This window comes from Rhodamnia argentea, chromosome 9, assembly GCF_020921035.1.
Source record: "Rhodamnia argentea isolate NSW1041297 chromosome 9, ASM2092103v1, whole genome shotgun sequence".
Taxonomy (NCBI): Eukaryota; Viridiplantae; Streptophyta; class Magnoliopsida; order Myrtales; family Myrtaceae; genus Rhodamnia; species Rhodamnia argentea.
In genome coordinates, this window is record NC_063158.1 from 10,289,659 (window position 1) to 10,578,016 (window position 288,358).

The 288,358-nt window shown below is 39.7% G+C and overlaps 8 protein-coding genes and 2 pseudogenes across 19 annotated transcripts in view; 4 read left to right on the forward strand and 6 right to left on the reverse strand.

Annotated features, from left to right (window-relative positions):
- The window catches only part of LOC125316697 (protein NUCLEAR FUSION DEFECTIVE 4-like), a 6,234-nt gene extending 4,731 nt beyond the window's left edge, over positions 1-1,503 (reverse strand). Inside the window, exon 1 of the mRNA XM_048285694.1 lies at positions 1,123-1,503. Within this exon, the coding sequence (XP_048141651.1) occupies positions 1,123-1,431 (309 nt within the window). The 5' untranslated portion in view covers positions 1,432-1,503. The remainder of the gene's footprint in view (positions 1-1,122) is intronic.
- Positions 1,504-60,408: 58,905 nt separating this feature from the next.
- Positions 60,409-66,746, forward strand: LOC115730801 (COP9 signalosome complex subunit 7). 4 transcript variants are annotated; one of them, XM_048285390.1, is made up of 10 exons: positions 60,409-60,619; positions 60,689-60,865; positions 62,089-62,164; positions 62,671-62,765; positions 63,765-63,854; positions 64,139-64,183; positions 64,288-64,358; positions 65,175-65,313; positions 65,833-65,941; positions 66,483-66,746. In XM_048285390.1, exons 2-9 carry the CDS (start codon positions 60,707-60,709, stop codon positions 65,902-65,904), a joined length of 747 nt encoding a protein of 248 aa, XP_048141347.1. In that variant the 5' UTR covers positions 60,409-60,619; positions 60,689-60,706; the 3' UTR covers positions 65,905-65,941; positions 66,483-66,746. The 4 variants fall into 4 exon arrangements, with proteins under 4 accessions (XP_048141347.1, XP_048141345.1, XP_048141348.1 ...); XM_048285388.1 differs by having other exon boundaries at positions 60,410-60,619; positions 65,853-65,941; XM_048285391.1 differs by having other exon boundaries at positions 60,413-60,619; positions 62,677-62,765.
- A 4,099-nt stretch (positions 66,747-70,845) lies between these two features.
- LOC125316732 (zinc finger CCCH domain-containing protein 1-like) lies at positions 70,846-153,539 on the reverse strand. The gene is made up of 5 exons (XM_048285892.1): positions 153,434-153,539; positions 74,442-74,584; positions 73,492-74,324; positions 72,331-72,427; positions 70,846-71,053 (listed from the first exon to the last, which is right to left on the reverse strand). Exons 2-5 carry the CDS (start codon positions 74,518-74,520, stop codon positions 71,043-71,045), a joined length of 1,020 nt encoding a protein of 339 aa, XP_048141849.1. The 5' UTR covers positions 74,521-74,584; positions 153,434-153,539; the 3' UTR covers positions 70,846-71,042.
- Positions 77,020-80,212, reverse strand: LOC115733517. 2 transcript variants are annotated; one of them, XM_048285887.1, is made up of 11 exons: positions 79,828-80,212; positions 79,597-79,748; positions 79,420-79,503; positions 78,761-78,850; positions 78,612-78,654; positions 78,404-78,510; positions 78,213-78,308; positions 77,984-78,097; positions 77,801-77,889; positions 77,407-77,476; positions 77,020-77,256 (listed from the first exon to the last, which is right to left on the reverse strand). In XM_048285887.1, exons 1-11 carry the CDS (start codon positions 79,928-79,930, stop codon positions 77,143-77,145), a joined length of 1,062 nt encoding a protein of 353 aa, XP_048141844.1. In that variant the 5' UTR covers positions 79,931-80,212; the 3' UTR covers positions 77,020-77,142. The 2 variants fall into 2 exon arrangements, with proteins under 2 accessions (XP_048141844.1, XP_048141845.1); XM_048285888.1 differs by having other exon boundaries at positions 77,020-77,326; positions 79,828-80,209.
- LOC115729304 lies at positions 102,364-141,104 on the forward strand (annotated as a pseudogene).
- On the forward strand, positions 134,258-136,888 carry LOC115729303 (cell division cycle 20.2, cofactor of APC complex-like). The gene is made up of 6 exons (XM_030659832.2): positions 134,258-134,859; positions 135,025-135,300; positions 135,416-135,685; positions 135,785-136,366; positions 136,475-136,647; positions 136,767-136,888. The coding sequence occupies exons 1-5, from the start codon at positions 134,761-134,763 to the stop codon at positions 136,613-136,615; spliced, it is 1,368 nt and encodes a 455-aa protein (XP_030515692.2). The 5' UTR covers positions 134,258-134,760; the 3' UTR covers positions 136,616-136,647; positions 136,767-136,888.
- Positions 148,999-153,564, reverse strand: LOC115728655 (zinc finger CCCH domain-containing protein 1-like). Of its 6 annotated transcripts, XR_007199815.1 has the most exons (6): positions 153,434-153,564; positions 152,162-152,303; positions 151,216-152,045; positions 150,360-150,456; positions 149,120-149,183; positions 148,999-149,037 (listed from the first exon to the last, which is right to left on the reverse strand). XR_007199815.1 is itself a non-coding variant. In XM_030658995.2 (5 exons), the coding sequence occupies exons 2-5, from the start codon at positions 152,238-152,240 to the stop codon at positions 149,173-149,175; spliced, it is 1,017 nt and encodes a 338-aa protein (XP_030514855.1). In that variant the 5' UTR covers positions 152,241-152,303; positions 153,434-153,564; the 3' UTR covers positions 148,999-149,172. The 6 variants fall into 6 exon arrangements, 5 of the variants coding, with proteins under 5 accessions (XP_030514855.1, XP_030514857.1, XP_048141851.1 ...); XM_030658995.2 differs by having other exon boundaries at positions 148,999-149,183; XM_030658997.2 differs by having other exon boundaries at positions 148,999-149,183; positions 152,162-152,248; positions 153,434-153,543.
- Positions 153,565-158,335: 4,771 nt separating this feature from the next.
- On the forward strand, positions 158,336-200,172 carry LOC125316731 (palmitoyl-protein thioesterase 1-like). Of its 3 annotated transcripts, XM_048285890.1 has the most exons (14): positions 158,339-158,652; positions 162,244-162,328; positions 162,877-162,928; positions 163,015-163,035; positions 163,115-163,168; positions 164,318-164,368; positions 165,938-166,000; positions 166,452-166,520; positions 166,756-166,794; positions 167,120-167,242; positions 167,322-167,414; positions 168,703-168,998; positions 191,486-191,491; positions 200,054-200,172. In XM_048285890.1, exons 1-12 carry the CDS (start codon positions 158,553-158,555, stop codon positions 168,973-168,975), a joined length of 1,023 nt encoding a protein of 340 aa, XP_048141847.1. In that variant the 5' UTR covers positions 158,339-158,552; the 3' UTR covers positions 168,976-168,998; positions 191,486-191,491; positions 200,054-200,172. The 3 variants fall into 3 exon arrangements, with proteins under 3 accessions (XP_048141848.1, XP_048141847.1, XP_048141846.1); XM_048285889.1 differs by lacking the exons at positions 191,486-191,491; positions 200,054-200,172 and having other exon boundaries at positions 168,703-169,036; XM_048285891.1 differs by lacking the exons at positions 166,756-166,794; positions 191,486-191,491; positions 200,054-200,172 and having other exon boundaries at positions 158,336-158,652; positions 168,703-169,036.
- Positions 200,173-200,713: 541 nt separating this feature from the next.
- LOC115755450 (ankyrin repeat-containing protein At5g02620-like) lies at positions 200,714-205,304 on the reverse strand. The gene is made up of 3 exons (XM_048285896.1): positions 204,649-205,304; positions 203,469-203,977; positions 200,714-201,346 (listed from the first exon to the last, which is right to left on the reverse strand). The coding sequence occupies exons 1-3, from the start codon at positions 205,253-205,255 to the stop codon at positions 200,714-200,716; spliced, it is 1,749 nt and encodes a 582-aa protein (XP_048141853.1). The 5' UTR covers positions 205,256-205,304.
- Positions 205,305-285,854: 80,550 nt separating this feature from the next.
- Positions 285,855-288,358, reverse strand: part of LOC115755455 — a 2,644-nt pseudogene continuing 140 nt past the window's right edge.

A 288,358-nucleotide genomic window follows, 5' to 3' on the forward strand; every position in this document is an offset into this window, starting at 1 on the left:
GCCTTGATTATTATAATCTTTTTTCGTCTCTCAACACGAATCTATGCCTAAACAAGGTTGTCTAAACAAACCTTGGAGTGCCCACTTTTTTGTAGCCACAGAAAAACAACACCTGTACAACTAGAAGATGTATACAAGCGAAGGAAGCAAAAGTCACCCCTTAAAATGCATTCAAATTACAGGGATGAAGAACTAAAAGGCGTGGCTGTGATTTATTGAATAAAAATAAAAAACAGAGAGAGGAGAAGAAAGAAAGCTGAACCAATCATTTGAAACCAGGAACTGGTCAAAATCTCCAACACAAGGCCACCCAGATGGAAACACGGGGACCTCTAGAATGGTAAAATCTGAAGCTCTCTCAAAACTTTTCTAATTTCCAAGAACTCACCAGAACCTGATTAAGAACAGGATATTGAGAACACTACTGGAGAAATTTACTAGTGACCTCGAGCACAACGTCGTGTAATGTGACTTAAGCTTCTATTGCTTCACGGAATATGAATGATTTGAAAAAAAAAAATCTTAAAAATAATCACTTGCTTCACTTACAAAACCTTATTCATCCATAGAAATGATTTATCATTGACTCATTATTTCTTGTGATAAAAGCGATCATTTTTTAAAAAGTATCTATTAATTTATTCCTATTTCGAGAAATAAATGGAGCGCGAAGAAGTAAATATTGGATTATCAAGTCATTTCGGTGGATATGACTAGTGCAAGTGACGGGAGAAGAGTGTTTTTCCGCGCTCAATAGTTTTGCAGGGCCATACCATTTTCTGATCTCTGATTCATTATTCAGTACTACTGTAATTATGATGAACTCGGAGTTAAAACAATGAACTTTCTCCTTTTTTTAACCAGAAAGACAATAAAGACAAGCAGTATCAGCATGGAGAGGAGGAAAAAGGAACCTAATTTTTTATGGAATTCATCACTCCCACGCAGTGGACCCAGAAGATCCCAAAAGGCATGACGTCCCAAATCTCAACAAGATCAACTAGTCCTTCCAAATTCTTGCAATCACAATCCAATTTCAGACACCCAAATCATTTTTTACCCCCTTCTTCTTCTTTGTAGAGAGAGAGAGAGAGAGAGAGAGAGAGAGAGAGAGAGAGATACCAGGATGTAAGGAAGGGTTATGATTTCCCTGATGACGAGCCACTGGAGGCCATAGCCGATGAACCCCATGAAGGCCGACATGAAGAGCACCACCCACAGGGGCACGTACATCAAGGCCAGTCCCGACGACCACCCCAAGACCTTCCCGAGGTCGGAGGCGACCGCGAGGTAGTTGAGCTGCACCTGCGAGACCCCAAGCACCGACTTGAGGCTCGACGAGTAGGCCGAGAAATCGAAATTGGTCCCCGTGAATGCCTGGATCCAGATCGTCGCCACCAGGATCATCCACTTCCGTGACTGCCCCGCCATGGCACAGAGAAGATGGCGTACGGAGCGTGACACGGCCTTCCGGGAGGGTGGAGGAGGAGGAGTTCCGTCCTGTTGGTGAGTGCCTGCGTCTACCGGGCTCTCTACGTGGTGTCTAACTAATATATATGGTCACGAGAGAGTTTGCCTTTCGCTGTGGAGAAGGGACGAGCCATTAATATTCGACGATTCGCTCTTTCTTTTTCTTTTTCTTTTTCTTTTTTTTCGCACTTCTTGAATATTGTTTTGAATATGCCTGAATTTTGTGCTTTTATGGTTGGTGAGAAATTAAATTTTGATAAGGAGTGATGTAATAGACCTTTTTAATTATCGCCAAGGGCGAGTCTAGTAAATCCAGATATATAATACGTTTTTGACTTGTAGAAACTGATATTTTAATAATTTTTTAATTTATTTATAAAATTACTTCTTCTTTGTTGCCGAGGGCCAACAAGGGCCGCCGACCACAGGCGAAGGTCGGAATGCCCACGCTGGCCATGGGCTTTGCGGCCTCGCCTAGTGACCGGCGAGGATCGCTCCTCGACCAAAAAAAAACATAAAAGAAAAGAAAAATGAAAAACACCAAAAACAAATTATAAAAATTCAAGAATTTTTTAAAATATTATTTGAAAATATCCATATTAGCGCAACCGTGTCATGTAGGATAGTCGGCATCTGCATTAGCAATTTTAGGTCAAAATTGACCCGATAGACTCAATTGGTATTAATACAAAAATACTTAGAACTAAATTGATGCAATTAAAAGGTTTATGCTCAAATTGGTACCAACACAATAAGTTTAGGAATTTTTTTTATACTTTTCCTCTCTTTTCATTACAGGTGAATGGAAATCACTTTTATCACTAGAGACTCAATGAGGATTCCGCCAAGAGATGCCTATGTCCGCTATTCCGAACAGAACTGAAGACGATCTGGTCATCTAGGAACTCTAGGCCAATCTTCTTATTTTTTCCAATATTTAAGTTTTGAGACGAACTCGCTATTAAGTATTAGTTTACGAGAGTGTACAAAAATAGAACTGAGATTTGGAAAAAAAAAAATTCTCCTATATTTAAATTTTTTAGACAAACTCGTTATTCAGCATTTTGCGCAATGGTGGGGACGGGATCCAACTACACGTCAGCATACAGCTGGCACGTGTATCAAGCATGTTAGACTCCGACGTGGATGGATTATCCCATGCTTTGCTATGTAGAACCAACTAATTAATGGCATAATATCATCCAAATTTGGCCCATTGGATTTCATCGGGAGTTGTTAGAAATCCCCCCTCTCTTTTTTACTTGCCATTATCGATAAGACGAAATTACATGTGATCTTAAGGTGAAGCTCACGTCTTTCAATACTAACTTCGTTTCTTTGGCAAGAAATGAACAATTTAAAAAGTAGTTTTGAAAAAATGATCTTTTATACCGCTAACAAAAATATTGTCCATCGACTAATTATTCCAAGCGAGATGTGAGATCCTTTTTAGGATAATATTTTTCAAATTACTCACTTTCCACAAAACAAACAGGGAAATTCAATCGGTTCCACCTTTCAAAGTTGAACAAGTGTGTGTATATAAATATGTATTTGAAATTTTCTTGTCAAATTTCATATATTTGGCATCTGTGGGTAAATATTCCTTTTGTAAAGCTTACTTTTGCAAAGAAGGTGATCGCTCATTCTATTGTGTTACTATTGGATTTGACGCATAAGATAATCCTGCTAAAACTTTATAGTACTATCAATTTAACTGAAAAAAAAAAATTACCGGTTGGGTTTCTTTTTCTTATTCGGTTCTGTGGAGTTCATTTTCTTTGCCTGTTGGCGGAAACATTGAAGAACTTTATCAACCCTGTCTGAATTTTTGGTACGAATTGCTGTTGACGAGATAGCATCGATCTTCGAGAGTTACACCATAAACTTGGAAAATTAGGAATAATCGAATATGAGACCATGGGTGTCCTGTCCATACATGGACAGGGATTAACTAGAAATGTGTGAATCCAAATTTGATTTTTGCTCCTACTTCAACCAGCTGATCAACCTGGGAAGGCTTTTTTCGTTTGCACGTGATGCGGGATTTGCCCTCATCTTTTTTTGTCCTGGCGGAGATGCCCTAATTTTGACTTTTACACTTGGTTAAATCAAGTAAAATATAAGGACGGTGATGCTCTAGGTTTTCTGAAAAACATTACACTGGCAACATAAAAGAGTAAGTGGTGCGAAAAGAGTGGTTGGTGCAAAAGCTCCATATATTTTCCGAGAAAAATTTACTAAAAAAATCATAAATCTATTATAACTATGATAATTCAGTCCCTCTTTTTTTTTTTTTTTAGCCAATTGAGTCACAAACCTTTTATATTTGTATCAATTCAGTTCAACGGCCAATATTGGCTAGAAATCACCGATGTGGCGCCGCTAGTGCTAAGGTGGACAATCTTGAATAATATATTAATATTTTTTTCGAATTACTTATTCTTTTATATTTTCCCTATCTTTTATTATTTTATTTTTTGTTAAGCCCGGCAAGAGGTCGCCGGCCTCCGAGCGAGGGCCTACAAGCCCTCTTCGGCCGTTGGATAAGGGCTCACAACCCTCATCGGTCGATAGGCTATACACAATGGCGTTGACTGCGTCACTTTAGCAATTTCTGCCCAAAATTAGCCGGATGGACTAAATTAGTACAAATGCAAAAAGTTTATGACTCAATTGGCAAAAAAAAATTGTAACTGAATTAACGCAATTATAATATATTAAAAAAAATTTGGTAATATTCCCCTTTTTGTTGCTAAAACCAACTAGTCTTTTCGTGGGGGATTTTGCCGATTCCAAACACCCTCACCTCGGATGAACATGCTACGAATAAGAAAAGACATCAGATCAAACTCAAGCATTAAACGATCCCATCCAAGTTTCCCAAGCAGTTCTAGCTTTGTTGATGTTCACGAAAGAACGAAACGAGTCTACCATTAAGATGACATCTTCAATGAACACACCGATGCTTGATTACGACTCTTTACCTAACAGATGTGCTGAGAGTTAATATTTTCGACACTCGAACTGAGTGAGTGCATTTGATAATCTTTAGCTTCACACTGGTTAATTGATTGACATAAGTCGAGAATCCTTTCATATTTTCAGTTAGTAAAGGTTCACCTTATCTGTCAAAGGAAAAAGTACAGAGAATTAGAATATTTATATTGCCACATACCTTACTAAAACAGGTAAATTACCAAAAAGGTTCTAAACATATTCACTACAAAAAAAATAAGAATTTAGCCACGGATTTTGCCACGAGAAATTGACCAAAATTCGTCGCTAAACTGATTTGCGACGAAAATTAGCAACGAAAAAATATTCTTTGTCAATTCGGCGTCGCAAAATTTAGCGACGAAAAACCGACATTTGTCGCTAATTAGTGATGAATTTTGCGACGCATACGTATCCGTGGCTAATTAGCGACGAATAAGTTTTGTTGCTAATTGGCCACAAATTTTGCGACGAATTACCCTCCGTGGCAAATCAGCGACGCAACTTATTCGTCGCTAATTAGCCACAAATTTTGCCGCGAAAATAACTTTCATCGCTAAATTTAGTGACGAATTTTCTAGTCGTCGCTAAATTTTGCGACGCCGGATTAGCCATGATTATTTTTTTTTGTGGCTAAATTCGTTGTAAAACCCAATTAGCGATGAATTTAGCCACGAAAATATTATTCGTCGCTAATTTCACTAAAAAAACAAGGATTTAGCCACGGAATTTCCCACGAAAATTCTGGCAATTAGCGACGAAATCATTCATGGCAAAAGTCATCGCTAAATTATTCGTGGCAAAAGTCGTCGCTAATGTTTGACGAAATTATTCGTGGAAAATGTCGTCGCTAATGGGGCAACGAAATTTTTCGCAGCCAATTTTGTCGCTAATATTTTGATTTACCACAAAAGTAAAGACGAAAAAAATTTCGTTGCCAATTCGCAGTACAAAAATTTAGCAACGGAAAATTAATTTTCGTCGCTAAATTGCGACGAAAAGTAAAATTTCGTCGCAAATTTGCCACGACATCCGTCGTGGAAAATGTCATCCCCGATTAGCGACGAATGATTTCGTTGCCAATTTCATCGCTAATTAGTGGCAAAGATTTAGCTACAGCATTTGCCACAAAAACTTTCGTGGCTAAAGTGATTTGCGACGAAAATAGCAATGAAATTTTGTTTCGTCACCAATTGCGCGTGGCAAAATTTAGTGACAAAATATGTTACTTCTGTCGTTAAATTGCAACAAAAATAGAGATTTGTCGCTAATTTATGGAAAAAATCGTGGCCGATTAGCGACTAATTTAGCGGTTCCAGTGACGAATTTTTTTTAATTTTTTAATCTTCTCTAGCAATGGATTTTGCGACGATCGGGCAGGGACGAATTTTGCAACGAACATTTATAATTTGTGATCGTATGATAAAATAATTTCTTTTATTTTTTTGATTTTAAATCTAATTAAATGCATAATTAATTTCTAGAATTTATATTTAACATTGATCAAGAGAGTAATAAGATCTAAATATTATAATAATATGAAAACGAAATACATTCAAAACTGGTTTGGTTTTTCCTTGCCAATGTCAAGTCTAGCACCTGAAAGAAGAGTCATCCAGCAAATTGTTGGAAATATTTGGACTAGCATCAAATACAACGGAAGTCAGCCGATCAGCAGGGAAAACTAAATGCAACCAACCATTCCCTCCATCCTAGAGGTGAATTGACCACTACATTGTTGCTTCAGATTGGTCAAAAATACCTCTCACGATCATCATGAGCCGCCTTGCAAGCTTTTTCCTACCAGAGTTCACAAAAAATTGATTCTGTCAACATGGTTTGCCCCCAGGGAACTTCTGTCAATTATAGTTTGCCCCCGGAAAAGCCACAGACCCTTCACCTTGAAAGGTGAAGGGTAGCAATTGCACCTAATGCCCTCTTCAAGGTAGCAATTGCAGCTTCCTCAACCTTCACGCAGAATTTTATAATTAGCATCATGATTAGCACGGAGTGTCATGAAATAAAAAGCTAGAATACCATTATAAAAAAATACATAAGGTCCCATGTAGAATTAGCCAGCCACCATCACATAACAAAGCGGAATGCTTTCATAAATGGCACCTTTTAGGCATCGCATTAGTTAGATACTCAAGTTACTTCTAGAATAGAAACTTACAATTTGTCTTTACTAAAAAAACAGATTGAAGAAACTCGCTTAATAAAATGCGCAGTCGACAAAAGCTTTCCTTCCAAATAGATGGGATATGATCTTCCATGATACAGTAATTTGACATGGATTTCTCCTGTGAAGAAAATGATCCTACTGTACTGGAAAATACTTCATCATGTATTGAGATAAAAAATGACAAGTCCAAAAAATTGTTGAAACACTACACTTGACATCAACAAAGGTAACTTACCGGAGGAAGGTACACTGCCCGTCGCATTCTTGGTCGAAACCAATTAATAAGGTTGGCATCAATTTTGAAAGATGAGAAATCAATCCATTGTTCGATATGAGCCTGCCAATGAGAAGTCACAAGTATATGAGAAACACACGGCCAATTTCTCAACATAAAATAAAGTAGTACACAGTGAGGGAATATCTTCAGCAACAACATAAAGTCCAAATTGTCACTAGACCATCTTACACCTAAACTAAACAAGCTGAAAAAAAAAATCCCATCGATTCACAGTTTCTTCCTGCAGTTCAAATGAAACTGTTGGCTCACCTGATACATAACAGCTTGCTAGGAAAGAAAGGGAAAAAAGGAATGCTGAACCATCAAGGACTTTAATGGATTTCACTTTGGATTATGAAATTAACATAATTGCCTCTAAATACCTTTCCAATAGGGTTCATCTTCAAGCATGCTGTTTAACCAATAAGACGTCTAACAAAATCATCATCATCATCAGCAACCTCATCATCATTGTACTGCTCATCGTTGTGCCCATCACCTATTTGATTAGTGGGAGGTACAGGAGGAATTTGATATGTTCTTGAGGGTCGGAGGAAGGGCCAATGTGTCCATGTTGTCCATCAACATGTAGTTGTTGAGGGTTTAGGGAAGGGGAAGAGGAAATGGACAGGGATGATGAAGGGGAAGGGGAAGGGGAAGGGGCTGGCCTTCTTTGTAAAACTGCACCATGCATGTGACCTCCACATTTATTCTGACAGGTAGGAAGGTTAGACAAACATCTTTAAAAATATGAACTTGTGTTAAGGACACATAATGATGTACATCATGAAGCTTACCATTATTTTTCAGAGAGCAAGAGATAAAACTTGAGAAAATGAAACGAACCGGCTATCGCCTCTAATAAAATTGTTGCTCCACTTGAGCTCTATCTCGTAAATTGAAAAATACATAGATCTTATAAGCATCTAATGCATGGAGGAAACACTAGTTCATGCCACGTTCAGTGTGGTTTACTAACCCTAAGTGCATCAAGGTGAGGAGAGATTGATAACTTACAAAACCATTTGAAACTAGCAAAACAGGAAAAGGTGAGAAGAGAGATTGATAACTTACAGCTTCATATTAATTGTAGAACTTATTCAGTGAAAGAAAATGTTCATATAACATTGTTTACTCTCGTGAAAGCATCTAATCACTACATAGAGAAAGGTAGATGATGTGTACATGTACATGCAACTAGCATGTGTGCCTTCCAGATGTTGTGTGTGTGTACAACTCTATTTGAGCATGGAGGGATCTTAAGAAAGAACCCCGATTTAAATATTTAATGAAGCAGATACTCACTTATTGAAGCATAAAAGAGAAGGATGACGAGCACCATAATGTATGACACTCCTAGTTTAAAACCAAGGTACTTTCAAGCACATGTTCAACCCCTTCAATTCTTAATGAAGTTCCCCAAGAGGCCATAACCAATATACAAGAGGTAAATACACAAAGTCTCCCTCCATTTACATAATTAAACACATCAAATTCCCAATTTTACAGTTGAACCCAATCAAATTAAATTCATGGAAGATTCAATTTCTGCCCCTTGTTTAACAGTGTCAAAGCTTGTGGGGGGAAACCTCATCGACTAAGTCCTTTTGCATACCAACACGTAACCAAGTTAGAATACTTTAAGCAGTGTTTCTACTTTACTTTGGAAATGTTCAATATTCTTTAGTTTCCTCTATGACAATGCCATCTGTAGACCTTCAATCAGCATAAAGAATCGAGAGACTTTAAAAGAGTAGTATAGTGCTCTAGAATCTTATTTTCATCCAAATGTGAAAAGAAGAATTCTTCTTGAGGAATAAATACTACAATTCCATAAGTAAGCTTTGCTTAAGAAAATATAATGGTTTAAATGATCATGGAAAAGGGAACTACTATTGCATAATATCTACTATAGCATTCAAGCATCATTTCGTTCCCTTCTTTGAGGGAAAAACCGAGCGCAAACTCTTTAACAAAAGCTACATTTGAATTTGCAAATTTTCAGTTAAACATAAGTGTTAGGTTGATCATACTCACCAATCACAATCTTCTCTAATTAAAACATGCTCTCTGAAGCTCAAAGCGAGCACCGATAAAAAATATCATTAGTCTCCCACCGAAAAAAAAGTAAAATTCTTTCCTAGATGCACTTAAATTACACCACAAAGCAAGATGATAAAGGAAAAAAGAACAACACAGAGCCCCAGCATAGTAAATAATTAACTGAATCACTAAGCATCATGCAAACAAAGATGAACCAGCCTCACCAATTTCCTTGTCAGTATAAAAAATGAAAACAACAAAGCTGAAACAAAGAACCCAAATCTAAACCAATCAATGAATTTAAATCCAATCGAAAAGCAATATACCTATTAGCGTGAAGCAAGGCAGCTAGCCCTAAGTAAGACTCAAGGTTCCACTAGTAACTAGAGCAAGAAGTGCTACAGCGGGGGTGTGACTATTCACGACGAAGTAGTGAGTGACCTCGATCTTTGAAAGACAGAGGATATGTGAGCAAGATTGTGAGTTTGTCGTAGGATGATGACCGGGCTGAGAAAATACGAAAGTGGGAGACAGACGACTCATCGAGTGGAGGAGATAGACAGTGATAGAGCGCAAATAGAGAGTATGGAGGAGAAGAGGCGAAGAAGATGCGAACAGAGAGTGTGAAGGAGAAGGCAATTAGGGTTGGGTCTTTCTTTGTTTCGGTCTTAAAAATTTGCGACGAAGCCTTTTTTGGCTTTATTCGTCGCCAATTAGCAACGAGGGAACAAAATTCGTTGCTACTTTTGCGACGAATTTAGCGACGTCGCTAATTAGCGACGGATTTAGCAATGAAAAGCTTAATGCATTGCCAATTTTGCGACGAAGAAGGTCCGTCGCTAATTAGTGACGAATTTGGCGACGAACTTTTAATTTCACAATTCTGTGGATGAAAATCTATTTTGCGACAAATGATTTTTTGTCGCTAATTAGCGATGAATGATTTTTTGTCGCTAATTAGCGACGAATAATTTAGCGATGAACTTTTAATTTCACAATTCCGCGGATGAAAATCAATTTTGCGACGAATGATTTTTTGTTGATAATTAGCGACGAATTTAGCGACGAACTTTTACACAATTCCGCGGACGAAATCAATTTTGTAACAAATGATTTTTTGTCACTAATTAGCGATGAATTTCGTGATGAATGATTTAGCGACGAACACTTTAATTTCACAATTCCACCGACAAAATTCAATTTTGCGACGAACGATTTTTTGTCTCTAATTAGCAACGAATTTTGTGACGAATAATTTAGCGACAAAATTAGCGGCGAAATTTTAATTTATCAATTCCGCCGACGAAATTCAATTTTGCGACGAATGATTTTTTGTTGCTAATTAGCAACAAATTTCGCGACGAATAATTTAGCGAAGAAATTAGCGACGAAATTTTAATTTCACAATTCCGCCGACGAAATTCAATTTTGTGACGAATGATTTTTTGTCGCTAATTAGCAACGAATAATTTAGCGATGAACTTTTAATTTCACAATTCTGCAAATAAAATCAATTTTACGACGAATGATTTTTTGTTGCTAATTAGCGATGAACTTCGCGACGAATAATTTAGCGACGAAATTAGTGACGAACTTTTAATTTCACAATTCCGCGAATGAATATCAATTTTGCGATGAATGATTTTTTGTCGCTAATTAGCGATGAACTTCGCGACTAATAAGTTTGGGACGAAATTAGCGACGAACATTTAATTGCACAATTCCGCGGATGAAAATCAATTTTACGACGAATTTTTTTTGTCGCTAATTAGTGACGAATTTAGTGACGAGTAATTTTGCGACGAAATTAGCAACGAACTTTTAATTTCACAATTCCGCGGATGAAATTCAATTTTGCAATGAATAACAATAATAATAGTCAACAATAATAATGATAATAATAATAATAATAATGACAAAAACAATAACATATGTCGCAATAGTAATAATAATAATGACACATAATTAGTAAAAAGTCTCAAAAATCATAATCTTCATCTTCAACTTCGTCTTCATCTTCACCTTCGTCTTCGTCTTGATCTTGATCTTCGTCTTCTTCATGAGCTTCATCTTCATCCTCTATTGCAAAATCAGATTCTTCAACACCTTCTACATTCGATTCACAAATTTCAGTTGGATCGACATCTATCATTGCTCCACATAGATCTCATAAAATCAGAATGTTATAATCCTCAATTTCAATGGTGTAAACTTTCTTTTGTTGATATGCTGTATCCTTCCAGTGTTCCTCGATTTTTCTTCATGCTTTGGTTTTACATACAGCCCACCAATCAATTTTTTCATGTTTCAAACTAGGATATGATGCATAATATACTTGAATTGCTTGTTGTGCCAAGCCAAATGGTTCATATTTCATATACCTTTTCTTGTGATTTACTTCAACCAATTAAACTTCGTATGCACCTTCATTCCTCCGACGGGGTCGAACCACATGCACTTAAATAACATAACCCGCATTAATGGACAAAGGTACTCTATCTCTGTGATTTCATCCAACAAGCCATAAAAATCATCTTTTGCACTGCCACCATTGGATGACCGAACACACACACCACTATTCATTGTGGCTTTTTCCATTCCGTGCTCTCGAGTGTGAAAATTATACCCGTTTATGAAATATGCTAGCCAAGTTCGTACCCTTGGTTGTAGACCCCATGATAGATGATATAACAATCCTTGCTCTTCAACTTGATCATGATTGCTATGAACCTAAAGTCACACACACAAAGCCAATAATATATTTTTTAATTAATGATGTATAAAATATTAATAACTTGCTTTTCATCCATAGGCAACTTACATATGTTTTGAACTATGCTGCAAATTCTTCATCGCACAAACGATCAAACTCATTTGGTGGTAGTCCATGCATTGAAGTTTGGAAAATCCTATTAACAAATATCACGACGAAATTAGCAAATATTTGACACACAATAAATATATTTGCAAAAGTACACTTACTCGAAGTATAGCTCCACTTTTGGATAGTTCAACAAAATATATATATGGGCTGCCCGCCATTCTTCGTCTGTTAAGTAACGAAACTTACATGCGCCGCTTGATCGACCAAGGTAATTGAAAATAGACAATGATTTGAAATTGGGATCAATGGGGCCTTCATCATTTCTTCCTGCTCTCCGCCAATTAACGACAAACGGCAATTTTCGTCGCTAAGTTTTAAGAATGGAATTTGCGATGAAAAACGTGGTTCGTCACTAATTAGTGACGAAATAGATATTCGTCGCTAAATGATAGCAACAAATTAGCGACGAAATTTGGTTTTCGTCGCTAATTAGAGACGAAAAACATTCTCATTGTTAATTATTTTTTATTTTTTATTTTTATGTTTGTTTATATCGTATTAGCGACGAAAAATCTAATTCGTCGCTAAATTGAACATTTTCTTTTTTATTTTTATTTCTATCATATTAGTGATTGATAATACATTTCGTTGCTAAATTAGCGACGAAAATAATAATTTGTCACTAATTTTAATATTTTCTTTGTTATTTTTATTCATATCGATAATTTTACGACGAAAATCATAATTCGTCACTAATTAGTGACGAACGGTGATTTTCGTCGCTAACTTCCAAGAAAAGAATTTGCGACGAAAAAAGACATTCGTCGCTAATTGGCGACGAAGCCCATTCTCGTCGCAAAGGATATAGTGATGAATAATATTTTCATGGCCGTTTTCGTCGCTAATTTGCGAGGAATTTGTTTTGTGGCCATTTTCGTCGTAAATTAGCGACCAAATATTTTTCGTGGCTATTTTTGTCGTAAATTAGCAACGAAATAGTTTTCGTGGGCATTTTTGTCCCAAATTAGCAATGAATAGTTTTTTCGTAGCTACATTCGTCGCGAATTAGCAACGAATTATTTCGTCGCTAATTTTGTTGCAAATAGCAACGAATCTTCATTTTGTCGCTATTTTCGTTGGAAATTAACGATGAATTTTTTCCGTCGCAAATTTTTCGTGGCTAAATTCGTGTTTTTTTGTAGTGATTGTCAATGTGTCATGTTAGTCCTAAACCTTTTGATAATTAAGAAAAAATTATTCACATCAGCCGCAACTATGCCACATAGGACGGCCGATGCTAACTAAACTATAACCTCAATGATTTCTGACCAAAATTATTTAGAAGGACTAAATTGATACAATTGAAAGGTTTAGAACTGAATTGAAAAATTATTAAAATTTTTAAGACGAAATTTTCCAAATTGAAAGGTTAAAAACTGAATTAGCACAAATGCAATAAATTTAGGACTTTTTAAATAATTTCCCCTTACTAAAACCTATACGTGCATTACGTTTACAATTCTATGCATAAGAAACTAGTAATACTTGTGGTTCAATTTTAATCTATTATCAAACAACTTTCCATTTCATTTAGAACTTAAACTCCCGAACACATTCTTGCTTGATTTTTCGCAATTATTTTTCAATTTTATCAAATGAGCCCTTAAATTAAAAAGTACCATTGAGTAGACCTATCAAAATAAGTTATAGACCCATTTTTTAACCGAGATTTGATGGGCTGTGTTGTTGTATGTGTTAGTTATTGTTAAGGATGACAACACATGTAGTTAATATAGTTAATATTGTAAAGGACTAATTCAAATTTCAAAATATTTTTAATTAGGCCAGTCTTATCTCATGTTAACACATGTAGTTATCTCATGTAGTTAAAGGTAATTATCTCATGTAGTTAGTACTTCCTCAAAATTCAAAATATTTTGAATTAGTCCATTCTTATCTCATGTAGTTATTATAACAGATATTAGAAAAACTCTATAAATACAAACGCTATCCTCGGTTAAAAGAATAAGCGAAACTCAAACTTAGACTTTAATTCTTACCTGGTATGAGTCGATCCATAGGATCCTTAAAAACACCTCTATTATTCCTTCTTTCCCTTCCATTTCTCGACCTCTCCTATTCGAGATAAGGACGCCACAAGTGCTATAACTTTCGTACAACGCTCACTTGAGTACCATAACTTATGTATGGCGACCATAACTTATGTACGGTGCTCACCCAAGCGCCATAACCTTTTTTTTTATCGCTTGAGCTCCATCGATTGCTCCTCAATCATGAGCTTTGAATCAAGTCTCCTATGGTGCCTATAAGGGCCAATGTTACCACTTACACCCCTCATCATCCATCCCTATTACTCAACCACAATCGATTTCCAATTTCAACTATCTACCACCAAAAACCCTTAATATCGTGGGCAAGGCAACCAGCGCAATCTGGAAACCCAAGCAATTGATTTAAAAACAAAAAAGATCAATGCTAAATTTGTCAAAAATACAATCATACGTTTGCAAGATTTTATTTCAGATATTCGGTCTAACAATAGTGCACCTTAGCCTATCGCCAATACGGATGGGATTCTTCCTACCCCATCGCAGCATAACTAATTTCTAGATATTGTAGCTACTCACCATGTGATGCTCGACATTGCCAATATGTAGATCCCTGCACCACATATTGATAATGAATCTCTTTGTGTAGATAATGGATCACGTTTGGACATTGTTAATGTCGATTCTTCTACTCTTAAAACCACTATCAACAAATCTTTATATTTCTCAAATATTATTCATGTCCTTACCATTACATGTAATTTGCTTTGTATGTATAATTTTGCACATGATAACAACTGCCTCTTTGAGTTTCATCAACTTCACTTTGTTGTGAAGGATTTGTATATTAGAACACCCTACTTTAAGGATGGACTATACCGGCTGCCGAGCCTTTATACCTCATCGACATCCGCCAATACCATCTCACTTGATTCTTTCGTCATTGCCACTACTTGGCATGCTCGAATGGGTCATCTCCAACAAAGCAAAGTTCGCTGGTTGATTCATTCAAATAAGTTGCCATGTTCTATATTTAATTTCAATAAATGTGCTTCTTGTTGTTAGGCAAATCCCATAAAATAGCCCTACCCCCCACTCATAGTATTAGTATAGCACCTCTTGATTTAATTTTTACTAATTTATGGGACCTGCTCCAATTAATTCTATTTCTACTTTTAAGTACTTTGTTATATTTGTTGACGATTTTTCCAAATATAACTAGTACTATCCTATTTAAAATCGGTCTATGGTCCCTTCCATTTTCAAAAAATTCAGGACCATGCCCGAGAAACAATGTAAAAAACCCATCAAAGATGTACGATCTGATTGGCCTAGAGAATATAGAAGCCTAAATAATTTTTTTTTAAATGGAATTCTCCATCACGTAGCATGTCTACACACGAGCAAAACAGAGTAGCTGAATGAAACATTTGTCATATTATTGATACCGGCCTTATATTATCGGCCCATGCATCTCTTCCCCTTAAATATTGGCAATACACTTTTGAAGCCACCATTTACCTTATTAACAAATTATCAACACCACTCTTAAATAATATCTTTCATTTTCAAATAATCTTCCATCAACAACCAGATTACAAGTTTTTTAAAATATTTTATTGTGTTGTTTTCCCTTTATTAAGGCCATACAACTCGTATAAGCTTTTCCTCCGCTTTACTCAATGTGTGTTCTTAGGATATAATCCATTGCATGTTGATTACCGTTATTTAGATTACAAAATTAGACGCATATATATTTCATAACATGCTCATTTTATTGATAAGATCTTTCCATTCACCACACTTGATTCACACCCTTCTGAAATATCCTCACCATCACATCCTTGGTTGACGATCTCCACGGCCGGTATGTCCTCCCATGTGAGCCATGGTGTTAGTGGTAATAGCAAACCTTGTATTCCACCTTCTAACACATCCCCACCCACATTTGAAGAACCATCATCGATATTAGCAAATACTAATACTACTTCAACATCTAACATGTTGGTTTCTAGTCCATCTAATGCTGGTACAAATTTTAATGAGACTCTTTTAGACGCCTCCTCGTAGCAAGTAGTTGTGGTCCTCTACAACCGGTTTATCAAGCACCAAGGACCCATCCAATGTGGCTGCGTCAAAATCCAAAGCCCAACACTAAATATCCATTGGCAAATGTCAACTTGACTGAAATAAGCTCTAAAGAAGAGCCACAGTGCTTCACCGAATTTAATGAACATGAAAAATGGAGAGAAGCAATGCTCCAAGAATTAATGCTTTGTTGCATAATGGAACATGGATTTTGGTTCCCCTGAATCCCAAAGCAAATATTGTGGGCTCCAAATGGGTTTATCGAGTTAAGAAACATGCAGATGGTTTGATAGATCGGTACAAAGCTCACATACCGGCTAAGTGCTACAATCGGCGGAAGGGTATCGACTATATGAAAATGTTTAGGGTGCATTTGGCAATGATTATGATAAAAAAAAATCAATTTTGATTAGAATTTGTTTTTTCTAATTCTAATCCCTAGACAATTTTTAGAGAATCAGAACGTGTTTAGTAATTGCACAAATTTCTATTCTCGAGAACAATTTATCATACAAATTTTTTTCATTTAAGTCAAATAATTACTTCTTGTCACCATAAAATGAACATAGATCATGCATAATTCATAATTATTCTATTTATTTCTTGGAGCATGAAGACATGTACAAGATTCTTAAGAAAGAGCATAAGCTCAATTGGCAATTTGTACTTAAATTTTTGCCATGAATTGCCATGGAACTAGAGGTGCCAAACAACTGTATCGGGTCGAGTTTAGGTCGGGTCGAATATGGTCCGAGACATGAAAAGTGAGAAGCCATGCAGTAGGGACTGACCAATTATGAATAGATCTTACTTAGGGGCTAAGAGTAGAAACATCAATTCACCGACTCTTCTATCATTTTATAGGTAGAAACATCAATTCACCGACTCTTCTATCATTTTATAGGTTCAATAAAAATCAAGATATGAAAAACTTAAATACAATTTTCTATTCCTAATTATTCTAAATCTTCATATTGACTCATTTAATCCATTTTGATCCGTTTTCATGTAGTATAAATCTAACGACCCATACCCAACCCAACCCGTATTACTTAAACACTTCTATATTAAACCAAATCATTGAATATTTGTCTTTTTACAATTTGTTGAGAAAAGTGATATTGCCAAAACACTTTCATGCAATATAGTGAATTTTTTTAAATAGCTTTTATTTTTCACAAAAATAAATTATTTTTAAATGCTTTTTTAAAAAGTATTTTTTATTTTATTTTCTATTTTCCTTTTTTTTTCTGCGGGTGACAATAAGAACAAAGTGAGAGTCTTTATTGGTCTTGTTTCTCAAAAGTGATTATGGAATAAAAAATCAACCCTTTTATGATTCTTGTTTCTGCTCCAATCTATTCTAGGAAACAGAATTAGAGAATTTGAGAATTAAAATCATTTACGAAACCAAATAGGTTTCTCATCGTCTTCTATTTTGGGGAACATAATCAGAGAATCGGAATCGTTGTCAAATAGGCCCGTAGTCCCATTATTAAAGTAACCATTGTCCTTATAGTTATTCCATTAGCTATGGTAAGGAATTGGAAACTCTGGTAGTTGGATGCTAGCAATGTATTTTAAAATGGTAGCTTGACTGAAGAAGTCTACATGGCCTAGCCTGGGGGGTTGATTGATAAAAAAATGCCAAACCATATATGCAAGCTACAAAAATCCTTATAAGGATCAAAACAGGTACCGCGAGCTTAGTTCTACCGGTTGAGCATCTTTTTAGAATAACTAGGTTCTATTGGATAAAAAAATGATACTTTCCCTCTTTATACGATAGAGAGGCCAATTTATCCATTTACATGTTCATCTATGTTCACGATATCATTATCACAGGATCCAACCCCGCATTTATTCAAGACATTATCAATGCTTAAACGAGCTCTCCATACGAGACTTGGGCAAACTTAATTATTTCTTGGGAATTGAAGTGCTTAAACATCCATGAAGACTCCTCTTGTCATAATAGAAGTATGTTACATATCTCCTCCACTGAACCAAAATGGACGACGTTAAATAGATTAACACGCTCATGGCTGCAAATACCAGTATAGTTGATCAACGTAAGCCACTTGAAGGCACTAGTTTGTATAGGGAAAAGTACACTAAAAGTGCTATAACTTTTGTACGGCGTTCACTTGAGTGCCATAACTTTCAAAACGTTCACTTAAGTACCATAACTTTCAAAAATCGTTCACTTGAGTGCCATACTAACGTGGACGCCAAAAAATCTGACGTGGCATGCAGGGAAAGTTACCGTAGCACGCAGGAAAGCCGATGTGGCACGTCGGAAAGCTGACATGACATGCCGAAAAAGTTATTGTAGCACTCAAGTGAACGATTTTTGAAAGTTATGACACTTAAGTGAACGTTTTGAAAGTTATGGCACTCAAGTGAACACCGTACACAAGTTATGGCACTTCTAGTGTACTTTTCCCGTTTGTATAAGAGCACCGTAGGAGCTCTTTAGTATGCTACTTTAACTTAGCTAAATATCTCCTATGCGGTAAACAAAGTCTGTCGGTTCTTGAAAGGACCAACAAAAGATCATTGGAGTGCGATGAAAAACATCCTACTCTACTTAAACGAAACAATTTCGTATGGACTGTTCATCGGTTCCCAATCCACCACGTAACTCCATGCATACAGTGATGTGGACTGGGCGAGTTGGCCCACCGATGGATGCTCAATAGGAGGTTATTTATATGGGCCAAAACATGGTTTCTTGGTCAGCTAAGAAGCAGCATACCATTGCACGTTCCTCAATTGAATCCGAGTATCGAGCATTGGCAAACATGGTAGAAGTGGTGTGGTTGCAATTACTGTTACATGAATTGGACATCTCTCAATCAAAACCCCCTATTCTTTGGTGCAACAACCTAGGGGCAATGCATCTTGCAGTGAATCCACTTTCCATGCTAGTGTAAAACATATCGAGGTAGACTTTCACTTTGTCCGTCATTTAGTCTTACAACGCAAACTTGAGGATTGCTTAATATCTATACGAGACCAAATAGCAGATATCTTCACCAAGCCTCTTATACGGTGTTGCCATGATTTGCTCAAACCTAAGCTGAAGATCATCCAAAGAACCACCTTCAACTTGCGAGGACCTATTAAGGATGATGACACATGTAGTTAATGTAGTTATCTCATGTAGTTAATATTATAACGGACTAATTCAAAATTCAAAATATTTTAAATTAGTCCCTTCTTATCTCATGTAGTCATTGTAATGGCTGCTAGAAAAACTCTATAAATACAAATGCTATCTTAGAGTTAAAGGATAAGTGAAGCTCATACTCAAACTTAGAGTCTAATTCTTATAGTTATATATAGTAAATGGGTCATAAATGGGTTTTAGAATGGTGAAGCTAAAAAAAAAGGGTGTTAAATGAGTTCACAACTTACATGGACCCAATCAACCTCTACCAATTTTTTTTCACTCTCTTACCCTCACTCACTCTGTGCACTCACCTCAATTTGTATACGAGTTATTCTAGACTTAGTTAAATATAAAAGTGTTTTAGCAATATGAGTCGGGTCGGATACATCAATTTTGGTCACACCATTTTTTATTCCATCCGACCCACCAATTTGATGAGTTTAGCATTGAGGAAAGATTGGCTATAGTGTTGTATAGCTAGCTAGTGAGATAGTTTGAACACTAAAGGCAAGAACGTTAACTATTATGTTTCTCTATTTTTTTATTTATTTGTTCCTGGGAACAAGTTTGGAACAGAAATTCATTTGGCTAAACAATTTCATTTATATATTTTTTAGACAAATTTTTAGCCTAGAAATATGTTTGGAACAGAAACAAGAAGTAGAAATTTTCTATGAATTTCTATTCCGAGAATAGAAAGTTTATGTTTTTATTAAACATGTTTCTCTGCTTAGAAACTCGTCTAGGGAATAAAATTAGAAAAATATATTTTTGACCATAAATAGCTATCGGGAAAAGAATGGTTATCATTCGCACCCTAAAGAACTATGTCATGTGCATACCGGTTGGACTGTTACAATATGTCTCGAGTTTGAGCCTAAAGCGAAATTGTGAATATTCTGAATTGAATGTCGTACGGACATCCGAAATCGAGCAAAATACGCGTGCGTTGGATATCTTTTGGCAAGAGGATAAGATTTTGAAGGATTAGATTTATTCTTTCTTGGTTATATTTCCTGTTAGAGTTCAAATTGACGTTGGACTCTTGCTTCAATATAACAACAAGAAAAGAAAGAAAAAAAAAACAAAAGGAAATTTATTGCACGATGGAGAGAAGGGTTGCTTTGGCTAGTCAACCGTGGACTTTGACTTGCACTTGCATATCAAATAGAGAAGTAAGGAAATAAAACAAGGGAATTGACTCCTTGGTTGGGTAGACAATGGTTCACGCGGTTTTGCATATATATTTGGTTTCTCGCGTTGATTCTGACACGGTTATTGAAGCGTCGTGTGTGAGTGCTTCGCAAGGGTTTTCTCATTGAGTTTTGTTTGTGATATTACATCAACTATTCAAGTGTGGAAGCCGATTAAATCTTGTGTTAAGATTTGTGTTAATTCCTTTGTGATATTGAGAGATTATTTTATTAGGAATTGTGAGGGCTAAACACTACTAGTGGGTTATTTGATGTAATTGAGACTGGAAAATAGTTACAATGTTTGAGTGACTCAACTTTGGTTCGTAATCTCCATGTATCACTTGTTCTCTAGTAGAATTCGTTGCTACTAGTGGTGGCTACGAGCCGATTTGGGCTCGAAACTAACCCAAGTCAAACCCATAACCGGCCTATTGATCGGGCCCACCGGTTCCAAATCGGAATCGGCCCTTCCCATCCCATATGAGCCGATTATGGGTCCATGTATAAATGAACTGGCTTTTTAGCCATTCGAAAAAAAATAAAAATAAAAAACTGTGGGGAAAGAGTCGAATGGCTCTTTCCCTCGACCGCTGCAAGGCAAATGCCATTTTTCCCACCCCCTTTTTTTATTTTTTAATTAATTTATTAATTCTATCCTAACTATTATAAATATCCATTTCCATATTTCATTTTTTCTCACAAATTCTCTCAATTCTCTTAATTCTCTCAATTCTCTCAATCCGCTCAATTCTCTCAATTCTCTCAATCTGCTCAATTCTGTCAATTTTCTGAATCCATTTTCCACTCAATTCTCTCAAAAAATGGCAAGTGGAAGCAGAGCTAGTGATAAAGGAAAGAGCCCGATGGGGAATCCAATTATCCTTACGATCCTCATGATTTTGCATATTAGGGAGACGATGTTGATGATATCAATATTATTCCCAACATCGAGCACATCCCAATGCAAGAAAGTCTTCATCCTCCTACCGGCATCGAAGAAATGTCAACAATAAAGGAGCTGGAACGGGAGATCACATTCGACATATGGGAACACTTCACGAAGGAACATTTAGGCACAAACAAGTATCAAGTAAAATGTAAATATTATAAGGCAACATACAAATTCACAGGTGAGGCGGCTATGAAACATTTAAACGGCATCCGAGGTCGAAACATCCAACGCAAGTGGGAGTCGACACTAGCCAACAATAAATTTTCGGATATGCCAATCCTAACAGTTCTTCTTTATTTCGTTATAGTGACAAAGTTTATAAAAAAGAATTAGCTAGATGTGTTGTCGTTGAATGTTTATCTTTTAATTTTGGTGAAAATTTTAGTGTTAATCATTTTATACAAACCGCATGTACTTCACAAGTAAAACCTGTTTTGAGAAATACGCTTACACGCCAAATTTTTTATCTTTTTAAAAGAGAAAAAGAAGTTTTAAAAGAAAATTTATGAATTTTAATGGACGTGTCCATATTAGTAGCAACATTTGGAGTGATCCTTGGTAAATTCAATCTTATATAGGTATTACATGTTATTGGATAAATGATGATTAGAACATTCAAAAAAGAGTTATTGCATTTCAATTTTTTGATGATAGGCATACGACAAATAATATTTATAGAATAATTAGGCAAATTTTAGAAGAATAGTTGTTACTTAATAAAAAAAATTTCAGTTGATTTTGATAATGCCGCGGCAAATACCGTTTAATTCTCGAGTTAGAAAAGATTTGTAAACTCGCTTTTGATGGATAACTTTTTCACATTGGATGTGCTTGCCATATTTTAAATTTATATGTACAAGATGGTTTAAAAAATTTAGATATTTTTCTCACCCCAATAAAAATAGCAGTTTAAGTTTTATGGAAACATTACCAAATTATGAAATAATGGAGCAGACTTTGTAAAGCAAATAGAAGAGACCAAAAAGATTTTCAAGAGACGTTTCAACTCGTTGGAATTCTACGTACGAGTTGCTTAATCAATCTTTTGCACATAAAGATTTATTATGTACATTTATTTCGAATAATGTTTCTCAAATAATTTTTCTTGTGGGATATTTGCAAAAAAAAAAAATTAGATTTTTTTAAAAAATTTAATGATACAACTTATACTTTATCCGGTGTTTATTATCCTACTGCAACTACGTATTTATTTTTAATAGAGTGTATTAATATTGCTGGTGTTTTTGAAGAAAATGAAAAAGATGATCAATTAGGTCAGACTATTTTAGCAATGCGAACAAAATGGTTGCATTATTTTATTGAAATTCCTCTTGTTTATTTAGCTGCTTCTATTTTTGATTCACTTATCAAATTAGATAGTTTGGGTGATTATTTGACTACATATTATGGATATTTACATTTGATTGAAATGGTAAATTTTAGAGCTATACATTTAGTGGTTTAAAACGCAATAGTAGAATTATATAATGAATTTTGTAGTAAATATAATCTAGATAATAGTGGATCTTCTCAACCTAGTGAGATACAAAGCGAGGATGTAGGTAAAATTAGTAGAGGGCACAAACTTCTGATGAATAGGCAAAAAAGACAAATGGAGCAATAGGAAATATTTCTGAAATAGAAACCGATTTAATCATTTCTTTTGAGTATGGTGAATCCAAAGGCGGCATAGATTTTCCAATTCTAGAGTGGTGGAAGAAGCATTCAACCTAATTCCCAATTCTCGTTCTCATCGCAAGACAAGTTTTAGCAACCCCTTGTTCAATAGTTGCGGTTGAACAAGCATTTAGCGTTAGAGGTAACATTTTGGACAATCGACTTTCAAGATTAGCTCTAGATTCGGTGGAGGCTTACGTTTGTGTCGATGATTGGACAAAGGCTTAATATCGATAACAAGAGATGGATCGCAACAATGAAGCCGAATTCTTCGATGATGCAGATACCACCATCATGGGTACCGGTACCAAAACCGGTAGCGATGATTAACGATGAGGTGAGTATGGGGTTATCGAAGGTAAAAGAACTACATGGGTTTTGATTCATCTATCCCCAAAAAGATATATAGGCACTTAATGATAATTCATTAAGTTCAAGCCCTTCCTCCTCCCTTTTTTCCCCTCCAAATTTGATTACAATTTACAATTTGTATTTGATAATTTATTATTTTTGAGTTCATAATTCATTATTAAAAATTAAATTTAAAAACCAGAACTCGAATCGGAATCAGCGATTCCATTTTCGATTTTGAATCAGAACCGAGCCTTGAACCCCGCCCGGAACCTTAGGGGACGGTTCCGGTTCCGATTCACCTATGGCCACAAACCGGAACCGGTCGGTTCATGCACAGGCCAAGTCAAGAAAAGGACTTCCTTACTTTTCTTTCAAAGTCGTCAACATGACTAGTAGTTGGAACCGCCAGTTCATGAACGAGAACCAGCCGATTCCGGCCCATGGCCATCACTAGTTGTTGCTTTTCCCGTGAACATAGGTCTCTATGATCGAACCATGTACATCTAGTATTCGATTTATTTTTTAATTTTTTCTATTTTATTGTTCGATTGCTTATTCCGCAGAACAATTGGTTTCAAGCTAGGCTTGCTTGTCGTTGAAGCAAATCGATGGTGAAAAAAGAAGTTAAAGTGAAAATTGACAGATTTGATGGGCAGGATTTCGATTTCTAGAAGATGCAAATTGAGAATTATCTGTATTAGATAAAATTGCACTTGCTCCTGTCTATGGAGAAGCCGGAGACAATGAAGCAAGCTGATTGGGAATTGCTAAATAAACTAGCGATGGGTGTTATTCGACCGACGTTGACTCATAACGTCGTGTTTAATATTGTCAAAGAGAAAACCACTATGGGTTTGATGAAAATCCTATCATACATGTATGAGAAGCTCTCTGCAATCAACAAGGTCTATTTGATGCGGCGTCTATTTATCTTAAAATGACCAAAGGTGTATTAGTTGCTAATCATATCACTGAATTCAATGTGATTATTAGTCAATTGAGTTCAGCTGATATTGACTTTGAAGATGAGGTATGTGCTTTAATTCTATTATCCTCATTGCCCGATAGTTGGAATACTACTATTACTACTATTAGTAATTCTTTTGGGTTAACAAGTTAGACGTTTGATGAGATTCGAGATTTAATTCTGAATGAGGATATCCATAGAAGAGAATCCGACGAATCTGTATCTACCGCTTTAGTGGGTGAAAATAGAGGAAGAACTAGTAATCATGTTAGCCTGGGTTGTATGAACCCGAATAGATGCAATCAGACTAGGACTGGTGGTGCTATCTGTTGGAATTGTGGCAAAAAGGGGCATCTTAGATGGGATTGCTTCAAGCTAAAGAATGAAAATGATAAGGAAATTAGAGTTGAATTTGCGGATGATGTTGCGCTTATAGTCGACAGTAATTTGGATAATGCTGATTTTGTCTTATCTGCCACTAAGGATTTGTCGTTTGACGGATGGATTATGGGTGTTCTTTTCATGCTACACCAAACATGAATAGGTTTATTGCTTATCGGTGCACGGATAATAATAAAGTGCAGCTAGCAAACAACGCTGAATGCGATGTTGTAGGTATTGGCGATGTTAGAATTAGAATGCATGATTGTATTGTGAGGACATTGACCGGAGTTTGGCATGCTCCAAAGTTGAAGAAAGATCTGATTTTCTTGAGTGCCTTGCATCTAGCCAAGTATCGATACTCTTCAGAATGTAGAATTCTGAAAATTATTCAAGGTGCCTTGGTGATAATAAAAGGAATAAAACACAATAGCCCGTATGAGCTTCAAGATGAGACGGTAATGGAATTCGCTGCGCAGGCGTCAAATGCATCTATTGGAGAGTCTAAATTGTGGCATACGCGTTTAGGACACATTAGTGAGAGAAGCCTAAAGGATTTAAGTGAAGGAAAATTAATGTGTAGTTATATTGCTGACAAACTAAATGTAAGCAAGTGCTGTGATCTAGATCAATGGAAAAAATGTAGTTTAGTACGATTCCATGGAAATTGTAGAATTACTTCGCTTGGATATTCGTAGGTTGTCACATTTTCCTTCAAGGAAGAGTGCTAGATTTATGTTAACAGTTGTTGATGTCTACTCGAGAAAGATCTAGGTATTTATGCTTAGGCACAAGTTTGATGATATTGTTAGGATCATGCAGTTGAGAGCTTTGATCGAAAAGGAGACTAGTAAAACAATCAAGCATATGCGGATTGATAAAAACATGGAGTTTTGCTCGAAGCTATTAAATGAATTCTGCATGAAGGAATACATAGTGAGAACAACACTATTGCTAATGAACCACAACATATTGCATAATTGATTAGCAGAATATTACTAGAGACAGCCCATAAAATGCTCTTTAGTGCTGGTATGGCTAGGAGATTTCTAACGGAAGTACTTAGTAATGCGAGCTACCTAGTGAATATATACCCATCAACCGCAATTGAATGTCAGGCTCTTGAAGAAGTATGGTCAGGTAACGTTGCTAATTATTTTGTTATTAGAATATTTGGCTGCCCATGTTATTTTCGAGTTAGTGATGGTAAGCTCAATGGGAGGGCAAGAAAGTGTATGTTCCCAAGTTATGCATAAGGTAAACGAGGCTATTGATTGTAGTGCCCGAAATTAAATTCACCGCTTATCAACAGAGAAGTTACATTTGATGAGTCTTTAGTATTTCTCGCTAGGAGTGATTATAACATTGTTCATATAGATCCGTACGGGGTTCAGCTTGAGGTAGAGTTGCAACCAAAAACTCCCGAGGTAGCGAGTACTAGCGAAGTAATCGACACGTATAATGCTTTTAGTGAGGTGGAGCCTGTAGAGCCAACGGTTGCTATAACTGCTGATATTGACAAGGTATGCGTTCGATCTCCCGACAAATATGGATGCAATGATAGTTTTGTTTTATCTGTGATGGAACTTGTATCTAAAAGTCCTTGTGGAGCAGTTAAAGGTACATATATAGTTAGTGTTCTGATGAGGTCTATGGTTATAGCGAAGTTCAAGCACGGCTTGGACTTGGAAGACATCTGTGGCGCTTAAGCCCATGGGGTCGTGGAAGAGTAGGAATGACGTTCGGAATTATTAGAAAAGCGATTGTGACTTGGCTAAAATGTCAAACCAAGGTGGAGATTGTTAAAATATGTCTCGCATTTGAGCCCAAAGTGAAACTGTAAATTTTCCGAATCGATTATCTTACGGACTCCTGAAATCGAGCAAAATAAAACATGCGTACGTTGGATATCTTTTGGCAAGAGGATAAGATTTTCAAGGATTAGATATGTTCTTTCTTGGTTATATTTCTTGTTAGAGTTCAAATTGACGTTGGACTCTTGCTTCAAGATAACAACAAGAAAAGAAAGAAAAAAAATAAAATCTACCGCACGATGGAGAGAGGGGTTGATTTGGATAGTCGACCGAGGACTTTGACCGGCACTTGCATGTCAAATAGAGAAGCAAGGAAATAAAACAAGGGAATTGACTCCTTGTTTGGGTTGGCAAAGGTTCACACGATTTGGATAATCGCGACCCTCTCTCTTCTTCTTTTTTTCGGCGATGTCGAGGCGAGCGAGGTTAACGAGCCGCGCTTCCAACCCAGTTGACAGTGGATCTTGGCGCGCGGGTCCCTCCCGAGAGCCATTACTCGAATTACGATGTGAAGAGAATTTTTGATATCGGGGTCGACCTTAGTGTGGTCAGATGATATGTGCATAGTATACATGCATATGGAGTCGCTACCGATCAATTTTTTGGAGGGTATGACCGGGAACCCTATCGAGCGGTCGTGAGAAGCCGTTCGATTCTATGAGAACCGTAAAAGTGGGTCCGGGGACTTGGTTACTCCGAGATTCAAATCGACGCCCTTTCAGCCACCGAAGTTGAGTGATTTTCTAACTTAGCAATTCATGCAGATAAAATTTAGGGTGAGGTAGGCTCTAACGATCTAGGGTATCATGCAGACGAGAATTTGCTAACCTAATAATCACAATCAAGAATATCGGGTGCAATCAAGATAATCGCAATTAAATCAGTCAATCAATCAAATAGGACACACCTAATATGGCCCTATCGGCCCATAGAAAAGTCTATTCGGGTTCCGAGATGGTTTGGAAAATTTTTAGGGCCAAATGCCCAAAAGGGTAAAATGGTCATTTTGAAGGTCCGAGACCCATAAATCACAAAATAGGGTCGTCCCAATTGAATGTGGCTATTTCCCATTTTTTGTGATTTTTTTAGAATTTTTTGGAATTTTTCTAAATTTTTTTGGATTTTTTATTTATTTTTCGAAAATCAATAATTTTTCAAATCGATATGAATCAACTCTCGAAACTTCAAAATTTTTTGATCCAGACCATAAGAATCCCAAATTGACCTAGACATTTTTTAAAAAATTTTTGGGAAAATCTAGGAATTTTTATGAATTTTATTAATTTTTTTTATTTTAGAAAATTTTTATGAATTTTTAATTAATTTTTCGGACCGGGTCAACCCGGTCAACGCCCAGTCAACTCGACCTGCACCGGATCCAGACCCGCTCAACACCAAAACGGTATCGTTTCTATTTATTTTATTTTTTTGATTTTCTAAAACTAATTTCATAATATTCGAAAATACGTAAAATGTATGGATGGCCAAGATCAATCCTAGAAGCGATCTCGCCCGTTGACTCACACGCGCTCACGTGTGCATCGCCACACCGGATCACCTCTAGCCTTATATGCAAAACAACGTCGCATTGTAAATGGACGAACGGCTACGATTAAACTCAGACTCGATCCGGATTGTTCGCTCTCTCAGACTACAAAATGACGCCGCATCTGTCTCTTAATCTAAACGACGTCACACACTACTTATGCCAAACGACACCGTTTTTTATTTTCTTTATTTTCTAACTAATAAACAAATATCCGAAAAATACAAAAATCTAATCCAACGGTCTAGAATTAAACTCGCCTAATTATCGCAACCGTCGGATCAAGTCCGACTCAGCCTATTCGCGCCTACGACTAAGTTGACTCAGCAATACTCTGGACCAACCGAGGCATGACACCTCAGACTTTGACTCGCCGACCTGCCAGGTCAGCTTCGTCTTCTTCCTCACAACGACGATCGAACCAACGACGGACATTTCTCCGACGAGATCTAATGGTGAGATCTCGCCGGAATGACGGGAAACCACTTTCAATCAACTCGACTCAACGTATAGATTATCATATCGTAAAATCAAGCAATTTCATCAGACAAATCGTGAGTTATGAACTACGCATAGTCGGCCATCGCCGAGTTCGAACATGCAAAATCGAGCCAAATCAAGTCAATCAATTCATACAAAAGCATCATAGGAGGTTCAGGAAACTTACCTCGAGCTCTGATTGAGCTCGCAGTGGCTGAAAATGCCCGGTCGATGTTCGACCAAACCGACGTATGTTGGAGGTTCGACTCGGGTACATCGCACGAAATCAATGCAAAATCGCGACGCGATCATGGTCGATGAGGTTCCAACATCAAAACGCACACACTAATTTCAATAATTATGCTCGAGACTACGTAATGCCATAATCGCACAATGTGAAGCTCAAGAGGTCGACTCACCTATTTTGGGGATCACGGATCAATTGAGCTGGTGCGATCGCTTCCCGGAACCTATGTGAAGATTTTGGACTTGATCAATCGCCTCGATTTGGCTTGAATCGAGCGGACGAACTCCTCACATTCGAGCTCAAGCTCTCAACCACGGGAGCGGGAGAATGAGCTCTCTCTCTCTCTCTCTCTCTCTCTCTCTCTCTCTCTCTCTCTCTCTCTAGCTCTCTGAGTCTGCTGAGAGCAAAAATGAGCCTCTTCCCCGATCTCCGCGGCTTCTCATCCTTTTATACCTGTTTTGAAATTTGACGCGTTGCTGGAACTTCGCCGACCTTCCTTCGCATGTGCTCGAGCGTGCGAAGAGGTCCAAACGGCATCGAGGATGGAATGCAATTCCATTCAACTCAGGTTGGCACTCCGGCGAACGCGAAATGGGCTTGAATTTGTGCATTTTGTGAAGGTTGACTTTTTTGCACCACCATGACTTTGACCGGCTGTCCCGCCGTGCTCCGGCGACCATTGGCCGTGATACAGGTGGCGATCCACATGACCGGTCATGGCGGAGAAAATGCCTCCTTAAGCTTGTCCAATTATAGTCAATTGGTCGTCCAATTATAGTCAATTGGTCGTCCAATTTGATCGTCAAAGTTCATCATCCAATCTGCAGAATGTTGCGAGGTCGGGGAAGAAGACGCACCGTTTCGGACTAGTTCGACCGGTCTGACCGCCGGTCCGACCGGTCTGAATCGATTCAGACATGCAATTTTCAAAATTAATCAAAATTTGTGGGAAATTTTCGCAATTAATCATCAAAATTGAACTCGGGGGCTTGAATACTATTTAGAAATGTGGTTTTCCCCAAAAGTTTGCTTCAATTTCTACAAAAACCCCAAATTTTTCTAAAATTGCAAATTGGGGAAAAGTTCAATTGAGTGCCCAAATGATAAAATTGGATCAAACCACCCCTACCAATCGATTCGGAATGTATGAAAACCTTAGGAGGTAGTCCAATTTTGCCATGAAAGTCCCTGGATTAAAAGAAATTTCAAAAATTAAACATTTCACTGACTAAATTTCAAAGATTTTGGGGATTTTTGCACAATTTGTGCAATTGAGGGAGAAATTGATCAAATTGAAGTTGCAGAGGACTGAAAATGAATGTCTTGACTTAAGATATGTGAAATTTACGAATAAAAAGACTCAAATTGCATTTTTTAGGCGTATTCAACCATTGGTGTTGTGAAGAAACACTCAAAATTGAATTCAATTTTTAATTTTTCTTGAGGTCAATACGAAGAGGGAATTAAAATAAAAATATGAAACATTTTTACATATTTTTGTGACCTCGGGAAGTATTTTTTATGAATTTTCTTGTATTTTCCTATTTTTTGAAAATATTAAAAAATGCAAAAAATATGAACAATTTTTTTTTTTTGGGTTCAAAAATGGTTCCTTATGCTAGGCCAAAGCTACCAAACTTAATTTTTCAATTTTTTCACTTTTTATGAATTTTTGTGAATTTTGTGAAGTAAAACTAAGAAACACTTGATCAAAAATCAGGTGTCAACACCAAGTTGCTATCCCTGTTCATCAATGTATTTAATGTCGTGGTTGTTTTTCTTTTCTCTTACGCTTGCGTGTTTCATCTCATGGTCCGCCATGTGAGTCGTATCTTGGGCTAAAGGCGGTTTTGGTGGATGTGCCGTGCCCTCAAAGGACCGCGAGGCGTGACATCCCCCATTTTGCTTGGTATTAGAGCAAAGTCAGCTCAATCCAAGTTGATTGAGGATTGGAGTGATAAGGAGTGATGGAATTTGGATGGTGGGGTAGTGAGACCATAGGGAGAACTCGATAGAGTTAAGCACGAAATGCATGGCATATGAATTGGCGTAAGTGATTGACATCTTAAATTGGCATGATTGTGGTGAATAGGTGATGATGACCAAGTATCGTACTAGCACATGAATTGATTATGGATGCTGGCTTGATGAGTGAATAATTGTTTTGATTATACTAAGTTGCGGATGCGACTAGACTTGAGGTATGATCATGCATCCTTGATTAATGTGTTCTGGTGTGTGATTGAGTGGTTGGATGTTGTGATTATGATTGCTAGTTGAGTAATGTATAATTACTAGACTTGAGTAGATGACGGAGGCCTCTAATTCCGTGACGGAATTCTAGTGAATCAAGTGCAGTAAGTGTGAACCAAGATGAATCGCAAACTTGGGAGACCTAAGGGTGGAGCTTCTAGCTCGAAGTCACTTATGGCGGAGAATCCTAGAATGGATGGAGTCTTGAGAGCCTTGGAACGAATTGGTGATTTATTAGACAGCGAGGCTCAAGATAGAGATGCCGCTATTGCCCAAGTCGTAGGAGCTGCCATGGCTACCGTTAACGTGATGAATAATAACATTGGAGATGACAGGACAAATAACAACAATGGTCGTGGCGTTGGAGTTGGTAACGCCCAAGTTAACGAGAATAATGACCAGGGTGTTGAGATAGGCAATGCTTAGAATGAAGGGAATCCGGCTAGGCAGATGGGTCGCTTAGTTGAGCAGTTTATGAGACCGAAGCCGACCTAGTTTGATGGCACTGGAGATCCCGAGCTAGTGTCAAGATGGATAGAAAGTTAGAGAAAGCTTTTGAAGTATTGAAATGCACAGACGAGGAAAGGGTATTGTTGACTGCGTTTCAATTGGATGGCACAACCAATGATTGGTGGAATGCTACGAAAGATGGGGTATTTCTTAGAGGCACTGCCATGACTTGGGCTGCCTTCACTATTGCGTTTAACGATAAGTACTTCTCGAAAACATTGCGAGAAAGGAAACAAGTGGAATTCGAGCAGTTGCACCGTAATCAAGCGACGGTGGATCAATATGAAGTTAAGTTCACTAGACTGTTGAAGTACACGCCGAGGTCGGTTGAGGACCCATTGGAGAAGGCGTGAAGATTCGGAGATGGATTGAGGCTGAAACTTCCCGGTTAGATGGTGGCCATGAATTTGAGGACTTATAAGGAAATTTATGAGCGAAGCCAAATGATACAGAGGGATATGAAAGAAAGAGCCGTCGCTTCCGGATCGCGATTCGCTCCTTCGAGAGATAATAGGCGATTTGGTAAGAGACCGATAGTGGATAATAGACGCTTTGTACCTCCTGTTCGAAAGAATATCAATCCAATGGGAGTTGTCGTCTTTGTGGTAGAAGGCATGGAAGCGGGCCATGTCCCAATAGGACGAGTACATGTTTTAAGTGTGGCTAGTCGTCACCACATAAGGAATTATCTGAGTCAAGCTCCGAGGAACCGAACTCAAGGACAAAGATCACAGACCGGACAATCGGCCATAATTCAACACAACGATCAAAATCAGTCGCCAGCTCAAGGAAGAGTTTATGTTGTAGCATGCGTAAAGGCGGAGGAAGTGTCTGGCATGGTCACTGGTATGGTCTATTTATATGATCAAGTTGCATATGCTTTATTTGATCCTGGAGTTTCACATTCCTTTATATCTGCTCGCTTTGCTGATTTGGTGGGTATGGAATTGAAACCGCTGAATGTGATATTGCATGTTAGTACACCGTTAAAGGATGATGTGCTAGTCTCGCTAGGTTGTGCAGATCGTAGGATAGTTATTGGTAGTAATGAAGAAAGGATAGATTTGGTCGTGTTGCCTATGTATGATTTTGATGTGATTATTGGGATGGATTGGCTGAGTAAACAAAAAGCTCTAGTTGATTGTAGTAACCGAGTGATTTAGTTTAACCCCGATAGTTGTCCTAGCTATGAATTGGTAGAGAGTCGTGGTGGAACCTTGATTCCTTTAATATCGTCACTCGAAGTGGAGAAGTTAATCGCAGAAGGATGCCAAGTGTATTTCGCTGCAGTTGTAGACACGACTGCTGGGGAACTCAAGTTGGAGGATATTGCGGTAGTACGAGAATTTCCTGACATATTTCCTCAAGAATTACCAGGATTATCTCGAGAAAGGGAAATTCAATTCGTAATTGAGTTAGCCCTTGGAACGGAACCGATTTCTAAGGCACCTTATAGAATGTCGTTGTCAGAATTGAAAGAACTGAAAGTTCAAATGCAAGAGTTGCAAGATAAGGGATTCATTCAACCGAGTGTGTCGCCTTGGGGAGCACCGATGTTATTTGTAAGGAAAAATGATAGATCTCTGCGTTTATGTATTGATTACAGGCGATTAAATCAGGTGACTATTAAAAATAAATATCTGTTGCCAAGGATTGATGATCTGTTTGATCAATTACAAGGAGCCTCGGTGTTTTCTAAAATAGATATGAGAATTGGTTATCACCAATTGAGGATTAAGAAAGATGACATACCGAAGACGGCTTTCGTAACGAGGTATGGACTCTATGAGTTCACGGTTATGCTTTTCGGGTTAACTAATGCCCTAGCTGCATTTATGGGTTTAATGTATCGAGTGTTTAAGGAATTCTAGGATCGGTTTGTCATTGTCTTCATCAATGACATCTTGATTTACTCAAGGAGTAATGAGGAACATGAAAGACATCTGAGGATTATCCTACGTAGTTTGAGGGAGCATTCGCTCTACGCCAAGTTTAGTAAATGCAAATTTTAGCTGAATAAAGTGACTTTCCTTGGTCATGTGATATCCGGAGAAGGAATCTCCGTAGACCTTGCAAAGATTGAGGCAGTGATAAATTGGCCTTGACCCACAATAGTTACCAAAGTTCGAAATTTTCCGGGATTGGTAGGTTACTTTAGGCAATTTGTGGAAAAGTTTTCATCCATAGCTATTCCGTTGATGAGGTTAACTAGGAAAGATGTGAGGTTCAAGTGGACGGATAAGTGTGAAAGGAGTTTCTAGGAACTTAAGCATCATTTAACGATCGCACCAGTATTAACAATCTCTTCTAGACCTGGAGGTTATGAGATATATAGCGACGCTTCGCTAAAGGATTAGGGTGTGTGTTGATGTAGCATGAAAAAGTCGTCGCTTATGCCTCGCGACAGTTGAGACCTCATGAGAAGAACTATCCTACGCACAAGTTGGAATTAGCTGCGATTGTTTTCGCCCCGAAGATCTGGATGCATTACTTGTGTGGCGAACAATTCCAAATTTATACAGATCATCAGAGTTGAAGTACTTATTTTTGCAAAAGGAATTAAACATGAGGTAGCGTAGATGGATGGAACTACTCAAGGGTTACGATTACGACATTCCGTACCACTCGAGCAAAGCGAACAGAGTGGCGGATGCACTCAGTTGAAAGTCAAGCATAGCGTGTTTGTTGGTTAAAGGATGGTCTTTGCTCGAAGGACTAAGGGATTCTGAATTTAAGTTGGAGGTTTGTCAGCATTCGAGTTTATATCAACCTTAAGGATTGAACCCGAAATCCGAGAACGAATCAAGCCTTTGCAGCCTACGGATCCCGAGATTCAAAAAATCCTCGAGATGGACATTACGAAAAGAAAACCCGAGTTTCAAGTGTCAGAAGATGGGATTTTGAAATTTCGAGGACGTTTATGTGTACCTGCTGACGAGGAACTTAAAGAAAGGATTTTATCCGAAGCTCATAGGAGCAATTACAGTATTCACCCCGGTAGCACAAAAATGTATCAGAATTTACGTCAGCACTACCGGTGGAATGGAATGAAGGTGGATGTGGATAAGTATGTCGCAAAGTGTTTGACATGCCAACAAGTAAAGGGGCAGTATTGCAAGCCTAGTGGATTACTCCGACCTTTAGAAATTCAAGAATGGAAATGGGAGCATGTAACAATGGACTTTGTGTTGGGATTACCGAGGAGTTAGAGGGGACATGACTCGATTTGGGTAGTTGTAGATAGGCTGACCAAATCTGAACATTTCATTCCTATGCACAAGGATTTTGCAGTGGATAAATATGTCGAATTATACGTGCGTCAAATTGTACGATTGCATGGAGTGCCATCCACAATAACGACGAATAGGGATCCTAAGTTTACGGCAAATTTCTAGAAGAATCTTCAAGATGCCATGGGAACAAAGTTGTAGTTTAGTACAGCATACCATCCACGCATTGATGGACAATCCGAAAGGACAATACAAACACTCGAGGATATGCTATGAGCATGTGTTATTGATTTTAAAGGTGGATGGGAGGACCGACTGCATTTATGGAATTTGCTTACAATAATAGCTACCAGCAAAGCATCCGAATGGCACCATTTAAGGTACTTTATGGCAGAGCATGCCGGACACCAATATGCTAGAATGAGGTTGGCGAAAGGAGTATAATAAGCCTAGAATTGGTGGAGCAATCAATTGAGGCTGTTAAGGTTATTTGAGAAAGACTTAAAACAGCTCGGAATCGTCAGAAAAGCTATGCCGATAAAAGACGCAAGCCTTTGGAGTTCCAGGTGGGTGATCACGTCTTTCTCAAGGTGTCACCTATGCGAGGGCTATCTCGGTTAGGTAAGAAAGGGAAGTTAAGCCCAAGGTATGTAGGTCCGTTCAAGATATTGGAAAGAATTGGGACATTGGCATATCGTCTTGCTTTGCCGCCAAGTTTGTTGCGGATTCACAATATATTCCATGTGTCGATGTTGAGAAAGTACGAGCTTGACCCGACTCATATTTTGGACTATGAGACTATCGAGGTAGACGATAGAGTGTCGTATGTGGAAAATCTAGTTAGAATCGAGGATCGAAAGGAGCAAGTTCGAGGAATAAGACAATTCCGTCGGTCAAAGTAGTTTGGGAGCATCACGGAACCGAAGGCGCTACATGGGAAAGCGAAGAAATGATGAGGTGTCAATATCCCCATTTGTTTGAATAGTTGTAAGTTGTAGCAAATTTCGAGAACGAAATTTTTGTAAGGGGGAAGAGTTGTGACATTCTAAATTTCCTACCATTTTGAGACTATTGAATGAAGAATATCTATCATTGTAATTCAGTTTTATTTCGCTTGGACCCGATCAATCATGAGTACACCGATCGGAAAGGGAAAGGCTAACGCACGACAAGGTACGTGACCTAGGAAACTCGAATAGGAATTGGCATTTTGACCATAATCATTGCTGAGGGAATATTTAGAACTGGTAAAGGTTGATCTAAGGGCGATTATGAAATCCATTGCTAGCATTATATAATTGGGGCATGGGTGATTCCGCTTAACCAATGTATGATTTGCGAGATTTTTCTAAATCGAACGCTAACGATTGAGACCTAAGGGACTAGTGATAAACCTTCACAATTACATGACAACCAAAATGGCCATGACTTGAGTAAGCCTAAGAACGATGAAAATCACTGAGTCGATACACGTAATGTCGCTGCAAAAGCCACCCATTCTTTTGAGATAAACTCAAGCTACATTCGAAAGAAAATGAATCAGCAAATGGAATCTCGAAATTGGGAAAAATGGAAATAAAGAATTCCAACATTGGATATGAATTTGGACGTCACCTCGTCAATGATAATTTGATTTGGAAAAAAAATCGAAATTTTTGGACGACAAGTGTAAAATTACCATTTTGCCCCTTAAGCCTAAACCTTGCTTTAAGTTATTTAAAGGGCATTTTAGTCAATTGGCTCTACTCCATGGCTGCCGAAAATGTGAGATGAAGATGGTTAATGGTGGTCAATGATTTTCAAGATATTTATGAAAATAAGGCCAAATGTAAATTTTTGGATAATTATTCATTATTGACCATTTGACCTACTCTTCTTTTCTCACGAGCAGACCCTGCTCACCCGACTAGCCTGCACCGCCATCTTCATTGATCTCGAGCGGCTTCTCCAGTGATCATCTCACTATGCGCCAACTACCTACATCACCCTCAGCCTCTCCTTTACAAGTTCCAAGTGGTAGTTTGTTGATTGGAGGTCCCATTTGGCCAAACCGGACCCAAACCCGAAAGTGGACAGAATCTGTCCAAGCTGAGATAAAGCCTTCGTTCTTCCTCTTAGAGACTTCGATTGGCTTCAAATTTTTTGTGAGATCTTCTAGACATCTTGTACTAGGGTTGGCTGAGTTAGGGTTGCAAGTTTAGTTGAGATTTGAAGAGTTTTCATGGCTGATTTGAGGTGATTTACGGAGGACAGATTCTAACCATTTGCACACCTAAAGGAATCAGAATCGGAATCGGACTAATTGGAGGTCTTAAAGGCGTTATTTTGAATTCAAATTTTCGGTGAGTATACTAAACATGTAGATTGAGGTTTTGGCAAGTTAATCTCGTCATAAAATGAAGCTTGGGATTGATTTATGGACTGATTGATATGGGGTACAGCAGAACCGAAAACTACCTTGTTTTGAGACTTAGTGAACCGAATCAATTAGGGGCTGTGGATGGTGTCACCTTGTCTTAAATTCATCATTAAGGCACCTTAGGATGTTAATTGATGTGTTGGCGAAGTATTGGCACAATGGATTTGAGAAATGAATGAGTTTTGATGAAATTTTCGTAGGTAAACGCGAATTGCTCTTGTGGCCGTGACCGAGCTAAGCTATGAGGTTCATTTTGATTGGAAATTTGCTAGCTTGACCTATGTATAAGTGTTCTATAAACCTTACTTGAACACTTGGATGCAATCGGACGAATTGGGTTGCGAAATTGATTGATTGGTGAATTATGTGATTGAGATTGGTCGTAGAGCCCCGATATTATTGAAATTAGCTGTAGAGCTCTTATATTATTTAAATTGGTTGTAAAGCCCTTATATGACTGAAATTGGCTGTAGAGCCCTTATATAGTTGGAATTGCCTATTGAGCCCTTTGAGAAACACATCGCGGCTAGGAGGCCTTGGCGATGAGAGTATGTAGTAATACTATGATAATTTCTAAAGTTATTAACTCATTCTATGCTAGTGCGATAATTTGGGTCTCATGGTGTATATGTGATGTATTTGACAATTATTCTTGTTTGTGCCAATTTTATGGAAGCGTTTGATGTTTATTTGCCATGAGCTAGCTGTATTGGTGCATTCCCGCTTGTGACTACACCGTGTAATCTGGTGGGACGGGTGGTCTAGTTTAGGTTTAGGGTTCATTTGTCGAGATGTAAATGTCACCCCGTTGTGGGATCCATTTTCCGAACCCCAGGCCGTGAGATATGTTACCGAAATGCTTAGGCGATCAGAAGGAGATGACTGCGGAGTGTGACAAGTTTCCAACGAGAAAGGGTATAGTGTATGTTAGGAAGCGCACTACAGTTTAGGTCGGCGAGGGAAAGGAAAATTTACAACCACACTGTTTTGAAGCCTGGTTTATTTGTGTCGGGAATAGTGGCCCTATGGGTCAGTTACGTCCTTCTAAAGTACCTTTAGGAGTAGTCCCAGATTGGTGTCATCCCACTCGTCTTGAGATCGAGGTTGAGGCGGATGCCTTAGTGGTAGGTTCCTGAAATATCCCCGAGAAGACCCACCCCGATGGCTGAAGATGACCATGAAGTGATTGAGATATCCGACTCAAAGGATGTCATGGAGGATGATACCGTAGGTGGACACTTTGAGACTTTCTCCGAATATGTTCTCGTCGAAGAAGAAGCGGAAGACGATGCTGAGATGGACAGTTCTACCTAGTAGTTAGGTTGCCTGGGTGAAGATCCGGAGGAGCACTCTTTTGAGTTAGACTTTTGATGGGTGGTGTCGTAATATTTTGATGTCAACTCTAGACCTTCTGACTTATCTTTAGGTGTGTTTAGTTTATTAACCTTTCTGACTTTTATGTGTAGACCTGAATGTGAATATTATATTTATATGCTTACCTAGTTGCTATCCCTATTCATCCATATATTTAATGTCGGGGTTGTATTTCTTTTCTCTTCCGCTTGCGCGTTTCATCTCATGGTCTATCGTGTGAGTCATATCCCGGGTTAGAGGCGGTTTTGGTGGATGTGCTGCACCCTCAAAGGACCGTGGGGCGTGACAGGTTTTCTCGGTGAGTTTTGTTCGTGATATTACGTCAACTATTCAAGTATCGAAGCCGATTAAATTTTGTGTTAAATTTTGTGTTAATTCTTTCATGAGACTGAGAGATTATTTCATTATGAATTATGAGGGCTAAACACTTGTGGTTTATTTAATATAATTAGGGCTGAGAAACACTTAAAGTATTTGAATGACTCGAGTTTAGTTTGTAATCTTCGTGTATCACTTATTTTATAGTGGAATTCGTTGTTGCTCTTCTTGTGGATGTAGGTCTCTACGACCGAACCTCGTGTATCTGGTGTCCGATTTAATTTTTTGTTCTGTCTATTTTATTATTCGATCGCTTATTTCGTACAATATGGACAGTTCCTGTGGTTAAGTTGTAACTTATTAATAGTACATAAAAAAAACTCATGACAAAAAAAGTACACATGTGGGCCCAATGGATTGTCATAGCCAAGTAATCTAGCAGGTAGAGCCGATTAATTATTTTTTTGAAGGAAGCCGCTTAGCTCGACAGCCGACAATCTTGTCATTATTTTTGAGCTCATGATATTCTAATTAATGAGTGTCTTATGCAAAATACGCGGTGATGGTATATGGATCTATGATCGGAAATAACTGATAGTCTTGTCGGTCTGTCAGGAAAGCATTCTTTGTTTTTAAATTACACCCGCAACATTAAGATCGAGAAACATATCCGCTTTAAATTCTAAGCCAACTAACCATCAACGCACTCAAGAGTCTTTTATTGCAAGACCGCTCGGTAGCAACAAACTCAAATACGGCTGAACCAAATACGAAACAAGAAAACAATTACGTCCACTTTACATTGGGTTCCTTTCAATTTTAGCACATTTCACTACTCAATTCCACATTTCGTCGTGTCGCAACAATCTAAGTTCATTTTTCTCAAAAATAGACCGAAAGGCCTTATTGATTTATATATTTATTTATTTTTCTACCTGGGCGGAAGATGTTAAAATTAATACTACTCCTTATTCAGTGAAATGGACATCAACGAGAATGAAGGCAAAACCACGTACCTCCACATCACTTTACTCCAATCAGTGACATCGTTGTCTCTGTTAAGGATAAATTATTTTTGTCAAGTAGTCCCTCCCTTGGGATTAATCATTGTGTCGATTTTGCAGACCCCGACGTCCACGACAGGATCGATCGGATCATGAGAGTGTAGGAATAGTTTACATAACTTCCTGTGAGGTACATAAAAGGTGATATCTTGTGAGATCACTATTGATTATTTTAAAATTTTATGTTATTAGATGAATGTGTTGTTTAATATCTAAGTATTCTAACACGTCTATGAAAAAATGTAATTAGAGAGATGAATAAATGTCTATAAAGATTTTAATTCAAGACTTCCTTATCTGATACCATGTGAAGCTGTTAGAGGAATGTGTGGCTTAAGATTTAAATATTCTATTAGTCCCTCTCCATGCTTGATACTAAGCGTGAAAATAATTCATTATGGAAGCAAGTAAGGACTAGAAAGATTTGACTCAAGACCTCTTGTTTCGACGCCATGTGAGATTTTATGAGACCACTGATAAATATTTTTAAAAACTTAAACCGTTAGACCTCTTTAGTGCATTTGTTGAATGATGTCAAAAACGAACTCGTCTAAGTGCTGAAATTCTTTCGACCCAAAAAAATAAATAAATAAATGCTGAAATCCATCTTGTGGGTTCGAGTGGGTTCCGTCTATAAGCCGGCTTAACATTTAGTTTTTCTCTCTCGTCTTCAATTTACTTATTAAAAAAAGAAAAGTTTGCAATGTGAATGTATCGTTTTAATTTAGCGCTTGGCATGCATGCAAATTATTTGATAAACAATCCATATGGAGCCTTTCAATTTTAGAGTTGTACATATATTCATTTAGTCCACAACTGGGCAGGTACGTTTCGAATAAAGCCTGCGGATCCTCTTTTATCTAATATTTCCTGATTTTTTGTTTTAGGATCCTATTATTTTAGTCCTCACGAGTGACGTCAACTCTGTGGATCGTGCAATTTAGTATGCCATCACATGTTGTCCCAATTAATGAGGTCTCCAAATTAAATGCCTTCTTCCAAAACATGCCACCAACTAGTTCACCACACTTTTGACGACATATTACTAGAATCCGACCGAAAAAAGAAAGAAAGAGAGAGAGAGAGAGATGAATGCAACAGGCAAAATATGCTGAACCTAGTCCAAAAAATTTAAAGTGAATTATATGGCGCATGGCATGTGTACATTTAAGTAAGCGCCTCACATTCACTGACCCATCTTACGCATCGGTTAATACATATTATACCTAAGTACGATTAAAACACTACGATGCTACCAACTGATATCTTCTACAGGAGAGTAAATCACGTTTGCAAGAATGTCAAAAGGCTCATATTTACGAGGGAATGTTTCAAATAAAGGCTTGACATAGATATTGTTTCAAACATGAGCCTAAATTGTCCATGTCGGTCTTAAAGAAGGGCCTCATCTCTGTGGCTGGCCAAAACTTGTGGCCGGTCAAGGGCATCTTCGTCATTTATGTTTTCTGAAAAATTTTCATCATTTTCTTTCTTTTTTTTTTTTTTTTTTGTTTTCTCCCTCCTTTTTCACCGGTGGCCGATCTCGGGCGCTAACGGCCACTAGAGAGGGCAAGGCGAGGTTGCCTCTTCTATGGCCGTTGAGAGTGCGCTCGCCTAGACCCTCGCCCAAGTGAGGCCCAACCTCCCCTGGGTGAGTCATCGGGCCCTCACAAGCAACAACAAAGGAAAAGAAAGAAATGGGAAAAGAAAAGAAAAAAGGAAAAAAATCAAAAAAGTAAAGAACGACAATGTCATTGAGCAGCCAGTGAGGTCGGACCTTTTTTTGAGAATGACATAGCTACTTCAAGCTCTTATTTGAAACAAGATCCACTTCAAGCTCTTATTTGATAAAATAAGAGCATTTCAATCCTTTATTTGAAAGAAGGTCCACTTCAGAACCTTATTTGAGATTTTCACAATTTATTATTACTAATTTAAAAAGCATAAAGAGGTATAGAAATTTTTAATATTTCAAAAGATGATTTAATTGAGCACGTAGCAAGAAAGTTAATATTTTCAAAATTGAAGATTTATTTTCATAATTAGAAAACTAAGTGTGTTTAAGAGCACTTGTGAGGCAAATTCTTATAATGAACGCAACTATTTGAGTTTTTGTTTACTCTATCATTAGGCTTGAGATCAACGTCCCCATTCTCAGTTTCATGCTAATTAAGAATTTTTTGGATTTGTTAATGCCTGGATCTGAAAATTGTTCGTACGAAATCACCAAATGCAAAACATGAACTTTTTTCCTTAATTATCCGCTTCAATTCATAACTTATTAACGGCACGTGAATGTTTGCAGCGAGGGTACATCGGTGTGCGCAGTGCTCTCGTACTGAACTATTTTTTATTTTTTTTATTCGCCTCTGTTGCTAATTAATCAAATGCAGACATAAGTAAAACATCTAAGAAGGCCGACACAAGGGTGGACCTTGGTGATCCAATGGATTGATTTGACAATTGTAAGGGATGTAGTTATATTCGTGGATTAAGTGTATGCATTGTATAAATCTGATTTCACATATTGTTAGTAAATCGCATACACGGATCCCTCACTCGAATTTCAACTCACGTCGTAAGGTAGAGTTTATTTCTAAATAGAGGATACTAAAGAAATCGAAATCCCATCTTAATGGTGACCGCTACAGTAATTATGATAATCATATGTTAAAGTCCCACTTAGAAGGTACCGTAAAAAAAAAAAAAGCTAATCAAGATTTTGCTTGGTTAGATCACTTGTATCACTTGAAATAATTAGTTAATGAAAAAATACTCCCAATATCTATAACAATTTATGTCTAACCATTTACTTGAAAGTGTTGGCTGTGTTCACTTCCATGTGAAGAAAGCCCAATGAAGTGCAAGCCCATAGGCTTGAGCTCGTATGATGATACATATGGAGAAATAGGGTTTCTCACTATCTTTTAAATCGTAGCCACAAAAGATGTTCTTTTTATCAAGACATAGAAGCAAGAAAGAAAGAGAGAAGAAAATCTGAAAAGAGGGTACCATTCGGTTTTCATCAAGCTTACATCAGAGGTCGATTCGTGGTCCGATTGCTCTCGAATCTGATCGGTTTGATTTTCATCTAGATCTTCTTTCATCAGATTTTTCATGGGTAGATCTAAACTTGCGTTTTGGTGAGATTTATCGTTGATATCTTACGAATTCACATGTATTGCCAAGAATGGTGTTCTTGATGTATTTTCTACTTTGTACCTCTAATATTAACTAGAGAAGAACATTGTCTACCCAATTCATTGATAGTGAAGTTTTTGGGTGGGCTCCGGTCTCGTGATTTTTTATCTCCTCACATTGGGGAGATTTTTCATGTAAAAATTCCCTTGTGTTTGTGGGTGCTTGGTATTTATATATTTTGTTAGATATATATCTCTATTATATCGTTTCCTGTTAGGTTTGCACAAGAGGGGAGATTTCTTTATTTCACTGCGATAATTCGCTATTGTTCGGATTGTCGTTGATTTCCTAATAGAAATACGGAGATATTTTTCGTTAATTCATTTTTATAAGTAATGGATGTGATCGTTTTTTCCATATTATTCATTTTCTTGCCAAATAAACGAAGCTAAGTAACTTTTCTTTTTCGCTATCACCTGGACTTCACTTGCTATTTTGTTCTCATGATTGTGACTTCTAGAATGTGTAACTACGGCGATTCGGCACTCAAAACTTGAGTAAGGAGTTATGAATATGCTTGTTACGGGCCTAGCGTTTGGGATCAACCCGCACGGCGACTCAGGCTTCCTTTATATCATTAGAGCGCTCGAGCTAAGCCTTTTCTCTATATTTCACCTGGATCTTCATAAGAGAGAGAGAGAGAGAGAGAGAGAGAGAGAGAGAGAGAGACTCTGGGGAGGAATGCTTTGTGATATTCGTTTTGTGGATGATCAAATGACAAAGATGATGCCCCTTTATATAGTAGGAGGTCTTGAATTACAACCATAGATCTCTATCTCATATAACGGCTAGGATCGTACCTCCCATTTCCCTAACTACTGACATTCATTAGGAAACTTCTAGAGAAAGGGGATAATTATCGATTTACCCTCCTCGGGAATATTCTAGAACATCATAGAAAACCCTAGACAAACCCTAAGGGACCAAGATACATCAAGTTTTGGGGATCATCTCGGCCATCTGCATGATTGGTTAGGGCATGAAAATCTTGGCCCGTATCATTTTCCTCCACCCATTTGAGCGCTGTCCTCTGTGCTCTCGGCTCAAGGTGTTTCTTCGCAGCGAAATTTTTCTTTTGGCCACCCACATCTTTCTCCTAAATCGTCCGTTTCTTCTGGTTTTTGTTGTGTCGTCCACAAGAGTGCTTCTTCTTCAGCTTTGGGACTTGAGGTTTTATCGTTGCTTGGACCGCTTCATGAGCCATCGGCGGCTCGTTCTTTGTCTTGACCGCATCAATGTCTTCTACCTTTGGGAACAACATATTGATCGACAAAGTGTTTTGTGTTTACGTAGGCAGCTCCCACTCTTCCTTTGGCTTCTCCAAAGGTCTGTTCTTCGTGCTTGACTCAAGCAATGTCTCAATACTTGTCTTTCTCTCCACGAGTTAAATCGTGTTGATGTTCTTTGTCTCTTCCATCCCTTTGAACATTGTTATGATCGAGGGGCATTTAGGATCGTTGATGATTATCGACTTTATTCTCGGATCAACCATTGCACTAGCCCTATCAAAGAAGCCCATACCCAATAGGAGATCATAATCATCGAGCGGAATTATGTCGAAACAAGCTTTCTTTTCCAACCGCCGACTTGAATCTCAACGCCTCTAACAATGCCTTTAGTTGGCTGTTCTTTGAATTGAGCGACTTGAAGAAATGTTTAGTAGGTTCTACGCGAAGTCCCAACCACTTAGCGGCTTCACTCGAGAGGATTAGGTTTGTCGCCCCTGTATCAACCAAGGCAACGAACGTCTTGCCGTGTACCTTGACTTCCATGAAGTTTAGCGTTGACGCCCTTGAGGATTTCTTTGAAGGTGATTGAGTTCACACGTGTTGAGTTGAGCTACGCCACCAAGTCACGCAACCTTTGGTTCTTCTTCTTTTTTCTCCTCGCCACCATTATCCTTGACGACGATAGAGTATAGAGTCTTTCCATTGTTTCTCTTTGGACATTGCTGAGTCCAATGGCCGCCTTTGCAAATCGTGTACGGCTGCAGAGGAGGATGTTTGAACTTGTCCTCCGAGTTGATGTAGCTGTTTTGGGGTCGGTTACCCCAATGTTGGTAGGGTTGATGTCATGGGGTCGGTTACCCCGAGTTTGACATTGCCTCGACCAGCTTGATGCTCGTCAACCTCACGAACAGCTCGTCTCTACGTCGCTCCGATACCACTTGTCACGAGCCTAGAGTTTGGGATCGACCGGCGGGGCAACTCAGGTTTCCTTTGTATCGTTGGAGCACCCGAGCTAAGCCTTTTTCTCTATATTTCACCTAGATCATCATAGAGAGAGGGAGAGAGAGAGAGAGAGAGAGTTCTAAAGAGAGAGACTTTGGGGAGGAATGTTTTGTGATATTCGTTTTGTGGATAATCAAATGACAAAGAGGACTCCCCTTTATATAGTAGGGGACCTTGAATTACAACCATAGATCTCTATCTCATCTAACGTTTACGATCGCACCTCCCGTTTCCTCAATTGCCGACATTCATTAGGAAACTTCTAGAGAGAGGGGATAATAACCGACTTACCCGCTCTCGGGAATATTCTAGAATATCATAGAAAACCCTAGACAAATCTTAGGGGACCAAGACACAGCAAGTTTGGGGATCATCTCGGCCATCTGCACAACCGGTTGGGGCACGAAAACCTTGGCTTGTCCACTTGCAACTTGAACAACATCTTGAGATTAGTCACACTTGAATTTGTTATTTCATTTTAATGAGATATTTACAGTGCATCAATTTTTTTTTTAAATGCCATATTATTCCCCATGCTACGTTACACTCCTGTTGGCCAAAAATTTCATTTTAAGGAGATATTTGGGATAAGTACACCATGAATGCCATAACTTGTGTACGAAGTTCACTTAAGTGCCATAACTTTCAAAACGTTCACTTATGTGCCATAAATTTCAAAAATCATTCACTTAAGTGTCACGTCGGAGCAAAATCGTTTACTTGAGTGTTACAGCAATTTTTCCGACGTGCCACATCAGCTTTCCGGCATGCCACGTCATCTTTCCGACGAGCTAAGTCAGCTTTTCGGCGTGCCACATCAGCTTTTTTGGCATCCACGTCAACATGGCACTCAAGTGAACGATTTTTGAAAGTTATGGCACTTAAGTGAACGTTTTGAAAGTTATGGCATTCAAGTGAATACCGTACAAAAGTTATGGCACTTCTAATGTACTTTTCCCGAGATATTTACTCTGTAATTAGTTTAAAGTTCCCATGCTCCGTTGCACTCCTATTGGTTGAAAGAGAAAGTCCATTCTACTCCCTGTCGGGCAATTGCCAAGTTACATGCATTACAAATAATAATCAATGAACAGGATCCAAGGAGAATGATCTGAGCAATCGATACGGCAAAACAATTCGAAAGATAAAAAAATATCATTAATTTCTTCATGCTTGAATAATATTTTTCTTAAAATAATATTATGTATTATTTAAATAATAAATAATATTTTTATTATCAATAGAAATTTATGTGTAAATTTTTTCAAGAATGGTAAAATATATTTTTGTTGATTCATTTTTATGAGTGATACAAGTTATTTTTTTTAGGAAAAAAAATTATAAATCTGTCAAGTGAACGATATTCCAACTGCTGCGTAGGATTCATTATATTCGACAACAAGAAACGTATAAATCAGCCAAAATCGGACAAGAACAGCATATTCGGCTTCGGGAGGATTCCATTGAATGTGGGATTGTCTCTTTGTGGAAAAGAAGCAATGAATCCTCACAGCCACGTATTTTTCTTTGTATCTTAGTCCCCCCTTCGTTTCCTAGAGAGAGAACCCGAGTCCCCTTTTTTTTTTGCTCTTAATATAATTATACGCAAGAAAATTCATCGTAGTAATGAATAAATAAATAAAAAGAAACCAAAGTCCAAGTAGAAAAAAACAAGTATAGTATTAGCAAAAACCATTTCCAGAAGAAAAGAGACAGATACCTTTGTTTTTCCCAACTTTGTTTTGGTGTTAATCAATGCGGATGTGACACCACAAAGAAAATATTCGTAGACGGGAACACTACTTGCTACATCTAGTTTATTACGACATTGAAAATTTGAAGTGCAGAGTGTGAATGGCCCATGAAATTCTAGAGGTTGAATATTAATTCGATTATATTACCCGCTTGTTTTTATTTTATGGAGTATAACTCTGGATGCATCACGAATTGTGATGACTTGTTATTACTGATTCTTAGTAACAATACTTGCCCAAGGGATTTCAAACTTCTTTGCAAAAATTTACTATAAATGTCATATACAAATTCAATTATTTTTGTAACACTCCAAATTTTAGGGTCCATCTAAGGATCGGCGACAATCGAGTTGCGGTTCAAAACCACAAACCATCGGGGATGGAAATAGTTCACGATTTGTCCATTCAAGCGCAAGTCATAGTTAATTCCAATGCTCACTGCCTACAAGCGACCACGCCTTGATGTCATCTAAGGGTGCACCCGGTTGAGGCGCCATTTATGTGCTAGCCTCGAGCTTGGGATCAACTCAAGTCTAACATGGGTCGATCTTGTTCGGGCATGTGTTGACTACGAATCAACCCCGAGTTAGCTCGTAATCGACTAGGGATTGGTTCCTAAATCGATGGTGAGCTTGGTGCCGACATGAATTCGTCTAAGAACATATTTTCAATTGAACTACCGTATCCAACATGTGTCGGCCATGGACTGATCACCCTTGATCGTGCAGTATGTCGTAGAAGGATTACAGACCGGGATAAGCTAATCCTACATCAATTATAAGTTGGTCATGAAAAGCTACTTTAGTTATGTTCAATTGAACATTCGATTTCGGATTGAGTGATACCGATCTTAAATTGAGATAAACGTGAAAGTGCCTGACCCCGATAGCCACGGGACATGACCGGGAGTCACCACGCCACGTGTCCGGCCATGCCGTGTGGCACATTCGGTTGTGTACTAAAGCAAATCTGGCCGCACCTTTGTCAAGGCTCGATTGTGAACTGGCCGTGATTAGAGATCAAGAAACTCGATCTAGCCCTCAATCCAATTGTCACCTACGACTTTGATAGCAACTGCACAAATTTTCCTCTTAGCGACATGTGGCACTAGGATTTTCTAACATTTTATAGGCACGAGTTACAAAAAAGATTACAATAATTATTAGAAAATCTTTGACCTGGTCAAATGAAATCTTCTATCATCATTACAAAATCTTTGACTTGGTCAACTGTAATCATTATAGAATCTTTGAAAAGTTAAACTTAATCTTCTGCAAAGATTACATAATCCTTGAAAAGTCAAACCAAATATTCTACAATCATTACAGAATTTTTTACTGGGTCAAACAAAATCTTCCGTAATGATGACAAAATCTCCGAATAGTCAAATCGAAATCTTCTGTAATAATTAGAAAATCTTTTGTAATTATTACAAAATCTTTAAAAAGTCAAGCACGTCATTCTATGAACATTTCAATATCTTTGACTTAGTCAAACACGACTTTCTAAGTAGATTATAGAATCCTCCATAATGAGGGCCAAATCTTCGATCGGTCAAAACACGACTTTATAAAAAGATTACAAAATCCTTGAAAAGATAAAACATGACTTTCAAGAAATATATTTCTATATCTTTGAAAAGTTAAAGCACAAATTTCGAGAAACATCTTTACACAATTTTCGAGAATGATATTTGCACAGTTTTTGAGAATGATATTTCTAAATCTTTGTACTTATTTTGAGAAAGATATTTCAAGATCTTTGCACGGTTTACGATAAATATATTTCAAGAACATGATTTTCAAGTAAGATATTTATAAATCAAATCACTGTTTTCGAGGATGATAGCTTGGGGAAGAAGCCAAAGAAGGCTATAAATAGCAACCAAGACTCCATTTTTGGCCCTAAACCCCTTTCACCTCACGCCTCCCTCTCTACTCTCTCTATCTCTCACTTTCTGGCCATTCGATCTTGCCGCCACTTCAAGTCACCGCTAGCACCACGCCACTGCCATCTCTCTCTACTATTTTTCTCTTATCTTTAGCTAATTGTGATCACAAAAGTAACTGAATTTCTAAACTTTTGTTAGGGCGAAGGCTAGTGTCGACTTATGTGCTTGCATGAGAAAATTATTGTAGCTTGCATGCTCTTTTCATGTCTTACCGCTTATGGCAATGTGCGGATAGTATATCACATGATATGCCTCATTCATGGGTAAGCAAGTGCATCTTGGCCATGAGATTTGATATGGGACAAATCTAATGGAACGGCAGGAGTAACTTCTTGAGTCATAAATGGGTTGCCCTACGGGATGCCTCAGTATATTTGTAAGATGCACGTCGAGATGCCTCATCGAGAAAAGATAGGTAAGCGTGCAAAGAGTATGGGATGAAAATGAAAAGTTGAGAATTGCATGCTTGCCTACAATTGCTTATAGAACCGAAATGATGGGGAAGTGTTCTTGCCAATTTATCTTTCAATTGCATGTCTCATGGGTTTTATATTAGCTAACTTCTTAACATTTGTTTGGATCTTCGCTTATCGAGAAGTTGTTCTTACCCTTAAATTTTCAAACTTGTAGGTATGGTCACTATCTCACCTCCTCGCTTTGGTCTCATTATGTCGATGGAAGTTACGCATATGAAAGTTGTAGACATATAGGGCGATACTACCTTTTGCCACTACCTCACAACCCCATATGTAGAAGAGGGACTAGATCATTAGCTCCCTCATCGATATGTGGCGTGGTACTTGTTACTTGGTGAAGATCTCATTGGCTCGATAAGAGAATTCGATGGACCACCGGGCTTCAATGGTGGTGGGTGGCCGCATCATATGTAAGAAAGCAATGGAGGGACCCGAGTTTTTGATGAAGATGGAGGAAAGGAAGACTTTTTTATTGGCAATTTTCGAGTATCCACGCCACTGGAGGAGATAGGCATAGCCTTGCCCATACCGATGTCAGATATATATATAGAAGCATATACTAAAATAGGTAATGTAATTTAGATATATAGTAAGAAGTGATAGGCTTGTATCGTATATATAAATACGTTTGCGCTTGTCTTGTGTGTTTTTCTTACTACCATAATCGTAGGGTATTAGATAATCAAAATATCACTTTCGTATGAATTGAAGTATCAAATACAAATTTAAGTGACGAATTGAGGTTGGTACGCTTAGAACGCGATGCCTAGGTGTTGGCTTCGGCTCCAAGTGATAATGAGTCATTGCACATGAAGAACAATGCATCTTTGATGTAGCATTTGGGGTTCGGTCGGGTCGGGGGTGCCACAGCCGATTTGGTATCAAAGCGGGGTTATACTTGGAGTGATAAGGTGCACTGGAGTTACGGGGTTTAGAAAATAGGAAAAAACCATGTGCATGTGATTGTTAGTTTTTAACCCTTACTGCTGTTGTTTTGAACTGATACTAACTTTGGTAGGAGTTGTATATAACCTTTCCTCATTCTACTTTCGACTATAGAATAAGATGGGTACTCCTAGAAGACCACCAAATTAGGACCCTCGATCGGATGGAATTCCGCAAAGCTTAACTCAAATTGGCAACCTCATAGGGCAGCAGGCTCATCAGCGAGCGCTTAATGCCTATGGTAACACTTCGACGTCCGAAAATGGACCTAGTCGGGACGGATGTCATATGAAGGATTTAATTGAGCAATTTCTGAAATTGAAACCCGCTAAATTTGCTAGAACTGAAAATCCCGATGAGGCGGAGTTGTGGATTGATGAACTAGAAAAGATATTTTCATTTTTGAAGTGTTCAGAAGTTGATCGTGTAGCACCGGTAGAATACTAGTTATAGAGTAACGCAAATTATTTGTGGAAAGCTACTAAAGGAACTATCTTTCCAACGGGCATTGAGATAACCTAGGGTGCCTTCATTAAAGCTTTCTATGATAAATATTTTTTGGAAAGCGTCCGCAATAAGAAAGTGATGGAATTCATGCGATTACTGTAAAGTGATATGAGAGTGGATCGATACGAGGTTAAATTCGTTAAATTGTCAAGATATGCATCGAGATTGATGGAGGAACCAGTAGCCAAAACTAAATGGTTCCAAGAAGGATTGCGTCCTAACATCAAGGACCAAGTTGTGCTATTAAATCTGCGAGATTACAATGAGTTATATGCTCGAGCGCAGATGATAGAAAAGTATATGATGGAGCATACGACTTCTACTTCAAACCAGGAACGAGTCCTTCCGCGAATTTTGGGCCGCGATAAAAGGTATAAGGGAAAACAACCCCCAACTTCAAGAAAAAGGAGGAAATGACTAAACGGTGAGACTTGACGTTATTATGGGAGACGACATGGTAATGCTCCTTGTAGAGTGCGCATTGGAGCTCGTTTTCAATGTGGACAACGGGGTCATTTAATGAGAGATTGTCCACAACAGCAATCGCAAGCAAGGCAACGGCCACAACAAGTAACACCACAAGGAAATACTCAAGACCACTAGCTCAAGGGTAGATTTATGCGGTTACGCAAGAAGATGCTGAGAATTCCAAGGCCGTTGTCACTGGTACGGTCTTTATTAATAATTGTGCTGCACATTTCCTATTTGATACTGGTGCCACCCACTCTTTTATATCTCAGCAATTTATGAATTTGGTTGGGTTAGAAGTTAAACCACTTTAGGTAGTCTTGAAGGTCTCCACACCACTAAAGAAGGAAATGCTAACCACTTTAGTGTGCAAGGAATGTAAAATTGATATAGGCAGTCAAGAAGGAAAGATAGACTTGATTGTCTTAGACATGTATAACTTTGATATCATAATCGGAATGGATTGGCTCCAACAACAACGAGCCAAAGTAGATTGCTACCGGAAGGTGATCTATTTTAATCCTCTAGAATCCCCAAGTTATGAGTTTGTAGGAAAAGAAGGTGGGTGTACGACACTCATAATTTTGGCAATAGAGACCACTAAACTCCTTGGTGTTGGATGTCGTGGTATATAGCAGCAATAGAGGACAAGTCACAAGAAGAACCTAAACTGGAGGATATTCCAGTGGTACAAGAATTTCTAGTTGTATCTCCAAAAGAATTATCAAGATTGCTTCCGGAGAGAGAAATCGAATTTACTATTAAACTAGCCCTAGGTACGTAACCAATTTCCAAAGTCCCTTATAAAATGGTTCCATCCGAACTAAAAGAGTTAAGAGTGCGGTTGCAAGAATTGCTTGATAAAGGTTTTATACGACCCGGTACATCGCCATGGGGTGCACCGGTATTATTTGTGAAAAAGAAAGATGGGTCGTTGCATCTTTGCATCGGCTGCATACAATTAAATCAAATGACTATTAAGAACAAGTATCCTTTACCAATGATTGATGATCTATTTGATCAACTACAGGGGGCCTCGGTATTTTTTAAGATTGATTTAAGGTCGGGATACCATCGGTTGAGAATTAAGCTTCAGGATATTCCGAAAACGGCCTTCAAGACTCGTTACGACCATTATGAATTTACGATGATGCCATTTGGATTAACGAATGCACTGGCAGCTTTTATGGATTTAATAAATAGGGTATTTAAGGCATTTCTCGACCATTTTATTATTTTATTTATAGATGATATATTGGTATATTCGAAGAATAAAGAAGAACACGCACGACATTTACATACGGCTTTGCAGACGCTACGAGAAAATAAGCTTTATGCCAAATTCAATAATTGTGAATTTTGGGTGAGCCGCGTAATATTCCCAAGCCATGTAGTGTCGGGTGAAGGCTTATAAGTTGATCCGACTAAAGTGGAGGCAGTGGTAAATTGGCCTAGGCCAACGACAATTACTGAAGTTCGCAGTTTCTTGGGATTAGCGGGGTATTATCGAAGATTTGTGCAAAAATTTTCTAGTATTGCCACCCCCTTGACGCGATTGATAAAAAAGGATGTTAAGTTCGAGTGGATGGAGAAATGCGAACGGAGTTTCCAAGAACTCAAGCGAAAATCGACAACCACACATGTCTTGATGATACCATCGGGAACATGTGGTTTTGTTGTTTATAGCGATGCTTCACATAAAAGACTAGGCCATGTCCTAATGCAGCACAATAGGATCGTAGCTTATGCATCAAGGCAACTCAAGCAATATGAGCTTAACTATCCAGGTCACGACTTGGAACTCGCTGCCATTATTTTTGCCACGAAAATCTAGAGACACTATTTATATGGGGAAAATTTTGATATATACACCGATCATCAAAGTCTCAAGTATTTATTTTCCCGGAAAGAATTGAACATGCGGCAACGGCGATGGATGGAATTACTCAAGGACTATGACTGCAATATTATCTATCGTCCCGGAAAGGTGAATAAAGTTGTTGTTGCCCTTAGCCGCAAGTCCACCATTGCAACCATAATGGTTCATGAATGGACATTACTTGCCGAAGCTCGATAGTCGAGGTTCAAGTTGGAAAGAGAGGAAGAAAATTTACGTAGCCTATTCGCTACATTACGAATCGAATCGAATATAAGATAGAGAATCAAATCTTCCCAGCTATCAGATGTGGAATTAATGAAGACTCAGAAAAGAGTCGAAGAAGGAAAGGAGTCCGAATTCCAAGTGATGGATGATGGTATCCTCATGTTTCGAGGATGACTATGTGTGCCAAATGAGGACAAACTTAAGGAGAAGATCCTATCAGAAGCACATCATAGTTATTACAATATTCATCCAGGTAGTACCAAAATGTATTAGAATCTCTGACAACATCATTGGTGGAGTGGAATGAAGGCGGATTTCTCAAGGTACGTAGCTAAGTGTCTGACATGCCAGTAAGTAAAAGTACAGCACTGTAAATCAGGAGGATTATTACAGCCACTCAACATACCATAATGGAAATGGAAACATGTTACGATAGATTTCATTCTAGGATTGCCAAAAACACAGATAGGAAATGACTCTATATGGGTAATAGTTGATTGACTAACAAAGTCGGCTCATTTCCTAACAGATCGAAAGAATTATCCACTTGAAAGATACGCAAATTTATACGTTAAGTAGATAGTCCATTTACACAGAGTTCCAATCGTGGTCATATCAGATCGTGATCCTAGATATACAGACACTTTTGAGTGATGTCTTCAGACAGCCTTAGGAACTAAGCTCCAATTTAGTATAGCATATCATCCGCAAAGTGATGGCTAATCAGAAAAAACTATCCGGACATTGGAAGATATGTTACAAGCATGCGTCCTACATTTGAAAGGAAACTGGGACGAGCATCTTCACATGGAAAAATTTGCCTATAATAACACTTACTAGCAAAGTATAGGAATGACTCCCTTTCATGCATTATATGGAAAGGCTTGTAGAACTCCAGTCTATTGGGACGAAGACAGGGAAAAGAGACTCATAGGCCTAGAATTAATACAAGTTACTACAAAAGTGATATTGACTATTATGAATGACCTACGAACATCCCAAAGCCGACGGAAAAGTTATGTCGATAAACGGCATCAACCATTAGAATTTCGGGTAGGTGATCATGTGTTCGTTAAGGTATCGCCTATGAAAGGCATATCCCACTTTGGAAAGAAAGGAACATTGAGCCCAAAGTACGTAGGACCATTTGAACTTCTAGAAAGAGCCGGGAAATTGGCATACATATTGGGTTTACCACCCCGACTTGCTAATATTCATGACGTGTTTAACTTCTCAATGTTAAGAAAATATGAGCCCAATCCGACGCATATGCTCGATCCCGACATGATTGAGATAGATGATAGAACAACATATGTTGAAAAGCTGGTGCGAATCGTGGATAGAAAAGAGGAAATCTTACAAAATAAGACCATTCCCTTAGTAAAGGTCCTATGGCAGTACCACGGTACGTAAGAAGCTACATGGGAAAGTGAGCAAGTAATGAGGCAAGAGTACCCACACTTATTCTAGTGACTAAGTATGTCGTAAATTACGAGGATGAAATTTTATAAGGGAGAGAGTTGTAACACCCTAAATTTTAGGGTCCATCTAAGGATTGGTACAGACGAGTTGCGCTTCGAAACCGTAGACCGTCGGGGATGCAAATAGTTCACGATTTGTCTATTCAAGGACAAGTCACGGTTAATTCCAATGCTCACTGTCTACAAGCGGCCATGCCTTCATATCATCTAAGGGTGCACGCCGTTGAGGCGCCATTTATGTGGTAGCCTCGAGCTTGGGATGAATTCAAGTCTAACATGGGTCGATCTTGTTCAAGCATGCGTTGACTAGGAATCAACCCCGAGTTGGCCTGTAATCGACAAGGGATTGGTTCCTAAATCGATGGTGAGCTTGGTGCCGACAAGAATTCGTTTAAGAATAGATTTTCAATTGAACTATCGTATCCAATACGTGCCGGCCATGGACTCGTCACCTTTGACTGTGCAAGATGTCGTGGAAGGATTACGGACTGGGGTAAGCTAATCCCGCATCAATTATAAGTTGGTCATGAAAAGCTACTTCAGTTATGTTCGATTGAACATTCGATTTCAGATTGGGTGATTCTGATCCTAAATTGAGATAAATGTGAAAGTGCCCGAACCCCGTAGCGACAAGACATGACTTGGAGGCACTACGCCATGTGTTTGGCCATGCCGTGTAGCACATTCAGTCATGTACTACGGTAAATCCGGCCGCACCTTTATTAAGGCTCGATTGTGAACCGGTCATGACCGGAGATCAAGAAACTCGATCCGGCCCTCGATCCAATTATCACCTACGACTCTAATAGAAAATACACAAATTTTCCTCTCAACGACAGTGGCACTGGGATTTTCTGACATTCATAGGCACGAGTTACGAAAAAGATTACGATAATTATTAGAAAATCTTTGACTTGGTCAAACGAAATCTTCTGTTATCATTACAAAATCTTGGACTTGGTCAATCGTAATCATTACATAATCTTTGAAAAGTCAAACGTAATCTTCTGTAATGATCATGTAATTTTTGAAAAGTCAAACCAAATCTTCTGCAATCATTACGGAATCTTTGACTGGGTCAAACAAAATCTTCTATAATGGTGACAAAATACTTGAATAGTCAAATCAAAATCTTCTGTAATAATTGGAAAAGCTTCTGTAATGATTATAAAATCTTTGAAAAGTCAAACACGTCTTTCTATGAAGATTTCAATATCTTTGACTAAGTCAAACACGACTTTCTAAGTAGATTACAAAATCCTCCGTAATGACCACCAAATCTTTGAAAAGACAAAACACAATTTTCAAGAAAGATATTTCTAGATCTTCAAGTTTCGAGAAAGATATTTACACGATTTTCGAGAATGATATTTGCACAGGTTTCGAGAAATATATTTCTAAATCTTTGCATAATTTCGAGAAAGGTATTTCTAAATCTTTGCACGAATTTTAAAAAAGATATTTCTAAATCTTTATATGGATTTCAAGAAAGATATTTCTAGTCCTGTGCACGATTTACAATAAAGATATTTTGAGAACACGATTTTCAAGAAAGATATTTATAAATCAAAGTATGGTTTTCGAGGACAATAACTTGGGGTAGAAGCCAATGAAGACTATAAATAGCAAACAAGACTCCATTTTTGGCCCCAAACCCCTCTCACCTCAGGCCTCCCTCTCTACTCTCTCTATCTCTCACTTTCTGGCCATCCAATCTTGCCGCCACTTCAAGCCACCATTGGCACCACGTCACCACCATTTCTCCATACTATTTTTCTCGTCTTTAGCTAACCGTACTCACAAAAGTAAGTGAATTTCTAAACTTTTGTTAGGGCGAAGGCTAGTGTCGATTTATGTACTTGCATGAGAAAATTAGTGTAGCTTGCCTGCTCTTTTCATGCCTTGTCACTTATAGCGATGAACCAATAATATATGACATGATATGCCTCATTCATGGGCAAGCAAGTGCATCTTGACCATGAGATTTGGTATGGGACAAATCAAATGGAAGAACGGAAGTAAATTCTTGAGTCATTAATGGGTTGCCCCACATGATGCCTCGATATATTTGTAAAATGTACGCCGAGATACCTCGTTGAGAAAAGATCGGTGGGCCCGCAAAGAGTGCGGGACGAATATGAAAAGTTGAGAATTGCATGCTTGCCTACAATTGCTTATAGAACCGAAATGATGGGGAAGTGTTCTTGCCGATTTATTTTTCAATTGCATGTCTCATGGGTTTTATATTAGCTAACTTCATAACATTGGTTTAGATTTTCTCTTACCGAGAAGTTGTTCTCACCCCTTAAATTTTCAGACTTGTAGGTATGGCCACTATCCCACCTCCTCGCTTTGGTCTTGTTATATCAATGGAAGTTACGCATGTTGTATAGAGGGCGACACCGCCTTTTGCCGCTACCTCACAACCCTCTATATGGAAGAGGGACAAGATCATTGGGTCCCTCATTGATATATGGCGTGATACTTGTTACTTGGTGAAGATCTCATTGGCCCGATAAGAGAATTCGATGGACCACCAGGTTCCAATGGTGGTGGGTGGCCGCATGATATGTAAGAAAGCAATGGAGGGACGCGAGTTTTTGATGAAGATGGAGGAAAGAAAGACTTTTTTATGGGCAATTTTTGAGTATCCACGCCACTAGAGGAGATAGGAGTAGCCTTGCCCATTCCGATGTTAGATATATATAGAAACATATACTAAAATAGGTAATGTAATTTAGATATATAGTAAGAAGTGATAGGCTTGTATCGCATATATAAATACGTATGTGCTTGTCTTGTGTGTTTTCCTTTTCGCCATAATCGTAGGGTATTAGATAATCAAAATATCACTTCCACATGAATTGAAGTATGAAATACAAATTTAAGGGACAAATTGAGGTTGGCGCGCCTAGGACGCCATGAAACCTCACCCGCCAACAACTAGACTTCGCGGTCATGACCGGCTTCGGCTCCAAGTGACAATGAGTCACCACACACGAAGGACATTGCATCTTCGATGTAGCATTTGGGGTCGGGTCAAGGGTGTCACAAATTTCATGTGAAACACCTTAGGATTTCTATTTGCATTGATTTTAACTTTTTACTTTTTTATAAGTAAAATAATTCGTGAGTAACGTACTTCGTACATGACAACACTGCTTTAAATTAACTTTTGACTAGAAGTTAATTTTTCTACTTCTATTCCGTAATTTAATTTCGATCAAAAAATGTGTTTGATAACACGACAAAATTTCTGCTCATGGAACAGAAATTTGTTTGGTAACGGTTGAAAATTCCTACTTCTAGAGCATTATTAACATAAAATCTTCTACGAAAAATTATTGATCATAACCTAAAATACATGTTATTTGCATAAAGGTCTCGGCACCACCGGACCACCGTTAGCGATTTCCAACGTAAATTGGAGGACTATACTGGAGATTCACACAAATATTTAGAACTAAATTGGCAAAATTTAAAAAGTTTAGGACTAAAATGTGATCTATATAATATGTTTATGACTCGATTGGAGAAATTTTCCCTCATTGTGTATATACTATTTCAAACTATGTAATTTTTATTAGCATACCCGTCAGGATATAATATTGTACATGAAATTTTCTTTTTACTGATTTCACACGGGAAGAGTAATGTAGGCCATTGTCCTTTCACTTAGATAATGTGAGCCTGGTCACACATTTGGGATATATTGTTGAAGCAAACAACTAGAAAAATAGGACCAAATCAAAAATAAAAAAGGGGGATAATAATAGCGATTCAAACTATTAGTTGAAGGTTCTAATGCTATATCAGACGGTTGTTTACCCCAAAAGTTCAGGTCAATAAGAAGTATGTTCATTGGTTCATTTGATTATGAAAGTTCACCTAATTCAATCTTTCTATACGAAAACGGTTTTGATTGCATTTATGTTAAAGCTCTAAAAAAAATTCCTAACTAATGAACTCTTCATACAACTAATTCCAAACAAGCTCATGCGGTAATATGGTTGGAAACAACAATATTTGAACGTGTACACATCGAATGATAGTTTATTACATATGAAAAAATTGAAAATGGGACAGCTATAGCTTCTTCCGAAGCTAAGGTGAAGCTTAGGGGTTAAGTGGAAGGTAAATTGTCAAAAAAGTCCTAAACGTACCGTACTTTTGCCAATTCAGCCTTAAACCTTTTAATTTTTCTAATTTAATCATAAACATTTTGCATTTGGGCCAATTCAGTCCCAAATCCTTTTTTGTGCCAATTTAGTCATAAATTCTTTTTGATGTATGTCAATTCAATCCATCAAGCTAACTTTGACCGGAACGTGCTATCATGGATGCTAGCATTAACGTGGACAATTTTTTTTTATGACTTTTGCAATTATTTTTTCTTTTTCTTTTCTTTTTCTTTTCCTTTATTCTTCCTTCGGCTGGTCTAGGCCACACCAGTGACCGGTGGGGGCGAGGCGAACCTCACCCAGCAATGGTCAAGTTTGCCCTCACTAGTGGTCAACGGGGACAAGCTTCGCCTGAGGCCGGTGAGGTTGACATCACCAGCTCTAGCCTTTGGCCGATTGCCAGCGATGATCGCTTGGAGGAAGAAGAAAGAAAAAGAAAAAGAAAAAGAAGGAAAAAATAAACATTTAAGAATAATTTTGAAATTTATTAAAAATTATTCACGTTACTACCGGCTAGCCAAAGTTGGCCAAATGGACCGAATTGACACAAATGCAAAAGGTTTAGGACCGAATTGGCACAAAAAAAAGTTTATGATTGAATTGGCACAAATGCAAAAGGTTTAGGATTGAGTTGTCAAAATTAAAAAGTTTATATCTCAATTGGCAAAAGTGCAATACGTGCTTAGGACATTTTTGAAGTGTGAAATGGGTGGAGATGAACGACCAATGGTAATAAATATCTCTCAACATTTCGTAAAGATGCCCACTATGTTTGATCAAGCAATGACGGTGCCGTTGTTGATCAAACATGAATGGTACATCTAAATCTTTGACTTTTAGTTTTCTTATTTCTTAACTTAATTTAATTAAAAATTAAGTTAAAAATGTACTTTGAAGAAAATGTCCTTAATTGGTCGAAATATTTGGTCGATCGACTGACGTTAGACCCTTATTTGGCTTGACCATGATCATTTCGTGCTCTTATTCGAAATAATGAAGTCACTTTATATTTTTATTTGAAATACTTCAAATTTCTATTTAAAAAAATAAGAGCACTTCCTATCTTTATATGGAATTTTCTATCGATAGTCATGAGGCAAAAGGCCAAAAAAAAAAATAAATTTTTGATATGGCGCTAAAACGAGCGCCGTAGAAAAGTGAAACCTTGACCGGCACTTGTAGAAGGCGAGTGTTGAGGTGTCCACCAAGACAAAACCCTCCTCCCTCTTTCAAAGACTTGTCTCCCTCAACACCCTCCCTACAAACGAGAAATAGGAAAAAAAAAAAAAAACCCTATTTTCAATTTCCTCCTCCTCTTTCTCCAGTCGATTGCTCTCAAATCTCAGCTTCGGACGCCATTGAAGCTCTCGATTCTTTTTGCTCTCTCGCTAGCGACATATACTTCTTCTTCTTCTTCTTCTTCTTCTTTCACTTACCCAACAGAGAATTTTGTGGAATTAGGTCCTTTTTTTTTTTTTCCTTCGATTTTGGTACAGGATGGACGTAGAACAGAAACAGGTAGAGCTCATTGACTACTTCGTGAAGCAAGCTTCCTCCCTGAAAGGCCCCGCCCTCTCTCCTCTCATCGCCGAAGCCACCTCCAACCCTAACCTCTTCGCCTTCTCCGAGATCCTCTCCGTCCCCAACGTTCTCGAGGTATCGTGGCTTTCTCAATTTTTTTTTGTTTATCTTTTGAAATCTGTTCCCGTTTTTCTTGGCTTTTCATCGATTTTTGTGCGGTTTTTCTGATCAATTGAGTGTTTACTGCTTTGCTTTCCTACTTTGTTCTTGTCCTTTCATGGTAGGAAATTTGGTATTTACCTGGGAATTGTAATAGCAGAATTAGTTGGGACGATATGGATGATTGCCGGATCATAGATGGATGGATTCGCGTAGTTTTATTTTTTTCTTTTTTTTTCGCATCTTCTCTTTATCTGCATGAGAATCAAGATATTAGCTTAGTATATTTTCCTATAGAAGTAAAAGCAGTAGTTTTAGTTGAATTAAAGGAATGTGCCTCGGTTTGGGATTGCCAATGTTCTACATGCTCAAGGCATTTGTTATTTGATTATTTCTTATATGGAGTTTTGCACAAGATGATCCGTACTTGAGAGGACACTCTCTAGTTCACCCTTAGAAATCAGCCATTGTAAGTTTTTGTTAAGGTGATATTGGGTATGAGGATGAGTTGGAGAAAGCATTTGTCTGGACTGCTGAAGAGTTTTCTGCAGATGTCATTCTCATTCTATTTATGGGAACATGCAATTCTTCTACTCTTCTGTTTGCTTTTGGTATTTTAGCTGACTGGAGTTTATATCATTGTAGCATAAAGATGCCATAAGGCAATTTTTCCCTTTTGAAAGGTAAAGTGAAATTTTATTGATAGAGGAAACTGTTGAAGTACATCAGCAAGAAACATTAATTTATCATAAGGTTAGAGCATCAAGTTATGAACACTTAAAATCAGCAAAAGAAGAATGAGATAAATATGGATCCTTTGAGCTGTCCCCTTTTTTTGTTCTATCCAAATGCTTTACTGGGGCATATCGAAGTAACACTAAGCCTTTCTGAAAGGCTCCCCTGGCATACCGGCGGTTCTCTTCATTTGTCTGTGCCTTTGTGTATCTAGCTCTCTCCAGTCACGTAGTATCCTAATATATCTATAAGTATAGGAGATTCGTGTATTGTTTTATTCCCCATCTGTTTATCTTATCCATATCTTTCTCGCTGGGTTCACCTGATTTAGTCTACATTTTCATTTTTTGCAAATTTTTCCAGTGAGTTTGCATCTATCATCTGTGTGGTTATTTTGTTTTAGATTCTCTGAGTATCCTCTTATGCAAAAATTCCTGCTCATTTCTTTTTGAAATTCCATGCAGCTTGAAGGGACTGAGTATTCTGTATACCTTGCTGTTCTACGCTTGTTTGCTCATGGCACGTGGAGTGATTACAGAAGTAAGCTATCTGCTTGCTATTTTCTAAGGACTCTCTTCTGCTCTCTTCGTAGATCTTCTTCTTGTTTGTGGGTGAAAGCATAATCAGATAACTTGCTAAATTCTTAGATTTTAGATTGGCAATAGTAGTTTAAACTTAATGAGCTGAGTCCAAGGTAGGATCCTACCATCCTGTTTTCCTTCATTTGGTTAGAATTATTGATGCATTTGTCATTCTTTTACCTTTTGTTGATGACCTAGATTGTTTTGCATGTTATTTGTATGCCATGAAACTTATGATCGTCTCATACACTTCAGCATTCCTTTTTGTTACTTACGTTACTCATTTTGTGTCTCATATTATTCCCTCCTCTGGTTTGTGGCTAGGGCATAAATATATGGCTTATATATCTTTAACTTTTATGAAGAAGAAAGTTGTTTATATAAGATTAGCAAAGACCTCCAGATGCTTGGTTTATTCTTGAACGGGCGTGATGGCTTGAACTGAATGCCCTGAAACATTGTGAGTTGTAGGTAATGCTGGCCAGCTACCACACTTGGTGCCTGATCAAGTCCTCAAACTAAAGCAACTTACTGTGCTTACTCTGGCCGAGACAAACAAGGTGATACATTGTGAACTGATGGCTTTTTGCACAATGCTTAGGTGTTAGCACATTCTTATTCTTAGTGGGATATACCACCTGTGGAGGCATGTTAGGGTTGGATTAAGTACAAAGAGTTGATAAAGTAATCCAAGAAAACGCACAGCCAGCGATTCCAAAATATTGATGTTGTCAGTATTCAGTTATGCAGTTCACAATTATGCAGCATGTCGATGTTGATCTGAATATTGAACTGTCATCAATCAGTTGGAGATCATATCTCCTTCGAATAAGATTGATATGCCTGTTCTACTTAAACTTAGTTTGTGCTGGGGTTGGACTGTTGCCGAGTTTAGTTTCTGGCCTCAATCCCAATTAGAAAAGGTCTATTCGGATTTTATTTAGTTCTACTTTTTTTCTTGGAGAGGGTTTTAGGTTTTTCTCTTTCAACATGGAGTAGTATTTTCTAGGATCTCATTCTCTAGATGGAAGAGGATTGTAGGATTTCTACTTAGTCCTGATCATTCTAGTTCATATTCAGTTGGTAATGAAGTTTATTGAAAATTTGTCAAATATTCGCTTCTGAACTGCGTCATGCGACTCTTGCAACTCTCATCACTCATTGTTTGTAGCAAGCTTCCGACCTGATTCTGCTTGGCATACAATATTATTCTGTGTGTCTTGCCCCCCTCACCCAAAAAGAAACTGAAAAACACAAATAATAAATAATTAACTAAACTTGTATTCGTCAAAGGCCTTTGTACCCCCCAGACTGGCTATGAGCTGAAAGTTTGCTCATGAAGAAACAATGGATTATCTTGTCTTTTCCAGGAACTATTCCAATGTGGTAACAAGTTTTGAGAATTTCCTCACATAATGCTCCCTGTTGGACTTATGTTAATTTATTTGTTTTAGTCTGATTATTCTAACTTATACCATTGGCTCGATTCTTTAGATGATTAATTTTCTTTGACAAGTTTTTTAAACTTCTTTGCTCTGACTTATGGGTTCATTTCTCAGGTGCTACCATACAATCAACTAATGCTGGAATTAGATGTTGTAAATGTGCGAGAACTTGAAGATTTTCTTATTAATGAGTGCATGTATGCGGTAAGTTCTCTGTCGGCTTTATCAAATATATCCTTGCACCACCATGATTTGGATATTGTTGTCTGAACTTTGGCTTTCCTTGTCGTTGAGACATTTCTCGTGCTAAAAATGTAAAAAATAATACAAATCTGCAAATCCTCGTGAGCATCAGCTTTGTTTCTGGCAGCTGTCTTTTCTTTGGGTAGAAGAGAAGTGAAAATATTACAGAAGTTGCGAACTTGTAGTTGCATAATGAACAATCGAGGCACAATGAATGTGCTTATTTTTGTTACCTGTCTTTTCAGGGTATAGTTAGAGGAAAGCTTGATCAGTTGAGAAGATGCTTCGAGGTATGAAATTCTTACAATGGTGGAATTTGTTTTTCTCCTTGATCGACACTGCTTGTCTTTGGTTGTATATTGTGATGTGAATTTTTATGTCGGGTGCATTGCAGGTGCAATTTGCTGCAGGGAGGGATTTGAGACCTGGACAACTTGGGAATATGATAAAAACACTATCAGACTGGTAAGTTATCTTTGTTTCTTGCATGGAACATAGCCTCGAGTAGACAAGTGGAAAATCCATGCTCTACAATAATGTGTTACTTCTTAACCTCATCAAGCTTGGCACTTCATCTATTATTCATTTCATAACATCCTGGTAGTTTCACTAACATATTTAGTTAAAAGTCATTTAATTGCTAAATTAATTGGGAGGAGATCAAAGTTGGATCATTAGTGGTCTATTGGATCTGGTGGTAGTGGAATGGTGGATGATGGCAGTGATGAGTAGCACTATTTCTGATGATGGATGATGACAGTGGTGGTGGTTTAGGTGGAAACTATGGTGAAGGTGGCTGTAATAGAGATGGTTTTATGGCAATGATGATGGTGATGATGATGAAGTGGGTGGGAAGAATGGTGACAGTGGCAGTGGTAGATTAGTTAATTAATTTGCCAATTATTTGATTGGTGGATGAAAGCTTGTCCTTTTAGTTCTAACAGAAGAACACCATTTCAATTAGGTGGAAGAACTTGTCTATTATTGTTTTGATTGGCACTCTTGTTTTCCGACTTTTCCATGAGTTGGCCTAACATGTTTCTCGAATGCACTGTACATAGAGATGCTGTCAAGCATTCTAGCAGAAAAAGGATCCTTTGATTTATAAAGTCTCAGGCAGACTGGCTTGCGCCTTTGAATGACTTCTGAGGCGCAAGCCATTTATTTTTTATCTTGTAAAAGCTGCATTTAGCACATTTAGAGTTTGGAAACTTATTTGAGGGGTTGACCTGAATGCGGTGATTGCATATGTTGATCTGATGTACTAAAACGAATTCCTAGGTTGAGTACATCAGACAATCTTCTTCATTCTATTCAAGAAAAGATAAAATGGGCTGATACTATGAGTGAGATGGACAAGAAACACAAGAAGGATGTCGAAGAGAGAGTGGAAGAGGTGAAGAAGTCTCTTTCTCTCAAGGTCAGTAGACCCATGCTTATCCTTTTGATTGACGTCTATTTTCTTCCCATAGCTTTTGCACTCATCAGGTTTTGCACTGAGTAAATCCTCCCTCTCTCTCATAAGTGTTGGATTGTACCTTCTTAAGCTTGTAAGTTTGTTTCCTTCAAGTTTTCATGTAATCTTATAACCACATAAAGCTACTACTTAGGATTATGATTATGTATTAAATAGTTGCTTGGCACATGTGATCTTATTCCACCAATTCTGAATAAAGAATAGAAAAATGTGGTATAAGTTGCAGTGGCGAGCATCATTTACTCAATCGAGCTTTAATATCTTCTATGTCTGGCTGAATAGCTTGCACTGCTTTAGGAGATAAATGGTATTGAAATTGCCATAGTACTTGAGTATGCTAATACATGCGCGCACGCACACACACATTTGTATGTATATGGGTGTGCACATTTATTGGTTGCATCAGTCCTTGCTCAAGTTCTGGGATACGTTGGTCGATGTGGCTTACTTACGTGCTGGCAGAAGTTACACCCTGTAAGCAGGCTGACATTGACTTCCGAGGGCATGAGATCTACTCTGAACCTGGCGGAGTGATGGACTATGAAGAAGATAGAGGAGGCCGACCCAAGAGGTAACACATTGAGTTTCTTATCTAATTGTGGATTTTTTAGCATGGAAATTGACACATTGTATGGTGACTATTATCATTTCTAGTTTCATTCGGAGTTGCCCATCCCTACAATTATGTTGAAATGCTTTCCTTGGTTTGTTACTATCTTTATGCATTTTACAATGGTCTGACAAAATCCGTCACAAGGGATTACAAAAATCTTACTGATGGGAATTTAAGTTGATCAACTGGTTACTGGGGGAGGTAAAAACTTGGCTCCTCTTCTTCTTGAGTATTACTCCATGTTCAAAATTTTGAAATGATTCAATGCACTAATTCATGATGCGTTCAGTTTGAATGCCATATTGGTATGTTAAAAAAAAAAAATTAAATGCTGTTGGCATAGAAATTTGCCAAAGTCAGTTGTAAGACCAGTTTTAGTCTATTTCTTGAGCTGACCCAGATTGTGCTCATATTCAGTACAGTTACAATAAGATGGCACCGGATGTTTTGTTGATTTTAGACTATCGCTTATTTGGCTAATGCACCTCGCAATATGCAGGAGGCGTCACCCTGTATAGATAGATTGCGAACTTTCTGCATGGGATTTTGATGCAACCAGCCAGAATTTTCGCGGGGCAATGCGGTGCAGACGAAGTGACGGACCATTCCTTGACTCAGTTGATATTTGGAAAATCGCTGGCTTGTCTTGTTGGGGTTGCTATTTATTGAATGGGCGGAACCTACATCGTATTCAATGGTGATGGCTGGAATTTTACATAGTGGAATACCGACGTCTTTAGGATTTGTTGCCGTCGAGCTTTTTCAATGTTTCTTGCGCCATGAGCTGCACATTCTGTGTAACTGTCGTCATTTGATTTCTTACTGTTTATTGGTTCGACTCGGGCGTTTTGATCTCACTGCGGGATGTGGAGGCATTGGACTCGTTCTTTGAAACCATTGAATTCACCGAGGTATCAGAGTTATTCAAGTTATATGTACATCCATGAATTCGCTGAGGCATCAGAGTTATCAGAGTTATATGCACTGACGACAACACGATGGGGCTATCGGTCCATGGCTCAGGCATGAAGGAAGACGAGCATTATGTCTTCCTCATCGTCATGATTTTGAAACCTCCGTGATCAGACGTAAATAGACCTCACGATGTTGGACCTCGTGACATGGGAAGATGTGCATGATTTATTGGTTTTGCAATCAATCGATGAAAATCTTACTCAATAGTGTAGCAAAGGGAGTCTGAATCTTTGGGCCGATAGCTCACGATAATCTTACTCAATAGTGTAGCAAAGGGAGTCTGAATCTTTGGGCCGATAGCTCACGATGGCGGTGGCTGTAATGCCTTCTAACGTGGAGGGTGCTTGTACTGAGCAGGAACTGTCCGCTCAAGCTTTGGATGATAGAAATCTACTCAATTGACGAAAAACAGTTTTCAATTGACAGAAGATAATAAGTTTGGATTGGTGCATTCGAAGGGGAAGATTATGCCTCTCACATTGAAAATTCTAAAACTTATTAAGAAAATGTAATTGAGTGTTAAAATTTAAAAAAATGCATTCAAATCTTAAACTTGTTAAATTGGTACAATTAAGTTACTCCATACAATTTGGTGAATAGAAAAAGCTGGTGTGGCTTCTTTTATTGTGTTTTTTTAAGAAACGTGGCGCCAAACAAGTGCCACGTCAGAAAAAATTCAAAATTTAAAAATAAATAAATAAATAAATTAAATTTAACAAATATCAGATTAAAAAAATAAAATGCTGAAAGATTAAAAAAACACAAAACCTGAAAAAAAAAAAATGTAGCAGGCCCTCGGCCGTGGGCCACTGCCGCAGGTGAGGGCCCATTTTCTCTCCTGGGTTTTTCTCATTGTCAAAGACTTAGAGAGTGTGGGTTTCGGGAGCTAAAAGAGTGAACTTGGTGGCTTTTGGAGGGGATCTTCCGTTAGGGCTCTAATGGCGGCCTCCTCTAAATCTGTAAGTTCTCTCTCTCTCTCCTCATCCTCTAAGTCTGTCTCTCTCTCCGCCCTATACTTCGCTGTTCTATCTCCAAATTTCCTCCTCAGTTTAATGGTGGATAGTTTTAGATACCTTGAACTTCGCCAACTAAAGAAGAAGAAACAATGACCGATCTACATATTTCCTTTTTGTTTGATCTGTTACCGTTGCCACTCTGAAAAGCAGGTAAGCTTGTTGTGTGTTTTCATTCCTATTTTGGTCTCTAACTTCTAGCTTTTTTATTCTTTTAAATCTAATTTATTTTGTGTTTCATATTTTTTTAATTTTTTTTCCATGATGTAGCGCTTGTTAGGCGCCACGTGTTTTAAGAAATAATAAGATAAGCCACGTCAACATTTTCAATTAGTCTAATAGGTAGAACTCACGAAAGGATTTTTTTTTTTTTCGAATTATAGAAGCACTTGATTACATAAACTTGACAAGTTTTAGGACTTGATTGTACTTTTTAAAAGTTTTAAGATTCAATCGCATTGTTGTAATATGTTTTAGAACTTCCAATGCACTTGTCCCTTTCCATTTCCAATCTCTCATCAAATCTTTTTTTTTTTTTGTTTCCTATTTTCGTAAAAAATATTAAAATATTATAAAAAAAATTCACGTCAAAGCTAACCGAGCCATATAGGACGGCCGACGTCCACGTAAGGGATTTACGATTAAAATTAATCGGATGGACTTAATTAAAAAAAAAGTAAAAATGTTTAGGACTCAATTGGCAAAATTAGAAAGTTTAGAAATGAATTGGCAAAATTAGAAAGTTTAGAAATGAATTGGCAAAAGTACAATATGTTTAATATTTTTTGGACAATTTTCTCCATAAAAGCCTAACTTCAACAAAACCAAGTTCTTTCTAATCCTTTTCGGAGCCTGTCCACAAGTAACTAAGAGCAAAATTACATGCTCTCTTACAAATGATAAGAATGAACTCTATTCTCTTCCATTTGTCAGATGTTACTTAAGGAAATCATGGAACCGAGGGAAAAAGTGGACAAGTGAATAGAAGAGTTTACTTTCCCCAAAAAAAAAAAAAATCGAATAATTCATGCTCTTTTCATTGGTACTTTGTGAGCCCTTTTGTCTTTTGACATTTCAAAGTTTTCAGCCAAAAATCTCTCATTCATTTCACCCCAATAAGAGATCGAACATGAGAATTTCACTCTGGAACCAAAAAACTGGGGCTCGATAGTCCAACGTATCTCATTCCTTATTACATTTTTTTTGCATTTGACAATTAAGGATCCTCTTTAGTAAGATGGCAAATTTTCTTAAACCTGTTCCAAATTTTCTTTGCACCCCAAGGAAAATGCTTGAATCCTCTTGGGGATAATTATCCAAAAGTCATATACCTATTATCTAGTCAATTTAGTCCTAAGACTTTATGCATAGCTTACAGGATCCTGTGTGGAGTATTGTAACAACGTACTGTTTAAACTTTGCTTGAGACGCATTGATTTGTTATTACTTTTTCCTCTTTATCTTTATTTATTTTATTAAGGACTCTTTCACTTTACCGTTCGGGTATTTTTGCATGGCCATGCAGATTTCCATGTTTAGGAATACAAATTGAAAAGATTGCATGAGACGAGGTAATTAACAAAAAAGAGAAGTTAACAGCATTGGGCTTTAGGTAAAAATAGCGTAACCAAGTCCTATACTCGAAATTTTGTAGAAAGCTTTCCCAACCTTACTCACCTCCTAACCGACATAGAATAGGTTAGGGGCAACTATAGTCTCATTTGATTGATAATGAATGAAACCAAGTTGCAATCTGCTAAAGGCCTCACAAGAGAGCTTAAGGCATTTTACCTAGCAATCTGCTAAACCCTCTCAAGGTTGGTCTTGGAAGGTCGTCATATTGCTCTGTCAAGTTAAAGCAAGCCCCATCCAGCGGCAATAGTTTTCGCACGAAGGTTAGGGCCACTGACGGTGTATCAAAGGAAAACTTAGAGGACTTGCTACATATGAAAACCAAACATTTGTATAAGCGACGCAAGGACAATGATCAAGTCACTACATTCACCAGGATTCTCCTTGCTTGAGGGGTCAATAGAAGATGAAAGGATGCATCGTCTGTTTGACAAATTTCGTTTAACAGTGAGATCGTTTGGTCACATAATGCATTTCACAAACACCTGCTATGTTTGCACAAGATTAATGTTGAGGTCGGATGACCTTCGCCCGTGGCAAGATTAATTCAAGCATGGATGCCTACGGGGAAGATGATTTACAGAAACAATGAGGAGGTCGAATGAGTAACACCATCCTGCTCTAGCTCAATTTAAACTGACCAGTGTTGGTCTCATATTCTGGTCTATATAAACCTGTACAAGTTGAAGCGACCGTGATATCTTATGCATGTAAAGACTCTGGAGAGGGTCGGTTGAGCCCATGATATTGCATGCGGAAGGTGAAGCATCAGTCTTAACATAATAATTTTCAATACATCCCTTATCATCACAAGAATAACAAACTCACAGGCTTCTTTCTGTATATGTCTTTCACGTTGGTAAAAACCAAAAGGGTACCAACTTCGAAGGTGCTCGTTCTGATAGGAATGACATGACTTGAGGAGTAATGCAAAGGCGAAAGATAAAAACATTCAAGCCCTGCAACTGATTGTACATCCATATAATTCTGAACGAGATGAACTTAACTTAAAAAAAAGGGCAGCCTAAACCTAAAGGAAGCAACTATTGACCATGAATATGTACTCAGTCTCCTTATCTTCACGGAACGAACGCTATTAAAAGCAAGGATGAAACCAATCTAGTCCAGGCTACGGACTTTGAATGACAGGACAATTACAGGAAGGCCATTCAGTCCAAAAACACGCATCTTCTGCCATCCTGTCCATGTTGACGGCATTTCTAGCAGGGGCTAATAGTTGTCTCGGGTCAACTCCTAGTTCATTCTTTTATGAGTCGATCAAATTTTTTCTCTAGTGGAGAAATAGTTCCTGAGAGGATTAATTAATAGCAAAGTCCAGGTGTTGTAACACTTCACAATCTGTTTTAGTAAAAAGGGAAATTACCAGCGCAACCCTGGACCTTTTCGCTATATTTTTGCCACTTTTATTGACAACTCCATCATTTTCCACCTGCATCGGAAGGCACATAATTTTCGACAAAGTTATGAATAACTATACAGTGTCACTACAGGAACATGAAAAAAACTCCCTCTTAACACTGTAATAAACAATTGAAAGAGCAGATGCCGCCCGCCCCCCAAAAAAAAAAAAAAAGAAGGAAGAGCATAGTGTCAGTTCTGGCCAAAGAAAAGAGTATTGCTAAATTGACAGATCCTTGCTTCAGATGTAATGCTGTTATCACCATCACTTGAGAACTGAACAAGAAGACAGTTGACCCAGATTGAACAAAAAAGTAGGCTGACATAACAAGTAAAAGGTGACCCACTGAGAGCTGGACATCAATGTCCAAACTCCACAAAGGCAACTCGTTGCAAACCCAACCATCAGTTAAGTTGTAATAGATTTCAACCATAATTGTGGGAATTTCGCATTCCTAAGCTTCCTAAACTAGTTAGTGACACTGTATGGTGCACAGGTTAACTTAAGTGGGCGAGTTCTACCTGACTGAAATTTATGATATTGATATCTCCTATAATCTTCAATGAGAATTCATGAAATAAAATGTTTACGTAACAAATCTCAGTAAATGACGTGGTTTGGTTTTTTCATCGACTTTTCTTTTCTTGAATTCTTTTGTAAGTTCATCTTTCTTTATATCTCCTTGAAGATGCGACCAATCAAAAAGAAACGGAAACTTTGCAAGAATTACTAAACCTCGTTGAATGTTAAGAGCCAATTTTACAAATCTATAAAAGAGTATACAAATGAAAACACAAATCATAGCTATTGATGGAGTTCTCTCATTAGTGAACATCATTAATGATGAGACTCAACTTTTATAGATGTTCCACGACATGAGACTCCAGAAGAAACTAATAGAGTATGACCAAAAACAATTCAGCATGAAATATGATAAGTGACCTGTAGGATAAATACCCACTAAGATAATAGAAATTGAAAAAGATTCTGGTATTATTGGTCTCATAGAGCCATAGTTTTGCAAATGTGGAGGATTATGATCCAGTTATTACTTCTTCAGAAAGGGATGGAGTTAAACAATACAGAATAGGCAACTTACGTAAGACAAAAATTTACAAAGAAAATAATCAGCAAGCTGAAACAGAACGCGATAGTTCATGACTATTAAATAAGCAATGACATTACACTCTCCAACCACAATATAACCTCTGGAGTTTCTCGTAAGCTAGTTCTACATGTACTCAGAAGAAGTCTCTGAAGGTTCAGGTAGATGCACCAAATTGAGCAAGCAATGAAGCATTATTTACCTTCTGCAGCCATTTTCTTCCTTATCTCATGAGCAGCATTAAAGATACCCAAGGTGGGTTTGTTGCAGACAAAGCACTTCTTGTTCCTCGCATGATGCTGAAAAATAGGAATGAAAAAGTTGAATCATTAAGAGTGGAGCCAATCTTTGAACTATCCAACTCAGGACAACAGAAAAAAAAGAAAACCTCAGGACTACACACATGCAGCAACCACAACCACAGCCACAACCACAACCACAACCACAACCACAACCACCCCTAGATTCAAGTACCGTGACCAGGACATTTCGAAGGGAACAACAAATTAGAACTCATCCATGACTCCTACAGAAGACATGGGAAAAAACAAAAGCAGCTACTCACATGCCAACCAAAACTCACTGTACTAGCAAGCGACCAAATACAGATGGCACATATCTGAGCTACCAAAGGATTTACTCTCCATGTATACATCATTCCAAGTACCACTTCAGAGCACAAATATATAAGAATCATAGAAGGGAAAAAACAGAAATGACCAACACACGAAGGATTTTAGAAAACACAGCATAATCACAGGTTGCCACAACATCACCGAGAGCGACAACTACCACCCCCTCTGCCCCCTTCAAAACCCAAAAGTTAGAGCCACCACATTTGCAAAAAGACAAAATCATAGTGTACGACCTGATGTTAGAAATCTTCTAGTTGATTACCAGTGAATACATCATCCTATGACTAACAAACCAACCCCTAAAAGTGAAAAATGATAATGCTAACTTAATCCAAAATTAATTGTTTTGACCATCTGAAAGCTGATTTAAGAACTTAAAATTAGAGGCACCTAAATAACAATGGAACTTTTGATTCCATGTAGACCTACCCAAGCAAACTCATCATATTATCCCAGGGGAATCACGCATGTAATGCTTCAGCAAGTGATTTCACACCACACCTACAGAATGATCCAACTAAATCCACAACTGCAGCACAATAATAAGAACGAAGAGAAAAAGAAAGAAAGAAAGGAAGAGAAAAGAAATTAAAAGAACCAAGCATACACTCAGATATTGTAGACAACTACGAAGTGTACCTTTTCCATCCCTAGCAGCACAGCATAATGCCAGCATATTCCAGATAAAATGGGAATAACCAAAAAAAGGACTGGATGCAGATATCTACCTTTAGTGCACAATGCTCACAGAAGTAGTGCTTGCATTTCGTGACGACCGGATCAACAAATCGCTCTCTGCAAATGAAACATGCAAAGGGCAATTCATCATCTTCTTCAACCTCTGTTTGGTCAACATCCTCTTCATCTCCATCATCCCCTCCCAAGGCTAAATTTCGTTTCCTTGCCTTCTCTGCCTCCTCCCACTCCTTCTCCAACTGCCACCCAGGTTTGTAATCTCCTCTGTCGTGCATAAATTTACATGCGTCTCCATACCCACAATAACCAGTTTCTTTGTAGTCCTTGCATATGTCAGGCTGATAATCAAACCTTGCTGAGACTCTAATATGAGCTGAAGCTCGCAGGGGCCCATGTGCCCCTCCAGCTTTCTCACTGGATATTGTTTGCTCCCTCCGAAACCCCGCCTTGTAATCAGTGTAACCGTGGATCCCTTTATACAGCTTCTCATCACCAGCGTCCTTACTTTTCCCACTCATCTCATTAGTTGCTTGCTTAAGAACTCTCTCTCGAATAGCTCGAGCATCTTTTGAGAACTCAGTCTCAGTTTCCAGAGTTGCTGTTGCTCTGCTATCATGTTCAACTTGAATTTCTTTTGAAGACTCAAATTGAAATATCGTTTTATCAGAATCAATCTTTGATTCTGCAGACACCGAGCTTTTGGAGGATCCAGTTGAAAAATACAGCTTATTGTCCGTCCTTTGAGGTTTCCTCTGATTACGTAACACTGAACTCTCCGTCTTGGAATCTTCATCATCATCGTCATCTTCAATCATCCGCTTCCTGATATTCTTATTTTTTGACGGCCTCCTGAAAAAGCTACACACTGACAATGGAAGAAACACTGAATCGGTATAATAACATTCTTAAGAGGGAAACTACAAGCAGCATGATTTTGAAGCTGCTGGAAAGATAGGAGTTTGTATGGTACATCACGAATTACCCTGTTCAGATGTTTGCTTTTCACTTGTCTCCTCCAGATTTCCTGGTTCAGCCTGCTTAGCCTCACCAGAATCTGCCATAACGAAGCCTAGCCTCCCACTAAAAAACAGGCTGGCCGCTCACGTATTCAAAAAAGCAAAGACACTGCACATGCAATTTTAAGGTAATTGATACCCAGAATTGACAAATGATTCAAACACCAAGCAAAGACTATCTTTGCTAGTATCAATAGAAAAGCACACAGGAGCAACCCTGTGTAACCAAAATCCTTGCTGAACAGCCTAATCTATCTCCATTTCATGCTTCAGCTTTATCTACAGACAGAGCCTATACCAAGGCCTCATTTATTTACAAAGAAGTTCCATGTGAAACACAACATATATCTTTCACACAATATTTAAACTGAACTAAAAATCTGGTAAACATAAACAATACATTGGACTCAAGACAAGTCGAATCCAGTTCGCCACAAATTGAAGCTAATCATGCTATTGGAGAAGAACCAACCTAATTCAGGGGCGAGTCGCCCTAATTGGTCGGGAAATGAGTCAGATTACGCAATGGTGTTCTAATATTATACTATTCTCCAAGAACGAACCAGAACTTGTGAGATTTATCTAGAAAATCTCAACTGAAAAAGGAAGAAGAAGAGCAGCATAAGTCTTACAGAATCCGAAAACAGCAAACCAAGCAATCTTCGCCCTAATCATCTAAAAACAGCACTCGTCTGAGACTGAAAATGTAAAATTCAGAGAGAAAAGAAGCTTATTTGCCTCACATCGAAACCGAGCGCGAAACGTGAACATACCTCATATAAACTCTCTCTCTCTCTCTCTTGAAGAGAGCGCTTAGGGCTTTAGGGTTTTTCAACGGCTTCGCCAAGTCGGTGACCAACGGCAAGGCAAATATGTTGCTTCTGATTCAGTGTTCTTCACGCTCATGTCGTATGAAATCCAAATTCTGTGAGCTGGATGAACGAAATTCATGTTCTAATTGATCGCTCCTATCCATTCGACGCAGGGTTTGATTCCGTGTAGCAGTGGTTTTTGAGAGAAGCGTCTTGGCGGACACTGCGAAGATCGTGGAGAAGAACAAGAATCTCAAAAGCGCGAATACATCGACTTCCTTGGAAATCCAAAAGCCCTAATTTTTCCGCTCTTTTCGCGAGATAGGAGAGCTCTAATCTTAATTCTGCCCCGATTGAAAACGACGCCGTTCTTTTTTTCAACGATCGGTTTGCCTTCTGCTCCAAACTTCGAGTGCGATTCTTGTGAGTCGAGACGACAAATGAATGGGTCGGATCGGATCGAATATGATTTGACTCGTATTGATCTATCTAATCTGTTTTAACTTATTTTACTACCGTACAAATTTAACGATTTATACCTGACTCGATCTGGTCCAACCCATATCCAACACATGTCCTACCTGATCTTATCCAATTCATATTATTTAAATATTTTTATATTTAATCTAATTATACAATATTTATTTCTTATAATTTATTAAAAGAAATGACATTGCTGCAATTGATTTTTTTTTATTTTTTAAAATTTTTTAAATAATTTTTTTATTATTACTATAACCCGGTGCCGCCTCCTCCCGCCGCCATCGCCAATGGCCACCTTCCGCCACCAGCCGCTAAATTATTATTATTATTTTTTTCCAATTTCACGAGTTCCACACCTAAGATCGAGATACCCTGTTGTTCTTCCCTCTCAATCAGGCCAAGCCCCAACAAACCCAAAACCCAAAATCGTGCGACCTACGAGACTCTCCATTTCGGCCACAAACGCCAAGCTCAGTCCACACACCACCAAAATCACCCCAAACCCTAAATTCCGCCCTTCCTCCTCGCCTCCACCATCAAACCAACCCCCCACAGAACCCTAATCCTCCTCCGTTCCCATCTCCGCCGCCCAATTCTTCCGCTATAAAATGCAATGGGCGTGGCGAAGCCTTGAGTCGCGTAAGTTTCTGCGACCCAGATGATGATGCTGCTTCTGCTGCTTCTTCTTCTTCCTTCTTGAGAAAATGGATCTACCGTTTGCGCATAAGGATTGAACCTTCCGATGGAGTAATGGGAAGGTTGTTGCTTGCTGGGGAGGAAAGATTTCGTCTTGATGACGTGATGTGAGAGGAATGAGTGCCGGCCATTATAGAAAAGTGATGCGGTCGACATCATTCCGGCAGTTTCTGAATGCTAAAGAGTGAATGCTTCTTCCTTCCTCTGAACCTACCTCCCAAAATCTTTCTCTAAAAATGAGACCAAGGAGCATTATTGACGGTTCAAACAGTTGATTATTTGCGCTTGTAATGCAATTTCTATCCATCATCAGTTCATGTCCTAATTTAGTTTTAACCTGTGTCTCCGGAAGTAAAACCGAATTATAGATCAATAAAAATGACTTACTGGCTGGATTGATGGTCCAGAAACCAGAAAGTTGTTTCCCTAATCTAATCATCAGATGCAAAAGAAAGAACAAAATCTGCGAAACCTGCAGAGTCATCTTATGCAAGACGTGATCATGGACAGCAAAACAAGGAAAGTAGAAAAAAAGAAGAAAAAGTCAAGACACTTTTGAGAATTCGAAATCTTACTAAGAATTTCAACCAAAAATGCAATTTACAGAGGATTTTGTACACGCAACAAAAGATGCGGGTAAACATCTGGTAATTTCTCTCTCTGAGGAACCGGTTTTCTACATTATGCAATATAACACCTGAACCCCGAAATGCAGCAGCTCCAGGAAACACTTGACACCGTTAGTCCTGATTCTTTCTGAATGATAAAATCTCGTGAACTGAAGAAGCAGCTGCTCATGAGGCATTTATACCAGCAATCAGTAGTAGTTGTGAAAGCAATCTATGAATTACCGGAAAGTCCTGCAACCACAAATTATTGACGCCAGATTTGCATATCTTTCTTAAAAAGTATAATCCGATACCAAATTATCCGCAAATACCTTCAGGTTTCCATGAAAAGTGCCCTTGATGATGGATTCAGGGAGTGACTGCTTCACAAGATTATGTCCCCTGCAAGACATGAATGCCAGGTCTCAACTTAAGAATCAGGAGTCACCACATAAATCAAGAACAGTATAATATTTGCCCGAAAAACAAGTGCTAGAACTTCGCAGCACTTCATTCATTTCTCCATTTAAGCATTAGAAGATTCAAAAGCATTTACTAGGTCGTAAGCATTTTGACAATGCACTGCACCACGCATGTGTCAATAAATCATAGAATCACACAAATATCCACTGGTTGTGCATACCAGATTCATTTGGATGACGAAAGAGGAAATGCTCGCTAGTACCTTTCAGCTTCACAACCCAAAAGGGAAATAAGGTAAATTACCTTTCATCATGACATAAGCGAGCATAGCACCGGATGGTGTGAAATAGGATTCGAGGAGAGAAGTTGTGCACAACAGCTATCAGATTTACCTGAAACAAAGACAAGATTTGATGTTTGGAGATTTAAGATTTGGGCAACATAATGTCACATTATGATGGCCACGATGGCTGGTTAAAGACATACCAAATTATCCAATGTTCTCATCAGTTTATTCAACAGATGATCAGCTGCAGGACTGAATATGTATGATATTCCAAAGTCAACCCGAAGTATGGATTCAACAATGTGCAGACCAATCTGATAAAGAAAGAACAGAATTTGAGAATCGCAGAGACTTTACCCAGTCTTAAATAGGTGGACAATAGGTGAAAGGGATGCTAAGAAGTTATAGAACGCAAAGGGCAATTCTCACCACTCTCGTGAGTTCGTTTCCAGTGTCCATGCTAATCAAGCATACTTCGACCACCTCATTTTCAATAGCCCATTGGACAGCACTAGATTCTCTTGCCTTCAAGAAAGACATTAATACGGAAGATGAAGTTAAATTTTGTCTAATATCAGAGGACGTCGTTGATGATTCACTGCACGGAGAATAGAATGTACCTGGCATAAGATGCCAAACACGGACAAGGCAACAGCTCTCACATTGTCATACACCTCCAGGCTGGATATGAACGGTACTAAGGGTACCAAGAAGTTGACAATGCAGGCTGAATTAACGAAAAGAAAGGAAATGAGAAAGCTTGTATCAAGATAAATGCTGGAGTGTGATTAGCCATTTCAGAAACTGATGATAGTTTCTGAAACCTACAGCTCATGAGCTTTTGCCGAGTTTCTCTATTAGCTGCAATGCACTGCAATGAAGCAATTAGTTAACTTAGACAAGGGACAACAAGAACAATTATGATAATGCATTAGACAGCACCCGACAAGCTTCTTTTTGAGTTGCTTTCAGATTACCTGGAATAGAATAATGACATTGATAAGTCGCATGCATGCTCTCTCATTTAGACTTCCATCAGCCATCATCCTATAGATCAAGAGAACCTCCTGCATCTTAAGACCAACCATAACTCAAAGATCCACCCATCAATCTAAACATCACCGGCAGTACGGATGAAAATAGGGAAGAATTTTTCTCTGTGCCACAAATTGAAAACACTGGATTCTCTTTTCAATGTGCCAAAGCAGTTTTTACAAAGCCTGCATGTTAAAAGTATCAGAGTCCTTTCGTTTTCCTCAATTTAAAGGCTGATAGAGAAAATTAATAACTTGCCAACTCTTTGCATTCACAGGAACTCCAAAGAGATCAAGGAGAAAACTGCCCCGCACACTCGATCTTCAAGCAGAACGAAATTCTCAACCAATGTAGAAACCCATTTGCAGACCACTTTTTAAATAACCTTAGAGAGCAAAGCAAGCCAGAGTTAAATATTCCTCTTTCGAGGAAGCCTTGAAAACAACAAGAACAGTGACATTAATCACAAGGATTACAACGTTAACTCATCATAGTGTAAACCGACACCGACTGGTCTCCTACCAATGATTCAGCTTCAAATTCCGCAACATGAGACATACAATTGTTAATGCGACAGTAAAAAGTAAACAGGAGCAATGACCTGTATCAGAATGGCCATGGTACCGCAGGAATGGAACAGAAGCAATCCCGCTCTGTAATAATTCTCTGGGTCCTCTTCCCTCTTCTGTTGACAAACGACAAAGCGACAAAACTTTCAGGAAACAGAATCATGAGAAGATCGAAGCTTCGAATAACTTCTCATTGAACAAGAGTAGACCTCGAAAAGGAAAGAACTAAGCAATTGAAGAGCAGATTCCCTGAAATTGTGGTCCTGAAGCTTGAGGATCACTTGGGGAATCGCTCTCGGCTTCCCCAACCAACGAAGTCTGTGCTTCTTTCTTCCCCATGGAGATCTCTCATCCCCCAACTCTGCAAATACGAGAAGCAAGAAAAAGGGTCGTGGAATCAATATCAGAGGGAGAGGCTAAAAGAAAAAGATTGAACGAGCCTTGATCGATGTTGTAAAGAAGATTGCGAGATATTTCTTCCCAATCCCAAGGCTCGTCGGGCAAATCACGAATGTCCGGGCGATCTTCTTCCTGGACCGCCATGGCTAGGGCTTCCACGAGTAAGGCAGGGAAAAAGGGAAGTTCAAACTTCAAAGGGTTTCCGCGGGAAAGAAACAGAGTAAAGCGTCACGTGAAGTGAATCGTGATATATACGAAGACCCCACCATTCGGTTACTCTCCGATCACCAGCGCTCGCATATTTTTCCAGATTGGCTTCCAGTGATTTTCTCCGGGGAACCCACTCACTTGTCTGATTTCCAGATTCTGGCGCGCCATCGCTGCCGTCCTCCGTCGCACAAGACAGTGTGGATTGGACATCAGTCAAACGGTTCCACGTCAATTCAATGACGTGTGTCGGGTCACGGCCTTAATCCTAATTTTTTCTTTTCCCTTTAAAATGTTAATTTTCACCGGAGATATGTTCACCAGAATCCCAAAAAAATTTATCACGAAAGTATAATTGAGTTATAAAACTTGTAAAAAGTATAATTAAATCCTAAAATTTATCAAATTGATATAATCGAATCATTCTTTTAACACCGTCAATTTATCTAATGGAAAATACTGACATGACATTTTTAAATTAATTTTCTGATCATACGTGGCATTTTTAATTATTTTATATTTTAAAATTTTATTTAAATTAAATTAAAAACTGAAAAAAAAAAAGCTGAAAAATTATTTGAAAAAAGAAGAAGCAGAATTGGAACACAAACAAGGGTAGGGCCTCGCCGGTGAGGCCCCGCTGCTGTTGCCGCCCATTGCTGGAGGGGTCGATCTTGCTGCCCATGCTAGAGTGGCCTGCAGAGCTCGCCGGCCCTAGGCAAGGGTGGTCGGCCTTCGCCTCGCCCAAATTTGGGTTGAAGAAACTTAGATTAGGGCTTTTGGGGATGGGCAATAAAATGTCGGGATGGAGATTCTCTTTGTGTTGCGGTTCACCATTGCTCCGTGAAGCATGCTCTTGTATTTGTCATTGCTAAAGACCTGGTTCAAGTTACAATCATGTCCAACTCTTTGACTCCTTAGGAAAACAATTAAAGAACTTGTGCAGAAATATGAAAGCTTCGTCCACTGATTTGTTGAACGGAATTGCCCGGGTTCAAGTTGATCTCGCTTCCTTCCCCGCCACTCTTACCTCCTCCTATTTCGCCTTCTTCGCCATCCCTCCTAACTTGAGCCCCACCGACCTCGCTAGTCCCGGCATCGCCAAGGTCCGGGCAAGGCTTTGTCGAGGTCGGTGAGGGCAATCCACCATCGGCCAGAGTTGGCGATCTTCGGCGGCCCCTCCAGCTTTTTTTTTTTTTCAAATAATTTTTTTAATCTTCTTTTATTTTTTAATTTAATTTAAATAAAATTTCAAAAAATAGAATAATTAAAAATGTCACTTAAGACAAGAAAATTAATTTAAAAATTCCACATCATCATTTTTTGTTAGGAAAATTGACGGTATTAAAAGAAGGACTCGATTGAATCAATTTGACAAGTTTTAACACTTGCTTGCATTTTGTACAAGTTTTAGGACTCAATTATATTTCTACAATAAGTTTTAGGACTACTAGTAAACATTTCCTTTTTCACCGTAACCTGAAGGGAAGATATAGTTTAAGAAAGTATAGATTATCATTTTTCTCTATAAATGTTCGAGGAAGAGCAAGTCATGGAGATAGGCAAAAGGACACATGTAGTGACAATATTTGTGTACGGCGCTCACTTTGGTGCCAATAGTTTTTTGGGATCATTTTAGTGCCAATTTTTTTGAAAAATAATAATTTGAGTGCCAACTCCAGTGAGCGTCATCGAAAATCTTACATGTTGTTTACGTGACTTGCTGGAAGATCTTAGTTAGCAATAAAAAAAAATCCAAAAAATTAATAAAAAAATTCCACCTAATATTAATTTTTTTTAAAAAAGCTAAAAACTAAAAAAATAAATTAAAATTTTTTTAAAATAAAAATAGTAAAAAAAAGTAGCTAAAAAGCGTCGGGATTTCATCATTTGTACTAAAAAAACATCACTTTTATCTGCAAAAACATCAAAATTTACTCTCTTATTTGTATTGAAAAATAAAAAAATTAGAAATTAAGCTAAATAACTAAGTAAGTTGAAAATTAAAAAAAAGTAAAAAGAAAAAAGAAGATGGCAATGACGAGGGCTTGCATAGCCCTCGCCGACGCCGCTCCATTGTCGCCGGCAATGGTTGATGATGGGTGGGGTTGGTTGGTGCCGACCGCTATCGAGGGCGCAAAAATCTGGGCAACTTTAAGAGCCCATATCTAGTTTCGTTTTTGAAATTCTTCGAGCAGCTTGCATCTTCACAAGGTAAATGAGAAACCACGGCTTGTCTCGCAATCTGCGTTTGTTTCTCTGCAGAACTTGTCTTCAATGATGTCGTAGAAATCTATGGTCCTCACTTCCCGAGCAACAAAGCACCAAGCAATAGAAAAGCCAAGTCACACAATCCGCAATTCCCGATTTTCCGCATAAGAAAATGATATGCCGGCAAATTAAACCTCTTTCCAAATCGGGCGAGGGTCATCGGCCCTCACCCATGCCCGGCCATGGGTCGCCAGCGGTGGGGGGTGAGCCAAGTCTCGGGTGAAGGCTAACGATCGCCCCAGGGCCATCTCCCTCTCGAGCTTCCCTAGTGAACTTCATGAACGAAACTAAATTTGGGCTCCTAGAGTCGCCCCGGATCTGCTGGCCCTCGCTAGGGGTGGCGTGGTCATCGACCATTGGCCGGGACTCGGCTATGTCGGACCCAAACCGTACCGAGGATGTCGGCTTGTTGGTACTCGGTTGCTAATTCTTTGAATCAAGTTTTCCTTAGTTTTATTTTCTAAAAATTCTCAAAAAGTCACAAAAATTAAAAAATTGAAAAATCAAGTTTGGGAGCCTTGGCCAAGCATAAGGAACCAATTTTGAACAAAAAATAATTTTTCATATTTTTCACTTTTTTTAACATTTTCGGAAAATAGGAAAATACTAGAAAATTCATAAAAAATACTTTTCGAGGTCACAAAAATACAAAAAAATGTTCAATATTTTTATTTTAATTCCCTTTTCATATTGACCTCATGAAAAATCAAAAATCGAGTTCAATTTTGGGTGTTTCTTCATATTGCCTACGGTTGAATTTGCACAAAAATACAAATTGAGTCTTTTTATTTGCGATTTTTGCACATTTAGAGTCTAGACATTCAATTACAGTCCTTTCAAGCTTCAATTTGATCAATTGTACCCTCAATTGCGCGAATTGCACGAATTGCACGAAAATCCCTAAATTCTTTGCAATTTAGTCCCTCAACTTGTCAATTTTTGAAATTACTTTTAATTGAGGGACTTTCGTGGCAAAATTGGACTGTCCCCCTAGGTTTTCATATATTCTAAATCGATTGGCATAGGTGGTTTGGTCTGATTTGGTCAATTGGACGTTCAATTGAACTTTGCCCTAATTTGGGAATTTAGAAAAATTTGGGGCTTTTATAGAAATTGATGAGCACTTTTGGGCAAAATCACATTTCTAGATGATACTCAGGTCCCTAAATGCAATTTTGAGGTTTAATTGCAAAAATTCCCCACCAATTTTGATTAATTTTGAAAATTTTGCAAAGTACCTTTATGAACCGGTTTAGACCGGTCTGACCGCTGGTCGGACCGGTCCTGCACAATGTCGTCTTCCTCGAACGACTCGCGCCAATTTGCAGATTTAGAGATCGAATTTCAACGATCAAATTGAAGGGCAATTCGATCCCGATTGGTTCAATTATTGTGGGGGTTTCGTTATTCGGGTCATGAAGTGCCGATTGCTACCGGCGGCGGGACCAATTGTCGCCGGAGCACGGCGGAATCGCTGGTTAAAGCCTCGACGCTAAAAAAGTCAACATTCCTAAGCCCGTGTCAAATTAGTGTTCGTTTTGCATCCGACGGAGGCCTAACGGATCGGGACGGAATCATAACCGATTCCGTCACCGTCCGGCGACCCAATCGCACGTGATTGCATGTGTGATTGAGTCGGCGAGCCCCTCCCCGACGTGCCATTTTTTTTGAAATGCAAGTATAAAAGGCCAAGAAGGTTCTCGATCAAAAGGAGGCTCATTCGGTTCGCAACATCAACAAAATAGAGAGAGAAAAAGAGAGAACTAGAGCGAGAGGCTCTCGGAGACGCCATTGGCGAAGCTTCGGACCGAAGCTTCGCAACTTCATCCTAGGTGATTCAGGCGAAATCGGGACTATAGATCGTCACCGGAAGCTCGCCCGAGCTTAGAGGAGTCCATCGCACCAGCTCAAGCGACCAGAAAACCCCTAGATCGGCGAGTCACCTTCTCGAGCTTCGCATCGTGCAATCATGGCATTTCATCTTCGCGAGCATGATCCTTTCAATTCTCGTGTGCGTTTTGTCTCTCTGACCTCCCCGACCACGATCGTGTCTTCGTTTTGCATTAATCTCGCATAAAAACCTGAGTCGAGCCCCAACACATCACGGCCTGGTCGAACTTCGGCCCGGCAACCCTAGCCTTCGCGAGCTCAATCGTAGCTCGAGGTAAGTTCCCTAATCCTCCCGTGATGCTTGTCTATGGATTAATCGCTTTGATTTGCTCTAAATCTGTATGTTCGAACTCTAGATTGATGCTCTGTGTGTAGTTCATAGTTTGCGATCCGCTTGGTGAAATCACTCGATTCTTGGATATATTGTAAAGGAAGTCGAGTCGAATCGTTCTGTGGTGGTTTCGCGTTATTCCGGCGAGATCTCGCCGGAACTCTTTCAACCGTCCGTTTGTCGTCGTCGAGAGGTAGGGGACGAGCTGATGTGGCTCGATCGCCGAGTCAAAGGTCTACGTGTCGAGCTCCGGTTGGTCCAGCTCACGCCCGAGTCGCCTCGGCCATTGGCGCGAGCAAGCCGACTCGGACTCGATCCAACGATCACGATTAATTGATAGGTTTGATTCTAGACCGTTAGATATTCATTTTCGTATTTTTAGATAATTCGTATATTAGATAGAAAATAAAAATAGTGAAACGACACCGTTTTAGTTAGTGTTAGGCGACGTCGTTTAGGGCGAGTAAGGAGCAGACGGCCGGGATTAGGTCTAGGTCGGATCGTAGCCGTCCGTTCATTTAATAGGTGCGGCGTCGTTTTAGGCAAGGGAGGAATCGATGGCTCAGATTAGATCTCAAGTTCAATCGTGGCCGTCCAAGCATTTATCGGATGCGTCGTCGTTTAAGTCACGAGTGAGTGAACGGCCCGGATTTGATTCATAGTTAATCGTGGCCGTTCGTTCCTTTAGTTGATGCGGTGCCGTTTTGAGTAGGAAGACCAATGCGGCGTCGTTTTAATTTGAACGAGTCGACGGCTGAGATTGATTCCAAGATTGATCTCGGTCATCCATTCTTTTTATATATTTTCGAATATTCGGAAATTAATTAGAAAATAAAAAAAATAGGAATAAATAGTAAACGGTGCCGTTTTTGTGTATAGCAAGTCTTGGGCGGTCTGGACCGGGTTGACCGGTTTGACCCGGTCCAGAAATAATAATAAAAAATAATAAAAAATAGATAAAAATTTCCAAAAATCCAAAAAAAATTTGTAAAAACACTTAGAAAATTCATAAAAATTCCCAAAATTTCCCAAAAAATTTCTAAAAATTTCTAGATTGATTCAGGACTCTTATAGTCTGGATAAAAAATTTTGAGACTTCGAGGGTCAAATCACACCGATCCAAAAAATTCCCGACTTTTAGAAAATAAATAAAAATTCAAAAAATTAGAAAAATTCGAAAAATTCAATAAAATCACAGAAAATAGGAAATGGCCTCAATCAACTGGCCCGGTTGTAATTTTGTGATTTTCGGGTCCCGAACCCTCAAAAACGACTATCTACCCTTCCGGGCCTTCTGCCCAAAATTTTTCCTGAACCACCCCGAAACCCAAACTCGATATTTACGTGAGTCAATAGGGCCATGTTAGACTCGTTCACTTGATTGATTGTCCGAATTGATTGTGATTACTTTGATTGCGCACTAAATTTCATGATTGTGACTGTTAGGGTAAAAAATTTCTATCCGCATGATACCTTAGATCGTTAAAGTCTACCTCACCCAAAATTTCATCTGCATGAATTCTTAAGTTAGAGAATCACTCAACATCGGTAACCGAAAGGGCGTCGACTAAAATCTCGGCGTAATCAAGTCCCCTCGAACCCAAATCTACGGTTCTCGTAGAAGCGAACGGTTTCTCCCGACCGTTCGGTAGGGTTTCTCGATCATACCCTCCAATAAATTGATCGGTGGCGACTCCAAAATGCATGTACACTATGTACATGCCACCCGACCACACTAAGGTCGATTTTGATAAAATTTTCTTCACATCGCGATTCGAGTAATGGGTCTTGGGAGAGGCCCGCGATTCTAAAGATCCGCCGTCAACTGGGGTTTACAAAGGATCGGCTCGTTAGCTCTCGTTATCGGACGAAATTTAGGAGGGTCGTGACAGTGGGTCCTCCCCGCACCCATACCAAATCGCGAATGGGGAAGGGAGAATATCCATGTCGACCTTTTAGTGTGGTCGGATGGCGTGTGCAAAACCGTATATGCAAAAGGAGTCGCCACCAGTCTTTCTTGGAAGGTAGACCGATTACCTTACTAAGTGGTTGGGAGAATACTTCTCGGTTCACGGAATTAGAGATTTTCGGAGACTTGGTTACGTCGATGTGCCAACGACACCCTTTCGATATCTAATGTTGATTTCTACTCGACTTGTTTTCATGCAATTATTTTGTGTCATATTTTCTACTACGAAATTTCTGGGAAGAACTTCTTAAATACGTTAAGTAATGGCTTCCTCAAAATGTTTTGAAATAGCTTTATCGAGAAGTTATCGGATGACTTTCTCGAGAAGTAACGAGATAGCTTCTTTGGTAAGTCAAAAGAATTAGTTTCTTCAAGAAGTTTTAAGATCCCTTCCTTACTAAGAAATGATTTAGCTTTCTCTAGAAGCTTCTAAGTGTCTTAAGGAATAAGTCAATAGATATTCCTTTATATTCTGATTATTCCTAATGTGAGAAATTTTAGGATGTCACAGAGATTTATTTAGGGAATTGCATTTTTAGGGAGATTTATTTTTCACAAAAAGTCTCATAATAGCAGGTCTAGATTTTATTTCCAAAATTTCGAGATGGCAATATCCGATACATATGGCTATACATATGCAAATCGACCATAAACAACAGAGAAAGCCTGTAGCTTATAAAGACAAATGTAAAGTCAAAAGCTTATGGTTGGTCTTTTCCTTCACAGTATTCACACATCAAAATGGGAGTCGAAGTCATTTTGGAGAGAAGACCATGTCATATATAAGCAACCATGATACTAGAAATCCTTGTTTTCATCGGATAAACTCTTGTGGTCAAGATTTTGTTGTTTTGTACAACTAAAACTTGCTTTGCATGTCTGAGAATTGCTCATATTGCTTGTAAAGATGGCCAATTATCTCCATCAAATATATGGTAGATGATAAAAAACAATAATACCTACAAAATAGGGAGTAGTCTTTGGAAGCGGACTACTTTCTTAGTTTTGTCCCGAGCAACTTGGGCTTTGCATGAAGCATTGTTCTTGATTATCACTAACAATTTCACCCATTTCGAATGCAATTCCTAGTTTAAAACCTAAAAGGGGGTATTTTAAGACGTACCAAACAAACATGGAGTTCATTATGTAAAAGCGAGCAGTTTTCTGAAACCATGCCTAAGGGTGACGGACAGAGAGACCAGGTTCAATATGTTCTTATCAAATCCACCTGACTCCAACCATAACTCAGACATAAAAGAGAACAATTAGTCAAAAGCTCGTCCTCAAACTCTCACGAAGCCAAATTAGCCAAGGAACCATCTAGGAATGTTGCGAGATGGAGATGGAGATGGTTTTTCCATGATTTTCTTCCCTTTAGGATTATGAGTTCCAGCATCCTGCACAGCAGAGACACTCCCATGACGTGCGTCATGTAGAGACGCCTACTCCTGCGGTTGTGGAATTCTAGGTTCAGGAATTATAGACCTCGGATCTTCACTTCGATTCATACCTCCAATCGGTATTACATTCCCTTCATAGAAATGACCTGATTGAGCATGTGAATTGAGATGAGGAGGTCTTGTAGGGTTCCTGTAAGATAAGTCGGTTAATGCAGGAAATGCATTTCGGTGAACAGAGCCTTGGTGAACTGATCCTGCAGCTGCAACTTTATTTTGTGGAACATAGCCTTGACATAAATCCCTCAGAGTCACGGATCTCACCATTGGCCCCATCTCTTCTTTTGCCTGCAGAACACCAAATAATAACGAGCGCAACTTAAGTCACAGGCAAAAAATTCACATACTATCAAAACCAACAAAGGTGAACCTAATAGTAGAGGTCCACCTGATAGGTTACAAAACTATGTTAACAACTACATTCTTAATTAGCTTATCAGGTTCAACTGTTTTCCAGACCAACAATCTTAACAATTAGTCTTTTCTGATCTACCTAAATATGTAGATAGAACCACACGATTCAGTTTGCTCACTTCCATTGGAGTTTTTCTGTTCTTGGGAACATCTGATGCAAGTAACTTTTCCTCGGCAGGGGGTAGATAATTTTGACGGCATTGGTACGCAGATTCCTCGTTTCTTTTACCTTTTGTCCCTGCATAACGAAGCATCAAACCACGAAAACAATGAGTGAATAATTCTTGCCGAATACAACTCAGAATATTCAACGAACATTCAACTATGTTTGCTACCCTCGGAGATGCGATACATACATAATTTGGTAAAGGTCCAGCAAAAGAAAGTAGCCTCAGGATAGTCTACACACACTCCAACACACATTAACAAAACAATTCCTTTCAACAATAAACAAAAGAACAATCAAGCATCTCATACTGCTTGATATCATCTGGTCTGTAGAATTCAGAGGTCTGGCTTCAGCCTCAGTCCATCGGCCCGAACGAAATAGCTTTTCAAAGTTTGTCGGATCTGTTATGAGAGATTGAGATAGGTTTTCAGCTACCTCTCTTATAGCACTGAGCCTGAAGAACACATTGTTAGCAATCTGCCCTATGAATTGTTGAAGTTTGTTTGTAAAAAAAAAAGCTGTCTTTTCAATCCCACATAGGATAGAAAGAAGAGTGCAAGTCTATTTATTAATTAGAAGGTCACAATAGTCTTTTAGAATAAAGAAATGGGCAAGTGGGCTAGACCCCACGATACCCACGTGCGGGTGCGCGATTATTAGACGCATTTAGCACTTGACACGCTTGTGCGACGCAGACGGAAATAAACCTTAATTATTATTTTTTTATTTTATTTATTTCTATTTCGAAATAAATTCTTTTTATAATTATATTTTATATTATTAATGATGGCTGTTCGGACATGAACAGATTCGTCCGAACAGCGGTTGTCACTTACGAACGGTTGTGTCCGAATGACCGTTATCACTCACGAACGGTCATGTCGGAATTGTAATATTTCGAACATGAATTAGTGTGATGTTTCGGATATGAATAGGTGCATTTGTACATGGGCAATTTGGACACCAAGGGATGTGTTCTATTAGTATTATATAAAGGACAATTCTATTGTTAACTTTTTATTCTTTTGTTTTCCTTCAAAAGAGAGACAACCAATTTTCATTATTTCGTTAAGAGTTTTAGGAGATTTCTTGGAATTGCTATCCAAGTATTCTCACGATGACTTTGTTGTATCTTGAAGGAAATTTGCCGTAAACCTATAGCAACTTCGTGGGGCAAATTGATTCTAAAAGAGAGTGATTACACGCCTCAAAGTTCGACTATATTGTTACTCCATTCCATTATATTTTCCAACATGAACTAATCAAGGTTGATACTCTAACATTAGTTGTGGATTAGGTTGTGTTGAAAAATGACTTTCACTATACTTAGGTAGTCATAATGTATTGCTAGATATCGCTTATGACTTATGGACCAAAAGGATTTTGAGCACACTACTAATGTTTAGTGAATCTACGTGGTCGCACATAATAGTGAACTGAGTTCATATTTTCTCTACGCCTTGATCTACTTAAAGAGGTAGATTTTAATTTATTCTCCTATTCTAAATATCAGCGCGATCGTGCATATTATGAGATAACGATTAAACGCACGATTGGAGATAGATGGTTTGGCGAGTCCGAATTGCACGGCCCCGCTTCTTTTGTTACGCGTAAATATTGAGGCTATATATAGCTAATTATTAAGAAAAGAAAAAAAAAACCCTTTAGATAGTGAAAACCCTAGAGACGCCTCATAGTATTAAGAAAGTCTTATTCCGAAGGAGAAAAATACAGAGAATCGTTCTTTGCTCTTAGATCTTTGAGAGAGTCTCAAAGATCAAAGGCAATCAAGCAAGAGGAGCTCCAAGATCTGTAAGCTAGCACTTGGATTGTTAGAGATTTTAGTTCGTGTGTGTGGATACCGTTAGAGGCGCAACACTTGGGGCGCTAATTTAGACACAACCGATTGTCAATTTATCTTCAATCCGCAAAATGTACGTTTTGAACTCCTATTGATTTCAATATACACATGGATCCTGTTTAGGGTTTTGGTTTATGAATATATTCCGTTGCGTTTTAACAATCCCGAAACCCCTTCACACACATCCTCGGTTAGAAAGGAAGAAGATTAGCCAGATTTTTACCATGATAAACATAATTGGCAAGAATCAACAAGAAGTGATGATCGCCAGTCTATAATAGACGGAACTGGATCGATTGAACTTCAATGCATTGTCAAATACCAAGAACACGTCATGCCGACGGGAACCAAAATAAGCAAGTGAGCAAATATTTCTGATAGTAAGTAGCTTTTCCATTGCAAACAAAATAACTAATGACTACATATGTTCAACATGCTACCTGGACCAGGGCTTTTTATTTTGTAAGGTATGCCTTGAGAATGGATGAAACTCTACTGGACAACAAAAGATTAGACCCATTCACTTATATCCGTGTACGTATACAAAGCTATACTCGGTTTGGAGCGATGCATTGGACTCATTCGCTTATCCGTGTATGTATACAAAGCTATTTTCAGTTTGAAGCAATTCATATGCATTGCTTCAAGAAAGAGGCACACAAATCAATGCGGACAAGGTCTTTTGGTAATATCATAATAATTTTCAGTATGTCCGATTTCGGAGTGAGCAAAATATTTTGGAGTGCTTGATGAGACATTTTTTAGCGTCCTGAATCATGTGATAGGCGTTTGGAATGAAGCACCAAAGTTTGGAGGCTAGAGTAGGTTCCAAACAAGAAGCTGATTTTAGCATTTCTGATGTTGCTTAACGAACCAAGAATTGTTGATCGATCATTCTTGGAAGTTTAAGTTGCATAGGGCTTGGACTTAGCATTTGATGGTGCTGTTGACACCTAAAACAATCCAAGAAAGCTCGTGACAAGCACGTGAGGGGGCGATAATCAGCTACGGGAAGGAACACTGAAGTAAGGTACGTGCCGATCAAAAAGGGTGTCACGTGTCAAGGTAAATTCTGGCGCCACTTCCTTCTAGAACAAGAAAAGTGCACGGAGGAGGGCCACGATCGAAGCAGTTGCTAAAAGATTGGTGGTAATATCCCCCATGAGGTAAAAAGAAAAGGCGCGAAGACTAGGAAACCGTCATCCACGTGGCTTATGGAAAAGGGTAAAGCGTGGGGCCGAAGGAAGAAATTACTCGGCAGTTATAAAAAAATCTGCCTATAAATACCCCGTAGTAGCAACACACACGTACACACAACAACACACACACAAAAACACTTATCTTTTCAACTAGCACTTAGCCTTTAGTCTAGCCTAGCCATAGCTTTCCAAATTCCCGTCTTCGATTCAATTCCAGCGAGTTTCATATCCAGAGTCGGGTGTCGTCAATTCAATTCCGACGTGCGCTCACTAGGTTTAGTACCGTCGATTCAATTCCGGTGTTGTACCCTTCATTCACCCCGTCCAATACCGTCGATTCAATTCCGGTATTGTGTCCTATAATTCCCCGTCCGATTCTGTTGATTAAATTCCAGCATTGTGTCCTACATCATTACCCAATCCTGTCGATTTAATTCCAAAATCGTGTCGAAGTTTGCTATCCAGCATTGTGTCCTACATCATTACCCAATCCTGTCGATTTAATTCCAAAATCATGTCGAAGTTTGCTACATACTTCTACTATTGCACATATTGGGTTGTCGAAGTTGAAAGTCCGTAACACGCTTTTTGTGTTAATAAAGACATATACTATATTTGACACTCTCTGTCCAAAATCGACCCGTAACCCCTTTTCGGAAAACGAATGGATTAAGTTCGATAAAAGATTCTAGCGTTAGCAATCTCCTTTGGGCTATAGTCATTTTGGGCCCATAACCCATAACCAAGAAAGCCCAGTCGAAGGATTTCGACGCGCAACAATCTTTTTTGGCACGCCCGGTGGGACTCATTGGTGTCGGTTCGAGAGAAGTGCTATGCCACGCACACGAGGACGTAACAACTTAGATGGTGGTGGAGACGAACCCCTAGAAGAAATGCAACGAATAGAGTTATCTACGGCCCATCAAGAGGACGTCGAGGTCTCTCGACGTAACGTCGAGGAGCCGATGAGAAATCCGGAAATGACGCCAGTCATGTTAACATCGATAAGGCGCACCATCGAAGAAGTCCAGAATGAGTTTGTTGATCACATGGTTCAGCGAATGACCGAGGTTGTCGGGCCATTAATCATCAACACATATCACGAATGTCTTGCAGGACAGCATGGAATTACGATCAATCCTCCTCATGCCCAAAGGGAGAATGGCTTTGTACCAGCAGCAAACGGCGTGCTACCAGTAACAACACCGCCAAACGCAGGGCCCGTTGGACAAAATACTCAACCTTTAGCACCTGCGCGGATCCCGCAACGAGGGGAGGCGTTGCCGACCAACGAACCTGGACCCCCTCTAAATGCAGACACATGTATGTTCCCTAGACATCCTATTCGACAAGATATGCCAATAGACACGTGTATGTTTTCGGGACACCCTGTTCGACAGGACGAGAATGTTGCTCGTCGGGAGGTTGCTGCCCAAGATAACCCCGTCCTTGTTAACGAACAACCGGTACCCTTGATCATCGAAAACTAGGGGGCAATGGCAGGCCAGGGGGCGGGACCAATTTTCCCGGGTTAGGGGCCCAGGATAGTTTGGACATCGGGCCATACGACTTGGGTATCACGAGATGAATCAAGCTCCACAACCACCAGGTCCCGAGCCTATGTTTCAGCCTATCGTGCAACCCGTGTATCATGCGCCACAACCTGGATATCAAATGCCATATCCACTGCAGTACCATCAGCCAAGATTCGACCCGGCACCCGTATACATTGACCCAATGGTAGGATACCGAGCTAATGTCTATCGAAAATCATACCCGGATTGGATGGATACGATCCCGTATCCGAGAGGATTTAAAATACATGAGTTCACACTTTTTATTGGTGAGGATGATCAGTCCACGTATGAATATATCAATCGTTTTTAGCACTATGTGGAGATGCTACACATGCGGATCACTGGAAGTTAAGGCTCTTTCCATTATTCTTGTCGAAGACAGCCTTTACATGGTATACCGTGCTACCACCCAATTCGGTGCCGACTTGGGGGCAGATGGAACGTTTGTTTCATGGCCGGTTTCAAAGAGCGGTGTCGAACTTGTTAGTAGCAGATTTGTCGACAATGAAGCAAATGACAAATGAGACTGTCGATCGGTTTATTGCAAGGTTCAAACGGGCTAGGAACAAGTGCTTAGTTCCTTTACCCGAAAAAACGTTCGCAGAATTCGCCTTCAACGGGTTGAAATTTGAAATACGAGATAGGATGGTCGGGCATCCATACGCAGATCTGTTCGAATTGTCTACGATGGCAGCAAAGCATGAGAGTCTGCTCAAGGAAAAAGACAAGAGGCATACCCGGAGGGGAGATGTAAGTTTTATCGAGCCACCCGATTTCGACGAAGAATTAACGGATCCCGTCGAAGTGGCCGTCGCCCAGTTAACCATCGATAAGCCATATACTTGCCAAGCACTAAAGCCAGCAAGGATGAAAGAAAAGTAAACTATAATGGCTAAAGCAAAAGAGACAGTGTACTATTCATTAGATGTGAGTCGGCAAGGAAGAAATTTTCGACATATTGTTAGTCAACGGACGGATCGAGCTAACATAAGGACGAAGTTACCATCCAAAGAGGAATTATCGTGGAAGAAGTCCGCAAATGGCATCATTCGTGGAGCCATAACACCTCGGATTGTTTGGTCCTCAAAAAGAACATTCGGGAAGCCATTCGACAAGGGAAGATCAAATTCGCTGAGGATAAAGAGAAGTCCTCGATGGATGTGGACACCGACCCTTTTCTAGTAATGACTGGAATGGTTTCTTTAAAGCAGTTAAATGAAGGGCATAAGTCTCCAAATTTATGCGCTCATTGTAAACGAATATTGGAAAACATGAGTACACCCACCCAAGGGAGGGTACCAAAGGAGTAATCGAACCGGTCGGAGAGACAAGACACCTCCTCGGATCGAAAGTACCAAGCCTCGGAGAAGTCTCAAGCATCAAGGAGCTTATAGGACATTCAAGCAGAGATATGATGAAGGGGACCCCACAATTGGTACTTTAGGTGAGCCAAGTGGCAAGTTCGATTATTACGTGAGCTATGGACCACCACCTACATATCGTCAAGAAGGAAGCCCTTATGGATGGGGGAGAAGAGTTCGACAGAAATTTTCGACGAAGCCCCTATGAGCCACATCGTCGACGAACTCTTAAGATACTAAGCAACCCCGTAGAGGGATCGTGGTACGAGGTAACGAAGGACCGAGAGAAGGAAAGAATCCTGACCCGAACTCGGAAAAGAAGGGTGCAAAGGAGGAATATGGTTCGTATACTACAGCAACAAGAGATCCCGGCCAGCTGTGAGGTAATACCAACAGCCCCGAACCACACCAAGCCCCGGAGGGCAAGAAATCTAGTTTGGCGGCGACGACCGGAGGAAACACTGTCGGCTCAAGAAAAAGAGGACAAGGGTACAAAGCCACGTAAATCATCTGCATCCGAATCCCGATTTAAAACCCCCGTTAGCGGGTCAGTATCCCCTCTAAGCTCTTATATGGTACAAGTTAAATTGCCACATGAGTTTCGACTTGAGTCGACCTCGCCTAACGGCGACAACGAAGAAACAACACAAGAGAAGGAAGGGGCTCAATTTTGCTTCAACGATGAAGAAACCATGGAATTCGGAAAACCCATGGAAGATGTCTCAAATCATTTGAGGTCGCTCAACATAAATGCCAAGATCAACGGGCGACCCGTAATGAAAGTGCTGGTCGATGAGGGATTAACACTAAATCTCATTCCATACCGCTTCTTCAAGAAAATAGGAAGGAATGATGACGAGATAATCCCATCGAATATACGATTATTCGATTTCACTAGCGAGATTATTGAAGTAAAGGGAGTATATGTCGTTGACCTGACCGTCGGATCTAAAACGTCGAGGACGTCCTTCTTCGTCATGGACGCCGACGGGTCTTATAACTTGCTTTTGGGACGAGATTAGATACATGGAAACCAATGTGTCCCATCAACACTTCATCAAATGCTGGCATTCTGGAATGGGGACAAAGTGAAATATGTAAAGGTGAATCCTCGGACTTGTGTTACTTGGACCAAGATATCCGGTTGGGACAAAGTGATGCCAGATGATTACTTTCGTGTATCTAAGCCGCCTGAAGCGGACTCAAGGGATATTGCATTCTGCCGTTTCGAAAAGGGAAGCACCGAGTGGATCCCAAGAAAGGAACCGGTGGAACCAATCGACCAGTTTTCTGATGGAAATTCGGTCATTTGCGCAAAATCTCGCTAAGAGGTGTGCGGCCTACTGGGTCGAGCAAAATGATCAAGCTAGCTAACTTGCAGATGACATTCTAGATTTTGAAGAATCCCCAATTAAGGAAGACGACAAAATAATCCAAGCTTAAGACCCTTTGGAAGAAGTTAATCTCGGAGATGAGACCCGTCCTCAACCTACTTATGTTAGCCAATTGCTCGATCAGCGATACAAGGTTCAAATGGTAAACCTGTTGAGGAAATATAAGGATTGTTTTGCCTGTAATTACCATGAGATGCCCGGCCTTTCGAGAAGCATAGTTGAGCATCGATTGCTAATTAAGAGGGGATTTCGACCACACCAACAGTCTGCTAGAAGATTCGCTCCCGAAGTGATCCTTAAAATTAAGGAGGAAATTGAACACTTCCTTTCGGCCGGATTCATAAGATCAGCAATGTATGTCGAATGGCTTTCCAATATCGTGCCCGTTAAGAAGAAGAATGGTAAACTCCGAGTATGCGTTGATTTTCGCGACCTCAATATGGCCACCCCAAAAGATGAGTACCATATGCCCATGGCCGACATGTTGATCGATTCGGCCTCCAACAATGAAATGATGTCCCTCATGGACGGACATTCCGGGTATAATCGGATATTTATAGCAGCAGAGGACGTTCACAAGACAGCTTTCGGATGCCCCGAGGTCATTGGCACGTTCGAATGGGTCATCATACCTTTCGGATTGAAGAACGCCGGTGCTACATATCAAAGAGCAATGAATTACATTTTCCACGACATGATTGGGGAGTTCATAGAGGTCTACATTGATGACGTCATCGTCAAGACAGACCAAGTAAGCCATTTGGACGACCTAGAGCAAGCTTTTGAGAGAATGCGCAAATTTAAGTTAAAGATGAATCTTTTGAAATGTGCTTTCGGGATAAGAGCTGGCAATTTCCTAGGTTTTCTGGTCCATCGAAGAGGTATAGAAATAGACATGAATAAAGCTAAGGCTATTTTAGAATTGCCATCCCCCGGTAATAAAAAATAGCTGCAAATGCTAATCAGGAAGTTAAATTTCTTGCGGCGTTTTATAGCTAACTAGTCGGGGAAAATCGAAGTTTTCTCCCCGTTGCTCAAATTGAAGAACGAACAAGAATTTGTTTGGGAGGAAAAGCATCAAGTGGCTTTCGACAAGTTAAAAGAGTATCTCATCAAGCCACCAGTTTTGATGCCACCGAAAGCCGGACGGCGATTGAAGTTGTATTTGTCGGCCGCCGATACAACGATAGGGAGTATGTTGGCTCAAGAAAACGATGAAGGTAAAGAACATGCCGTGTACTACCTAAGTAGGATGCTCAACGATGCCAAGACAAGATACACGTCGATCGAAAAAACTATGCTTATCACCGTACCACGCCCGTACGAAATTACGACATTATATGTTGCCGACTATGGTACGTGTAATTTGCAAGACAGACGTGATTAAGTACATGCTGTTCAAGCCAATCATTAGAGGCCAGATTGCAAAATGGGCGTTTACTCTAATAGAAATCGATTTGATTTATGTGCCGCTCAAAGCAGTAAAAGGGCAGGCAATATATGATTTCATTACTGAATACCCGTCAGGTTTAAAAGTCGAGGATGATGAAAATTATCTTGGTATTGCACCTTGGACATTATATTTCGACGGGTTAGTAGCATCCGGGTCAGCAGGTGCGGGAATCATGGTTATATCACCCTTTCGACAAAAAACAAAGCTCATATTCAGGCTTGACTTTGAATGCTCGAATAACCAAGCCGAATATGAAGCCTTAATCGTGGGATTGAATGTTTTAATTGATATGGGGGTCAGGTCAATTAGAGTAAAGGGCGATTCCCAGCTGGTGATCAAACAACTAAATAGTGAGTATCAATGTTTGAATGAAAACATTATTAGACATCACCATCTGGCGAAAGAATTGTTGTTGAAGTTCGCCGAGCACGAGCTAATCCATGTCAAGAGAAGCGAAAATTCAGAGGCCAACGAATTGGCTCAAATGGCATCGGGATATCGTATATCGAAGGAGCTGGCGGATCATATCATTACCCAAGTAAGGACTTTACCGTCGATAGATGCTCGGGTAATGATGATTGAGAATGGGAAAGCTGAAAGACAAACCAACGGCCAACAAGATTAGAGGACCCCTTTGGTAAACTACTTGAAAAACCCGGGTTCCGGGCAAGAAGGGATATCAAGAGAAAAGCCCTAAAATATCCGTTGATTGACAACGAGTTGTACCGAAAGACAATCGATGGATTGCTTCTTAAGTACTTGGGGCGGGAGGAATCGATGCTAGCCATGACGGAAGTCCATGAATGGATCTCAGGGGCACATCAGATTGGATTGAAAACGAAGTGGTTACTAAGGCGATATGGATATTTTTGGCCAACAATCACTCAAAACCGTATTGACTATGCGAAAGGATGTCAATCATGCCAAAGACATGGACCAATCCAGCAAGTGTCGGCCGCACTAATGAACCCAATTATTAAATCGTAGCCTTTTCGGGGATGGGCGATGGATATAATAGGGAAAATTTATTCTCCCTCGTCGAAGAAGCATAGTTTTATTTTGGTGGCCACAGATTACTTCACAAAGTGGGTCGAAACGGCGTCATACGAAAGTGTGACACAAAAAACAGTAAGGGAGTTTATCGAGGAGCGAATTATTCATCGATTTGGTATCCCAGAGACTATCACTCTTGACCAAGGGACAGTCTTTATAGGGCAATAAATACTGGATTTTACTAAGTCTAGGGGTATCAAGATGATTCATTCGACGCCCTATTATGCCCAAGCTAATGGCCAAGCGGAAGCTTCTAATAAAATAATCATTGGATTGATTAAAAAGCATTTGGAGGACAACCCAAGGGAATGGGACTCACTGCTTTCGACGGTGTTATGGATTATCGAACGTCCAAAAGATCAAGCACTGGGGTTACTCCTTATATGCTAACGTATGGATAAGAAGCTGTGCTACCCCTAGAAATTACCGTGCAATCATTAAGGGTGAAGCTCCAAGATGGCATGGCTAAAGAACAGTACGATGAGATGATGTACGCAAACATTGATGAGTTGGGAGAAAATCGAGCCACGGCATTGGAAAAGTTAATGGCTCAGAAACGAAGGGTTGCCAAAGCTTACAACAAACATGTGAGAGCTAAGCGTTTCGACGTGAGAGATTTGGTATGGAAGACTATTTTACCTATGAACCTCGACAGCGAGAAGTTTGGCAAGTGGTCATCAAAGTGGGAAGGACCATACTTGATAACGGATGTTCTCCCGTAAAACGCATATCGAATGATGGAAATCGATGGAAGAGAACTATAACGATCAATAAATGAGAAATATTTAAAAAGGTTCTACCCATCGATATGGGAGATACGAGGAGAATCGGGAGGCAAGGAGTAAGAAAACTTAGTTTCATTCGTCAAAACCTTCGTACATTCCTCTTTTCCCTCTTTCTCTCTCTCTCTTTCTTTCTCTCTCTCTTTCCCTCTCTTTCTCCATCTCTCTCTCTCTTCCTATCCCGCTCGTCTCACCGAGCCTTCACCGGAAGTGCTCCTTGAAACGGACGATAAAGCCCTGCAGCCGGTCCTCCAGCTTGATATTCTCTTCCCTCGCATGGTGGTAGGCTTCGGCCGGCTCCTCCATCGCCGCCTCCAACTTGTCCTTTTTGCTCTCCGGCCGCTGAAGGTGCTCTTTCGGAGCCCGCATAAAAGCGCCGGTGGAATTCAGCATGGTCTTGGGACCCTCCGAAGGGGCCTCAATGGAGGCCAAGGACCGGGTCTCGCAAGCTTCAGCTAGTTCGTATTCCCGCTACTCGGAATCCTTCGGAGGCCTTCGCAGGTGTCGCTGGTTGGCAGTCAAGCGATCGGAAACAATGTTTCGAAGTTGGAGGACGCTAGCATGAGAGGCATGGAGGGCCTCCCGGACGTTGCAGAGCTCCTTGTACACCACCTTGCCATTCTCGATTTCTTTGATTTTGCACCGGACTTCATGCTCGGTGAAATCGTGCTGGGACATGGTCGTCAAATTTCGGCGAAACTTCTCCAGCCCATAGTCGAAGAGCGTAATGAACTCTTCATAGTCCGATTGGATGGGTGGTCGGAGGGGAGATTTTGGGGTGCAGAGTAGTTGAGCAGGGCGTTCGGTTTCTCGAGAGCCCGGGGTTTCACCACCAGCATGGTGTAGGTGTAACTCGGAAGGGAGATGATCTCCCTCCAAATAGCCGAAAACTCACGGCTAAAGCGCGCGGGGGGAGACGAGGCCGAAGAGGAAGACGCACGCTCCATGATGACTTTGAGAGGTTTTACTCTAAGGATGAAAGGCAAAGGGTTTGGATGGGGACCTACTCCGGGCAAGTGATCCTATTTATAGATAAAGGCCAATGAACAGTTCATCCCACGATGTTAAGTATCCACCCATGACCTTTCGATGATCGAGGCAGTAAAGTTAGTGGGCGGTTACCGAGACGAAGAGGTATATCACGGTTGGTGAAGAGTATAAGTAACCATAATGACGCGAGTGGCGGATTTCCCGCTAGTTATTGTCCACATCGAACCGTCGTGGCGATTCGAATTCAAGCAGAAAATCGGAGATGACGTTCATCATTAAATGTCGCAAGGAGAAAATGTGACCTCGAGAAAATCATGTCATGATGAACTTTGGGAATTTGACACTAAGACTAAAAGTTCAATGATGGATTAAGATGACAAAGACAGATGGCATTAATATGGGACTAGTAACAGCGGACTACAACACGTGCTACTCAAGACTCAAGACAAAGCTATGAAGCTGCATTTCATTGTTGCAGTTGGCATCAACAATTGCTTCCTTTTGATACTTAGCCTGCATCATATCAAGGTGCAGTAATTCGCAAATCTCCTCTTGCTGTTTGACTACCTTCAATTGTGCGGATAGGACTTGCAGGGTGGTACAACCGTCATTTTCCAGGGTATCAAGAACACTACACCGATAAGCTAGCTCATTATCAGTAAGGAGAGAATCCGCTTCCAATTTATCGATGATTGCCAGTTCATGCTGCCTCATTTTGAAAGACTTTAAAGTCGAGCTAAATGTGACGAAGAGTTCATTAATGGCAAATTCAAGAGCACGACATTGGATCGGATAAGGTAAATGGGCTAGGAAAGTACGAAGAGCTTTGATCACATCCTCAACGGATGTTCTATTACATATATCAGCATATCCTTCCCTTAGTAACTCATGCAGGCGTAGCCATTTGGCGCGAAGAAATGGGTAATCATAGTGAAGAGCATTTGATGGGCCAGGTGAGGCGCTCGCCATGTTCATAGGAACAACCCATGATTTATTTGGTAGGTCATCCGTACGGTCGTCGGAAGCCGGTGAGTCATCTATGGGAGAAGTTAGATTAGTACTAGCACCAAGCAAGAATGCAAAAGAAGGACTTACCTTCATTGATTGGTTGCTCAAGTACAATTCTCGGAGTAATAAAAGGAGCGGGTCTTCTTAGAGGGTGCAACAAACCCAAAGGGGTTCGATGGACTTTCGGAAGAACGTCCCTTGCACGGGCCGGAAACAAAGAGGAGCGGTAGGAAAGCCACCACTTGTCGAAAAATAAGGAACTACAAGGATGGCCAGAGAGGCTGATGAACACAAAGCGCTTAAGAACAGCGTATGCAACTTCGATATGGTCCACCATGTCGGTTACATTCCCTTTGCAACCCGAAAAAGGAAAATTCATGGAATACACCACCGGCATGGGAACGCCCTAAGTAAGCCCAAATTGGCAAGCACAATAATGATGATTATAAATTTCAAATCCTGATGAGAATTCGCCACCGCCAGACAAATTAATGGCTAAGTCAGTTGGGACTAACACGCTCATCCCGAATAGATGAGAGTCGGGGCTTGCGCTAGAGGAGCTATAGACATCATCATCGACAGCAAAGCTGAAAAAATCAAAACCGATGAGAGACAACGGTTCAATGAGGAAGTCATCGAAAGGGTTAATGTTATTATGAGCACAACGAAGGATCCGATTAAATGTCGTGGGTGCACTATTTCCTTTAATCTTCGATGGCTCGGTTGTCGAAGTAAGCGCTTTATCAAGAAACATATGAGGGAAGTACGCTCGGAGCCAATAATGCGGGATCCATAAGGGACCGGAAAAAGGAGCAGGATGTTTATTCATCGGCGAAGATTGAGCATTCGACAACCTCGATACAATGCAGCCAGGGAACATCCGGCCTAGTCCAATATCAACACCACATGCCAGTTCATATGTCATATCAAGGAATTCTCAAGAAATTCGACATGTGGGGAGACAAAAGACATATTTGCAGAGCCAACACGTAAGGAAGGCTGTATGTTCCCCCGGAAGAATGGGCCCTGAAGATTTAGCATGGCAATCCATGAATTCGCCGTAGTATGGGGTCGAGGCAGCATGACATGTCGGGTAGAAATTGGTCATTTGAAGGTCGAGTGTCACTATCGATAAATGGAGAAAGACCGGGACAGAACCAAATATCAAGAAGGGTAGGGGTCATTGGACCAATGGGTAAAAAGAAACAATTCGACGATGGTGACCAAAAGCAACACAAGAAGCTACCAATGAGGCCATACTCGGAGGGATCAATGGATATACCGCAAAATGATAACAGGACATCTATCCCGGCTTGTGCCAGACGGTAGTTGCCTCCCCTTCCAATCGTTTGTACCAGTTGTAAAATTGGTGGTCGAAGGATGGATATGAAGAAAATCTATGATTATTCGACAACCAAGCAGAGGAACAAATGATAGATTGCTCAAAGGGTAAGATTTCCTCGGAACAGCTGGGAAAGCAATTAATCGATGAAGAAGGAGGCGGCAAACTTGTGGGATGCGGACCCAAAATAATGTGACCATTTCTGGACTGATGATCCATGAAAGATAGAGAGAGTTCTTTCTTGGCTTCATTATGGGAAAAAGCGTCGTAACGCGATAAGTAGGAAGCTACGTGAGTACTCATATGGACTTTGTGACAAGGTTCACGTGGGTTGGCACGGGGGCAATCATTATTTATAAGGGATTTTGGAGTAACCAACTCGGGATGATGATGGTAGTTATTCAAACGTGGGCAATTACATAGATCGTGGGCGAGTATGGTGCGAAAAATAAAGAAGGAAATGGGTGAAATTTCATTAAGGATTATCGGGATACAAAGCTATCTTGATCTCCTCAAGCAAATCACGTAGTAAATGTTCAAACTTCCTAGTTTTATCCATGTACATGTTTCTAGTGTGACGCCGATCTATTTCTCGCCGCACTACTCGAGCGCAATGGACTCGTTTCTTCTCCTCCAAGGAGGTTACGGATGTCTTGGGTTGATCTTCTATGGAAGATCGACGAGAGAGTACGATCGATCGTCGACTTCGAGTCTCCTCCAGTTCCCTCTCTATTGCCGGCCCTGTTGCTCTAGAGCAGCTTCTTTCTAGTCCAAGGCGATAAGCTCGTCAATGGCGGATTGAAGGGATTGCTCACTTTGAGTCACAAGTTGTCCCGCTTCTTAGGTCTCAAAGCTAGGAGAGAAGAGCTGATCGGGAAAGTTCGACAGAGAAAGCATCTTGTCCCAATACCGTCGAAAATGCACAAAGGGAGTAGAAAAGTGTTCCAAGAATGCTTTCAAAGAGCGAACTAAACCCGCAGGGAGCTTCTCGCTGACTTCCTCTTTGACCGACCACTCCATCACGGACTTGATACTTTGAATATTCGATGGGTTGTCGATGAAGGAGGCCACCTCGGAATGAACAAGGTCCAAGGAGCAAGACAAAGCATAATTCCCAACTTGCTGAAAGTCTTTGAGTCGGAGGAGCCGCTTGGTTGAGGCATACTCGGATGATCTAAAGATCGAGAAAACCCAGCAAGATGGGTTTGAACGTCTTCGACGGGCGATATAAGGAGAGAAGCAGCAGGAATATCCTAGATAACATCCGCGGATGAAGGATCTTCAGCTATTGTGGGATCTTCAACCATCGAAGGAGCTTCGACCATTGAAGCCGGGACAATGGCAAGGGCTAGCGAAGAAGACTCCCTTTGAGGCTCTATAAGCGACGAAGCCGCGATTGAAATGGTAGGGTCAGACGAACTTCCAACAATGGCAATATGGCCGGGCCTCCCAACAGGTGGATCAAGACTCCCCAAAGGATCTTCAGGACAAACAATCTGAGGAGCTTCGACATACTAAGGAACCTTCGGAGATTCCATCGGAGATTTGCTCTTCTTTGCTCCCATCTTTCGCTTTGTTTAAGAGAAGTAAGCGTTTTCTCATCAGCTTCGTCATCCGAGTCGTCGCCTAACGGTGAAGGTAAAGTAAAGTAACCCCGGGTCGGTAATACCGAGAGAATTAGGAAGAAAGAGACTTACCGGAAATAGTCGTTGAATGTTTGCGACCACTAATTGAAAGGGTTCTGGTTGCACCCTTCTTCCCGATTTTCTTCGAGGCGTGATCGAAGAGCTATATCCGGCTATCCTTGAGTATGGACGAGATAGCATCTTCAAAAGGGCTCTCGAAGGCGAAGGACGTCCACCGGGTCGTAAACTCGGAAGTCACGCTAGGACTAGAACGTAGTGCTGATGGGATGTTCCCGAAAATGCCGATACATCACGTTCGTGATCTCGGCACAGATGAGCGAACGGTCCATCGACCTTGATGTTATAGACCTTCTTATCCATAGATGGGAAATCCGTAAGATAAGGTATGGGCATAGGCCTTGCCTGTCGAAGGCCGAACCGCCTAGTGTAGTAATGAGGAGAATATGGTTCAAAACCGGGATAGAATCTCCCTTTAAGACAAAGTCGGATTGGGAGATCTCGAGGGAATAGGAGAAAGGTCCAAAAGTCACGATGATTGAACCGTTTCAAGGTTCGAGAATTGAAGCAGGAGTTAAATTCACTCGAGCGGTAAGGGAAGAAATCTATTCGATCAGCCTCGCGAGATAGAAGCTGTCGAAGGAAGAAGCGGAAAGGCTGAACATCACCGGGGGCCTTTGATGGGGTAGCTTGGAGCAGTCGTATACCAAACTTTAAAGGGACCCTATTGGGATCAAAGGAAGGAATGCTCTCGAACAAGAAAGGAAGATAGAATGCAACCTAGGCTTGAAGAATCCGGAGCGGACCCGACAAGACGTTGTCTTCCTCGAATTTGACATTAATCGAGCGGCATAGGAAACACTTCTATACAAAGATGCCAAGGCAAGAGGACCAAGAGCGACAAGATTTCCTTTCGCTAGAAGTGAGGCAAGGTCAAAGTAATCCTTGGACACTTTAAGGGTCGGGCTAAAGAATAGATACTTCGACAGCCTAAAAGAGAAGGAAAGCCGTCTCGCTCCTCATGGGTAATAGCCCCGGATGTTCTACAATGAGTATCGATAAACTTCCCATAGGTAAGAGTATCATCGGAGATGGGGCAGTCCTTGGTTTTCCCCCGGGTTTTTGACAGAAGTCCCATAAGGGAGAGACCAGCTATGGCAAAAGTATCTAGAAGGGTTACGGACATGAGACCCCATGGAAAGAAAAAGAAATTGATAGAGGAAGACCGGAAACTTATAATAGACCCCAAGAAAGCTCTTATTCAAATCGTGGGACAGCATGCTAGCCTCAATCCCCGTCCTTATCTCAGGCTGTTTCCCAAAAGGCGACTATTGGGGTATCATCTTGGAGCCTTTGAAACCAAGCGTAAGCCTTGTCATCAAACAGCGGAAAACTCCTAAATCGCCGAGCCGGCATGGACCAAATATCCTTTAGTGGAGAGGCTTAAATAGGAAGTTGTTCATCCGCCCGCATTGGGAAACAAGATTGAAGAGACGCTGGAACATGGTGATGATCGTGGAATACCGGGTCCAAGAATGAGACCGGAATACTCTCGTTGAGTGTTCAATAGCTTGAAGAAACAAGTGGTCGAGCATCATTACTATTGATGATCTCATCGAAGCGGGCAATGAACTGGTGGGGAAGGAACTCGGGGATTTCGGTCGCCATGAGGAGTTGGAATGCTCAAAAAGAGTTTAGGGTTTAGAGAGAACCTTGGACACGGAAAGATGACGAGTGAAAGCTTTTTCAAGATCCTTAAAAGCAAGACGAAAAAGGGCCGATACACGATGCAGTCGAAAGGAGTGCGTTTCGGGAAAAGGGATTAAGGGAAAAGCGTAATCATCATTTTTACAGTTGGGGACCATCAAATCGGAGGAAAATATTTTAAAAGAGGTAAATCGTCGATTTACATCTTTTAAAGGGGGCATGTGTTGACACCTAAAACAATCCAAGAAAGCTTGTGACAAGCACGTGAGGGGGCGATAATCAGCTACGGGAAGGAACACTGAAGCAAGGTACGTGCCGATCAAAAAGGGTGCCACGTGTCGGGGTAAATTCTGGTGCCACTTCCTTCCGGAACAAGAAAAGCGCGCGGAAGAGGGCCACGATCGAAGTAGTTGCTAAAAAATTGGCAATAATCCCCACGAGGTAAAAAGAAAAGGCACGAAGACTAGGAAACCGTCATCCACGTGGCTTATGGAAAAGGGTAAAGCGTGGGGCCGAAGGAAGAAACCGCTCGGCAGTTATCAAAGAGTCTGCCTATAAATACCCCGTAGTAGCAACACACACGTACACACAACAACACACGCCCAAAAACACTTATCTTTTCAACTAGCTCTTAGCCTTTAGTCTAGCCTAGCCATAGCTTTCCAGATTCCCGTCGTCGATTCAATTCCGACGAGTTTCATATCCAGAGTTAGGTGTCGTCGATTCAATTTCGACGTCTACTCACTAGGTTCAGATGCGTCGATTCAATTCCGGTGTTGTACCCTTCATTCACCCCGTCCAATACCGTTGATTCAATTCCGGTATTGTGTCCTATAATTCCCCGTCCAGTGCTGGTGATTAAATTCCAGCATTGTGTCCTACATCATTACCCGATCTTGTCGATTTAATTTCAGAATCGTGTCGAAGTTTGCTACATACTTCTACTATTGCACATATTGGGTTGTCGAAGTTGTTGAAAGTCCGTAACACGTCTTTTGTGTTAATAAAGACATATCTTGCCTTTGACACTCTCTGTCCAAAATCGACCCAGAACCCCTTTTCGGAAAACGAACGGATTAAGTTTGATAAAAGATTCTAGCGTTAGCAATCTCCTTTGGGCTATAGTCATTTTGGGCCCGGAACCCATAATCAAAAAGCCCGGTCGAAGGATTTCGACGCACAATGTGCTGATAAGTTTTCCCAGAGTATGAAAGGGAAAAAGAAGCCGATATCTTGGAAAAAGGCTAGGATCTATATTCAGTTGAATTTAGGAGGATTTTCTCGACCAACCTCAAAGTCTTCCGATGCATTGTACTTGCCTCTGCTAAGCTTCATCCCTATCATACCAAAATCCATTGGATCTTTGATGGCATCTTGATAGCTTTAACCTTTCAAGACGAATATATATATAGGTGACAATCAATGATGAGCAGTACCGAATGCAATATATGAAAAATTCACTGAAGTATAAACCTGTGTAGGGTCTACTGTTCTGCGAATATTTTCTTCGAGTCTCTACTGCATTATTGTCATTATCACCATCGTGAAGATGGTGACAACCATAAGAACTGTTAATAGGAATAAACATAAGTTTTGATGAAGAACTCGACCTTTAAAACACAAATTAAACTTGTTTCTCATAAATATCTATACAAGAGATGAGTCTTCAATGCCTAGATTACGAATTTGTTGACAAAGGCATACCTTTGCAATGTATTAAGCAACAATTCGAGCTTGCTTTGATCCGGTAGTGGGGTTCTGGGATCCATTGGAGTTGCTTCATGATATACAAAGTTTGAGTCAATCTCAGAAATTTTTTCAGTACCATAGATTTAAAAGATCAAAGTAATGAATTAGGAAGAAGGCTTACTAGTATTAATGCGTCACTCTATACTTCTAAATGCGTCACTGAGCTGGATTTGATGTCGAATGAGAGTTAAGCCAATAGGCTATCATTCCGCAGGTAAATATTGAAAACATTGTCATATGATAAATGTTATTCCATAACTTATGCACCAAGGAATCTCCAACAGATAAATAACATAGTGGTCGAACAACTTTTCTATACGTCCTCCAAGGAAATGGCTATATATACTTGAGTCGCTTTCTCACAAGAAATCCAATCAAAGCCATCAATATTTATCATTTTTAATTTTTCACATTCCCGATTCCAGTGCAGGACAGAGACAAACTTGCATCTAGAACCAGGCTAAGAAGATGGGATTGAGCAATAATGGCAGAACCTCAAAACCTTTCTCTTTACATGAACTAACGACCAACTGATCATTTCACCTTTTTCTTAATACATAATTGTCATCAAGAGATGATACATGAAACCCTAGGAAATGAATGATCAGAACACTAACTAAAGCCTCAATCTCGCTTATAATCAGTAGTAGGCAACCTTTCTCTTAGTATTTGAATTCTACTATTCACAAAGCACCAGCAATAAGATATAAATGGTGTCAACCAATGTACTAGCGCTAGTTGAATAAGAAGGACCATAAAAAAAACCTCCTTGTCTTCTTTTATGTGCATTGCATGATCTCCCAAGGCAGTTCAAAGCATAAGGAGACTGATTCATGACAACATTCACAAAACTAGCATATAACCGAATAAAAAGTGCGTTGTATCTCCTGATAATGTAGGTCAGAATTCAAGGATGCAAATTATACAAAATATGCGAGTGAGCGCGTAAAGTATACTAGAAAATAATTAGAGTACCAGTTTCTTCACTTGTGCTTTAACCACATGAGCTTGTCGATCCACTGGATCAGATATCAAATCTTGTAACATTCTGGTCTTGACCTTTTTCCTTCCTCCGTTGTGATGGGATTCTTCATCTGGGAAGTCTAAGGTCATCTTGCCTTTCTTCTGGCTTCTCGGCTGTGCATTCCTCCTACATTCCTCACTAGACATGATTGATTGATTGATCCCTCTGTTCGTTCAAATTTGTTTGGACTAACAACAACCGGATCAACAAAGAGTAAAGAATCAACTTCTACTAAACCCAAAAAATCACAAGAGCCATATAGACAATCAATATGTGAACCTAAATAAGTATTAAGTATACTGTTTTTTTGTCGCTGATAGGTGAAGTAATTGCACTGTGATAAAGGCTACAATAACATTGTAAAGAATGCCATGAATCTGACTCTTGAAGCAACATAAAAAGGCCAAATCATAAGAAAATATGTTTTCTAAATACCCAAAGTTTCGATGTACTTTACCGTCGAATTCCATAAACAACGGGAAAAGTACACTAGAAGTGCTATAACTTTTGTACGGCGTTCACTTGAGTGTCATAACTTTCAAAACGTTCACTTAAGTGCCATAACTTTTAAAAATCGTTCACTTGAGTGTCATGTTGACGTGGCAGCCGGAAAAGCCGACGTGGCAGTCGGAAAAGTTACGTAGACGCCGGAAAGTTAACGTGGCATGTCGAAAAAGTTCTTGTAGCACTTAAGTGAACAATTTTGCTCCGACGTAGCACTCAAGTGAACGATTTTTGAAAGTTATGGCACCTAAGTGAACGTTTTGAAAGTTATGGCACTCAAGTGAACGCCCGTACACAAGTTATGGCACTTCTAGTGTACTTTTCCCCATAAATAGCAATGAGATAACAAAAAGAAAATAATTGAATGACAACTTGCTGATAGAAAACCTTAGCATAAGCACTATTTTATTGTAGACGACTGATTTTCACCATTAATTAGGGCTTGGAGTTGTATAAGAGAAAAACAAATGCCATTCAACAGAAAAATTTGGAATTAAGTCATAAATGAGCTGGTTTCAAAACTATGGATTCGAAATTAAAGAACAATTTCCATTGCAAGATATTTGTCCAAAATTGTATTTTTCCGATTAAAAGCTTTTCAAGGTGTTTTGAAATAATATTTCCCCTATTAGTTCTCCTCCAAACCATTTAGGCAGGGCAAGAAATGAAATTGGGCTATGAAATTACACAATTGGTAACTCAAGAGATTGGAGATGCAATTTACATATCAAAGGGTGAGCATTCCTCAATGGGAAAATAAACGAAAAATAAATCAGCTTCCAAACACCTTTGGATCCTTGGATTAGGTTTTCTTTACTTATCAAAGCATGAAAGATCGAAATTTGATATGCTTGAAAGGTATGTACCAAGAGGAAATCTAGTAATCACACAAGAGTATCTCAGAATTGAAATCATGACAAATCAGTCATAGATCAATGCGATTTAGACATGCATGGCTATAGTTGGGATCAAAAACCATTAAAAATATAGTACATTACCGAATACACCTAAGTACGTGAACATAGAGATGCAATAACACTCTAGTCGGAATGATGCACTCCTCACTTCTCTGCAACAAGCGACTCCGGTAAGCCCAGTCTGCAGTCCTTACTTCTCTATTAAAAAAAAAATCATCCTGTTAACATCTTTGGATCCATGAATTAGGTTTTCTTTACTTATCAAAGCACAAAAGATTGAAAATTGACGTGCTTGAAAGATATATACCCAGAAAAAATCTAGCAATCACACAAGACAAATCTCAAAGACGAAATCATAGACAAACCAGTGATAGATCTATGAGTTTTAGGCATGAATGGCTTTGATCAGGATAAAAAAATATCAGGTAGAGTACATTGCCATATACACCTCTGTAAGCGAACATAGAGGGGGCGATAACTCTCTCGTGCAATCTTATGGAAACTCCTCGCTTGTCTACAACAAGCGACTCCGATAAGCCTAATCGGCCAATAATAAAGCAAGTACATTAATTTTCACCTTTTAAGGTAAGATTGGTGGGTTCAATGCGATATGAGCGCATATTGACTTGGTAATTCAATTTATTCAACTTTTCAAATTGTAATGCTCATATAAGATAATTACAACGGCCACGTGTCAATATTGCTCCACAAACAACAAAGGTTGGTGCTCTAATTATGCTACGTCGTTTTGCATATTTTCTCACTGGTCTTTTATTAATGTGTTCATATGAAGCAAATTAGGTAAATATTTTCCAAATGAGAGTGGTAGAAACTACAATACTGAATAAAAAACAAAACTTGAAACGCTTGTAGTTGTGCTTTGTGTATCATTGTGAAATAAGTCTATTGTAAAAATATTGTATTTTTCCGATTAAAAGCTTTTCTAGATGTTTTCAAGTGATTTTCCCTCAATAGTTCTCTGCCATACTACTCAGACAAGGCTAGAAGTTCGATTGAACTATGAAATTACACCATCGGTAACTTAAGAGAGCAGAGACGCAATTTACATATAACAATACGCACATTCAATCTCCAGGAAGGGTTTCCTTGTGATAGTTTGGCTTTGGGGGTAAAAATCCACTCACCATAATCTCTTAGAGCTAAAACAAAAAACAAAAATAATACTCACATTTCATGCATGTAATAGCTTGTCTTTACCTATGTTCTTTTCTCTTTTACCAACTCCTTTTTGCTTCTTTTTGCCAGAAAAAGAGTTACGGTCAACTTCCCAGAAAAGAACAATAAATGCTCCAGAAAAGAGTCTCAAGCAACTCCTCAAAGCAAAAATAATCACACAAAAAATCATCTTGGAAACACCTTTGGATCCATGGATTGGGTTTTCTTTACTTATCAAAGAATAATAGATTGAGAGTTGATCTGCTTGAAAGTTACATTCCCAGAGAAAATCTAGCAATCACACAACAACATCTCATAAATGAAATCATAGACAAGTCATAGATCCATGAGACTTAGGCATTAGCTTTGATCAAGATCAAAAAGCATGAGATAAAGTACATGACTTAGGCGATAACCACCGCCCGCCGCAATCGTCGCCCGCGACCACCGCCCCTGCCGCCGACCACCTCCACCGCATACCGCCATTTGCCGCTCACAACCATTTCCGATCATCGCCCGTCGCCACCCACAACAAACCTCCGCTGGTCACCGCCCACCGCCATCGCCCGCCGATCGCTCTCCGCCGCTAACCATTGCCCACTGCCGACCTCGGCTTGTCGCCGCCACCCGCCGATCTCCCCCCATTGCCAACCACCATCGACATTCGTCGGCCTCCGCCCGCAACCATCGCCACCCATCACCAATCGGCGGCTATCGCCCATCGCCGCCTGCGGTCACCATCGACCTTCAGCAATTGCTGACCACCACCCATCGCTGACCTCCTTCGGTCACCGATCGCGTCGACGACAGCCGCCAATGACTGCCACCCACCGCTAATCTTCGCCGGCCGTAGCCCATCGCCGATCAATGCTGCGAGTAGAAATTTTTTGGCTGCTGATAATAATTTTTCATAAAAATTTTGTGCTAATAATATTTCAAAAATAGAAATTTTCAATTATTATTAAAATAATTATTTTTATAAAAGATTAAAGTAGAATTAAAAAAAAAATCAATTTTGGACTGGAAGTTGATTTCTGGTGGGATGGTTGCCATGGGCGCCCTTAGCACCCGCATTCCTGGCGAGTCCTCACTCCCTCCTGCGCACAGACACAAGCGTAAAGATTGCTCTTTTTCTCTTCCATGAACCCTTCTCTTTCTTCTCTCTCTTTGCCTTTACACACCCACCATACCAATCCTCCTGAATTCGGCTAAGATTGATGTTTCGTGACAGCACCGCTTTACACTCTGTGCCTTTTGTTTTCCTTTCTGTTCCTTTGCACTTTCTTGTGACCGAGGTTGCAACTTCTTTTTGAGGAGGGAGAAAGGGGAATTCAAATGGAGTAAAGGGCAGGAGAGGAAGGATGTCCCCTGGTCTCAAGATTGTGTTTTTCGAGGCTTTCTTGCTGTTTCATTGTGAGTGATCCTCCTATTATGCTTTGTTGTGTGCTGGGCTCTGTTTTACGTTTTGCATCGTCTTTGGATTGTTAGCTGGGTCGTGATTTACACCTCAAGAATTTATCTGGGGTTGGTTGGCATTCTGATCATATGTGTCAACAGTTTGTGGAATTCTCAGGGTTGTTATTTTGAGCTCAGAGTTGATGTTCATTGGCTGTTTGATCTGTTGAATGGACAAAAACTTGTTCAATGTTGTTTAGGTTAGAAGTAATTGAGCAATGTACTCGTGAGGACATTAAAAGTATATTGGAAGCTCAGGATAGTGTGGCATCATTTATGAATTGGGCATTTCTAGTGCTTCTCTTGCGGGTTGCCCGGTCGTAAGAACTATTAGATTTGAATGGTGAATTGTAAGTCAGCACATTTGATGCAACAATGTATGCTTTATGGTTGCAACCAATACCGTCACTTTAAGTATGTCTAGTGGCTGAGATATTAATGGTTGATGCCTTGATGGTGTTAAGTGCACCAGCAATGTGTAATTGCTTACGAAAGTCCAATGTCAAAAAACTGGAGTGAAACTGGTATATCTAAACGACTCGTATGTCAAGGGCTTCGTGTTTTAGCAAAATGAGTCCGACTAGGTGTCTATAAGCTGGTACTTTGCATTCCCTCTTATGATATCCTTCAGTTGCGATCCCCAACAGATTGCATCTTAAGCAGTCACTTATTTTTGGATTCAACCTTGTCTTTGTAGCATGTTGAGATTGAAAATCAGGAAACTGCCTATGAGAAATGATCCAAACCAGAATTATCAGAATCATCAGCAAAATCCATTAAGTACTCTAGATTTAGCAGAAGCATAAGAAGAATTTCAGCATTAAAGATAGAACTCTGCAGCCAACAATGATCAGCAATGCTTGCATCAGTGACTACTTGTTTCCGCACATGCTCACTATGTTTAGTCCTCGAAGTTTGTGAAGTTCTTTATAATTTAGCAAACGGTGGTTTGAAGTTTACTCTTTCCTATCTATTTTGAGTGCTGTGAATGTTTATCAGAATACTAGGTGGTGTTTCTATTTAGTTCGCATTATTGTTAAACTTTTCTACAGTTCTGCCTGAATGTAGTTGTAGCAGATTTGATGACCACACATTGGCTCCCTTTAGCAACATTACTGTGCCCAAATTGTCAGGTACATATTTTGCCCATATTTTGTTATTGGGATTCGCATAACATGTACATGCAAAAATATCATATAAAACAATCAAACGCAGCGGAAATAAATAAAAAAACCCATACATGTATCTCCGGAGGCGTAGTTCGTGCGTTTCAATCGAAAATCATATATTTATTAAGAGGGTTAAATGATTACCTCTTGTAGCGTGCTTGAAAACAAGTTGATTCGGATGCTCTTTGTTCGAGTCTCACAAATGTCGGACCTCTAGTTCAGACACACCAGCAATCGCAACGTCGAACGGAAGAACGAACTCGCGAGAATCACTACTTGAATTGTGCTAGCAATTTCGTGGCAATAATTCTTCGCACGCTCAATTTTCTTTCAGTCAATCCAAGAGCGCAAGTATGGAGAGAATTTTGTTTTCTTATTTCTCTCACTCATGCACGCCCGAGTGAAAAAACCATTTTTCACTCGTTTCCCCTTTCCTTTTGCAGACCCATCTCTATTTTTTTTTAATGAAAAATGCGCCGCACGATCAGCATTGTGAGAAGCACCCACGATCTGATCATGGGCGCATTGCACAACGACGGCAACCGACGTTGCCGTCCGTTGTGCATGGGCACACGATGAGCAACATTTGCTCATTGTGTGCCACGCACATAATAATTTTTTTTTAATAACCATTATTATTATAAAAAAAACAGAAAGGCTATAGAATAATAAATGTGCATGTTGGACATATAATATATGTCCACGTTGAGCATACGTGTGCATTGTATGCATGTGCGCCGATGACCAAAAATAAAATTAAAATTAAATCACAATCGTATGCACGTGCGTCGATGACCAAAAATAAAAATAAAATTAAATCACATTTAATCTAATTTTAGCCCTACTAAAATCGGTATATCGTAATTGCAAACATATTTGCAATATAGTCTTTCCGTTCATTGTCGTCATGTATTGGTTAAGGTGTGTGACATTCCTAGGTTCATTATTAAGTTGGCAGTAAGACATGCACTAACACTTTAGTACTTCCAAGAGAATTGATTGTCCCGATCAACCTCTAGGTCCTCAAGCCATGAGTGACATCTAGCAATATGTCATGGCTATCCGGACAATGTGAATACTTTAAGAACATAATGAACCTGTCGGCTTTGGTTACGGTGTAATTCAATCCCTCCGTCTTACTATATTCCGATCGAACAAAGACCATGGAATATTTGTCAAGTCACCAATTCGAGCATATGCACAAATCTAATTGACATGCATTTATATGAGACATGAACATTTCATTCTCGATCATAACCCCGGCCGATGATTTCAATATATTGTCATAATTAAATTTCATAGGATATCATACCTTGCATGCGACAAGGAGACAGATTCCATTTTGTGCACACGTGTGACTTCGTATGTGCATGAACTGTGACCATCAAGTATAGAGACGGATCGACGAACCATCAATATGCGTCCTCGTGAACCATAGCCATTCGACACACAAGTCAACACTGTGCCTCGGGTCTAAGGATTATTTACACAAGACCAAAGCATGAACGATTAGACATTGACCACGCTAAAAGCTTCCATGTTGCTAATCATTCAATGCGTGTCACGTTCGATGAACTTGTCTGATACAAGCACCTGTGTTCTAACTCGGACATCGCAATACCCAATGACTTGTGACTCGTCATTCCCTTAAGTATCCAATGTTCAATGGTGAAGTTAAGAACATACCGGTCTCAACAGGATCATTGATATCCATTCAATGATTCATTAACCGGGAACAGTTTAAAGATTCAATCTAATTGTGAACCTGTCATACATATTCTCAACGTCTCAAGAATAGGTCCAGCCACAACCGATCTTGTGGAATTTATTCATATAAGTAAATAATCGGACAAATAAATAAATACGTCTTTGCCATTAATTAAATAAGAAATTGAAAATACAATTGAAATCCCTAAGATGTAACTATTACATAGTCGCTTTAGGGCACATCTCTAACAATCTCCCACTTGCACTAAAGCCAACTAGTTTGGAACCTCAAACCCATTTTGTCAAGGTGTCTTTCAAAAGAAGGCTGAGGTAAGGCCTTAGTAAAGGGATCTGCCACGTTTCCGCCGAGGCAATTTTTTGCAAAGCGATATCACCTCTCCCAACTATTTCTCCGATGAGATGGAAGCGCCTCTCAATGTGCTTGGACTTCTGGTGAGACCTTGGTTCCTTAGCTTGAGCGATTGCCCCATTGTTGTCACAAAACAATATAATTGGCTGCTCAATGGAAGGAACAACTCCAAGTTCAGAAATGAACTTCTTCATCCAAGCTGCTTCCTTTGCCGCTTCCAAAGCGGCTACATACTCCGCCTCGGTGGTGGAATCCGCAGTTATGCTTTGTTTGGAACTCTTCTAGCTAACTACACCACCATTAAGTATAAACACAAACCCAGATGTAGACTTATAATCATTCGGATCCGATTGAAAATCGAAATCGATATAAGCGTCAACTTTAAATTCTCCTTCTCCATATATCAAGAATAAGTCATTAGTCCTTCGCAAGTACTTAAGGATATTCTTGATTGCTATCCAATGCTCTTCCCCTGGATCGGACTAATATCTGCCGATAATACTTACAGCATGCGCAATATCAGGTCGTGTACATAGCATAACATACATTATGCTTCCAATTGCGGATGCGTAAGGTATTTTTGCCATCCGCTCTCTTTCTTCGGGAGTGTTGGGACACATCTCCTTGGAAAGACAAATTCCATGCCTAAAAGGCAATAATCCTCTTTTGGAACATTGCATGTTAAACCGTGTTAACACTTTGTCTATGTACTTAGATTGGGAGAGGCCAATCAATCTTCTCGATCTATCTCTATAGATCTTGATACTTAAAATATAAGTTGCCTCTCCTAAATCTTTCATGGAGAATTTCTGTGACAAGAATAGTTTGATCGATGATATCATTGGAATATTATTCCCGATTAAAAGTATACCATCGACATAATGAACTAGAAACGTAATTGCGCTCCTACTGACCTTCTTATATATACATGGTTCATTCGGATTCTTGATGAAACCAAACGATTTGATTATCTCATCAAAATGGATGTTCCAACTTCTAGAGGCTTGTTTGAGTCCATAAATAGATCTCTTAAGTCTACACATATTCTGACTTTCACCACTAGATTCAAAACCTCGTGGTTGGTCCATGTAAATATCCTCCTCAAGGAAACCATTAAGAAAAGCCGTTTTGACATCTATATGAAATATCTCATAATCAAGGTGCGCAGCTATAGCCAACATAATTGAATGGATTTTAGCATGGCTACGGGTGAGAAAGTTTCGTCGTAATCGATCCCTTCTTTTTGACGATATCCTTTCGCCACCAGCCGCGCTTTGTAAGTTCCAACTTGACCATCAACATTCATCTTCCTCTTGAAGATCCATTTACAACCAATTGGTACAATACCATCAAGCGGATCAACTAGAGTCTAAACATCGTTGGAATACATTGAATCCATTTCGGATTTCATGGTTTCTAGCCATTTACCAGAATCGATGTCCGACATCGCTTCCTCATAGGTGCTAGGATCACTCGGTTGATCACTATCATTCACAATGAATAGTAGCTCAATATCTTCAATCGAGTGTCTATAATGAATAGGCGGACGAAACGTTCTTGCACTCCTCCTAAGAGGTTGTGTATCAGAAGCTCCCACCGAATCGTAGATCGGTGTCCGAACTTCGTTATTTGGTACTTCATTATTTTCTTCTTGTAAGACTATTTTTTGCCTAGCACTACCTTCTTGAACGAACCGATTCTCCCGAAAAGAAGCATGGTTCTCGATCGAAACTCTTTGGTCAGAGTGAAAATAGAAATAATATCTAAGAGTCTCTTTTGGATATCCAATGAAGCGACCTTGTTCAAACCTAGCCTCCAATTTCTCTCGTTCTCGCTTCTTGACAAAAGTCGGACAACCCCAAATCTTGATATGATTAAAACTTGGTTTTCTACTATGCCATATCTCATAAGGCGTAGTTGGAATAGATTTGGATGACACTCTGTTCGGTAAATATGCAGCTATCTCAAGGGCATATCCCCAAAGGGATACTGGCAAATCGGTGTAATTCATCATAGATTGCACCATATCCAATAAAGTGCGTTTTCTCCTTTCGGATACACCTTTATGTTCTGGAGTTGAGGGAGGTGTCCACCGTGATAAAATGCCATTATCTTTAAGATAGTCCAAGAATTCAGTACTAAGGTATTCACCTCCTTGATCGATCGGATCGAAGAGCCTTAATACTCTTTCCCGTTTGTTTCTCCACTTCGGACCTAAATTCCTTGAACTTTTTAAGGGTTTCCGATTTATACTTCATTAAGTACAAATACCCATATCGTGAATGATCGTCGGTAAATGTGATGAAGTAAGAATAACCACCCCTAGCGGTTTCATTAATTGGTCCACATACATCTGTATGTATTAATCCTAGTACGTTAGCAGCCCGCGCACTATGTCCTACAAAGGGTGCTTTGGTCATTTTTCCTAGAAGACATGCATAACAAGTAGAGTATGGTTCAAAACCGATTGGATCAATATATCCATCATTACTCAACTTGTTAATCTTATTTTCTCCAATATGACCTAATCGGAGATGCCAAATATAATTGGATTTGGACTATTTCTATGGCGTTTATTAGTTATGGCATTTACATCGTGACTATTTTGCTTATTGAAATTGGTAATCGCATTACCGGACATTGTAATGGTATATAGATTATTGGTTAATAATCCGGAACCAACACACTTTCTATTATAATAAATAGAACATACATCATCAGCAAAAGAAAATTCATAATTCTCTTTACCCAAACGAGGTATAGAGATGATGTTTCGAACATCATTCTCATAATGCAAACAATTCTTTAAAACCAAAATATGTCCAGGAGGCAAACATAAACGAAAAGTCCCTATAGCTAATGCAGCAACTCTTGCCCCATTTGCAAATGTTAGGACAATCTCATTTCGTCCCAACATCCTGCTTATTTCCCGATTCGCAAAGACATAAAAATATGTGAGGTTGCAATGGAATCCGGAATCCATAAGTTGGATTTAGCACTAACCATAAGATTAGTTTCAATAAGCATAGACACCATACCTTCGCAAGGTTAGTTCTTGGGCTTGACCTTCAAGCTCGCAAGGTACTTCTTGCGGTTCCTCCTCCAGTGTCCCATAACACCACAGTAATGACATTTTCCTTTTTCAACCTTGGGCTTTGGTTGCACAGCAGCTTTCATAGGGTTTTTCCATTTCCTTTTCTTCAAAATAGTTTTACTCTTTGAAGAAGAAGCCGTAGTCATAGCCACTACATTTGGCCTTGTATTGTGCATTTCCTTCTCATAAACTACCAGCATACTATGTAACTCAACAAGAGTTTTCTCCATCTTATGCATGTGGAAGTTTTGGACAAAATCGGAGAAGGAATCGGGCAAAGATTGGAGGATTAAATCCACAGCTAAGTCATTGTCCATAACGAGATTCGGCCTAGCCAATTCTTCTATGTGCCGGATCATTTTCAAAACGTGATTATTAAGCGATGATCCCTCGCCCATCCTCATGCGGTACAATGCCTTAGATATCTCATATCTAGAGGTTTGACCATTCTCATCAAAGAATTCCTTCGGGTGCAATATGATCGACCTAGCATCTTCCATTGCTTCATACTTCTTCCGAAATTCATTATTCATTGAAGCAAGCATATATGACCTAACTTTTAAGTCATCATCATGCCACTTATCATAAGTGACACGTTCCTCTTGGGTCCCACCCTCGGGAAAAGAGGTTGGCATTTTTTCATCAAGCACATACCCGAGTTTTTCCGAATTGAGAACAATTCTCGGATTCCTCAACAAGTCGGTGAAATTGGGTTCGGTCAAACAGTTCTTGTCAAGTATCGAAGCAAGCGGGTTTGTGTTCACCATTTTCAGAGTAATAAATATCTGTGCAAAAAATAAATTGTTAGATGTTGTCTTTCAAAGTAACTATTTCATTTTGGCCTTTAAATGAAATAGATCCCCCACTAAATTTATATTCGGATCCCATACTCCTTAAAATGGGAAACGGTAATCTTTGTTGGGTAAAGATTACTAGTGGGGATTAGAGTCCCACCAGCTCATAGTCCACTTCACCTAAAAGTTATTGGTGCTCTATAAACTGGGTGAGTGAATCAACTTATTCAACGCATCATATGCGAGTCCCAATCATAATTTCGGCCTCTAGACCATGAAAGTCTCACCGACAGGTTATTGACCTCATGATCATAGTTAAGTCTAGCCCATCGTTTCATGCAAGTATTGAAAAGGCAAACGATCCCCTCACCTAACGGTTATTGGAAATCCTTTGGCTCCAACCCCACAACATCATATGCTTAATGGAGTGGTCCATTATTATGAATGCCAATTGACCCCTATGTATCCATAGCCAGTCAAGCAACCACTATAATATAGGATCAAACCACAATGACAGAAGGCCACGAGTCCGAAACCCGTTACGACTTAATATTATTTTAAGGAGGTTGTGGTCATTATTAAAGGTCTCACTTTGCACATTAACCGGTTTAACATGCTCATAAAACATAATAAATAAATAGATGTCAAACGCATAAACATCTATCCTACGTGGTGATCATGGAATTATGGTTTAATGGGTCTCGAGCCAATAAGACCACAGTTAACCATTTTAATATTTTAGTATTGGAGATGCACTTTTCGCTCTTTCTTGGTTCCTTGAACCCTTCGCGAACAGGGCCCATAGAGCTCTCCGGCTTAACGGCTCCTCCACGTAATCCTCATAGCATTTATATCAACAATTGACTATGCTAAACTACGCTAAAAATAAAAATTACATGAAAAATAAAAGAAGGACGCAGCCTCCATTTAATAATTACAACCCCAAAAATACCAATAACCATCATACATTCATTCATACATCAATCACATTAATTAGAGATTTTTCCATGATCACCACCCTTCCACGTGTGCAATGAATTCATAATTTAAAGTTTCGGGAGGCACAAAAATTCTGCATTTAATCATATTAATGGTTGAGCAATGCAAGCCGCATCAAGAAATTAACGCCAAATAAACAAATTTCACGTGCGTAATTCTAATCGGCAGTAGCATTCTCACCACTAGATTCGTAGATGCGAATCATTTTGCAGAATTCATACATAATATAAAATAACTACGGATTTTCGATTCAAAATTGATTTAGCCTCAATTTTTTCTACGTTGATTAATTTTATCGAATAAAGTAATCAACTTCTATCGGCCATGTAAAAAGAACAATTCTCTAAATAAATTGGCCATAGCATTGCAAAAATCACTACGAACTAAAATCAATTAAACGCACGAAAACACCTAAGGATTGGCTCTGATACCACTATTGGGATTCGCGTAACATGTACAGGCAAAAATATCATATAAAATAATCAAACGCAGCGGAAATAAATAAAAAACCCATACATGTATCTCCAGAGTCATAGTTCGTGCGTTTCAATCGAAAATCATATATTTATTAAGAGGGTTAAAGGATTACCTCTCATAGCATGCTTGAAAACAAGTTGGTTCGGATGCTCTTTGTTCGAGTCCCACAAATGTCGGACCTCTAGTTCGGACACACCAACAATCGCAATGTCGAACGGAAGTACGAACTCGCGAGAATCACCACTTGAATTGTGCTAGCAATCTCGTGGCAATAATTCTTCGCATGCTCAATTTTCTTTCGGTCAATCCAAGAGCGCAAGTATGGAGAGAATTTTGTTTTCTTATTTCTCTCACTCATGCACGCCCGAGTGAAAAACCATTTTTCACTCGTTTCCCCTTTCCTTTTGCAGACCAATCTCTATTTTTTTTTAATGAAAAATGCGCCGCACGATCAGCATCGTGAGAAGCACCCACCATCCGATCGTGGGCGCATTGCAAAACGACGGCAGCTGGCGTTGCCGTCCGTTGTGCATGGGCACACGATGAGCAACATTTGCGCATCGTGTGCCATGCACATAATAATTTTTTTTAATAACCATTATTATTATAAAAAAAAACAGAAAGGCTATACAATAATAAATGTGCATGTTGGACATATAATATATGTCCACATTGAGCATATGTGTGCATCATATGTACGTGCGCCGATGACCAAAAATAAAATTAAAATTAAATCACATTTAATTTAATTTTAGCCCGACTAAAATCGGTATATCGTAATTACAAACATATTTGCAATATCGTCTTTCCGTTCATTGTCGTCATGTATTGGTTAAGGTGTGTGACATTCCTAGGTTCATCACCGAGTTGGCAGTAAGACATGCACTAACACTTTAGTACTTCCAAGAGAATTGATTGTCCCGATCAACCTCTAGGTCCTATAAGCCATGAGTGACATCTAGCAATATATCATGGCTACCCAGACAGTGTGAATGCTTTAAGAATATAATGAACCTATCAACTTTGGTTACGTTGTAATTTAATCCCTTTGTCTTACTATATCTCGATCGAACAAAGACCATGAAATATTTATCAAGTCACCAATTCGATCATATGCACAAATCTAATTGACATGCATTTATATGAGACATGAACATTTCATTCTCGATCATAACCCCGGCCGAGGATTTCAATACATTGTCATAATTAAATTGCATAGGATATCATACCTTGCATGTGACAAGGAGACAGATTCCATTTTGCGCACATGTGTGACTTCGTATGTGCATGAACCGTGATCATCAAGTACAAAGACGGATCGACGAACCATCAATATGCGTCCTTGTGACCCATAGTCATCCAACACACAAGTCAACACTATGCCTCAGGTCTAAGGATTATTTACACAAGACCAAAGCATGAACGATTAGACATTGACTACACTAAAAGCTTCCATGTCGCTAATCGTTCAATGCGTGTCACGTTCGATGAACTTGTCTGATACAAGCACATGTGTTCTAACTCGGGCATCACAATACCCAATGACTTGTGACTCGTCATTCCCTTAAGTATCCAATGCTCAATGGTGAAGTTAAGAACATACCGGTCTCAACGGGATCATTGATATCCATTCAATGATTCATCAATCGGGAACAGTTTAAAGATTCAATCTAGTCGTGAACCTGTCACACATATTCTCAACATCTCAAGAATAGGTCCAGCCACAATTGATCTTGTGGAATTTATTCATATAAGTAAATAATCGGATAAATGAATAAATATGTTTTTGCCATTAATTAAATAAGAAATTGAAAATACAACTGAAATCCTAAGATGTAACTATTACATAGTCGCTTTAGGGCATATCTCTAACATTTGTTTCTTGAATTCATCCGAGCTTTCCCTTTGATGTCCCGAATGCTACCTTGTGTTATGCTCTTATCGCGGGACTCTGTATAGGAAACTTCACAGCAGCTGAAAACTTGATGAGCATGACCTCCATTGATTGTTGGGCCGTTTTTGCACCATATTTAGTGCACGTGATATGCTGCGCCCCCAATACGAGGCCACACTTACAATTCTCATTGGACAATCCAGTAAAACCACTAATCTTCTCGCTTTGAACGGAAGCTCGGCCAAACATTGCCTCTCCGATGTGGAGTGATTTTGGCAAGCCGGGGCGCTGGAACTAACCCGAATCGGATATGCACGATTCACACACGGAATCTAACCGAAGCTTGTTGCCCGGTGAAAGATGTTTTCACATTTGAGAGCACTGTAGAATCTTCAAAGCTTCTTGCCACTTGCAAGAAGGTTGATCCCGTGAAAGAATGTTGCGAACAAGTCTGTCAAAATGCTATACTAGAGATTGCTACTAAAATTGCTTTGAAAGCTTCTGATGATCTCTTTAGTCGGTATAAGCAGCATATTGTGATGGATCGGTCAACCAGGATCTATGATTATAGAAATATCGTCCTAAGGTGGTTGGCAAGCAAACTCGATACATCTCGGGCGAAGAAAGTTCTCGGAGGGCTATCGAGTTGCAAAGTCAACAAATGTGAGTTTGAGCAAAAGTACACCGACTTCACTATTTTTCAATTCCTCATCATGCTTTTCTTCTTTCGGTTGTCCTCTGGTTTTTCCCGACATGAAACATGTTGCGAAAAGTCGTGCCAACAGCATAAGCAACCAGACAGCATGCTGCAGTGCAATGAAAAGCTACGTCTCCCACTTACAAAGCCATAGCCTGTGTCGTATTACTCTCAAGGACATCCTCTGTTCAAGGTTGACTTTGCCTCTCCTGTCTCTTCATTATCCCAAAGATGCTTCGTTTCGTTACTCGAAGACAATCCTAACATTTGCTCTTTTTGTTGAATGGTCTCGGGGAGGGAAAAGTACATTAGAAGTGCCATAACTTGTGTACGACATTCACTTGAGTGTCATAACTTTCAAAACGTTCACTTAAGTGCCATAACTTTTAAAAATCGTTCACTTAAGTGCCATATTGACGTGGCAGCCAGAAAAGTTACTGTAAATGCCGGAAAAGTTACTGTAGCATGCCGGGAAAGTTACTGTAGACGCCGGAAAGATGACGTGGCATGCCGGAAAGCTAACATGGCACGCCGGAAAAGTTATTGTAGCACTCAAGTGAACGATTTTGCTTCGACATGGCACTCAAGTGAACGATTTTTGAAAGTTATGGCACTTAAATGAACGTTTTGAAAGTTATGGCACTAAAGTGAACGCCGTACACAAGTTATGACACTTCTAGTGTACTTTTCCCGTCTTGGGGATCAGCAATTACAATGGGAAATGAAGGTAATATGCATATTGCATTTCCACTTTATCCGTTCATCACTATCTTTTTCGTCACATAGCTATCGTGGCCGGTATTCGGATCTAGAAATTATGCCCTCGCTTATGGTGAGCCCGAGAATTGTGGGACATCCGAGGGTTGAGTTTCATATTAATTGTATGTGTGCCTTAGTAATTGATGTTCAAGCTTTATCATGCTTTGCTTGATTCTGCCTGCCTAGTTGTGCTTTATTTGACACATTGAACTTAAACTCACCATGCTCGGACTCTTCCTGGATAGTTTCGGATGCCTCCTACCGAGTTTGCCTTCGGATGCCATATTTGAAAAGTTTTATGGGGTCGACTTCCCTTGGGATCTGAATGACAACATTCCTGCTCCGTGGCCGTTGACAGACCAGTTTCAAACTTCATTGTGCAATAAAAAAGTAAGTTGCTAATGAGATACAACACTCTTTCGTTCGTTGCTAATGACTTTGTTTTTTTCGCCTCTATGACTTGTCATCCGTCTAATTCTAGCTGTCAAAATTCCTGCGCTTCCAGAAGCAACGTCGGTTCAAATCGGTAAGCCAATCTTTTTCCAATTAACTAGTAGCAAATGCATTTGGAGGGACCAAATTTAGCTAATTGAGATGTTCAAGCTTGTGTTTGAATACATGGAGGCGTGCCTTGTTCCATGGAAAGAAATGCATTTACAATACAACAATGGCATCCCCGAAATGGATGCAATAAAACAAAAACTTTAGATCGGAATCTGATTTTGTCAATTACGGTGTTTGAAATCAGGAACACTACAAAATTTCCGGATAGTTGCTGGACTTGACTGTGACGCTTTCTTTATGAGCGGGCCTTCATGGCAAAGATGTGAAAAGCCTTGTGCTTTGGCCACTCCTGTCAGTTCTTACGATGTTGCGGATGTCGTCAAGAAGCTTCTTTTACTTGAGGAACATGGCTCATAAATCTGCGTGGTCCCTCGACAGCATCCTATCCTTTGACAATGCGATGGAGGTAACAACCGTAAAGATTCCATGTCCTAAACGGAAATTTATGCCAACAATTACCGTCGTAAAGAACAAGCGTCTCCTTGAAAGTGATCTCGTAAGAGAGAAACCCGACCCGAGATTAATAAGTTTAGAGCATAAAAGCTTGAATTGTATTAGGATCTGCATAACCGATAAATAGGCAAGACTGCCTTACAAGAAAAGGAAAGCCAAAAGGACAAAAGGAAATAACTAATCTACGGGAAATGCTAGTCTACTGTTACCAAAATTACAATGATACAGCTATACAATCCATAATACTCCCCCTCAAGTTGGGGCATGAGGATCCCGAATGCCCAACTTGCAGAGAAGAAAGCGAAAGCGATCTCGTCCAAGTGCCTTGGTAAATATGTCGGCTAATTGAAGATGCGTAGACACATGTGAGGTAGTTACTGTTCCCGATCTGAGATGTTCACGAACAAAGTGACAATCGATCTCGATATGCTTCGTGCGCTCATGAAAAACCGGGTTTGTTGCAATGTGTAAGGCAGCTTGATTATCGCAGAATAATCGAGTTGGCTGCCCCATCCGCACCCCGAGTGAAGAAAGTAAACTCCATAGCCATATGATCTCACTAACTGCTGCTGCCATAGCTCGATACTCGTCGTCGATGAACGCGAGATCGTGGTTTGCTTCTTAGTCTTCCATGAAACTGGACAGCCTCCTAAGGTGATAAAATAACCCGTAACCGATCACAATAAGCCCAATCCGAATCACAATAAGCTTTAAGTTCAAGAGAGTGAGGCTGTAGAAAGATCCCACGGGCAGGGGACCGCTTCAAGTAACGAAGAACTCTCATGGCGGCATCCTAGTGACCTTGGTGAGGCTCCCGCATGAATTGCGCTAAGACATGAAGAGAATAACTAAGCTCCGGTCTGGTTATTGTCAAATATATAAGCCTCCCAACGAGACGTCTATACTTGGCCGGATCCGAGAGTAAATCACTAGAACATGTCGATAGGCGATGGTGTCGTTCCATAGGAAATGACGATGGTCGTGATCCTAGCATACCACACTCGGTCAAAATGTCAAGCACGTACTTCCGTTGATTGAGAAAAAGACCGGAATCCATCCGTGTAACTTCAATGCCTAGAAAAATACTTGGGAGGTCCCAAATCTTTTATCCGGAAGCACTTGTCCAAATAACTCTTAAACGAGGTACAATAGTTGGAACTATTTCCAACTATGATCAAATCATCCACATAAACTAACACTCCAATATATACGCTGCCTTGAGTAAAAGTGAAAAGAGAATTGTCTGCTCCCGATTGGAGAAAACCATATTGTTGAAGTGCATCCGCAAACTTGGAAAACCAATTCCGCGAAGCTTGACGGAGCCCATATAATGACTTTTCGAGCCGACGTACACCGCCTTCATTAGTCGATGAGAATCCCGGTGGTAACCGCATGTAAACCTCTTCATCCAAATCCCCATGTAAGAATGCATTATTCACATCCATCTGATGTATTTCCCATCCCTTTGCAATGGCAACTGTTAACAAACATCTCACCGTCACGAGCTTAGCCACCGGAGCAAATGTCTCATGATAGTCGACTCCTTCCACCTGTGTAAAACCTTTCGCTACCAACCAAGCTTTGTAACGTTCAACACTCCCATCCGCATGCCGCTTCACCTTGTACACCCATTTGCAACCGATTGGACGTTTCCCAGGCAGAAGTTTCTCAATGGTCCAAGTTTTATTTGATTCGAGAGCGCAGATCTCTTTCGCCATTGCATCTCTCCACTTCGGATCTTGAGCGGCCTTGCGATAGGATGTGGTTCATTGTATGAATCAATGGCAGCTAGAAATGCCACGTGACAATTAGAAAGACCCGAATAACCAATGAAGTGCTCGATAGGGTGGGACGTACTCGAGGAGTTCGATGAAGTGGGTAAAGAGAGAGAGGGGGGCGTTACATGCCGTGCAGTGTGAACAATGAAGTCCTTAAAACGTCCGGGAGGATTCTTAATCCGATTCGAACGTCGTGCTAAAATATCTACTTTTTCTAGGATTGTTGCACCGACATTATCAAAAATCTTTGTCTGATCTCCCTCTTCCATGTCAAGTTGCTGATTATCGACAAAATTCGGATTGTCGGACCTTTTCGAATCAGTTGGGCTGCCCCCACTGTCCCGCTCGTAACGACCCACTTGTTGTTCTGCCGCCGCTTGTTCCGGACTAGGCCGAGTTGATCCAAGTCCATCGGTTGAATCGTCGTATCGAATACACATTTTCGATAACTCCCCCTCAGCCTTGTTACGATCCGGTTGAGTTCGATTGAGTTGTGTATTAGCTCGGGCTCGATCCGAATCGTCGTATTGCATGATGGAAGGAACTCCATCAAAGAATAGTGGACCGCCCTTCTTTGGTTCGGCTGGTTGATTACTATCTGTGACAAATGGGAAAGTATCTTCGCAAAAACGAACATCCCTTGATACGAAGAATTGCCGTGTCTTCAAATCATAAAGTCGCCAACCCTTCTTTCCTTGTGGATAGCCAACGAATACACATTTTCGAGATCTTTCTTGAAATTTATCTTTGGTTTGAACATGAGCATAGCATAATGAACCAAATACTCGAAGATTTGAGTAATTAGGTGGTTTGCCGAAAAGTACCTCGTAGGGGCTTTTGTTCTCGAGCAACTTTGTTGGCGTAACATTGATGAGATGAACCGCGGTCGAAACGCATTCACCCCAAAAACGTGTTGGAAGTGATGCCTGAAACATGAGTGCCCGTGCAACATTGAGGATATGCCGGTGTTTCCGTTCAACCCGTCCATTTTGTTGTGGTGTCTCCGTGCAAGATGTTTGGTGCATAATACCTTGGGCGGAAAAGAAATTCTGCATCTCCCTTGATAGGAATTCCAACCCATTATCACTTCTCATCATTTTAATCGTACGATTAAATTGATTCTTAATTAGAGCACAAAAATCAATAAAAAAATGTCGTGCTTCGGATTTCTCACGTAAGAGAAACAACCATACACCTCGACTGAAATCGTCTACTATCGTCAAAAAATAATTGGCACCACAACTGGATTTAATCTTATATGGCCCCCACAAGTCACAATGTATCATCTGAAATGGGTAATCGGCTTTATTCATGCTCAAATCAAACGGAGAACGAGTATGTTTTGCTCTCAGACACACATCACACTCCTTATTGCCTCTATCCTCCGAATTTAGATTAATACCATTCAACTTTATTGTGCGGGATGGATGGCCGAGCCTCTGATGCCATATGTCCACGGATTCTTCTAGAATTGCTCGACATGTAAATGGCGCGATCAACACTTTCCGCAGGTAGTAGACCCCCCCCCCTCGAAGCTCACCCACTCCAAGGATCCTCCTCGAAGTGCGGTCCCGAATTAAACATAAATTCGAGCAAAAGGTTACAAGGCAATCTATCTCTATCGATAATCGTGCAATTGAAATTAGATTGCAATTGAAAGTAGGCACATAAAGCACCTCGAGAAAGTTGAATGGAATTAGCAATCATCACTTTCCCAACTCGGGTGGCTTGTATTTTGCCTCCATTAGGAATATAAACCGGTGCATCGCCTTCAATTGGCAATGATTCCGAAAAATTCTCGAGACTTCCTGTCATGTGTCTCGAAGCTCCAAAGTGACTAATATCCATTCATTCCGTAAATTCACAAAATTATTACCGACAAGTCGATCGGAATCATTTGTGTATCGAGGCAAGCAAATTCAGCAATTTCGAAATTGATTATCGAGCGGGGCCTCTAAGTGATCGCCCGCGACCTATTAATGGTCCGAATCGCATTCGCCCGATCCGGGCCTTGTGGATTCGTAGTCTTCACTTGCGGCCGGCCTCGCTTCCATTGACTGTCCGGCCCCCTCTCGCCCCGTCCAATGGTCTTCTTTCCTTTGCCCCATTCTCGCCGTGTACCATCTTTGGGTAGCCATTTAAGGCCCAAGATTCTTTGTTCGTGTGGCCTAGCTTGCCACAATGCTCATGGGCACCGGCCTTGCTTCGGATGACCGCTTTTGCTTTTTTCCGACATTGTTCGATCCGCCTCCTCCTTTTACGAAAAAAACAGTTGCCTCTGGTGTCGAATCATAAGATCGTGCAACAAGTTTTTGACGTTCTTCGTGCACAATCATTTGATACACTTTATTCGGGCTTGGCATTGGCTCAATACTAAGGATGTTGGATCGCACTGTGTTGTATTCAAAGGTGAGACCCATGAGAAACTGAAATATCTTCTCCGTTTCCCGTTGTGCCACGAACTTGTTATTGGCTCCATAGCAACAACTCGGTTTCTCAAGATAAAACTCGAGTTCATCCCACAGTAATTTCAATTTGGAATAATATTCCCGCACGCTCTTCCCATCCCGCTTGAGAATACAGATTTCGAATTTGATTTGATAAATCCGAGTCTGATTTCCTTCCGAATACCGTTCTTTGAGATCGTCCCATAGTTCTTTCGCGTTCATAGCATAAGCGACTGTCGATTGGAGGTCCTTCTCCATTGTGTTGAACAGCCATGCTAAGATTGTAGAGTTGCAAATCTCCCACCTTTCTCGCATCGGGTCATCTTCCTCCGGCTTTTGAAGTGATCCGTCGATAAAAGGTAGTTTGCATTTTGCTCGTAATGCGATCAGTATACCACGTGACCATGTCAAGTAGTTGTCGCCATTTAGATTACAAGCGATCAGAACGTTGCCCGGGCCATCCGACGACTCGAGCCGATATATCGCTGGAATCTCAGCCCTCCTGGCCGAGCCATCTCCCTTCATGATAGTCTTCGATAAAACGGTGTCCCTTCTCGGGTTCTCGTCGGAATCACTCCCGTCCGCCATCCTATGAAAACTTCAAAAGAGATTCAATTGGTCCCATAACTAAGATGCTCTGATACCATAATAAGTTTAGAGCATAAAAGCTTGAATTGTATTAGGATCTCAGAAACCGATAAATAGGCAAGACAGCCTTACAAGAAAAGGAAAGCCAAAAGGACAAAAGGAAATAACTAATCTACGGGAAATGCTAGTCTACTGTTACCAAAATTACAATGATACAGCTATACAATCCATAATAGAGATGACTCAAGATTTTCCTTACAGATTTGCATTTGCTCTACATTCTCGCATGAATTGCAATAAATTTGTGTAAAAAGGATTGCTCTATATTGGCATTAGAATGGATCATATAGTATTACAGAATACATATTTCTTGATTGGTTTGCAGATGAAAGCAGTGTGCTGGCAATAGAACAAGTTAATCTCCTCCTTTTAGAGCATTAATGTCTTCTATTTCATGAATCTTGTTAAGATATGAAATGTACATTCGCCACAAGAAAGACACCCTGAAAGGACAAAATTAACTTTTGCCTTAGGTTGACCCAAAGGCGATCAAAGGACTACCTACGGCGACGATTCTGAATCTACGATGATAAACATGAAGTTTCATCACTTTGGGTTAGACCTAAAGCGAAAAAATCATGGTCGTGTTGTCTTAAATTTAGGCCTAAGCGAAAAAAACTTTATTTTTGGCTCTTTTTTTTTCCATAAAAAACAAATGCGATACATATATCAAAAGGGACATAAAAGGTTTTCGATTCTAGCAAATCCCAAATAACTGTTGAACAAGGAAAAAACTTAAAAGCACTTAACAAAGCATAGTCTGCAGCTGGAAGCATATTCTCATCCCTCAATAACGGATCTATCATCGTAAACTTTCGACGGCCAATCACCATATTTAGTGATGAGCACATGCCAAGCTCGCCCACAAAAGTACAATTTCATTGCCTTAAGGTAGATTTATAGCAATGAAAACAGTTTTTCGTTACCTTTGGGTATGACATAAGGCAACCAAATTGGGAATATTGTCCAAAAAGTTTTAACTATGTTGTACGGGCACCAAGCCAGTCCTAAACTTCTCAATTTGATCAATGTAGTCTTAAAACCTTTTGAATATTTTCTAATTTAGGCTAAACATCTCTATCATGGCTGTCCCGTTAGCTCTAACCGTTCTATGTGATATGATCGGCGATCTAACTTGTTCGATGGGCTCAAAATGACGTCGTTTGGAAAGTAATTATTCTTTTCTTTTCTTTCATCTTCTTGGCTTTCAAGGTGGCGAGGTTGCCGAGGCCTTAGCGATGGCCAACAACCCTTATTGGTCATAGGTCGGTGGTCGGGGAGGCTTGCGATGCCAGCAATTTCAGGTCTAAATTGGCCAAATGGATTATCTTGAAAAATTATCAAAAAGTTTAAGACTATACTGGTCAAATTAGAAAGTTTATGACTGAATTGACGGTCATATAATAAATCTATAATTTTTTGGATAATTTTCCCGATAAAATTAGTATTTGGTCGGCTTTGGGTATGACCTAAGGTGAAAAACTTGGTAGTTAGTATTTGGTCGCCTTTGATCGAGTCTAAGAAAGTAAACCTAAGTATATCCCGCTTGTTGCAAAAGAATATGGGGGGAGTTTGCCCGTCCATCGGGCCAAAAAAGAAAACGAGGCCGAGCATCTACATTGGAGTGAGTAGGCCGAGGAGACTTTTGATGGACTTAATTCCTTTCAATTTTCCATCTTCTATCTTGTAATTATTATGTTGTATGGCGGGAGTGCTTTGGTTGTAGGAAAATGTTTTCCTGACAATACTGTCAAGAAATGTACATTCTCAACCATAGACTTACACACATTCACCGCGTGTTTTGTATAAATCACTCATTCATTGGGAGATCATGTGATAATAAATAATTGACAGTACTGTCAGGCTATCGAGCTAATAGCTTCCTTTATTATATTTAAATACTTGCAATGTTTGATATTCTTAATCTTGTCATTATGTTGTTAATATTTACTCTATATTTGAAGTAATGAAATTTGCCGAGCTTATTCATATTTGATATAGGGAGATTACAAATTTTTGTCGAGCTCATTCGTTGTCTTAGAGTAAAATTTTCATTTTCGTTGCGCCGCCGAAAATTAAACCTAACATGATTAAAATTTTACCGAAGGTGACAATTTTCTCATCTCTTTGGTGCCGAATTTGTTATCTAAGCCGATGAATTCTTTCACTTTTCATCAATTTATGGCGACAAAAAATGAGTTCGCTCAGCTCACCACAAAAGATTGCTGTTGGCTATGCCAAAGGCAACAAAATTTGGACCTAAAGCGACGAAAATCTTAGTCATTTTTTTTTTCTGGTAATGATTGCGCTATTCAGATGTTTGTAGATATCTTTGCATTAATAAAATACGCGCAATCGATACGATTCCTAATTAGAAATAAGGCACGAGCTTTTTTGCATATTTCACCCCGAAAAGAGAATAATGAAATATGCGCATCCATGCGATTGAGTTAAAACACTTGAGGGTATAAATTCATTTCGTGGCCGACAGCTCGGTTGCGGCTCTAAATCCAAGTGGCAAAGATGTGGTCAACGAGTCGCTTTTAAAGATAGCTCTTTTCTCCCTAGCAAAAATGTGTGCGCACCTGTCGTGCAGACAATATCTCGTTTCTTCGTAGCTGTTCCCAGGAATTGGAAACATCTAATATCATGAGCAAAGTTACCAACGATTGAAACTTCAATCTACAATGATAATAGCTAGGGGTGTTCGCGGATTGGGTCTTAGCCCGGCACGAGCCCGCCCGAAAATAAATAGTACCTAGCTCGGCCTGGCTTGAGTTCAAATTACATATGCCCCCAACTCTTCGAGTTGGGTCGGGTAGGATTCTTTTTTTTTTTTTTTTTGGAATCAAAAGCACTTGACAAGTTTATCGAATGAAAGAATATAAAAAGAAAATAAATTAAAAAGAAAACGTGGGTGTCAAAAAAGTCGAATTCGGCCCCGCCCGACTCGACTCAAGCCTTACGCGAACAGCATCGAAGTCCGGTTCGAACTTTTTTGACAACCCTAATTATAATTGAGAGATGCCCACCTCTGAATAAAACAATGTCAACTTTCTTTTTCTTCACATCATATTTGTTTCAGTATGGATTACATTTGCTTTTATCTCTTCAAGGACCGTAAGAAGCAGGCTTATGTTGGACTGAAAAGTCGGTCAATTTGCAGGCGAATAATTTTGGAACATCTCGTATCTCTCCGGCGATGATTTTTATTTTTAGAAAAACTATTTATCTTGACTGGAAGCAAGCACTTCTTGAAAAAAAAAAAAAAAACTAACTATCAAATATTATATTTGGACGGGGCATTTAAAATGATGAAGGAAGAGATGAAATGAAGCTTGTGATATAAAGACGAAACAAAAAGAAAATTTTTCGAAAAATTAATAGATTTATCATGATAATACGCTCATAATTTTACCCATAAACAATCAATTGATGGACTTTCAACTATCTTTACGGTGCTTAAGACAAAAAGAAAAATTAAAACCGCAACTCTATTTAATAGAAGATTGATTTTTCGTTCGATTATTTGTAGATGGTTAATAAGATTAAAATCAGGGACAAACGCGTTATTATGAAGGGAAGGTAGTTTCGCCATTTGAATTATGCAACGGCTCTTTTAACGATGTACCCGTCGGCCTTCGGAGTTTTGGACGAGGATCGAAAGAACCCTAATCAATTCGTACAAAAAGCCCTTTTCATCTTCCCCACGATTCACAAAATCATCTATCTCGAAACCCTAATCTCCGTCTTCAACCAAAATCATCTCTCTCTCTCTCTCTCTCTCTCTCTCTCTCTATTGTGAATCGCAGGCTGTGGGCGCTTGATTTGGGAATCGCTTGAATTGTGAATCGCAGGCTGCGGGCGCTTGATTTGGGAATCGCTTGAATTGTGAATCGCAGGCTGCGGGCGCTTGAATTGTGAATCGCAGGCTGCGGGAAACTCTCTAGGAAAAACCCTAGTTTTCAAAGTTTCTAGGGCTCTTGCAAAGCAATTCACATCTGCGTACATATACTTAAAGATCTGATTGTTGTGTTAAATCCCCTTGTTTGCGTTGCAGGATTTTTTTTCCTGTGAGGTCTTCATCTTTCACTCCATTCGCAAAAACTTTCCCTTCGCCTCCGTTACGTAATTCGAATAACAGATTTTGGTTTTCGTTTTTTCTTTTAATTTTCTGCATATCGCCTTTCTTGCGCTTCCTTGTTTGGCGTTTGTGTTTGTATGGATGCAGGATCTGCCAACTCTTTATCGAATATGAAACCGCAATCTCGGTGCCCACTTCAAGAACAGTTTCTGCATCGGAGGAATTCTCGAGAAAACGTAAGGACAAGAAACATTCTATCTTCATGTGATTTTTTTGTCTACGTATTGGGTGGGCGTTGGAGTAATCAATTTTAGGAATGAGCCCTAATCTTTTCATTACTAGTCTATATTTATTAGATCAGGAATCGGTGACAAAGTTTTGTCCGTTCATTGTGACACCAGCTGGACAGATTTATACCTAATCGATCGGCCATGGATTTCGATTATGCACACTACATGCTTACCGAAGGGAGGAAGGGGAAGGAGAAGGAGAATGCAGCGGTGAGTTCCCCATCAACAGAGGCCTACCGGAAGCGACTGGCTGAAGCACTTCACATGAACCGGACTCGAATCCTTGCTTTCAAGAACAAACCCCCAACCCCCATAGAGTTGATCCCGCATCAATTCACTTCTCCTCAGCCTGCCAAGCCAACAAAACCCCGCCGATACATTCCTCAGGTAAGAATACTTTTTTGTTTTTTATTTTATTTTTTTTTATTTTTATTTCATTATCTTTGTTATCTGTTTCTCATGAGGTGGCCCTTAAGCATAATATCGTTCATCTTACTAACAGACCTCAGAGAGGACATTGGATGCTCCCGACCTTGTGGACGACTACTACCTGAACTTGTTGGACTGGGGAAGCAGCAATATACTTTCAATTGCCCTAGGGAATACAGTTTATCTCTGGAATGCTTCAGATGGCTCTACCTCTGAACTTGTCACCATCGACGACGAAAACGGCCCAGTTACCAGTGTCAGCTGGGCCCCAGATGGTCGCCACATTGCCGTGGGCTTGAATAATTCTCAAGTACATCTACTGGATTCTACTAATAATAAACTGGTCAGTGGTTGTCTCACCATGAAATTTTGTATGTATAATCATCTCATGAAACCTGCCTGATAAGTTGTGGTCCCAATTTGGTTGAATTTTTCACTGCAGTTAAGGACTTTGACAGGTGGCCACAGAACTCGGGTTGGGTCTCTGGCATGGGACAATCACATCCTTACAACAGGAGGAATGGATGGACTGATTGTCAATAATGATGTGAGAAAGAGATCTCCCATTGTTGAGACCTACAGGGGTCACACCCTGGAGGTTTGTGGGTTGAAATGGTCAGCATCAGGAAGGCAATTAGCTAGTGGAGGGAACGATAACATCCTCCACATTTGGGACAGGTCCATGGCATCTTCCAACTCACCCACCCAGTGGCTTCACCGGCTCGAAGAGCACACTGCCGCTGTTAAGGCCCTTGCCTGGTGTCCCTTCCAAGGGAATTTGCTGGCTTCAGGTGGAGGTGGAGGTGATCGGACCATAAAGTTTTGGAACACCCACACTGGCACGTGCTTAGACTCTCTGGATACCGGTTCCCGGGTCTGTGCTCTGCTATGGAACAAGAATGAGAGAGAGTTGCTTAGCTCTCATGGATTCACTCAAAATCAGCTCACTCTTTGGAAGTACCCTTCAATGGTCAGGATTGCGGAGCTAACCGGTCATACTTCTAGAGTGCTTTTCATGGCCCAGGTACCTTTGCAAATTCTACTTTATGGTTCTAGGAATTGCATTTCTGCATTCGCTACTTTCTGATAAGATTTAGATCCTCAAGTAGTAACATTGTCTCTTTCCTGTCAGAGTCCGGATGGTTGCACTGTAGCATCGGCGGCAGGGGATGAAACACTGAGGTTTTGGAATGTGTTTGGTGTTCCTGAAGTGGCTAAATTAGCTCCAAAAGCTAATCCAGAGCGTTTTGCTCACTTCAATCGCATTCGCTAAACGAAAAGTCACCACTGCTGGTCATATCTATCGTACGTCAACCATAATTTTGAATTTTCTTCGTTCCTATCTATTTTAAGTGCTGTGAATGTTTATGAAGATACTTGATGGTGTTTCTATTCAGTTTATAATATTGTTAAATTTTCTGCAGTTCTGCATAAATGTAGTTGTAGCAGATTAGATGACCACACATTAGCAGACAAGAAAATGGATGCTATTTTTCCCGAGAATATCCCCTACTGGGTCTCCTCAGCCCCTCCTTCCTCTTCTCGCACCTTCACCATTAGCTCCCTTTACCAATACTACTGTGCCATCTGAGCTTTGCCTTTGATGTCCTGAATGCTACCTTGTGTTCTGCTCCTGTCGCAGGACTCTGTACATTAAACTTCACTGCAGCTGAAAACTTGATGAGCATGACCTCCATTGATTGCTGGGCCGTTTTTGCACCTTATGTAACACACGTGATATGCTGTCCCCAATACGAGGCCACGCTTACAATTCTCATCGGACAATCCAGTAAGACCACTAATCTTCTCGCTTTGAATGGAAGCCTGCAAAACATTGCCTCTCTGATGTGGACCGGATTTTGGCAAGCCAGGGTGCTGGAACCAACCTGAATCAGATATGCATGATTAGCGCACTGAATCTAACCGAAGCTTCTTGCCTGGTGAAAGATGTTCTCACATTTGAGAACATAGTAGAATCTTCAAAGCTTCTTGCCACTTGCAAGAAGGTCGATCCCGTGAAAGAATGCTGTGAACAAGTCTGTCAAAATGCTACAGTAGAGGCTGCTACTAAGATTGCGTTGAAAGCTTCTGATGATCTCTTAAGTCCGAATGAGCAGCATATTGTGATGGATCATTCAGCCGGGATCGATGATTGCAGAAACATTCGTCTCAGGTGGTTGGCAAGCAAACTTGATGCATCTCATGCAAATAATATTCTCAGAGGCTATCGAGTTGCAAAGTTAACAAATGTAAGTTCGAGTGCCTGCATAGCTCATGTTCAAATGTATACTTGTGTGAAAACGTGCTTGTACATAAGTTTGAGTGTCTGTGCACATGGACTCTTCCGTAAAAACATGCTTGTAGGCCCATGAAGTTTTACAACACCACCATGTCATTTGTGACACTGATAACAGAAGAAAATGTCATGATTGACGCATCGATGGCCTTGGTGGGATTTTGAGCAGAGAGGCTTTTTTTCTTGTTTAGTGTACGTTTGAGCAGAACTCCACCGACTTCACTATCTTTCTACTCCTGGTCATGCTTTTCTTCTTTCAGTTTGTCCTCTGGTTTTTCCCGGCATGAAACATGTTGTGAAAAGCTGTGCCAACAGCATAAGCAACCAGACAGCATGCTGCAGTGCGATGGAAAGCTATGTCTCCCACTTACAAAAGCAGAGCTTTGTGACCAACCTGCAAGCAGTGGATTGTGCTACGTCGATGGGAGTGAAATTACGGAAACTGAACATAACTGGGAATGTTTATAGCCTGTGTCATATTACTCTTGAGGACTTCTCTGTTCGAGGTTGACTTCGCTTCTCCCGTCTTTTCATTATCCCAGCATGCTTCTATCTCGTTACTCGAACACAATACTATCGTTTGCTCTTTTTGTCGAATGGTCTCAGGGATTGGCAACTACAGTGGCAAATGTAGGTAATATGTTCATTTCCACTTTATCTGTTCATCACTATCTTTTCTATCACGTAGCGACCAGGGCTGGTGTTCAGATCCAGGAATTATGTTTCTTACTAATGACAAGCCCGACAATTGTGGGACATCTGAGGGTTGAGTTTCATATTAAATGTACGTGTGCCTTAGTAGTTCGTGGAGAAGCTTTATCACGTTTTGCTTGATTCTGCCTAGTTGTGCTTTGTTTGACACATTGAACTTAATCTCACCATGCTCAAACTCTTCCTGGATAGTGTCCGGATGCCTCCTACCGAGTTTGCCTTCTGATGCCACATTCGACAAGTTTTCTGGGATCAGCTTTTGGTGATCTGAATGACAACATTCCTGCTCCGTGGCTGTTGACTGACCAGTTTCAAACTTCATTGTGCAATAAAAGTATGCTACCAATTAGATACAACACTCTTTTGTTTCTCATTAATGACTTCTCATTTTTTTTCGCCCCTCTGACTTGTCATCTGTTGAATTCTCGCTGTCAAAATTCCTGCGCTTCCAGCAGTGATGTCAGATCAAAGTGGTGAGCCAATCATTTTCCTGTTAACTACTAGCCATTTTCCAACCGTAATCTGCATATGTTTTCTTGCTGAAGACTATGAATTGGTTTAGTTGATGATGATCTCAAATATAAAGATTTAACTCTTTAAACAAAACCACCAGTCAGCATTCGGTGTTTTTCCATCAAACCTCCTATCTAGGTTCGTACCCTTTTTCAAATCGCGACAGTTGACGCGAGTGGACTAGGATTAGGATATGGAAGGCTGGTAAATAATTCGTCATCTTTCCTGGTGCCTTAGTATGCAGATGCATTTGGAGGGATTAAATGTGGCTAATTGAGATGTTCAAGCTTGTATTTGTGTACATGGAGGCAGGCCTTGTTCCATGGCAAGACATGCATTTACAGGTGCATCCCTAAACTGGATTCAATGAAGCAAAACCTTTAGATCAGAATCTTATTTTGGCAACTCTGGTGTTTGAAATTATTAATAACACTACGAAATTTCCACATTGTTGCTGCAGTTGACTATAATGCTTTTAGGGAAAATTTCGAAAAAGGGCCTCAAGTGCTCTTCTTTTCTCAAAGAAGGGTCTGAAGTAGATTTCGTTTCAAAAAAGGGCATGAAGTGCTTTGTTTGTTTCAAAAAAGGACCTCAATAGGGATATTTTCGTCTTTTGACATTTTCTAATTTTTTTTCCCATTTTCCTTTCCTTTTTCTCCTTTCTTTTCCTTTTGTTTTTCCTTTCCCCTTTATTTCCCCTTCCTCCATTGCTGGTCGTCCCCATCATCTTCTTCTTCTTCTTCTCCTCCTCCTCCTCCAACTCTTCCAATTCCTATTTTGAGCAACAGAGGAGTCCATTTTATCCACCATCTCTCTACGCTCTCCCCTCCTTCCTCGCCTTCCTCCTCATCCTCCACCACCAACCTCGCCTCCTCGTCTCTTAGTAAGTCTACGTCAACAACAAGCGGCTCACCCGCAACGACACCACCAACGACAACTTCACCGAGGGCTTCGCACGCAACGGCTTCCGCAACTCCTACAGCTCTTACGTCACCTTCCAATCCACCCCCTTCTATGCCTCCCTCGTTTCCATCTCCTACCTCCTCAACTCCCAGCCGACCACGACCTCCATGACAAGAATAAGACAGCCTCTCCAGTTCATCGAGAATGTCATAGCCGTCGACGAGGTCCAGAGGCGGGTCCTCGTCGACATCCTCTACCACAATGCTCGCGTCGAGTACGTGCACCGCCATGATCTCGACGGCCGGACGGATCGGGAGTCCTTCAAAAGACCATGCCCGTGATCACCTACGAGGACCTCGCTCGTATCGCCCTGGCGATACGTCTCTGATCCTCTGTCGTTACCCCCACTTTGGAGTTCCTCGCCAAGTAAAGAATATAGTGGTTTTCTTCCCGGTTCTTGATTTTTCCGGCAGCAATGGGCCGCTTTTTCGAGTCAAATGGACAAAAATGGGTGATTCTTGCTTCTTGTCAACGTTTGCCGGGTCTTTGCTATGTTGGGTCGATTCTTGATTTGGGGCAGTTTAGGGACGTCCGGAGGAGAGAGCAAGCTGATGCCCACCATTGGAGAGAAGTTGAGGCCAGCGATGGGTGAGAGAAGGGAGAGGAAAAAGAAAAGAAAAGGAAAACAGAAAAATAAAAAAATAAAATTTAAAAGTAAAAGGCGAAAATATCCCTAATTAGGTCTTTCTTTGAAATGAATAAAGCACTTCGGGTCCTCATTTGAAACATGATCATTTCAGACTTTTTTTGAGAAATAAAAGGACTTGAAGCCCTTTTTTGAAATTTTCCCATGCTTTTATTATGAGCAGGTCTTCATGGCAAAGATGTGAAAAGCCTTGTGCTTTTGCTGCTCCTGTCAGTTACGGTGTTGGCGGTCTAGTAAAGTGTGTACATGTTCGTATTGCGGATGTCGTGAAGACGCTTCTTTTACTCGAGGGATGAGCATCATAAATCTTCACGGTCCCTCGACAGCATGCGGTCCTTTGACAATGCGACGGAGGTAAACAACCGTGATGATTCTATGTCCTCAAGGGAGATTTACACCAGCAATTACTGCCGTAAATGTGCATGCATCTCCTCGAATGTAATCTCGGAAGAGAGAAACTTGACCCGAGATGACTCAAGATTTACCTTACAGATTTGCATTTGTTCAGCATTCTTGAATGAGTTCTAATAAATTTGTGTAAAAAGGATTGCTATATATTAGCATTAGGATAGGTGATGTAGTAATATAGTATACGTACCTTGTAATTGGCTTGCAGATGATATTGTATTGAATGTCTATTATTTCAGGAAACTTGTTAAGATATGAACTGTGCATTCACTTCAAGGAAAACACCTTGAAAGGACAAAATCAACTTTGCCATAAATTGAACTATGGAAGGCGAAAAAAAAAAAAAAAAAAAAAGACCCTAAGGCGACAAAATTGGACTTTCGTCGCGTTGAGTCAAACTTAAGGGATAAAATTTGTACTTTGTCGCTAGTGATTCAATCAAAGTTTGGAGAAATTTGGACCTACAGGTTAGACTTACGCCTAAGCAACGAAATTGATTTGTGGTCATTGAAGAGGAAAACAGTATCTCCGTTGCCTTTGGGTATGACCTTCGAAGTCATTGCCTTTGGGTATGACCTACTGTCCTAAACATATTGTATGGCCGTTAATTCAATAATAAAATTTTCAATTTGATCAATGTAATTTGAAACTTTTTTGAAGATTTTCTAATGTAGTCATTTTGGCCAATTTCAACTGGAAATATCTGATATGGTAGTCCGGCCGGCGCCTACGACCCTATATGGTATGTGGTTAGCAATTTGACTTGTTAGATGGGGCTAAAAATGATGCTGTTTTGGAAAAATAGTTAGATTTTCTAGTTCTTCTTTTCTTTTTTTTCCTTCATCTCCCCAAATTACTTGCTAGATCACCGAGGCCTCGATGATGAATTGGCCACCCTCGCTGGTCACAAGCGAGAGCCGCAACCCCCTTGCATGTGGCAAAGAGGATGGCGACACCATCACCTGGATCTTCGATCGGAAATCAAGGAAGTTGAAGGAAAAAACAAAAAGAAAAAAAAAGATCTCAAAACAATGTCGTTTTGAGTGAAGTCTAACATGTTAAATCGCCGGTTGTGCCACATAGGACGACCGATGTCTACGTCAGCATTTTCAACAAAAATTGACGGAATGATCCGTATTGAAAAATCGTCAAAAGGTTTAGAACTATATGGGCCGAATTAAAAAGTTCACTATTGAATTATGAACCATACAATAGGTTCAGAACTTTTTGGACAATTTTGAACGTCAAAAATTAGCATTTGGTTACCTTTGGGTATGACCCAAGGAGAAAAGCTTAGTATTTGGTCCACTCTAATACAACAAACCTAAAAATTTCCAGCTTGTTGGGCCAAGAATAATATGGGCGGGACTTTTCCCGTCCATTAGGCCCAAAAAAATCTTATAACTTATTTTGATGGATTTCATTACTTTCAAATTTCAATGGTCGATTTGTTGTACGTTGGGAGGACTTTTGTTGTACTTAATTACTTGCGATGTTCTATACTCTTAATCTTGTTATTATGTTGTTAACTTTTGATCTATATTTGAAGTGACCAATTTTTTCATCTGGGGCGATGAATTTTTTGTTGCTTTTCACCAATTTATGGTGACAAAACATGAGGTTGCATTTGAGCAAGACAACCTAATTTTGTTGCTTTAGGCAAAGGCGGCAAAGTAAACGGCAAACAAACAGCTCATGACAAAAGTTTTTTGTTGCCTATGCCGAAGGCGATAAAATTTGAACCTAAAGCGACAAAAATCTTAGCCAATTTTTTTTCCCATAATGATTGTGCAATTAAGAAATTTGTAGATGTCTTCGAATTAATGGAATACACGCAATCGTTGCGATTTCTAATTGGAAATAATACATGAGTTTTTTTGTGTGTTTCACACTGTAAAGGGAATAATGTAATATGCGCAATCGATGTGATTGAGTTAAAACTTTAGAGTATGAATTCATTTGGACACATAATTTAATGTTAGATTGAGTAATTTATCTCAAATTCGACAGTTTGACTCTAGAGAGAGACTCTTGGTGATGCATGACCAAAGTGTTGACGTTCCATTTACTATAGGATTAAAACTAAAATAAGATAGTTACTCATAATGTCCGACAAGATTCGAGATAATTAAAGAATATACTAATTAGTGGTAGGCATTGACAGCAAAAAGAAAGTGCTTTACTTGGCATCGTCAGATGCTTGTGGATTTTTTTACTTCAGCTCAATTGTTAATTCGAGGAAGCATTTAACATTTTAAACTCTTTGAACTAGGGAAAGATAATAAGAGAAAGAGCAAATGCCACAAATGATTCATAAATTTTAGTTTAATGTGCAATATGATCTGTGAACTTTCTAGTCATTGAACTTAAGTCTAATGTGCAATGTGGCCCCTGAATTTTTAATATATTCAATGCTATCCATGGTCTTTTGGTACATATTCAATTTACTCCATGAATTATATGAAGATGTTCACTATTGTCCCATATTGTCCATGAACTTGAATTAATGAAAGGACCACACTGGACATATATTGATCATGTACAAAAAACTCAAGGACTATATTGAGAAAATTAAAAGTTCAGGAATGACATTGCACATTAAACTAAAGTTCATGGATCATATTTAACAAATATAAAGTTTAGGGATCACATTACACATTGGGCCAAAATTCATGAACTATTTGTGTCATTATCCCTAAATAATCATACTTTGCAAATATTGAAAAACATTGTTTTTGTACAATTAATATCTCATAATGTACAAAGTCACGCACTTTATTCAAGCCTGTTTGGGGTAAAATTCATCTTTAACTTTCCACCTTCTATAAGTTTCAATTTAGATAATATATTTTTCCTTTAAAATTTTGCAATGAAAGTCACTAGTACATGTTTTTAAAATAGTGGAATTTACGCAATCGATGCGATTGAGAGAGAGAGAGTTCTTAGTTTGACCATGGTATTGAAGTTGCACTTACTACAAGATTATAGTTAAAATGAGATTTTTACAAATTATGTTTGACAAGATTCGCATTCATCAAAGAACATATGTTTTTTTTTTCAATAAATGAGGATTCTCACATGCAATTGACTATTTCTTGAAGTAGTGGGAGTATGCCAATGCTATCGAGTAAATCCCCAAGAAGTGGTCGTTGGAAGTCAAACCCGTGATCTCATCGGTTTAACTGTCTAAGGCCCGGAAAACTCAACTAACTCGTCCAACATCCCATTGGCCAAAAAACATATGTTTTATTCAGAGAGTTGCTATAATAATCATTCTCTGCTATATTATAGAATGATCGAGACGGGTTGACCAGAAATTTCTTTCCCAAGTCCATAGCAATTGGTTGGACTTGTGAAGGAAATCCACAAATATATATTTTATGAAATTTGCTTAAATTCATTTATCCAAAAATGGAATCTAGAATTCCAACAAAAAAAAAAGGAAATCTTAGAATGAAAAAAAGTCCATGATGCACATGGTCTCTAGAGAACAATACAGCATGTTTTCAATGTGAAACAAATATTGATGGGGTATAAAATGCTTACTTTAGGTATACTGATTTGGTGATGCAATTTATATTTAGTTCAAGAAAGAGACGTGTTAATTTCAATTAGGGTTATTTGTCTAGACTTATCCAAGTCAAAGTATCTTATTTACTTTCCTGTCGAATCCAAAATATTATTCGAATTTTAAAAGATTACACAAAAGTTGTATGTGAATATTCATGCCATTATTTACCAGTTAATTCCTAATTAACTGATTGGCCAGAAGGAAAAGTCATTTTCCTTGATTTCTTGCTTTGTGTCCAAAGAGGAAGGATAAGTCACTTTATATCTATTTGGGATAAGTGCACCAGAAGTCCTGAAATTTATTGGGATAGTGCATTTAGTCCTTAATTTTTTTTAAAAGTGCAATCATGTCCTGAAATTTGTCAATTGATGCGATCGAGTTACTCCATTCATTCTGTATAATTTGGCTAATTAAAAATGCTGATATGACTTATTTTATTATTTTTTATAAAACACGTGGCGCTGGTTGGGCACGACATAAAAAAAAATAAAAAAAGAAAGATAAACTAAATTAAATTTTAAAAATATCAGATTACCATAATAAAAAGATAAAATATTAAAAAAAAAACATAAGCCGACAAAAAAAAAAGAAAAGAAGACGAAGTAGCGGGCCCACGGCTGTAGGCTGCCACCGGGGAAAGGGCCCAAGGAGGTGGCCGAGGCCTCTCCGTCCCAGGGAGAAGGCCTGCCCGAATCTGGGGAGAGGCCCGCGCCGTTTGGTCAAGAGTTTGGGTGGTCGCTTGAAGTTCTCCCGAGTTTTGCATCTTTTCTTTGTCGTTTTTCTTCATTTTTTTTTTTTTCATTTTCCCATTTTCTTTGCTATGATTTCTAGGGCAAAAACCTCTCAACGTTAGGTGCAGCTCCAAATCTGCTCCGAACTTTTTTTATCTCAGAAAAAATATCAAACTTTAAGTCCAATCCCAAATATGCCTCGAACTTTTTTTTGTCTCGGAAAAGCCTCCCAAACTTTAGATTAATCCCAAATCTACCTCGAACCTCTTTTTGTCTATATTCTAATCTCAAATCTATCCCGAACTTCTTTTTTGTTTCGGAAAAACCCCAAACTTTAGGTCCGGTCCCAAGTGTGCCTCAAACTTTTTTGTCTCAGAAAAAATCCCAAACTTTAGATTAAGTCTCAAATCTACCTCGAACCTCTATTTGTCTATATTTTAATGTCCCATATATCCCTAACTTTTTTTTATTTCATAAAAACCCCAAACTTTAGGTCCAGTCTCAAATGTGCCTCAAACTTTTTTGCCTTAGAAAAAACCACAAACTTTAGATTCAATCTTAAATCTACCCTAAACTTTTTTTTTTTTTGTCTAAGAGAAAGTCACCAATTTTTATTCTGATCTCAAATCTACCCCCCATTAGCCCTCTATTCAAAATCACTGCTGGTCATGCCTAATTTTCATATCCTAAAATGATTTTTTTGGAGAATTTCGATCATTTTTATTGGGGTGAATTAGTTATCCAGGTGAAAATGCCACGTTGGTTCGTACCTATCACGCCCATTAATTTGTTGATGTGAATTTTTTTATTGACGTGGAAAGGCCATGTCAATTTGGCACTGGACCATAGGTAAATTTGAGAATATATTGAAAATTTATGATTTTTTTAGACAAAAGCAAAATTCGAGGCAAATTTGGGACTGTACCTAAAGTTTAGGGATTTTTTCCGAGATAAAAAAAAAAGTTTGGGGCAGATTTGGGACTGGACCTAAAATTTGGGATTTTTTCTGAGACAAAAAAATTGCCGTAAATTTGGGATTAGACTTAAATTTTGAAATTGTTTAAGGAATGAGGCAGTTTTTCTTGTTGTCGCCCCTCTCTAAGTAAAGGTAAAGTCTCTCGTTCAGGTAGAATGGTTGGAAATGGAAAGAAGCGGAAAAGAGTCAAAGGCGGTTGCTGGCATTTGTGTCAAAAAATGATAGGGTGTGTTTCAGGGGCGAGCATTCTCTTGCTCGAAGAGCGAACTTGGTGGCTTTTGGAGGTGGTCTTCCATTTGGGCTCCATCGGCGGCCTCCTCCTCTAAATATATAAGCTCACGTACGTATTACGTGATACCATTGTTGTATTATCATCGCTTCGTGTTTAGCTAATTAATTATCTCACGTGTTTTGTTAATTAATTATCTGACGTAGCTCGAGTTTGGCACCGCTCGTTGGCGACTCTCACAATACAAAAACAGTCATGTCGCCACTCTGTATGAGCCTATTCTGATAATGTTTGACTGAAACAGATATGTTTGTAGAGATACAGGGAATTGCAAAAGCATGAAGAGATCACTGTAAAAGCCTAACTTCCACAAAAACCAGTTCTTTCTGATCCTTTTCGGAACCCGCCCTCAACTAACTAAGCATGAAATGGCAAATAATAAGAATGGACTCCATTCTCTTCCATTTGTCAGATGTTAATTAAGGAGGAAATCATCGAAACTAGGAAGAAAGTGGAGAAGTGAATCGGAGAGTTTTGTTTTTTGACACCTAAATTTTTCACCCAAAAGTCTCTTGTGCATCTCACGAAAATTAGAGATTGAACATGGAAATTTCATCTATCGGGACTCCTTAGTCCTACATATCTCATTCTTTATTACATTTTTCTGCATTTGAGAATTTAAGTACCCTTTTTAATAAGATGGTGAATTTTCGTGAACCCGCTCCAAATTTTCTTTGTGCTCAAAGGAAAATGATCGAATCCTCTTGCCAGCCACTTGCCCAAAATTTCTTGCTCCTTCGCTCGGCGTGTGAGAGGTACCCCCCACAAAACCCGTTCCAAGTTCGAGGTCCTGTATTTCTTAATCTTCGCCAGTACGCTTACTATCCAGAAAGTCACGCAAATTTTCGCTAGGGACACTTATACCCGTTAGGCATTTTCCCATCCGGCCGAGACATGCTTAAATCATATTTCCGTGCCCAACTTGAAAGAGTGATATTGCTCTTTCAAGTTAAAGCAAAGCCCCATCTGACTCTACTTTTTCGGATGAAGGTGAGGGCCACTAATTCTCCTTGAGAGGACTTGCTACGTAAGAAAATATCGATGCAAGGACAATGATCAAGTCGCTACCTTGGTTAGCATTCTCCTTGCTGGAGGGATCAATAGAAAACTATGCGTTGTCTGCTTGACGAATTTCGTTTAATAGTGAGATTGTTTGGTCGCGTAACGCCTTTGATGGACAGCTTGCTTTGTTTGCACAAGATTGACGTCAAGGACGGATGATCTTAGCCTGCGGCAAGCTTAATTCAAGCATGGATGCCCACGGGAAAGATGATTTCCAGAAACAATGAAGAATGGCTTGAGGAGTAACAAGATCCTGCTCCAGCTCAATGTAAACTGACCTGTTTTGGACACATATTGTGGTATACATAAAACGGTGCAAGTTGAAGCTACCGTGACATCTTATGCATGTAAATACTCTGAAGAGGGGCACTTGAGCCTGCTATTTTGCACGTGGAAGGGAAGCACAGTTAACATAATAATTTTCACTACATCCCTTACCATCACAACAATAACAAGCTCACTGGCTTTTTGTGCATGTGTTTCAAGTGGGTAAAACGTGAAAGAGTACCAACTTCGAAGCTGCTCGTTCTGATCAGACTGGCATGATTTAAGGAGTAATATAAAGGCGACATCATCCGAGACAGAGAGCAAGGAATAAAAAAAAAAAATTCAAGCCCTGCAACTGATTTTACATTCATATAATTCCGACCAAGCGGAACTAAACTGGAAAAAAAGGGTAGCCTAACCCTAAAGGAAGGAACTATTGACTCAAGTCTCCTTATCTTCCCGGTACGAATGTTATTGAAAGCAAGGATGAAACCAATCTATTCCGGGCTACGGACTTTGAATGATGGGACAATTAGAGCAAGGCCATTCAGTCTGAAAAGAGATCATTCAGAAAAGTCCATCCAAGCTCCAAAACGACCACATTTTCAACCTGAAAAGATCCATGAAGACCATATTGAAGCATTCCATCTCTCAAGTCTCAACTCATCGACAGATGGCTAAGCTGTGGAAAGTGAAGAGCAATGGTTTCTATTTCCACGGTCTCATTCTCATCATCAAACATTACATCCCAAAGTCATAGCCTCCTCAACTTTGCTGATTTTGAAATCAGCTGAAAGAACTTTGAGGATGTAATTGAGAAGTCCCTAACATCCACTATCTCAAGATTATTGACAGTGTCACCAATATCAAGATGTAAACGCTTACGTCGTCAGTAACAAAATGCTTCAAAGTCCCCTTTCCAATGAGTTCGAAAAGCTCAAGAGCAAATTTTTTGGTGCAAACATTCAATACTATCTGCTTCCAAAATGAATTTGTCCAAACTTGTCGCCTCAATGTAAAAGCACCTCAACATAACACTACTGACCCCAACTGTGACTTGTGCATCTGACATTGAAGTCCCCTTTACTCATATCTATGTTGAAATTCTGCCACCCTGTCCATGCTGATGCCATTTCTAGCAGGGGCATTAGTCAGTCAACTACTCTGAGGAACCGAGACCGAGAAGCTAGGTTGTCTCAGGTCGCCTCCTAGTTCCTTTTTTATGAGCCGTTCAAATTTCTTCTCTAGTGGAGAAATACTTCCTGAGAGGAGTAATGCAATAGCAAAGTTCAGGTGTCGTCCTCACGCCAATATTTCACAATATTTCATAAAAAGGGAAATTGCCAGTGCAGCCCTGGACCTTTTCACTACATTTGCCACTTTCATCGACAACTCCGTCATTTTCCACCTGCATTGGAAGACACATAATTTCAACATAGATACGAGTAAATATACAGTATCATCACTACAGAAACATGAACAAAACTCCCTCTTAACACTGTAATAAACAATTGAAAGAGCAGTTGCCCCACCCCCCCAAAAAAAAGGAAGAGTTTAGCATCAGTTCTGGCCAAAGAAAAGAGTATCGCCAAATTAACAGATCTGTGCTTCAGATGTAATGCTGTTATCACCATCACTTAAGAGAATTGAACAAGAAGATAGTTGACCCACATTGAACAAAAAATTAGGTAGACATAACAAGTAAAAGGTAGCCCACTGAGAGCTGGACATCAATGTCCAAACTCCACAATGGCAATCAGAGAAAATAATTGTCCTTAAAAACTTGTCGCCGACCCAACCATCAGTTAAGTTGTGATAAATTCCGACCATAATTGTTGGAATTTCGCATTCCTAAGCTTCCTAAACTAGTTAGTAACACTGTATGGTGCACAGGTTAACTTAAGTGGGTGAGTTTACGTGACTGAAATTTATGATATCAATATCTCCTATAATCTTCAATGCAAATTCATGAAATAAAAATGTTTACATAACAGATTTCAGTAAATGACATGGTTTCATTTTTCATCGATTTTTCTTTTCTTGAATTTTTCTCTAAGTTCATCTTTCTTTATTACCTCCTAGAAGATGTGACCAATCAAGAAGAAAGGGAAAATTTGCAAGAATTACTAAACCTCACTGAATGTTAAGAGCCAATTTTACAAATCTATTAAAGTATATACATATGAAAACACAGGTCATAACAATTAATGGAGTTCTCTCATTAGTGATGTGTGGACATCACTAATGATGAGACTCAACTTTTATAGATGTTCCATGACATGAGACTCCGGAAGAAACTAATAGAGTATGACCAAAACTATTTCAGCATGAAATATATTTAGTGACCTGTAGGATAAATGGCTACTAAGATAATAGAAATTGAAAAAGATTCTGGTATTATTGGTCTCATAGTGCCATAGTTTTGCACATGTGGAGGGTCATGACTACTAAATAAGCAATAACATTACTGTCTCCAACTACAATATAACCTCTAGGGTTTCTCGTAAGCTAGTTTTACTGCAGAAAAGTGTCTGAAGGTTCAGGTAGATGCACCGAATTGAGCAAGCAATGAAGCATTATTTACCTTCTGCAGCCATTTTCTTCCGTATCTCATGCGCAGCATTAAAGATACCCAAGGTGGGCTTGTTGCAGACGAAACACTTCTTGTTCCTCGCGTGATGCTGAAAATAGGAATGGAAAAGTTGAATCATTAACAGTGGAGCCAATCTTCGAGCTATCCAACTCAGGACTAAACTCATGCAGCAACCACAACCACCCCTAGATTCAAGTACCGTGACCATGACATTTTGAAGGGAACTACAAATTAGAACTCCGTGACTCTTACAGAAGATATGGAAAAAACACATAAGCAGCTACTCACATGCCAGCCAAAACTCACTGTCCTAGCAAGCAACCATATACAGATGGCCCATATCTGAGCTACCAAAGGATTTACCCTTCATGTATTCATCATTCCAAGTACCACTTCAGAGAATATATAAGAATCATAGAAGGAAAAAACAGAAATGACCAACACACGAAGGATTTTAGAAAAACACAGCATAATCACAGGCTGCCACATCACCGAGAACAACTAACTCCCTCCGCCACCCTTCAAAACCCAATAATTTAGAGTCGCATTTGCTTAAAGACAAAATCATAGTGATACGACCTGACACTTCTGTGAATGATCTCACACCTACATAACTTATAGCATGCGATCAGATCCAAGTAAATGCTACAACTATGGCACAATAAGAAAAATGAAGAGAAAAAGAAAGAAAGGAAGGAAGAGAAAAGAAAATAAAGGAACCAAGCATACACCTCACATATTGGAGACGACTAGTGTACCTTTTCCATCCCTAGCAGCACAGCATAAGGCTGGTATATTCAAGATAAAATGGAAATAACTGAAAAAAGGACTGGATGCAGATATCTACCTTTAGTGCACAATGCTCACAGAAGTAGTGCTTGCATTTTGTGACGACTGGATCAACAAATCGCTCTCTGCAAATGAAACATGCAAAGGGCAATTCATCATCTTCTTCAACCTCTGTTTGGTCAACATCCTCTTCATCTCCATCATCCCCTCCCAACGCTAAATTTCTCTTCCTTGCCTTCTCGGCCTCTTCCCACTCCTTCTCCAACTGCCACCCAGGTTTGTAATCTCCTCTGTCGTGCATAAATTTACATGCGTCTCCATACCCACAATAACCAGTTTCTTTGTAGTCCTTGCATATGTCAGGCTGATAATCAAACCTTGCTGAGACTCTAATATGAGCTGAAGCTCGCAGGGGCCCATGCGCCCCTCCAGCTTTCTCACTGGATATTGTTTGCTCCCTCCGAAACCCCGCCTTGTAATCAGTGTAGCCATGGATCCCTTTATACAGCTTCTCATCACCAGCGCCCTTACTTTTCCCACTCATCTCATTAGTTGCTTGCTTAAGAACTCTCTCTCGAATAGCTCGAGCATCTTTTGAGAACTCAGTCTCAGTTTCAAGAGTTGCTGTTGCTCTGCTATCATGTTCAACTTGAATTTCTTTTGAAGATTCAAATTGAAATATAGTTTTATCAGAATCAACCTTTGATTCTGCAGACATAGAGCTCTTGAAGGATCCAGTTGAAAAATACAGCTTATTGTCTGTCCTTTGAGGTTTTCTCTGATTACGTAACACTGAACTCTCTGTCTTGGAATCTTCATCATTATCTTCTTCAACCATCCGCTTCCTGATATTCTTATTTTTTGACGGTCTCCTGAAAAAGCTACACACTGACAATGGAAGAAATGCTGAATCAGTATACTTACATTCTTAAGAGGGAACCTACAAACAGCATGACTAGAAGCTGCTGGAAAGATAGGAGTTTGTATGGTACATCAGGAATTACCCTGTTCAGATGTTTGCTTTTCACTTGTCTCCTCCAGATTTCCTGTTTCAGCCTGCTTAGCCTCACCAGAATCCACCATAATGAAGCCTCGCCTCCCAATGAAAAACAGGCTCGCCAATCACGTGCTCCAAAAGCAAAGACACTACACATGCAATTGTATCATAAGGTAATTGACATCCAGAATTTCCAAATGATTCGAACACTAAGCAAAGACTATGCTTGTTGCTAATATCAATCGAAAAATACATAAATGCAACCATGTCTAACTAAAATCCTTGCTGAACAGCTAAATGTATCCCCACTTAATGCTTCAGCTTTATTTATATACAGTCTATACCATACATGAGGCCTCATTCATATACTCATATACAAAGAAGTATCAATCATAATAATGAAGCCTTGCCTCCCAATGAAAAACAGCTCGCTGCTCACGTGCTCCAAAAAGAAAAGACACTATACATGCAATTGTATCAAAAGGTAATTGACATCCAGAACTTCCAAATGATTCAAACACCAAGCAAAGACTATCTTTGTTGCTAATATCAATCGAAAAGTACATAAATGCAACCATGTCTAATCAAAATCCTTGCTGAACAGCTAAATCTATCTCCACTTAATGCTTCGGCTTTATTTATAGACAGTCTTTACCATCCATGAGGCCTCAACGAAACATATATCTTTCACACAATATCTAAACTGAACTAAAAATCTGGTAAAGAACATGTATCCAAAAAAAAAAAGTATAAAAAACGGGCAGCATAGTATGTAAAATATTACTAATTTAGCCAAAAAATGTTTAAAAGAAAAAAAAAATCCAGCAAAGTAGCCCAGCTAGAGAACTCAAAAGTCATGCTGATATCTCAGACCCAATCCAACATCAAAATGGAACCCTAAACAATACATTCCACTCGAGCCAAGTCGTATCCAGTTCGCCACAAATCGAAGCTAATCATGCTACTGAAGAAGAACCAACCTAATTCGGGGGGCGAGTGGCCCTAATCGGTTGGAAAATGAGTCACATTACACAATGATGTTCGAATATTATACTATTCTCCAAGAAGGAACAAGACCTTGTGAGATTTATCTAGAAATCCCAGCTGAAAAAGGAAGAAGAAGAGCAGTATACGTCCCACAGAATCCGAAAACATCGAACCAAACAATCGTCGCCCTAAACATCTAAAACAGCACTCGTCTGAGACTGATAGTGTAAAGTGCAGAGAGAAAAGAAGCTTATTTCCTCGTATCAAAACCAAGCGCGAAACGTGAACGTACCTCCTATAAACTCTCGACGACGATCCTCCTCAGATAGTTTTGCGCTTAAGGTTCTTGTTCTTCTCCACGATCTTCGCTGTGTCCGCCAAGACGTTTCTCTCAAAAACCACTGCTACACGGAATCAATCCCTGCGACGAATGGATCAGAGCGCACAATTAGAACATGAATTTCGTTCATCCAGCTCAGGAATTTGAAATTATAAACGACATGAGCGTGAAGAACTCTGAATCAGAAGCGGCATACTTACCTTGCCGTTGGTCACCGACTCGGCGAAGCCGTTGAAGAACCCTAAAGTCGTAAGCGCTCTGCTCACGAGAGAAACAGAGAGAGCGCGCGAAGACGTCGACTTCCTCGGAAATCCGCTAAGCGCTAATTTTTCCGCTGTTTTCACGAGAGATAGGAGAGTCCTAATCCTAATTCTGCCCCAATTGAAAACGACGTCGTTTCCTTGTCGTGATTGGGTTTGCTTTCTCCCCCAAAACAACTTCGAGCGCGATCCTTCCGCGTCAATTCAACGGACGTGGGTCGGGTCGGGTCGGGTCACAACCCACGGGTGGGGACGAATTAAAAGTCGGTGCATTTTTAATTTTTCACCAGATAAAGAAGAAATTTGAGGTCGAAATTAGATCCGGCTTAAGTTGGGGTTTTTAAAAGAATCAGTCCAGAGTGTTTCTCACGATCTACTATCCACTACTACTGGTTAATGTCTCGTTATCTAAATAGCATTATATGTGAATTAATTATTCCTTTTTTCGTTTAGAAATATTAATTTCAACCATAACTTGAAGGGAAGATATAGTTTAAGAATGCATAGGAGATTTTTTTGTCTATCTATCATTCGAGTAAGGGGGAGTCATGGAGGTATGTAGTTTATTTCTATTAAATGAGTGGATATAGATGTTCATTTTTTCAGTAAGGTGTTTATTTGTTTGATTTTACTTTTATGTTATCTTGAAATATATGTCATGCAACCAGTGAAAAATTCACATATATGAGTTCTTGAAAAACCTTATTTTAGATTAAAGTCCAATGCTTTCTCGTGTCGTAAGTTCATAGACATCATGCATGTAAACAAATTTGAAAGAGCCTAATACAAGGATATATTAAGTATGCATATTCCATGTATTAAGTATGCATATTCCATGTATCATGTGTTATGCATATGAACGAATACCTTATACTATCCTTAATTGCCCAACTTAAATAATTTTTTGGCGACGTGATTAAATTTGAAGATGAATTAATCATCGAGTATTTTTTATCGAGATGGCTAACATTTTCACAATGTACCCACTTCATTAAATTCGAGATAGATTATGTACTCTTACATAGCGTTGGAGATCAAGAAATGTACGAATAAATAGAACATCGAATTATAAGAGCCAAAATATATGATTTGTAAGTAAGTAAATTTAAGTTTGTTGATTTATGTGAGATTTTTTTTTTTTTTTGGGTCGAAGATTGATGGGATATTTATTTATTTATTTATTTATTGTCACAAATTGATGCTAGATGAAGTTGTGGTTTTTGTGGTGTATTGTGATGCAACACCATGTGACGACTTGTTATAAACTAGGTAGCACTGACATGGACACGCTACACGCCGACACTTCATTTTTAAAAAATACATATTTTCCGACACACATGTTTGGGACACATATACTAAATATGTATTTTTATATACATGATAAAGTATAGACTCATACTCAGACCATCACAACAGCAAATGTTTATATCACTAATAGGTACTGATTCACCAACAATTTTCATAGAAATCTCAATTAGACTAGACCCCCTTTACCTCGCCCAGCGAGTTTTCAATAGCCGCAGTCGTCAACTCCAGTTATTTCCTTCTTGTATCTTCTGCTCTACAACTCGAGTTCTCTGATGACTAAGGACAGATAATAAAAAAAAAAAAAATTGGAAAAGAGTAAATCAGAAAGTCGGAAGCGCAAGAAGCGAGCGGCAGCCTAACGTAAGATCGAACTCTAAGTACCAAACAATATCCCAAACAAGCAATTGCTCCATCTTTTGTGTGATCAATATACATGAAAGAGAAGTTTGAAAGAACAAGCAGTACTAATCAGTAATCACACCAGAATCGCTAATTGACTATATATTTTAATTTTGGTGTTGAAGAAGCTTTATGCAAAGTTGACTCGGCATCACCAGAACGCATCAGAAAGAAAAGAGGCTCGACTGTTCAAATCGCCAAAATCGAGCATTTTCCAACAGAAGATTTACAGGGTATAGAATTTGTATTTCTGTTCCAACTGCACGTCAGAGTCTTTTGATGAATTCGATCTTGCATCAACATTTATTACCGGCACGTAGCAAGTCCACAGAAAAGCCGTGAAGAGAGAGAGAGAGAGAGAGAGAGAGCTCAGGCATAAGAGTCTAAAACGGGGATGAAATCAAGCAGCAGCTTTCAGAAGAAGAGAGACGAGGGAGACGATTCAAGAGCTTTGGGGAAGGGAGGATCGGGCGTCCCAAGACTCAGGAGGTGAGAGCTAGGGCAGATTAGGTGTTACCGTGTTGGGATTTGGTGGACTGACACTTTTGCCCCTTAAAACTTCAAAATTTGCAGAAGCTTTTCCGGGCGTGGCGGTGTGTCACACCGGAGCCGGACACGCGAGTCAAGTGCCTGTCCGGCTCGTTCGACACGCGGTCAATGTGTTTCCGGATGTGTCCGACACGGTTTGTGATTTCTAAGGCTTCGTTTGTTTTGCGAAAAATAACTTTTCAAAAAATATTTTTCGTATTTTTCGATAATTGGGAGGTGGAAAATTAGCTAGTCCCGGAAAATATTTTCTCCCTATGGAAAAAATTCCTTTAAAAGTGAGGAAAATGTTTTCCTCTTTTGAGAGAGAGAAAAACATTTTCCATACTTTTCGTTCCTCCTCTCTTTCAACTAGTTTTTCTTTTTAATTTTTTTTTCTTTTTGCTTTCTTTTCATTTTTTATCTATTTTTTCAATTTTTTCGGATAAAATTTATTTTTAATTACTTTTTAAATATTTTTCCCTTTTTCGCCTTTTTTATTTTTTATTTTTATTTTTTTAAGTATCCCCTCTTCTCCTTCGACCGATTGCCAACCACGGCCGCAGCCGATGGTCGGCCAGGTGTCCCCGGCCTCGCCTGATTTGGTGAGGCCGGGTGAACTCACACCGGCCTTGGTCGAGGCCAAGTCGGCCGTCGCCGGCCTCGCGCAAGGCCAAGAGAGCCGTCACGGGCCCCGATTGAGGCTAGGCCTCACCAAATCTAGCAAAACTTGATAATCTTATCGTGAGTGAGTAAACTTAAACGCCAATAAGTTTTAGACAAAAAAATGGTAATAAGTTAGTATTGGTAGCCGATTTAATAGGTAATAAGTCCCTAATATTTTAAGAATAAATACAGAATAACCCTAAACGTATACACAACAAATTTACCTAAATCAATTTCTGTATCAACAAAAATCTCAAATTGGTATACTTGTGAAAAATTTACCCTCAATTAGTTCCCGTTAAGTTTTATTATCAAATTATTGAATTAGATGACACGTGCAATTGACGGGTGCACCATTTGTCACATATGTACATTTGGTAAATTTTTCATATGTGTACTAGTTTGAGGATTTTTGGTCGTCAAAAAATTAATTTAGAGTAAATATATCATCTGTATATTAATTTAAGGTTTTCATGATATTAATCTTATTTTAAACGATGGGTGGTCAGAACTGAATCCCCTTTGATCCCACGGTTCCCATGGTAGAGATTCTGCACTAGACCGGTCCCGTGTCTTGGTGCGCTGGAGCATAGAATTAGAGAAAGTGTTGAGCAATTAATAATAAGAAATATTTAACTAGCTTCTAACTTTTCTTAGTCAGTGTCGTTAACAACTGTCCATCATTGTTTGCATGAAGTTAAGCGCATTTAAAAAGGGCATTTTTTATTCCAATCAATATTTCAAGTGCTGTTCGATTTTTAAAAGCAATTAAGCACTATTTTGCAAATTTATATGTCAATATTGATGTTGTATTAAAGTTTAGTGTTGTGCATCAAAATAAGTCAAAATACGTGTACCACAAGTCCACAATATATAAATGGGTTAATACTAGAACAAATTCCGAACTGATCTTTTTTTGAATTACACCCATTATCTAAAATTTTGGATGGAACAAATTCATTGACACAAACAGTTCATGAGAGAATATTGAGTTATTTGGGCCTTCGAGGATTTACTCGTGCCATATTTATCTCAAACTAATTTTTGTATTGTGAAAAATTTTAAAGCGATAGATTCATGCCATATTTACCTCAAATTAATTTTCACGCTACAAAAATCCAAAATTGGTGCAATTTTTCCAAATATACACCAAACTACTGGTTACAAAATATTAGGGATTCTAACAAGCTCTTAGGGAAAATTTAGCATTTTTCCAATATAAGATTTTAGTGATTGAGATTTCATGGGACACAAAAATTAGTTTGAGGTAAATATGACAATGGTGCACCAATTTAAAATTTATCGTAACATGAATATTAGTTCAAGGTAAACATGGCACGATGTACAAGTTTGAAATTTTTGACTATGCAAAAATCAATTTAGACTTTTTTTTTTTTTTGGTCATAAATTTAGACTTAATATGGTACGAATATACCAATTTGAGATTTCTCGTGGCATTAGCCCTATATAAATGAACACTTAAAGCAAGGATATCATTATTCTTCGGGTTCCCGAGTGATTGAAGAACAATTCATTTTCTGTGACATGAATTTTTGGTTCTTAACGCAGTAACCAATTGCCATGATCTTGTCGTTGGTGCCATGATCTTTTTGGGCAAAAGGAAGAAAGGTCATCATGGTTTTCTTCCATTTTTGGCTTTATCTCCATCCGGACGCAACGGCCCGAGCACGAGTCTGAGGATCTTGTCAGCAGTTGGAAAGGTAGTTGGCGCTTCCGTTTCGATTCCACACCTATCGATCCACTCTCCCTCTCTCATTTACGCAGACGCTGCCGACAATATCAAAGAACGTTAGTTTCTTGAAAATTTCCGATGCTTGTCAACGATCACTCGTTACCCAAGTAGAGCCTCTCCATTCTTCGTCTCCTTCTTTCCTTCCGTCTTCCTCTCTTCAATGGCGTCGTACCCACTGATCACCATCCTCGGCGCTGTCTACTTACTGGCTTTCACTCTGGCACCGGTGACGCAGTCCATCCCTTTCGTGGTCTTCCACGGTGAATTCTCTCACTTTCTCCTTTGAACGTGTTCCTTAGTGCCCGTTTGCGTTTTGGTTCTTCTTGGTTCTGAAATCGTTCTGTTCTGTCGTTGGGTGAGTGGGGGTCTTTGCCATGCCTACCTTGTGTTCGCTGATTTATTTGCTTCAGTGCTACTTGGAGTCAAGTATGAGTTGTTGGTGGTATCACGTGCTATAGGATTTGGACTCTGCTTTCTTTCTCGATTTGGTCCTCAACTAAGTTGTTTTGTTTTTCACGTTTGGTTTACTTCTTGGAAGGCGCTGTTGGTGTCGATTGGGAATTTGAGCTTGGTGGTACACAGCATGCTGTTCATGTTCTTTCTGATACGTGTTTTCACCACTTGGTTATAAAATTCTGTGACTATGAAGGGGGAAAAATGTAGTCCCAGGACAAATTGTGCTTCCATACGCTGGCAATGAGTCATTTTGGGGCTTAATCTAATTATGCTTTCGGAGATTTAAAATGCCCCTTCATCATTGTCATTTCCTTACTCTACCTAGTTTTTACATAGTAGTTCTTTCTCTATCCTCACTGTTTGTACTGATATAGTTAGTGCCTTTTTCATTAGAAGAACAGGAATGTAGCCTTGAAGTTGTGACTGTCTTGCTCTTCCGAGAAATTTTGTGCAGTGTGAGGTTGTCATGAATCCATTTGCATCCAACTTCCCTCTTTCTGAAAAAAAATGCGATTGTGATTTGTTAAGTCACATGCTATAAATAAATTTTTGGCCCATTCCCTTACATCGTAAGGAAAATGTAGAGTAGTGCTTAGAACCCCGGGAATAAGATGGTGAAAGTTAAAAGAGGAAAAACAAATAGATTTCAAGGAAAAAATGCTTCGGGAAGGACCGTGGCAACTAGAGGGCGAAGTCAATATGATGTGGAACGAGGTGTCTAATTGCATCCCGAGAGTGGCAAGAGGGGTGTTAGGGGAAAGTAGAGGGAACAGACATCAAACAAAGGAAACTTGGTGGTGGAATGAAGAGGTGCAGGAGGCAATTAAATAGAAGAAGGAGCGATTCAAATGTTTGCATAAATGTCCTAATGAAGAGAATTTGCAAAAGTTCAGATTGGCGAGAAAAAATGCCAAGAAAGCTGTGCGAGAGGCCGGAGGCATGGTTTTCTCCGATATGTACAAAAAACTTGGGAGCAAAGAGGGAGGAAAAGGTATCTATAGGATTGTAAAGATAAGGGATAAGAAAAGTAAAGGCTTGACACGGGTTAGATGCATTAAGGATGAAAGTAAAAAACTCTTAGTAAGAGATGCAGAAGTTAAGGAAAGGTGGATGAGCTATTTTAATAAGCTTTTTAATGGAGAGAGCGATAGAAGTGAGGTGGATATGGAGGACGCTTCTGATGATCTAAACATAAGGTTTGTGCATAAAATTAGAGCATATGGTGTCCCTATTGAAGTGTGGAGATGCTTAGGGGACGTGGCAATAAGTTGGTTGTCTAACCTCTTTAATAAGATTCTCCAAACTAATAAGATGCCCGATGAATGGAGGAAGAGTATGCTTGTGCCTATCTACAAGAACAAGGGGGATATCCATAATTGCTCCAACTATAGAGGCATTAAGCTTATGAGCCATACAATGAAGTTGTGGGAGAGAGTTATTGAGCATCGTTTAAGAATAGGGACCAAGGTCTACGTAACTCAATTTGGATTTATGCCTGAAAGATTTACCACGTAGGCTATCTTCTTGATACGACAATTGATAGAGAGATATCGAGAAAAGAAGAATGACCTACATGTGGTGTTTATTGATCTCAAGAAGGCGTATGATAGGGTTCCAAGAAAAGTTCTGTGGTGAGTTCTTGAGAAGAAAAAAGTACCTTCAAAGTATGTATAGGCAATCAAGGATATGTGTGATGGTGTTGCTACCTGTGTGAAGGCTTGTAATGGCACATCAAGTTATTTTCCAATCACAGTAGGCTTACATCAAGCTTCTGCTTTGAGTCCTTATCTCTTTGCCCTAGTTATAGATGAACTAACAAAAGATATCCAAGATGAGGTGCCGTGGTGTATGCTATTTGCAGATGATATTTGTGCTTATTGATGAGACCAGGACTAGGATTGGCATTAAATTAGAATTATGGAGAAGCACGTTGGAGTCTAAAGGATTTACGTTAAGTCAAAGTAAGACTGAATACATGAAGTGTGAGTTCGACATGGCAAGAGGAGGAGATCAAGAATCCCCGAATATGCTCGGACGGGAGGTACCCAAGAAAAATGCTTTTAGATATCCGGGATCAATATTGCAAAAAAGGGGGAGAGATTGATGAGGATGTAAGCCATAGAATCAGAGTAGGTTGGATGAAATGGCGTAGTGCATCAGAGTTTTTGTGTGATCGCAAAATCCCTCTTAGGCTAAAAAGGAAAATTTTATAGAACAACAATAAAGCCCGTAATGCTATGCAAAACTAAATGTTGGACGATACGGTGGTGACATGAGCATAAAATGGGAGTAGCATAAATGAGGATGTTAAGGTGGATATGTGGTCATACAAGAATGGATGAGACAAGAAATGAAGATATTCGACGAAAAGTTGGTGTAGTAATCTTGGTGGCGGAAAAGATGAGAGAACATAGATTGAGATAGTTTGGGCATATTCTTCGAAGATCCCTAGATGCTCCGGTAAAAACAGAAGTTTGTTACCAAGAGCATGACATGAAGAAAGGAAGAGGTCGGTCGAAACTTACCTAGGGGAAAGTAGTAAAACAAGATTTAATGAAGTGAGAAATAGATTGGCGTATGATTTGTCTTAGGATGAAGTGGAGGAAAGCTATTAGCATTATGGAGGGGCAGAATTTCTATATTCCGGACTGTCCTTTTAGTCCTTTTCCCCTATATATATTTATATATTTTAATTTTTATATAATTATTTCTTTTCCCTCAATCTGTCTTGCTTTTATTTTATTTATTTTTGGGTTCATCAACCGCCGACCCCGACTAGTTTGGGATAAAGGTGATGCTGATGTTGATGTTCTTTACATCGTAGACTTTTGGGAGGGACAATTTGTCTAACATGGTATCAGGGCTTCGAATCCCGACACTCCCTCTCAATTTTCTTTAGCTTGTTAAAACCTGTTATTATGCTCATTTTCATGTATCGCCAGTCATTTTGTAAATGTGGTTCCGTCCACAGCCTGTCTTGCAGGTGTAAGGACCAATGTTTACTCGAGGGGGAGTTTTTAGTCATTTGCTACAGATATATGTTTAGCCCATTTCGTTACAGCTTAGACTTTTACAATTAACGGATTGTCTAACATGATTAAAGACAACTACTTAAATTGCATGCTAAGGATGCACACCAGGGATTGAGGGACACTGAAAATCATTCTTGACCTCGTCCATTTCTTGGATGAACAATTCTCCAGAAATGTGTGCCGTACATGTTGCTCTGCTAAGACGTGTCTTAGGCTCCATTGTCATAGGAGCGAGATGTTTGAGAGTTTGTGGAAAATGAGCGCCGGTGGTCCACACTGCACTGTTGTACATGTTGATCTTGGTAGTTACCTCAGTTGACATTTCCTTTAAACAAAATGATGTTCATGAGTTGTTTGCATCAGGTATTAGCGACAAGTGCAGCTCCAAAGGAGTCACACACTTCACAGAGCTCTTAAGCAACTGGTCCGGTTCTGAAGGCCACTGCATGTATGGTTGCTTTCTTTGAATCTACATTTTCAAGATTCAGCTTCACATAGATATTTTTCATATTACCTTTTGAAACACTGTTTTGTCTGAATCAATTGTTAATTGGATGCTTTGCCAAGGAAACTGCTTGCTTGAGGCTCCAACAGTTAATCGATGCATATTCTTTTTCCTTATTTTCCTATGCTTTGGGAAGTTTCAAACATATTACCTTTAGAATGATGTTCATATACTCGCTCTGAAGACGATTCTTCTGATGTTCTGAATTTGTACCTCTATGGAGCATTAGCTACATTTATATCTGTTCGTGGAATTGGCAATTAGGTCCTATCTGAACCACCGCGACAACATTTGTGTATGTAGTACTGATTTCTTTGTTAACGGCAAAACTGCATTCGTCAGTGGGTTATTTTGTTTAACTAAACCTTTTCTTTTGCATCTTGGTCTAGACTTTTCTCCCACATTGGTGCCATGGTTAACCTTTTTAAATTTCATTGCAAAATGGACTTATTTTTGTCCATTTACTCTTTCCACTATCTCTTACTTTGTAGTGAAATAGGAGACGGTGCATGGGACTCCTGGACTATGTCAATCCTAGAGCAGGTAAGTTGTCATATGGCTATTGTTGTTTTCCATAATGATTTGTATCTGACAATCCTTGACAATCTGTTATGTTCCTTGCCTTTCAGACTGCCATTGCTTGTGAGAAGGTGTGGACAGTTTCTGGTGAGATATATTGTCTTCTGGTACCGAAAATTCACTTTTACTGGAAAAATTTCGATACCACAGGTGAAGAACATGAGCAAACTTAGCGATGGCTACAATTTAGTCGGGCTTTCTCAGGTAATGACATTGAATGTCAATCTTAACCAAATTTTAAGTCCCTAACTTTGCATTCCCTCATGTAGATGGAGCCATTCTGCAGATTCTGTGTTATAGTCATAGACAAGTGGGGAATTTGTTAGATCTACCAAAACCGTAATTCAATTGGACTCGAAATTGAGCATATTGAGAAGTTTGTGATTCTTTTTTTGATGCGAGAGAAAATCTGCTGCTGTCAGTTGAGTGAGTGAGCTATTTACATTGACAGCATCAAAGAACTAGAGCCCGGTCAATTCCCAGGAAACATGACTAGGTTAGCATCTCTGAGATGTAAGCTTGCTGGAAAGAGAACTAGAATGATGGTTTCTTACTAAAATCTCTATCACCACTGGGGCTATGGGTTATATCCGGAATCAGAATATACAATTAGTATGCGAAAAAGTCTTTTATATGAAGCGAAGTCTCTCTTCGTATTGGTCTTTGGACAGTATGTTTTGGCTATATAATTTGTTAATCAGTCAATCTCTTCTGATTTATGAGTTTTGATTGGATTAATAATTAAGTGAATCGGTTTGTTAAGTGAGTAACTAACGTTTTTGAAGTACTTGGTCTAAGAAATGTAAAAATTATCTGACTTGAACTGTTAGCACAGGACTTAATTCTTCATCATCCGTAATTTCAATGAGTTTACAACATGTTAGGAAAGAGAGGATGTTGATAATTACGTCTTATAAACTCCAATTTTAGTTAAAACAAAATCTATAATTGAGATATTGGGGTAGTGAAGGAGTTCAAGGTGGTTTCCTTGTGGGAAACTTCATGTTTCTCTAAAGTGTCAAATGCTTTTAAAATTTTTACATTGACGTTATAGTAGCCATTATTTAGTGATAAACATGTGGTTTAGATGCTGCAATCTTCTACTCTTTATGTCTAGTCTATGCCTTTCTATGTTGTAATCCAGTAATTCTTAGGCAACATAACCAACGTACTGTATCGATGTAGTTTATTGACAGCACAGTTAGCTTAATAAGTGACGGATGGATAATAGACCATGCTGTAATCTGTGAATTCTTGTTGATGTCTTTGTTCTGTTGCCGTATACCTAGTTTCTCATATTCATGGTTAGAGTTATATGTCTACCCTCATTGCAACTTACCTGCCGTCTCACAGGGCGCCATGATTGGTCGAGGCGTTGTTGAATTTTGTGATGGAGCACCTCCGGTGAGATAAAGTTCTACACAGAGTGAATTAAACAGTTTCATGTCATGTGTTCTTTCTTTTCGATATTGAGTTGAAAACATGTGAATCATTTTATATTGTTCATAGATTTTTTCCCCGGTTTTCCTTTCACGAGTCTTATATATTCTACTACTGCCCAACTTTTGAGATAATGCATAGAATCTCTTTCTCTTCTAATGTTTTCTTAGAGATGTCGAAATATAAAACTTTGAGAGAGTCACATTTTTAAACAGTGAAACGAGATTCCATGTTGCAGAATGACCCTTTGTCAAGCTGTGCCACTATGGTGTAAATTTCTGCAAATTTTACTTTGATCCTAGAAGTAATACTTGAGTGCAGTCATTGGCCTTTTAAAATCAACCTCTTTCTAGTACGTTGAGCTGTGCTAGTAATACTGTGGGGCTAGATTAAGAACGTTTTATGTTGGCATAACTCATCTGAAGCTGCTTCATCTGTCTTCATACACTGAAGTTTCTCTTGCTACTATATCCTGTATGTCTTCCCTCTTCCCTCTCAGAACAGTATATAAAGTGAAGAGGAACAAATATCTTGACGAATGTTTAGGCAGGAATAATTGACTGGAATGATTTCCATGCTGTAAAAAGATTAATTACCTAATATATTTCAGAAGAAAAATGGGTCCACATGGGAATGTCAGCTTTTAAGGACGACGCAGAAATTGCAGATCACAAGCCTTTTGATGTTTACTTTATGGTTGTGCATTTCAACGGGTCTTTAGCACATTTCTGCGCTAATTCCATGTCCCACCGACCAGTGAGATGTTTGGATAACTTTGGATGGAACTTGGTCCTTATGACATTTTTCCTTCGCCACTAGTCAGACTTCTCAATGATTTGTAGCAAATATTTCCCTAAACTGCAGACATGGGGCAACGTGATGTCACAAATTAAATCAGGTGCAGACTCTGCTAAGTTCTTTCTTGCTACACTACCTAATATAAGGGATAATTTGCTAACCTACCTTCTTGACGCTGTGGTCCTTTTTGATATTATTGGCAGGGGAACAAAGTTTCCTACTGCTTAACCAGCAAAAAAGACATTTTCTTATATGCTCTCACCTGGATTGAAATTTGCGATACATTTGATGGAAGTGCAGATGGTAAAAGAGGAAAAGTGTTGTCATAGTATGGTTCCATATCATGTCACGTATAATTTATAATGGAAAGTAAAATGTTAGTTGACCTGCGGCAAAGAAAACTTGGTCTCTTCTTTTTTGCATATTCAGGAAAAAAGGAAAAGAAAGACAGGAATAAAGAAAAGAGTGAAGTTATGTGTGCTTTCCACTTGTGTATTTTTTGGATAAGTGGACGATAGAGGAGGCTTGTTTCCGTGGTTCTGTTTCTTTACTTTGACCCCAGTACCTCTCTGAAAATTTTCAACTTGCTCTGTTATTCAATTACCAAGTAGCGAGTCATTCTCTTAAATTCTTTGATCCTCATCATTCCAATCATTACGAAGCAAAATTCCTTCTCCAGAGTGCCTTTCTTAACTGTTCTAACAACGCAAGCTTGTTTCTCTGTTCGTGGAGCAGGTGAAGAACTTCATATCACTGGCAGGTGTCCATGCTGGAATTGCGTCTATACCGTTTTGTGGAGTAAGTTGTCCATTCCTTTTTTGTTTGGTCCACTCTTTTAACCTATTATTAGCAGCGAAAAGGAAGCTCGTTCTGTTGCGATCTTGTAAGCGAGAAAGTTAAGTATCCTGACGCAGGATGCGAAAGACTTCTTGGTAAGTTGATATAGTCGATGAAGAGATAATCTGTTTGACTATTTGAGAGTAGTTCTTTCCGGTAGAATTGTACATGACAAGGGCAATAAAAAATTATTTTTTCAAGTCTTTCCTATTATTTGCAAATATGACTAATCTCCCAGTTTAGGATGGAGAACGTTTCTCTTAGGGTAAGGTTGACATGCGTTTCTGGCATGTTTTTAGATTGATTTGGCATTAGGATAGGTCATTCTCTAGCTTTCTCTTGGTTGAGGTCTCAAGGGGGTTGAACTTTGCTTATATAAATGCAGTTTGTTTTTTTTTTCCTTCTTTTACAGTCTGGTGTCTTCTGCGTTCTTGTGGACTATTTGATCGAGCTACTAGGGGTCTACTCTGCCTATGTCCAGGTTTTGCTTTGTCTTCCTAGTCATATTTTGTTTTGCATTACCTTTTTGTTATATTGACACCTAAGAATAATGTTGCTCAGTCTTATCCAGACTACTTTTTCCGCACCATCAACAACTAGCTTCTTTATACATCCACTATAGAAATATTGCGCCAAACTAATTGTTTCTCTTCTTTCACATGTTACTGTTTAACCGCATCTTCTTGATTTGTGTGGGAACCCTAATACAATCACAGGAGCACTTGGCACCCGCCGGTTACGTGAAGATTCCGACTGTGAGTACGATTCTGTGTTAAGAGAGCAATTATTTAGATGGGATGATTTTTCGTGTATATCTTCTTGAGGGTCCTAATTTTGCTCATCTCACTGTATTATCTACTGAAATGTTTTTCATAACCATGCCTAACTAGGTACGGTCCATAGTACTTTTTGTATAAGATAGGAGCTATGCATATGTTCATGATTTCCTTTTTTTAGCTTATGTGTTTGATTTGCTAGCCATTTTTCTCGATGCGAAACCTCATTTCACTTGCTATTGTGTTACAAAGTCTGAATGTTCTTTCAATTAAGCATGGTGTGAATTGCTTTTCGTTTCTGCAGGACCTTGCTAAATATCTAAAAGGTTGTAAGTTTCTCCCAAACTTAAACAATGAGCACGTGGATCACAGAAACTCAACCTACAAGGAAAGATTTGCTAGCTTGCAGAACCTGGTCCTTATAATGGTGAGTTTTGTACAGTGTTTTTGATTTTGGACTTGTCGTTTAGAGCTTTATGATGCTAACACACTTTATTTCCCTCTAGTTTGAGCAAGACACCGTGTTAGAACCAAAGGAAACATCCTGGTTCGGATACTATCCAGATGGAACTTTTGATACTATTTTGCCTGCACAGGAGGTAATTCTTTTGTTGATTGGACACGGCATTATCATTTGATAGTTTGTCATTGAATAATGATTTGTTGGCTTTTGCCATCATCAAGAAACCAAATCTTTATGACAAATGAATTTAAAGTTTCAAAGCACCTTAGCAGTAGTACCTTGAAATGCAGTTATCAGTGTCATTAACATTAACCAGCAATGCTCTCGGAACAGAACCTAGGGGAATAGTGATGGTCACTGAAAATCAGTGGTAAATTATTTGTGCTACGGTAGAATGTCCTTGTTGTTTAGAAAGCATGCATTTTGAAAGGATCCTCCTGGTGTTGAGCTATTTTTCTGCAGGATGTCGATGAAATTATTTGAGCTATTTTGGAATTTACAGAATTTCTGGAAGTAACTGTGTTTTCTTTTGGGTTGATATTAAGAAAATCTCAAACTGGTACATTTGTGATAAATTTTTTTCAAATTAATTTTTTCACCACCAAAAGCCCCAAACCGGTATACTTGTGACAAATTTACTCTCTGTTAGCTTTTGTTAAATTTTACCGTTAAATTGTTGAGTTAGGTAACATGTGATGGTTGATGAGTGTACCGGTTTGAGATTTTTATCCCCCGTTTGTCACAATTGTATCGGTTTAGGAGTTTTCGTGGTATTAATCAAATTTAACGGATACTAACGGAGGGTTAATTTGTGACATGTGTACCAGTTTGGGTTTTTTGTGGTCAAAATATTAATTTGGGGTAAATTTATTACGGGTGTATTAATTTGAAGTTTTTGGTGGTCAAAAAATTAGTACGTGGATAAATTTGTCATAGGTGTACTAGTTTGAAATTTTTTTGTGGTTTTAACCATTTTCTTTTGCGCCTTGTACGGCCACCCAAGAAATACTACAGAGATCAAGGTGAAGCATTTTCTAAGCCTTATATATGTTGATTAACCATGTTGAAAGTAATACTGAGGATTATGAAAGCATAATCTTTACCGACCTCTTCCCCTACAATCTTATGGCGTGGGTGTACATCCAAGACACGGTCTGCGATTGCATTTTGGCAGTGATTTATGATCTTCATTTGACTATAGTGCATTCGCTTTTGGGAGTTGATAATCTAAGGAAAATTGCATTTACATTAGAAAAATGGACGAAACAGAATCGGTGAAAGAACATATTGCGATATGGTGTTGTCGCTGTGGTGTAAGTTTCGTCATAACATGCTTTCACCCTTAATGCCACAATTTGAGTCCTTTCACCATTAGTTCAATGGGTAAAAAAGAGGAATGTATCTAAGCGATGCATTTCCTGCAGACCGAGCTTTACGTCGAGGACTGGATTGGATTGAGGACGTTGGATGAAGCCGGGAAAGTCAAATTCATCAATGTCTCTGGGGGCCATCTCCAGATCTCTCTCGCCGACATGGAAAAATATATATTACCTTACTTGGTGGATGATGCGGCATCAGCGAAGAACGGGGCAACAGGAACGGCTTTTAGTAGTTTGACGACCCCATGGGTTCAGCGCTTGTATCGAAGAATGGGTAGACTGTTCGAGGATCGGCCGCTGCTTCTCTCCGTGCATTAGCGAGTGATGCATTTATTCCACGCACCAACACGAAAGACGAAGTGGAATTATTGTTTCTGGCTCGAGCGGGCAATTGAATTTTTATAGGTTGATATGGTGTGATACATTCTTGGCCTTGTGTACCTAATCATTCGATGATGTGTTTTTTTTTTTATTTTCTTTTTCTTTTTCTTTCTAGTATTACATGAAAAACAGGTCTCGGAACATGTGAGATCCAACAAGATTTTCGGGGGATTGGAGGGAAAGTACCATAGAGCCCGTTTCGTCTGTGGGCCTTTGAGACCCAATCCGTCATTTGATTTTCTTTGAGAGTTCTGATATTATCCGGAAAGATGGCATTCCCAATTTGAGGTTGATAATTTCACTAGGACGTCGAAAGTTTATTAACCTCTACCCTGTCTACCTGTAAAATTTGAAAGAATTTAAGAACCGACAAATCAATTTGATGTTAGTAAATCACCAGTAACTTGATTTTTGCGAATTGACGGAACTTCTTCAAACATATAACGATCGAATAATCAGATCAACGGAGTCTATAAACGGCGTAGAGTCTTACTACAGATACACCGAAGAGAAATGCTGGACAAGAAAAATATCATACACGGATACGCCTCTCTTTGAAAAAACCTTTTGTTACCTAACTACTGCGTTGAAGAATGATCGGGGGAAGTGGAGTAATTGCAATTAACGGTAAAAGCAAATTAAACTGAGTTAGCATTATTTAAAGTTCAAAATTCCACAAAATCCAACGCTTTCCTTGCAGCCTAACGGCAATCAGCAAAACAATACCAACTTGGCAGCTCAACATACGATTTCTCAGCAACTGCTAACCCTCTTGGCTTTTACTTGTCGCGCTCCACTCGTCTTAAGCTCAACGCTCAATCCAATGGGTCGACGTTGACAGGTCCTAGATCCGACAGCTGACGTGGAAGTGCTCGAACTCGACGGCTGACAAAGCACTAAGAACATTTCCCGAGCACAAAGTCGCGGGACTGAAAAAACCAGCCCAACTTGTCAGTAGCTTTCCTGGAGGATCCCGTAATCGAATAATAAGTTTCGGATGTACCTCCTGAAAGAGCTAGGTGCCCAAGCTAATTCAGCTTCGGGCTCAAGGAAACCAACAATGGAGATCATAATCATGAGACATCCACCCAGGACATAAGTAAAGATTCCAAGCCCGATGGTTCTGGTCAATACCACATGCGTACCACAAGCAAAGGCTAGCACCATCTCGATTATCGCAACCACAATGTAATTTCTTGCGAATCAGGCATATCTTTCCTGGAAGCAATTGCTCACAAAACTTAATACGAGTTGAAAATATAGTGCCAGGATTGAGAAACCGAACGCTGTAATGTTTCGTATCACAAAGGCTTGGAAAGCTGCCCCGCCAGCGAGAGTCGCCATCCCTTGGTCAGGTCCGTCGTTGTTACAACCTCCGGGCAACGTGAAGGCCGCAGCGAAGGTCACCGTGGCTATGTACTTGAAGGTCGATCAAGCTTTTTTTCGACGAATTGGCAGGATTACTTCCTGTTGTGGTCGTAGACATTGCTGGTTCACCCTCAACAAGTTGCTGGTCTAACCTCTTCTTAAAATATTCAATAACCAAGCCTTGAAAACCCGGGGATCCCCGAGAATTTTCCAACACATGTTTGACTTTTGCAGTTCTGTAGCCGACCTAAAAAATGCACAGAAAGTAATAATTAACGAGTGGTCTTCCCCGGAGAAATACTACTTCTTCTTTTTTTGGTCGAAATGGAGAAATACTTGAAGATCCTCACGTTACACACCGAAAACCTATTTACAACAAACAGATCTCCGGGGGAGTGCTAAAACATAATGAAGAATTCAATCAATTCATCTCTTTTAGATAAAAACAAGTAAATAAAGATTTTTGGATTAAACAATTAGCGTTTCAGCTAATGCTTTAATTAAATGAAATTATCTACGAATTTGTTGAAATCCTTTTCCCAGATGGGGCATAGTGCAGGTTCGCTCTTTTACCTCAAAAACTGTTTGAAAGAGGGCTGAAAAGACACACAAGGATTTTAGATAAAATATTGTACGGAAAATTCTGATTCTTTTGTATGAATGTCTCACAATAGTTACTTCAAAGTTGGAAGGTGCATATCAACTCTTGGATTGGGATTTTCTTAAGTTACATCTTAGAGTTACCTCTTACACGGTTGACGCCTCAGCACAAGAGCCATTAGACAGTTCGGATTTATCCTTTTCTTTCTTTTTTCCCTTTACCTTGTCCCCTAAAACCCAACATCAAGGTTGCGTTTAGTTGTCCGAATTTCTAGTTATGATAGGACTAGATATGATAGGAGAAGGAATCCAAGGATTTTTTCATATTATATCTACAATTTGATGAGCTACCGATATAAAGTTGGATAAGTAGAGGCAATGCGCAGTTGAGATCGACTCTATTTTGCTGAAACATTATATTGCTTTAGAAATTATTCGGTGATGAGTTGTGATGAGCGAGTTATTGTTAAGAAGAGGTTTGTGCCATCTAAATTCCGGCACAAAACGGATCGAGCAAACCTAGGAAAGCCAGGGGTCTTGATTTGGAGTCAAATCCTTTAAGAATGATCCGTCAGCCTTACTCGTTGTCTTATCGAGAATAAACAAGCGCTGAAAAATGAAATTATTCGGTCTTTTTTCATATGTTGAAGATGCACTCATGCAGTCAAAGCCTTTAGGACTTCACTAGGCGTGCCATGTTGTGATTTGATGTGATTTATCCGCACGTCCCTACTTCCTTGATTTGTACATTTATTTTCACCGATTGCGATTGATAGGCTAGATACTCCCATTTGCATGAACTCTTATACGTTAGGGCTTTCCTTACCCTAAGACATATGCATGAAAATCTTAGTTAAAAAAACACTCAACTTAAGTACCGAAATAATGTCAATGGAAACACCGGCGTAACTAAGTCCCCGCACCCTTTTCACCGATTTCTTAGAACCGAGTGAATTTTCCCAACCACTTGGTAGGGTTCCCAATCTACCCTCCAAAAACAGCTTGGTGGCGAATCCATTGGCATGTACACATTACATATGTCACCCGACCACACTAAAGTCGAACTCGGTATAAAAATCCTCCCGTCTCTATTTGGTATGGGCCTGAGAGGAACCGCGTCGAAGTCCATCCACTCATTTCTTGAAAAATTAGGAATCGGCAATCCATTAGCCTCGCCGCATCTCAGACCCCACCGTCTGAGGACAAGTTGTGACAGAAACTTCCATAAATAATTTAGCCATATCTCAAGTTGCCAAATGTGGGTCTTCAGAATTTGAAAATAGAGTATCGCAGAATTTGAACAATTTTTAGAGACAGACTTCAGAAGTAGAAGCGATCTCTTGAATTTGAACAGATTAGAACACCGAATATAAGCTCGATAAAGTCCTTGTTGATGCTTGCACATAAGTCTTTTCCAAAGGTGATAGTGGAATCTTCTTAAGTGATATTCTACTCAATCTGAATAATACGATTCAACTTCTTCAGAATACAATGCGATGACTTTATCTTGAGCCCGAGCATCAATTTGGATCAATATAAGTTTCTCCATTCATGTGTTACACCTATGATAAAACACTTACAACATGTGACATTCTGAATTCCGACCCCATTTCGAAGTTTATGAATAAAATGAGCATCGATGTATTTCAAGAATCTCACTCGGAATTGATCGCTCTAGAGACGACCGACCAAAGGGGAATGGCTAAATGGGATAGTACGCGGACTAAAGAACTCGGTCGCGGACTAGTATCCCGACCATAAGGATCACCGAGGGTACATTCTAGGCCATGCGAGTCGATCTAAGATTAGTGTTAGAACAAACTGCTAGTGTTGTGCAATTGGACCGCAGGTGATTCCGTTAGACCATAGCATGATTTGTGGATGACCCCGAATCGATTCCCGACGATTGCGCCCCGCCAGGAATCGCGGTTTTCCTCGCGATTACATGACAACCAGGATCGCCGTGGTCCGAATAATTCTTAAACGTGATAAAAATCACGGGTCGATACACATAGCTCCCGAGAGCCGGCCGTCGATCCGAGATGCACCGAAATTACGATCGGCTAATTTTGAGCGCGAAGTGAACTTCGAAATTGGCGGCCGGGTATTTGAGAATTCCAATGCAAATAAATTGGACGTCGCCTCACCAGAGTTAATAAGGATTTTATATCGCCAGTATGAGTCGAAAAAAGTAGAGATCAAACCGCGAAGCAAAAAGTGCACTTCGGTCTCGAATTTTCGTTCAGCACCTTGAGGGACCGCGAAGGAAATTCGGCCACTTCACCTAACCCCTCACTTCAGCCGAAAATGTCAAAGAAATGGAGAGGGAAAAGTGTTCTTGAATGTCCAAGTCCCAAGACTCATTAAAATCCCAAATTCCCCAAAAACCCCATACTAACTAATACTATTCATGTCATATACCAACCCCACTATCTTGTCACTCTTGAATAAGAGCTAGTCACCTCAAATCACACACTCTCTCTCCCTCACTTATGGCTGGCCGAAACTCACCCCATCTCACTCCCTCACTTCCATTTTCACTTTCACCCAAACTCACTCTCATCTCTCATCTCTCCCTCACTCGCTCGACTCCCCCTCGGCGCCCCTCCCCCGACGGCCACAAGGAGCCGTAGCCACCGCCACCTCCTCTCCTTCCCCCTCTTGATCGTGAACCACCATGAGCCGCTACCACCGAACCATATCTCTTTCCCTCTTTGGACATCGGTGCAGCGGGTTTAGAGGAAGGGCTGTTCACCGGTTTTGCTCCCCATTTGAAGGTAAGGAGCTAGAGTTTTGCCATAATCTTCTAGGGTAGTTCGAGTAAGGTTCGTGGGTGGATTTTGGGAGGATTTCATGGACTAAAGTTGTTGTTTTCTTGCTTGAACCGAAGGGGACATCTTGGGCAGATTCTGGTCGCTCACGGTGGAGGCTTGATCGCCTACTTTTCTTCACCAAAAAGGACTTGTAAGTGGCTCTAATCCTTCCTTAGGATTATGGAATACTAAGGGGCTTGTTAGCTTGTGGATTAGGATGATGTGTGGGCTATTTTGGGCGTGAATTAGAGGGACCGGTTCTGGAATTTTTTGACCTGTTGTGGCTCGAAATTTTAGGGTGATGAATGAACATGTTTGTGGCTGAATTGGGGATGTAGTGAGGGCCTAAAATGGTGTGGATCGAATGTTGCACGATGGATGCGAGTTAGGTAACATTTGGACGCAAATCGTGCTAGTTGTTATGTTAGTTGTTAACATTGCTTTAATTGTGGGAAATTACGAACTCGGGGGCTATAATATTCGGCCATGTGATTGTGATTGTGATGGGGTGTTATACGTTAGAATGCGTGCCGGACTGGTGGGAACTTGATTGGAACAAAATGAGGTGTTATGTGACTAAAAGGGGGCTGAATGGAAGTGGTGCATTAAGAGTGTGTCATAGTACTTTAATTTGATATGCGAACTCTGAAAATGTCAATGTGGGAATCGGCTAAAATTGTGATGCGCGGAACCATGTATTAAGTAGCGCGATCAATTGTAGTGGAATTGAGTTTTATTTATTATACTTGATCATGAAGTTTATTAATGAAAGTCTTTGGATGTGAAATTATGTGTACTGGTACCTCGAAGCATTACACGCGGGGTTCATAGCCGATCGTATATTACTATGACATATCTGTATGCACTCATACCCTGATGCGTTAAACGCGGGGTCCGTGCTCGTCCCGATGCGTTAAACGCGGGACTAACCCGATGCGTGGTTACGCGGGTCTATGAATTGAACTTATTAAGATGTGTAAGGATTGCCCGATGCGTTATTACGCGGGCCCGAATATTGAGACCGTAGTAGGTTGATCGATGCGTGGTTACGCGGGCTTGGAATTTGATTGTCCGAAATTGATTCCCACATGTGACTAATTTGCCGGAGTGCCTAAGTCTAAAGTTCCATAGTATAGAAGCTTTGATTTCTGGATTTAGAAATTATGTGTTGCAGCTTGGATTGATTTTATATTGATTTAGGTCGTCTGCGAGTGCTTGGTTATTTGTCTTAGTTTGATTAGCTCGGAGGTACCATACCCTAGGGTCGGCTTAGATCCACATTACTGGGATTGTATCTCACCCCTTCGTGGGACCCACTTTTCGGACCACCAACCCTGAAGTTGCCGCCGTCACTTTTTGGGATACCGAGACGGATCGATCGAATAGTGACGAAATATGTGATAGGCGATGGTAGGGTGTAATATAGGAACTTTACCACCGTATGGATAGACGTAGGAGGTGGAGCTTGGGAGGAGCATACCTTTTTGGCTTGGACTAAGGGAGCTGAAGAAGGAAGGGGCGGACCTCTCCAAATCTATGGCGGGCTCTACGACGAGGAAGAGCAAGGAGACCCCATAGAGTTGGACCTTGTCGAGTGCCCGCCCTGGGGTGGAGAAGTTGTGGACCCGGACATCGAGCCGATGGAGGTGGAGGACGCCGAAGAGCCAATGGAGTATAACTTGGAAGATGTGCCACCACCGAAAAATGGTGCGGCTGAAGACTAGAATAGGGTCCCTTACTTTTGGTACATCCTGGTGATGGATATGGTTTCGTAGAACGCCTACCCTTAGTTGTCGAATATTTTGTGGGAGCCTTTTTTTCCCAAGCTTATCGTCTCCCTCGTATCCTTATGTATTTTGCTTCTATGCGTTGTAAGAATGTTCGTCTCCTTATGTTATGAAAATCTCCTTGTCTACTAAAGTCATTCTATTTAATTTTATTGTTTGGGTGTTGCATTGCTTCCGCATGTACATATCGCATTACATTAAGTTTATCGATGTGTCGATCCCGGGAGAAGTAAAGGAAAGAGGGATGTTGGCGCGCCAAAAGGACACGGGGAGTGACACAACATTTACAAGATTCTACAAGATAAATGATAATTTTATCAGAATTAAAATATTTAGAAGAAGGTTTTCTCAACAAGTGACATTTTACTTAATATGGATAACATGATTCAGCCCCTTTAGAAATAGACAGGTGATACTCTTTTCTTGAGTCCGAACATCCAACTAAGGTCAATATGAACTTCTCTTCTCACGTGCATCATTTGAGCTTCTATCTTCTGGTCCCTCCATGCGTATTGACAATCATGACTCTACCTTGCTGTTCACCTATTCAAGGGCCTTTCGTGCTTTACCGAACTTCTTGTTTTAAGTTTGTTCACATTCTATTCAGGTACATCTAGCTTGTAAATACATCTACGCTCAATGCCTTGTTAACCATTGACAGAGAATTCAAATCTTTCAAACATTATGTTAATACGACATCTGCATAACAACTTGTGTATCTTTCACCCGATTTTACTCAATCAATAAATATATAAGTAGCCTTTGATTATTTTGTCATTTTCAAAACATCATAAGGGATTTTTCCTAAAAATCTCCCCTTTTTTATGATAAAAAATAATATCTAAATAAGCAGGTGTGCAAACACGTTTCAAAGATATTGAATTGTGTATACATGAGAAGTAAAAGAAATATGCCTACTTCCCAAAAATAAGAATTTAGATCAAGACATAATAAGCACGCAAAAGAAATACGCTTATTTAAAACTCCTTTGACACTTTTTCCCTTCCGTGGGTAGGCAGCAATGGGAACCTTCTTCGTTCATTTTCTTTGAAAAAGAACAATGGGTCTGTTTCTTTGAATTCTCCATTCTTCCTTATGCAAAATTGCAAATATAATAAGAAAGTGGGCACATCTAGCTGAACGGGAAGATGGAGGGTTTTTTTCCAATTTATTTTTTTTAAAAAAATATTTACGAAATTATTTTTTTAAAAAAATATTTACAAATTAGGGCCTCGCTCCGTAGTTGGGGTGCCGAGTGGGGCTCGCTCGCAGCCCACCCGCCGAGCGAGCGAGGGGACCCTTCGCCTCCTGCGGGGGGGCTCCCCCTCGCTCGGCAGTCCGCCGAGCAAGAGTAGGGGCCCTCGGCCCTCCACATCTTATGCACTGTAGCATCGAGCACCGCAGGCTCTCGGGCGCTGTATCATAAAAAAAAGGAGTATTTTTTTAACGTGTTTTAATTATTGGTACTTATAATATTTAGTTTATTTTGTATTTTTTAACATGTTTTAATTATTGATACATATAATATTTATTTTATTTATAATTTTTTTCTTGTGAAGCTTATCTTTATAACATAATTAGCAATAATTAATGTAAATATTTATTAAGATCTATAATTAATAAATAATGTTATAATTATGTAATTAATTAAAAATATTCATAAAATAAAATTGATAAGATATATGAAAAAAAAAGATTTTCATAATATATATAACAATCGTCAACCACAATTACATCTACTAATGATATCTTCCTCCTAAATGACCTCTTGTTCCGCCAGCATCTCGTCTTCGTTGTTTGGTAGGTCTAGTATTATACCGAGGAGGAGGACGAGAATCCGGATGAGTAGGACGTGTATATGACGAAGGCATATCTTGTGAAAATATGTCGCGCCCGGATGCTACATATCCTACTGTAGAAGGGCATTGAAAAAAAAGGAGAGAAATTGGATCCATAAATATTAGCGGAACTAGCTGGAGTCTTCGACAATGGATTGTCGGGAAATTCAAAAGCGGATCCCCCGTGAGATGGGCTTGCAAACTATGCGAACCCCGCATTGAAATATGACTTGCCAAACCCTAGAGTGAACCCCAGAGTAAAATATATCGTATGATACTCCAAGGGGTAGGGGACGACATCACTATCTTGATAAGTTTGAGTAGTTCTCCGGGTCGGTTGAACAGTCTCGGGTGGCTCATCATCCCGCGGCCCAACGAGTGATGCTGTAGTTGTTGGTTGGGGCGGTGACATCATTGTTAGCCGTCTTTCCTCATTCCGGGCGTATAACATTGCCCTAGTTTTATTCCTCACAGTTGCCCAAGATTGACGAGTTGGATTGACGTTATCTATGATATGTAAAATTTATTTGATGCCATCACCTTGGTAATGATATCAAGATTAATAAAAGTTATGAAATGATAATAAGTTATGTTATTAAAAAATAATTAATTAATCAAATTGAAAGTGTTTGTACGAACAGTTACACCCATTGCGGCCCTTGAAATGAAAATTCACCTCCGGGGTATATCTACGGTACCACTCCATATATCCTGAATAATGGTAAAATGCCTCCGTTGTAGGATCACCATTGACTATATAATCGATACGACGGTCCCACATATCAATCTATCGTCTATGCTTATCTACCCAATCCTTCCCAACCGGCATTAATTCAATATTATGCAATGCCGTATGAACACGCGGACGAGTAGGTATTAGTTGCTGCATACCGAATCGACGAAGTACTCGGTCTGAATAATGCCACTCAACTATCCAATAATAGATGAGTGGGACACGAGCCTTCCAACTGTCTTGTCCCCGCCGACAGCAATATGGTAGAGCCTCCGGAATGTCATCAGGGTAAGGCTCCCAAATAATCCGGTATAGTAATAAAACATATCAAATTAAATCAAGAATTAATTTATAAGCTAACATTATATTAAACTCGTTGATTGCTATCATTACTTACGTCTTCTAATCCCATTCTATCGAGTTGGTAGCGCAAATGTGGTAACGTATGTGTGGAGACCTTCGTTGTCAGTAGGCCTTAACTGCAGCTGCAAAAAAAGAAGAAGAGATTTTCATATATTATACGCACTGGAAAGAATTAATGACTCACGAACTAAAAAAGTAACAGATCACATACCGACTACCGATAGGTGCATCTTCTAAAGAATGACGGTTTTCCGGGGATAGGGAGATACATCCGAAGCATTCGCACGCCCAAATCTACAATACATGTAGGACACCACCGATTTGATGTTTTGATGGATCGGTTGCACCGCATAGCTCCCGATACAACCACGCAAGCATTGCTGAACTCCAACTATACTGTGTAGGGTTGTTGAGGCTCGCCAACAGTGGAAAAAAACAGCAAACTAACCCGTGCCCTTGATTTATCCAAAAAAATACATCCTCTAATCAGACGGAAAATGAATGCCATAGCATGCTGTATTATAGTGACGTTATCGACATCCGGAGGAAGATCATCAAAGTGTTCTCTCAGCCAGCCTAAGTTTATCCGCATGCCATGCAAATTGGGTGGCGAGCACTAAGTAGCTCATCGCGCAGAGTGCCCCAATTGAAATCAGTAGGGCCAATAACTGCACGCCCATCGATGGAAAGCCCCGTGAGCACCGCTATATCCTCAAGCGTGATCGTGCATTCAAATTATTTGAAAAAAAGCCTAATTAAGCTCACAATTGAGATGAAAAGTTCGACTAGCCCATCTATATGGCTAGGCCAAAATTTTCAGCTCATTCAAGGATCAATTTGTGCGATTACACCCTTCGGGACTTCATTCAAGTTATAGTTTGAGCCTGGGTTTATTTTGCAAAAATTAAGAAACTTTAGGCGCTTGATTTGAAACACTTTTATCTATAAATACAAGTGTTATGCCTACGGTTTAGGAAGGCCAAACAATTTCTCATATACGGCCATTAAGGTACAATGTGCTCATGGCACAAAAATGAGAGAAAAAGCAGAGCAAAGAAAGCGCAATAGAGAGGGAGCTCCGTGTTTGGATTCCAAATATTATACACCATGAGGAAGCCTTCATTAATCTTCAAGCCTCTCAACCAGTGCCTTGTGTTTTTACCATGAAGCACCCACCCACCATGAAGATCAAGATACTACTTTTTTTTAGATAATTTTCTTGGTCTGTTACAGGTGTCCCAGTCTTATTATCAAATTGACTAATTTATGTGTGGTTTCGTAGTTATTCTTCTCTGATCTTTAACGACCCACAATGGCTTTATGGTGACTTCCAAGTTCTTTGACGATTATTTTAGCCTCGAACATGCCACGTAATTGCTCTTTCTTGCAGGTTGAATAACAAAGCCGATCCTTCATTGTGTTACGAACATAGTCGGCAATTCCGCGTGCTATCACGGCTATTCAAGGCTGAATTTTCCTTGGTTTTTATTTGCTGTTTAGTCTTTGAATTAACTACTGTTTGGAGAGGAATTTGCCATTGATTAGTGTCCAAAATCGATTGCACGGCACCCAAAAACAGCCACCAATTAGTCCGAATTTTTTCTGCTACTGCTTAGGGATCTTTCCGGGGTTGCTCACCATTGTTTAGCTTCATACCCGAAACAGCAGCTGTTTTGCTTGATTAAACTTGTTGTTTTGTGCTGATTTTTTACTCACTAATTTGAGGTTAATTTCCTCAATATTTGACGCAACATGTCTGCTGCCCGGTGTTAATTTTAGGTAGATCGTTGTTCAGATTTACCATTGAGAAACAAGCCTTGACGGCACGAAGAATTCATCTTCACCAAGCTCCTAGGCGCGCACGATTCCTTGCCAACTAGTCCAAGTAGCTCGCTTCCTCATCAAGCTTCAAAATTCGAATTAGGTAATTCCTTATCCCTTGACATATCTAAATATTACTTGATTGAATTGAATGTTCAAGAGATGATATAAATTTTGGATATACATGGTTGCTTAATTTGGCGGATTTTGAATGTGGAGGATATCTCGTGAATTTTGTGTAGACATTTGATATGCTTTGTGGTTTGATTTTCATTATCTTTAAGAGATTGAGCATGTAATTCGGAATATTCGGATTTTCTCAAGTTCAAATTTGGAACTTTCGAAAAAATCTGAGCATATCGGATAAGTATCTACTTCAATTGGATATCTTGAACACATCTGTAAATATTTGGAGATTATCTGAAATATTATTGAATATCCTAAAAGATAATTTTCCAACTTTAGAAGATTTGAATCTTGATGGATAAGGTAAGATTGTTTTACAATTTTCGGCAATCCCCTATGGATTTTTGAAATTGATATGCCTTGGTGGATGATTTTTTAGCATGTTTATTTCTTACATATTGTTTACCATTTACTTTATGTTATCTTTGTTATAAAGTTTGAACTTTAGTAAACAATACCGCCCATAACACATGCTCCCTTATATGCCTAGACCCGTCGAAAAAATTAAATCATACACCTTATCCATGATCTTATGGAATGGGATGGTGATTTAGTATAGAAACTCGTGTTCTGCCCTTTGGCGAAATGGATGTTGTTTTTCTATACACATCCCCATACCGGCTCGAATCTTCGAGGATGTAGCGGATAAAATCTCGCTCTAGCCCCGATCTTTGGGAATGAGAGGATTTTATAAAATTCGGAATATTATGGTATATTATGGGCATTTTTGTTTATTTTTGTTCAAACTTTTGATTGCTTTTGTTTTGCCGAAAAACACAACAAAAAAATCAAATCATTTTATCATAGTGTTCCATATCACATTTTTTTTCAAATTAATCATCAAAATCACATCGACCAATTGGAAATGCTTTTTCATGAAATTAGTACCAAAAGGGCATTAATTTTTCCAATTACAGTAACCAAGTCCCCGAACTCATTTTCTCCGGTTCGTGGAGATAAAGTGGTTCTCCTTCTATTTTATATAGGTTTCTAATCAACCTACCGTAAATGATTAGTGTCGGTTCCAATTAAATAATTTTTCATGAATTGAGTCTAAGTTGCGATTTGGTAAGACTTTGGAGTGTCCGAATTACGTTAGTTAATTTAATTAACCTAATAATCCATTGGCCTAATCTTAGGTCGCGACGGGGTTGTACCGCCTATACTCATGAGTCCATTCATAAATACGGAAAATTGGGACCAAGAGGCAAAAAGAGTATCTTCATAAGATATTCAGAACACTCAAAAGGATATGTGTTCATAGGTGAGCAAGAAAACAAAAGTATGACTGAATTTGAATAACGAGATGTCACATTTTTAGAGAATGAATTTTCGAGAAAGGGCGAAATAGGTAAAGACTATTCCCTATTTAAGACCTTAGATCAAGATAATGGGACAGTTGGATATAATGATCCAAGTGGGAGCAATATAAGAAGTGAGAGTTGAGTACGAACCGGTCTCAATTGCAACCACTTAATGAAATGATACCATTATCCGGTTCGAATGGAGCATAATGGAGAATGAAGTACCCTCAGTGCAATCTTTTTCTCGACAAACAAGTCGCAAAAGCATTCCCCGTCGACGCTTTGAGATTAAAGGGAAACTTTCATGATCGTTGGAAAAGAATGAGCCAAGGAATGTAAATGAGGCTCTATCTTGCCCCGATAAGGAAAAGTGGATGAAAGTAATGGAAGAAGAATTGGAGTCAATGAAATCAAACCACGTTTGAGAACCGGTTGATCTCCCAAAAGGACGTAAGGCTATTGAAAACAAGTGGGTTCTCAAAATAAAGCGAAAATCAGATGGCTCAATTGATAGGTATAAGGCTCGCCTTGTTGCGAAAGGATACAACCAATAAGAAGGAATTGAATACGAGGAAACTTTTTCCCCGTGGTAAGATTTACTTCGGTTCGCCTTATATTAGCAATAGTGGCTAGTTTGGATCTAGAGCTACATCAAATAGATGTTAAGACCGCTTTTCTCAACGTAAAATTAGAAGAAGAAATTTATATGGAGCAACCCATTGGGTTTGTTGCCAAAGGCCAAGAACATAAAGTATGTCGACTTCTGATATTGATATATGGTCTAAAGCAGTCTTCTAGGCAATGATATATACGCTTTCATAATGCCATAGTGGCATATGATTTTGATATGATTAGTGAAGATAATTACGTGTATATCAAAAGGTCCAAAGGTCATTTTGTAATTCTATCATTATATATTGATGATATACTGATTGCTGGAAGCAATATGGAGTTTGTCAAGATAGTCAAAAGTTGGCTATCTTCTAATTTTGAAATGAAAGATATGGGTGAAGCTACAAACATTTTCAGAGTTAAGATTTCGAGGGATCATTCGAGAAAGTTGTTGTCTCTTTCCCAAGAGACATACATTAATAAAGTTCTTGAACGATTTCGTATGCAAGATTGTAAACCCATTGATACTCCTATTGCAAAAGGTGAACAAGAGCAAATGAAAAACATACCATATGCTAGTGCTATTAGAAGTCTCATGTACGTAATGATGTATACCATACTTGATATTTGTTATGCAGTAGGACTGGTAAGTAGATACCAATCCAATCTAGGTCAATCACATTGGACTGCTGTTAAAAGAATCCCGAGGTATCTGAAAGCAACCGCTGATTACTCGCCGACATATCAAGGTAGTGATCTGCACCTTGAGGGCTATACTGATGCTGACTGGGGAGAAGATTTGGATGATAGGAAATCTACTTCTGGAAATGTGTTCTTACCGAATAATAGTGCCGTATTATGGAGCGTAAAGAAACAGCAGTGTATAACCTTATCCACCATGGAGCCAAGTTCGTAGCATTATCATCGGCCATACAAGAAGGTGTTTAGCTTAGAAGATTTTTGGATCATTTGGGTGTTACAAGAGATATTGTAAATCCTGTGAAGGTGTATTGTGATAATCAGCAAGCAATAGCTTACACCAAGGATCCTAAGTTTCATAGCAAGACCAAACACATAGGCATTAAGTATAACTATGTCAATGACATGGTAGCACGAAAAGAAGTAAACATATAGTATATATCTACGCATAAAATGTTAGCAAATCCTATGACAAAGCCGATTTTTAGAGATATTTTCCTTAATCATGTAAAGACTCTAGGACTACGTAGAGGTTGATGTATTGAATATTTATTTTTTCCCTTTAAATGTTCACAGTTGACGATGTTGTTTATCAAAATGGATGTCTATAAGTATATTTGATATTTATGCATATTTAATGCTTGGAGCATTATATTGAGAAGGTATGTCGGACGGATGAGAGATTAGCCCACTCACACGAGTAATCGCCTCTATTTGTTGTGTGATGAATAGATATGAGGCAATTTTAAGCTCATTGTCTAGATGATAATTGAGAGCTCAAGCTTAAAATACTTAAGCCGCATTAACAGAATGTTAAGATGATGACTTATTATTCCTAAAGTCCGAAAGTGAAATAACCCACATATTTCACTTTGTTTGTCTTTATTGCCGGATGTGAGTTCCGATGCAAATTCTTGGCTAGAGTTGTTACATGAACTCGAGTTAGACATTAAGTACGTCTAAGTTACCATATGTACGGTATTAAAATAGAAAGACATACACTCCATGGGGAAGGATAAAATACCATAATACGTATTTCATATTACGTATGCATGAATCGACCAATGAGAGTAGGCAAAAGTTAGATTTCAACTTTTCTAAGTCGTGTGAGACTCTCAAGGATAAGAATCCCTCATTTTTCGTATCCTCATGATTATTCATTATTCTCAAGATTTCTTTTTAGTGTTCGCTATCTTAGAATGTTACATATGATCATGAAATTGATTCGGTCTAAAGGGACATTTCTAGAAGAGCGAGCTAAATTAAGATTAAGAGGTTTAATGAAGGAGGAAGATTGATTTGAAGTTTTAAAGTCACATTATGGATTGTATTCACAAACCAATCAATTATGATTATTTAGTGTGACCATAATTGTGAATATAACGTGTCATATTTTAAATGGGATTCGGAGAAATATATATATGTGATTGATCGATCTAGGGTACAGCATACAATTTTTTTTATTTTTATTATTATGCCCATTATGAGCCGTCATATACTCTCAATGGATGTATAACAACGAACTCTCAGTGTATGCTGGTCGCATGGGTTATTTGTCAATATGAACTTTGCAAAGATAAAGTTTTTTTGTGTTTAGTCCTCAGTGGACGAGTGGGAGTTATTGGTCCTTTGTGAGCATGTGGGAGCCGTTTGCCTTATATGGACGAGTGGGAGATGTTGGTGCGTGGGACTTACGATGTGCGCCTATGCAGGCAATCACCCACCCACTAGCAGTTATCTGCTATTTCAAACGTGAAGAGTCACGTTCCTTCAAAGACATAAAAAAGGAACGACTCTCCTCTCTTTTTTTCCTCAGTCTGTCACTTTCAAGAAAACACCAAAAACTACGTACACACTCTCCCAAAAATCACCGTTGATTGGCAATCAACATCAAGGAACTTCCAAGATTGCAAAGGGGGCACTTAATCTATGACAATCAAGGTATGTCCTCGTGATATATCCTCATCGATCGATGATTCAAGTATTATATTGGGCATGTTTCCGCAATTAGATCTTAGATTGAAATAGGGTTTTGTACCCTTCACTTTCCTTTCTCTACGATCACTTCCAATTATTCTGGATCTAACTTGCAACTCAACTATTAAATTACCAACTTGGTTATCACCCTACGAGAAAATATTAGGTGCACACGGAGCGCCAACTCATCTCCGAGTCAGCCCACTAAAAAATTGCCACGTGAAAAGCTAGGTCCCACTTGTCAAATTATTTTCCCTCTTTTATTTTCCTACTTGTCAAATCTCTCTCTTCCCCCTACTTCTCTTTTATTTTCTCCTTGTTAGTTAAGAGGAAAGACAAAACGAAGGAAGGCATGTAGACCCATAACTTCTTGGCCTGCATTTCTCCCCAGCCACATCATCAAATGTTGGTGACACCTTCAACTTCCCGGACTGCTTCCCCCTCCCCTCGCCCTTGTCCTCGTCCTCACCCTTGCCTTCAGCCCATTGCTTAGGCGGATAGGGTCTAGCTCTCGCCAAATCCGATGAGGTCAGCCCTCGCATGGGCCACGAGCGTCAAGGCCTTGCCAAATCGGACGAGGTAGGCCCTTGTCTAGGCCGCGAGGATCAAGGCCTCGCCAAATTGACGTGGGTGGTCCTCGCTGAATCTAGCTTTAGCGACCCTCGCCTGTGGCCAGTGGTTGGCCATGGCGGTATACCGCTTCTATTTATGCATCGACGGTTGAATTATGACCGTGGCGTGCCTATGTGAGAAGAAGAAAACGACAGTGAAAAGTGGAGAGGGAGAGGGAGAGGGTAACGATGGAATAAAGTAACGGAGAAGAAAGCTTAATAGAGGGGACAAATTAAGGTCAATGTGGGATCCGGATTACCACGTGGTGATTTTTGAGTAGATTGACTCGGAGATGAATTGGCGCTCCCGGCGAACCTAATATTTTCTCATTGCCCTACTTGGTGGAATTGGAGCCAATTCAGGGAAGACCGCCATCATGACAAGTCCTCCGATGTTACAAGTCTAATCACCCTTCGAGCATAGAATACGCAGATTTCAATAGTGATAGCGAGGCATCGGTCACTATCTCCGTAAGAGTGGCAAACTTTTCTTGACCAACCCTTTATGACAAATGAAGTTTAAATGTTGCTTTTTAATTGGGTCCATCGGAAGCCCCTAGACCTAATGAAGCGCCAACCATCTTATATATGAGAAATCGCGATATTGTTGGATTGATGGAGTCTTATCATTTTTACCCTCGGATTTCATGCTCGAACCCCACATTGCTTTCACTACTGACTCCTAATCCACAAAACGTGAAAGACTCCTTGATTTATTTGATGGGATCATCTGTTTGGCTATTTGAGAGTAGTTCTCTCTAGTAAAATCGTACATGACAAAGGCAAGAATAAAATTGTCTTTCCAAGTCTTCCCCTATATTTATCTCCAAGTACCACTAATGTGGCAGGTTATGATGGAGGGTGTTTCTCTTAGATTGATTTGGCGTTAGGCTATACTATATTCTAATGTTCTCTTGGTTGAGATCACAGGGGGGGTGAAGGTTGCTCATGACACTGCAGTTCGATTATTTTTGCCTTATCTTCTGCGTTCTTGGGAATTATTTGATCGAGCTAACGGGGGCCTACTGCGCCTAGAGCCGTCAAATGGGTGAATAGGGTCGGATTGAAAATGATCCGACCCATATTGATACATTTCTATGCAATACAAATCTAGCGGCCCGTATTCTACCCAACCCATATTACCAAAGCACTTTTATATTAAATCAAGTGTAGAAAAACTTATTTCTCAACATTTTTTAAGAAAAATATATTGCTAAAACGCCGTGAATAATTGGTATAATTTTTAAAAAAGTTCTGATTTTTCTTATATTTTTTCTTTTTTCTTTTCTTCTATGTCCGGCGATAGCTGGCGATGAATGATGATTGGGATTGCGGATGCCGGCGAGCGGCAATGACCAAGACGGTTGGCGGCCGCGTCGGGTTGCCACCGCTGATTTTGTAAAAAAAAAAGGTAAAGAAAGAAAAAGAAAATACGAAATACTAAATTATGAGAAATCATAAAATAAAAAATTTAATAAAAAATGACTTGTTTGTAACTCACGTAAACTTATTAAATAACTTTCGTGTTTATGACCCATTAACTTGTAAATATGTCCCACTTAAGTTTGTTTATAAAACTTAAGGGGAAAAAACCACCAAAAACTCTCAACTACATCTATTGTGACACATTTACCCCGAACTTTTTTTTGTGTCACAAAAAACCTTAAACTTATATCGTGTGGCGGATTTACTCTAAGTTATGTTTTTGTCTAGAATCATCGTTAAATATCCTACGTGGCAGGTGATGTGGATGAAGGAAAGTAAAGGGCTCTGACATGGCGTCCACTTGGATTAATGAAAGAGAAATGACATGATTTTCTTAGTATGAACAAAACGACGTCATGCTCTTCGTCTCTATTGTTCTTCATCTCTCTCGTTTTGGGGTTAGGGTTCTTCACGATGCTCCGTCGCTCTCTATCTCTCTTATTGCTCCAATGGAACGACGACAAAAGCTCGATCTCCGGAGGAAGGAGTTCAATTAGTGGCTGAATTCTCGCGATTGCCCTCTGCATCTTACTTTCCGCTCGATTCATGGCCGAACTCTCTCTTCTACAATCTAGGGTCTACGATCTTCCTTGATTTTTTGAATCTTCCATTGCTCTACATGAAGTAGTTGGGTTCGGTTGCTAAAGGTTATCGTATTCCTGGTCCTCTCAATTTTATTTATTATTTGTGCGTTTTCTTCATCGATTTGGGTGTTCCTTGATTTCCTTGTTAGGCTATTATAATGGTTTTGAATTCCCCCCTCTCGCTCTTTCCCGATTCATTTAGTGAATATTCTGAGAGTCAAACTTTTGAGTCATTCCGCATAATCTTGATATGCTTTTGGCCATCGGTGCGTAAAACCTATGTGATTTCTCTCTACATATAGATGCAAGCATTTGCTAGCTTCAAAAGCTAATAGGTCTTTCTTTACAGGTCTAAAGCTCCATTGGCTAGTCGGCTCATTGCTAAAGCTATACTTGCTCTATGTGAGACTTGCTCAAAGAAGCACGATTCTAGCTCGGTAATTCTAAGTAAACAGAGTTCCCGAAGTGGTTGTGCTGTTTTTTTTTTAACCTCTGTTTCTCTAACAATAGTTTAGGAGAAAAATTGTAAAAAAAAAAAAAGGTAAAGAGATTGCGTAAATCGAAGGGGAGTTGTTCACCTTTGATAAGTTGGGTTTCACTTCCTGCTTGATTCATGGCCAAACTCTCTCTGCCACGATCCGGGTTTCCATGTTCTTCCTTAATTTTTTGAAACTTTTATTGCTCCACATGAAATAGCTGGATTCGATTGTGCAAGTTATCATGTTCTTGGCCCTCTGTTCTTCTTTTTTGTGCCTTTTTTTCATTGACATGGGTGTTTCTTGATTTCTTTATTAGGCTACTATAATAGTTCCGAATTCCACCCTCTTGCTTTTTCCCGATTCATTTGTTGACTGTTCTGTGAGTGAAACTTTTGAATTGTTATGCATCATCTTTCGTATGCTTTTGGCTCTCAGTTGAAGCTGCTGTTGTTATCCTCTGCTATAAGGTATAATATGTCAAGATGTAGGCATAAAAGAATAGGACTTTTTTAGCTCCTTATATCTCATGGTTTAGGTAAGTGTAGTGCTGCTAAACATACAAAAGGTTTGGAATGAAAATTTCAATGTGATCCCTATTCAGTGTACGATTTTTGAAATGAAATCTTCTTGGTTATAAATGTGTGTGTGTGTGTGTGTGTGTGTGTGTAGCTGTCACCCATGAGAGATGAAAATTTATAGCAAATATGAAAATTGGAGAGAATGGTTCTTCTACTGGCAAGGGAGTGTATGATGTTATGAAAAGTTGATACGCTTCTCTGACATTAGGAGGAAATATATATATATATATATATATATATATATAACTTATTGACTTTGGTGAATTGATACTTATCTATTCTATACATCCCATTTAAATAGTGGAAAAAGTCATTGTGCATCGTTGACCCCATCAAAGAGATTGCTAAAGTTAAAATAGCTTAAAACAGTTTAGTACATTGTCGTTTGAAATGGCTGTCTATTGACTAGATCTATTAAAATTTATGTTACTAACACCAAACATCGACTAATAGTACCAACTTACTCTGTTGAAATGTTCCACAGCTTTTGGCAATCAAAATGAAGCATCACGACAAGTTCAAAAGCGGGACTTGACATAGATGCAACGCTAAAAAGTTATTCCTAATTTGGAACAACATGAGTAAGCTCTAATTTATGAGGTGTATTGGGGTAGTAAAACTCAGACTAAACTCAGAATAGTACCAACTTACTATGTTGAAATTTTTCCAAACTTTGAAATTTAAGTTTCTTCCTAATTTGACATTGTTGTTGCTCTGGATGGTGCACTTCTTGTTAATCACTATTGCAGCCTATTCAAGCTTACTTCGAAGAGATAACACGTTATATTAGTTTAACCTTTTGTTTAGCCACCTTAATGTTCTTCTCACTTGATTAGTATATAGTTCAACAATTCTTTTCTTTGTTTTTGAGGTCCTATTCATTCTTTTTGGATAATCACATGTTAAAGGCGGAAAGAAGCTGGTCCTAAAGATGGTGTCCGTCGGAATGAAGAGAAATAGAAGTCAATAGGTATATCTCAAGAAAATCAAGCAACTTTTGAATGGTTCTTGCAGCATATCATACCATTATATGAAGATAACGCCGAAACATTGGGGGTGATCATCTCTAAAAGGTGAATGAAGATGGGGAAGATATATAAAGCAGCAAGAAAATGTTATGGATGAACTCAAACGACTCCTCACGTGCAAGCCAAATACAATCCATATGCAGCTATAATGGAGTAAGCAACAAAGTAATAAGATTCAAGTGGAAGCATCTCAAACTGAAAGCAAAGGAAAAATCTTTTTAAGAGAGTTTATTGTATCTATAGGGCTAATGTGCGCAATGCTGCTATTGAAGAAGGGAAAAAGAACACAACAGAGTTGGATTGGAGATGGTGGTATTGTTTTTCTATCTTTTTTTTTTTTTTTTTGCTTTTGAGTATCTTGGTGGAGGGAAGATGTTGGGGAAGACAAATATGATGTGAAAAAAGTGAAACCGTGTTCGATTGTATTAGTAAATCCAAGCTCTAACTGTTTACAATTGTTGCGGTGATAGATATCTTGTTCCATATACTGCATATCTATTTTAAATACCTTGTAGTAATACTATCCTTGGTATGTGTTTAATGTGCTCCATGAGCTGTCCATATAGTAATACTGTCCTTGTGGAAAAGTCCAACTGGACATGAGCAACCAAATTGGCACGTAAAAAAGAGATTCCACCAACTTAGATGATTACAATGCTACAAAGTCTCTTCTTTCCACAAAAACATCCAGGTAGTTTTCTCTTTATGCATTACCCAAAGTAAAAGTTACAGTTCAACTTGGATTATAACTAGAAAGAACAAGCAGCGGGTAGTGAACTAGCGTGCAAGACCAATAATCCGCCGCCACCGTCAAAACATCGATTCCATTCATGTAACGAGGCGCAACACAAATAATCTAATCACGCCAGCATACCCACAATTGGATAATGAGTCATAGTTAGTATTGAACTTTGATTACAACAAAAAAGGAACTCTTCCAGTTCAACCAAAAAGGAACTCGGATTATATAAAAAATTGGAACTCTTGCTTGTACTCTTTGTTTCTAGTTACAACAAATAAAGTACAAGCAACGAGCTTCTACATTAGTGCTAGACTTGAATTAAAACCCAAAAGGAACAAGCAACGGCTCTTTAGCTATGAACAATTGGATGGAATTCACATCTACTTCAACATGGGGCATGACATGCGGATTCTTGAGTTCCACATGGTCTAAAAGCCTGATTTGAGACATGGTGGGTCTAACTTGCAGATTCTTGTGTTCTGGCATCTCCTTGTCCAGTAGATGTCCCTTCCGCCATGGTTGGTCTCGGATATTTTCTTGCTCTTCCTTTTTTACCCTGCATAGAAAAGCAAGTATCGGTTATATTAATTATCGTCACGAGGCCATGTTGATACGGGAGGCTTGAGCCATATGTAGGTTTTCTCGATCTCCATTATTTCTTATCGGAGGTTTAACTTGTGTTGGTGCTAGAAGCTTGGGGCATGTTTTCTTGTTGTGTCCCGGGTCATGACAATTTCAGCATGAGATATTAACCCAACTTCTATCAATTTATTTGGATCAAGATTTGGATTAATCATGGCCTTCCCCTTTCTTGTCCTTTTCTCAATATTCTCACCTTGCTTATTGTGTTGTTTCTTGGGTCTCCCCGAAAGTTTTCCGAATGGCGGAGGCAATATTGGCTCTTCAAAGGAGAATGACCACATTTTCTTCCCACTTAATGTCGGCAATGGAAATCGGTAGCATCTTTCGTAGGCATCTTTTTTTGAACCAATCATCAACATACCGATTAATCTCATACTTCATATAATTGATGCACCAGGGTATTCCCGAGACATCCCATTGCCTACAAGTACATGTCCTCCCTCTTAAATCCACCTCAAACCGATCATCATCAACTTCAACTTCAAACTTTCCCCCAATACATGGTTTAGCAACACAACACTTGGACTTCATCTTTGCTTCCTCTACCTTTGCCCTAATTCTTGGACACAAATCATCTCGAGAATCCACCATCAACTGGCTTTTCTCATACATTCTCACCATCAAAGCCATTCTTATCGCTTCTAACATATCAACAATTGCCATCTCTCTTTGCTCGCAGATATATACATTGAAAGTCTCACTCAAATTGTTCTCAATGGCATCACATTTTCGCTCAGCCTTTATGAATGCCCCGCAAAAGTGCTCTGGCCCTTGTCTCATGAAGTCTTCATAGGCATCAATAGACTCCTCCTTCACTCCTTTAATTGCTATGTTGAATTCAGCCTCATATGTAGCATACCCAGCTTTCCAAAAGTAATTTCGAAATGTTTCTCCCTTGTATAGTTTTTTCTAATTTGCATGAATGTGCCTTGAACAATTCCTATGTTCAAGACAAGGAGCCAATGAAGAAACCGCACTAGTAAGGCCCTGCAAGGCATAATTGAAATGCATTAATAAAGCCCCGCAAGAAATAATTGAACTGATGGAGTTAGAGACTCATTCTACCTTTTGTTGATCACTAATGAAGGTCCAACAATCACCTCTACCTACTTGAAGATTTGTAAATAGAAACATGAGGAACTAAGTCCAACTGTCTTGTGTCTTCGCTTCAACAATAGCCCATGCAACTAGAAAAATTTGATTGTTCCATCTCTTCCAACAGCACAAAGCAGATTCCGCCTTACTACGGTCTTAATAAAACAACCATCTAGTCTACTTAGTTGCCTACAACCTTCTAGGCAGCCCCTTTTTAGCCCTTCGAAGCTTACATAAAATCTCTTAAACATGTTTTGTGGTGGTCTAAGTAAAACATGAAATATGTTGTTCTTACTAGATTGCTTTAATTGAGCTTTATAAAATGCCAATAACTTATATTTCTCGGCAAATGGACCCCTAATAATCTTAAGAGCTCAACCAATTGCTCTATAGCAGGTTCTTTTGTTGAGCATGAGTCCCCACATCTCCATTGCATCTGCCCGCAATTGTGCTGCAGTATATTTCAAATTAGTTCTTATCTTAGGCAAGAACTCTTCCGCAAGCCACACATAAGATGCACTTTTATTTCTCATACTTCGAGGGCAAGTATGTTCTTCACCAACTGTCTTGATGACAAATGTTTTCTCTTTGTTCAACCAACTACCATAAAGAGACCATTCACATCCGTTCACACACTTTACATACATCTTTTTAAATTCACTTTTCTTCCAACCAATATTGTAGCCATTCATGATTGCATATTTCTGGACTGCCCTCTTAAATTGAGTATGAGACTCAAATCTCATGCCTAGCTGAAATTGCAATTCTCTATGGTTACAGCTAGGGTCATATCTAATAGTTAAAGCTCTTGTTTGGTGACGTACTTCCTCATCTCTAGAGTTAGGAGGACTAAGATCTTCATGAGCTTTGTTGTCCTCATCATTTTCATCCTTATTCATGTCTTCTTGTCTTGCATCAATAGTTGCATCCCTCACCATCTCCACCTCATGTATCCCTCCCTCATCTCTAGATAAAATGTGTTGATCACATGTCCAAGTTAATAAATAAATCTCATGATCATCACTCTCACTAACTCCACTCTGGCTAGCACCCTCATAATCAAGGCTCGCCCCAATCCTAACCGTAAGTTCAGTCCCAACTTCATTGCTTGATTCAACCCCAACCTCAACTTCACCCCGGCTAGCACCCCCAACTCTACCCCGAATTTCAGCCTCAAAGTCATCTACTATTTCAATATCAATTATATTTGTCATTCCCTCTATACATCATTCCATCTTTTTGCATGTAGGAGACTTAAAGCCAAGAGACTCCTCAATTCTCCCTACAAAGACAAGGTAACTTACGTTCACAATATATCATGTTCTAAAGTAATATGAACTCAAGAAGTCAGTCATCCCTAAGCAAACGCGCTTAAGACCCAACGTGACTATATTATCAAAGGTGAACAACTCCTCGATTTGCACAATCTCTTTAATTGTTTCTTTTTACGATTTTTCTCGTCAACTCTATTAGACAAATAGAGGTAAAAAAAAAAGGACCAGCACAACCACTTTAGAAACTATGTTTGCTTAGAATTACCGAGCTAGAATCGATTAAGTCTCACATGGAACGTATACAGCTTCAGCAATGAGTCGACCAACAAATGGAGCTCTAGACAGTTGGAGCAAATATCGCGAAATCTTGAACAACCCGTATGTCACGCCCCAAACCTTACGAGCACGTCAACATCCCACCTGGCCACGCTCAAGTACGGTTCTCCGGGATCCAACGGCCAATGAAATTCAAACCTAACGCGAATGGTAGGCACATGCCGAAACAAAAACCAAACCCCATACAAAAATTTTTAAAAACAAATAACAATACGATGACTTGGGACGGTAAAAGAAAACTTATATACATATTCATATAACTATTACAAAGCTAAACACAAGGCTTCGGAGGCCACTGTACAAGCCTATGACCACCTACAACAAAAAAAGATCAAGTGGTCGAAGCCTAACCCCCCCTCTAGAAAGGTATCCTAAAAAAGTCAAAAAGGCGACTATCCTAAGCGCCATCTTCACTGTCCTCCGAGAACGTCTCTAGCTCCTCCTCCTCATCGGTCTCGGAAGGCAGCTCCACATCCGACGGTTCCACGATCCCTACGTCCTCCTCGGGCTTCAAAATCTCCGGGTCTGACTTTGAGTCTTCGGGGCCGATATCTAGGCTGGTTACTACGCCATCGGGAAGGGCAGCCTGAGTGCGGTCCCATTCCCCAACTCCATCATAAGGGATGTCAAAACCCTTCAGCGGTCCTACCAGCATATTCCCATGTCCGTACGTCCATTCCAGGTACGTATGGGGCTTCCAAAAATTTTCACCTACATCTACCCGTAAAGTAGTGGTATGCCTATAATAAACCTTATCTTCCCCTACTGGATACTCGGTGACTACGGTGATTTCACCAGATCGACAAAGACTCGAACCGCTTCGTGGCTTCCCACTTTAGCAACAACGTGTAAGGGAGTGTCTCCTTCGGGAGTTACCCTCCCAAAAAGGGAGGGTCCCGATGGGTGTTGAAGAAGATCTTTGATCAAATCTACCCGCCGGTATTGAGCCGCGACGTGAAGAATGTTGTTCCCCTTTGGCGTCGTTTGGGGGAAGAGGTCCTCTCCATTTTCTAAAACTATTGTCATCGGGGAATGGAAGTCTCCCGACTTTGCATCCTCATGAACTTTAGGATGCATTCTCACTCTCTCCCTCATTCTCGGGGACACCGAGGAATTTCTTCAAGCTTTTCCTAAGACGGCTAGTCTAAAGGGAGGATGCTTGAAGAGGAAATCTAGTTGAGCTTCTCGGGAATACTAGCGAGGAGACAATCATATGCGTATGATGGTCCATCAATTGTCCATGTCTCCCCTGCCCTGCAACTTTTTTTTTTTTTTTTCCAATTTGACGGACTGTCTTCCACTTTTCATCAAAATCGGAACCATTGCCATGCACGATTCGAACATTCTTCTTGAAGAAATGAATCTGATTGAACTCGTTTATCAAAGTGATGATAATCGTGGGCCCAATTGGAAGGAACCATTGTGTTATAATGTCCTCAAATCTTTTTTAGCTGTCGTTCCATTTTCTTTTGCTTTTTTTGACCAACAAGTCCTGTACTCTTTCAGTCATCATTGGCCTAGGAAAATTAGTTTGCGCCCAATTTGAGCTCATCCGAGGATCACCTCTAATTTTATGATCCATTCGCCGGAGTCGGAGCTCATAATCTTGTTTTCTATTGTAATGTTTACATAATACACCATGACGTATCAAAATAAAAGTAAAAAAGAAATATGATAATTCAATGACTATCTATAATTTTTACTATGTGGAAGAGAGATGTGACAAAAGCTTAATTTTTTTTTTTCAAAATAGGCAAGATCGAAGTTGTCTTGCCTTGTCGGTGAAGGCCAGCGACCCTTGTAAGGGGGTGTCCGTATGTCGGGGCTTGCATGCCCTCATTTGAATGACACAGTGATAGCAGGAAAAGTACCAAATAAGTACTAAAATAAAAAAAAAATTGTATTGATACCAATTCAATACTAAACCTTTCAATTGGACCAATTTAGTCCTAAATTTTTTTGTATTGGTACCAATTTTGTCTTGATCTTTTAAGCTCCGATATCAAATATCCAATGACCAGATCTTTTGAGGACGCCAGGGAATTTTTTCACGAAACTACTTCAATCCTCATACTACTTATATCTAATGGCTATCTCATGATCCTTTGCCATATGCAATAAACATCTGCACATCAATGGCAAATAAAATATCGAGGGATAGTTTGAAAATCATCAAAATATTTTATGAGATGTTTCTCCAACATTGGGAATGCCGTGGGCTAAGATTAAAAGAACCTTGACGGATGTTTAAGGAGGAATTATTGACTGGAATGATTTCCATGCTGCAAAAGAGTTAACTTCCCCATAGGGGAATGTCGGCTTTTAAGGATGATGCAATAAGCTGTCGATTACCAGCCTTTTGATGCTTATATTTGTGTATTCCAAAGGGTCTGTAGCACATTGCTGCGCTAACTCCCCATCTGCAACCAACTTGCAAGATATTCTGGAGAACTTTGGATGGAACTTGGTATTTATGTCATTTTTCCGTCTTCACTAGTTGGAGATCTCAATGATTCATTCGGAATATGTTCCTACGCTGCAGACATGAAACAACATAACGTCGCAAATTAAATCAGCCACAGAGCTTGCTAAGTTCTTTCTTGCGAAAACCCTACCTAATATTATCGATGAATCTGCTAACCTACCTTCTTCATGTTAGGGCTCTTTTTGCTGTAATTGGAAAAGGAAAAAGGTATCCTACTGCTTAACCAGCAAAGAGAGCCACGTTACTTATCATCTTTCACCCGGATTGAAATTTATGATTCGTTTGATGAAAGGAAGCGCAGACGGTAAAAGAGAAAGGAGGTTGTGATAGGATGGTATCATATCATGTGACATCTAGAATTTCTTATGGAAAGTGAAAATTAGTCGACGCGTAGAAAAGAAAACTTAGTCTCTTCTTTTCGGAACAATGACACTCCAGTCCAAGTAAATGCGGGAAAAAGGAAAAGAAAACAATGATGAAAGAAAAGAATAGGAAAATGCTTCCCTCCGGTCAGAAGATCTTGTCAGCTATTTCTAACCATAAATCCACATACTATTACCACGTGTTTTGTATAAAGTACTCATTAATTAAAAAATCATGAGGTCAACAATAATGACAGTAGTGTCGGATTGTCAGGGTAATAGCTTCCAAAAGAATAAAGTCATTTATGCTTCCCCTTGTGTATTTGTTCCATAAGTGGACAATAGAGGAGTTTGTTTCCGTGCTTCTGTTTCTTGCCATTGACACCAATTCCCTATCTGAAAATTTTCAGATTGCTTTGTTATTCAAATACCAAGCAGAAATTCGTTCTCTTAATTTGGGGAAAATATTCTATGGAGTTCTATGGAGTATCAGTTTGAGAATTTTATATTTTTATTGCATCTTGCACGGTCAACCAAGACAGAACATAGAACAAGTTGAAAGATTTTCTAAACCTTATATATGAATGATTAACCATGTTGAATGTGATACTAAGAATTACGAAATCATTGTCTTTACCGAGCTTCCTCCTCAACAATCTTATGGTGTAGCAGGTGTAAATCCATGACATGGTCCGGGATCACATTTCGTGGTGATTTGTGATTTTCATTTGATTATCGAGCATTTGACTTTAAAAAGTGGATGGTTTAAGGAAAATTCTATTGACATGAGAAAAATGGACGTAAAACATCATGATATGGTGTCGTCACCGTGGTGTGACTTCGTCGTAACATGCTTTTGCCCTTACTCGATTTAATGGGGGAAAAAATGTATCTAATCGATGCATTTCTGGCAGATCGAACTATACATTGAGGACTAGATTGGATTGAAGATCTTGAATGAAGCTAGGAAAGTCAAATTCATCAATGTCTCCGTGTTGGCACGTGATTTTCGTCGACAATTTAAGTGTTCGTTCTTGTAGAAATTACAAAAATAAAATAAAAGTGGAAGTCAATAGCGAAAAGAACAACCACAATACATAGGTAAAAAAATAATTATAAAAAAGACGGGGGTCTAATTTGGTCTTGATCTATTTTGCATAGCCTACAAGCGAAGTTTTGTTCAATTCGCCAGACATGTAAACTTCAGCCCGGATCAGTTCGCACGGCCCATGTCCAAATTCATTATTATGGCCCACCAGACTTGATTCCAGGGAAGTAAAGTTCCATTTGTTTCGCGAAAAATATGAGAAATATTTTCTTAGTCAATGGAAAATTTATGCTTAAATTTAGAAAAAATATTTTTCACTTAAAAAGTCGAAAATTATTTTCTAAAATATGACTAGGTATCGGGCTTGGATCCAAAGCCTCTACGCTTGGGCATAAAAACTTCAACACTAATTCTAGAGTCCTCGGCATCCAAAATCAGGTCTTTGATGCCTAGGCTTCATTGAGGTCGAGCCTGTGACCCCGGTGCCCATGCAAGGACTGAAGGTTCAATGCTCATGCCGAATGACTCGGCACCCAAGGCCTACTCCACATAAGGGTGAGTGGACGATCTTGATACCCGAGGTCAGATCCCCAACACCCTAGCCAGAGTACACAAAATTCAGATTTCCCATAACAAATGATAGATAATGTTTTGTAGTTCATTTTCAGGTTCAGCCAAACACTGAAAAATGTTACTATCTTCTTGAAAAATGACTTCCCGACAAATATTTTTTAAGGAATGTTATATTCTTTGAGAAACAAACGGATTATAAGCAAAAAAAGAATAGAAAAATTGTTCTGGAAGCGAAGTTGGGTCGAGAAGCTTCAGGATTCTTCCCCGACCTACTACCTTCTTCGGCCGTCGGATAGTACTTGCCTCCTCCGGCCATCGTCGATCATGAGTCTCGGGAAGACATTGAGCCGAGACAAACCATTTTTGAGGCACACGCATACCCCTACACCTAAGAGAAAACACGCTCAAGGATTAGGAAAGAGAGAAGAATAACAAAGAAAGATGAAATGAGTAAATAGGCCCTTTTTAATGAAAAATGAGTTTTGACAAAAAAAAAATTGAAAATTAAGTTTAGTGTGGGCTTAGTATGCATTTTTCATGGGGCTGGGTTTAGTGCGGTTATGTTCAAGAGTGGGTTTCAGGAACGATTGGGCTGAATCTGGTTCTAGTAAATTCGGATTTGATGAGGTTTTAGGAAATTTGGGCTTGATTCGAATTGTAAGTGAAGAATCTATATATATAGCCCAAACTCCTAAAGTATAAGTTTGACCCATATACGAACCCGGCCTGAGTCTATCCAAATTAGTAATAAAATAATAAAAAATAAAAGAATAGAAAAATTAGAAAGATGACTAAAAATAGAGGCCTTGATTAGGCTGTTAACCTTTACTACTAGATTTAGCTTAGTTTCATTTATTTAGCATACATATAGTTTAGAATTTTTAGTGAGTACCTTTGATATGATCTTTCGGATGATGAATTTATTCAATTTGAATTTAACTCGTGGGGTTGCTGTCATGGGGATTAATAGCGAGACTATGTGTATTCTTTGCTTGATACTTTCTTGCGTTCACTTCTTTATACTTTACTTTCATCATATTGACTCTGGTTGTGTACTCATGCATGAACATTGTTTAGGGACATAGGGATATGGTACTAAAATGGTTAAAGGATTGCTTGAATCTCTTAGGTAACAAACCAATCAAATTAGTGTACCGGAAGAGCATTAGTTAGACAATTAGTGAAATCAAGTCAATGATTTTAAAATCTCTAGTTGGGTAGGCAGTGAGATATTCTTCGGTATCTCATGTGGCTCATAACTGGCCTTAATAGGCTAGTGGTGACTCCTTCTTGTAGGTTAAATCGTAATAAAACATTGAAAATCCTAATGACGATCTATTGTTGGCATTACCTCTAAACCTGTCTTTCACACGTGTCGGGAAGGGCGTGACACTCGGGAAACCAACTCAAGATCTCTCACGCTGACATGCAAACACAAGATCTCTCACCTTGGTGAATAATGCCGCTTTAGCGAAGAATGTGACCACAGTAATGGCTCCTTGTTGTTGGACCCCATGGGTTCACGGTTTGTGTCAGATGAATGGTTAGGCTGTTCGAGGATCGGCCACTGCTCCTCTCTGTGCATTAGCGAGTGATGATGTTACCCCCTGGATTGACTTGAAAGTTCTGAGGTTTCCCAGAAATATGACATTTCCATTTATATGAAGGCTTATGAAACTTTTGAAAATAATCGGAAGGGAAGGATCTTGCATCGGCCATGACTCTTGCTCTCAGTAGATGGTGAAAACATTATGGTACATTCTGCAGTTTTGCGCAACTATGCCCTTAAAAAGCAATGCATAGAAGCCGAAGCCAAGTCAAGACCAATTCAACGGCATTGATATATTCATTACCATATCGCTAGCTTACTAACCTCTTACCCGATCCACTTATAAAATTTAGAAGTTGTTAACTTAGTTTTTAATTTGACATTGGTAAATTCATCACGATGTCCGTAACTTAATAACTTCTATCATGTCCACCTGTCAAATTTAAAACTAATTTGAAGAATGTTCAAGGAATTCATAGAAATTAAAGTAATTGCAACCAACGGTAAAAACGAATTGGATGCTACGAAGAGCATTTTTTTTTTATTTATTAAATTGAAGTATCCCAAAATCCAAACACTTTCCTTGCAACCTAACGACTATCAAGTATCAACCAGGACCCAGAGAAAAGGTCGACTATCACCCAACATTATCAACTTTGCAGTTCAAACAATTCCTCAGCAACTGCTAACCCACTTGGCTTTCCTAGAACATCCCCCAATCAAACAGAAAGTTTCGGACAAGTCTTGTCGAAGAGCATCGCATCATGAAACCAGTGTGGGGGTCAAGGAAACCACCCATAAAGTACATGATAAAGAGACATCCACACAGGACATAAGGAAAAATTCCAAGTCCGATGGTTCTGGTCAATACTGCGTACGTACCACAACCAAAGGCCAATACCATCCCGAGTACTGCGATGCAAATGCAAAGTCCCGCCATGCGGGTGTATCTCGCCTGATGGCTATCCAACCTGAAATCAGTAAGGCAGTGTAAGACTAATGCCAGGATTGAGAAACCGAATGCTGTACTGTTAGCTATCACAAAGGCCTGGAAAGTTGCCCTGCCAGCAAGAACCGCCAATCCTTGGTTCGGTCCATCATTGTTATAACCTCCGGGCATCGTGAAAGCCGCAGCGAAAGTCACTGTGGCTATAAGCGCTGCTGCTAGTAGTTGAAGCTTGATAATGCTTTTCTTTGACATTCTTGTGAAAGCTGGTTGTTTGTACCCAACTTGTTGGTCAAACCTCTTCTTATATTCAATAACCCAGTCTTGAATAATCGGCATTCCATGAGATCCTTCCAACACATGTTTAACTTTTGCAGCCCTGTAGCCGATCTAAAAATGTGCAGAATGTATCAATTAGAGAGTGGTCTTTCCGGCGAAATACTTCAAGACCCTCACTTTACGCATTCAAATTTCATCTATAACAAACGGAACTCCTGGCGAGCCCTAAAACATCATGGGGCAGGGTGTAGGCTCTCTCTTCTACCTCAAGAACTGTTTGAAAGGGGGCAGAAAAGAAACAGAAGGTTTATAGATAACTATTGTTCAAAATATTCTGATTTTTTCATGTGAAAGTGGCAGAATAGCTGTTTCGAAGTCAGAAGGTCCAAATGAACTTCTTGGATAGGGAACCTTTAAAGTTAAGGCTGATTTTACATTTTAAAGTTACCCCAAAATGGTCGACACCCCAAGCGCAAGGGCCATTAGACAGCCCATATTTATTCTCCATTTTTCTTTCTTCCCTCCCCACACCTTATTTTGTATGTATATATCAACCAAACAATAGAACTAACTCTATTTGAAAATTACTGTATTATGTGAATTGTTTTAAATTATTACTTGTTATTTGAATTCTTTGTTACCGTATAACTTCTAAGAAAAAAGATTCAACGGTAAATTTGTTTTAAACTATTTTTCCATAATGTGCAATTAACAGCTGGCAATGAATACGATATTTGATTTCTCTTTATGTAATTATATTTTAAGTGAGGCTTTCGTATCTGGGAATGAGTTAGATTATTTCAGAAAAATAAGCATTAATGGGATTATAAAGACTTCAATTTTTAAATTTAGCAGTAATGACTTCTGGCAAGATAACTATTTTGTAAAATAAATTTCTCTATGAAAATGCAATTCATGACTAAGTTATAGTTTTAAAAATAAAAATTTGAATACAACTTTTTAGCTGCATCTTTTTTTTTTTTTTTTGACCTTTTGCACTACTCGTAAATATGGCTTAACCAAATTTTTCAATAGTCTAAGAAATTTACGTTTCACTTTGTCAAATCTTTTGTGTGCACACTTCCAATTTATGGATTAAATGGTAGTTTGAAACAAAGAAGACATGTGCCCTACACATTTAAGTAATAATAAATGGAAACGTTAAATACCAACTCATATATATGAAAAGAACCACAAATACTTCAAACGATACATTTATATTTGTTCACTATCATAGCGAATTATATTTTAATGAATTAGCCATGGGAATTGATGTTGATATTTTGTTGTAGGAACATTAATGATAGATTAGTGGGATAATAAGCCTTTGGGAAATGCTTCCTTGACAATACTATCAAGGATAGTAAAATCTCAACCGTAGATACACATACTATCATTGTGTGTTTTGCATAAAATACTCATTGATTGAGACATCGTATTATTAGAAATAAATGACAATACCGTCGGTCATCATCTTGGCGAGCTTTATAAGCCTTTTTATTTCTATGCATGATCTATAAGGGTCGGCCTTGCCAAATCTACAGGGACGAGGGATCTCACTAGTGCTCACCCTCGTCCAAATGTGGCCCAATGAGGCTGACCTCACCCGGCAAAAAGAGAAGGGGAAAAAAAGGGAAAAAGTTTCATTTAAAGAAAAATGTACACCTTAGCACTGGCTGTGTCATATAGTACGGCCGGTGTTCATACTAACGATTTTCGGCATACACTAGTGCAAATGTGAAAGATTTAGGATTAAATTGACCAAATTGAAAAGTTTAAGATGGAATTTGCACAAATGCAATAGGTTTAAGACTTTTTTGATACTTTTTCATGTCAAGTGAAGTGGGAGGGAATGAAGCTTTGTTTATTAGTGTCTTAACTACAAAGTCCAATTCTACCCAAATTTCTTACTTTTGGTTAGATACGAAGTATGAAGTCACTTCACCCCAAGCCCCTTTTCAAATGTGTATTACTTATTCCAACCAAAAAAAAAAAAAATGTGTGTTACTTATAATAAAGCAATCTATTCTACTATTTGCTACGAAAATTAAAGATGTAGTCAACATTTCAAACAATCAATAAGCAAAACAAAGTTGACGTCAAAAGACTCACTCCAATTGGGTTGTTTGTTTGCCCCAAGTATCACCTTGTCCCCAGTTTCGAGACGATACCGAAGAAATTACCTTGCGAGTGAACAATCAGGCTCTATAGGGTTCAAGCAAAGCAAGCATACCTCGTTATGAGCCCAAAAAATGTCAAGGGCGGTCATACAATCCTTATTTGTGGCGAAGCGGTCCACCCTCTTGTCTCGTGCAAGTATATATATGATGTTATATTCTTTATGAAGCGCAGCCAAATGCAGAGCCGTGTTTCCATGGGTGTCCTGTTCCTTGATAAGACACTCCATGTTTGGAATCCGGAGTATATACTCGACGACCTTTCTGTGTCCACCGATTGCAGCTGCATGAAGAGCCGTTTGGCCTTTGTTGTTTATTATGTCCCAAGCATCAGGACAGGATTTAACAATCTCATCAAGGACATTGAGGTGGCCTTCAAACGCTGCAATGTGAAGAGCCGATTGCCCTTCCTTGTCAACATCGTACGCCACAAAAGTATCGTGTTGCAGGAGCAGTCGAACTTTTTTAACTTTGCCCATGGAAGTGACGTAATGAAGAGGAGTCCAACCCATTTCATCTCCTTCTCTGATCAATTCCGGTCTCTTCTTAAGGATTTTCCTCCAACCTTCCAAATAGAATAGGACTATGTCATCATTTAGACTGCTTTTAGCATATTTGACATAGATATTAAAATTGTATTTCATCCCATGAAGTTTTCCTCTTTTTCTCTTTTTTAGATTTCAGTTGAACACAAGAAAATATTCTCCTTTTTTAGAAAATGACTTCCTAAAAGCCATTTTCCAAAAACGTACATTTTCTACGAAAAGAACGGAGCCTAAGTAAGAGAACGAGATCTAGAAAAACATGTAGAAAGAAATTAAGTGCATGTACAAAATAGTATCTTAAAAACAATTATTTCCCTGAATGGATACATAATTCAAAGTGTAGTTGATTTCTTTGGAAAATCCTAATCATTTTTCCTTAGTCGGACAAAGGAAAAATAGTCAATGAATAAATCAATAAATAAAATGCAACAAGAATAAGAAGTTAAAATCTTTTCAAAACATAACCCCTTTGCGTAAGCTCAACTTGGGAAAATCTATGACCTTTCACCAAAGTAAGAGTACCAATAAAAAAAAAAATATTGTGCTCATCACTAAATTAAAAAAAAAAAATAGAATTGACGGCGACCATCACTGCTAACACCAGCACTCCTCAACTAAAAGAAGCATTGCACGAGAGAGAGAACTTCCGCTAAAATTTGTTTCATTGGACTTAGAATCTTGTGATACTTACTGGTCAGTGAGCGATCGATTGTGGCATGCAGAATTGTGAATCCTTTAGGGCCCTTATGAGAAGATGACAACGAGCAAGCACCTAAAATCATCTCAATGATATCCAAATGTCCTCGATCTGCTGCAAGATAAAGCGGGGACACATCAGCAGCATTAGTAATATCACATAGTTGAGGATCTTCTTCAATCAGCAACTTCACCACCCCATCATGGCCTCCTCTTACTGCATAGTGCAGCGCGGTATCCTTGTGCGAATTCGGCTTTCGAAGTAGCTCTTTGCACGCGTCGACATGACCGTTTTCAATAGCCCAATGCAGTGACTTCGCCAGATCAGTGAAGACTTGAACCGCTTCGCAGCTTCCCAGTGTGGCAGCAATATGCAGGGGAGTATCTCCTTTGAAGTTACCCTGCCAAAGAAGGGATGGTCCTGATGGGCATCGAAGAAGATGTTCGATCAAATTTACCCTCTTGTGTTGAGCGGCGACGTGAAGAATGTTGTTCCCATTTGGCGTTGTTCCGTGGAAAAGGTCCTCTCCATTTCCGAAAATTGTTGTGATCAGGGAATCGAAGTCTCCCGACTTTGCGGCCTCATACACTTTAGGATGCATTCTCACTCTCTCTTTACCGCTTCCAGGACAGAGAGTAGTTGCAAGTGAACTTATCGACACATGCTATGAGTACCGGAATATATACATGTCTATGGCCTTGGTTCCAATAAAATATGAATTTATCAGGTTTAAAAAATAACTCCCGAAAAGCCAAATTGGTTTGTTCCTCTGAATTTTCTCCTCCCACGGCCCAATTTATGATAAGAAAGTGAGAAGAATCTTGTTTTAAGTAAAAAGGGACAAGTACGAAAAACAATGGGAACCATCTTCGCTAGTTCTTTGGCCAAGCAAATATTCTAAGGAACCTTCAAGGATGGCGTCACCAAGACAGGGAAATTCTAACGGTCAAGGTCCAATGGCTGAGATTTATCCCACTAGTTGATTTGGTCAATTATTATGATCGTATAGATAGATAAGTAAAAGAAATGATTATGGGAGTGTCATTAATTTATTATTAGATTGACAGTCTATTTTGAGATTAAAAAAATAATAATAAATAACTAAAAATTATTGTAGAATTCGCTCTTTCAAAAATTTGTGATCCACAACAAGCTGTTACTCTCACAGTCACTTAAAGACTGTTATGCTAACAAAATTCAACAATTAACGTAGAATGGGGTTGAAATGTGACGGACGTATTTGAACTTTCCAAGAGGACTGGAATAGAGGGAGGGTGTAGAGGAGAAAATAATGTTGGGTTTTTCAAAAGAATTTCTTTGAACTTTCAAAGGGGACTAGATTATAGGGAAGATGTTGGTGAAGACATTTCTATGAAACTTCTTAAGGAAACTGACTAAAGAGAGGATATTGGTAGGAAATTTCAACCTTTTTCCTAAGGAGATTTCTTCGAGATTTCCGAAAGAACAGCACACAAGGGAGGACGTTGAACTTTTCAAGGGTACAAGAAAAGAGACCATTCTATGTATATGGATCGTCCATTAATAACTCAGATAGAATGCGAATTTCTGGGTTTTATTTGGACTTTATGCGTTCCACTTGGGAGGCATCATCTTATTTTGTTTTGACTTGTTGACTTTTGTCCCATCAATCTTCCACTCTGGAGTCGTCTTATTTTATTTTGACTTTTGTCCTATCTGGTCTTCGTCCGCTTTCTAAGCACAAATCGAAACCATTACTCAGGCGGGACGCTTCCTGGAACATTGTGACTTCAAACTCACCCGGCTTCCCCCTCGTGGGGTAGGCGGCAATGAGAACCATCTTTGATAGTTCTTCGGCCAAACGAATATTCTAAGCAACCTTCAAAAATGGTGTCAAAATTAAGATAGGGAAATTTAAATGAATCGGCATTTAAGGGTTGAGATATATCTAATTATTTTTTTTTATCTGTCCTATCTCGTACTTTTCTTTTTCTGACTTTTTCTTTGACTCTTTGCAAAATACGGGGGTCGAACTCCGCACCTGTGATACTAGCGTCCCCCCACCAATATCCCTTCACTAATAAGGCCGCATAACTATTGGCTATCTTACTAGTTGATCTGGTCGATTTTGTTATCCAACATTAAGCAACATTTAATGGTGTACTGTACACGGAAAGGGAGGTGATTGAAGTGAGAGCCAAAAAAAAAAAAAAGTAGAAAGGACGGACAGAGATATCGCACACGAAGCACAAACTCACAAGCAAAGCACCACACTTTGCTCTCATTAACACGGGAAAAAGTGTCAAAAAAGTCATAAACCTATTATATTATTGCCAATTCAGTTATAAACCTTTATTGATGTCAATTCAGACTTAAACATTTTTGCATTGGTGCGAATTCAATCCTAAATCTTTATTGATGTCAATTCAATCATACACTTTTTCCATTAGTCTCATTCAGTCCTAAATCTTTTGCATTTCTATTAATTGAGCCAATCCAATAAATTTTGGTTGGAAATTCGGCGGCGTGAATGTTGGTTATCCTACGTGGCACGGCCGACGCCGACGTGGATATTTTTAATATTTTTTTAATATTTTAAAATAATTTTTTAATGATTGAGAAAATAAAAAGAAGAAACAACCAAAATATTTATTAAAAAATATTTAAAATATTTAAAATATCCACATCAGCATTAGCCATGTCACGTATGACAATCAACGTCCACGTTAGCAAATTTCTGGCCAAAATTGATTAGATTGATTCAATTAATATAAATACAAACAATTTAGAATTGAATTAGTATCAACACAATAGATTTATGATTTTTTTTTATACTTTTTCCCATTAAAATGCCTCAAATCGATCGGCTGAGAGTAAATTTGTACTCCATAAATGGGGAAAATAAGTAGGGTAGATTCCACTTGGGAGGCATCATCTTATTTTATTTTGACTTGCTGACTTTTGTCCCATCAATTTGCCACTTTGGAGTCGTCTTATGTTGTTTTGATTTTGGTCCTATCTGGTTGTCGTCCGCTTTTTAAGCACAAATCGACACCATTACTCGGGCAGGATACTTCCCGGAACGTTGTGACTACAAACTCACACGGCTTCCCCCTTGTGGGGCGGGCAGAATGAGAACCATCTTTGATAGTTCTCCAGCCAAGCGAACATTCTAAGCAACGTTCAAAAATGGCGTCAAAATTTAGATAAGGAAATTCTAACGAATCGACATTTAAGGGCTGAGATATATCCGATCAATTTTTTTTATTTTTTGTCTGTCTTATCTTTAACTCTTCTCTCCGACTCTTTACGTAATGTGGGAGTCGAACTCCATACCTTTTGATACCGGCATCCCCCGCCAATATCCTTTATCGCCAGAGCTGTATGCGGGGTTTTTTCCTAGATTATTTAAAAAAAATTATTTACAAAAATTATTTTTAAAAAAAAGTATTTACAAATTTGGGCCTTGCTCGGCGGTTGGTGTGCCAAGTAGCTCTTGCTCGGCGGCCGGGTTGCCGAGTAAGGCCCACCACCTCGACATACCAATCGCCAAGTGGGGGGGGAGGGGGTTTTATTGATAATTATAATATTTATTTTATTTATAATTTTTTCTTATGAAGCTTATCTTTATAACATAATTAGCAATAATTAATGTAAAAATTTATTAAGATCTATAATTAATAAATAATGTTGTAATTATGTAATTAATTAAAAATATTCATAAAATAAAATTGGTAAGATATATGAAAAAAATGAGATTTTCATAATATATAACAATCGTCAACCACAATTATATCTACTAATTATGTCATCCTCCTATATGGCCTCATGTTCTGCAAGCGGGTTGTCTCCGTTGTTCGATAGGTCTAGTATTGTACCGAGGAGGAGGACGAGAATCTGGATGAGTAAGATGTGTAGATGACGAAGGCATATCTTGTAAAAATATGCCGCGCCCAGACGCTACATACCCCTCGTAGGAGGGTATTGAAAAAAAAGAGAGAAATCGGATCCGTATGTATTAGCGGACCTAGTTGGAGTCTGCGGCAGTAGATTGCCGGGAAATTGAAAAGCGGATTCCCCATGAGATGGGCCTTCAAACTATGCAAACCCAGCATTGAAATATGATTGGCCAAACCCCGAAGTGAACCTCAAAGTGAAATCTAATTGGCCAAACCTTGGAGTGAACCCCGAAGTGAAATTTGTCGTATGATACTCCAAGGGATAGGAGACGACATCACCATCTGGATGAGCTCGAGTAGTCCTCCGAATCGGCTAAACGGTCTCGGGTGGGTCATCATCCTACGCCCTAACGGGTGCTTCTGTAGTTGCTGGTTGGGGCGGTGGCATCATTGTTAGCCGTCTTTCCTCATTCCCGGCGTATATCATTGCCCTAACTATATTCCCTACGATTGCCCAGGACTTACGAGATAGATTGACGTTATCTATAATATGTAAAATTTGTTCGACGTCATCACCTTGGTAATGATATCAAAATTAACAAAAGTTATGAAATGATATTAAGTTACGTTACTAAAAAATAATTAATTAATTAAATTGAAAGTGTTTGCATGAACCATTACACCTATTGCAGCCCCTGAAATGGAAATCCACCTCCGGGTATGTCTACGATACCACTTCATATATCTTAAATGATAGTGAAGTATCTCCATTCCAGGATTGTTATTGACTATATAATCGATACGACGGTCCCATATATTAATACACCGTTTGTGCTTACCTACCCAATCCTTCCCAACTAGCCTTAATTCAATATCATGCAATGCTGTATGATCACGCGGACGAGTAAAAATTGGTTGTTGCATACCAAAGCGACGAAGTACTTGGTGCGGATAATGCCACTCAATCATTCAGTAGAAGATGAGTGGGACATGAACCCTCCAATTATCTTGTCCCCGCCGGCGGTGTAGAGTCTCCGGAATGTCATCGGGGTAGGGCTCCTAAATAATCCGGTGTCGTAATAAAACATATCAAATTAAATCAAGAATTAATTTTTAAGCTAATATTATATTAAACTCGTTGGTTGCTATTAGTACTTACGTCTTCTGATCTCATTCTATCGAGTTGATAGCGTAAATGTGACAATGTATGTATGGGGACCTCCATTGTTAGTAGGTCATGACTACAGCTGCATAAACAAACAAATTGAGATTTTCATATATTATACGTACTAGAAAGAATTAATGACTCACGAACTAAAAAAGCAATAGATCACTTACTGACTACCGAGAGGTGCATCTTCTAAAGGATCACGGTCCGCCAAGGATGGGGAGACACATCTGAAGCGCTCGCACGCCCAAATCTGCAATAAATGTAGGGCACTCCTGATTTGATGTTCTGATGTATCGGTTGCACTGCATAGCTCCCGATACAACTACGCAAGCGTTGTTGAACCCTAACTATACTGTGTAGGGTTGTTGAGGTTTGCTAGTAGTGGAAGAAACAATAAACTAACCCGTGCCCCTGATTTATCCGAAAAAATACATCTTCCAATCAAACGGAGAATGAATGCCCTAGCATGATGTACTATAATGACGGCATCGGCATCTAGAGGAAGATCATCAAAGTGTTCTATCAGCCAGCCTAAGTTTATCTACGTGCCGCAGAAATTGGGTGGGCGAGTACCAAGTAGATCATCACGGAAAGTGCTCCAATTGAAATCAGTAGGGCCAAGAATCGCACATCCATTGATGGGAAGTCCTGTGAGCATCGCTATATCCTCAAGCATGATCATACATTCACATTCCGGCATATAGAAGATGTAGGTCTCGAGCCACCACAGCTCGACCAAATCTAGTTGGAAATATCCCATCATATAAACTCCGTAAAATCTCGAAGTTTGAAGATATGGGAGTATGCGCGGATCAAGTTCATCTATGTGCAGCATCGATCGCCGACATCTAAGGAGTTCATTTTAATCTGGTTGTGAAATGTTATATGAACTGTTAATAGCAATTTTGATATTGGTGTTACCAATAACGGATGAACTGCTAAATTTCTCAATTACCTAAGCGTTCCATACGGTCTTTGACCTATGTCTTGCCTACCGTATAAGTAGAAAATCATCCCGAGATCCCGGCTAAATATGAGTCCTTTGTGCCATATCTACAAGCAAGGGGTTTACTTAGAAGAGCGAATTACATATCCAGATTCATATCACAATTATCAGAAAAAGCAAAACCCTTTTTCAAACTCCTAAAAAAGGACACAAAAGTGAAGTAGGATTCCGAATGTCAACAAGCATTTGAGAGGATCAAGGAATATTTGGTACAACCACCGATCTTGGTACCTCCTATCCCTAATGTTCCTTTGACTTTATACCTAACGGTTCATGATGAGTCCTTGGGAGCTTTACTTGCCCAAACTAACCCCAATGATCGAAAAGAATGGGCCATCTATTATCTGAGCAAAAAGTTCACCATGTCTGAAGCCAAGTACTCATCGGTGGAAAGAACTTGCGTAGCACTGGTTTGGGTCCTCCACGAGCCGAGGCAGTATACCCCGCATTATCATATCCAATTGGTCACCGAAAATGACCCTATCAAGTACCTTCTAGAAAAACCAGCTCTGTTAGGAAAGATGGCCAAATGGCAAGTGCTCTTTTCGGAGTTCGACATCAGAACTTCTCCCCAAAAATTTGTCAAGGGAAGAGCGATCGCCGACATGTTGGCCGAAATTCCTCCTAAGGACATTCCAGAGCAAAATGATGGAGGCCAAATCTTGAACATTCTTGAAGACAAATGGACAATGTACTTTGATGGCGCTGTAAATCTCATTGGATCAGGTGCTGGGGCGGTCTTAATATCTCCTGAAGATCAATATTATCCGGTCTCGACCAAGTTGGTATTCCCGTGCACCAACAACATCTCCGAATATGAAGCTTGCATCCTTGGGTTACAATTGGCCATTTTGTTGGAAGTAAAGAAACTGCTGGTGTACGGAGATTCCATGCTTATCATCCTACAAACCCAAGGAGCATGGAAAACAAATGATCTTAAGCTTATCCCTTATCACAAATTTCTCGAGGGATTGATCCAGCACTTTGATGAGATCATGTTTGAGTATCTGCTAAGGACTCGGAACCACTTTGTTGATGCTTTATCCACATTATTAGCTATGTTGCAAGTACAAGATGGCCTTGAGATATAACCATTGAGGATTGACATCCTTAATCAACCAGCATACTACATGGTCATCGAAGGAGAATCTGATGAAGAACCATGGTATCATGATATCAAACATTACCTGCCGAAAGGTGAGTTCCCACAAGACAACCAACTAGAAGAAAAGAAGTACATCAGCAAGATATCTTCTAAGTTCTTCCTTAATGGACAGATCCTATACAAGAGATCATTTGATTCGGTCTTGCTAAGGTGCGTAAATGCCAAAGAAGCAAATCTCATTATGAAAGAGATCCATGAGGGAGAATGCGGACAACACATGAATGGTCATCTCCTCACCAAGAAAATCATGAGACTCGGATATTATTGGATGACTATTAAGTCAGATTGCAATCAACATGTTAGGACTTGTCATCGGTGCCGAGTGTATGGTGATAAGATAAATGCGCCGCCAAATGAACTACATCGGAGGTCAGAACCTTGGCCGTTTTCTATGTGGGGGATTGACATGATTGGTCCAATCAACCCAAAGGCTTCCAACGATCATCGTTTTATTCTGGTGGCCATTAATTACTTCACCAAATGGATCGAAGCCGGTTCATATGCTAATGTCACCGTAAAAAGTGTGGCTAAGTTCATCGGGCGAGATATCATCTTAAGATATGGAGTTCCACGAATGATCATTACAGGCAGTGGCTCCAACCTAAACAACAAGGTAGTCGATCACCTATTGGATCAATTTAAGGTACGACACCTTAATTTTTCACCTTACCACCCTTAAATGAATGGAGCTGTGGAAGTGGCAAATAAGAACATCAAGAAAATATTGGCCAAGACCGTTGAGAAGTATTGAGATTAGCACGAAAGGTTGCCATATGCTCTAATGGCCTATCGAACTTTGATTCGTACTTCAATTTGGGTTACTCCCTACTCATGGGTATATCGTATGGAAGCAGTCCCGCCAATAGAAGTTGAAATTCCCTCTTTAAGGATCCTTTCCAAGATATAACTCTCAAAGGATGAGTGAAATCAGCAGAGGCATGAGCAGTTAAATCCGATTGATGAAAAACCGCTGAAGGCCATCCGCCATGGCCAAAGCTATCAGAAGAAAGTGGCCGGAGCTTTTAACAAAAAGGTAAAGCTTAGGAATTTCGAAGCGGGGATGCTAGTTGTGAGAAAGGTACTCCCAAATGCCCAACACTCGGGAGGTAAGTTTACACCAAACTATGAAGGCCCCTACGTAATCCAGAAAATTTTGTCCGGGGGAGCTCCAATTCTTGTAAACATGGACAGAGAAGAATTGACAAGCCCGGTGAATGCAGACGCCGTGAAGAAGTACTATCTTTGAAATAAAATCAAGATCCATGCCATTTGATAAGCAAATCTAAGTCACATGGAACTTTACAATTACATGCCATCTACATACCTGCATTTGCATATGTTTGCATTTTACGGGAGGACTATGAGTTGTGAAAAATCCTGTAAAGCAATTGATCAAACTAGGAAAAGGGACCAGGTTTGATTTGAAATTTTTTGAATATCCATAATCGATTGGTTTCTTTTGTTTCTCCAGGAAACAGGAATCATCATTTGAAAGAGACATGTTTGAGGTTCTCTTCCTTTATGAAAGACACTCATCTTCATTAAAAGGTGTTATCATGCTTGACATCGAGAAAAATTTTTGGATTTGCAAAGCTGCATGGCCTTTTAAAGAAATATCCCTTTGAAGTTTTGCAAACACCTTTTGAATATGCCTTTTGTGATGAAAATTTCCGCAAATGGTGAATTTTGATGAAAATGCCCCGAGGTCCTACAAAAGGGTATGTTTTAAAAGCCTTTTCAAAAGGACGATCCTTCGGATGAAAAGAGGCAAACCTTGTCCTCAAACACGTCCCTAATACACTTGAGAGATGAGCGAAGATGATAGAAAAAAGAGAGCTTAATCTTTGGATGTATGGATCATTCGTAGTGATTACATGGATTGAAATGATAAAAGGTATTTCCATTTCAAATTTTTCATACACATTTATATCCCTTGAAAACCCTTTTGAACCAAAAGGGAGAATTCTTATAAAACCCTATCAAGAACCACCCCACACTAGGGCATGTTTGGAGGTCCGTTGGTTGGTTCTTTGGAGAAAAGATTAAGGTAAGACTTTATTGTGCTAACTTGCATCAATCTTTCCGTGATAGCTTCGGGTGATTTCTAGCGGAAGCTTGGAACACTTCAAAGTGAAGAAAAGCACTTCATTTCTATATCCTCAAACACTTTATCCTTTGATAAGCCAATTTAAGCCTTTATGATCTTCATTTCTAAACCATTGTTGGTGATCACCTCCCTATCTTGGGGCAAGACACGGGAATTACCAGCAATAAGCCAAAATATAATCTGGAGGAATTTCTGATCCTGGTCTAGAAAAGAGCCGGTCAATGTAGAAAATGACAAGAGACAAAAGGGCTAAAAAAAGCAAAGTGCTTGGTAAAAGCAAAGGTCAAGGCCCATTTGAAATCTTCTTGTAAAAAAGAAAAAGTTTGAGAATCATAATGAAAAGAGGAAAATCCTCAAAGTCAGCTGAAGAAAGATATTTGTGAATCTTCCTAAAAGCGCGAACAATTGATGGTAAGGATATCAAGGTGATCACCCACGTTCACCCATCTTTTGAAAATATGGCCTTTCTAAAAAAGCTCACCTTAAGCCAAGGTACAACCTATTCCCAAAACTTTTCTAATCGAGAGATGTCTTAGGGCGATGCGAGAGATCACATAGGAAGCTACCGCTTAAAGAGATAAGTACAATCCTGTCTTATCATATCTTCGGGGTTCTTGACTTGTAAACTTGAAGAAGTTATTCTTGGTGAATATTTCTTTCTTAGCCTCGAGATGAATACCCTTTTGAGAAGCCTTTGACCCGGCCTGAATTACGGTCCCTTTTAAATGCATTCTCCGATCAATCGGATTGTATACACCTCGAATGATCCCGAAACCTTAAGGTTATGTTTTCTGTGAGCAGATTCGAGCTTTGAAAAGACTTCCCAAATGGTGAGAAGCCCTCATGGATGAAGGAAATTTTTTTGAAAACTTTTAAGGCAATCTTTTTGAAGAATACTCGGATCATGATATTCAAAATTCTTCCTCGGTGGAGATTTGAGCATGAGTGCTATTCGATAATGTGTTTGGACAAACTTCCTTCATATATGCAAGCTGAAAACCTTTTAATCATGATTCCTAAGTTTTTCCCCAAAAACCTAGGGTTGCCTTTTCTTTGTCATGATCCGTGGGCCTCAATCCACCGGGTTGCTCTGAAAGCAGCTCTAATGACATTTAGTTGAATTTCTGCAGGTTTTCTAGTCTCCCCAAATCCTCGGAATGACCACTTTTTTGAAGATCTAACTAATTTGGATTTTCGCGGGTCTTCCGGCATCCCTGTGTCCTCGGATATTCCCCTCTTTTTAAATTTGAATTTGGGTTTGAGCTTCTGTAAGTTCTCTAGTAGTCCTAGGTCCTCAGATGGCACCCTCCTCTTTTTAAATCTAAAAATCGGGTTTGAGCTTCTATATGTTCGCTAGTAATCCTAGATCCTCGGATGGCACCCTCCTCTTTTTAAATCTGAAAGTCGGGTTTGAGCTTCTGTAGGTTCGCTAGTAATCCTAGGTCCTCGGATGGCACCTTCCTCTTTTAAAATCTGAAAATCGGGTTTGAGCTTCTGTAGATTCGCTAGTAATCCTAGGTCCTCAAATAGCACCCTCCTCTTTTTAAATCTGAAAGTCGGGTTTGAGCTTCTGTAAGTTCGCTAGTAATCCTAGGTTCTCGGATGGCACCCTCCTCTTTTTAAATCTGAAAATCGGGTTTGAGCTTCTATAGGTTTGCTAGTAATCCTAAGTCCTCGGATGGCACCTTCCTTCTTTTAAATCTGGAGTTTAGTTTGAGTTTCCGAAAGATTCCTAGTAATTATAGGTCCTTAGAACAATACCCCTATTACCCATTCTGTTGATTCCAAAAAGACGACATTAGGGTAATCTCCTTTTGATGGTGAATTCCTTTCTACATGATAGCCAATCTCCTTTTAATGGTGAATTCCTTTCAGCAGGATAGCCAATCTCCTTTTAATGGTGAAATTCCTTTCTAGAGGATAGCCAACCTCCTTTTAATGGTGAATTCATTTCTACGAGATAACCAATCTCCTTTTAATGGTGAATTCCTTTCTACGGGATAACCAATCTCCTTTTAATGGTGAAATTCATTTCTACGGGATAACCAATCTTCTTTTAAGGGTGGATTCCTTCCCATAGGATAGCCAATTCCCTTTTAATGGCGAATTCCTTCATACGGGATAGCTAAATATCCCCTTTTGAATCTTTTCGGGTAAATTCCTTATTACAGGGTAAGCCCTCCTTTTAACCTTCAAACCGCAACAAAAGACACTTACCATAGGACGGACGCTGCTCTTTAAAGAGACCTCACGAATTGTTCAAAGGTAATCCCATAAACTCATCCTCTCAACCTCCCACCGACAATCTCTAGACCATTGACAGGTGAGCCACGAGTAAATCTATCTCTTCTCATTTCTCTCTCACATTAGGAATGGGTCGAAGTGACTTCTCCATAAGATTTTCAACTTCAGTGGCAAAGGTGAGACGATTGAATGTCGAGACTCGTTTTTCTTAAACTTTTCCCCAGTTGAGTCGATTGAAGATTCAAGTGTCACCTTGTCTTTGAAAGCAACCTCTAACCGAGATTACTTTCAAAAAGGGGCAGCTGTTGATACCTAATTTTTGATCAAGTGTTTTTAGCTTTACTTTATAAAAATTCATAGAAAATTCATAAAAGTAAAAAAAAATTGAAAAATCAAGTTTGGTAGCCTTGGCCAAGCAAAAGGGACCATTTTTGACCAAAAAATAATTTTCCATATTTTTCGTTTTTTTTAGTATTTTCCAAAAATAGAAAAATACGATAAAATTCACAAAAAATACTTCCCGAGGTCGTAAAAATATAGAAAAATGTTTCATATTTTTATTTTAATCCCCTTTTTGTTTTGACCTCAAGAAAAATTAAAAATTGAATTCAATTTTAGGTGTTTCTTCACAACACTCGAGAGTTGAATTTGCCTAAAAATATGATTTAAGTCTTTTTATTTGCAACTTTTGCATGTTTTGAGTCAAGACATTCAATTATGTAATCAAGTAAATAACCTCGGATCAAGCTGACCTTGCTCCGATACCAAACAAACCGGGATGTCACGCCCGCATACCCTAGTGTTCGCCACATCCTGCCACTGCCGTCAATTCCAGGATTCGAATGGTAACAATACTCGGATGAAATGCACACACGGAAGTAAGTAAATAACCCGGACAAATTATAAGATGCACAGGGATACCCCACACTTATAAAACATACACACCAAAAAGTCTTACGGAAAGATCGAGTCAAGTACAACGGACGTCCACTTTGGTCTCGTCAAAAGTCTCTAGCAAAAGACAACCAAGATCCCAAATCCTAACACCACTACACTGAAATATTGGTCTCATCTTCATCCTCGTCTTGGTCCGCTTTAGGGTCATAATCAGAAGAACTGTCGGATCGCACCTCAGTAGCATCCTCCTCCTCCTTCGAGTCAGAAACCTCAATCACTTCTATGTCCTCCTCGCCTTTATGAGTACTCTCCGGGAAGTTCCTCGATCCAACCATACTAATTTCTAGCTCTACGTCGTCTCGGATAGGGTGACACTAATTGGGCACTACTTCTCTAGGGACCTCTGTTGGCTTCAACGCACCTGTTGTAATGTCCCTAACCCGACGATACCATGCCTCATAACGATGAGGTGCTAAATGTTCCTTTCCTTCATCCACCCATACGATAGTACGCTTCCTAATGTACACAAACCCTCTACCACCAGGAAACTCGTCAAAAGTGGAGGTCATCTCCTTGGGGTCTCCCAAGTGAATCGGTAGCATTTTCAGGGTCTAAGGTCTAAAAAAAAGGATCCCCCGATAGGGTGAGAATGAATCTCAGTAAATCAACCCTAACCCTAGACTAAGTCACTAGTACCCCCGGACTACTTTTCAAATCAAAGACGCCTCAAGACGTCAATAAAACCAATATAAACAGGATACAACACGAGCAAAGGCATTGACAAATCAATCAATCACAACCACTAGGCATTCAATATTTCAAATCAAGCTTTACGTACTAGTATAATAATCTCATTTTCGATATCAAGACCCGCATAATAACGGATCGGGCTATCTTGATGTACTTGGCAATACCCGCATAATAACGCATCAAGTTTATGTATAATTGACGGGACCTACGTAATAATGTATCAGGTTAAATACCGCATTTAACACCTTAAGATAATATCAAAACCCCGCATTATAACGCATCGGGGTACAAATAATCTCATAACCGGCATCATAACGCCTCAAGTTACCATAGTCCATGACTTCACAATCCAATCGATCAGACTCAATTTCAGTCAAAACCTTCCCATTGGCCAAGAGTTCACAAATACAATTCTCATTTTGTAGACTTCATGATCAAGTATAGCTCGACTTAGCGAACATTTAATCTATCATACGAGAATACACAAGGCTACATCTAGGCTCGGCACAAATTGCACCACTATGTAATCAAGTCAACAAGCATAATTCCCGCCAATTCAAGCATAATTTATTATCATGTCATACAGATAATTAAATACAGTATAATCATTCAATGCAATCGATCATGCATAACTTGCCTCATAATTCACCCAACTGGATCACAAATTGGTCCATTATTGCCCTAATGTCTTAATAAAGGGTTAAGGGCAATTTACCTATTCCAATGAGCTAGTCGCGACCTCCAATTCGAGCTTTCGAATCCAAGATTAATTCTATCCAAAACAAGGTAGATCGTCAATTAATTTCCGTCGCGCCGTTTAGTCACAATTATAGCTCTAACCATCAAACCAGTTCACATGCTCTTCATTAACACACTAATATATGTCGTAGCATATCTAAACGACAAGTTCAAGCCAAGGCGACATCCTATTCAGCCCAGAAAAGAACCGGACAGTACCTCCCCCAGAACAGGTCCAATTTGAAGCTTCAATTTAATGAGAAACAAACTTGCCAAAACCTTGTTCGATAAGTCTAATATGTTCACCCAAAATTTGAAGCCAATTAAACACCTTGAAGACCTCCAATTAGACCAATCCTTTCAAGTGTACAAAACAGTCAAATTTTGCTCTTTAAAACCCATCTCAAAATAGCTATGAACACACATCAATTCTCAACTATAATTATCATTCCAACTCAGCCAAGTCAAGTACTATATGTCTACAACATCCCACAAAAATTTTGAAGCAAAATGAGCTCTTAAAATAGTTGTAAGAGAGCTCCCTCTCAAACCGGGTCAAATTCAATCCCGACTGGACCTTTGTCCATTCAATCAGACCTACGAGAAAAACTACTAGGCCAAATTGAGCTCATAATATGTTCTTGGAAAGCTAAGACAACAAGCTTTCTGATGGATGGAGGTGTTTTCACCTTAAACCGATGTCATAAGAAGAAGTTACGGTCGAAATAGTGAAGGGCATCGGTGCTTGTCGGGCTGAGCGACTTTCTATGGAAGTGCAGAAAATGAAAGAGCAACAAGGCAGCAATGTGAAGAGTAAGAGTGGCTGGTCAACTGAAGTCAAAGAGTGTGTGAGAAGCTTGGTCTCCATTATTAGCTTGGTCCAAACAAAATAATAGAGCACATGGGTCAAATGAAGTCTAAATATCTTAGTTGACTCTTATCCATAAATCTTTTTCTAGAAGCTTTGACTTCCATTGGCCCTTTCTCATCCAATTTTCGGCAGCCAAGGGAAAGAAAGACCAAAATGCCCCTCGGATCACTTATGGCAAAAATTAATGCTTGAGGGGTAAAATGGTCATTTTATACTTGTCGTCCAAAAATTCCGATGTTTCCCAATCAAACTACTATCGATGAGGCGATGTCCGATTCAAGACCAAAATTGGAATTCTTCATTTCCATTTTCCCTATTTCAAGAATCCATTTCTTGATTCATTTTCCTTCGAACGTAACTTCAGTTCATCTCAAGCTGATGGGCGACTTTTGCAGCGACATTACGCGTATTGACACAATGATTTTTGTCACTCTTAGGCTTACTCAAGTCATGATCATTTTGGTTGTCATGTAATTGCGAAGGTTTATTACTAATCCCTTAGGTCACGATCGTTAGGATCCAATTTAGGAAAATGTCGCAAATTATACATTGGTTAAGCGTAATCACCCACGTTCCGATCGTATAGCGCTAGCAATGGATTCCATAATCGTTCTTAGATCGACCTTTACTAGCTCTAAATATTCCCTCAGCAATCCTTATGGTCAAAATGCCAATTCTCATTCGAGTTTCCTAGGTCCACGTACATTGTCGTGCTTTAGCCTTTTCCTTTTGGTCAGTATACTCGGGATTGATCGGATCCAAGTGAAATAAAATTGAATTACATCGGTAGATAATCTTCATTCAATAGTCTCGAAATGGTATGAAATTCGAATGTCACGAGAGAGAGAGAGAGAGAGAGAGAGAGAGAGAGAGGGGTTCAAGAGATAAAGTGGGGCCAGCGGTAATAAATACTTTGTCTTGTAGTTCATGAAACTCTAGGGGCATTTTTGTAATTTCCAACTTTGACCGGGGGTATTTTAGTAATTTTATCACTAAGGGCAATTAGACATCCGGTAATCCGACGAAGGGTTATTTAATCCAATCTCAGGTCAGTTTGGTCAAAACGAGGCTCGGGCACCAAAATTTCTAATTCTAAGGTACGATAACTAATCTATCGAAACTTAATCTATTTCGATCAATGATTAGGGAACTTCCAATTTTCGATTCCTAATTCCTTGAAATCCAATATGAGCAACAAACTAGAATTCACAGTTATTCCATAAACCGAATTCTACTATTAAATAGATGTCGAATTTCCAGAGTGTCATAGGAAGACTACTTGGTTGGCGCTTGCCAGTAAGGTTTGTTCATTTAATGATTCTCGGATGAATTTCGAGACCTTGAGAGGTGACTCAAACAACGGGAATGTGTTTCCTATCAACGGTGTGAGAGGTAACATCTGCAAAATACATGCTAAAATTCATCAATAAGTTCATGGAAAACTTTGTCAAGTTTGCATTTCCAATGATTAGGAACAAAATGTGTATGATGTAATGTGGTTCATGCACAATTGCTCTATCAAGCTTGCATCACCAATTTTGTTCAAGGAGGTTTTCACATTGTGAATACCTCAAATGTATTTTGACTCGGGAACTTCAGTCCGAAAGGGCTTTCTCTCCCTCTCGAGAAAAGCTATTCATCCCGATCGCATGATTTAAGAGAAATCGCTCAATCTTACCATCATCGTATCCGACAAGGGTCCCAGCGATCTCGTAATTGTTACGACCAAGCCAATCTGGAGGTCTTGATAAGGATCGTAATGAGGGCCAGGTCAAAGGTTCATCAAGGGCCACTCTCTATCGAGTCAAGGTTGTTAAAATGAAGTTCTTTATCATTTGCTTTGCGTTTACAAGTCAAGAACCCTATAAAAAGGGAAAGAAATAGTCATGCACGAACTTCTTCGAGCTATGCTTAAAATCATTTAACTCTATATTAACTCAAGTGCCCTAATTAGAAGAAACTTTGAAGGGTTATAACATAGGTTAGGATAAAGGAGTGAGGAATGAAAAGGCTTGTTTTGGCTTAGAAAGTATATGAAAAGGGGTTTGATGTTGGTGATCATTGCTATCTTGTCACCGATTTGGACGTTTTGGAAATGTCTTTGAAAAGAATACCATCATAGTGGTATGAACTACTTATGAAGATTACACCTTGCAAACCGACTTCTCTAGGAGTCTCACAACCTGACCCCGTTGGGGATTTACAAGAGACATATCAAGTAAACATGTACATGGAATTTACATACAAAGATGCACACTTGAAAAATCAGAAATACTTTACAAATGGATTTGGGTTGAATGGGCATTGGCCTTGTTTTTGATAGGCACTTTTGCTTTTTTAATGCCCGAAATTTTCTATAGGATCAGCCTTTGTTTTTCTTACTCTCGACTCCCTTTTTTTTCCTTTTTCTTCTTTTTTCTTTTTTTACTTCTTGATTTTTCGAGAAAGAGCTCTTTTTTTTTTCTCTTCTTCTGTTTTCGAGAGATCTTTTTTTATTTTTTTTATCGGGCTTTTTTTCTTTCAAGCTGAATTTGCTAGCTTTTTATGAACAATCCCATTATTTTGCTCAGGAATTACAATAACAAGATAGGGACAAAAAAAAATCATGCCAAACATCACATGAAAAATCTAGCATAAAAGAAATGAGTTCATTCAGGAATTCTCAGTTGATCCGAACTCTTTCCGTTCTGCTTCTTGGGAAAATGCCATCTTTGCCTTGGAATGAGAAAATGATCACCAACAAGAGTTTAAAAAATGAATGTGCATGCTCAAATAGGCTATGGTGTGCAGGATAGAGAAACGAATGCTATCCGTGCCCCAAAACATGCATGAACGAGTTGAGCGAAGACTTGAGATGCCCCGGTTACCCTTGTTCAATGATGACGACTACCATTGTTGGTCACATGCCTCTACAAGAAGGAAAGTATCACCTTTAAAAATCACATGAGACGGTGAAAAATACTCCCTTTTCCCAAGTCGACGTTCGTTGTCGGCTTGCCCCATTTTCAATCGGGATGGGTATGTCAGATGATCATAGTCTTGCCAAAATATGAGACTACCCCAGACATGGCTAATGCTGGGAATTCAGTTTCAAGCTTTAGCAAATGAATTGTTTCAAACACCGATCCTACATAGAAAAAAATTGCATGAATAAGGTCTTTAAAATGTAAAGTGAGCGAAAATTTGGGGAGTTCCCGACTGTTGATTTTCTTTAGTGGTAGTAATCAAAAACATGTCCTTTGGTTGGATACCTACCAAAAGGAAAATAGAATGTCAATTTAGAAATGATCGGCTCTAGCCAAAGACACTCCCTTTGAGATCGACCAGCCTTGGTTTCGTCTTATCTTTCGTTGATTGACATGGTATGATCAAAGAATCGGTCGAGGGCGAGGCATGATTCAGCCTCAACCGGCTGATGGAGAGGTGTACGGTTGGCCGATACATTTCATCAAGCCGAGTCACGGCCATGTTGGACATTTTTCCGTTAAGGGACGGATCATCGACAGTCATAGATGCCCCTTGTTTCATTTTTAGTTGAACTCTGATCTTGAATCATCTAGGGGATGGAAGCTTCATGGACGATCCTCTATTGGTCCAAACTATTCTAGAATGTATTAGACCGACTTAACATTTTTATCTACCGATGTATTGTGACTAATGGATCCATCGAGGGACTTGTTGAGAATTGTCACCATAATCAACATGGGGCTGATCAATGGTTAACCAAAAGTAGTAGCAATCAATGCTAAGACCGCCATTGGTTGGTGTTAAGTCTCGATGTAAGGATCACCAGGGTTCGTTATACATTTGGTCGGTCTATCCGGGCACCAATGAATAATCGGCAACGGAACTATCTAGGCATCAATGTCCATTAGAGATAACCTTGGCTTGCGGTTGGTGTTGTTCCCTCTATAGTCGAGGATGACCATATCCGTGCTCTTTTCGCATTTTGACTTGATTGAGCCTAATGTCAATCTAAGTCAAGTTGACCATGGGAAATAATCATTGGCGAAGCATGGATCCGCTTCAACTAGTCGATGCATTGAGATCCGCTTGGGACTTTTGGCTCAATCATGAACTACGAAACTCAAAACTCATGCTGGTATTGTATTGGGCCATCGGAGGATCAGTCCTAGTGTGATTTGTTCCCTACCCCTGGATTAACTCTAATTGTTCAGGGAGTCTCCTTGATGATAGCACCGATGAGTGGCCCCGATCGAGTAATATATGTGCATGGGGCATCTCTGTGAAATTACTTGCAAATGGTAATCACTGAATGAGTATGATGAATGAAAATGACGTGTTGATCCATGGCTCTAGACCGGATTGACGGACACCTCCCGACTTGACTCACGACTACAACTCGGGGAAATTCCCATTTCGTCGGATTTCGGAAAAAAAAAATTCGTCATAAATCATGGAGTGATCGGAATGATATTAAAATTTACAAGTTTGTAGCCAAGAGGATGATGAAAAACTTTCATGTTGATTCGGGGTTGAAAATGCACGGATCAATACAGTTTAATGCATCTTTCGAAGAATTTCGTCCAAAAAATTGCTTCGTCCGATTTTGTTTGAGGTGTGAATGGGCCATTAAAAATGTGAATTAAGATCCAAAAACTTGCAAACCATTAGTTCAAAGCCCACTCTACAACTTTCATGTTTCACCATTTAATGAGAAATCCCGTTTATTCATGGTAAACGGTGAAATGGTTATGGAGTCGGAAAACATGTAAAATTCCAGCCTGTTCCATCACGACCATTAATTTCGTAGTAAACGGAAAATGTCCTAGGCCAGCCCAAAAATTTTTGACATGAAAATTTGAGATCCTCTGAACATTTTTCATTTGATGACTAGAAGTTAGAATTAATTAAAAAATGTCTAAAAATTCATGCAAGGCAGCAAGGTAAGACTAGAAACAAAACCGATTCATTAAATGAAAAAGTAATAAAGGTACTACGACCATAAAATCTGAAAAAATCCCTAAACAAAGCACATAGGAATGTAAAGACATAAGTAAAAAGACATGACTCAATAATACCAAAAGGACAAACCTAATATGCCATGGACTGACACAAAAATAAGATACGGGATAAGTAAATTGTAAGAGAGGGATCAAGGAGCTTACCCACAAACACTACAACAATACACAGGCATGCGCATTACAAGTGCCAAGTGTGCCTTTTTTATGATTTTTTTTAAAAAAAAATCGAAATCTCAAAGGAAAACCGTACCAAATTAGATTGGTCAATGTTTAGTCTTTAAGAGTTCATTTAGGTTGAGGGTCCATTCCATGCTATGAGATTATAGCCGGGTTCGGCGATCCTCCGCACCAAAGCTCGGGATCGAAGACGGGATCACCCACTCCTCGTGATCGAGACCAGGGAGATTCTCAATCTTGATACCATCCTAAATTTTGCAAAATTTTGAAAAAAAAAATGGTGTAGTACAAAAATAAAAATACATGCATAAGAGTTTAAGAGACTCAACATGTCAATTTTGCAAAAATTAAAACTGTGGACCTTACAAAACAAAAAGTTAGAAAACCACAGAATTAGCATAACCCTACAAACACATATAACACCTAAGAAAGTTAGGGACAATCACCAAAACCAAACAAGGAGTTCATCATGAAAAATCTCGGGCCTAAATCCACTAGGTCAATTAATTTTTTCAAGAATTTAAAGTACTAAATTCAGTGCTTCTTAATTTTTGAAAATTTCAATGACATAATCCCCAGTGGAGTCACCAAGTTATCACGACCTAAAATTCGAAAATTTCAGGTTAAAGGATTATTTGGTTAATTAGTTAGCTAACCTAATTTGGACTCTCCCAAGTCCTATCGAATCGCAACCTAGGTTCAATAACATGCAAAGATTTATTAATTTGGAGCTGTTCCTAATCATTTATAGTAGGTTAATTAGAAACCTAAATAAAATAGCAAGAGGACTATTTTATTTCTACGAACCGGAGATTATGAGTTTTAGAACTTTATTACATTAATTTTTCAATTAATGCTCTTTTAGTACCAATTTTCATGAAGAATCCTTAGTTTGATTATTTGAATTTTTTTTTGGAATTTTATTTTAGTAAATGCAATACAAATGTAATCTAACTATATGACCTGTAAAATGTAATGATGTGGCAAAAACTATGCCATATGCGAAAATTAGTATGCAAATATGATGTGAAAAATGCATGAATGAAGTGTATATTGACATGGCAAGAATGCGTGACATGGCATAATGACGATGAAATAGGCATGATGTGGCATAATGACGTAGCAAAGTGTGACATGGCCTACATGACGTTACAAAATATGCATGACATGACAAATATGATACTAAACTATGCGCTGTGCAATGAGAATGACATTTTTTGGTATTTTCCATGTATTTTCGGATTTATGAAAAATAAAGGTAAAAACTAACCTAAGGTGAAATAACATTCATTATAGTTTAAAGTTGATTTCTCAAAGTCCCAACTTATATTAAATGTTATTCATGACATGAAAATCATGAAAAAATGTGATTTACCTCAACAAAAAGATGTCATCCTTTTGGCATTTTTGGGAATTTAATTAAACCATGAAAACAATGAAAATTGAACAAAAATTTGCCCATAAAACACCTTTAAATCTGAAATTTCGATTTTTTTTCACAACATTCTCCGAGGTTAGGGGTAGCAAGTGAATATATTATAGAATTACTGTCGTCTCTATATACATAGAGTAAACCTTGAAATTCTATTTAGGATTCAGCAATCTGCTACTCGAGATTGAGAATTTAATATCTACTTCACACGTACGGGCACAATCATACTTCGAGATCGAAGTCATATGTTGCCTTTAATGTACGTTTTGCAAGGGATAAGGTACAATTAGGGAGCATGTGTTATGGGCAATATTGTTTACTAATGTGCAAATTATGTCACGATAAAAAAAAATCAAGCAATCAAGATAAAGATATGATGCAATAAATAAATTAACTATATATAATGTGCATGTTGATACCTAAATTTTGATTTTTAGAAAATCATTCATTACTTCATAAAATGAGAGTTAGTCATAAATAAATTCTCATGCGTTGCATATTTAATTTTTGTCAGTCAAGAGCATATCATTACATTTAGGTCAGAAGTGAGTCGATTGAGCTTAATTTGACGAAAATTTTCGATTGTGCACAATAGGGGGTGCCGAATTTGTTGAAACCAATTGGACTTATTTTCAACTCATTTCGGTTCGCTCAAGCTAAATTATTTAATTAAGGCTCTTTAATTAGCTGCCAATTATTTAGAAAAGCCTTAATTGAACCTAAATATGCAAGACGTGCCCCTAATGTGATTGAAAAATTCAGCTATAGCTGGACATGGAGTGTGCCAAACTTATGAGGTGATATGGACCTAGTTTCAACTTCAAATTAGCCCATTCTGGTCATTTAATTAAGTGAAATCCCTAGTTAATTACCCATTTAATTAAATAAAACTCAATGGGGCTCGGAATTGCATCGTAAACCCACAAAAGAAGCCATTTTCGGCCATTTCTCTCATCATTACCCCCTTTGGCCGAAAATTGAAGAGTCCTAGTGAGATTTGTCACAACTCCTCCCTAATCCCACATTGCCTAGAAGGAGATCTTGGGAAGGCTTTGTAAGCCTTGGGGTGCCGTTAGACTTGCAAGAGGTCTTTTCCGAGCATTGTATGGGCGACGCTCGGAGGAACAAAACTGTGAGGACTGTGTGTCCAAAGAGGACAATATCTTGCAAAGTGGCGTAGCGAAAGTGCGTGGGGCCCAGGCCGTTCCGGTTGGTATCAGAGCCGACCTTCGACCGCGTGTGGGGTCACAGCAGGCGCTCGCGGGTGCTAGAGGGCACAGCGGGGACGCCGTGCCTTTGAGGGGGAGTCTGTCACAACTCCTCCCTAGTTCCACATTGCCTAGGAGGAGGTCTTGGGAAGGCTTTATAAGCCCTGTGGTGTCCTTAGACTTGCAAGAGGCCTTTTCCGAGCGTTGTATGGGCGACGCTCGGAGGAACAAAACTGTGAGGACTGTGTGTCCAAAACGGACAATATCTTGCAAAGTGGCGTAGCGGAAGCGCGTGAGGCCCATGCCGTTACAAGATTGGACTCTCAAATTTTCAAATCGGATGCGTAATTTTCATTTGGTTAAAAAGTCCGATCTTGAGAAGTAATCTGAGAGATTAAAACAATGTCATTATGCTGGAAATAACAGAGAGTTTTAATGTATTAGAACTCCTATAAATCCAAGGGCTGTTATCAAGTCCTATTCTAGCTAGGATAGTCAATCCTACGGTTGCAATTAATTCCCATTCTTACTAGGATTGGTGAGTTGAGCCCTATATAAGCAACCTGAGCTTAGGGTTCAAGTGGGGTGACGTATACTATACGGCCATAATTTTGAGAGAGAGAGAGAGAGAGAGAGAGATTGAAGTTCAAGGCTGCACTAGAGGCCATCCTCATCCACTGGGAACACTTCAACGCCTGCGCATATGAGAAAAAGACGAGAGGTGGGTGCATTAAAGAAAAGGTGGGAAAAGAGACAGCTTCACCTCCTGAGCTTTTGCTTCACGTGGCTGTCCCCACTACCTTGCTTCTCCTACCAGTTTCTACACTCCATGCCGGTCAAACGATGATGTCGAAGTGCTCACACAATCTGCAGTCAACTCTTGGTGGATGACTACAGTTTCGAAGGGCGAGCTCAACATTCACCACTACCTCAATGGCGCCTCATCCAGCCACATCTCCGACCACCAGCAGCTCCATCGGTGTCTCAACTCGGACCCTTGCAGCCAACATCGAGCCCCAACATCCCAAGAATCAACTGGCAGCCGAGACCGCCCCTCTGCAGCCCCAAACTGCTGCTTGTTTTCCCATTATTTAAGGGTCTAACATTGTGGTTACGTGTTTAGATCGATTGGTGGCGAATCAAGCTAAAAAGAAGTGGTTTTGGGCGTGATTCGCAACGTGTATACGTGCTGAAAAATTGGCTTAAGAAGGTAAGATTTTCTTAAACTCTTGATTGCATAATCATGCATGTTTACTTGGAAACTTGCATTGATGTTCTTGTATTATCACGAACATACTTGATTTGCAATAAAAGTTGAAAAATTGAACCCTTTTTCGCCAAATTTTGCTCGATACCAAAAATTGATGTTCATCATTAAAAGTTCAGACCCTTTTTTGGCGAGTTCGTTCTAATCATGGGATTGCTTGAATAATCTTAAGAATTGATGTAATTTGATTGGAAAACTCTTTTCTCAAAAGCTAAATTGTTCGGCAATTTTATATGATTAATTTAAATTGGACAAGGTCGAATTTTTGAACTAAAATTGGAATTCTCGGCACATATGCAATCTACTTGGCCAATTTGTTCAATTGGATGAATGATTATTGGTCTTTATCACGTCGGTTGAATTGTATTCATCCGTTGGTTGTTTGATGATTACCTCATGTTATGGATAAGTATCGTGCTCAATTGAATGATATATGATTGTTGTGGATGAAGTTTTTTTTTTTTCATCTCGATAATTATCCGTAACATGTGACTTGATTGGGTAGCTTATCTGGTGATTGAATTGCCTTATCTTTTATGGATGTTTATATGGATGAGATTTGGTCCGAGCTGCATAATATCCACAATTTTTTTAGAATTATCCGAAATGAGTTGCAAATCCTTAAGGATAATTTTCTTAGATTTAAAATCAAACTTTGAATGAGGAGAGGTGGACCCCATTTAAATATTTTCGGCCACCCCTTTATTATTTTCCAAAATTAACTTAATTGTATCATCTTTATTTTATTTTTGTCCCGCTTGCTTGTTTTTGAATGTTATAAAGTTTGCACAATTTTAAACAAACATTCCCATAATATATGCTCCCCTATGTGCTTTGTCCCATCGAAAAAATTAAATCGCACGCCTTGTCCAAGATCTTATGGAATGTGATGGTATTTTAGTATAGAATTTCGTGTTATACCCTTTGGTAAAATGGATGATGTCGTTCTATACCTCTATCCGCATACTGACTCGAATCTTCGACGATGAGTGGATAAAATCTTACGCTAGCCCGGATCTCCGGGAATGAGAGGATTTATTGGAAAATTCAAAATATTAAGGTATATTAATGGCATTTTTGTTTGTCTTTGTTCAAGCTTTTGATTGTTTTTTTCTCATTTTATTTTTGCCAAAAAACTATAAAAGAAAAAATCACTCCTTTTGGCTCCTAATATATAGTTCCATGTCAGCGTTTTCCTAAATTAAAAGAAAATCAAAATCATTCAAATCACATTGATCAATCAAAAAGGGATTTTTCGTGAAATTGGTATCGAAAGGGCATTAATTTTTTCAATTAATGTAACCAAGTCCCCGAACTCATTTTTCTCTGGTGCGCAGAAATAAAATAATTTTCCCACTATTTTATTAAGGTTTCTAATTAACCTTCCATAAATGATTAGTGGTGGCTTCGATTGAATTTTTTTTCATGCATAAACCTAAGTTGTGATTTGATAGAACTTGAGAGGGACCGAATTGGGTTAGTTAATCTAATTAACCCGATAATCTATTAGCCTAATTTTAGTTCATGCCGTTGCCAAATTTAACAATAGGATAATATTGCGTTACCTCTAATGCAATATTACCCTATCAAAAAGGATTTATATCCTTTCAAAAATAGGCAATAATATCTGCAAGAATAAATATGTTAGATATGCAAAAGATAGGAAAATATCTAGATAATTCGAATTAAGAAACAAATTATCACTAGGATAACATTCTTTCCTAATTCGAATATTGCAAGGATATTCAGTTTTCCGTTTGAATACATCAACGGATCGGATCGGGACCGGCTCGGCTTGCCACTCGTGGTGATCGCAATGAAAGACAATCGCAGCGACAATTTGTTTCTCCTCCGAGGCGGCTTGGAGTGCTTGATGAGTGACGGCACTTGGTTAGCTTCGTTGGATAACGTGCAAAAAGCAGACTGTGAATTCAAAGAATACCAAGGCTTCGCTTACAGACGATCCTTCTAGGTCGACTTAGGGAATTTGTTCGGAATTGCTATAGAAGACACTTGGAACTGTCAGACTTCATGTTTCACTACTCCCTTTTGTCTTCAATTGAATTATTTATCACAGCCACCACGTTTTTTGCTTTGCTTCAACGAATCTGGACAAGACATGAAGGAGACAAAGAAAGGATATCACATTCTTCGAACTCGCGTGAGTTATCCCAAGTGCAAGATCCGTTTTTTTTCCCTTCATCTCGAAATTTTTTATTCCTGGACTTCACGAGCAGGGCTATGGATCCGAGGATTCAAGCAAGGACTTCTAGGGTTTCTTTTCAGCATGCACGAATGGCCAAGAACCTGCAAGAAAAAATAAGATAAGAGTTGCTAGACGTAGCTAAGCTCTCTCGTGTAGCACTCGGTGGCGGACAGAAGTTACGCCAAAGTTTCGTCGTCTCATGGAGAGCACAACGGTGGCCAACGACAATCACGATCGGGTGGTCGTTGGGCTATCCTTCATGCTTCGGTGAGATCAGTGTCAAAAGGAGAAGCTCGAGAGCTTTAGCCCCCACACTGTCGTCACTAGATGGGAGGCGCAGGCGAGGAGTCGTCGAAGGTGCGGTAAATATGGACGTGTCTGGTGCGATTGCGGAGACGCAATTAGAGCTTGTTGGTCACTCCGCCATAATCTGCTTCAGGACGGGTCCGATGTGGTGGTGTTGATGGCATAGGGACTTCACGAGAGGTCTGCAATAACACTAAGAAGAAAACCCCAAGAAAAAGACTTTTTTTTTACCTTGTCTCACCCTTCTTCTCTTCTGATCTTTCTTTTTTTGTTCTCCGATGTTGGGAAACTACATTCCCGATCTACTTTAATCTAGTTCGCGGAAACATGCCCAATTGAATCACTCGAATCACCGATCGTGCAAAGTATATCACGAGAACATACCTTATTTGTCACCAGTTAAAAGCCCCTTTTTGCGATCTCGGAGTTCCGTTGTCGAACGTCAATCGACCGAGAATCGGGAGGAGAGTTTTCGTTCTAAATCAATGTCGTTTGAATGATAGGGAGGAAGTAGGTTTTTTATTTGTTGAAACAACGTGACTTTTCACATTGGTTTCCTGTGATAACTGCTAAGGGGAGGTGTTGTTGCCCGCATGGGCGCACACTGTAACCCCATGGATCCCATTCAATATAATCCAATATTTCCCACTCGCCCATACAGGGCAACCAGCTCCCATTTGCCCACCGAGAGCCAAATACAAAACTCATTTTATTTTCGCAAAGTTCATATTGACAAATAACCCGTGCGACCAGCATACTTTAAGGCTCGTTGTCACATATCCGTTAGGAGTATATAACAGCTCAAAAAAATGGGCATGACCACAAATAGATTTTAGTATGTTGTACCCTAGATCGATTAGTCACATACATATCTCTCTCTAGATCTCATTCAAAAATATGATACGTTATATTCACAGTTATAATCACACTAAATAATCATAATCGACCGGTCTATGAATATAATCTATGACGTGACACAAATCTCTAAATCGATCTTCCTCATCCATTAGATCTCTTAATCTCATTTCAACTCACTTTTTCTAGAAATGTCCCTTCAGATCAAATCAATTTCATTACCATAGGTAACACTCTAAGATAGCGAACACTAAATAGAGATCTCGAGAATAACGAAGAGTCATGAGGGTACTAAAAATGAGGAATTTTTTCCTCGAGAGTCTCACGCGACATAGTAAAGTTGAGATCTAAACTTTTGCCAATTCTCATTGGTCGACTATGCATACATAATATGAAATACATATTACGGTATTTTTCTCCTTCCCCATGGAACGTAGGTCTTTTCATTTTAATATCGTAGAGATGATTACTTTTGACACACTCAGTGCCTTACTTGGGTTCACGTAACAACTTCAGCCAAAAAGTTTCCATCAGAACTCTCATCTAGCATTGAAGACAGATAAAGTGAAATACATGGGTTATTTCACTTTCGGATATTATAATATGATAAGTCCTCATTTTAACATTCTGTTAAGGTGGCATTAATATTTTTAAGCTTGAGCTCTCAATTATCACCTAGATAATAAGCTTAAAATTGCCTCATCTCTATTCAACACACAGTAAATAGAGGCGATTACCCGTGTGAGTGGGCTAATCTCACATCCGTTTGACATACCTTTTAAATACAATGTACCAAGCATTAACATGCATAAATATCAAATAGACTTTCATATTGACAAATAATATCATCAATCATTAATATTCAGGGGAAAATACAAATATTCAATACATCAACCTCTACGTAATCCTAGAGTCTTTATATGACTTAAGAAAACATTTCTAGGAATTGGCTTTGTCATAGGATCTGCTAACATACTATGGGTAGATACATATTGTAGGTTCACTTCCTTTCGTGCTACCATGTCATTGACATAGTTATACTTAATGTCTATGTATTTGGTTTTTCCATGAAATTTAGGATCCTTAGTGTAAGCCATTGCTGTATGACTATCACAATAAACCTTCACAAGTTTTGCAGCATCTTTAGTAACACCCAAATGATCCAAGAATCTTTTAATTCAAACACCCTCTTGTGCTACCCCTGATAATGTCACGAACTCGGCTTCCATTGTAGATAAGGCTATACACTGTTGTTTTTTCTTGCTCCATGATATGATGCCGTTATTCGGTAAGAACACATTTCCGGAAGTGGACTTTCTCTCATCCAAATCTCCTCCCGAGTCAGCATCAGTATAGCCTTCAAGGTGTAGATCACTTCCTTGATATGTCAAAGAGTAATCAGCAGTTGCTTTCAAATACCTCGGGATTCTCTTAACGGCAGTCCAATGTGCTTGACCTGGATTGGATTGGTATCTAATGACCGGCCTAATTGCATAACAAATATCAAGTTTGGTACACATCCTTCGGCTCAATCCTTCACCTTTTGCAATAGGAGTATCAATGAGATTACAATCTTGCATGCGAAATCGTTCAAGAACTTTATTGATATATGTCTCTTGCGAAAGAAACAATAACTTTTTCAAACGATCTCTCGAAATCTTGACTCCGAGAATATACGTAGCTTCACCCATATCTTTCATTTCAAAATTGGAAGATAATCATCTTTTGATTGTCTTGACAAACCCCATATCACTTCCGGCAATCAGTATATCATCAACATATAATGATATAATTACAAAATAACCTTTGGACCTTTTGATATATATGCAATTATCTTCATTAATCATATCAAAATCATATGCCACAATGGCATTATGAAAGCGTATATATCATTGTCTTGAAGACCGCTTAAGGCTATATATCAATCTCGGAAGTCGACATACCTTTTGTTCTTGACCTTCTCTGACAAACCCAATGGGTTGTTCCATGTAAATCTCTTCTTCTAATTCTCCATTAAGAAAAGCGGTCTTTATATCCATCTGATGTAACTCAAGATCCAAACTAGCCACTATTGCCAGAATAAGGCGAATTGAGGTGAATCTAACCACGGGAGAAAAAGTATCTTCATAATTGATTCTTTCCTATTGGTTATATCCCTTCGCCACAAGGAGAGCCTTATATCTTTCAATCGAGCCATCAGCCTTACGCTTTATTTTGAGAACCCATTTGTTCCCAATGGCTTTGCGTCATTTAGGAAGATCAACCAATTCCCAAACATGGTTTGATTTCATTGACTCTATTTCTTCCTCCATTGCTTTCATCCATTTTTCCTTATCGGGGCAAGATAGAGCTTCATTCACATTTCTTGACTCATCTACTTCTAGTGGAGCTATCATGAAAGCTTCCCCTTCGATCTCAAAACGTCGACGAAGAATGCTTTTGCGACTTGTTCGTCGTGGAGAAGATTGTACCCTGGATACTTCACTTTCTGTTATGCTCCCACTCGGATTAGATAATGGTATTGATTTATCAAGTGGTTGCAATTGAGACTGATTGATACTTAACCCCACACTTCTCACATTGCTCCCACTTGGATCATTATATCCAACAGTTCCATTATCCTAATCTAATGTCTCAAATAGGGAACAGTCTTCACCTATTTCGCTCTTTCTTGGAAAATCATTCTCTCATAATGTAACATCTTTAGATTCAAACTCATTCATACTTCCACTTTCTTGTTCACCTATGAACACATAACCTTTAGAGTGTTCCGAGTATCTTATGAAGATACTCTTTCTACCTCTTGGTCCTAATTTTCCATATTTATGAGAGGATTCATGAGTATAGCAAAGACAACCCCAAGGTTTGAGAAAACTTAAATTAGATTTTCGACTTGTCCACAATTCATATGGGGTAGAAGTGACTGATTTGGAAGGCACTTAGTTAAGTACATAGGCAGCAGTCAATAAAGCATCAGCCCAAAAGGCAATCGGTGTTGACACTCGATTTTTAATCAATTTTTCATTAGTTTTATTTTCTAAAAATTTTCTAAAATTCATAAAAAATAAAAAAGTTAAAAAAATCAAGTTTGGTAGCCTTGGACGAGCATAAGGAACCAATTTTGAACAAAAAATAATTTTTCATATTTTTCACATTTTTTAATATTTTCAGAAAATAGGAAAATACTAGAAAATTCATAAAAAATAATTTTTGTGGTCACAAAAATACAGAAAAATGTCCAATATTTTTATTTTAATTCCCTCTTCATATTGACCTCGAGAAAAATAAAAAATTGAATCCAATTTTAGGTGTTTTTTCATAACACTAAGGGTTGAATTCACATAAAAAATGCAAATTGAGTCTTTTTATTTGCAATTTTTGCACATTTAGAGTTTAGATATTCAATTGCAGGCCTTTCAAACTTCAATTTGATCAATTACACCCTCAATTGCGCGAATTGCATGAATTGCATAAAAATCCCTAAATTCTTTGCAATTTAGTCCCTCAACTTGTCAATTTTTGAAATTACTTCTAATTGAGGGACTTTCATGGCAAAATTGGACCGTCTACCTATGTTTTAATATATTCCAAATCGATTGGCAGGGGTGTCTTGGTCCAATTTAATCAATTAGACGTCCAATTGAGGTTTTCCCCAATTGGGAATTTAGAAAAATTTGGGGTTTTTGTAGAAATTGATAAAAACTTTTGGGCAAAATCACATTTCTAGATGATATTTAGGCCCCTAAGTTCAATTTTGAGGTTTAATTGTGAAAATTCCCCACGAATTTTGATTAATTTTGAAAATTCAATGTTTGAACCGGTTTAGACCGGTCTGACCGCCGGTCGAACCGGCTCAAATAGTGTCGTCTTCAACCTTTCACTAGCCCAATTATGCGGACTCAACAATGAATTTCAACGACCAAATTGAGGATCAATTCGGCTTTAATTGGTTCAATTGACTTAGGGGTTTTGTTCCTTAGGCAAGAACACGCCGATTACCACCGGCGCCATGACCAACCGTCGCGCAGCACAGGCGGAATTGAAGGTCAAAGCCCCGGCTCTCGAAAAAGTCAACATATTCAACTTAGAGTGCAATTCACGCTCGCTTGAGCTCAATCGGAGGTCTAATGGACGTGGACGGAATCACAACCGATTCCGTCACCGTTCGGCCACCATTTGGCACATGTGGCCACATGCGAAGCATCTCGGCGAAGCTCGCCCGTACGCGCCAATTTTCAAATGTGAGTATAAAAGGCCGAGAAAGTTCGAGAGACAGGAGGAGGCTCATTCGTGCTTGCCGGACCTAAATGAATACGGAGAGAGTGAGTTAGAGAGAGAGGCGAGCTCTCGCGCAACGCCATCACCGGAGCTTCAAGCTTGGACCGTAAGTCGCTCGGCTGGCGAGTTCGGGCCAAATCGGAGCGTCGATCCACTTCCCGAAGCTTCCCGCCGCCTTGGAGAAGCAATTGCACTCGATCAATTGACCGAGATCTCGGGAAACAAGTGAGTCGCCTTCTCGATCCTCTCTCTATGCATTCATGGTACCATGCCTCCATGAGCATAATCATTCCAATTATCGTGTGCATTTTGATCTCTGAGCATCATTGACTCAATTCGCATCTTCGTTTTGCATCAATCTCGTTCGAAAACCTTGAATCTAACCTACAACCAATCGCGGTCGGGTCGGACTTCGACTAGGCCATTCGAGCTGCTGCGGGCTCAATCGGAGTTTTAGGTAAGTATTCTCAACTTGATTTGAGTGTGCCTCAAGCTTGGATTCGATAGTTATGCTCTATATTGCTTGATTGAGGTCCGAGATGTCGTGATTGTGCATAGTCTGATTCTCGCGTTTTAGCCGATGAAATCGTATAATCCCGATATATGTTAATCTAGAGGTTAAATCGAGTCGATCTGCGTTGATTTCACGGTATTCCGGCGAGATCTCACCGTTAGATCTTGCCGGAGAAGTTTTGGCCGTCCGTTGCGTCGTTAGTGGGAGGTTGAAGACGAAGGCGACGTGTCTGGTCAACGGGTCAACATGCTGAAGTGGCGGGCTGTGATTGCTCCAGCCCTGTGCCGAGTCGCCTCGTCCGTTGAGCGAGCCGGGTGGCTAGGATTAGATCGACGGTCGAGATAATTAGGCTAGTTCAATTCTCGACCGTCCGATTAGATTTTAGATAATTCGTTTATTAGATTAGAAAATAGAAAATCCAAAAGCGGTGTTGTTTCATATAAGTAGTGTGCGGCGTTGTTTTAGTCTTAGAAGGAACGGACGGCCCGGATTAGTCTAGGTTAGATCGTGATCGTTCGTGCACTTAATGGATACGGTGTCGTTTTAGTCTAAGTGATTCGATGGCCTAAATCAAACTTAAGTTTGAATCGTGGCCATCCATTTGATTGGGTGATACGGTGCTGTTTAAAGAAGGTGCCAAAGCGTCGTCGTTTTATAGCCTGAGCAAATGAACCCCTCAGATCGAGCCTTAGATCTAATCGTGGCCGTCCATTTTAATGTTAGATGCGGCTTCGTTTTAGATAGGGGACAGACGTGATCTAGGGTGGCGTTGTGCACGTGGGTTTGAGTCAATCGACGGCTGAGATTAATTTTTGGATTGATCTCATCCGTCCGTGTATTTTCTTTTATTCTGAATATTAGAAACTATTTTGAAAAATCAAAAAGTATTAGATAAATACATATACGGTGTCGTTTTAGATGTAGAGAGAGTCTGAATGGGTCTGGACCGGGTTGACCATCCATTGACCGGTTTGACCCGGTCCGGAATATTAATAAAAAATTCAATAAAAATTTCTAAAAATCCAAAAAAATTGCAAAAATTCATAGAAAATTCATAAAAATTCCCATATTTTCCCAAAAAATTTCTAAAAAATGTTTAGGTTGATTTGGGACTCCTATAGTCCGGATCGAGAAATTTTGAAGCTTTGAGGGTCGATGCGTGTCGATCCGGAAAATTTCCAATTTTTAGAAAATAAATAAAAAAAATCCAAAAAAATTAGAAAAAATTAGAAAATTCTATAAAATCGCAAAAAATGGGAAATGGCCACATTCATCCGGCATGATCCCGATTTTGTGATTTTCGGGTCCCGTACCCCCAAAAATGACCATTCTACCATTTTGGGCCTTTTGTCCCAAATTTTCCCGAACCACCCCAGAACCCAAGATTGATAATTCTGTGGGCCAATAGGGCCATATTAGATACGTCTACTTAGGCGATTGGTTGATTCGATTGAGATAAGTTTGATTGCGCATTAAATTTCTTGATTGTGACTGATAGGATAACAAATTCCCGTCCGCATGAATACCTTAGATCGTTAGAACCTACCTCACCCAAAATTTCATCTGCATGAATTCTTAGGTTATAAAATCACTTAACATCGGTAACCGAAAGGGCGTCAATGTAAATCTTGGCGTAACTAAGTCCCCGGATCCAAATCTCTGGTTCTCGTAGAACCGAACGGTTTCTCCCGACCGCTCGGTAGGGTTCCCGATCATACCCTCCAATAATTGATTGGTGGCGACTCCAAATGCATGTGCACTATGCACATGTCACCCGACCACACTAAGGTCGACCCCGATATTTGATAAAATTTTCCCTACATCGCGATTTGAGTAATGGGTCCTCGGGAGAGACCCGCAATCCAAAAAAAATCCCACTAACAACCGGGGTCCAAAGGATCGGCTCGTTAACTCTCGCCTCACGCCGGAAGAGGGTCGCGACAAACTAGCGACTCCACTGGGGAGGGTGAATGGTTGCTAAACCATTAAGAGGACTTAAGCTGATAAAAATGTTGAGTGTTTTCTAACCCCGTTTTTCGCAGATGCTCTTGAAGATGAGGTACGTCCACTAACGAAAAGTGTTAAATGTTGATACGGATGGGAGTTATAAGGGATGATGTCTATGTTAACCTTTTTGATGTAGATATGGTGTTTTGGGTTGTGTTTTATTTATGCCCATATTGAAGCGGTGTTTTGAATATAAATTGTTGTGCATGTTTTGCATTTTTTGAGGATCACGACACTGCACACACAAGCGCCTAAACCTGAGCCGCGAAATCACCATTTTAGGTCGCCATAGATAGGGATTGATATGCGAAGCTCCTGTGTTTGATTGCACTTGGGTTGACCATATTTAATCCCGCTCGCTATGCGAGATTGATGATCCTATCCACTTGTTGTTTGATTGCGTTTGTGGGCGGCTCATCGATTCGTATAGCGGGAACCTTTTTAGGTCCATACCCGAGCCTTTTTGATTTCTTTAGAGTTGAGCCTCACTTGTCTCATGCGCATGTGAATGGAAGGTTGGTATACGCAAAACCAAAAACCCAAAAAAAGAAGAGTAACATCGGTTGGTAAGGCTTTTTACCCTCTTTACTTTTGTAAATTTAATTCATGCATTTTCACGAGCATATCACGAAAATTGTAAGATCGTTTAAGTGATTGGGGTTGAGAGTTAATTTTCCTTTTTAGGATAGATGGCGCCCCAAAGTCAAGTTGAGGTCCTCGATACATTCGCATGGGAGCGGAAGACTATTCGACGCAATGACCAAGTGCCCGCTACTTTCCGAGTCTTTGGATTTGTTCATGGAAGGGAGTTTAATGGACACAATCGCGCCCGTGGTGGAAATTGCAATTATGCACGTTGTGCGCGCCATTTGGAGCACAAGCAAGGAAAAGAGAGAATTCAAGAGCTATACGCGAAATTGATGAAGAAGCCTCGCGCGACCAAGATTTAGTGAGACTTTGGGGCATTTTTAGGGTTCATTACATTTCGAGTCGATTATGTACTTTCATTTACATGTATTGTCCGAACATCTTTAGATGCTTTTATGTCTTATCTCTTTGGACTCTATTGTACTAGACTTGTGAATTTCGTGGGTTGCCAAAATTTAAAATTGTAATAGTGACTTTCCAACCCGATTACACTTAAACGATCCTAATCAATTATATGCCATCTTTGGGTGAGATTTGGTCCATAACTACCTTGTTTCATTCATTCAGGTCAAATGGGAGTAGTTGACCCTCATGTTACCAAAAGATGACATGGAATTTGATTAGTGCATTTGCATCACATTTCATGCATATACATCATGGTCCGTGGTAATTGACATTAGAATCATCATTTTATACATGCTAGATCATGGGGAATGGAGACATCAAAGTCATCCCGGTACCGCGCAAGGAACTCTCTCTATGGTGGGATCGCCTTAACCCGATCAACCGAGCATATGTTGAAGGACGCCTAGGTCGAATAGTGGATTTAATCAAAGTTGAGTATCAACCGGCTCTCATTCAAGCTTTGGCCAAGACGTGGGATATGTACACAATGACATTCAACTTCCAAGGTCTCGAGTTGACTCCTACACTCGAAGAATATTCCGCTATAATTGGGGCTAATTTTGATGATCATATAGCTCAACCTCCTTTGGACATGGATTCTACTCGATCTCTATCGAGCTTCCTTTGCCTCAAAACTTCTGAAATAGAGAAAATCTACAAATCCAATTCCGGTAAATTCACTTTCTCATTCCTTTTTAACAACTATTCCTCCCTACCCGCCGAAATCGGTCATAAATCGGGAAAGGTGTTCATTCTAGCCATCTTTGCATTTGTTCTATTTCCCACTTCTAGAACCACTTTTGATCCATCCATAGCTCATATAGCTAGACAAGCATATTGTCACTGGAATTATTCCTATATGATTCTAGCTGAAACCTTCCTCTCTTTGAACCGTTTCAAAACTTCCAAAAAGGCCATTTTCTAAGTACCCAACGGACTACTTCACATGTGGTTCGTTTCCCATGTGAAAACTTTCCAACTTCGGGTAGGGTGTTATGAGATCAATGAGCACGTTCACCCCCTTAGATCCTTCCTTAAGTGTCAATCCCTCGTACCCAAACATTCATTCAAGAAGTGGGTTGAGCTATTGGATAATTTGAAGCCTAAACATATTCGATGGCGTTTGACTTGGCTTAAGATCTTGGAAGCTCGCATTACGGGTATCGATGATAGCCCTATTCCATTCGCGTGGTGAGGCAATTTGGAGTTTTACAAGAAGTGCCACTCGGATGTTTGCCCGGGATCTTTTCATTCGATATGGCGCGCGGAAAGCTCACTAAGGAAGCGAAGAGGCTTTATCGGGCCCGAATCAAGCTCGTTCTCCATGCCTTGAAAAACTCCCCATTACAACAAGTTGAATGGCCCGACTATCTAGATGATGAGATGAACATCCATAGGGCTTCCAAGGAGTACATTCAAAAGTTCAAGGAGTATCGAAGACCACTGGTCGAGCCGTACATACCCGAGTGCGTATCTCCTCGCATTGAAGAAGTGAAATCTTATGAGCCCGAGTACATAGTGCCGTATGTCCCGGGAGTAGAGCCGTATATTCCGGAAGATTTGGAGCTTTGGATGTCCGAAGAAGGAGAAGACCCATATCGTAAGGATTCGGACGGATCGGAGAGCAAGAAGAGTGGAAGCGTCCTTGGCTCGGATAGATCCATTTCCCCATTTAGTTTGCATATTTGTTATCTTTTATGCACTTTTGAATGATTTGGGTTGTAATAAATGCATTTTATCACCTTTATGAATAGTTCATGCAGTGCATATCATCACATATATAGGGAATTACCACGGACCAATCTTTTCAAATATTGGATGATCTCCATACTTGATTAATCTCATGAAAGCAGGTGATTGATAAACACGAGGACTCGTAGCAAGACGCGCCAATTAAGAATGAAGCAAGAAGAACTCGCACCTCGTGTGGGTAATCTCGAGAACCAAATGAATATGATAGCCACAATGGTGGCAGAGATGAAGGCGATATTGATCGCTAGCCATGGAAGATATCCCGTTGATACAAACCCCCAAGCCCCTTCGGGATCGTCGGTTGGTACAAATGCTAATCCGGCCCCCACCGTGAATCCTCCTCTAAATATGGAGAGACCGCCCAAAGAGCCTCCAGTTGTGATTGACACGGAAAAGAAGAAAAAACAAGCCTTCAAGATAGAGGAAGAAATTAAAAGGCTTGCTAAGATCGAATAATGTTTGGCTAGCCAAGGATATGAACTCTCGAGATTTAACAAGGTCACGTCATTTGAAAAGATTGAGGTTCCTGCTGATTATAAGGAGCCCGACTTTGTGAGGAAATATAACGGGATCGTATGTCCCAAAGCGCATCTGAAGTATTACCTGCGCCGCATGTCCCAATTCTCGGACAACATCCCTGTCGCGACCCTCCGGAAATTTTTTCCGGGCGGAATAGGGCTAACGAACCGATCCCTTAATTTTTCATGACCCCGGTTGTCGGCGGGGTATTTTCTAGGATCGCGGATCCCTCCCAAGACCCATTACTCGAATCGCGATGTCGGGTAAAATTTATCGAATATCGAAATTGACCTTGTGTGGTCGGGTGGCATGTGCGATGTGTACATGCAATTTGGAGTCGCCACCGATCGATTTATTGGAAGGTACGATCGGAAAACCTTACCGAGCGGTCGGGAGAAACCGTTCGGTTCCGCGAAAACCAGAGATTTTGGGTCCGGGGACTTGGTTACGCCAAATTTCATATTTGACGCCCTTTCGGTTACCGATGTTGATTGTTTTTCTAACCTAAGAATTCATGTAGATGTAATATCGGGTGAGGTAGGCCCTAACAATTCTAAGTTTTCATGCGGATGGGAATTTTCTATCCTAATCAATCACAATCGAAAAAATTAATGTGCAATCAAAATCATTACAAGCAAACAAATCAATCAATGAAGGTTTGATATGTCTAAAATAGCCCTATCGGCCCGCACAAAAATCAATTTTGGGTTTTAGGGTGATTTGGTAAAAATTTGGGGGCGAAGGGCCCGGAAGGGTAGAATGGTCATTTTTGGGGGTTCGGGACCCGAAAATCACAAAATTCGGGTTTGGCCCAGTTGAATGTGGCCATTCCTCATTTTTGTGATTTTCTTGAATTTTTCTAATTTTTCTAATTTTTTTGAATTTTTATCTATTTTTCAAAAATGTTAGGAATTTTCCGGATCGACATAGATCGACCCTCGAAGTCTCAAAATTCTTGATCCAGACTTTATGAGTCCCGAATCGATCTAAGAATTTTTAGAAATTTTTTATGAAAATCTGGGAATTTTTATGAATTTTCTAAGTATTTTTTGCAATTTTTTTGAATTTTTTGGAAATTTCTTTTTATTTTTTTATTATTTTTATTAATAGAACCGGACCGGGTCAACCCGGTCAACGACCAGCTAACCAGTGACGCCCGTAGACCCGCACGACAACCAAAACGGTGCCGTTCCTATTTCTACTATTTATTTCTTTTTTTTTTATTTTCTAATATTAATTTCCAAATATCCGAATATACTAAAATGAAACGGATGGCCGAGATCAATCTCCGGATTCAATCTCAGCCATCGATCCCGCCTAAATCAAACGACGCCGCATCGAGTCCGCCTACTCAAAACGACGCACGCGTATTCTTAAACGAATGGACGGCCCCGATTTTTCCTAAATTTAATCCGAACCGTCCATTTGCCTATGACTCAAAACGACGCCGTATCCTCTTAATATCCCGAACGGCCACGATTAAAACCTAAGGCTAGATCTAAGCCGTTCATTCCTATTGAGACCTAAACGGCGACGCTTTTGGTCTTCCTCCTAAAACGACGTCACCTAACTAATGCATGGATGGTCACGATCTAAACCCTAGACTCGAATCGGACCGTTCAATCCTACCTAAGGCTAAAACGACGTCGCTAACGCCCTAGACTAAAACGGCGCCGTTTTGATTTTTTTATTTTCTAACTAATACTAACTAATATCTGAAAACACAAAAATACTAATCCGACGGCTCTAAATCAAACTAAACAAATTTCCCTAGCCGTCGGATCAAAGGCGACTAGGATTGTTCGCGCCAACGACTAAGCCAACTCAGCAATTGACATGGACCTATCACCGAATGACACCTAGGACGTTTGACCGTTTGACCGCGCCACGTCGACCTCATCTTCTTCCTCTCGACGACGCCTTAAACGGACGGCCGTGGAGCTCTCCGGCGAGATCTAACGGTGAGATCTCGCCGGATCGACCTGAAACCACCGGCGACCGACTCTATCTAACCTCTAGATCAACATACGTCAAAAATCAAGAGGTTTCATTCATTGAATCACTAATGAATCAAGCTCGCACAGGTACCATCATCTCGAGTTCGATCAAGCAGACCTAGAGCACAATCAACCTAATTCTCATCACACGAGCATAATAGAAAGATTAGAGAAACTTACCTCGAGCTCCCGATTGAGCTTGAGATGGCTAAAATAGTCGACCGAAGTCCCGGCCGGACCGAGGCATATTGGAGGCTCGACTCGAGGTAACCAAGCAAAATCGATGCAGGAAAAGGATACGATCGTGGTTAGTGAGGTTCGGGGCCCAAAAGGCACAAATTAATTTAAGAAATCATGCTCGAGGATATGAAGATGCCATGATCGCACAGTGAGGAGAATCGAAGTTCAACTCACCTGGTTTGGAGATCGGAGCCAATCCAATGAGTGCGATCGCTTCTCTTGGATGCCTTGAAACTTCTGAAAGTGATTTGGCAGCTCGAAATAGCTTCGATTGGTCTCCCGATCGATGCTTGACGAGCAACTCCAATGGACGCCGTCGAGATTTCTTCAATGGCGAAAGAGAGCTTTCTCTCTCTCTCTAGCTCTCTCTCTCTCTATTCTTTGGTGTGTGATGAACCGAATGAGCCTTCTCCTTGGATCTAGAATCTTCTTTGCCTTTTATACCCATTTTTTTAAATAAGGCGTGTCCGGGCAAAGCTTGGCCGAGGCTACTCACGTGCGCTCGCACGAGTCTTAGGCTCACCGGACGGTGACGGAGATCATTAGGATTCCGTCCACGTCCGTCTAGATCTCCGTCGAACCAAAGATACGCGCAATTTGAGTTGTTTTGCATATGTTGACTTTTGGACCGCCGGGAGCCTTTGACCGGCGATTCGACCGCGCTCCGGCGAGCATTGGTCCCGCCACCGAAGGTGAGGATCAACGGACCTCGACCTGGAAAATCAAAACCCTCAAGTCAATTAGTTTGATTAGGCACGAATTCCCCGTCAATTTGACCATTGAAACTCGGTGTTCAAACCTGTAAAATGCACGAATTGGTGAGGAAGAAGAAGTACTATTCGGGACCGGTTCGACCGGTCCGACCGGCGATCGGACCGGTCCGAACCGGTTCGGCATGACGTGCAATTTTCAAAATTAGTCAAAATTGACTTGGAATTTTTGCAATTAAACTTCAAAATTGCACTTAGGGGCCTGGATATTATCTAGAAATGTGATTTTGCCCAAAATTTCTCATGCCAATTTCCATAAAACCCCCAAATTTTTCAATTTGCCCAAATTGGGGAAAAATTCAATTGGATGTCAAATTGATAAAATTGGACTATGAGACCTATGCCAATCGATTTAAAATGCGTGAAAACCTTAGGGTGATAGCCCAATTGTGTACAATGATAGTTCCTCAATTAAAAGTAATTTCAAAAATTGCAAATTGAGGGACTAAATTGCAAGATTTTTGGGGATTTTATCCAATTCATGCAATTCATGCAATTTAGGGTGCAATTGATCAAATTGAAGTTCAAAGGGACTGCAATTGAATGTCTAGACCCTAAAGGTGCAAAAATTGCAAATAAAAAGACTCAATTGGTATTTTTTATGCAAATTCAACTCTTAGGCATTATGAAGGAACACCTAAAATTGAACTCAATTTTTGATTTTTTCTTGAGGTCAATATGAAAAAGGAATTAAAATAAAAATATTGGACATTTTTCTGTATTTTTGTGACCTCGAAAAGTATTTTTTATGAATTTTCAAGTATTTTCCTATTTTCCGAAAATATTAAAAAAATGAAAAATATGAAAAATTATTTTTTGTTCCAAATTGGTTCCTTATGCTTGGCCAAGGTTTCCAATGTTGATTTTTTAATTTTTTTGATTTTTTGTGAATTTTTGGTAAATTTTGGAAAATAAACTAAATGAAAACTGACTAAAAATTCGGGTGTCAACAATTTGCCCCTCTTTGAAAGTAATCTCGGTTAGAGGTTGCTTTCAAAGACAAGGTGACACCTGGATCCTTAATCGACTCGCTTGGGGAAAAATCTAAAAAAACTAGTCTTGACATCCAATTGCCTTTCCTTGCTTGTTTAAAGCTCCGACTCCGTGGGGAATTATTTCCAATTTATGCTCATTTCATGTGAAATAGAGATGAGAAGAAAGAGAGAGACTTACCTGTAGCTCAACTGTCTATGGTTTGGGATTTGTTGATCCGAGGTTGAAAAATTGAGTGAACGGAATTACCTGTGGACGGTTTGGCGCGATTTTGCAATGGTCAACGTCCGTCCGGTGTCGAGTGGTGATTTGAAGACTTTGTGGGGAAGGTTCAACCTTGTAACAAAGGGGTTTTACCTATTTAAAATGGGTTTGACTATCCACTGGGGGTTCATCATTAAAAAAGGGGGCAGATCGGCTTTCGTCTCTCCAGCTACTCACCGTTCAAGGGGAGGTTCACCCTTGTAACAAAGGGGTTTCACCTATTTAAAAGGGATTGGCTATCCTCCATGCGGGGACCCACCATCTAAAAAGCGGATCGGCTTTCGTCTCTCCAGCTACTCACCGTCTGAGGAGGGGGAGGTTCACCCTTATAACAAAGGGGTTTCACCTATTTAAAAGAGATTGGTTATCCTCCATGCGGGGACTCACCATCTAAAAAAGCAGATCGGCTTTCGTCTCTTACTCACCGTCGAGGGGAGGTTCACCCTTGTAACAAAGGGGTTTCACCTATTTAAAAGAAATTGGCTATCCTCCATGACTCACCATCTAAAAACGTTTTCGTCTCTCCACTACTAACCGTTCGAGGGGGAGGTTCACCCTTGTAACAAAGGGGTTTCACCTATTTAAAAGAGATTGGCTATCCTCCATGCGGGGACTCACCATCTAAAAAGCAGATCGGTTTTCGTCTCTCCAGCTACTAACCGTCTGAGGGGGAGGTTCACCTTGTAACAAAGGGTTTCACCTATTTAAAGGGAGATTGCCTATCCTCCGAGGACTCACCATCTAAAAGGTTGATTGGCTGTACTCTCCAGCTACTAACCTGGGGAGGTTCAAACCCTATTTAACAAAGGGTTTTCACCTATTTAAAAGAGATTGGCTATCCTCCATCGGACTCACCATCTAAAAACTAACCGTCCGAGAGAGGGTGCCATCGAGGACCTAGGTTGACTAGTGTACCTACGAGCTCAAACCCTATTTCAAATTTTCAAATAAGCAGATCGGTTTTCGTCTCTCCAGCTACTAACCGTCTGAGAGGGTGCCATCTGAGGACCTAGGTTGACTAGTGTACCTACAGAGCTCAAACCCTATTTCAAATTTTCAAATAAGCAGATCGGTTTCGTCTCTCCAGCTACTAACCGTCCGAGAGGGTGCCATCCGAGGACCTAGGTTGACTAGTGTACCTACGGAGCTCAAACCCTATTTCAAATTTTCAAATAAGCAGATCGGTTTTCGTCTCTCCAGCTACTAACCGTCCGAGAGGGTGCCATCCGAGGACCTAGGTTGACTAGTGTACCTACTGAGCTCAAACCCTATTTCAAATTTTCAAAAAATGGGGGATCCAAGGACCCGGGGACTCCGGAAGACCCGCAGAAAATCCAAGTTAATCAAATCTTAAAATGCAACTTTTTCGAGGATTTGGGATCACCGGGGAACCCGCAGAAAGTTCAATCAAACATCATTAGAATGATAATTCTAAGTCCCGGGAAGAAACTTAAGAATTTTTAGACAAATTTTCAAAGTGTATTTGCGAAGGAAATGTATCCAATCACAAGCTCGAATTTCCATCGGGGATGGATTTTGAATGACACATCCCGAGTGTTCTACAAAAAAGGTTGTCTTAAAAGTTTTTCAAAAGGGTTTTCCTTCATCCAAGAGGGCTTCTCACCATTTTGGAAAGGCTTTTCTTAAAATTCAAATTTGCTCACAGAAACCTAACCTTGAGGTTTTGGGATCATTCGAGATGCATACAATCGACTAATCGAGAAGGCATTTTAAAAGGGACCATAATTCGGGCCAGGTCAAAGGCTTATCAAAAGATATTCATTTTAAGGTTTAGAAATGAATTTTGATCGAAATAGCTTCTTCGGGTCTACAAGTCAAGAACCCCGAAGTCATGATAAAACAGGATTGTACTTACCTCTTTAAGCGGTAGCTTCTGTATGATTTCTTGCATTAACCCGAAACACCTCTTAGATCGAAAAGTTTTGGTGACGGGTTGTATCTTGGTTTAAGGTGGGCTCTTTAAGAATGGCCATATTTTTTAAAAGAGGGGTGAACTTTGGTGATCACCTTGACATTTTTCCAGCATTCATTTGCTTTTTGCAATAGATTCATGATCATTCTTTCTTCAATTAACTTTGAGGATTTTCCTCTTTTCATCTTGCTGATTTTTCTTCGGAATTTGCCCTTTTCGGGGAGCTCTTTTCATGGGCTTTGGCCTTGCTTTTACCAGGCACTTTGCTTTTTCTAGCCCTTTCATTTTTCATCATTTTTTTTCATTGACCGGTTCTTTTGAGACCGAGTATCAAAAATTCTTCCAGATCATGCATTTTGACTTATTGCTGGTAATTCCTTTGTTTGCCCCAGTGTAGGGAGGTGATAACCAACAAGGGTTTAGAAATGAATATTCAATGGCTCAAATTGGCTTTTCAAAGGGTAAGTGTTTGGGATATAGAAATGAAATGCTTTTCTTCACTTTGAGGTGTTCCAAATCTCTGCCATGAATCACCCGAAGCTATCACAAAAAGATTGATACAAGTTAGCACAATGAAGTCTTACCCGATCTTTTCTCCAAGGAATCATCCAATGAACCTCCAAACATGCCCCAGTGTGGGGTGGTTCTTGACAGGGTTATATTCATAAAATTCTCCCTTTTTGGCTCGGAATGGTTATCAAGGGGATATAAATGTGTGTGGATAATTTTGAAATGGAAATGCCTTTCATCATTTTAATCCATGTAATCACCGCGAATGATCCCTACGTCCCAAAATTAAGCTCTTTCGCTCTATCACTCTCACTCATCGCTCAAGTGTATCGGGGACGTGTTTAAGGACAAAGTTTGCCTCTTTTCATCTGAAGGATCACTCTCTTGAAAGATTTTCAAAACATGCCCTTTTTATGGAAACTCGGGGCATTTTCATCAAAATTCATCGTTTGCAAAATATTCTCATCAAAAGATATATTCAAAAGATGTTTTTGAAACTTGTAATGAATGTCTCTTTGAAAGGGCCTTGTGACTCTATGAATCCAAGTTTTTCAATTTCGAGCACGACGGCGTATGAAAATTCTTTGTAAAGGAAGAGAACCTCAAACCTGTCTTCTTCAAATATTGGCTTTCGTCCCCTGCAAAAACAAAAGAAAACAATCGGTTCAAAATGTTCAAAATTTTTAAGTTCCGAAGCGACTTCTTCTTGTCTCCTCCGGATGTTGACTCCCGTTTCCTGTAAAAACAAAAGGAAACGATCGGTTAAAGATATTCAAAATTTCAAATCCCGAAGCGACTTCCTCCTGTCTTCTTCGGATGTTGACTCTTTTCTCCTTTAGATGTTGACTCCCGTTTCCCCGTAAAAAACAAAAGGAATCGATCGGTTCAAAGATATTCAAAATTTTCAAATCCCGAAGCAACTCCTTTCTACCTCCTTCGGATGTCGACTCCCGTTTCCCTGTAAAAACAAAAGGAAACAATTAGTCAAAGATATTCAAAATTTGTAGTCCAAAATAACGGATAACTTCCCTGTTTTGATCAATTGCTTTGCAAAGTTCTTCATGATTCCCAGCTCACCTACAAAATACAAATGTATGCAAATGCATGTATGCAAATGTCATGCGAATGCAAAATTCTATGTGACTCGGATCGCTCATTCGCTTTGAAGCTCAATTTTATTTCAAGGATAATATCTCTTCACGGCGTCGCATTTCTTGGACTTGCCAACTCTTCTCCATCCATGTTTACAAGTATAAGAGCTCCCCCCGGATAAGACCTTATGAATCACGTAGGGGCCTTCATAATTTGGCATAAATTTGCCTCTTAGGTGTTGTGCATTTGGGAGCATTTTCTTCACAACTAGCATCCCTGTTTCAAAATTTCTAGGCTTGACCTTCTTGTTAAAAGCTCTGGCTACTTTCTTCTGATAGCTTTGACCATGGCAGATGGCCCTTAATCGTTTTTCATCAATCAAATTCAATTGTTCATGTCTCTGCCGGTTCCACTCCTCTTCCGTGAGCTCAACTTGAGACAAGGTCCTTAAAGAGGGGATTTCCACCTCTACCGGTAGGACTGCTTCCATACCGTATACCAAAGAATAGGGAGTTGCCCCAGTTGAGGTACGTATTGAAGTTCGATAAGCCATGAGAGCATATGGCAATCTTTCGTGCCAATCTCGATATTTCTCAGCAGTTTTGGCCAATATCTTCTTGATGTTCTTGTTTGCCGCTTCCACGGCTCCATTCATTTGTGGGCGGTAAGGTGAAGAATTAAGGTGTCGTACCTTAAATTGTTCCAATAGTTGATCGACAACCTTGTTGTTCAAATTTGAGCCATTGTCGGTAATGATGGCTCTTGGCACTCCATATCTTGAGATGATATCTCGCTTGATAAATTTAGCCACATTGTTCGCAGTGACATTGGCATATGAGCTGGCTTCAATCCACTTGGTGAAGTAATCAATAGCCACCAGAATAAAGCGATGTCCGTTTGAGGCCTTTGGGTTGATAGGGCCAATCATATCGATTCCCCACATGCGGAATGGCCATGGCTCTGACATTTGATGTAGCTCGGTTGGCGGCGCATTTATCTTGTCGCCGTACACTTGGCATTGATGACAGGATCTAACATGTTGGTTGCAATCCGATTCGATAGTCATCCAAGAATATCCGAGTCTCATGATCTTCTTAGCGAGAAGGTGACCATTCATATGCGGCCCGCATTCTCCTTCATGAATCTCTTTCATAATGAGATTTGCTTCTTTCGAATTTACGCACCTCAACGAGACTGAGTCAAAGGACCTCTTGTATAGGATCCGTCCGCCGAGGAAAAATTTAGATGCCATCTTGCTTATGTACTTTTTATCTTCTAGTTGATCGTCTTGTGGGAATTCGCCCTTTAGCAGATAATTCTTAATGTCATGATACCACGGTTCTTTATCGGGTTCTTCTTCAATGACCATGCAATACGCAGGTTGCTCCAAGATATCAATCCTTAATGGCTCTATCTCAAGGCCATTTTGCACTTGTAACATGGCTGATAAAGTGGCCAAAGCATCTGCAAAATGGTTCTGAGTTCTCGACAAATATTCAAAAGTGATCTCTTCAAAATGTTGGATCAGCTCTTCGAGGTACTTATGATAAGGAATAAGCTTGGGATCCTTTGTCTTCCACTCTCCTTGGGTTTGTAAAATAATCAGCATAGAATCTCCATATACCAGTAGCTTCTTCACTTTTAATGATATGGCCAATTGTAACCCAAGAATGCAGGTCTCATATTCAGAAATATTGTTGGTGCAGAGGAATACCAACTTGGCTGAAACGGGATAATGTTGATCTTCGGGGGATATCGAACGCCCTTGATTCGATCCAAGTGAGGTTCACTGCGCCGTTAAAGTACATTGTCCATTTGTCTTCCGATATGTTCAGGATTTGACCTCCCTTGTTTGGCTCTAAAACATCCTTAGGAGGATTCTCGGCTAGCATGTCGGCAATTGCTCTTCCCTTGACGATTTTTGGGGAGAGGTTTTGATATCGAACTCTGAAAGCAGTATTTGCCATTTAGCCATCTTTCCTAACAACGTTGGCTTCTCCAAAAGGTACTTGATAGGGTCATTTTCGGTGACCAGCTCTATATGATAATGCAGGTGTATCTGCCTCAATCTATGGAGGACCCAAACCAATGCTACGCAAGTCCTTTCCCTTCTTTGGGTATTTGACTTGGGATGTTGTGAACTTTTTGCTCAAATAATATATAGCCCGTTCCTTATGATCCTTGGGGTTAGTTTGGGCAAGTAAAGCTCCCAGGGACTCATCATTAACCGTCGGATATAGAGTTAAAGGAATATTGGGGATAGGAGGTACCAATATTGGAGGTTGTACCGGATATTCCTTGATCTTCTCAAATGCTTGTTGGCATTCCGCATCCCATTTTACTTTTGCACCTTTCTTTAGCAACTTGAAGAAGGGTTTCGCCGTTTTCGATAGTTGGGATATGAATCTGGATATATAATTCAATCTTCCCGGTAGACCCCTTACTTCTTTGACAATGGAAGGAGTCCCTATTTCCCATATAGCTTTAATCTTGGAAGGGTCAATTTCAATACCACGATTGCTCACCACAAACCCTAGCGGCTTTCCGGATCTTGCGCCAAATACGCATTTCGCAGGATTCAACTTGAGCTTATACTTTCTTAATCGATCAAATAATTTCTTTAGCACTTTAACATGGTCTTCTCCAGGTTTGGACTTGGCAATTATATCATCCACATAAACCTCAATCTCCTTATGTATCATATCGTGAAAAAGGGTTACCATAGCCCTTTGATATGTTGCACCTGCATTTTTCAATCCAAAGGGCATTACCTTGTAGCAGAAAGTTCCCCATTGTGTAGTGAATGAGGTCTTGATCTTATCTTCTTCCTTCAACATGATCCGATTATATCCACGAGAATCCATCCATAAAGGAGAATAATTCAAAGCCCGCGATACTATCGACGAGTACATCAATGTGCGGTAAAGGAAAATCATCCTTCGGACTAGCTTTATTCAAGTCCCGATAATCCACGCATATTCTAATTCTCCCATCCTTCTTCTTAATTGGTACGATGTTGGCGACCCAATCGCAGTATGGGACAGCCTCAATAAATCCAACTTTAAGGAGCTTCATCACCTCTTCCTTGATCTTATCCGCTAGTTCGGATTCATTCATTCTTCGGGTGATTGATTTCTTGGTGTGCAAGAAGGATTTGTGGGCAAAGCATGCTCCACAATTTCACGATCTAAACCCGGCATGTCAGCATATGACCAGGCGAAAATATCTTGATATTCCTTGAGCAATGCCGTCATTCTTAAAACATCTCGCCGCGGACGGGTGTCCTCCTATTTTCACTTCCTTGACGTAGTCGAATCCCCCAAATTAATAGTGATAGGTTCTTGAAATAGGGGGCTTAGATTCTTCGAAACAATCCCATTCTTTCTTGATATCGCTCACATCAACCTCTTCTATGTCAACTTCGCATGCATAGTCATCGAGCTGATCTGAGTCACATATTAACTTGTTATGTATGGGTGGGATGACATGCTTGAAATGCACCATGAAAGGTTAGTATTCAAAGATGATAAAATCGAAGGATGCATGATTTCTATCATGAAAACATTTTTCAAATTCCAATTTTGAAGAAAAGGGAAGGAGAACTACTCCATGATCTTCCGGACATCCTGGTTCTCAAAACTATTTAAAACCCTAGATCATATGGCGGATCGGGCCTCAAGTCTCATGGTAGAGTCAATTATCATCATCGGACCAATCCGTTGCTCCACATGTACGTAATCAAATTTGTGATGATTTTCATTAATAGATGCAATTAAGAGCAATACAAGATCGCACTTCTGGATCACAGCATGTGACCCAAAGGGTGCTAAAAAGCAAAAAGCTTCAAAAACAAATGCAGTAATCAAAATGCATTAAAAGATAAAGTTCAGAAAGAGCCTTTTACTCGGGGGTGGGGAAATCATCGTCCGGCCACTCAATTATCACGTTCACCCGATTATCCATGAACGGGTTGAATAAGTCCGGCTCTGCATCTTCAGCGATGTCTTCATCTTCCAGCCATTTGCCTTCTTTAGAGAATACATCGAATAAAGGGTTTAGGAACATCTTCCCTTTGGCCTTCCATGCATCGGTGCCTATAAAACAACCACCTTGGCGTCCACGGCGTCCACGGTCTCCATAACACTTGTTTCGACCTCGGCCTCGACCTATGTTATTTTTCGCTATTCCATTATAACCCGGACCAACCTTGTGGTCATTTGAGCTCAAATTCAGAGGGTTACGGATTCCCCGACCATGTTTCCCTAATCCGGCTCCCGGAATAAAACCGTTCGAGAGTAGCACTTTTCCCGCCATAGTCGCGGGTCTCGAAAGCTCTGGTGTAGCCATTTTTGCATCCGGTGACACATGCATGACGAGATACTATGTCGAAGGTGTGATAACTCAGCTCCTCCTCTTTTGAGGGTTCAATGTATGGGACCATCCCTTTTAAAGTCGCTCGATGTCCCGTCTCGCCATGGACGGTGATCAACCGACCCTTGACCACAAATTTTAACTTTTGATGTAGGGAGGAAGGTACCGCTCCGTAAACATGAATCCACGGTCTTCCCGGGAGCAAGGTGAAGGCGCTTAGGATGTCCAATACTTGGAATGGTATAGAGAAGGTTACCGGTCCAATGTCAATGTCCAGCTCAATCTCTCCTACTACATTCTTGGAGACTCCGTCAAATGATCGGATGGTGGCCTTGGATGTCTTCACAAAATCTTCATTGATCCCCAAGCTTCTCAAAGTGCTCGGGAGGACATAGGTTAAAAGCGAGCCATTATCAATCGAACATGAGGAACCTCCTTTCCATGACACCTCACGGCGATGTAGAGAGCTCAGTTGTGGATACGCCCCTTTTTTGGAAAATCTTCATCCGAAAAGGATATCGGGTCCTTTAAGAGGATAGCACCTACGAAGTCCCCAAGTTGAACCTCGTTAATTGTTTCCGGAACATGCACCTCATCCAGCACCTTTAAAAGGGCATTCTTGTGCTTTTCAGAATTTTTTAAAAGATCCAGTAAGGAAATCTACGCGGGCATCTTCCGCAGTTGGTCAACGACCTCATATTCACCGGTCCTCACGACCGATTGCAACTTCTCAACCTCTTCCGCCGTTGGGACTCTCTTTTCGGAATCCGCTTCTCTCGGGGGATAACACCTTCCGGATCTCATTATGGCGTCAATCTCGCCCATTCCATAATCCCAGTGAACTGCCCTTGAATTATACTCCTCAACCGGCGGCAACTTAATCTTCACCGGTATGATCTTTTCGGGTGGTGATTCGGATGTTTATGGTTTTTCCGAACTAGAAGCTTCCAACTCCCAGCTATCAACTTTGTTCAAATCAATCACGAAACGAATTGGGGTATCTACCATCCCGATCATTTCATCCTTGTGAACATCCTCGGGGTTATGTTCTGGACCTGGCCTTACCAGCGTGGCATTTTCTTCATCCGGATCCCTCTGCCTTTCCCTTCTGACTCTTAGGATAATCCCCTCAATTCTCATACCAATCTCCACTATATGTTGGAACGATGAGTAAGTGTACGCATACATGCGGTCAAAGTATTCCGCCGGAAGTGACTTCAATACGAACTCTAGCATTTCTCTCTCCAACGGCGGCGGTTGCACCATCACGGCGTGCTTCTTCCATCTCCTAGCGAAAAGTTCAAAACTCTCGTTTTCACCTTTTCGGATGTTCAACAGATTAGCCTTAGTGAAATAACCTCTGATTCCAGCTTCAAAGTGTCGTATGAAGTGCTTCGATAAATCTTCCCAGCTCGGGACCCGGTCTAGGTCGATTAACCGAAACCATGTCGGCGCGAGGCCCGTTAAACTATGTCTGAAACTCCGGATCAATGTTTCGTCATCTTCATGGTGGCCAACCATTTGGCGAAGATAATATGAGACATGTGCCGGAGGACACCCAGCGCCATTATACTTTGTGCGGAAGACCCCTCTCGGGTTCACGCCTTGGGGTGGAACATTTCTTGCTTGGGTGAGTGGCGTAATCGGTTCCTTCAACTCATCCATTTTCCTCGACACATTGTCCCCTTGCTCTTCCGGTAGAGCGATCTTTCGATTTTGTGTGTCTATAGCCCGCCGTATCTCCAGAATTTGCATGCTTTCTTCTACCGCCATGGTATTCCTTTTGGTCATCAATTGCGATAAATCCGCTACCATGTTTGTTAAATGACGCATATGCGTCTCCAAATTAGAAAGTTGCATATCGACCTCTCGATTCTCCTGTTCATTCCGAGGAGCCGCTTGGTCTTTAACTTCATCGACCGTTCCCACAAATTCATCACTTGCGGGGTCATCCATTCCACCCCAACCATCGGGGACTACATCTCCAGAATTGATAAAGAAACTCTGGGGCGCCGAATATAGCACTTTAAAGTTGTAACCGCCACTATCTTCTCCAAGATTATCCACTATCTCGCCCCTCTCTAGGGCTCTTTGCAAAAACATTCTATCGCCTCGGCGGGCCTTATCCAGACGGATTTCATATTCGTCTATCTCTTCAATTTCTTGGCCATCTTTGATGTTCATCAAATATCCCGAGGGTATTTTTAAAACAGCTCCCCTCGTAGGTTTCATCGCAAATTCTTCGGACAGCATGTTCACCGCCACGTAGGTCCCATTGAAAGCGACATTTTCCATTCTTCCTATGACACCCAAGCTAATCAACTTTTCCAAGCAAGCCTCTTTTTGCTCCCGGGTAATACCTTCTCATTCCGGGTATTGTGAGGCCAATGTCAAAACATCTCGCATTTTACTCATATCCACTATGAATTCCAGAACCTCTTCCTCTTCACCTCCAAAGATCGCGTTCACCTCGCGATGCTCGTGTAACGGGTTCCGCTGCACATTTGGTTCGGCTTTATCAAACTCTAGAACTTTTCCGTCGATCAATGCTTGCACCTTGAACTTCAAAGCGAGACAGTTGTCCGCGTTATGCCCCCTTTCTCCCATATGGTATACGCATGTCCGGGTTTCATCATACCCAGGAAATCTTGGTGGGTGAGCTCTAGGTGGCTCTTTTGCAACTAAGCGATTCTCCAACAGCATGGGTAACAATTTGGATAAGGGTCGGGGTAGTGGGGTGAAAACAACTGGGTTCTTTTTTCTGAATTCCGGTGGTTTGGAAGCGGTCCAGGAGGACGTTCCTTGGGTAGGAATTGAAGGCGAGAAATTTCTGGGCTTTGGCGGGTTAGGGACAAAGGCTACTTCTCCGGTTTGCTCCCTATTATCCCTTCTCAAAGGGTATTGGCGTTTGAAAGGCGCCTCGGGTATCTTCTTTTCTCTTAATGCCCATTCATGGCGCTCCGCCACCTTGATCGGGTGCGCAAATGTCCGACACCCGAGAGGTGTTCAAGCTTGTCGAAAAATTCAAATGGAAGGGCCTTGAGAAAAAGGTCTATTAGTTCTTCTTCAGAACGGGTGGCTTTACCCGCACAGCCCAACGCTCTCCATCTTTGGGCGTAGGCGCGAACGGCCTCGCTCTTTCCTTTCATTGTTCTCAGAAGGTCCTCTCTAGTGAGGGTGGTCAAAGTGTTAAACTTGTATTGCCGAAGGAACTCGTCTGCCGGTTTATCCCAATCGGCGAGCCTCTCGGCTCCAATTCAATGAACCACGCCAGGGCTGCCCCGGATAGGCTTTCCTGGAAGGTGTTAACCAAGAGTGGAATGTTGTCAGAGAACCGAGACATTCGGCGCAAGTAATACTTCAAGTGCGCCTTGGGACACCCGGTCCCGTTATATCTCCTTACAAAGTCCGGTTCCTTGTAGTCAGCAGGAACCTCTATCTTCTCAAATGGTGCTACTTTGTCGAACCTCGAGAGTTCATAACCCCGACTCGCCAAACACTCTTCAATCTTAGCAAGCCTTTTGATCTCCTCTTCCATTTTGAGGACTTGTTTCTCCTTCTTTTCCAAATCTATCACGACAGGAGGATCCTTATGCGGTCGTTCCGGGTTCAGAGTGGGATTGGCGGCGGGCGCCGAGTTAGCGTTCACTCCATCGGATGAGCCCGCAAGGGCTTGAGAATTAGGATCGACGGGACATCTCCCCTGACTTGCGATCATCATCGCTTTCATCTCCGCCACCATTGTGGCGATCACATTCATTTGGTTCTCCAGATTACCCACACGAGGTGCGAGTTCTTCTTGTTCCATCCTCAATTTGCGCGTTTTGCTACGAGTCCTCGTATTTGTCACTCACCTGTTTTCGGAATATCAAATCGGTATGGGAAATATTAAGGATTGGAGACATTGATCCGTGGTAATTGACTTTTCTATATGTATGCATGAAATGCTCATAAAAGAAATAGTATGTATTTATTACAAACCAAATTGTTCAAAAATATCTAAAAGATAACAAATATGTAAAATCTAAATGGGGGAATGGATCTATCCAAGTCGGGGACGCTTCCACTCTTCTCGCTCTTCTGATCCGTCGGAATCCCTTAGGTATGGGTCTTCTCCTTCCTCGACATCCACCGGCTCTGGATCTTCGGGAATGTACGGCTCTACTCTCGGTACGTAGGGTACTATATACTACGGCTCATATGACTCTACTTCTTCAATCCGAGGAGATACGCACTCGGGTACATATGGCTCTACCATTGATTGGCGATACTCCTTAAACTTCTTGATATACTCCTTGGAGGCTCTATGAATGTTCATCTCGTCATCCAAATAGTCCGGCTATTCAACTTGTTGCAGTGGGGAATTCTTCAAAGCATGAAGAATAAGCTTGATCCGGGCCCGATACAACTCCTTTGTTTCCTTAGTGAGCTTTCCTCGTGTCATATCAAATGAGAAGATCCCGGGACAAACATCCGGTGGTATCTCTTGTAGAACTCTAAATTGCCTCACCACTCGAATGGGGTAATACGCCAGAGCGCCGGTACATCCCAATAAGGGAATATGGTTATCTTCAATACCCGAAATGCGAGCCTCCACAATCTTGGGCCAAGTCGGACGCCACCTAATATGTTCGGGTTTCAAATTGTCTAATAGCTCAACCCACTTTTTAAATGAATATTTAGGTACAAGGGATTGACACTTAAGGAAGGATCTAAGAGGGTAAACGTGCTCATTGATTTCATAGCACCCTACTCGGAGTTGGAAAGTCTTTATATGAGAAGTGAACCATAAGTGGAGTAACCCGCTAGACGCTTGGAAAACAGCCTTTTTTGAGGTTTTGGAACGATTTAGGGAAAGGAAGGTCTCACCTAAGATCATGTACAAATAATCCCAGCGACAACATGCTTGTTTGGCTATATGGGTTATGGAAGGATCAAAAGTAGTTCTAGAAGTTGGGAATAGGACAAATGCAAAGAAAGCCAAGATGAACACCTTTCCCGATTTATGACCGGTTTCGGTGGGTAGAGAGGAATAATTATCGAAAAGGAACGAGAAGGTGAATTTGTTGGAATTGGATTTGTAAACTTTTTCAATCTCGGAAGTTTTAAGGCGAAGGAAACTCGATAACGAACGAGTGGAGTCCATGTCCAAAGGGGGTTGAGCTATACGTTCTTCAAATTTGGCCCCGATAATAGCGGTATACTCCTCGAGCGTAGGAGTCAACTCTAATCCTCGAAAGTTGAATGTCATCGTGCGTGCGTCCCATGCCTTGGCTAATGCTTGAATGAGCGCCGGTTGGTATTCCACTTTGATCAAATCTACAAGTCGTCCCAAACGTCCTTCTACATAGGCTTTATTGACGATGTCGAGGCGATCCCACCATATAGCGAGTTCCTTGCGCGGTATTGGGATGACTTTGATGTCTCCATTCCCCATGATCTAAAAGTGCAAAAATGATGATCCTAAAGTCAATTACCACGGTTTAATATGCATATGCATGTAATGTGATGCAAATGTGCTAACCAAATTCCATGTCATCTTTTGGTAACATGAGGGTCAACTACTCCCACTTGACCCAAATAAGCCAAATAGGGTAATTATGGACCAAATCTCACCCAAATATGGCATGTAATTTGATTAGGATCGTTTAAGCGTAATCGGGGTAAAAAGTCGCTCACAAATTGACAACTCAAGAAATTTACAAGTCTAACACAATAAAGTCGAAAGAAATAGGACATGATAGCATCTAAAGATGTTCGGACAATAAATGTCGATGAAAGTACATAATCGACTCAAAATATAATGAAATCTAGAAAATGCCCCAAAGTCGTACTAATCTAGACAATCGGAACGGTATCCTCATCGGATGAAATCTCCACTATCTCGGGAAGCTTGACATCTTCTTCGTCATCGGAGGATATGGTGATAACTTCCTTCTTCTTGATCGGGGAGTGTTTTGGGGCCGTCTTAGTAGCACGAGGCTTCCTCGCCAATTTCATATACAGCTCCCAAATTCTCTCCTTTTCGCGCTCGAGCTCCAAATATCGTCCACATCGGGTATAATCGCAACTCTCGCTACGGATGCGGTTCCGTCCGTTGAGCTCTCGTCCGTGAACAAATCCGAAAACTCGGAATGTAGCGGGTACTCGGTCCTCGTGTCGAATGGTCCTCCGCTCCCATGTGAATACGTCGGGTATATCAACACGACCTCGGGGCGCCATCTATCTAAAAAGGAAATTTTGACCTTCAACCCCGATCACTTAAACGATCTTACAAGTTGTGATGATATGTCGTGAAAATGCATGATATGCAAAATTTAAATTTACAAGCTCAAAATAAAGAGGGTAGAAAGCCTTACCAACCGATGTTACTCTTTTTTTTATTTTTGGTTTTAGGTATACCAACCGTCCATTTCACATGCGCATGAGACAAGTGAGGTTCCTCTCTAAAGAAATCAAAAAGGCTCGGGTATGGACCTAAAAAGGCTCCCGCTATACAAATCGATGGGCCGCCCACAAGCGCAATCAAACAACAAGTGGGTAGGACCATCAATCTTGCATAGCGAGCGGGATCAAATATGGTCAACCCAAGTGCAATCAAATACAAGAGCTTCGCATACCGATCCCTATCTATGGCGACCTAAAAGGTGATTTCGCGGCTCGGGTTTAGGCGCTTGTGTGTGCAGTGTCGTGATCCTCAAAATATGCAAGACATGCACCACAATTTATATTCAAAACACCGCTTCTATTTTTGCATAAATAAACAAACAATCCAAAACTCCATATCTGCATCAAAAATGGTTAGCATGTACGCCACCCCTTATAACTCCCATCTGCATCAACATTTAACACTTTTTGTTAGTGAACGTACCTCATCTTCAAGAGCATCTGCAGAAAACAAGGTTAGAAAGCAATCAACATTTTTATCGGCTTAAATCCTCTTAACGTATTCCCCGGTGGAGTCGCCGATCTGTCGCGACCCTCCGGAAATTTCTTCCGGGCGGAATAGGGCTAATGAGCCGATCCCTTAATTTTTCATGACCCCGGTTGTCGGCGGGGTATTTTCTAGGATCGCGGATCCCTCCCAAGACCCATTACTCGAATCGCGATGTCGGGTAAAATTTATCGAATATCGAAATTGACCTTGTGTGGTCGGGTGGCATGTGCGATGTGTACATGCAATTTGGAGTCGCCACCGATCGATTTATTGGAAGGTACGATCGGAAAACCTTACCGAGCGATCGGGAGAAACCGTTCGGTTCCGCGAAAACCAGAGATTTTGGGTTCGGGGACTTGGTTACGCCAAATTTCATATTTGACGCCCTTTCGGTTACCGATGTTGATTGTTTTTCTAACCTAAGAATTCATGCAGATGTAATATCGGGTGAGGTAGGCCCTAACAATTCTAAGTTTTCATGCGGATGGGAATTTTCTATCCTAATCAATCACAATCAGAAAAAATTAATGCGCAATCAAAATCATTACAAGCAAACAAATCAATCAATGAAGGTTTGATATGTCTAAAATAGCCCTATCGGCCCGCACAAAAATCAATTTTGGGTTTTAGGGTGATTTGGTAAAAATTTGGGGCGAATGGCCCGGAAGGGTAGAATGGTCATTTTTGGGGGTTCGTGACCCAAAAATCACGAAATTCCGATTTGGCCAGTTGAATGTGGCCATTTCTCATTTTTTGTGATTTTCTTGAATTTTTTCTAATTTTTCTAATTTTTTTGAATTTTTATCTATTTTTCAAAAATGTCGGGAATTTTCCGGATCGACATAGATCGACCCTCGAAGTCTCAAAATTCTCGATCCAGACTTTATGAGTCCCGAATCGATCTAAGAATTTTTAGAAATTTTTTATGAAAATCTGGGAATTTTTCTGAATTTTCTAAGTATTTTTGCAATTTTTTTGAATTTTTTTGGAAATTTCTTTTTTATTTTTTTATTATTTTTTATTAATAGACCGGACCGGGTCAACCCGGTCAACCCGGTCCGACCGCCAGTAGACCCGTCCACGACAACCAAAACGGTGCCGTTCCTATTTTCTATTTATTCTTTTTTTTTTATTTTCTAATATTAATTTCTAAAATCCGAATATACTAAAATGAAATGGACGGCTGAGATCAATCCCGGATTCAATCTCAGCCATCGACTCGCCTAAATCAAAACGACGCCGCATCGAGTCCGCCTCTCAAAACGACGACGCACGCGTATTAAACGAATGGACGGTCCCGATTTCTTCGGACCTAATCTCGAACCGTCCATTTGCCTATGACTCAAAACGACGCCGTATCCTTTAATATCCCGAACGGCCACGATTAAAACCTAAGGCTAGATCTAAGCCGTTCATTCCTATTGAGACCTAAACGGCGACGCTTCGGGTATTCCTCCTAAAACGACGTCACCTAACTAATGCGTGGATGGTCGGGATTAAACCCTAGACTCGATCCGGACCGTTCAATCTACCTAAGGCTAAAATGACGCCGCACGCCCTAGACTAAACGGTACCGTTTTGATTTTTTTATTTTCTAACTAATATATCTAATATCTGAAAATAAGAAAATACTAATCCGACGGCTCTAAATCAAACTAAACAAATTACCCTAGCCGTCGAATCAAAGGCGACTAGGATTGTTCGCGCCAACGACTAAGCCAACTCAGCATTGAACCGGACCTATCACCGAATGACACCTAGGACGCGGGCGGTTTGACCGCGCCACGTCGATCATCTTCTTCCTCTCGACGACGCTTAAACGGACGGCCGTGGTTCCTCCGGCGAGATCTAACGGTGAGATCTCGCCGGATCGACGTGAAACCACCGCCGACCGACTCGCCTCTACCCTCGGATCAACATAGTCAAAAATCAAGAGGTTTCATTCATTGAATCACTAAGAATCAAGCTCGCACGGGTTCGACATCTCAGAGTTCGATCAAGCAACACAGAGCACAATAACCTAATTCTATCACACAGAAGCCCAAAAAGGAGTTGAGGAAACTTACCTCGAGTCCTGATTGGACTCGCGATGGCTAGAATAGCACTGACCAAGTCCGGCCGGACCGAGGCATATCGAAGGTTTGACTCGAGGTAACCAAGCAAAATCGATGCGGGAAAAGGATACGATCGTGGTTAGTGAGGTTCGGGCATCAAAAGGCACACAAATCATGCTCGGGATATGAAGATGCCATGATCGCACAGTAAGGAGAATCGAAGTTCAACTCACCTGGTTTGGAGATCCGGAGCCAATCGAATGAGTGCGATCGCTTCTCTTGGATGCCAGGAAACTTCTGAAAGTGATTTGGCAGCTCGAAATAGCTTCGATTGGTCTCCCGATCGATGCTCGATCTAAACTCCAATGGACGACGACGATGCTCACGGGAGCTTCTCTCTCTACTCGCTCTCTCTTTCTCTCTCTATTCCGGTGTGTGATGAACCGAATGAGCCTCCTCCTTGGATCCAGAATGTTCTCCTCCTTTTATACCCATTTTTTTTTAAATTTCGCGCGAGCGGGCAAGCTTCGCCGGGCCTAATCACGTGCGCTAGCACGTGCCTTTTGGTCACCGGACGGTGACGGAGTTGGTTAGAACTCCGTCCACGTCCGTCTTGCCTTCCGTCGAACCAAAATACGTGCGAATTGAGTTCTGGTTTGCATATGTTGACTTTTGGACGCCGGGAGTCTTTGACCGACGATTGCGACCGTCTCCCGCGAGCATTGGTCCCGCCACCGGTGAGGATCAACACTCCTCAGGCTGAAAAACAAAAACCCTCAACCAATTAGTTTGATTAGGCACGAATTCCCCCTCAATTTGACCATTGAAACTCGGTGTTCAAACCTGCAAAATGCACTAATTGGTGAGGAAGAAGAAGTACTATTCCGGACCGGTTCGACCGGTCCGACCGTCGGTCAGACCGGTCCGAACCGGTTCGGACGTGCAATTTTCAAAATTAGTCCAAATTTAATGGGAATTTTTGCAATTAAATTTCAAAATTGCACTTAGGGGCCTGGATATTATCTAGAAATGTGTTTTTGCCCAAAATTTCTCATCAATTTCTATGAAATCCCCAAATTTTTCTAAATCGGCAAATTGGGGAAAAACTCAATTGGACGTCTAATTGATAAAATTGGACTATGAGACCTATGCCAATCGATTCAAAATGTGTCAAAACCTTAGGGGTAGCCCAATTGTGTATAGAAAGTTCCTCAATTGAAAGTAATTTCAAAAATTGCAAATTGAGGGACTAAATCGCAAATATTTTGGGGATTTTGTGCAATCTGTAATTCGCGCAATTTAGGGTGTAATTGATCAAATTGAAGTTCAAAAGGACCACAATTGAATGTCTAGGCTCTAAATGTGCAAAAATTGCAAATAAAAAGACTCAATTGGTATTTTTTATGAAAATTCAACCTTAGGCATTATGAAGAAACACCTAAAATTGAACTCAATTTTTTATTTTTCTTTAGGTCAATATGAAAAAGGAATTAAAAGAAAAATATTGGACATTTTTCTGTATTTTTGTGACCTCGAAAAGTATTTTTTATGATTTTTCAAGTATTTTCCTATTTTCCGAAAATATTAAAAAAAATGAAAAATATGAAAAATTATTTTTTGTTCCAAATTGGTTCCTTAAGCTTGGCCAAGGCTTCCAATGTTGATTTTTTAATTTTTTTGATTTTTTGTGAATTTTTGAGAATTTTGGAAAATAAAACTAAAGGAAAACCCGACTAAAAATTCGGTGTCAACAATCCCGCTATTGGTTAACACCTTCCAGGAAAGTCTATCTGGGCAGCCCTAGCGTAGTTTATTGAATTGGAGCCTGAGAGGCTCGCTGATTGGGACAAGCTGGCCAACGAGTTCCTGCGGCAATACAAGTTTAATACTTTGACGACCCTTACTAGGGAGGATCTCCCGAGGACTGTAAAAGGAAAGAATGAGGTCGTTCGCGCCTACTCTTAAAGATGGAGAGCATTGGCTGTACAGGTAAAACCGTCCGTTCCCGAAGAAGAACTAATAGACCTTTTCCTCAAGGTATTGCCCTTTGAGTACTTCGACAAGTTAAACACCTCCGGGTGTCGGATGTTCGCACACTTGATTAAGGTGGCGAAACGCCACGAATGGGCATTACGAGAGAAGAAGATACCCGAAACACCTTTCGGACACCAATACCCTCCGAGAAGAGATAGGGAGTAAGTTGGAGAAGTGGCCTTTGTCCCTAACCCGCCTAAACCCAAAAAGTTTTCGCCTTCTACCCCTACCCAAGGAGCTTCTTCCTGGACCACCTCTAAACCGCCGGAACCAAGAAGAAGGAACCAACCTGTCTTTACCCCATTACCTCGACCGTTGTCCAAATTACTACCCATGCTGCTGGAAAACCGATTGGTCGCAAAAGAGCCACCTAGAGTTAATCCTTCAAGGTTCCCTGGATTTGATGAGACTTAGACATGTGTGTACCACATGGGAGAGAGGAGGCACAATGTGGACAACTGTCTCGCTCTCAAGTATAAAGTACAAGCCCCGATTGATGGTAAAGTTTTGGAGTTCGATAAGACTGAACCAAATGTGCAGCAAAATCCTCTACTTGAACATCGCGAGGTGAACGCGATATTTGAGGGCGAAGATGAAGACATTCTGGAATTCATAATGGATGTAGGCAAAATGCAGGATATCCCGACACCGATCGTACAGATACCTAATGGAGAAGACATTTCCCAGGAACAAAAGGAAACGTGTTTAGAACGATTAATCAATCCGGGCGTCATCGGAAGAATGGAAGATGTCGCTTTTAAAGGAGCTTATGTGACCATAGACATAGCGTCAAAGCAGTTTGCAATGAAAGCTACGAGAGGAGATATCTAGAAAGTACCCTCGGGATATTTGATGAACATCAAAGATGACAAAGAAATCGAAGAGCTAGATGAGTATGAAGTCCGTCTGGAGAAAGCCTGCCGAGGTGATAGGAGGTTCATGTAGAAAGCCCTTGAAAGAGGCGAGATAGTTGACAATCTCGGAGAAGATAGTGGTGGTTATAACTTCAAAGTCTCGTATTCGGCATCGCCAAACTTTTTCGTCGATACTTGGAGATATAGTTCCGATGGTTGGGGTGGCATGGATAATCCCGAAAGCGAAGAATTCGTGAGGGCAATTGATGAAGCTAAGAATGAAGAAGTTCCTCGGGATGAACGAGGAAATCGGGAGGCTGATATGCGGCTTTCCAATTTGGAAACCCATATACGTCATTTAACGAACATGGTGGCTGAATTGTCACAATCGGTGGTCAAGAATAATACCATGGTAACGGAAGAGAATATGCAGATTCTGGAGATACGACGGACTATGGAAGTACAAAATCGAAGTATCGCTCTACCGCAAGAGCAAAGTAGTGACGTGTCAAGGAAGATGGATGAGTTGAAAGAGTTGATTACGCCAATCACCCAAACTAGAAACATTCCACCCCAAGGTGTGAATCCAAAGGTGACCTTCCGCGTAAAATATGACGGTCTTGGGTGTCCTTTAGCACATATCTCATATTATCTCCGCTAAATGGTTAGCCATCATGAAGATGACGAAAGGCTAATCTAGAATTTCGGACATAGCTTGACGGGCATTGCATTAGCCTGGTTCCGGTCAATCGACTTAGATTGGGTCCCGACCTGGGAGGAGCTCTCGGAGCATTTCATACGGCATTTTGAAGCCGGAATCGGAGGGTATTTTACCAAGGCTAATTTGTTAAATATCAAGAAAGGTGAGGACGAGAGCTTCGAACTCTTCGCTAGGAGATGGAAGAAGTATCTTGTGATGGTGCAACCGCCACCGTCAGAAAGGGAGATCTTGGAGTTTGTACTCAAGTCACTGCCGGCTGAGTATTTTGACCGCACGTATGCATACACATATTCTTCCTTCCAACATCTGGTGGAAATCGGCATGAGAATTGAGGGGATTATCCTAAGGGTCGGGAGGGAAAGGCAAAGGCGTCCGGATGAAGAGAATGCCATGCCAGGTAAGGTCATGTCCGAACATAATCCCGATGATGTCCATGAGGATGAAATGATCGGGATGGTAGATTCCCCGATCCGTTTCATGATCGATTTGAATAAGGTGGATAATCGGGAAGCGTCCGCCTCGGAAAAACCATCGACGTCGAAATCACCTCGGGAGGAAGTAAAGCTAGTAAAGATCAAACTACCGCCCGTGGAGGAATATGACCCAAAAGCAGTACACTAGGATTATGGAACGGGCGAGATTGACGCCATAATGAGGTTTGGAAGGTGTTATCCTCCAAGGGAGGCAGAATACGAGAAGAAAACTCCAACCGCAGAAGAGGTTGAAAAGCTCCAATCCGTTGTAAGAACTAGCGAATACGAAGTTGTAAACCAACTTCGGAAAATGCCAGCGCAGATTTCTTTGCTAGATCTCTTCAAGAATTCTGAAAAGCACAAGAATGTTCTCTTATAGGTACTAGATGAAGTTCACGTCCCGAAGACCATTAACGAAGTTCAGCTCGGAGACTTCGTAGGTGCCATCCTCTTGAAAGACCGGATCTCCTTTTCGGATGAAGATTTCCCAAGGGAAGGACGTGTGCACAATACAGCTCTCTATATCGCCGTAAAGTGCCACGGAAAGGAGGTGCCTCACGTCCTAATTGACAATAGCTCGGCCTTTAATCTCCGTCCTCCGAGCACTTTGAGAAGCTTGGGGATAAACGAAGATTTCATCAAGACATCTAAAGCTACCATATGGTCATTTTAAGAGTCCCCAAAAATAAAATAAAAAAAAAAATAAAAAATTTCTTTTGAACCAAAAACTTTTCCCTCCTACTTTAAATAGTTATAAAATTCTAACCCCTTCCCCTTCTTTTAAAAAAAAAAGTATATTCTACTTTAGGGGCCTATTTCCCCCCCCAAAAAAAAAAAATAAATTTTGGGAGCGAAAAAAAACCACAAAAAACCAAAAAAGGGAAAAAGCCCAAAAAAAAAAAAAATTAAAAAAAAAAAAAAAAAAAAAAAGGAGGAAGAGCTGAGTTATCATACTTTTGACATCGTATCTGTCATGCATGTATCACCAAATACAAAAATAGCTACTCCGGAGCTGTTAAAACCTGCGACTATGGCGGGAAGAGTGCTACTCTCAAATGGTTTTATTCCGGGTGCCGGATTAGGGAAGTATGGTCGGGGGATCCGTAACCCTTTAAATCTGAGCTCTAATGACCACAAGGTAGGTCCGGGCTATAAAGAGGCAATAGAGCGCGATATGGGTCGAGGCCGAGGTCGAAACAATTGTAACGGAAACCAAAGACGCCGTGGACACCGAAGGGGTCGCTTTATTGGTACTGACACATGGAAAGCTAGAGGGAAGATGTTTGAAAATTCCTTATTCAAAGTATTCACCAAAGGAGGAAAATGGTTGGAAGACGAAGATGTTTCTGAAGATGCAGAGCCAAACTTGTCCAACTCATTCATGGATAATCGAATGAACGTAATCATTGTATAGCTCAAGAATGACTTTCCCACCCCGGAGTAAAAGGCTCTTTCTGAACTTCACTTTTAATGCATTTCAATTACTGCATTTTGTTTCCTTCAACTAAAGATTTTTTGCTATTTCTTCTCTTTAGCACCCTTTGGGTCTCACACTTTGATCCAAGAAGTGCAATCTTGTACTACCTATAGTTGCATCTATTAATAAAAATCATCTCAAGTTTTATTACGGACATGTGGAATAACGGATTGGTCCGATGATGACAATTGCTTCTACCATGAAACTTGAGGCTTGATCCGCCATATGATCTTGGGTTTTAAAATGGCCTTTTAGGAACAAGGATGTCTTGAAGATTAAGGACTAGTTCTCTTTCCTCTTTCTTTCAAAAAATGAATTCAAAAATATTTTTACATTAAAATGGATCATGCATGCTATAATTTCATCCTTTGGACGTACTGACCTTTCATGGTGCATTTCGGGCATGTCATCCCACCCATGCATAACAGGTTAATATGTGACTCGGATCGATCGATGACTATGCATATGAGATTGATATAGAAGAGGCTGATGTGAGTGATATCAAGAGAGAATGGGATTGTTTTGAGGAATCTAAGCCTCCTATCTCTGAAGAACCCATCACTATTAACTTGGGTAATTCTGCTTACATCAAAGAAGTGAAAATAGGGGGACATCTATCTGCAAGTGACGTCGTGAGAATGACAGCATTGCTCAAAGAATATCAAGATATTTTCGCCTGGTCATATGCTAACATGCCAGGGCTTGACCGAGACATTATAGAACATGCGTTGCCTACAAATCCCTCATGCAAACCAGTTAACCAACCATCCAAAAGAATGAACCTTAAATCGGCAGATAAGATCAAGGAGGAGATGATGAAACTCCTTAAAGTTGGATTTATCAAGGCTATCCCATATGCTGATTGGGTCGCCAACATCGTGCAAGTTAAGAAGAAAGACGGAAGAATTTGGATATGTGTGGACTATCGGGATCTTAAACAAAGCCGGTCCAAAAGATGATTTTCCTCTACCGCACATTGATGTGCTCGTTGATAGCACCGTGGGCTTTTAATTATTCTCTTTCATGGATGGGTTCTCGGGATACAATCAAATCATGCTAAAAGAAGAAGATAAGATCAAGACCTCATTCGTCACCCAATGGGGAATTTTCTATTATAAAGTCATGCCCTTTGGATTGAAAAATGCAAGGGCAACATATCAAAGGGCTATGGTGACCCTTTTTCATGATATGATACATAAGGAGGTGGAGGTCTATGTGGATGATATGATCGCCAAATCCAAACCTGGAGAAGACCACATTCAAGTACCGAGAAAATTATTTGATCGATTGAGAAGGCATAAACTCAAGCTAAACCCCACGAAATGTGTGTTTGGCACTAGATCCGGAAAACTGCTTAGATTTGTCGTAAGCGGTTGTGGTATCAAGATTGACTCCTCCAAGATCAAAGCTATATGGGAAATAGGGACTCCATCTACTGTTAAGGAAGTAAGGGGTCTACTTGGAAGATTGAATTATATATCCAGATTCATATCACAGGTTGTCGAAACGGCGAAACCCTTTTTCAAGCTCCTAAAGAAAGGCGCAAAAGTAAAATGGGATTCGAAGTGTCGGCAAGCGTTTGAAAAGATCAAAGAATACTTGGTACAACCCTCGATCTTGGTACCTCTTATCCCTAACATTCCTTTGACTTTATATCTACGAGTTCATGATGAATCCTTGGGAGCTTTACTTGCTCAAACTAACCCCAAGGATCGAAAAGAGCGGGCCATATATTATTTGAGCAAAAAGTTCACAACCTACGAAGCCAAATACTCATCGGTGGAAAGGACTTGCGTAGCATTGGTTTTGGGTCCTCTACTGATTGAGGCAATATACTTTACACTATCACATCCAATTGGTCACCGAAAATGACCCCATCAATTACCTTCTGGAAAAACCGGCCTTATTAGGAAAGATGGCCAAGTGGCAAGTACTGCTTTCAGAATTCGACATCAGAACCTCTCCCCAAAAAATTGTCAAGGGAAGAGCAATTGCTGACATGCTAGCTGAAAATCCTCCTAAGGACGCCCCGGGGCGAAATGAGGGAGGTCAAATTCTGAACATATCTGAAGACAAATGGACAATGTACTTTGATGGCGCAGTGAATCTCACTGGATCGGGTACTAAGGAAGTCTTAATATCCCCTGAGGATCAACATTATCCCGTTTCAGCAAAATTAGTATTCCCATGCACTAACAATATTTCTAAATATGAGGCCTGCATACCGGGGTTACATTTAGCTATTTCGTTGAAAGTAAAGAAGTTGTTGGTATATGGGGATTCCATGCTCATCATCTTGCAAACTCAAGGAGAGTGGAAGACAAAGGATCCCAAGCTTATCCCTTATCATAAATTCCTTGAAGAGCTGATCCAATATTTTGAAGAGATCACTTTCGAGTATCTGCCAAGGACTCAAAATCATTTCGCTAATGCTTTGACCACATTATCAACCATGTTACAAGTACAAGATGGCCTTGAAATAGAACCATTAAGGATTGACATCCTTGATCAACCCGCATACCGCATGGTCATTGAAGAAGAACCCGATGAAGAACCATGGTATCATGACATCAAGAATTACCTACTGAAAGGCGAGTTCCTACAAGGCAGCTCAACCGGAAGATAAGAAATACATCAGCAAAATGGCTTCTAAATTCTTTCTCGGTGGACGGATCTTATATAAGAGATCCTTTGATTCGGTCTTACTAAGGTGCGTAAACGCCAAAGAAGTAAATCTCATTATGAAAGAGATCCATGAAGGAGAATGTGGGCTACATATGAATGGTCACCTCCTCACTAAGAAGATCATGAGACTCGGATATTCTTGGATGACTATCGAATCGGATTGCAATCAACATGTTAAATCTTGTCATCGGTGCCAAGTATACGGTGACAAGATAAATGCGCCGCCAAACGAACTTCATCAAATGTCAGAACCATGGCCATTTTCTATGTGGGGAATTGACATGATTGGCCCTATCAACCCAAAGGCCTCAAATGGACATCGTTTTATTCTGGTGGCCATTGATTACTTCACCAAGTGGATTGAAGCTAGCTCATACGCCAACGTCACCGCAAACAATGTGGCCAAATTCATCAAACGGGATATTATCTCAAGATATGGAGTTCCACGAGCTATCATCACGGACAATGGCTCCAACCTGAACAACAAGGTTATGGATCACTTATTGGATCAATTTAAGGTACGACACCTTAATTCTTCACCTTACCGCCCACAAATGAATGGAGTCGTGGAAGCGGCAAACAAGAATATCAAGAAGATATTGGCCAAAACCGCCGAGAAGTATCGGGACTAGCATGAAAGATTGCCATATGCTCTCATGGCCTATCGAACTTCTATTCGTACTTCAACCGGGGCAACTCCCTTACTCTTTGGTATATGGTATGGAAGCGGTCCTGCCAATAGAAGTTGAAATTCCCTCTTTAAGGATCCTGTCTCAAGTAGAACTCATAGAAGATGAATGGAATCGGCAAAGACATGAGCAGCTGAATTCGATTGATGAAAAGCTACTAAAAGCCATTTGCCATGGTCAAAGTTACCAGAAGAAAGTGGCCAGGGCTTTTAACAAGAAAGTCAAGCCCATAAATTTTGAAGCGGGGATGCTAGTTGTGAAGAAAATACTCCCAAATGCTCAACATCCAGGAGGCAAATTTACGCCAAACTATGAAGGCCCCTACGTGATTCAAAAGGTCTTATCCGGGGAAGCTCTTATCCTTGTAAACATGGATGGAGAAGAATTAGCAAGTCCGGTAAATGCAGATGCCGTGAAGAGATACTATCCTTGAAATAAAATCAAGCTTCAAAGTGATTGATGAGCAGATCGGAGTCACATAAAACTTTGCATTCGCATGACACTTGCATACATGCATTTGCATACGTTTATATTTTGCAAGTGGACTTGGAGTCATGAAGAATCTCGCGGTACAATGGGTCAAACAAGGAAGTCATTTTGGATTTAAAATTTTGAACATCTTTAATTGATCGATCCCTTTTGTTTATGCAGGGAACAGGAATTGACATCCGAAGAAGTTGAAAAAGTCGCTTTGGAATTTAAAATCTTGAACATCCTCAATTGATTGATTCCTTTTGTTTATGCAGCGAGAATAAATCGATTTCCAAAGAAGACAAGTTTGAGGTTCTCTTCTCTTATGAAGCATACTCTTCCTCATTGAAAGATACTGCCATGCTTGACGACGAAAAATTTTAATTTGCAAGGCCATAAAGTCTTTTCAAAGAAACATCCTTTTCAAGTTTTACAAACATCTTTCGAATACACTTTTTAATGAAAGATTTTTGCAAACGATGAATTTTGAAGAAAATGCTCCGAGTCTCTATGAAAGGGCATGTTTTAAAAGCTTTTTAAGAGGATGATCCTTCGGATGAAAAGAGGCAAACATTATCCTCAAACACGTCCCTAATACACTTGAGCGATGAGTGAGAGTGACAAAGTGAAAAAGGCTTAATTTTGGGACGTAGGGATCATTCGCGGTGATTACATGGATTGAAATGACGAAAGACATTTTCATTTCAAAATTATCCATACACATTCATATCCCTTGTTAATCCCCTACGAACCAAAAAGGGAGAAAATTTCTAAATAAAGCCCTGTCAAGAACCACCCCACACTGGGGCATATTTGAGAGGTTTATTGGTTGATTCTTTGGAGAAAAGATCAAGGTAAGACTTCATTGTGCTAACTTGCATCAATCTTTTTGTGATAACTTCAGGTGATTTCTTGCAAAGACTTGGAACACCTTCAAAGTGAAGAAAAATACTTCATTTCTATATCCCCAAACACTATACCCCTTTGATAAGCCAATTTGAGCCTTTAATGTTCATTTCTAAACCATTGTTGGTGATCACCTCCCTACACTCGGGGCAAAACAAAGGAATTACCAGCAATAAGTCAAAAAGCATAATTCGAAGAATTTTTTATCCTAGTCTCCAAAAGAGCCAGTTAATGCAAAAAATGACAAGAAACCAAAAGGGCTAGAAAAATCAAAGTGCCTAGTAAAAGCAAGGCCAAAGCCCATTAAAAGATATCCCGAAAAGGGATAAAAGTTTGAGAAAAATCATCAAGATGAAAAGAGGAAAATCCTCAAATATGAATGAAAGAAAGAATGATCATGAAACTTCTTCAAAACAAATGACTGCTGTAAAAGAATATCAAGGTGATCACCCAAGTTCACCCCTCATTTGGAAAATATGGCTTTTCTCAAAAAGCCTACCTTGAACCAAGTTACAACCTGTCACCAAAAACTTTTCTGATCTAGAGGTGTCTCGGGTTGATGTAAGGAATCATACAAGAAGCTACCGCTCAAAGAGGTAAGTACAATCCTGTCTTATCATGTCTTTAGGGTTCTTGACTTATAAACCCAAAGAAGCTATTTCTAATCAAGGTTCATTTCTTAGCCTTAAAATGAATATCCTTTGATAAACCTTTGACCAAGCCTGAATTACGGTCCCTTTTAAATGCCTTTTCTGATCGGTCGGATTGTATACATCTCGAATGATCCCGAAACCTCAAGGTTAGGTTTCCTGTGAGTAGATTCGAATTTTAAGAAAAACCTTCCCAAATGGTGAGAAGCCCTCTTGGATGAAGGGAATCCTTTTGAAGAACTTTTAAAACAACTCTTTTGTAGAACACTCGGGATGTGTCATTCAAAATCCATCCCCAGTGGAGATTTGAACTCGTGCTTTGGACACGTTTCCTTCACAAATACAACTTTGAGAATTTATTTGGAATTCCTAAGTTTCTCCCCGGAATTTAGGACCACCACTCTTTTATCATATATCCAAAGATCTTAACCCCATTCGATTATTCGAAAGCAACTCTAATGATGTTTGATTGGACTTTCTGCGGGTTCCCTGGTGACCCCAAATCCTCAGAAAAGCTACATTTTAAAAATTTGACTAACTTGGATTTTCTGCGGGTCCTCTAGCATCCCAAGGTCCTCGGATCTCCCTCACTTTTAAAATTTGAAAATAGGGTTTGAGCTTCTGTAGGTACACTAGTAAACCTAGGTCCTCATAATGGCACCCTCACTTTTAAAAATTTGAAAATAGGGTTTGAGTTTCTATAGGTACAATAGTAAACCTAGGTCCTCAGAATGGCACCCTCTCCTTTTAAGGAATTTGAATCCTTTAATCGGTGAATCCCTTCCTAGAGGATAGCTAAACCCATTTCAATCGGTGACTCCCTTCCTAGAGGATAGCAAACCCATTTTAATTGGCGAATCCCTTCCTAGAGGATAGCCAAACCCCTTTCTCTCGGTGAATCCCTTCCTAGAGGATAGCTAATCCCATTTCAATCCGTTTTTAGATGATAGCCAACCCTTTCAATGTGAATCCCTTCCTACAAGGGTGAACCTTTCTCCAGGATGGTGAATCCCTTCCTAGAGGATAACCAACTTGCATTTCAAATGGTGAGTCCTTTCTTACAGGTACTAACCCATTTTATTCGGTGAGTCCCTTCCTAGAGGATAACCAACCTGCATTTTCAAATGGTGAATTCCTTCCTAGAGGATAGCCAATTTCTCCAAATGGTGAGTCCCTTCCTAGAGGATAACTAATCCATATTTTAAATGGTGAATTCCTTCCTACTGGATACCCAGTCTCATTTTAATAGGTAAAACCCCTTTGTTACAAGGGTGAACCTTTCTTCCGGATAGTGAATCCTTTCCTAGAGGATAACCAATCTGCACTTTAAATGGTGAATTCCTTCCTACATGATAGCCAATCTCATTAGGTAAAACCCCTTTGTTACAAGGGTGAATCTTTCTTCCAAATCTTCAAACCACAAATTCAACATCACGCGATTATCATCACGAAATCACTCAAAGGTAATTCCATACACTCATCTTCTCGACCTCGGATCAACAAAATTTCAAACTACGGATAGGTGAGCTACGGGTAAATCTCTCCTTCTCTCTTCTCATTTCTCTTTCACATAAAAAATGAGCATGGGCCGGAACAATTCCTCCACAGAATCTTGAGCTTCAATGGCAAAGGTAAGACAATTGAATGCTTGAGACTTGTTTTCTTTAGGTTTTTTTCCGAGCAGAGTCAATTAAAGATTCGGGTGTCACATTGTTTTTGAAAGCAACCTCTAACCGAGATTACTTTCAAAGAGGGGCAACTATTGACACCTGATTTTTAATTAATTTTTCATTAGTTTTATTTTCTAAAAATTCTCAAAAATTCATAAAAAAAATCAAAAAATTAAAAAATCAAGTTTGGGAGCCTTGGCCAAGCATAAGGAACCAATTTTGAATAAAAAATAAATTTTCATATTTTTCACATTTTTTAATATTTTCGAAAAATAGGAAAATATTAGAAAATTCATAAAAAAATACTTTTTGAGGTCACAAAAATACATAAAAATGTCCAATATTTTTCTTTTAATTCCCTTTTCATATTGACCTCACGAAAAATCAAAAATAGAGTTCAATTTTAGGTGTTCCTTCACAATCACTAAGGATTGAATTTACATAAAAAATACAAATTGAGTCTTTTTATTTGTAATTTTTGCACATTTAGAGTCTAGACATTCAATTGCATTCCTTTCAAGCTTCAATTTGATCAATTGCACCCTCAATTGTGCTAATTGCACGAATTGGGCAAAAACTTTTAAATTTTTTGCAATTAAGTCCCTCAACTCTTCAATTTTTGAAATTATTTTTAATTGAGGGACTTTTGTGGCAAAATTGGACCGTCTCCCTGTGTTTTAATACATTCCAAATCGATTGGCAAGGTTGTCTTGGTCCAATTTAATCAATTAGGCATTCAATTGAAATTTTTCCTAATTTGGGAATTTAAAAAAATTTGGGGTTTTTGCAGAAATTGATAGAAACTTTTGGACAAAATCACATTTCTAGATGATATTTAGGCCCCTAAGTTTAATTTTGAGGTTTAATTGTGAAAATTCCCCACGAATTTTGATTAATTTTGAAAATTTAATGTTTGAACCGGTTCGCACCGGTCTGACCGCCGGCCGAACCGGTCGAACCGGCTCAAACAATGCCGTCTTCAACCTTTCACTCGCCCAATTCTGCAGGTTCAACAATGAATTTCAGCGATCAAATTGAGGCTCAATTCGAACCTAATTTGACTAATTAATGTGGGGGTTTTGTTCCTCGGGTTGAGAAGAGCCGATTACCACCGGCACCATGACCAGATCGCGTCGCCGGAGCACGGCGGAATCGAAGGTCAAAGCCCCGGTAGTTCGAAAAAGTCAACATATTCAACTTAGACGCTCCAATTTAAGCTCAATTTGAGATTAATCGGAGAACCAAACGGACGTTTATTGTGATGGAATCGACAGCCGTTCCATCACCGTTCGCGAACCAAAATGCACTGTGGCCACGTGAGGAAGCATCTCGGCCAAGCTTCGCCCGTGCGTGCCAAATTTCAAAGTGAGTATAAAAGGGATTGAGAAGGTTCGCGAGGGCGGGGGGAGGCTCATTTGGCTCGCTCAAGTAACAGAATAGAGAGAGAGGAGAGAGAGGAGGAGAGAGAAGCTCTCACGCGATACTCTAGCTCGAGCTTCAAGCTTGAGATTCCGCAAGTCGCTCGTCCCCGCCGATTCAAGCCAAATTGAAGCATCGGTCTACCGCCAGAAGCTCGCCTCACCTTGGAGAAGACGATCGCACCAGATCGATTGGCTTGAGACCTCCAAAAGCGGTGAGTCGAACTTCCAACTTCTCTCTATGCACGATCATGGTATCATGCCTCCATGAGCGATATTCATTCCAATTAATGTGTGCATTTTCATCCTTATAGCATCCCTAACCACGTTCGCATCTCCATTTTTGCATTGATTTCGTCCCAAAACCTCGAGTCGAACCTACAACCAATCGATCCGGGCCGGAGCTTCGACTAGGCCATTCCAAGAATGCGCGGGCTCAATTGGAGTTTGAGGTGAGTATTCTCAACTTGATTTATGTGTGCCTGAAGCTTAGATTTGATTGTTATGCTATATATTGCTTGATTGAAGTTTGAGATGTCACGATTGTGCGTAGTCCGATTCTCGCGTTTTAGCGGATGAAATTGTTTGATTCTTAGATATGTTAATCTAGAGGTTAGGTCGAGTCGATTAGGGTTGGTTTCACGTCATTCGGCGAGATCTCACCGTTAGATCTCGTCGGAGAAGTTCTCGGCCGACCGTTGCGTCGTTGTCGCGAGGGAAGAAGACGATGCCGACGTGTCGGGGTCAACCGGTCAAAATCCTAAGGTGGCAATCTGTGATTCGTCTAGATCGGCGTCTAGTCAACTTAGGGGAGAGCGAGAAGGGCGGCTAGGACTAGATCTAATGGCGGCGAGATAAATTAGGATAGATTTGATTTAGGGCCGTAGATTTGATTTTTGGTATTTTAGATATTTCGATATAATAGATAGAAAATAGAATAATCCAAAAACGGTGTCGTTTTGCTATAGGTAAAGTGTGTCGTCGTTTTAAGCTTAGATGAGAACGGACGGCCTAGATAGAATCTAGGATCAATCGTGGCCGTTCATAGTGATACTTAATGGATACGGCGTTGTTTACATTAGCAAAGCCTGATTCGTCGTTTCATGCGCCGAAGGCATGAGCGGACATTAGAGTTTGAATTAATCGCAACCGTCCATTTGATTAGCTGATGCGGTGCCGTTTAGGGTGAGGGCTAGATGCGGCATCGTTTTAAGTCAGCGAGCGATCCACGGCCAAGATTAGTTCAAGGAGCAATCGTGGCCGTCCTTTTAATGTTAGATGCGGCGTCGTTTTAGATAGGGGCAAGTCGACATGAGATCGAGTGTGGCGCGTTTAATTGCGGCCGTTCATTCGGTGTTAAGATGATGCGTCATTTTAGGATTAGATCAAATCATCCGTCGAGATGGATCCTTCTTTTGATCTCGAATATTCGTAAATTTTTTTATATTAAAAAATCAAAAAATATTAGATAAATATAGATACGGCGTCGTTTTAGTGTGGAGAGAGTCCGGATGGGTCTGGACCGGGTTGACCGGTCATTGACCGGTTTGACTCGGTCTAGAATATTAATAAAAAATAAAAAAATTTCTAAAAAATTAAAAAAAATTACAAAAATACTTAGAAAATTCATAAAAATTCCTAGATTTTCCCAAAAAATTTCTAAAAAATGCTTAGGTCGGTTCGGGACTCCTATAGTCTGGATCGATGAATTTTGAAGTTTCAAGGGTCAAACCGCATTGATTTGAAAAATTCTCAATTTTTAGAAAATAAGTAAAAAATTTCAAAAAATTAGAAAAATTAAAAAAATTCTAGAAAATCACAAAAAATGGGAAATGGCCACATTCAACTGGCCCGACCCCAATTTTGTGATTTTGAGTCCCGAACCCCAAAAATGACCATTCTACCCTTTTGGGCCTTTTGCCCCAAAATTTTCCCGAACCACCCCAGAACCCAAAGTTTGATATTTCTATGGGCCAATAGGGCCATATTAGACACGTCTACTTGGCTGATTGGTTGATCTGATTGAGATAATTTTGATTGCGCATTAAATTTTTTGATTGTGATTGTTAGGATAAAAAATTCATGTCCGCATGATACCTTAGATCACTAGAACCTACCTCACCCAAAATTTCGTTTGCATGAATTCTTAGGTTAGAAAATCACTCAACATCGGTAACCGAAAGGGCGTCAATGAAAATATCGGCGTAACCAAGTCCCCGGACCCAAATCTCTGGTTTTCGTAGAACCGAACGATTTCTCCCGACCGCTTGGTAGGGTTCCAAATCATACCCTCCAATAATTGATCGGTGGTGACTCCAAATGCATGTACACTATACACATGTCACCCGACCACACTAAGGTCGACCCCGATATTTGATAAAATTTTCCCTACATCGCGATTCGAGTAATGGGTCCTCGGGAGGGACCCGCGATCCCAAAAAAAATCCCGCCGACAACCGGGGTCCGAAGGATCAACTCGTTAACTCTCGCCTCACGCTAGAAAAGGGTCGCGACAATCGGTAAATTAGCTTGTCCCATCATGGGCCTACCCATTTCAAGTAGAGTTCGGTTTCGTCTTTCGGCAACATCATTTTGTTGCAGAGTGTATGGAATAGATAACTATCTATCTATTCTCTTTTCATCACATAGATTTTCGAACTCATCGGATAAATATTCTCGACCTTAATTGGATCTCAAAGTTTTTATTTTCTTATCTAACTGATTTTCCACTAAAGTTATAAATTTCTTGAAGCAACTTAATGCTTCGAATTTATGAGAAATCGGATAGACGTATACATATCGAGTATAATCATCAATAAATGTGATCAAGTATACAGCCTCATGCTTTGCCCTTACATTTATTGGGCCACGGATGTCAATATGGACTAGTTGCAAAGGACATTTGGCTCTCGTACCCTTTCCAAATGGCTTTCGTGTTGTTTTCCCAGCTAGGCAATGTTCACAGACAGGCAATTTGAATTTTTCAATATTGCCTAATAAGCTGTCTTTGGTTAATCTATTCTTCTTTATTGGCCAATATGACCAAGCCTAGCATGCCAACTATTCACATCATTTTCACTAGAATTGGAAGATGCAAATAGGAAATAACACACATTCACACTAATATTTTCAACATCTAATACAATAAAGCCATTCACAAAGTAACTTGAACCATAAAATATTGTACTTAACAACAGATCCATGCCACTACTATGGAAATTCATAGTGCAACCAAGTTTGATTAACACCAATACGGAGACTAGATTTCGATGAATCTCTAGAGCATACAAGACATCGTGTAGGAATAAAGTTCGTCCACCACGCATGTTAAGTTGGCGAGTGCCAATCCCTTTCACTTCCACTCTGGAATTATTTCCTCTATAGATCCATCTCACTCAACTTGGAATTCGTTGAAATTTCACAAATATACTTCTATCTCTGGCTACATGATCTGTAGCGCCCGAGTCTACAGTCCACAAAGGAAGAGATTCGATCAAATATACAGAACTAGATACAAAGCTGACACTTTTAAGGGTCTACCTTCTTCGGCTCACAACAGTCGCTAGTGAAGTGACCATTCTTGCTACTGTTATAACATTTCATCCTTAAAATGTTTTTCTTCACGGGGACATTTCCCTTTGCCATTCTTCACAAACCTTGGTTTCTTACCGGATGGTTCCGCTCCTTTACCCGCCCTCTTTATGAACTTGCTAGGATGCTTGCGTTTGAAGCCCGAAGCTCCATGTGAACTAGATCCAGCCACATAAATATCATAGTGTATTTTGGCTGCTAAAAGGTGATCTCTTTCAGCTCTAAGTGACGCATAGCATCTTCGAAGGTTTTCACATTCTCATTATGGGTCGGCTTGACTTTCATATGCTCCCAATTATAAGGCAAAGAGCGGATAACTGTCTGCACTTGTTGTTCATTAGATAATATATGACCAGCATTGTCGCGACCTAAAATTTATTTTTAGGCTAATGGATTATCAGGTTAATTATTTAACTAACCTAATATGGACTCTCTCAAGCCCTACCAAATCGCAACATTGGTTAATTCAAATGATTTAAAATTCGGAGTCGCCACTAATCATTTTTGGTAGGTTGATTAGGAACCTAAGCAAAATAGCGGGAGAACTACTTTACTTCTACGAATCAGAAATTAAGTGCTCGGGGACTTGGTTACATTAGTTAATTAAAACTAATGCCCTTCTGATACCTTAAATTTCATGAAAATCCTAAGTTTTGCAACTCGAATTGAATCAATTCAAATTTCGGGGGAAAAGTACACTAGAAGTGCCATAACTTTTGTACGGCGTTCACTTGAGTGCCATAACTTTCAAAACGTTCACTTAAGTGCCATAACTTTTAAAAATCGTTCACTTGAGTGCCATGTTGACGTGGCAGCCGGAAAAGCCGACGTGGCAGCCGAAAAAAGTTCTTGTAGACGCCGGAAAAGTTACCGTAGATGCCGGAAAAACGATGTGGCATGTCGAAAAGCCGACGTGGCACACTGGAAAAGTTTCTGTAGCATTCAAGTGAACGATTTTGCTCCGACGTAGCACTCAGGTGAATGATTTTTTAAAGTTATGGCACTTAAGTGAACGTTTTGAAAGTTATGGCACTCAAGTGAACGTCGTACACAAGTTATGGCACTTCTAGTGTACTTTTCCCCAAAGTTCGGAGAGTGGAGTGATTTTTAGGTTTTCTCTTGTTTAAATGTATGCATGAATGACATGGAAACTATCTAAATGGCAAAGAGAATATAATATAGCAAACTTGACATATAAGATGCAAACATGCGACATGACACGATACGGTACAATAACGTATAACATATTAATGACATGACGTGCAAACATAAGATGCGAGCATGGGATATACGGACATTAGATATGCAAATGTGAGATGCAAACATAAGTTATGCAAATATGTGGACACCAAGAAATATGATACGAGAAAAAACAATGACATGCAAACATGAGATTTTCGAAAAATATGGTATGCGGATATGAAATATACAAAACATGAGATATACAATAGAACATGTGTTGTATGGTACAAAATATGCAAGATATGCATGATATGACAAGATATGACTCGATATGCAAGAGATATGCATGACATGTAATGCAAATATTGATGACCAAAAATGAGATATCGCATATGCATGATATGATTTTTATGCTCTTTCCTTTTGAATTTTTTTGTCACATGATGGTAAATTGAAGATTTCATTATCTTGATTTATATTCTTAAAAGTTCAATGAGATAAGGTTTTCTGAGAAGCCTTATCTTCCTAAAAATTTCAACTAGATAGGGTTTCTAAGAAACCTTATCCCTCTAAAATCTTTAGGGATTTTCAATATATGGCAAACCAAATCAAGATATTGTCCATCTACAATATTTCAATCAAGATAAGTAAAAGCAATCAACAAGATCATGACTATCCATGCCTTTCAACTTTTTCAAAAAAATGAGATATTCCAAATCTAAAATCAGCTCATGAAGATAGCGAATCGGATCTAAATGGCAAAAGATCAAATTCGCTAACTTCCCATCTTTACTAAGTTGGAGGGTTGTACCCGAATGATAACGGGTAAGGTTATCCAACTCAACGTAGACATTGCCTATTAGAAAAAAGATTTTTTCTAATTTAGATTTAGGATTTTTTTTATTCTGAAAATTGTTCCTAAAACATGAATCAATTCAATTCAAGTCAAACCTTTTTTGAAAATCAAGACTTTAAACTGATCTCGCAAAAGTGATTCCTCTTGATTATCAAAACTTGTAATTCAGAAAATTGTTTAGGAAAGGATAAGATTTGTGCCTCGATTTCTATAGAAAATATGCATCGATCATAAACATATGCAAATTTACTCCAATCGACTACATAATTGCTTAACAAAGTGAGAAAAATTACCTTGTATTGAGCTAAAAAAACTGCACCAAACCAAGCTGTAAAGTCTCGCAAAAACAGCACCCATTGACTTGATTCGAGGCGAATTGAACTCCGAAATAGCGCCAAAACTCTATTACAAGACAGTAATTGAGTTAGACCTCGATTTGTAACAAAAATAGAGTCAATTAGCCACCAAACAGCAGCTGAACAGTGGCTGGTTTCGTGCGGCAGCAGGCTGGACAGTGTGGAACTTCGGGTGTCAAGTCTATTGGACTTGTGAAGGCGAAGTAGGACTGCATGAGCTGGACGCCGGGGGCTGCAGAACAAAATGCTTCGCGATGGGATTATCTCTGAACGGTGAGTCGTTATGGCCCAAATCAAGATCGGCAGCGGCTCATCGAGATAAAGACAAAGCAGGACATTGTCGGCGCTTGTTGCTTTCCTTGTTATTTATTCCCATGCGTTGTCAACTTCTCCCTTTGCAAGTTTCCTTCATTGTCAGTGGGTGGTCGGAGAAAATAATAAAGAAATCAAGGTAGAAACATGAATCTGCAGTGTTTCATGGGATAAAGATAGCGAAAGTCAACAATCTCATCTGGAATTCGTCAACTGGTTATAGCTTCCGGGAACATCGGAGAAGTGATGCCATTGAGATTGCTTGAAGCATCGCTGGACTCGTTGAGAGCTACCTCGGCCAGCCTAGGGGTCTCGGGATTCCTCTCTCTCTTTATTTCCTCTCAGCCTCCCTCAACTTTGACGTATATTCAATGAATTGGCCTCTTCCAAAACCCTAAGCATAAGCTTGTATTTATAGAGAAAATTGTTGCAAGCTTGGGGTCTAAAGTTTCTCAATTTTTACAAAATAAACCTAGACTCAAAATACGACTTGAATAAAGTCCCAAGGGGCTAAATTGCACCAAATTAATTTATTTTTCCCTGAAAATTTCAACTAAGCCCATTGTGCTTTAGGTTAACCGAAATTCATGTATTACATGGGCTTATTGTGCATTTTCTGGACTTAAATTAGGCTTTTAATAACTAATCAAATATTAAAACTAAAGCCTTGCTCTAAATTATAAGCTCCAAAATTGGTTCAAATTTTCGACACAAATACTCAAGAATTTGCCTATCAATCTACGCCCAAATCGCCCGTCAAACTAAGTCAATCTCACATCACCAAGGCGGATCGATGCTAATGCAGTGCATACATGACAAAAATAAAATATGCTATGCATGAAAATTATTTTTGGGAAGAACTAAAGTTAATTCTCATTTTTATGAAATATGACTGATTTAAAGAAAAATCAAAATTTAGGTGTCAACAAGCATCTTTCAGCTCATTAATCATGTTTGACATCTTTCTCGGATGTAGCCTTATATTATGCCCATGTGGCATCTTATATGTATCAAACCCGATCGTGAGCCGTCTCGGCTTAGTGACAGAGGTCTGTCCAAATCTTGCCTTCAATACATCCCACATATCTTTAGCATTCTCATGATGTCCGAACTCTCGCATAATGTCATTATCCATACTGCTCAGCAACGTAATGCGAGTAGTCGAGTTCTTTTTCTTCTAGACAACAAATGCTTCCTTGTCCCTTTTATATTGTGCGGTGTTACCATCTTCTGATTCGGTCATGATAAGGTTTAGAGCTTCTAGTGCTCAAGCTCTTCCAATACATCTTGGATTTTCATACTCCAGATTTCATAATTCTCTCCATTCAATTTCTCTCCTTTGTTGAGCTCAACAACAATATTCTTTGATGTCGTTGCCATAGTATCTGAATATTAGACATTTTGCACGTTTTTAAGTCTATTTATGCAACAAATACAATTGTATTTATGCATCTTGATTATATTGATATATTGTTTCGTAAAAGATTCCAAATTCAACGGTTCACTAAGTTCCCCATCATCATCTAGATGTTCTAATCTAAAAATCCTATATCAATATAATCATCCATATATGCTCATCATATAGTTACTAAAAAAACTGAGCACTCCCACTCGGATATAATTAAGAGAATGATATATATATGCATAGAATGTCTTGCATCGAAAATGAAAATCCTTATTCTAAAACAGAATATCCATTTGACGATAATAAGTTCCGAAAAACAAACTCCTAAACATACTATAAAATAAGCTAACATAAGAACAAAAAATCTAATACAATAACGTGTTATTCTCCTTTTCCCGGTTCCAACTTTGACCCATTCAACTTCCTTGTTACAAGGGAATTATGCTTCCAGATCTCTAGGGGGATGAACTATAATGTTGGGAACCCATATCGGTGTCCGGGGATAACCCTTCTAGGGACCTCCGTTGATATGCCAAGGTGCATATCGTTTGTACAAAGATCCGTTCATCCCAAGTGATGACGTCTTTGCCGCCCCGATCTTCATATACTCGTGCAAGAAATATAACACTGATTTCTTGTACGTGTTGTGTTCAATTGTTGTACAAGTGAGCAACTCATGCCATTCCCTAGGGATAGCGTTCCTCAATGCATAAAAGGCATCCGTCGACGATACCTCATGTCCTCCCCATAATATTTCTTGGAGCATTTCGTTGACTCTTTGTACATGGGTTATAATGTTACATATATTATCCCATCTATATTGGCCCAATCGCTCAACCTTTGCATTTAGGGCCTGTCTTTGCTTGTTCGTTCTTGGCCTTTTAGGCGTTGTTGCACTTCGCCTTACCCATTTAATTGCATGGTCGGATCTTGATGACATTGTTCCTGCAGCGAATGCAAAACAAAAAATGGATTACTAAAATCCATTAACCATGCAATTATTACAAACATATTGTAATCAAGAACATGCAAGTCCAAGTATATAAACAAGCCTTTCTTTTTTTTTTTTTTTTGTCAACAGTCAAAGTCAACGGTCGGTCAACGGTCAACGGTCAAACCGGGTCAACCGGGTCAAGGTCAGATTGGGTCGGGTTCAAAATAGGGTTCAGGCCTCGGGCCGGGTCTAGTCAGTCCAAATTGGGCTGTATAGTGTTCAAGCAAGCGTACCTTGTTATGAGCAAGAAAAATTCAAATGGCGGTCATATGATCCTTATATGTGGCCCGACGGTCTACCCTCTTGTCTCGTGCAAGTTTGTATATAATGTTGTATTGTTTATGAAGCGCAGCCAAATGCAGAGCCGTGTTTCCGCCGGTGTCTTGTTCGTTGATAAGACACTCCAGGCTTGGTATCCGAAGTATGTGCTCGACTACCTTTACTCGTCCGCCGATAACAGCTGCATGAAGAGCCGTTTGCCCTTTGGTGTTCAGTATTTCGCAAGCATCAGGATACGATCTAAGAAGCTCATCAAGGACACTGACATGGCCCTGATAGGCTGCGATATGGAGCGCCGATTGCCCCTCCTTGTCTAAGTCGTACGCCACAGAAGTGTCGTGTTGCAGGAGCAATTGAGCTTCTTTGACTTTGCCAAAGCAAGCGACATAGTGAAGAGGAGTCCACCCCAGATCATCTCCTCCCCTGGTCACTTCTGGTCTCTCCTCCATGATTTTGCACCAACCTTTGCAAACACAACACGAACATGCCATGATTTAGACAGTGTTTAGCATCTTGACATAGATATTTAAAATTGCATTTCATCCTATTTAGCTTTCACCTTTGTCTCCATACGAGGGAGTAATATGCCATGATTACTCTGAATTTTCTAGTGATCTTGTGCAACACATGTAGAATCCCACTACCTTTAATCTACCTTCAATCTAGCAGGAACTTGGAAAAAGCGTGTAACTTTCACCAATATAAAAGTAATAATAATGAATAAATAAATAGCTGCGTTTTCTCCACTGCTCCTTTATTTATACACTCCGTGTCACAGTGTTTTTTTATAATGTTATTCCCTTCTCCCCCTTTCTTGGTGGGTATCACTGTCCTTCTACTTCTTACTTTTCCAAGCCCCGAGTGTCCTACGAAGTGTCGCTCTCCATTCCCTCTTTTCTATTGTTGGGCTTTTCTCGATGATTCACGGAAAGATTTTAACTTGTCATTGCATTTGAATGTTTTGTGAGAGAAAAATGAGAGCGTGAAAAAATTAAGGCACTCAAGGCGGGTTCGAAGCCAAAAAAATGGAAAAATAAAAGGAATGGAGAGGACATTGGTGTTGGTAAGTCACTAAAGGCGTGGAAAGACAAGAAGAAGGAGAGTGGAACACTCGAGGAAAGAAAAGATGGAAAAAAAAAAAAAAAGAGAGTGGCACTACATTTGACTAAATAAAAAGAAGAAGAGGAATGCCGAAAGGTGAGCCAAGTAAGGAATGATATGGCCATAACACTGTGATAAGGAGTGTATAAGCCAAAAAAGTGGAAAAAGCGCGGCCCCGAAGTAAACAATGTTTTTGTTGTTATATTTACAAAATACTAGTGTAGATTAGATAGGGGCCACCATTGCTGCCACCAGCAATCTCACCAAAGAGAAGCCTTGAACAAGAGAAAGAACTTGGGTCAAAATTTGTTTCACTGGATTTAGAATCTTGTGATACTTACTTGGTATTGAGTAGAACACTGCGGCATGCAGAGCTGTGAGTCCCTTAGGGCCCTTATAAGCGGATGACGACGAGGAAGCGTTTAAAACTAGCACAACGATATCCGAAAGTCCTCGATCTACTGCGAGGTAAAGCGGGGACTCATCAGCAGCATTAGTAATATCACACAATTGAGGATCTTCTTCAATCAGCAACTTCACCACCCGATCATGGCCTCCTCTCACTGCACAGTGCAGCGCGGTATCCTCATGCGAATTTGGCTTCCGAAGCAGCTCAATGCAGGCATCGGGTTGATGCAGCGATTTCGCCCGATCAATGAAGACTTGAGCCGCTTCATGGCTTCCCACTCTAGCAGCAACGTGAAAGGCAGTGTCTCCTTTGGAGTTACCCTGCCAAAGAAGGGAGGGTCCTGATGGGTGTCGAAGAAGATCTGTGATCAAATTTACCTGCCGGTATTGAGCCGCGATGTGAAGAATGTTGTTCCCCTTCGGCGTCGTTTGGTGGAAAAGGTCCTCTCCGTTTTCCGAAATTATCGTCATCACGGAATAGAAGTCCCCTGACTTTGCAGCCTCATAAACTTTAGGATGCATCCCCACTCTCTCCCTGATTTTCAGGACACAGAGTAGCTGCAAGCCAACTTATCAATATAAGCAATGAGTTCAACTGGGAGAAATTTCTTTGAGCTTCTTAAGT

Excerpts from the sequence above, each read along its gene's own strand:
- LOC115730801 (XM_048285388.1), top strand. The coding sequence starts at position 60,707 with ATGGACGTAGAACAGAAACAGGTAGAGCTCATTGACTACTTCGTGAAG. Across the intron at positions 62,165-62,670 it reads CACGTGGAGTGATTACAGAA|TTGTAGGTAATGCTGGCCAG; the intron begins GTAAGCTATCTG and ends AAACATTGTGAG. Across the intron at positions 65,314-65,852 it reads AGAAGTCTCTTTCTCTCAAG|GCTGACATTGACTTCCGAGG; the intron begins GTCAGTAGACCC and ends CCCTGTAAGCAG.
- LOC125316732 (XM_048285892.1), bottom strand. The coding sequence starts at position 74,520 with ATGGCAGATTCTGGTGAGGCTAAGCAGGCTGAACCAGGAAATCTGGAG. Across the intron at positions 74,325-74,441 it reads AAAGCAAACATCTGAACAGG|TGTGTAGCTTTTTCAGGAGG; the intron begins GTAATTCGTGAT and ends TTCCATTGTCAG. Across the intron at positions 72,428-73,491 it reads GTGAGCATTGTGCACTAAAG|CATCATGCGAGGAACAAGAA; the intron begins GTAGATATCTGC and ends CCTATTTTTCAG.
- LOC115733517 (XM_048285887.1), bottom strand. The coding sequence starts at position 79,930 with ATGGCGGTCCAGGAAGAAGATCGCCCGGACATTCGTGATTTGCCCGAC. Across the intron at positions 79,749-79,827 it reads TCTTTACAACATCGATCAAG|AGTTGGGGGATGAGAGATCT; the intron begins GCTCGTTCAATC and ends TCGTATTTGCAG. Across the intron at positions 77,890-77,983 it reads TGAGAACATTGGATAATTTG|GTAAATCTGATAGCTGTTGT; the intron begins GTATGTCTTTAA and ends TCTTTGTTTCAG.
- LOC115729303 (XM_030659832.2), top strand. The coding sequence starts at position 134,761 with ATGGATGCAGGATCTGCCAACTCTTTATCGAATATGAAACCGCAATCT. Across the intron at positions 134,860-135,024 it reads GGAGGAATTCTCGAGAAAAC|CTGGACAGATTTATACCTAA; the intron begins GTAAGGACAAGA and ends TTGTGACACCAG. Across the intron at positions 135,686-135,784 it reads ATTCTACTAATAATAAACTG|TTAAGGACTTTGACAGGTGG; the intron begins GTCAGTGGTTGT and ends TTTTCACTGCAG.
- LOC115728655 (XM_030658995.2), bottom strand. The coding sequence starts at position 152,240 with ATGGTGGATTCTGGTGAGGCTAAGCAGGCTGAAACAGGAAATCTGGAG. Across the intron at positions 152,046-152,161 it reads AAAGCAAACATCTGAACAGG|TGTGTAGCTTTTTCAGGAGA; the intron begins GTAATTCCTGAT and ends TTCCATTGTCAG. Across the intron at positions 150,457-151,215 it reads GTGAGCATTGTGCACTAAAG|CATCACGCGAGGAACAAGAA; the intron begins GTAGATATCTGC and ends TCCTATTTTCAG.
- LOC125316731 (XM_048285890.1), top strand. The coding sequence starts at position 158,553 with ATGGCGTCGTACCCACTGATCACCATCCTCGGCGCTGTCTACTTACTG. Across the intron at positions 163,169-164,317 it reads ATTTAGTCGGGCTTTCTCAG|GGCGCCATGATTGGTCGAGG; the intron begins GTAATGACATTG and ends GCCGTCTCACAG. Across the intron at positions 167,243-167,321 it reads AGAACCTGGTCCTTATAATG|TTTGAGCAAGACACCGTGTT; the intron begins GTGAGTTTTGTA and ends ATTTCCCTCTAG.
- LOC115755450 (XM_048285896.1), bottom strand. The coding sequence starts at position 205,255 with ATGCATCCTAAAGTGTATGAGGCCGCAAAGTCGGGAGACTTCGATTCC. Across the intron at positions 203,978-204,648 it reads AATCGATCGCTCACTGACCA|GTTGGAGGAAAATCCTTAAG; the intron begins GTAAGTATCACA and ends TCTATTTGGAAG. Across the intron at positions 201,347-203,468 it reads TTTTTTGGGCTCATAACGAG|ATCGGCTACAGGGCTGCAAA; the intron begins GTATGCTTGCTT and ends GCACATTTTTAG.